Here is a 288358-nt window from a genome sequence, read left to right on the forward strand (position 1 = left end):
AAGCCAAATGGAAGAACCAAACGAAAAGTCTATTGTCAAAAGTGGGTAAGATCCAAAAGTCACAAGTCAAAGGCGGTGATCACAAAAGGCATACACAAGGAGGAACACACACGTGGGACAAAATGGGGTTAGCGCGACTTGGACAATGAGCAAGAACAAAATGGTCCTAATGAAGACTACTAGCTCGGTGTCACACTAACGCAAGAGAGACCGTGGCTTGGTTGCAAAATTGAGAAGCAACAAGATTTGCGCAAGACGCCTCTCTTCTCTTTTCTCTCTTTTGCTTAAAAGCTTTGGACTCTTTTGTGTATAGGTGTCACTCACACACTTTTTCTTTTTCTTTTTTGTATTTTTCTTTCTTTTTCTCACTATGTAAGGATACTACTATCTATGTAAGTATGTCACACTTCTTTTGCTTATCTTTTCACACGAGCTTGCTTCGTAGCTTTGCTCAACACACGCACACCCTCATGGTCGGGACGCTTGCGCAATGCTTCGCAACACTAGAAAGCCACTCTCGATAGGAAAGGTACGCAAAAGAGGCTAGGGTTACAAGTTAGGAGCAAGTTATACCACTTGATGATGGTGGCCGACGATCTTGAACTTGCTATGGTGGAGGTGTCAAATGAACCGCTTGAATCCTCGGGGTGTTGTCGTCGTTGTCGATGTTGCGGAAGCTTTGTGGTAGCTGAAATGGCACTCAAACCGAAGTCCAAACACAAGGGGGTTAGTACCAAAACGAAAAACGAAGGTTGCTGTCAAAATTTTGGCCAGGCGGAACTTCCGGTCCTGAGGGGCGGAACTTCCGGTCCCGGGCGGAACTTCCGGTCCTGCTGGGCGGAACTTCCGGTCGCGATCAGATCTGCGGGCTGTTCGTCGATTTGGGTGGAAATCCGGGCCGAAATCCTTCGAATTCGAGGAAAATTTGGCACTAAAAGCTGTGGGAAGGTGGGGGAATTGCAGATCAACACCAAAGACAAGTTTCTATTGGAGCAAAACCACCAAAAACTCAACAAATCGCGAGATCGATCCAAGGCCAATTTGGGGCTATTTTTTGTGAAAATTTTTTTGGAAATTTTTTTGTGCGAAATTGGTGGAATTGGGGGTGGTGGGGGTCAAATCTGTGGCAACCAAAGAGCTGCTGATACCATATGATAAGGGCTAAGCCCAAGGATGTGCCCGATCTTCACGGATTTGGGTGGAATTCGTGGGGGAGGTGGATGATACGTCCAATTTGCATCACTATTTTGTATCATAATTTGCTGCTATTCATTTATATATTTCATATTTGGACATAATACTTATGTTATTTCATCTATTTTGCATGTTTCATCATTATTGGAGGATCGAGCACCGGAGCCAGGATTCTGCTGGAAAAAGCACCGTCAGAACGCAATATTTCGGAAGATCAACTATGGAAGGAAATTATACCAAAAATCCTATTTTTCCAGATGACGAAGGAATCCAGAAGGGGGAGTCGAGGGGACCCAAGGTGGGCCCAGACCACAGGCCGGCGCGGCCCATGGCCCGGCCGCGCCGCCTGGTGAGGAGGGGGGCCCACAGCCCCTCTCGCCTCCTTTTCTTCGCGAAATCCTTCGTCCCGAAGACCTAAGCCACAGAGGGTACCCCGCGAAGAGGTTACAGCCGCCTCTGCGGGGCAGAGAACACCAGAGAGAAAAGAGCTCTCCGGCGGGCTGAGATCCGCCGGGGAAATTCCCTCCGGGAGGGGGAAATCGACGCCATCGTCACCGCCATCGAGTTGGACATCATCTCCATCACCATCATCATCATCTCCACCATCATCACCGCCGTCTCCACCGCTGGACATCGTCACCGCCGTAGCAATTTGGGTTGGATCTTGATTGTTTGATAGGGGAAACTCTCCCGGTATTGATTTCTACTTGTTATTGATGCTATTGAGTGAAACCGTTGAACCAAGGTTTATGTTCAGATTGTTATTCATCATCATATCACCTCTGATCATGTTCCATATGATGTCTCGTGAGTAGTTCGTTTAGTTCTTGAGGACATGGGTGAAATCTAAATGTTAGTAGTGAAGTATGGTTGAGTAATATTCAATGTTATGATATTTAAGTTGTGGTGTTATTCTTCTAGTGGTGTCGTGTGAACATCGACTACACGACACATCACCTTTATGGGCCTAGGGGAATGCATCTTGTACTCGTTTGCCAATTGCGGGGTTGCCGGAGTGACAGAAACCTAAACCCCCGTTGGTATATCGATGCAGGAGGGATAGCAGGATCTCAGAGTTTAAGGTTGTGGTTAGATTTATTCTTAATTACTTTCTTGTAGTTGCGGATGCTTGCAAGGGGTATAATCACAAGTATGTATTAGTCCTAGGAAGGGCGGTACATTAGCACAGGTTCACCCACACAACACTTATCAAAACAATGAAGATTAATTAGCCGTATGTAGCGAAAGCACTAGACTAAAATCCCGTGTGTCCTCGAGAACGTTTGGTCATTATAAGTAAACAAACCGGCTTGTCCTTTGTGCTAAAAAGGATTGGGCCACTCGCTGCAATTGTTACTCTCGCACTTTATTTACTCGTACTTTATTCAACTGCTACATCAAAACCCCCTGAATACTTGTCTATGAGCATTTACAGTGAATCCTTCATCGAAACTGCTTGTCAACACCTTCTGCTCCTCGTTGGGTTCGACACTCTTACTTATCGAAGATACTGCGATACACCCCCTATACTTGTGGGTCATCAAGACTATTTTCTGGCGCCGTTGCCGGGGAGTGAAGCGCTATTGGTAAGTGGAATTGGTAAGGGAAATATCTACTATTTGTGCTGATTTTATTTCTGCCTGCTGCCATAATTCATTATGGAGAGATCTCCTCTTGAATGTTTATTTGGAAAATCTGCTACTACTGCAAAGGTAGTGGATGAGGCGCCAGGTAAGGAAGAGATACCATACAAAATACCTATGAAAATTATTGAACGCGTAGTGAGTAACCGTTATACAGGGGATGGAACTGTCCACCCTGGAGATCATTTACTGTTCTTACATGAATTATGCGGTTTATTCAAGTGTGCAGGTATTGCTATGGATGAAGTGAGGAAGAAACTATTCTCTATATCGCTGTCTGGTAAAGCGGCGCATTGGTATAAATTACTGGATAATGGGGATTCTCTTGAATGGAATGATATTGTGCCCCGGTTTTATTCTAAGTTCTATCCTCCAAGTGAAATTCACAAGGATCGGAATCGCATATATAAATTTTGGCCTCATGATGGAGAGAGTATTGCCCAAGCTTGGGGGAGATTGAAGTCTTTAATGCTCAAATGCCCCATTCATGAGCTTCCTGGTAATGTTATTATTGATAATTTCTATGCAAGACTTTCTTTTGAAGACAAGACCTTCTTAATCGGATCCAGGAAAATACTGAAGGATGGGAGAACGACAAAGATAGAGAATCAGGTATAAATTATGATTATAAATGCATTGAAGTTTTTATGGATACTGATAAATTTCGTAATATGAGTGCTACTTATGGTCTTGATTCTCAAGTTGCTACAAATCTTTATAAAGCTTTTGCCTCTCATTATGAATTGCCTAAGAAGAATTTTGATAAGTATCATGAACCGTATAAAGATAAAATTGATTCATCTATTAATAAATGCGTTGTAGTTGAAACTGTTGATCATGTTATTCCTGAAGCTTATATTGAAAGAACTCCTTTCCCTGCTAAAATGAAGGAGTACTCTGTTATAAATAGTGCGGTTCATAAAAGTGAAAAGAAACCTATAGAACCTGAAGAACAAATAAAAGTTGAACCTGCTGTTGCAATAGTTAAAGATCTTGTGACTGAAAATTTGGAGGAAGGTCATATTATTTTCTGTGAAGATGCTTCTAATATTGTTTCACATCCTAATAAACCCAAACAAGCTAGTGTTCCTATGCTATCTGTTAGAATTGGTGATCATTGTTATTATGGTTTATGTGATATTGGCGCAAGTGTTAGTGCTATTCCTTATGAGCTTTACACGGAGATTATGCACGAAATTGATTCTTGTGAACTTGAAGATATTGATGTGGTCATTCAGCAGGCTAATAGAGAAACTATTTCTCCAATTGGTATTGTTCGGGATGTGGAAGTTCTATGTGGTAAGATTAAATATCCTGCTGACTTTTTGGTACTTGGTTCTGCTGCTAGTAATTATTGTCCTATCATTTTTGGTAGACCTTTTCTAAATACTTGTGGAGCTATTATAGATTGCAAGAAAGAGAAAATTTTGACTAAATTTGCTGGTGAATCTTATGAGTTTAACTTCTCTAAATTTACCAAAACTCCTTATAAAGCTGATTTGCCTAATGATGATTTTAAAATGGAACAGTGTGCATCTATTGTTCTTGTTCCTAATAATCCTTTGCAGCAACATTTGGAGAATAGCGAGAGTGAAGTTTTTAGGAAAGAAAGAGATGAGCTTGAGGAAATTTTTCTTCGCCAACCTATTCTTAAGCATGATTTACAGGTGGAAGATCTGGGTACAACACCGCCACCAAAGGAAGATCCTGTCTTTGATTTAAAACCTTTGCCTGATAATCTTAAATATGCTCATATTGATGATAAGAAAATATATCCTGTTATTATTAGTTCTAAGCTTACAAAGTTTGAAGAAGAAAGGTTATTGGAAATATTGAAGAAGCACCGAGGAGCTATTGGCTACACTCTTGATGACTTGAAGGGGATTTCTCCCTCTATTTGCCAACACGCCATTAATATGGAAGATGATGCGAAGCCTGTTGTTGAACCTCAGCATCGTCTAATTCCTAAGATGAAGGATGTGGTAAGAAATGAGGTATTAAGACTTCTTGAAGCTGGTATTATATATCCTATTGCTGATAGTAGATGGGTTAGTCCTGTGCATTGTGTTCCTAAGAAAGGAGGAATGACTGTTGTGCCTAATGATAATGATGAGCTCATACCTCAAAGAGTAGTTGTAGGGTATAGAATGTGCATTGATTATCGAAAAGTTAATAAGGTTACTAAGAAAGATCATTACCCTTTGCCTTTTATTGATCAAATGTTAGAAAGGTTATCTAAAAATACTCATTTTTTCTTTCTTGATGGTTATTCTGGGTTTTCACAAATTGCTATTAAAACTAAGGATCAAGAGAAAACCACTTTCACTTGTCCCTATGGAACTTATGCTTATAGACGTATGCCTTTTGGTTTATGTAATGCTCCTGCTACTTTTCAAAGATGCATGTCTGCTATTTTTCATGGTTTTTGCGAGAGTATTGTAGATGTATTCATGGATGATTTTTCTGTCTATGGGAATTCTTTTGATAATTGCTTGCGGAACCTTGATAAAATTTTGCAGAGATGTGAAGAAACTAACCTTGTTCTTAATTGGGAGAAATGCCACTTTATGGTTAATGAAGGAATTGTATTGGGACATAAAATTTCCGAGAGAGGTATTGAAGTTGATAGAGCTAAAGTTGAAGCAATTGAGAAGATGCCCTATCCCAGGGATGTTAAAGGTATTCGTAGTGTTCTTGGTCATGCTGGGTTTTATAGGAGGTTTATTAAAGATTTCTCCAAGATTTCAAAGCCTCTTACTAATCTTCTTCAAAAAGATGTACCTTTTGTTTTTGATGATGATTGTAAGGAAGCTTTTGAAACTCTTAAGAAAGCCTTAACAACTGCTCCTATAGTTGAACCTCCTGATAAGAATTTACCATTTGAAATAATGTGTGATGCTAGTGATTTTGCTGTAGGCGCTGTTCTTGGACAGCGAGTAAACAAGAAATTGAATGTTATTCATTATGCTAGTAAAACTCTTGATGCTGCTCAAAGAAATTATGCTACTACTGAAAAGGAATTGCTAGCTGTAGTTTTTGCTTGTGATAAGTTTAGATCTTATATTGTTGATTCGAAAGTTACTATTCATACTAATCATGCTGCAATCAGATACCTTATGCAAAAGAAAGATGCTAAGCCAAGGCTCATTAGATGGGTACTTCTGTTGCAAGAATTTGATTTACATATTGTAGATAGGAAAGGTGCTGATAACCCTGTTGCTGATAATTTGTCTAGATTGGAAAATATTGCTTATGATCCTGTTCCTGTTAATGATAGTTTTCCAAATGAACAATTGGCTGCAATAAAGGTGAGCTCACGAGACAGTCCTTGGTATGCTGATTATGCTAACTTTATTGTTTCCAAGTACTTGCCTCCAACCTTTTCAGCTCAGCAAAGGAGGAAATTCTTTTATGACTTGAGGCATTATTTCTGGGATGACCCACACTTATATAAAGAAGGAGTGGATGGTATTCTGCGAAGATGTGTCCCCGAGTATGAACAACAAGAGATATTGAGTAAATGTCATGGTAGTGCTTATGGAGGACATCACGCCGGAGAAAGAACCGCGCAAAGGTTACGCAATCAGGTTTTTATTGGCCAACTCTCTTCAAAGATGCAAGAAAGTTTATTTTATCTTGTGATGAATGCCAAAGGGTTGGTAATATCTCCAGACGCAATGAAATGCCTATGAATTATACTCTTGTTATTGAACCGTTCGATTGTTGGGGATTTGACTTCATGGGACCTTTTCCCTCTTCAGAAGGTAACACTCATATACTTGTTGCTGTTGATTATGTCACTAAATGGGTGGAAGCTATACCTACAAAAAGTGCTGATGGTGAGACCTCTTTAAGAATGCTTTTAGATATTATTTTTCCTAGATTTGGAGTTCCTAGATATATTATGACTGATGGAGGTTCTCATTTTATTCATGGTGGTTTTAGAAAAACTCTTGCTAAATATGGTATTAATCATAGAATTGCTTCCGCTTATCATCCTCAAACTAGTGGGCAAGTAGAATTATCAAATAGAGAGATTAAATCTATCTTGCAAAAGACTGTTAATAAAACTAGAAAGAATTGGGCTAGTAAATTGAAGGATGCACTATGGGCTTATAGAACTGCTTATAAAAACCCCATGGGAATGTCACCTTATAAAATGGTTTATGGGAAAGCTTGTCATTTACCTTTAGAACTAGAGCACAAAGCTTATTGGGCTGTTAGAGAATTAAATAAAGATCCTAAACTTGCCGGTAATAAGAGGTTGTTGCAATTGAGTTCTCTAGATGAATGGAGAAGTGAAGCTTATGAAAATGCTAAACTCTTTAAAGAGAAAGTTAAAAAGTAGCATGATAGAATGATTATCAAAAGAGAGTTTAATATTGGGGATAAAGTCCTATTGTATCGGTCTCGTCTCAGATTCTTTGCAGGGAAATTACTCTCGAAATGGGAAGGACCATATGTTGTTGAGGAGGTGTATCGTTCAGGAGCAATTAAAATTAGCTCTCTCCAAGGCAATGCCACGCAAGTGGTGAATGGACAAAGACTCAAGCATTATATCTCAGGTGATTCTTATAATGTTGATGTTTATATTATTCGAGTGGAAACACCGGAGGCTTTCATCAAAGGACAAATCGACAGTCAGCCAGAACTCGACTTTGAATAGGTAACAGTACTGGTAATGAAAAGTTCGCAATTTACTTTCCGAACAATTTTGCTGTTTTTGGAAAATATGAAAAATTACGAGATCGAAACGGAGTGGAGGAGACGCACGAGGGCGTGCCGCCATAGGCCGGCGCGGGCCCCAGCTAGGCCGCACCGATCTATGTGTTGGCCGCCTCGTCGCCCCTTTCCGACTCTGGTTCGACCTGGTACTTTCCTTTTGTCGTGAAAATTTTTGCTATATAATCCCCCGGACCCCTGGAGGTCTGTATATCGTTTTCTCGACGTGTTTTGTTTTGAGCTGTTTCTGCCAGGATCTGTTTTCAGTCTAGAAGCACCATGGTCTCCAAGAATAAGGGCAAGGAGCTTTCGGATGAAGATATTCAAGATCCCGAGTGGAAAGAGGTGGACAAGAGCGTCAAGGAAGAGGATGAAGAAGAGGTGGAGGAAGACTCGCGCGCACACCCGCGTGCTACCATTGCAAGCGTCAAGGTGGTGGACAACCCTTTTAGTGCAAACAAGAGCGCAAGAATTCGCACCGGAGGAGGGGTTCCACGTCATTACCTAGCTCCGAAGACATCTTTCTCAGCCTGAAGGTGAAGAGTGGGGAAATAACTCCAAGAGTTGGGACTCGCCGTCGGATATACTTCTCAACCGTGTCGAGCACAATTCGGAGATGATTCGCAACCTCACGTACAAGATTGATGAGCTTCAGGAGCTTGTTGAGAAGCTTGTCAGGAATTCATCACCACCATCGCTGAAGGAGTAATTCATCATCGGTATTGGCATCCCCTTGGTTTGTTCCAAGCTTGGGGGAGTGCCGCGGTATCACATCATCACTACCTTTTACTTTTTACTGTCAAGTAGTGTCATATCATGAGTAGGGAAGTTATCATATAAGATGGGTTGCAGTTTGGAAGTATCTCTCCTTTAGTTGGTTATCTATGTATCCCTTGGTGTGAGTTATCGTTATGGAATATTAATGAGAAGTCTTATCATTTACGTATTGCACATCTTATTTTAGTTTGCAATTTCTACTATATGATTTACCTTGTTGTTAGTATTGGTATCACTTTGGGAGCATTGAATAAATCTATTTGGTTTTGGCAAACTTAGCATTGGTCAATAGCAACAACACTTTGAGGTTTAAGTAGAAAAGAGAAATACATGTAGTTGTTTCATTGTCTTTCTTTCTTGTTAGCTCATAGCTTATTATTCTGAAGTTAAAACTGTTTGTGCTTACAAGGAAGATGCATGATTGTTTCTATCACATGTATATTTGTTTGTTTCCTTCAACTCTTATGCTTGCTAATTAACCTTGCTAGCCAAAGACCTGTACTGAGAGGGAATACTTCTCGTGCATCCAAACCTTAACCCAAACCTATGCCATTTGTGTCCACCATATCTACCTACTACATGGTATTTCCTGCCATTCCAAGTAAATACTTCGTGTGCTACCTTTAAACAATTCAAAATTTACTATCTCTTATTTGTGTCAATGTTTTATAGCTCATGAGGAAGTATGTGGTGTTTATCTTTCAATCTTGTTGGGCAACTTTCACCAATGGACTAGTGGCTTCATCCGCTTATCCAATAATTTTGCAAAAAGAGCTGGCAATGGGATTCCCAGTCCCAAATTAATTAAACTAAATAGACACTCCTCCATGGTATGTGATTGATGGACGGCACCCGAAGGATTCGGTTAGCCATGGCTTGTGTAAGCAAAGGTTGGGGGAGTGTCATCATAATAAAACTAAAATAAAAAGGCACTCCTTCATGGTATGAGATTGTTGGCAGGCACCCGAGGATTCGGTTAGCCATGGTTTGTGAAAGAAAGGTTGGAAGGAGTGCCACACAAAATAAAAAATAAAATGGGAGCCGCTCTTTGAAGGTTGTCTGGCAAGGGGGTTAGAGTACCCGCTACCATTCGTTGACAACAACAAACACCTCTCAAAATATTACTTTTATTCTCTTTATATGATTTCAAAACTGAAAAAGCTCTAGCACATGATTTAATCCCTGCTTCCCTCTGCGAAGGGCCTGTCTTTTACTTTATGTTGAGTCAGTAAACCTATTTCCCTCCATCTCAAGCAAGCATTTGAGTAGTTGTGATCAAACCTTTATATTGTGATTTGCTTCATCATGTCTTTTATTCTTCCTTGTTTAGTACAAGTTTTATCTGAATGAATATAGCTTTGCAAGTTATCAATGATCATGAGGAGACTATTATGATTGAGTATGCAAGTGTGCAATATAAACTTTAACATGAGAGCGCTGCTCAATAGATAAATATAACCTGTTAATTGTTCTCTGACCAAGAACGAAGTTTGCCATCACCAAATATGATTTCTTATGCACCTTTATTTGTGATTACCTTATACTTGTTTCAAGTTGAGTCATATGAGGAAGTTGTTTACTAGAATGTCTTGTGTGAATGAATATGATGCTTCTTGTCCGTATTTTATTTATCGACTCTTCACTCCATAAACATGTGGTCCTGTTTACTGAGTTCAGTTTTGCTTGGGGACAAGCGAAGTCTAAGCTTGGGGGGAGTTGATACGTCCAATTTGCATCACTATTTTGTATCATAATTTGCTGCTATTCATTGATATATTTCATATTTGGACATAATACTTATGTTATTTCATCTATTTTGCATGTTTCATCATTATTGGAGGATCGAGCACCGGAGCCAGGATTCTGCTGGAAAAAGCACCGTCAGAACGCAATATTTCGGAAGATCAACTGTGGAAGGAAATTATACCAAAAAACCTATTTTTCCAGATGACGAAGGAAGCCAGAAGGGGGAGTCGAGGGGACCCAAGGTGGGCCCAGACCACAGGCCGGCGCGGCCCATGGCCTGGCCGCGCCGCCTGGTGAGGAGGGGGGCCCACAGCCCCTCTCGCCTCCTTTTCTTTGCGAAATCCTTCGTCCCGAAGACCTAAGCCACAGAGGGTACCTCGCGAAGAGTTACAGCCGCCTCTGCGGGGCGGAGAACACCAGAGAGAAAAGAGCTCTCCGGCGGGCTAAGATCCGCCGGGGAAATTCCCTCCGGGAGGGGGAAATCGACGCCATCGTCACCGCCATCGAGTTGGACATCATCTCCATCACCATCATCATCATCTCCACCATCATCACCGCCGTCTCCACCGCTGGACATCGTCACCGCCGTAGCAATTTGGGTTGGATCTTGATTGTTTGATAGGGGAAACTCTCCCGGTATTGATTTCTACTTGTTATTGATGCTATTGAGTGAAACCGTTGAACCAAGGTTTATGTTCAGATTGTTATTCATCATCATATCACCTCTGATCATGTTGCATATGATGTCTCGTGAGTAGTTCGTTTAGTTCTTGAGGACATGGGTGAAGTCTAAATGTTAGTAGTGAAGTATGGTTGAGTAATATTCAATGTTATGATATTTAAGTTGTGGTGTTATTCTTCTAGTGGTGTCGTGTGAACGTCGACTACACGACACTTCACCTTTATGGGCCTAGGGGAATGCATCTTGTACTCGTTTGCCAATTGCGGGGTTGCCGGAGTGACAAAAACCTAAACCCCCGTTGGTATATCGATGCAGGAGGGATAGCAGGATCTCAGAGTTTAAGGTTGTGGTTAGATTTATTCTTAATTACTTTCTTGTAGTTGCGGATGCTTGCAAGGGGTATAATCACAAGTATGTATTAGTCCTAGGAAGGGCGGTACATTAGCACAGGTTCACCCACACAACACTTATCAAAACAATGAAGATTAATTAGCCGTATGTAGCGAAAGCACTAGACTAAAATCCCGTGTGTCCTCGAGAACGTTTGGTCATTATAAGTAAACAAACCGGCTTATCCTTTGTGCTAAAAAGGATTGGGCCACTCGCTGCAATTGTTACTCTCGCACTTTATTTACTCGTACTTTATTCAACTGCTACATCAAAACCCCCTGAATACTTGTCTGTGAGCATTTACAGTGAATCCTTCATCGAAACTGCTTGTCAACACCTTCTGCTCCTCGTTGGGTTCGACACTCTTACTTATCGAAGATACTGCGATACACCCCCTATACTTGTGGGTCATCAGTGGATGAACGCGATGAACACGAAGAACACGTAGGGGAATCGTGGGGATACAACACACACACGCACACAAATCGGTTTTCCCTCGTTGGCCCGAACCACCAACTCGATAGAGGTTGCGAGAAAAGACATTCCGGTAGAAGTCCCGCAAAGAGATTGACAAATCGAAGCTCGCAAGATATAGAAGGGTGAAAAGACCGGAAGGTTGATAGAAGTGCAAGCAAAATACCAAATAGGTAGAAGTGCAAGCAAAAGATCAAACTAACGGTAGAAGTCACCAAAGAGATCTTCACGAGTCGATAAGGAGCCCGGGTGGGTACAAGATCAAAGATCTAGGTAGGGTTCCCACAAGGGTGAGCTAAGCTCAGGTTTAATTTCACATCAAGTCTAATCTCAGATCTGAGCCAACAAGGCTATTTATAGGTGGGGGCAAAGAGGTAAGTTACATGCTGAAAAGTGATGTGTGCTGAAGTTCGATGGGGCGGAAGTTCCGGCCATCTTGGGCGGAAGTTCCGGTCAGGGGCGGAAGTTCCGGTCGGGGTGGAAGTTCCGGCCAAGTTCCGGCCTTGTTCCGGAATTCCGCCATTGTTCCGCAGTAACATCCAGTATGGTTTTCGCGGACTTTCGGAACTTGTGCGGAACTTGGGCGGAAGTTCCGGCAGGCGGAAGTTCCGGTCCTCTGGGGAGGAAGTTCCGGCTGGATTCTTTTTCCTGGGCGCTGGAAGGCATATTGAGGGCATATGGCCGGAAGTTCCGGTCCTGGGAGGCGGAAGTTCCGGCCTGGGCGCTGTAGCTCCATCTTCCTCATTTCCAGCTCTCTCTCCATTGGCTTGGTCTCCATGGCTAGCGTCTTGGTCGATGTACCTGATTGAACATAGGGTATTGGCATGAAGTAGCAAGCCATCCAAAGGGGTATCAAAAGCATACGTGGAGAGGAGCGAATTCACCTCTTGGTGTAGGGCTTGGGCTCGAGCTCGTGTCATTGGACCACGTGGAGGGTTTGTCGGTCTTGAGGTGGTGGTGTCCGAAGGCCACCCCGTATCAGCCGGGGTCCATCCTTAATTGGTATAACAGGACCGGCGAGGACCCAGGGTCGGGGATGCAACAAAGGGTGGGTGCATGAGGTAGCGGAGGAATATGATTGGCTATGACCTTATACCAGGCCTCACACCGAAGGAAGTGTGGACGGGAAAGCTGCCTGGTTGGCACCAAGGTTAAGATCTGTTATGGGTAAAGCAACACACCTCTGCAGAGTGTAAAGAACCGTGACCTGTCACTCCCTGTTCCGGGATATGGAACTGCGAACGCGGCCGGAAAGGAGCTCCATGAAGTTCTAGTAAACCGGTGAAGGCTGACGGACATAGTTCTTTGAAATAAAAGCAACCTCTTGAAGAAATGTTTATCAAAACTTGCATTGGTATTAGACTTTCTGGTCTAATATCGTAGCTAGTGCATTAAACACCTCTTTTTTATAATGAACTTGTTGAGTACGCTCGTACTCATACCACTCTTAAATCCCCTGCTTAGATTGTCTGAACCATCTGGAGGAGGACAACAACAACCCTGAAGGAGCCGAGATTATCGGCTATGAAGAACCAGACCTCTCTGGAGGTGTTGAAGGCGTAGACTACCTTATAGACTACGGAACCGGGGAGGGTTCCGGAGGAGATCAAGTTTAGACTAACCGAGTAGTAGTAGCATCCGAGCGGTACGAACTCTTAGTATTTAACTGCTCGAGGAAATAAATGTATAACTTAGTAAGACTCATGTATTATAAGTTAAGTTGGGTTCGCCTCGAACCCAGGAGTATCCCTCTTAGGACCCAAGAGGAGCTCTGAGATGATATGTACTTTATGCTTGTAATAATAAATGAATGAGTTATGGACCTGTTATGTTCTGTTGTACTACTCCGAGGGATGTAATATTTGCGGAATGGTACTTCGTGAATGTTATATCAACGACTGGCATACTACAACATGCAGTGGTATGCAGGGTCACCACAGTTGGTATCAGAGCAAAAGCTTTAACCTTAGGTTGGAACCTAGTAAATGGGACATAACGTTAGGAGTCAAATAGGATTAGTACAGAATTCTCTAAAAATATGGTATATATTCACTTGAGAATAAAACAATCATATCTTTTAGTGCAATAATTATTTATTATCTCTATTATGATGCATTGTTACTAATCTTATATTCTTTCTATTCTACAGCCAACTATGGCAAGTTCACGTCCGGGACGAAACGTGAAAGTGATGGATTCAACACTGAGTGAATATGAAGGAGGACTCGCAGATATTCTTCGTGCCATGTTACTTGAATTTGGGTGTGATCCCCAGATCCAAGTAAAGAAATACATGTACTATGACGGTACTGTATTGGCGAAGTGTAGGGTAGGATTAAGACTTCCAGAAACCCTAGGAATGAGTATAGTGATGCCAGTAGGTGAGGCTAGAACTATCCAAACAGCCTACCACATAGCTTTTATGAGAGCCATCACTGATATTCGGGAGCATAAGACGAAGGAGCTTATGGGTTACGAATTCTCACACATTCCTCATATGGAAGAGGAAGATGATCCTATGCTTAACCACTTCAAATTTGCCAAACGCAAACCAATAGAAGCCGCTAAGTACATGGACAATAGCCGCAACTTACTATCATTGTTCTTTCAGTTGAACCGACATCTGTCGGGAGCAATTGATACAATGCTAGAGGAGTTCACTGAGCCCAAGGAGGAGACTAAGGGGAAAGAACCAATGGAGAATGAAGTGCACACACCAGTTTACTCAGCTGGTGATTACATTAGTATCGACCATCCCGAACAACAAACCACACCCATTACACCTAGGTACTATCCTAGTAGTTCCTATGGAGGATATGAGGGTGGAGAGGAATCCGGAAACCATCAGCGTTCCGAGACTCCTATAGAGAACTCAACAGGTTGGCGTTGGGGGTCAGACACAGGAAGTTCTGGCAATTCAGTCAGAAATAATGCGGAGATGAATGAGGACGCCACAACCCAGTTCCAGGACTATCAGTATAATAGGGGAGACTATGAGGAGTACCCTATACTGATTGAGTCAGATACTGATGGAGGTAATACCTATGGCGGAGTCATAGGGGAGTATACCCGATGGGTGGATTATGATGTTTTGAATAATCAATTCATGAACACAGATTTCTCCCTCGGATCATCCTCTGATTCCGACTACCAGCCAACGGGAAGACCCTACGTTCCAGATTCTGTCAGGAGGACGACACGTTCGACCGGATGGAAGCCTGGGATGTACCGGGAGTGAAGCACGACTAGAGACCACCAAGGGGAGGTGAGACTACAATACAATAGTACCAAATGTATTGTAGTGTGTAATACTTGTAGAAATTTGTACATATACTTCAATAAGTGAGTTTGCATACTCACATCGACACTGAGTATTGTAATAAGACCACTTAAGTATGTATATACACGGTATATGTTTTGTATGATTTGGATTTGCTTCTTGATCTCCATTGCGTGACTAGTTCTGTGCACAAAGTTGAGCTCAGAAAACTTGCGCATGGAGTAACTATGAGTACCACTTTGTGTTGCAGAACTAGGGGAATATGTTGGGACCGGTAGGTGAGGAGAGTGAAGCGCAGCGCATGGAGCGCGAAGCCAAGCAGAAGGAAGAGGCTCTTCTGGCGTGGGCATACGATACAGACTCCGCACAGAACAATCAATTTTGCGAGCGACACCTCCGGATCTTGGATAGAATTAATCCAGAGGTTATAAAGCCGCGCCCAGAGCTGTGGAGAGGGCCAGAGGCCTACATACCCCTCTGATGGTGCTTATCGTAACACCGACTTCACACTGTTGGGGAACCCTAAGAGGAAGGTATGATGAGCACAGTAGCAAGTTTTCCCTCAGTAAGAAACCAAGGTTTAATTGACCAGTACGAGAAAGGCATGACTTCTGAAGGTGTTGCTAGCTGACTAGTGGCAGGGGCACTACTGGTGTCAGCAACAACGTGGAACCTACACACAACACAACCAAATTACTTTACCCCAAATTACAGTGAGGTTGTCAATCTCACTGGTTTGCTGAACACAAAGGATTAGACGTATCGAGTGGAAAGAGATGTCTGCAGAAAGTAAACAGAACATGATTGCAGTAGAATTTATCACTAAAGGAAACATGACCGGGGTCCACAGTTCACTAGAGGTGTCTCTCCATAAAGATGAATAACATGTTGGGTGAACAAATTACAGCTGGGCAATTGACAGAATATCGACCATACATGACAAGATGATTACTATGAGATTTGATTGGACATTACAACATAATACATAGACCGTAATCCAACTGCGTCTATGACTAATAATCCACCTTCAGGTTATCGTCCGAATCCCTTTCAGTATTAAGTTGCAAGCAACAAATTATCGCATTAAGCAATGTGTGTAAAGTAAACAATAGAATTACCCTCGGATAAAACATTGTTGTTTTCTCCCTAGTAGCAACAACACATCTACAATCTTAGAAGTTATTGTCACTCTCCCAGAAAATAGAGGCATTAACCTACTATCGAGCATAAATACGCCCTCTTGGAGTCACAAGTGTCCACTTTGCAAGAGTTTCTACTAGCAACGGAGAGCATGCAAGATCACAAATAACATATGACATGAATATATAATCAATCTCAACATAGTATACAATATTCATCAGATCCCATCAAACACAACATGTAGGATTACATAAACATGATCTTGATAATGTAGGGCAGCTCACAAGATCTATACATGAAGCACAAAGTGGAGAAGACAACCATCTAGCTACTTCTATGGACCCATAGTCCAGGGATGAACTACTCATACATCACTTCGGAGGCGGGCATGGCGATGTAGATGCCTCTGGCGATGATTTCCCCCTCTGGCAGAGTGCCAGAAAGAGCTTCGGAACCCTCCGAGATGGGTTCTGCGATGGTGGACGCGATGGAACCTTTCGTGGATCGAGGCTCGGGTATTCAGGGTTTTCCCAAGAAGATGTATAAATAGGCGGATGATTTAGGTCGATGGGACGCTTGGGGGCCCACACCACCCCTAGGCGCGGGCCAGGCCCAGGCCGCGCCATGGGGTGGTCTGGCCGCCCTGTGGCGCCTCTTCGACTCCCCTCTGGACTTTGTCTTCATTTCGGTAAAATATTGACTTTGGCTTTTGTTTCGTCCAATTCCGAGTTTCCTGTACAACTTTTTCGAAATACAAAAACAGCAGAAAACAGGGAACTGGAATGGGCACTGTGGCATCTTGTTAATAGGTTAGTGCCAGAAATCATGTAAAAGTGCAACGAAGTGTAAGCAAAACATATAGATATGTTTGAGACGTATCAAGCATCCCCAAGCTTAACTCCTGCTCGTCCTTGAGTAGGTAAGTGATAACAAAATAATTTTTGAGGTGACATGAAGCCAACACAATCTTTATCAAGCATGTAAAGCATTGTGAGCTGGGATATAAGTACTCTAAACATAAGCATGATAGATTGATAGATATAATTGAATAGAACTTAGCAACTATGTTATAACATGAAAAGTAACTCAAATAAATGATCATGAATAATAGTGCATTGAAAGCAACTGTGTGTTTATTATCATAGAGTAAACATAACAAAGTGGTACTCAACATGTCCTTTATGGAATAGAAAAACATAAATGCAAGGACACCTTCAAAGTTCAGAGTGTGACTAGATACAATTAATTTGAGAGCAAGCAATAGCACAATGATGAATCAATCAATAATAAATTTGGGACTATGCACATTGCACTAAGAATGACAACTATGCTCTCTTAATTGGTGCATAAAGTAGAAAGTTGAGACTCAACAAAAAGTAAAAGAGAGACTCTTTGCAGAGTAAGCAAGATAAGAAAGTTTCATATACCTTCCAAAAAGTATGGTACTTATTAGCTTTGAGCTCTCATTGCCCCTATCATAAGCATCTTGAATGGTTAAAGTTAATGTGAGTCAAAAAATGAGCTATATGCTTGCAAATCACAAGTTGACAATCTCATGCCCCTTGAATGCGAGTAGCTAAACCTCATGCTACTCAACTTAGGTTCTGATAAGGCAAAGGTGGCCGATCTTTCGATGAGACGTGGATAGATCGATTTGTTGGTGGAGTTCGTGCTTGACGATCCGACTACACATGCAAAGCTCGTGTGCCAATGCAATCGCTAGGAAAATCTCCGGGAGTTACTGATCTTGCAGATGCGCGATAAGCCTGACCAGCGAGGGTCTTAATTCCTACCTGAAATCGAGAACAAGTAAGAACTAATAATGCAATCAGAATATTGCGGATATAGATGAAAGCTTTATTGAAAAAGGTGGGATTCCGAATAGTCGGTCTTGTTCTGGGCGTTGGCATCAAAAGAAGTACACGAGAGTTGCAGCGATGGCTAACTTTTAATCTAATCAAAATCCGAGTCTAAACGTGACGGCTATGGGGGTATTTAAAGGAGGAAATGGTGGGGTTTCGGCCAGCCATGCATACGTATGGTGGCCGAACCAAACCCTAGAAGGCCTTTCCCCCTTCAATACGGACTCTAAAAAGTGGCTGACTTAATTCCTGCAAAAATGACATGGGCCTGGCCCAAAACTAAAGGTGACGCAGCACCATATTACGCTATGGACGAAATTATGAAGTGGAAAACTCTATATTTCGTCCATGTCTTCATCTCCTCTTATGGTGGCTTAAAAGTTCTGAAATCTCCACTTGCGGCGTCATCTTCAATCCTCAAATGCTTGTTGCCATCTCCTCCATGTGTGATCATGCTCCAATGCTTGTCCTCCACATCCATGCTTGGTCCATCATTCCTAAGAGTAACAAACATATCTGATTTAGGCAGCATCATATTCTCATGTATGTGAGGAATAGTTCCAAGAAACGAAAGTACATGATAGTTAAGTTGTTTGGCAGGAGCTCGAGTGATTGGTCCTTGTATTCGTGTGGCTGTAGGTACAACGGTTGTATCAAGAGATGGGATGTCCTCATCATGCCCCCCTTCTTGAATTGAAGTCATCCTCGACGAAAGCTCCTCTTCTTCACCAAAGTAAGGCTTCAAATCTGCAATGTTAAAAGTAGGACTAACCGGACCCAATTCTGCAGGAAGCTCAAGTTTATAGGCATTATCATTTATTTTCTCTAACACCTTAAAAGGACCAACAGCGAGTGGCATTAGTCTAGACTTGCGCAATTCAGGAAAACGATCTTTGCGCAAATGCAACCAAACAAGATCACCAACATCAAACACAACATGTTTTCTTCCTCTATCCCCAACAATTTTATACTTAGCATTCATGCGTGCTATGTTGTCTTTAGTAGTCTCATGCAATTGTAATATCAATTCAGCACGTTGTGTAGCATCCAAATTATTTTGCACCGAAGATGGTAAAGGCAATAAATCAATAGGTGCACGGGGAACAAAACCATAAACAATCTCAAATGGGCACATCTTAGTTGTAGAATGCAGCGAACGATTGTAAGCAAATTCAACATGAGGTAAACATTCTTCCCACAATTTTAAGTTCTTCTTCAAAACAGCCCGCAACATAGTAGACAAAGTTCTATTTACTACTTCAGTTTGTCCATCAGTTTGGGGATGACATGTAGTACTAAACAGCAATTTAGTCCCCAACTTAGCCCATAAACATCTCCAAAAGTGGCTAAGAAACTTAGTATCACGATCAGAAACAGTAGTATTTGGCACACCATGTAAACGCACAATTTTGTGAAAGAACAAATCAGCAACATGTGTAGCATCATCAGTCTTGTGACATGGAATAAAGTGTGCCATCTTAGAAAACCGATCCACAACAACAAAGATACTATCCCTCCCCTTCTATGTACGAGGAAAACCCAAAACGAAATCCATAGAAATATCCTCCCAAGGTACACTAGGAACAGGAAGAGGCATATATAAACCATGTGGATTAAGTCGAGACTTAGCTTTTTGACATGTAGTGTAGCGTGCCACAAATCTCTCAACATCTCGATGCATACGTGGCCAAAAGAAGTGTGCAGCAAGTACATCCTCCGTCTTCGTCACACCAAAGTGACCCATTAATCCTCCTCCATGCGCCTCCTGCAACAACAAAAGATGAACGGGACTATCTGGGATGCATAGCTTGTTAGCACGGAACACAAATCCATCATTGAGGACGAATTTTTTCCATGTTCTACCATCTTTACAATTCAGCAACACATCTTTAAACTCAGCATCATGCAAGTATTGTTCCTTTATGGTTTCTAATCCAAAAATCTTGAAGTCAAGTTGAGATAGCATAGTATAACGGCGCGACAAAGCATCAGCAATAACATTATCTTTACCCTTTTTGTGTTTGATAACATAAGGAAAAGACTCTATAAACTCAACCCACTTTGCATGGCGACGATTCAACTTAGCTTGACTACGAATATGCTTCAAAGATTCATGATCAGAATGTATAAGAAATTCTTTAGGCCATAAATAATGTTGCCAAGTTTCTAATGTCCGAACCAGTGCATATAATTCTTTATCATAAGTAGAATAGTTCAGACTAGGCCCACTCAATTTTTCACTAAAATATGCAACAGGTTTGCCCTCTTGTAATAACACACCTCCCAAACCAATTCCACTAGCATCACATTCAAGCTCAAAAGTCTTATTGAAATCAGGAAGTTGGAGTAATGGAGCATGTGTTAACTTATCTTTCAGAATCATGAAGGCGCTTGTTGAGCATCGCCCCACACAAAGGGCACATCCTTCTTTGTAAGCTCATTCAGCGGCGTAGCAATGGATCCAAAATCTTTCACAAAGCGCCTATAGAAACCGGCGAGGCCAAGAAAACTCCTCACTTGTGTGACCGTCTTTGGTTGCGGCCAAATCTCAATTGCCTCAATCTTGGCTGGATCAACTTCAATACCCTGCGCAGTAACAACATAGCCAAGAAACGAACTCGATTGGTGCAAAAGGTGCACTTCTCAAGATTACCATACAAACGTGCATCAAGTAAAGCATTGAAAACAACACGTAAATGATCCAAATGTTCCTCCAAAGATTTGCTATAAATCAGAATATCATCAAAGTATACCACCACAAAACGTCCAATAAAAGCACGTAAAACTTTGTTCATCAGTCTCATGAAAGTACTAGGTGCATTAGTTAAACCAAAGGGCATTACTAACCACTCATATAAACCGAACTTAGTTTTAAACGCTGTTTTCCATTCATCTCCTAATTTCATACGAATCTGGTGGTAACCACTACGCAAATAAACTTTAGAGAACATAATAGAACCACTCAATTCATCAAGCATATCATCTAAACGAGGTATATGATGACGGTATCGAATAGTAATATTATTAATATCTCTACAATCAGTACACATGCGTGAACCATCCTTCTTAGGTACCAAGATAATAGGAATAACACATGGGCTAAGAGACTCACGAATGTAACCTTTATCTTGGAGAACCTGAATTTGTCGCTGAATCTCTTTGGTCTCTTCAGGATTGGTACGATATGGTGCACGGTTGGGCAGCGCAGCTCCTGGAATCAAGTCAATTTGGTGTTCTATCCCACGAATAGGTGGTAGTCCAGGTGGAACATCTTGTGGAAACACATCAATGAATTCCTGCAAAAGGTTAGCAACCGCAGGTGGCAAAGAAGGAGGCGTATCCTCAAATGAAAACATAATTTCTTTGCAAATGATAGCATAGCATTGAGTAGTGTTCACATCAAGTTCAGCAATATCAGATTTGCTAGCAAGCAAACAAGGATTCTTCAAACGAATTTCAGTAGCATGGTTCGAATCAGATTTAGTATTAGTCTTATGTGGCATAAAATCTGTAGCAACAATCTGATTTTCACTCTTATGTTTCTCCTCATTTTTTACTCTACTAGATCTAGCAAGATCATCTTTTACTATTTGTTCAGGAGTCATAGGTTTGAGACCAATTTTATTTCCATCATGCATAAGAGAATACTGATTAGTTCTACCATTATGAACATATTCTCTATCAAATTGCCAAGGTCTACCAAGTAACAAAGAACAAGCTTGCACAGGTACAACATCACAATCAACAAAATCAGAATATGTACCAATAGTAAAATGCACACGTGTAGTTCTTGTTACCTTGAGCTTCTGAGAGCTCTCAAACCATTGAATGTAGTATGGATGTGTGCGCTGTCTTGTAGAGAGAGAAAGCTTCTCCACCATGTCAACGCTAGCCAGATTATTGCAGCTCCCTCCATCAATGATGATCCTTATAGCTCGCTCTTTTACAACGCCTCTTGTTTGAAACAGATTGTGGCGTTGATCATGCTCAGCTTTGCTCAATTGCACGCTCAACACACGCTGTGCAACTAAGCTCATGTACTGATCAGCAGCGTCAACATCCATTACCTATATCTCTCTCTCAGAATCAGAATTGGCACCATCACGTGCAGCAATAAGGGCCAATGTGTCTTCATCAAAGTCACTTGCAGAATCATATTCTCCATCTTCACACACCAACATCACACGCTTGGTTCTGCATTGTCATGTGACCAGATCCGAAGAATTTGCGATATTGTATGTCGCGCGTCTTCCCCGTGGAGGCCATCAAAGAGGAACTCCGAGGAGGACCAGCAGATGGTGGTGGCGTAGCAGCAGGTGGTGCTCGTGATGCAGGCGCGGTGTACTTTGAGGTAGTAGGAGCAGGTGCAGTCCCACGAGATGGTGGCACTGATTGTCGCAGAGACCACGACGATGTACGACCTGCAGAAATATTAGCTCTTCTCCATGGTGGTTGTCGATCCTGCACTTCACGTTCAGCTTTGCAAGCAAGATGAAACAAGCGAGTAATAGTGTTGTACTCCTTATAATCTAAAATATGCTGAATCTCTTTATTCAAACCACCAAAGAAACGTGCAAGCATAGCCTCATTATCCTCTACAACACCACAACGAATCATACCAGTTTGCAATTCTTGATAATAGTCTTCTACAGAATTTTTCCCTTGTTCTAAGCGAGACAATTTCTTAAGCAAATCACGCTGGTAATGTGGAGGAACAAAACGAGTACGCATAGCAAGTTTTAAACCAACACAAGTAGTAGGAATATTAGCAGGATGTGCTCTACAATGTTCAGACCACCAAATAGAAGCAAAATCTTTGAACTCACAAGTAGCAGCACTAACACGCAAGTGATCAGGGTATTTTAAACATGCAAAGCGTTGTTCTACTTCCAATTCCCATGTAAGATATGCATCAGGATTATATCTACCCTCAAATGGTGGAATATTCAATTTAAGTTTAGCAACATGATCATCATCACGTACCAGCCGTGGAGGTGGGCAAGCGTTGTGGTTCAGTTGTCGTGGACGACCAGGTGCAGGTTGTTCGACTTCCTCGCCGTCCAGCACGTTCTCATCTACCAGCTCGTCCTCATACCCTTCATAGTCTTCATATCCTTTATCAGAAGGCGCGTCTGGTGCGGCTGCTGCAGCAGGAGCGGTACCCGCAGGCACATCCGCACGAGGAACGCGGCATGCGCATCGTCGCGTGTTGTCGCGAGGTGGCGGCAACCGAGTCAAGAGCTCCTAGAACTTGGCGTCGAGCTTGGAGTTGAACGCTGTCTCGAGGCCATCCAACTTGTCCAGCGCGTCGGTGAGTTTGGCGTCAACATCACTAATGCGTGCATCAACGTCGCGTCCATGCCCGCTGATGAGATCTGAGATCTAGGGGTTGGCCCGATCTCGCGATTTGACCCAAAATCCAAGGGGAAAAGGTGGGAGAGCGCGAGGAACACGAAGAACACGAGGAGCGCCGGTACTCACGCACGCACACCAACCCGATACACCCGATACTTATCCCCATGGCTCGATGGACCACGCCAATAGAATCACCCGGAAGAGGCACGCGGCAGAATTCTCGGTGAGAGATTGGTGTTGGAGAAGAAGAGATTGGTGAGGGAGAGAGAGTGACTTGCACTAGAATCTCACTCAACAATGTCAAGATCAACAACAAGGATGCCTTGATTACAAAGGGATGCTAACCCTAGGGAGACAAAGCTCAAAGTAGTGTTTAAGCTCAATTCAAGTCTAAGGGGTAAAGGAGGGGTCCAGGTTGCTTATATAGGCCTACATGGCCAGCAAGGCGAAAAGGTACATAAGTGGATAACTTAGGCAGTTTGGTGGGGCATTTCCGTCGGATCCGGTCGTGGGGCCGGTCAGACCGGGCCTGGGACCGGGTGGTCCGGTCGTGGGGCCGGTCGACCGGGCGCCAACCAGAAATGTCGCAGATCTCCGTCCGGTTGGCCCCCGGTACGACGCCCGGTCAGGACCGAGGGAAATCCGGTTTGGCGCCCGGTTGACCGGGCCGGGGACCGGATGATCCGGTCGTGGGGCCGGTCGTCCGGGTCCTGGGCCGGCCAGCATTCTTCTCTTCCTTTGAGCGCTTCGAGTGACGTCGGGTCTAGCTTCGTGCCCATCTTCATGTCCCGCTGCTCCTCTCCTTCCCTTGACCAAGGTGTGTCCTCCTCTCCGGGGTCTTGATGCACCTTGTACCTAATGACACAAAGCACATCGGCATTAGGTAGCATTCCATCCAAAGAGGTACCGAGATCAAGGGTGGTGAGGAGCGAGTTCACCTCATCATGTAGCGCTTTAACTCGAGCTCGCGTCATTGGTCCACTTGGGGGACTTGTTGGTCTTGGTGTGGAGGTGTCCGAAGGCCACCCCGCATCATCTCCCCACCTTGGGAAAGAGTCGTCCTCGACTCGTGTGCCTCCTCATCTTCATGATATGGCGATAAGTCCGCAACGTTGAACGTGTTGCTCACCAAGTACTTGGAGGTCGGAATGTCGATGACGTAGGCGTTGTTGTTGATGCGTTTGAGGACCTTGAAGGGGCCATCTCCTCTTGGCTTGAGCTTGGAGTTGCATTCATGAGGGAACCTTTCCTTTCGGAGGTGGATCCAAACGAGGTCGCCTTCTTCAAATATGCGTTCCTTCTTCTTGGCGTTGAGGTGGGTAGCTTGACGAAGCACATGTTCTTGAATGGTTTCTCTTGTTTCTTCATGTAGTTTCTTCATGGCGGCTGTGCGCTTGTCGAAGTCCATGTTCGTCCTCTCATGAAGGGGAAGTGGTAGTATGTCGAGTGCCGTGGGAGGGTCGAAGCTGTAGACTACCATGAAGGGACTCCTTGATGTTGTAGAGTGCTTGGCACGGTTGTAGGCGAACTCCGCGTGTGGAAGGCACTCCTCCCATGACTTCAAGTTTTTCTTCACTAGGATGCGTAGGAGAGTGGAGAGGCTTCGATTGACCACTTCCGTTTGTCCGTCCGTTTGCGGGTGCGAGGATGATGAGAACAAGAGCTTCACTCCAAACTTTGCCATGAGCGACTTCCATAGATAGCTCATGAACTTGACGTCTCGATCCGACACAATGCTTGCCGGTATTCCGTGTAGGCGAACAATTTCCCTGAAAAACAATGAAGCAATGTGTGAAGCATCATCGCTCTTATGGCAAGGTATGAAATGAGCCATCTTGGAGAACCTATCCACTACCACAAATATTGAATCATGACCATGTTTGGTGCGAGGTAATCCTAGGATGAAATCCATGCTAATATCTGACCAAGGAGCATGAGGAATAGGTAATGGTGTATAAAGGCCATAAGGGTTGGAGGTAGACTTAGCTTGTAAGCAAGTTGTGCACCGGCGGCAAAGGCGTTCCACGTCGCGGTACATTCTTGGCCAATAGTAGTGTGTTGAGAGCATGGCATATGTCTTCTCTCGTCCAAAGTGTCCCATAAGACCACCTCCATGTGACTCTTGCAAAAGTAACATTCGAAGAGAAGACTCGGGAATGCAAATCTTGTTAGCTTTAAACAAGTAGCCATCATGCAAATAGAAATCATCCACTCCTCTTGCAACGGAACACTTCTCAAATATCGGTGCAAAGAAAGAGTCGGAAGGATAGAGTTCTTTGATCTCTTCAAGTCCCAAAACATGAAAATCCAAGCGAGTAAGCAAAAGGGTGTTTTTGCGGGAAAGAGCATCCGCCACTACATTGTCCTTGCCCTTCTTGTATTTGATTACATATGGGAAGGACTCAATGAACGCGACCCATTTTGCGTGTGGTTTGTTCAAGTTGTGTTGGCTTTTCAAATATTTCAAGGACTCATGGTCGGAATGAATGATAAACTCTTTTGGCCAAAGATAGTGTTGCCAAACTTCAAGAACACGAACCAAAGCATATAGCTCCTTGTCATAAATAGGATAGTTGAGGCGTGCGCCATCCAACTTCTCACTATAATATGCCACGGGTTTGCCCTCTTGCATAAGAATGGCACCAATACCAAGTCCACTCGCATCACAATCAATCTCAAAAGTTTTTGCAAAATTTGGAAGGACAAGAAGGGGAGCTTCGGTAAGGCGTTTCTTCAACTCATCAAAAGCATTTTGTTGGGCCTTGCCCCAAACAAACGGAACATTCTTTTTGGTAAGCTCATTCAAAGGGCAAGCAATGGTGCTAAAATCTTTCACAAAGCGGCGGTAGAAACCGGCAAGTCCATGAAAACTTCGGACTTGACCAACATTTGTAGGAGTAGGCCAATTGTGGATGGCCTCCACCTTGGAAGAATCAACTTCAATCCCATTAGCGGAAACCACAAATCCAAGGAAAACCAACTTGTTTTGAGCAAAGGTGCACTTGGGGAGGTTGGCATAAAGCTTCTCATGACGCAAGATGCATAAGACCTCTCTCACATGTTGCACATGGTCCTCAAGATTTTTGCTATAAATGAGAATATCATCAAAATAGACAACCACACACTTGCCAATGAGAGGTCGCAAGATGTGATTCATGAGGCGCATGAAAGTTGATGGAGCATTGGAAAGACCAAATGGCATAACAAGCCATTCATAAAGACCAAGTTTGGTCTTGAATGCCGTTTTCCATTCATCACCAATTGCCATGCGGATTTGGTGGTAGCCACTATGCAAATCGACCTTAGAGAAAATCGTGGCACCACTTAACTCATCAAGCATGTCATCTAAACGCGGAATGGGATGGCGGTAACGAACGGTAATGGCATTGATGGGGCGACAATCCATACACATTCGTTGCGTCTCATCCGGTTTAGGCACAAGAATCACGGGAACGGCACAAGGGCTAAGACTTTCGCGAACGTACCCTTTAGCGAGGAGATCTTGTATTTGGCGTTGGATCTCCTTTGTGTCTTCGGGGTTGGTGCGGTAGGTGGCACGGTTTGAGAGCGGAGCACCGGGTATGAGGTCGATGCGGTGCTCTATGCCTCGTAGTGGTGGAAGTCCATGAGGGAGCTCGTCGGGGAAGACGTCTTGAAACTCCTTCAAAAGAGACAACAAAGACAAAGGAATGTTGGTTAAGTCGTTAGTCGCCGACGATGGTCCCTTGCAAATGAGCACATAGTGCAATATGGTGGATGGGTTCTCTTGGACTTCTCTCCACTCACTCTTGGTGGCTAGTAGGACACTCTTTGTCTCGCTCATATATGGCTTGTGGCGCTCACTATCTTTTTGGTGGGTCGCTCCCTCTCCTCTCATCTCACTATGGTGGGTGCGGAGTTGTGCCCTCGCTAAAGCTTTCGCATTATACGCGATGATTTGGCTAGGAGTCATCGGGCATAACTCGAACTTCTTGTCCTTGACCTTGAAGGTGTATGCATTGGAGTGTCCATCATGTATAGCCTTCTTGTCAAATTGCCAAGGGCGGCCAAGCAACATGTGGCACACCATCATGGGCACCACGTCACACTCAATAGTGTCCTCATAAGGTCCAATCTTGAAGTTGACGGTGACGGTATGTTGTATCTTGACGTTGCCCTTGTCACTCAACCATTGGATATGGTAAGGATGAGGATGTTTGCGGAGGGTGAGGTTGAGCTTCTCACACAATTCGGTGCTAGCAAGATTATGGCAACTTCCTCCATCGATGATGACCTTGATCGACTTGCCACCAATACCGGCACGGGTTTGGAAGATGTTGCACCGTTGGTATTCCATAGCTTGAGGTTGAGTTGTTAGCACCCTTGTGACCACAAGTGAGGGACTTGGGTCATGCTCACATAAGAGAGGGTCTTTGCTGTTTGTGACGGTAAAGCACACGTCCGTTGGGAACCCCAAGAGGAAGGTATGATGCGTACAGCGGCAAGTTTTTCCCTCAGTAAGAAACCAAGGTTATCGAACCAGTAGGATCCAAGAAGCACGTTGAAGGTTGATGGCGGCGGAGTGTAGTGCGGCGCAACACCAGGGATTCCGGCGCCAACGTGGAACCTGCACAACACAACCAAGATACTTTGCCCCAACTTAACAGTGAGGTTGTCAATCTCACCGGCTTGCTGTAACAAAGGATTAGATGTATATTGTGGATGATGATGTTTGCAGAAAACAGTAGAACGAGTATTAATGTAGATTGTATTCGATGTAAAAGAATGGACCGGGGTCCACAGTTCACTAGTGGTGTCTCTCCCATAAGATAAATAGCATGTTGGGTGAACAAATTACAGTTGGGAAATTGACAAATAAAGATAGCATGACAATGCACATACATGTTATGATGAGTAGTGTGAGATTTAATTGGGCATTACGACAAAGTACATAGACCGCTATCCAGCATGCATCTATGCCTAAAAAGTCCACCTTCAGGTTATCATCCGAACCCCCTCTAGTATTAAGTTGCAAACAACAGACAATTGCATTAAGTATGGTGCATAATGTAATCAACAAATACATCCTTAGACATAGCATTGATGTTTTATCCCTAGTGGCAACAACACATCCACAACCTTAGAACTTTCTGTCACTGTCCCAGATTTAATGGAGGCATGAACCCACTATCGAGCATAAATACTCCCTCTTGGAGTTACAAGTAACGACTTGGCCAGAGCCTCTACTAATAACGGAGATCATGCAAGATCATAAACAACACATAGATGATAGATTGATAATCAACATAACATAGCATTCATTATTCATCGGATCCCAACAAACGCAACATGTAGCATTACAGATAGATGATCTTGATCATGTTAGGCAGCTCACAAGATCCAACAATGATAGCACAATTAGGAGAACACGACCATCTAGCTACTGCTATGGACCCATAGTCCAGGGGTGAACTACTCACACATCACTCCGGAGGCGACCATGGCAGTGAAGAGTCCTCCGGGAGATGATTCCCCTCTCCGGCAGGGTGACGGAGGCGATCTCCTAAATCCCCCGAGATGGGATTGGCGGCGGCGGCGTCTCTGGAAGTTTTTCCGTATCGTGGCTCTCGGTACTGGGGTAGTCGCGACGAAGACTTTAAGTAGGCGGAAGCGTAGGTTTAGGGGCAACGCGAGGGCCCCACACGCTAGGGCTGCGTGGCCCAAGCGTTGGCCACGCCGCCCTGTTGTGTGGGCGCCTCGTCGCCCCACTTCGTATCTCCTCCGGACTTCTGGAAGCTTCGTGGAAAAAATAAGATCCTAGGCGTTGATTTCGTCCAATTCCGAGAATATTTCCTTACTAGGATTTCTGAAACCAAAAACAGCAGAAAACAACAACTGGCTCTTCGGCATCTCGTTAATAGGTTAGTGCCGGAAAATGCATAAATATGACATAAAGTATGTATAAAACAAGTGAGTATCATCAATAAAGTAGCATGGAACATAATAAATTATATATACGTTTGAGACGTATCAGTCTTCTCCACTTTCTTCCTCATAAGCTTCTTCATTGGCAACAGTGGCTTACACCAGGGCTTCATATTCATCTTCACTTAGCGTCTCAATGTCACCGTTCTCCATAGTGATCATGACCTTGGTATTCTTGCATTCAAAGGATTTGTGGCCTTGGGTGCCAGACTTGAAACAAGTGACATTTGAGGGTCCCGTAGATGCTTTAGAGGAGGCGGTGGAGGACACCGTTTGCTTCATGCGACTTTGGATAATCGGTTTCTTGGATGGTGTAGAGGACACGGCGGGCTTGACACTTGTTGTAGGAGTTGATGTAGCTAGCTTGGAGGCAAAGTATTGCTTGGACTTGGAGTACTTGATGTCCTCATTCACTTGGCGCTTGGCTTTGGATGCTTGGTGGACCAACTCAACCATGTTGGAGTATGGTTGGAACTCCACAATCCTCTTGATGGGGTAGTTGAGGTCATTGAAGAAACAAGCAATGGTTTGGTTCTCGGATTCTTGGATGTTGGCTTGCATCATAGTTAACTCCATCTCCTTGAAGAACTCCTCAACGGTCTTGGTGCCTTGCTTCAACTTTTGGAGCTTGTTGAAGAGGTCGGTCATGTAGTGTGTTGGCACAAAGCGAGCTTGCATCTCTTCCTGCATCTCTTCCCAAGTGTCAATTGGAGGTTCACCCTTTTCTTCCCTTAGAGTGAGAACTTTCTCCCACCAAGTGTTGGCATAATCCTCAAACTCAAGAGACGCCATAGCCACTTTCTTGGCACCGGAGTAGTTGTGGATGCAGAATATCTTGTCAACCTTGAGTGCCCATGAGAGGTATGCTTCGGCACCCTCTTCACCCTTGAACTTTGGCATGGTGAACTTGAGCCTTCCAAACATGTTTTCTTCATCCTCCAAGTTTCTTCGGCGAGGACGGATGCCTTCATCTCTTGCGGCCTGAGGTAGAATTGCGGGTCTTCCACGACCAACCATAGCATTGGGTTGGCGTAGAAGTTGGACACTAGCTTCACTTGGCTCACGGTGATGATGTTCTTGAAGATCTTGTCGAGGTTGTTGATGATGCTCATTGTTGGCCCTCTCATCTTGATCATGTGGTGGATCTCCTCTTCCACGTTGTTCATGGCGAGGGTGACGTCGGAGATCTCGCCGAGGTTGATCTTGAGGACCTTGGTCTTGGGGTTGGTCGTCACGCCCATGGTGGGCATGGCGATCCGCTTGGTGACGATCTTGTTGTAGGACTTGGTCTTGTGGAGGACGCTCATGTGGACGAGCATAGCGATGGATTTCTCCTCGCCTAGAGTTGGAGCGAGAGTCTTCATGACGAACATGTGGGCGATGAGGTCGATGATGGTCTTCATGCCTTGAGGTGGAGCTTGAGGACGAATGGCCACCATGAGAGTAGTAATCTTGTGACGAGCTTGATGATGATGAAGTAGAGCGGTGTCGGCAATGGCGACCCAAGTTGGTGATGGCGCGCTCGAGGCTATCCATGCGCCGCTCCATGTTCGCATCATTGGCCGCCATTTGGCCATTCAAGTTGTCCGTAGCTTCACGAAGGAGAGCCAAGTCTTGGTTCACGGCGGAGAAGTTGTGAGCCACCTCATCGTATTGCTCATCGATGCGTGTCTCGAAGAGTGTGAGTTGCTCCTGGAACTCTTGGCGTTGCGTCCATAGGTTGTGTTGAGTAGCCAACCTCTCGGTGTTGCGGAGGACTTCTCCATCCCTTGGGTCATCTCCGTTCCTATCCATGATGGAAAGACAAGAACTATGTTGTGTATGTTAGTGGAAGGAGACTACCTCGCACTCTTACCAAGGTAAGATAGTATTGAGGCAATCAACCAAGCCAAAAGCAAGATCAAGTGTATTGGGGACACACGCAAAACCACACGCAAAAGCTAGCAAATATGGTGTTAGGTGAGTATGGTGGAAAGCCAAAAGACAAAATCCAAGATCAAGTATGTTGGTAAAAGTGGGTGAGGTCCAAAAATCCAAATGTCAATGTGAAGATCACTATGAACACGGAAAAGTTGTGGAACACACACGGGATAAGCGGGGTTAGTGCAACCAAAAGTGAGCGGAAAAGTGTATGTAAAGGTGCTCGGTGTCACACTAACACAAGGAGAGGCAAAGCTTTGGTTGCAAATGAAGAGACAACAAGATTCACACACGGCCTCTCTTCTCTTCTCTCTTTTGCTTAAAAGCTTATGACTCTTTTGTATACGGTGGCACTTGCACTCTTTTGTATCTATGGTGGCACTTGTACTCTTTTGTATGTATGGTGCGACTTGCACTCTTTTTGTGTTTTTGGGGCTTTTTTCACACACTATGTTAGTGTTAGCCTCGCTTTTGCTATCTTGCCACACGATCGTTTGCTTGGAAGCTTTACTCAACACTACACACACACCTCACAATCGGGGCCACGTGCAATGTCTCGCAACACTAAACAAGCAATGCTCGATAGGATAGATCGCAAAAGGAAGAGGGTTACAAGGGAAAGCTCGAAGCTATACCTACGATGATGGTGGTGGTTGTGGTTTTCGAAAACGAGCTCGGAGGAGGGCGCGGAGCTGCGCCCGGTCTGGGGGCCGGTTGACCGGGTTTCTCAACCGGATTTCGCTGTTCTCTCTCTTGTTCTTCCCCAAACCAAAACCAAAAGATCAAATCGATGGGAAACGATGGAATTGGAGGCTAAAAGTTGGGGAAATAGTAGATCAAGCACAACAACACCGAATCCACGGACCAAAACCACTCAAAACGCAACCAAATCACAGATCGGTCCAAAGGCAATTTGGGGCTATTTTTGGGGATTTTGTCGAAAATTTTCTAGAAACGAAATCGGGTGGGTGGAGGGTCAAAATCGCGATAACCAAAAGCTGCTGATACCATATGATGAGATCTGAGATCTAGGGGTTGGCCCGATCTCGCGATTTGACCCAAAATCCAAGGGGAAAAGGTGGGAGAGCGCGAGGAACACGAAGAACACGAGGAACGCCGGTACTCACGCACGCACACCAACCCGATACACCAGATACTTACCCCCGTGGCTCGATGGACCACGCAAATAGAATCACCCGAAAGAGGCACGCAACAGAATTCCCGGTGAGAGATTGGTGTTGGAGAAGAAGAGATTGGTGAGGGAGAGAGAGTGACTTGCACTAGAATCTCACTCAACAATGTCAAGATCAACAACAAGGATGCCTTGATTACAAAGGGATGCTAACCCTAGGGAGACAAAGCTCAAAGTAGTGTTTAAGCTCAATTCAAGTCTAAGGGGTAAAGGAGGGGTCCAGGTTGCTTATATAGGCCTACATGGCCAGCAAGGCGAAAAGGTACATGAGTGGATAACTTAGGCAGTTTGGTGGGGCATTTCCGTCGGATCCGGTCCTGGGGCCGGTCAGACCGGGCCTGGGACCGGGTGGTCCGGTCGTGGGGCCGGTCGACCGGGCGCCAACCGGAAATGTCGCAGATCTCCGTCCGTTTGGCCCCTGGTACGACGCCCGGTCAGGACCGAGGGAAATCCGATTTGGCGCCCGGTTGACCGGGCCGAGGACCGGATGATCCGGTCGTGGGGCCGGTCGTCCGGGTCCTGGGCCGGCCAGCATTCTTCTCTTCCTTTGAGCGCTTCGAGTGACATCGGGTCCAGCTTCGTGCCCATCTTCATGTCCCGCTGCTCCTCTCCTTCCCTTGACCAAGGTGTGTCCTCCACTCTGGGGTCTTGATGCACCTTGTACCTAATGACACAAAGCACATCGGCATGAGGTAGCATTCCATCCAAAGAGGTACCGAGATCAAGGGTGGTGAGGAGCGAGTTCACCTCATCATGTAGCGCTTTAACTCAAGCTCGCATCATTGGTCCACTTGGGGGACTTGTTGGTCTTGGTGTGGAGGTGTCCGAAGGCCACCCCGCATCACCCGCCCAAAAGGTGGGTGAAGTGAGCATGCAACTCCGCAGACGTCATCTTGGCCGGGTCAACAGCTCCCGATGTAGGTCCTGACATGGTTAGTACAGAAAAAGCACATATGTATATGCCTACAAACTACGGAATATGGTGGTTCACGCGCAATTCGTCAAGCAAAATACAAAGCTCTTACAAGTTCTTACCAAATAGGAGGAAGGTGATACGACAACCAACAAAGATCAGCGTCTCCAAAGATTGCCAAAGCGATTACCAGGTGTCGACACAGAGCACGTGGAGACAATATGTAGAGCTGTAGGAAGGCTAATATGGTAGCAAACAACAATAGTCAAAATAGCAATGCAATATAGAAAGTATGCTCAACAATGGTACTGTGCTAGTCCTAGGCTAGACCGTACTAGAGACGCGAGCCTAGAACACTACCGAGGTCACGGCGCGGCACACAAGCAACTAGCAGCGATGAGGTGGCGATGATGTGGCGACGCGAGGTGCGAAAAATCACTATGATGGAAAGTGTCTCCAACTGATCCCCAAGGTCTGAAAACAGTATAGGCTCAGAAATTTTTTTGTCGAAATTTCGGAGGAGCTCCGGAAAGCGCGCAGGCGCAAAAAAATGTCGCTATAACGGCCAGTGGCGAAAAGTGATCGCCAAGGTGAAAAACCAATGTAGCCAGAATTTTTTTTACTTTTTTTTTGCTCCTTCCAATTCTTTACTGGCGGCCGAAACTTATCTCACGGAAATTTTTCTACATCGCAGGATGAAATTAGAAGGCAATAGCTATTAAGGAAAACAATAAAACCTAATTCTACACGGACTCTGTCACGGCAGAGAAACAGCACGAATCTCTGTCGTGGTAGGAAACAGGGTATATGGCAGATGTATATGTCTGTGGCGGAAACGATTTGGTGGGTGTATATGGAAGTGGCGGAAGTATATGGTAGGTGTATAGACGATGTCGGAAGTATGTGGCAGGTGTATATGGCGGTGATGGCGGTGATCTGCGTATGATGCGAGTGGTGGCGGCGGCGTGACTAATATGACCAGAACTCGAAACTCTAAAGGAACTAGACGCTAAGACCAGTAACTCGACACGAAGATGCAGACACAAATTCAACTATGCAAAACTGAAAGACAATGCAAGACGTGGCAGGGGGTTTATGGGACGATATGATCTAAACCCTAACTGTATTTTTTTGGCTTTTTTGTGGTTTATGGGTATGATGGCAGATGCAATCTACACTAGGAAAACAGTAAAATCTCACCGAGCAACCTGAAATCTGATACCACTTGATAAGGCAAAGGTGGCCAATCTTTCGATGATACGTGGATAGATCGATTTGTTGGTGGAGTTCGTGCTTGACGATCCGACTACACGTGCAAAGCTCGTGCGCCAGTGCAATCGCTAGGACAATCTCCGGGAGTTACTGATCTTGCGGATGCGCGATCAGCCTGACCAGCGAGGGTCTTAATTCCTACCTGAAATCGAGAACAAGTAAGAACTAATAATGCAATCAGAATATTGCGGATATAGATGAAAGCTTTATTTAAAAAGGTGGGATTCCGAATAGTCGGTCTTATTTTGGGCGTTGGCCTCAAAAGAAGTACACGAGAGTTGCAACGATGGCTAACTTTTAATCTAATCAAAATCCGAGTCTAAACATGACGGCTATGGGGGTATTTAAAGGAGGAAAAGGTGGGGTTTCGGCCAGCCATACGTATGGTGGCCGAACCAAACCCTAGAAGGTCTTTCCCCCTTCAATACAGACTCTAAAAAGTGGCTGACTTAATTCCTGCGAAAATGACATGGGCCTGGCCCAAAACTAAAGGTGACGCAGCACCATATTATGCTATGGACGAAATTATGAAGTGGAAAACTCTATATTTCGTCCATGTCTTCATCTCCTCTTATGGTGGCTTGAAAGTTCTGAAATCTCCACTTGCGACGTCATCTTCAATCCTCAAATGCTTGTTGCCATCTCCTCCATGCGTGATCCTACTCATGGACTGACTACTTGGATGATCATCCAATCTTTTTATGCAGGACTAAATTTTTCTTCAAGAAATCTCCTGGATTCAGCTGCTGGAGGTACCTTTATGTCCATTACTTTGGGGGCTGCAACAATACTACTTGATGATATGATGATAAATTATTCTGAATGGCACACGGAGAGAGCTCCACAAGGTAAGAAGGTAAATTCTGTCGAAGAAACATCCTTCTTGAGTGATAAAATTGAAACTATTATGTCTATGCTTGTTAATGGTAAAGCTCATGTTGATCCAAATAATATTCCGTTAGCTTCTTTGGTTGCTCAATAAGAGCATGTTGATGTGAATTTCATTCAAAACAACAATTTCAATAATAATGCTTATAGGAATAATTTTGGTAGCAACAATTATAGGCCATATCCTTCTAATAATGGTAATGATTATGGCAATTCTTATGGTAATTCCTACATCAACAATAAAAGTGCACCCTCTGATCTGGAAGTCATGCTTAAGGATTTTATTAGTAAACAAACTGCTTTCAATAAACTGTTGAGGAAAAGCTTGGCAAAATTGATATTCGTGCTTCAAAGTTTGATAGCCTTTCTCATGATATTGATTTTATTAAATGAAAAGTGTTGCCTCATGATGTTAAAAAAGTGAATCTTTGAATTCCATTCAAGTTATAATTGATGAAATTGTTAGGATGTTGGCGGAATTGCATGCTAAGTGGGAAAGAGAAGATGAAATTGCTAGAAATAATAATTTGACTAAAGTTTGTACCATTACCACCACCAGTAGTAATGAGGTTTTAAATGCTAGCCACTCTACTACTATTAATGGTAAAATAAATGGTGTAGAAAAAGCCCCCGCTCCTTCTGCAAAATTGCCTAGAACCACTGAAATTGCTCCTGATAAGTGTGCTGAAATTTTTCGGAGTACGGGAGACAAGAGTCCTTTTACCTTCGATAAAAATGAATTTGATTTTTATGATTGCAATATCTCTGAAGTAATTAAGCTATTACAAAAGCTTGCTAGAATTCCTAACACTAGTGCTATAAATATGGCTTTTACAAAGCACATTACAAATGCTCTTGTGCAAAATAGAGAGGAGAAATTAAAACACGAAGCCTCTATTCCTAAAAAAGTTAGAAGATGGCTGGGAGCCCATCATTAAAATGAAAATATATGGTTTGTATTGCAATTCTTTATGTGATCGTGGTGCAATTATTTCTGTTATGCCTAGAAAAATCCATGGTATGCTTGAATTGCCGCCGTTGGAAAAATGTTATTTGGATGTTCATCTCGTTGATATTGCTGTAAAGAAATCTTTGGGTAAAGTTGATGATGTTCTTATTATGGTTAATAATATCCTGGTCCCCGTTAGTTTTGTTGTGTTGGATATTGAATGCGATGCTTCTTGTCCAATTATTTTGGGAAGACCGTTTATTAGAACATTTGGTGCTGCCATTGATATGAGAGATGGGATTATTGAATATCAATTAGCACTCAAGAAATGTATGCAACACTTCCCTAGAAAGATAAATAAGTCATATTATGACTCTATTATTAGAAAAAATTACGATGTTGATGATTCTTGACTTGATAATACTTGATGCTCGCACTTTTTATGCGCCTAGTTGAAAGACGTTAAAGAAAAGCGCTTATGGGAGACAACCCACGTTTTATTTACAGTAATTTTTTTGAGAATTGGAAGTTATTACCTCTAATATAACCTCTCCTTACCATTTTTATTTAGTTTTTGTGCCAAGACTATCCTCTAATAGGAAGAAAGTAAGATTTGGGGAAGTTGCTGTCCTGAAAATAGATTCTGTGTTGTTACCATAAACATTCATATAAATAGCCAGAGCGTAATTTTGAGCTATCATTGTTTATTCATATGCCCCAGGTTATTATCTAACTTTAGTTAGCTCACCACTTATCGAGATATGCAATAGAGGATTTTAAAAAAAAATCGATCTTTACCTGCTGTTCTGTTTTGACAGATTTCTGCACTATTTGTATTTGCCTCTTAAATCTCTTTCTTTTTTTGTTCTTTTGATCAAAGATATTTTTTAAAGGTTGATATAGTATCTTATGCTTTAATAGATGTTTGATATATGTTAGTAGTGAACCCAAGTAAATTTGTTTATTTTGATTGTACTAATGCTGCTAATAAAGAATTGTGTGAAGTTTTGTATGAAGGAAGTTTTCAATTATAGGGAAAGAAGAATGATGTGATGAGATGAAGAATGGACAAAATCTCAAGCTTGGGGATGCCCTGCACCCCAAGAAATATTCAAGAGGTACAAGCGTCAAAGCTTGGGGATGCCCAAGGCATCCCCTCTTCATCAACAAAGCAACATGTTATCTCTCTATGCGCTATATTTTATTACTTCATACGCTATGTGTTGTTCTTGGAGCATCTTTATTTTTTTTGTTTTGTTTGCTGTAGCATATGTTGGATCCCGGCACATTTGTTTTGGAGAAAGACCTGCTCCTTTTTAATTGCATAGAACGTTCTAGTTTTTGCTATCATTATTCTGCGAGTGTTCTAGTTTTCTGGTACTGCGTTTAACTTTTGTTCTTTCACTTGAATTTTGTTCAGAGATCATTATTATTCTTTATTTGTGTATGATTAGCTCTATGGAACATATTGTATTTCATCTCTGAGAACTAGTTCAAATAAGTTGATTGGTGTTGGATACGAGTAAAATATTTCATGACTATAGTGATGCAAAAGGAAGCTTGTCTAGACCGTGGCATAGATTTTGGCCTGTCATGTTGGATGTTATTCTTCTCACATGCTTAGTACTTATTGTTTTAGCATGACTTGTTTCAAATGGCCGAGAGTGCATAATGAGTCATTGAAAGAATCATGTGTTGTTTCTATCATAAAAGCATAATATTATGGTATTCTCCTTTGATGCTTTATTGGGTTGACTTGGCGCATGCTTACACCATGTTATGACTATAACCAGTCAACTAAAGCCTCTATGATCATTTAGTTTTTGACTTGTAATATCACGTTATGCTTTGATTGATAATATTTTGTCACTATGCATGATTATGGCCATTATTGCTCTCTTAGTTGGTCGCTCCCAGTTTTTTGCTAGCATCAGCCTGTGCTGAGTATGATCCCTACTCGTGCATCCAACAACCATGAAGCAAAGTTTGCCAATTGTATCCACCATATCTACATAGTAGGATTATTTCTATTCCAAGTAATTCATCATGTTTTTTATTTATCTTCCGAATTAAATTTTGGCATGAGAAAATTAGTTAGTAAAGCTCTCACGAACTTGATGGCACATTTACTTTCTTGCACTTAATAAATTTTATCATTGTGCCTATCTTATGAAGTTTATATGTTTGCAAATTGCGAGTTGGGAGTTAGTAGAACCATGTTTGGGGAGACAAATACACACCTTCCAAGTTCTACAATTTCATATTGGCTCAGCTGCCCAGTGATACCTCCGTAAATGCAATCTGGAAGTATAGAGCACTCCCAAAGCTGAAGGTGTTTAGTTGGCTGCTTTTCATGGACCGACTCAACACACGTGAATTACTGCTCCGTAAACATTGGCAGCTGAATTCAGGACATGGCCGTGTGCTATGCGTGGGAAATGACCTGGAAACGTCTGAACATCTCTTTTTCCATTGTGAGTTTGCACACCAATGTTGGCTATTCTTAAATATCCAATGGGATTGTTCAAGGCCGTTTGCTGAAAATTTTATGGCGGCCAAGCCGGCATTTGTTGGTCCTTGTTTTTTCGAAGTCTTTGCCTTTGCAGCCTGGAACATTTGGAAAGTCAGGAATTACTTGATTTTCAATAGTAACCCAGCCTCCTTTAGTAGATGGAAAGTTTGCTTCCAAAGTGATCTACTCTTGCATCGCTACAAAGTCAAAACAGCTTATGTTCAACCCCTAGTTGAATGGCTCGCCAATATCTTTCTGTAATTTTCTTCTATTTTCTTAGACACTCTTTTCCACCTTGACTTCATAAGCCTTGTTTAAGGCTAGCTGTAACTTGTAAATATTCGTTATATATAAAAAATTACACCGTAGGGAATTTTCCCTATGGTACAGGTGTCAAAAAAGGGAAACCCTTTTGGCATTGCACTTATATTTAGTTGATGTCATGTTCTTTTGTTTATGGATGCCTAGCGGTGCGAAATAAAATGGAAATTTATAATTCCATGGAGTTTGCACATGAGTTAGGGAAACTCCTGGGCCGCTAACCTAAGTCATGCATCATTCATGGTGGAAATTTACAGCTAAGCCATAGTGAGCATTCTATGAAGCATTTGCAATAAAAAAAGCTATACCCATAGTAAATAAAAAATTGCTGACATGCTCACTGTCTATTTTTCTTGTCATTTTGGCATGGGATTGCTCTTACAAGAGTACCTCCATATCACCGGGCAAGAGGTACCCCTTTGGCGGTTCTAAATGATACATGTATACTTACAATGATAAGAACTTATTTGGAACCTGATGAGGACATCCCATCTCTTGATACAACCGCTGTACCTACAGCAACACAAATACAAGGACCAATCACTCGAGCTCGTGCCAAACAACTTAACTATCAGGTACTTTCGTTTCTTGGAACTATTCCTCACATACATGATAATATGATGCTGCCTAAATCACATATGTTTGTTACTCTTAGGAATTATGGACCAAGCATGGATGAGGAGGACAAGCATTGGAGAATGATCACGCATGGAGGAGATGGCAACAAGCATTTGAGGATTGAACATGACGCCGCAAGTGGAGATTTCAGAACTTTCAAGCCACCATAAGAGGAGATGAAGACATGGACGAAACATAGAGTTTTCGACTTCATAATTTCGTCCATAGCATAATATGGTGTTGTGTCACCTTTAGTTTTGGGCCAGGCCCATGTCATTTTCGCAGGAATTAAGTCAGCCACTTTTTAGAGTCTGTATTGAAGGGGGAAAGGCCTTCTAGGGTTTGGTTCGGCCACCATACGTATGGCTGGCCGAAACCCCACCTTTTCCTCCTTTAAATACCCCCATAGCCGTCATGTTTAGACTCGGATTTTGATTAGATTAAAAGTTAGCCATCGTTGCAACTCTCGTGTACTTCTTTTGAGGCCAACGCCCAAAACAAGACCGACTATTCGGAATCCCACATTTTTAAATAAAGCTTTCATCTATATCCGCAATATTCTGATTGCATTATTAGTTCTTACTTGTTCTCGATTTCAGGTAGGAATTAAGACCCTCGCTGGTCAGGCTGATCGCGCATCCGCAAGATCAGTAACTCCCGGAGATTGTCCTAGCGATTGCATTGGCGCACGAGCTTTGCACGTGTAGTCGGATCGTCAAGCACGAACTCCACCAACAAATCGATCTATCCACGTATCATCGAAAGATTGGCCACCTTTGCCTTATAGAAAGTATAAATCCAAATGTACTATTTTTAGGGCCATATGAAGGACAAGGAATGATTTTAAATGCCATATGGAGTACCTCCAACCATGTGAAATATGGTTCTGTCATGCAGGTGATACCCATGGCTTCGCATTGGATCCGTATGTTGTCCTACATACAGTCAACTATGAAGTACCATGATTTGGTTTTTGGGTGCAACTGGCTAGAGAATGATGCACGGGTTTGTACAGCCAGTACAATTCACATTAAGATTTTCTGATAGGATGTTGATGTGTATATGTAAGAATCATACACTAGAATGTCTTCTATGTTTAGATGGCTGATCTACGTTTATACTTTCTGTGAACCATGAGGTTAAGACCTTTGTACTGTAATAAAGATTGCTAAATAACAGTATATATGTATGCCTCTAGGGACACTGAAACAGCCAAACAACCATGCATGTGTATAGACCGTATTTGATCAAATTACAAGAAGCACCTGGGTTCATGCAAATAGCATCAATTTATCACCTAAGTACATTAGCTATAAATAGTTAAATAGGAGTCAAGACCAACTGAGCTAGCTAGTAGTATGATCCTACTATTACATAAATATCCCTAACTCTGATTGTCTTTCTTCCAGTCCAACGCGTTGGTGTAGCTTGGGATGAACCAAAACCCCGTATGCCAGTTGGCCACTGGACCGCTGCTTGAGAAAGAGATGCTTTGGTGGTCTTCGCCATTTAGACTGAAGCGGAAAATTTCTTGATGTGATGTGTCAAACTGAGAGCCAATGGCCTGAGGCGTGGTGTAGATGCAGTTTCTTCTTGTCAAATATCCTGGGGGAAATGTTGCACCACCCACTGGCATGAAAATCGGATAGTTCAAGTCAAGGAACATAGAATAGTCTCCAAGATTAGTAATGCTTTCCCACGGGTTGGCTGGAAGTAACCGACTAGTGTCATTCGAGAATACCATGCAGGTATACCCCGAATAGCTGTGAACAGCGCGATCGCAATGGACAGAAGGGATACTATCATAATAAGTTGGAGCACCGTCAGCGTCAAAATCCATTGCGCCACGTGCATAGACCAGGAGAAGTCTAGAACGATCTTGAGATCTTGCCAGCCACCACGTACGACTATTAAAGTCAAAATCATCATCGATATCAAATCCAGCCGTCCACGGAATGAATGGAAAGAACACGTCACATGAAAATATATTTCATGATTTATCTACTAGTGATATTGATTTGATATTGTAGATGCCAATACTAGTACTTTATAAAATCATGGTCGAACATAAGATGGTTTGAAATATATTTCGAACATCTTGGTAAAACTTCATATGGATTTAAAACATGTTCCCCAAAATATTGGTCCAAATTTTAGATGGTTTGAATATAGTACTCCTTATTCTCTAGAACCGGGGGAATATAAACAAATGAAAGTCTTTATCAATATTGCATGGCACCTTTATTGATTCTATTTCTACTCTACCTTAAATTTTCCAGGGAGTAATAATAAAGAAACTTAATTACTAGGGGGCCTTTTTCCTACGGAACAACATGCACATTAGACCATACTAAAATTCCTATAGATGTTAAATTCTATAAGTATATATGTCCATACCACAAGAGGGTTATGGTGTGCGCCTATGGAATTCCTTTGAGCCAAAAGATGCCAAGACAGTTCAGCAAATAAGAGGTGAAATGCTATATAAGTTACGTATATGAAAAAGATAGGGAGAAAATGTTACCAAATTGATTAGGATCCCATGCATAAACATTTCCATTCTCAGTAACGCCGAACACAAGTTGTTTATGTATAATTGCATCGCAGTATATGGCGTCGTTCTCAAACTGGTTTTCAAGAATTATCCATGTACCAGGATATTCGCCATTGAGGTAGGCAATTGCAAAGTCGAAGATTGCAACAAGGGAGAAATCTGCATACCCCCGAGCAGCTATAGGAACTTGGCAAATAGCTATCTTCTGCAGTTGAATAGCATCACCCTGATACTTGAATATAAGTGGATTGCGTGTGGTTTCAAACTTCTTCCTCAAAGATGGAAGCTTAATCTTGCGATGAGTGTAGACATTGAGGAGGTGTTCCACTTGCCTTTGGGGCCAACCATGGCGATCCAATCTCCATTGGCGCCTGCCCGCTCCTCATCCTTACCGTGTGGCATTAGGCAGTCGTAGGAGAACCTGTCCAGCGGCACTAGTTTGCACTTGCTGTGCACCGGCAAATCCACCTTGAACTCCCATGGTTTATCCGCCGGGTCACAACAGAGAACACACGGAAGGCCAAACGGCTGAGAAGCAGGCAGAGTGGTACTGTATTTGGCTGACTGAAGAATACTTTTGGAGGAACCGACTAGGGACGCGGCGGTGATGGCGTCGCACTGGCTGATGAGCACTTCAAGGGGGCCTTCCGTAAACACCTTGTGAAACAGCCCAGATCCACAGACCCTGCTCGATTTCGACATCGCAACGAGGCAGGTGGTACAATGGGGTTGGGATTTTCTTGGGAGATTTACTGATTCGAACTTTGGGAGAGAGATGGCGATCAATGGCGGCAGGTGGGGGTTTGAGTTGGAGAACAGAGGCTCTCAAACTGGGCACTGCTGGATAGGACGCGAAAGCGCCATGGCGGAGACGCAGGCGCGTGCTATGGAAGCTGGGCGGAGTGGGGATAGACGACGGAGGTGAACCGAGACGCTCCTCCTCTTATGCATATACTGCCTACTGCAGTTTCGAGGAGAGTGTGAATGTGTTCAAAAAAAGAGGAGAGTGTGAATGTGTTCAAAAAAAGAGGAGAGTGTGACTGTGACCCGACACCCGAGTAGGAGCAGACGGACTATAGGAGTAGCCCCATCATTACAGTCCATTAATCGTGCTTCCCACAATAAATAAGTGAAACGTCCCAGGCTTGTGTTGTCTAATCAAATCGATGGCCATGTCAGTATTATGGTGAACAAATAAAACAAATACACCAACCTTGTTCTTTTTGCAACGTACACCAACCTAGCAAGGCATCAACCTTCTCGCCATCAACTAGGACTCCGTGGCTCCGTCCCACCAAAGTTGTCTCAACTTTGTAAAAAAAAATACATCTATCCATCTAAATTTTAACAAAGTTGAGACACTTTCGGTGTGACCGAGGGAGTACAAAAAAACTTTTGCTAGTATCGGCCACTTTTCGAAAAGTAATTCAAATTTCAACTGAAGGCGTGCTATTTTATGGTCCTGAAAATTGCCAAAAAAAAATACAACCAAAAAATGCAACAGATCCATGTTAAGGGGGTACACCCTACGCAGTATACATTAAGAAACTTCGAAACTTCAGCGACCTTGTAAGAATGCCCATGACAGTGCAGTTTTGCAAATTAGGAAGAGACGAAATATGAATTCAACCAAAGAAATCTAAACGAATCCTTAGACAATAGCATAGTTAACACGTTCAGAAAAAAAATGATGACTCCAAAAGAACAACATTAGCAATAAATACTCCATTTTAGTTTGAACTTGCAGTCACATACATATACTAGTAGTACTGCCAAAATACTATAATACTCCGAGCTGCATTCTAGCACTCCAACTAGCTAGCTAATAGTTCTGGAGTAGTAGTACTACTATACAAGTCCAAAATACATCCGAACGAACCCTACTTCGAACTAAACTACTCCCTCCGATCTTCGAGTAACTACATTGCAGTATGACTAAACGAAGATTATTGTATAACCTTCTTGTTGATGCAAACGCAGATAGGCAACACACGCTGCCCTCCATTCTGCTTCGCGTAACGGGGCGGCACCGCCAGGAAAGAAGTGAGCTGCTGCAACATGATCGAGCTAGGCGTCGGGGAGCTCGTCGGCTCGATTACCACCATCAAGGTGTCCGTCGAGAGGTCACTGGTCCCAGCCGGCGCCGGCGCTGGCGGACCAATCACCAGCAGCTGCGCCTTGTACATCGGAAACAAGCACGCGGCCGACCTGATGCACACACAGGACACAATGGTGGTCGGGCCGAGCGCGCCAACGGTGATGGCGAACACGCTACCGTCTTCTTCCCCACTGCCGATGAACAGGTGTCCCTGCGGTTGTACCGGAACACGAACTATGCACCAGGCGGGTATGCCATAATGGAACGTAAACACTGGGATGGAGTGGGATGCTTGGAGGTGTACCAGGAGCTCCCACGGCGGGCCGGTGAACCTGCAGCCGGTATTGATGGCCTCTGTGCAGCCGCACGGACCATGCGGGCACGCGATATAGTGCTTGTAGGACTCCGTGGAGGCGACCAAGCTCTGGCAGCCGACGCACTTGACCATTGCCCCAGATCGATTCGACGGTGGCAATCTTGCCCCAGATCGATTCGACGGCGGCAACCTCGCCGGCTGCTCGCACTTCTTGCACGGGTTCGGCGCAAGCTCGCCGACGCAGCGCCGACAGCCCATATGACCGCCCTTGCACTGCACGGAACAACGTACGTGGCATCAGTTGTCATTAAAATTTCTCACAGGTGAACCTAAGAATGAAATCAGAAGGGAGCGACCTTGGATATGGGGGGTTTGAAGGGCAGCAGGCAGAGGGGGCACAAGAAGAGGGCCTCCTCCATCTTCAGAGAAGAGTGATTGGGAAAACGAGAACGGGATGGGTTCTTTTTTTTATACATGCCTTGGAGTGGAGTATGGATACTACTACTTATAGGAAGAACTTCCTTGCTAAGAATCGGCGTCGGCCATACGCAGCCATAGATGCACCAGCGGCTCTGCAGTTTGTCAAAATAAAAGGATAGAGCTGCAGTGACTTGAAGTCTCCAAATCTCATTGTGACTTGGTGCCACCATCTACCAACCATTTGAGATCCAACGTTCCAAACTATCTCTTATTTCGAACCTAAAAACAAAAATTATTCAGAAAATTATGAAATTAATCCAGTAAAATGTAGATGCCTTGTTCTAAAATCTATGAATATTTCATCCCACTCGGACGACTAGCTTGTGATTAAAGAGCTATTTACGTATACGAGCACAAGTTTAAACTAAATACTCCCTCTGATTCATATTAATTGACTTCAATATGGATGTATCTAGAACTAAAATGTGTCTAGTACATCCATATTAGAGTCAATTAATATGAACCGGAGGGAGTATATATTTGCTCACAAACCTTTGATTCAAATCGAATGAAACTTCACCAAAATATAAATCGAAATATGCACGATTAACTGGAAGTTCTTGAAATATTTCTGAGCAATTATAATAATTATTTAGTTTAAATTCTAAGTCGATCGCATACATTGGATTTGAGATGGATGGTGGATGGTGGCACCAAGTCACTGTGAGACTTGGAAGTATCAAGTCAGTGAAGCTCTATCCCAAAATAAAAGCTTCGTGAAGGGGGCAGTTTGGTTCAAAAAAGAAGACAATGCCAAGCAGTTGTCAAACAGTACCCATATAGTCAAATATACTCCCTCTGATTCAAATGAATTGACTCAACTTTGTCTAGATATATATGGATGTATCAAGTCACTGAAGCTCTATCCCAAAATAAAAGCTTCATGAAGGGGGAAGTTTGGTTCGAAAAAAAATACAGTGCCAGGCAGCTGTCAAATGGTACCATAACGTCAAATGTACTCCCTCCGATTCAAACGAAATGACTCAACTTTGTATTTTGCATGTTAAAGGTTTTTCATAAAACTTGGCCAATCTTAACATAGTTTGCCTTTCTAAAAAAAGATATAAGCCCTAAGGCTCCTTTGATTCATAGGATGGGAAAACCATAGAAATATGAAAAACATAGGATTGAGATTTAATGGCTAGTTGAATCATATAGGAAGATGAGTTGTGTTTGATTGTGCCAAAGGAAATTTTCCATGAGGTATGACCTAATGTTTTATTCTTATAGGATTTGCACTGCAAGATTCCTGTAGGATATGTTCCTATGAATCAAACAACTAGTGTGGGGAAAATTCACATGTGATCTAAATCCTACATAATTCCTATACAAATCCTATATATGAATTTTAGTTGTTAGGTCACTTAAAATGACTTCACTTGAAGGGTTACATTTTTGTTTTTTCTGAATTAGTAGTGATGCCTAACCATATATATACCTAAACCAAGAGAATCAGCATAAACTTATGTATATTAATAGTAGGCGCATATATGAATGTTTTTTTATCTACAAACCCAGGGTCATATATATGTACATAGAAACATGCATATATGCTAGTTTTTGTACCTTGGTGTGTTCCTCTTTTGGGCTATCTTTTTTGTTCACCGGTTCACAACCAACGCCCTAGATTAATTTGGCACTTAGAAAATAACATTTTGTTTTTGGCGCACTAACACAAATAGTAGTAGCACGGTCAACACTGTAGAGAAGTACAAAATAAATGTGCGTGGGAAAAATTGACTTAAAGTGACCATTACAATGAGAAAAAGGGTAGAACCAAGCATTGCACAGGGAAAAAGCAGTGTAGTGCCCAGAAGAAAAAAAACAAGTTGGGCTATACTCCCTCCATCCTGAAATAATGGGTGTAGAGTTAAAATTTGTCCATAAAAGAGTGTACTTCTCGTTTTGCAACGCACTTCAAAATTTGTCCACAAAAGAGTGGTACTCCTAGTAAAAAATATTTCTTTCTCATCACGAGGGATATAGTTTCTTCACGACTAGTACGTACTACCTCCATCACAAAGCTTAAGGGTTCCTTTGATTCAAAGGATTTGCATAGGAATTGTGTAGGATTTGGTTCCTATGGGAAAATTTCCTATACATGTTGTTTGATTCATAGGAACATATCCTATAGGAAAAAATCCTATAGGAATCTTGTAGTGTAATTCCTATTGGAAAAAAGCATTAGCTCATGCCTCATGGAAAAATTCCTTTGCTACAATCAAACAAACTTCATCTTCCTATAGGATTCAATTAGACATGCCATTCCAATCCTAAACCTTTCCTATTCCTATGCTTTTCCTATCCTTTAAATCAAAGGAGCCCTAAGTCTTTTTTTTAAGAGTCAAAGCAAGTAAAGGTTGACGAAAATTTAGAACAATCTATCAACTAAAATAATATTTTGTAGATGCCATACCAAAAAAATTCATTGTCTATGTATTGATATTAATTTTGTATTTTGCATGATAATGATTTTTGGCAAAATCTTAGTTTACCTTGACATAATTTGAGCTTCTAAAAATAATATAAGCCTTACGCTTTGGGATGGAGGTAGTAGTATTTAGCATAATATGGTTTTCTTATTTACTACATGCATTTAGCTCATTGGAGGTGGAAAAGTTGAAGAGGAAAGTGATGGTCGATGACAGTTTCCCAATGTAATAATAAAATCCTTAATATGCCTTGAAAACCCACACGTACGCTCTTTCTAGGAGAGAGGCAGTATGAGGTAATGCACCCACGCGCTGTCATCTGCCCATTCGTGCTATGTCTCCCAAATCTTGAAATATCGTCAGTTATCCATTTCACGTCCACACTTCTCCCTCTCTCCACGGACTAGGAAAAAACCCTCTCTTCGGTTCCCCTTCCCATTCCACCGATGGAGAGCCCAACCGACGCCGTCAACGCAGCGAAAGCGAAAGCCGCGCGGCTGGCCTTAGCCGCAGAGGAGGCGTCCAGAGCCGCGACCGCAGCACGCATGGCCGCAACGGCGGCGATCATCGCCGCAGCGGATGCCAAAGACGAAGCGGAGGCCATTGCCGAAGGTCGGGCCATCGGTCGCTCATCGGCATCTGATGCTGCTGGTAGATGGGTCCACTCTCTTAGGAAGCATCCCCTAGATGACGAGGACGAGGTTGAACTCATCTTTGAACCGCCGCCGCCGACCATCGACGAGAATATCGTCGACGAGGGGGAGGAAGTATGTTCCGATTCACCTCTCTCCCTTATTCAACATAGCCCTGTATCGATTTGCGCTATGGTCTCTCCCTCTTTTTTTTGCGCTATAGCGTTTTGAATTAGCATCAGAATCTTTTTAGATTCATATTCAGTAGTTGCAACTACTACATATTTGCTTCACATCCGATTCACCTCTCTCCCTTATTCAACATAGCCCAGTATCGATTTGCTCTATGGTCTCTCCCTCTCTTTTTTGTGCTATAGGGTTTTGAATTAGCGTCAGAATCTTTTTAGATTCATATTCATTATTAGTTGCAACTGCTACATATTTGCTTCACCTGTTTATTTGGCATGTATCAGGTTGCTACTGATGAGGTTGACAGCGATGTCGAGTCGCGTCATAGGAAGGCCAGGGCCACTCTCAACAAGCTTAAGGCGGGGAAGTTCGACAAGTATTGGAGTGAACCCTGGACCGGTGCCGAAACAGCTGCCCCTTCTGCACAAAGAGCATAAAGGTTGACTTTCAAAGCGTCCTGCATCATGCCGAAGCCGGTGGGTCCGGCTGTCTCAAAGTTGGGGAAACTGTTAACCGATCCGGCTTCATAGCCAACCACATGGCCTATGGGCTATTCCTACGGAAGAAATTGAACCAAGCTATCGAGACCGGTCGTGTGCCTCCTCCCAAGCCCAAGCCACCAAAGATTAAAGGTATGGGCAGCAAGAAGCAGAAGAAGCGGGACCGGGAGGAGGCGACAGGAAGAAGATGGTAAATATACTCCGTAATCGCTTCTTGTGCATGTTTGTCTCTCCTACTGCTTCAAAAGCAGCATCTTTTGTTGAACTCTGTTTATGTTTGCTGCTCAGCAGCGTTTGTGGTGAACCTATTAGCTTAATTAGGGGTTGTTGAACTATATATGTCTGTGTTGAACCTTGCTTAATTAGGTTGTGTTGAACTCTGTTTGTGTTGGCATGGGAAGGGGGGCATGATGCTACCCTGAATTTGCGGGACCCCCAAAAAACTTGCAAATACGAGTGATGCATCCAAAAGGAACAAACTTTTACATGGTAGACCCCAGTCTGAAAGCAAGAAATGCGATCGGGTCCTTAACAGCCACCGCCCGGATTGATCGGGGATTTTGCCTGCCTACCGCATGTGACTTGTGCTCACTGAAGTTTGGGACCTCATGCATGGGCACCACACGTAAGTGACAGACCTGTTAGTGTAAAAACTCGGGCGATTATTATACTGCATTAGTACAAAGTTTCCTATGGATTCAAGGGTTGGAAAGCCAAGTTAACTCATTTTCATGACTAAGAAGGAGCCAGGCTTACTTTTTCATTTTCATGTTTTAACTTGTTTAAATCTCGGTCAAACAAAGGATTTGACCAGGATTCAAATGGGCATAAAAATTTAAAAAAGAAATAAAAAAATCACATAAGCTTCTTATGTCATCTAGTAAGCATTACAGTTGATCAACGAAGTCTAGACATATTCAAACCAGAAAAATCATGTATATACCCCCTAACCCTAAACTCTGTCTTATGAAGTCAAGCATGAAGAAAAGTGGTTTTGGGTTTCAAACTGTCGTGGTATCGTCACGGCATATGCCATAGGGTGGCTAACGAAGGTGGTTCCTAGGAGATCTCACGGCGGTATCCGGATGCGGGTACAGGGACGAGCGACACGGTGACATACCCAGGTTCGAGGCCCTCTGATACATCCAATTTGCATCACTATTTTGTATCATAATTTGCTGTTTTTCATTGATATATTTCATATTGGGACACAATACTTATGTTATTTCATCTATTTTGCATGTTTCATCATTATTGGAGGATCAAGCACCGGAGCCAGGATTCTGCTGGAAAAAGCACCGTCAGAACGCAATATTTCGGAAGATCAACTGTGGAAGGAAATTATACCAAAAATCCTATTTTTCAAGATGACGAAGGAAGCCAGAAGGGGGAGCTGAGAAGGCCCAAGGTGGGGCGGACCACGGGCCGGCGCGGCCCATGGCCTGGCCGCGCCACCTTGTGGTGTGGGGGCCCCACAGCCCCTTTCGCCTCCTTTTCTTCGCGAAACCCTTCGTCCCGAAGACCTAAGCCACAGAGGGTACCTCACGAAGAGTTACAGCCGCCTCTGCGGGGCGGAGAACACCAGAGAGAAAAGAGCTCTCCAGCGGGCAGGAATCCGCCGGGGAAATTCCCTCCCGGAGGGGGAAATCGACGCCATCGTCACCATCATCGAGCTGGACATCATCTCCATCACCATCATCATCATCTCCACCATCATCACCACCGTCTCCACCGCTGGACACCGTCACCGCCGTAGCAATTTGGGTTTGATCTTGATTGTTTGATAGGGGAAACTCTCCCGGTATCGATTTTTACTTGTTGTTGATGCTATTGAGTGAAACCATTGAACCAAGGTTTATGTTCAGATTGTTATTCATCATCATATCACCTCTGATCATGTTCCATATGATGTCTCGTGAGTAGTTCGTTTAGTTCTTGAGGACATGGGTGAAGTCTAACTGTTAGTAGTGAACTATGGTTGAGTAATATTCAATGGTATGATATTTAAGTTGTGGTGTTATTCTTCTAGTGGTGTCATGTGAACGTCGACTACATGACACTTCACCTTTATGGGCCTAGGGGAATGCATCTTGTACTCGTTTGCCGATTGCGGGTTTGCCGGAGTGACAGAAACCTGAACCCCCGTTGGTATATCGATGCAGGAGGGATAGCAGGATCTCAGAGTTTAAGGCTGTGGTTAGATTTATTCTTAATTACTTTCTTGTAGTTGCGGATGCTTGCAAGGGGTATAATCACAAGTATGTATTAGTCCTAGGAAGGGTGGTACATTAGCATAGGTTCACCCACACAACACTTATCATAACAATGAAGATTATTTAGCCGTATGTAGCGAAAGCACTAGACTAAAATCCCATGTGTCCTCGAGAACGTTTGGTCATTATAAGTAAACAACCCGGCTTGTCCTTTGCGCTAAAAAGGATTGGGCCACTCGCTGCAATTGTTACTCTCGCACTTTACTTACTCGTACTTTATTCAACTGTTACATCAAAACCCCCTGAATACTTGTTTGTGAGCATTTACAGGGAATCCTTCATCGAAACTGCTTGTCAACACCTTCTGCTCCTCGTTGGGATCGACATTCTTACTTATCGAAAATACTACGATACACCCCCTATACTTGTGGGTCATCAAGACTATTTTCTGGCGCCGTTGCCGGGGAGTGAAGCGCTATTGGTAAGTGGAATTGGTAAGGAAAACCTTTACTGTTTGTGCTGATTTTATTTCTGCCTGCTGCTATAAGTCATTATGGAGAGATCTTCTCTTCAATTTCTATTTGGGTAATCTACTACTACTGCAACGGTAGTGGATGAGGCGCCAGGTGAGGAAGTGATACCATATAAAATACCTATGAAAATTATTGAACGTGTTATGGATAACCGCTATGAAGGGGATGGAACTGTCCATCCTAGTGATCATTTACTGTTTTTGCATGAATTATGCGGTTTATTCAAGTGTGCAGGTATTGCTATGAATGAAGTTAGAAAGAAACTATTCTCTATATCGCTGTCTGGTAAAGCGGCGCATTGGTATAAATTGCTGAAGAATGGTGATTCTCTTGATTGGGAAGACATTGTGCCTTTATTTTATTCTAAATTCTATCCTCCAAGTGAAATTCACAAAGATCGTAACCGCATATATAATTTCTGGCCTCATGATGGAGAAAGTATTGCCCAAGCTTGGGGGAGATTGAAGTCTTTAATGCTCAAATGCCCCATTCATGAGCTTCCTGGTAATGTTATTATTGATAATTTCTATGCAATACTTTCTTTTCAAGACAAGACCTTGCTGGATACTTCTTGTTCTGGATCATTTACACGCAACAAAGAAGAGTTTAAAAGGGACCTTCTCGATCGGATCCAAGAAAATACTGAAGGTTGGGAGAACGATAAGGATAGAGAATCAGGTATAATTTATGATTATAAATGCATTGAAGCTTTTATGGATACTGATAAATTTCGTAATATGAGTGCTACATATGGTCTTGATTCTCAAGTTGTTGCAAATCTTTATAAAGCTTTTGCCTCTCACTATGAATTGCCTAAGAAGAATTTTGATAAGTATCATGAACCGTATAAAGATAAAATTGATTCATCTATTAATAAATGCGTTGTAGTTGAAACTGCTGATCATGTTATTCCTGAAGCTTATATTGAAAAAACTCCTTTCCCTGCTAAAATGAAGGAGTACTTTGTTATAAAAAGCGCGGTTCATAAAAGTGAAAAGAAACCTGTAGAACCTGAAGAACAAATAAAAGTTGAACCTGCTGTTGCAATAGTTAAAGATCTTGTGACTGCAAATGTGGAGGATGGTCATATTATTTTCTGTGAAGATGCTTCTAATATTGTTTCACATCCTAATAAACCCAAACAAGTTAGTGTTCCTATGCTATCTGTTAGAATTGGTGATCATTGCTATTATGGTTTATGTGATATTGGTGCAAGTGTTAGTGCTATTCCTTATGAGCTTTATACGGAGATTATGCACGAAATTGGTTCTTGTGAACTTGAAGATATTGATGTGGTTATTCAGCTGGCTAATAGAGAAACTATTTCTCCAATTGGTATTGTTCGAGATATGGAAGTTCTATGTGGTAAGATTAAATATCCTGCTGACTTTTTGGTACTTGGTTCTGCTGCTAGTGATTATTGTCCTATTATTTTTGGTAGACCTTTTCTAAATACTTGTGGAGCTATTATAGATTGCAAGAAAGAGAAAATTTTGACTAAATTTGCTGGTGAATCATATGAGTTTAACTTCTCTAAATTTACCAAAGCTCCTTATAAAGCTGATTTGCCTAATAATGATTTTAAAATGGAACAGTGTGCATCTATTGTTCTTGTTCCTAATAATCCTTTGCAGCAACATTTGGAGGATAGCGAGAGTGTAGTTTTTAGGAAAGAAAGAGATGAGCTTGAGGAAATTTTTCTTCGCCAACCTATTCTTAAGCATGATTTACCGGTGGAAGATCTGGGTACAACACCGCCACCAAAGGAAGATCCTATCTTTGATTTAAAACCATTGCCTGATAATCTTAAATATGCTCATATTGATGATAAGAAAATATATCCTGTTATTATTAGTTCTAAGCTTACAGAGTTTGAAGAAGAAAGGCTATTGGAAATATTGAAGAAACACCGAGACGCTATTGGCTACACTCTTGTTGATTTGAAGGGGATTTCTCCTTCTATTTGCCAACATGCTATTAATATGGAAGATGATGCAAAGCCTGTTGTTGAACATCAGCGTCGTCTAATTCCGAAGATGAAGGAGGTGGTAAGGAATGAGGTATTAAAACTTCTTGAAGCTGGTATTATATATCCTATTGCTGATAGTAGATGGGTTAGTCCTGTGCATTGCGTTCCCAAGAAAGGAGGAATGACTGTTGTGCCTAATGATAATGATGAGCTCATCCCTCAAAGAGTAGTTGTAGGGTATAGAATGTGCATTGATTTTCGAAAAGTTAATAAAGTTACTAAGAAAGATCATTACCCTTTACCATTTATTGATCAAATGCTAGAAAGATTGTCTAAAAATACTCATTTTTGCTTTCTTGATGGTTATTCTGGGTTTTCACAAATTGCTGTTAAAACTAAAGATCAAGAGAAAACCACTTTTACTTGTCCCTATGGAACTTATGCTTATAGGCGTATGCCTTTTGGTTTATGTAATGCTCCTTCTACTTTTCAAAGATGCATGTCTGCTATTTTTCATGGCTTTTGCGAGAGTATTGTGGAAGTATTCATGGATGATTTTTCCGTCTATGGGAATTCTTTTGATAGTTGCTTGCGAAACCTTGATAAAGTTTTGCAGAGATGTGAAGAAACTAACCTTGTTCTTAATTGGGAGAAATGCCACTTTATGGTTAATGAAGGAATTGTATTGGGACATAAAATTTTCGAGAGAGGTATTGAAGTTGATAGAGCTAAAGTTGAAGCAATTGAGAAGATGCCCTATCCGAGGGATGTTAAAGGTATTCGTAGTGTTCTTGGTCATGCTGGGTTTTATAGGAGATTTATTAAAGATTTTTCCAAGATTTCAAAGCCTCTTACTAATCTTCTTCAAAAAGACGTACCTTTTGTTTTTGATGATGATTGTAAGGAAGCTTTTGAAACTCTAAAGAAAGCCTTAACAACTGCTCCTGTAGTTGAACCTCCTGATTGGAACTTACCATTTGAAATTATGTGTGATGCTAGTGATTTCTTGTAGGCGCTGTTCTTGGACAGCGGGTAAATAAAAAACTGAATGTTATTCATTATGCTAGTAAAACTCTTGATGCTGCTCAAAGAAATTATGCTACAACTGAAAAAGAATTATTAGCTGTAGTCTTTGCTTGTGATAAATTTAGATCTTATATTGTTGATTCAAAAGTTACGATTCATACTGATCATGCTGCAATTAGATACCTTATGACAAAGAAAGATGCTAAGCCGAGGCTTATTAGATGGGTACTTCTTTTGCAAGAACTTGATTTACATATTGTAGATAGGAAAGGTGCTGATAATCCTGTAGCTGATAATTTGTCTAGATTGGAAAATATTGCTTATGATCCTATTCCTGTTAATGATAGTTTTCCAAATGAACAATTGGCTGTAATAAAGGTGAGCTCGCGAGACAGTCCTTGGTATGCTGATTATGCTAACTTTATTGTTTCCAAGTACTTGCCTCCAACCTTTTCAGCTCAGCAAAGGAGGAAATTCTTTTATGACTTGAGGCATTATTTCTGGGATGACCCACACTTATATAAAGAAGGAGTGGATGGTATTATGCGAAGATGTGTTCCCGAATATGAACAACAGGAGATATTGAGGAAATGCCATGGTAGTGCTTATGGAGGACATCACGCTGGAGAAAGAACCGCGCAAAAGGTTCTACAATCAGGTTTTTATTGGCCAACTCTCTTCAAGGATGCGAGAAAGTTTATTTTATCTTGTGATGAATGCCAAAGGGTTGGTAATATCTCCAGACGTAATGAAATGCCTATGAATTATACTCTTGTTATTGAACCATTTGATTGTTGGGGATTTGACTTCATGGGACCTTTTCCGTCTTCAGAAGGTAACACTCATATACTTGTTGTTGTTGATTATGTTACTAAATGGGTGGAAGCAATACCTACAAAAAGTGCTGATGGTGAGACCTCTTTAAGAATGCTTTTAGACATTATTTTTCCTAGATTTGGAGTGCCTAGATATATTATGACTGATGGAGGTTCTCATTTTATTCATGGAGGTTTTAGAAAAACTCTTGCTAGGTATGGTATTAATCATAGAATTGCTTCCGCTTATCATCCTCAAACTAGTGGGCAAGTAGAATTATCAAATAGAGAGATTAAATCTATCTTGCAAAAGACTGTTAATAAAACTAGAAAGAATTGGGCTAGTAAATTGAAGGATGCACTATGGGCTTATCGAACTACTTATAAAAATCCCATGGGAATGTCACCTTATAAAATGGTTTATGGGAAAGCTTGTCATTTACCTTTAGAACTAGAGCACAAAGCTTATTGGGCTGTTAGAGAATTAAATAAAGATCCTAAACTTGCCGGTAATAAGAGGTTGTTGCAATTGAGTTCTCTAGATGAATGGAGAAGTGAAGCTTATGAAAATGCTAAACTCTTTAAAGAGAAAGTTAAAAAATGGCATGATAGAAGGATTATCAAAAGAGAATTTAATATTGGGGATAAAGTCCTATTGTATCGGTCTCATCTCAGATTCTTTGCAGGGAAATTACTCTCGAAATGGGAAGGACCATACGTTGTTGAGGAGGTGTATCGTTCAGGAGCAATTAAAATTAGCTCTCTCCAAGGCAATGCTACGCAAGTGGTGAATGGACAAAGACTCAAGCATTATATCTCGGGTCATTCCTATAATGTTGATGTTGATATTATTCAAGTGGAAACACCGGAGGCTTTCATTAAAGGACAAATTGACAGTCCGCCAGAACTCGACTTTGAATAGGTAATAAAGATCTTTGGTAATGAAAAGTTCGCAATTTACTTTCCGAACTATATTTTTGCTATTTTTGGAAAATATGAAAAATTACGAGTTCGAAACGGAGTGGAAAAGACGCACGAGGGCGTGCCACCATAGGCCGGCGCGGCCTGGCCTGGGCCCGCGCCGCCCTATGGTCTGGCCGCCTCGTCGCCCCTTTCCGACTCTGGTTCGATCTGGTACTTTCCTTTTGTCGTGAAAATTTTTGCTATATAATCCCCCGGACCCCTGGAGGTCCGTATATCGTTCTCTCGACGTGTTTTGTTTCGAGCTATTTCTGCCAGGATCTGTTTTCAGTTTAGAAGCACCATGGTCTCCAAGAACAAGGGCAAGGAGTTTCTGGATGAAGATAATCGAGATCTTGGGTGGAAAGAGGAGGACAAGGACGTCAAGGAAGAGGATGAAGAAGAGGTGGAGGAAGATTCGCGCGCACACCCGCGTGCTACCATCGCAAGCATCAAGGTGGTGGACAACCCTTTTAGTGCAAACAAGAGTGCAAGAATTCGCACTGGAGGAGCGGTTCCACGTCATTACCTAGCTCCGAAAACATCTTTATCAGGCATTCACCATCCCTTCCACAATCTAATTTTCAATAATCAAATTGAAGGGACTCCCAAGGCAGCATTGCCTAGAAATTGGGATATAGATCGCTCTAACACTGCAGGAAGGAGGAAGCCTGAGGGTGAAGAGTGGGGAAATAACTCCAAGAGTTGGGACTCGCCGTCGGATAGACTTCTTAACCGCGTCGAGCACAATTTGGAGATGATTCGCAATCTCACATACAAGATTGATGAGCTTGAGGAGCTTATTGAGAAGCTTGTCAGGAATTCATCACCACCATCGCCGAAGGAGTAATTCATCATCGGTATTGGCATCCCCTTGGTTTGTTCCAAGCTTGGGGGAGTGCCGCGGTATCACATCATCACTACCTTTTACTTTTTATTGTCAAGTAGTGTCATATCATGAGTAGGGAAGTTATCATATAAGATGGGTTGCAGTTTGGAAGTATCTCTCCTTTAGTTGGTTGTCTATGTATCCCTTGGTGTGAGTTATCGTTATGAAATATTAATAAGAAGTCTTATCATTTTCGTATTGCGCATCTTATTTTAGTTTGCAATCTCTACTATATGATTTACCTTGTTGTTAGTATTGGTATCACTTTGGGAGAATTGAATAAATTTATTTGGTTTTGGCAAACTTAGCATTGGTCAATAGCAACAACACTTTGAGGTTTAAGTAGAAAAGAGAAATACATGTAGTTGTTTCATTGTCTTTCTTTCTTGTTAGCCCATAGCTTATTATTCTGAAGTTAAAATTGTTTGTGCTTACAAGGAAGATGCATGATTGTTTCTATCACATGTATATTTGTTTGTTTCCCTCAACTCTTATGCTTGCTAATTAACCTTGCTAGCCAAAAACCTGTACTGAGAGGGAATACTTCTCGTGCATCCAAACCTTAGCCCAAACCTATGTCATTTGTGTCCACCATACCTACCTACTACATGGTATTTTCCGCCGTTCCAAGTAAATACTTCGTGTGCTACCTTTAAACAATTCAAAACTTATTATCTCTTATTTGTGTCAATGTTTTATAGCTCATGAGGAAGTATGTGGTGTTTTATCTTTCAATCTTGTTGGGCAACTTTCACCAATGGACTAGTGGCTTCATCCGCTTATCCAATAATTTTGCAAAAAGAGCTGGCAATGGGATTCCCAGTCCCAAACTAATTAACCTAATTAGACACTCCTCCATGGTATGTGATTGATGGATGGCACCCGAAGGATTCGGTTAGCCATGGCTTGTGTAAGCAAAGGTTGGGGGGAGTGTCATCATAATAAAACTAAAATAAAAAGGCACTCCTTCATGGTATGAGATTGTTGGCAGGCACCCGAGGATTCGGTTAGCCATGGTTTGTGAAAGAAAGGTTGGAAGGAGTGCCACATAAAATGAAAATAATATGGGAGCCGCTCTTTGAAGGTTGTCTGGCAAGGGGGTTAGAGTACCCGCTACCAGTCGTTGACAACAACAAACACCTCTCAAAATGTTACTTTTATTCTCTTTATATGATTTCAAAACTGAAAAAGCTCTAGCACATGATTTAATCCCTGCTTCCCTCTGCGAAGGGCCTGTCTTTTACTTTATGTTGGGTCAGTAAACCTATTTCCCTCCATCTCAAGCAAGCATTTGAGTAGTTGTGATCAAACCATTATATTGTGATTTGCTTCATCATGTCTTTTATTTTTCCTTGTTTAGTACAAGTTTTATCTGAATGAATATAACTTTGCAAGTTATCAATGATTATGAGGAGACTATTGTGATTGAGTATGCAAGTTGTGCCATATAAACTTTAACATGAGAGCGCTGCTCAATAGATAAGTATAACCTGTTAATTGTTCTCTGACCAAGAACGAAGTTTGCCATCACCAACTATGATTTCTTATGCACCTTTATTTGTGATTACCTTATACTTGTTTCAAGTTGAGTTATATGAGGAAGTTGTTTACTAGAATGCCTTGTGTGAATGAATATGATGCTTCTTGTCCGTATTTTATTTATCGACTCTTCACTCCATAAACATGTGGTCCTATTTACTGAGTTCAGTTTCGCTTGGGGACAAGCGAAGTCTAAGCTTGGGGGGAGTTGATATGTCCAATTTGCATCACTATTTTGTATCATAATTTGCTGTTTTTCATTGATATATTTCATATTGGGACACAATACTTATGTTATTTCATCTATTTTGCATGTTTCATCATTATTGGAGGATCAAGCACCGGAGCCAGGATTCTGCTGGAAAAAGCACCGTCAGAACGCAATATTTCGGAAGATCAACTGTGGAAGGAAATTATACCAAAAATCCTATTTTTCAAGATGACGAAGGAAGCCAGAAGGGGGAGCTGAGAAGGCCCAAGGTGGGGCCAGACCACAGGCCGGCGCGGCCCATGGCCTGGCCGCGCCACCTTGTGGTGTGGGGGCCCCACAGCCCCTTTCGCCTCCTTTTCTTCGCGAAACCCTTCGTCCCGAAGACCTAAGCCACAGAGGGTACCTCACGAAGAGTTACAGCCGCCTCTGCGGTGCGGAGAACACCAGAGAGAAAAGAGCTCTCCAGCGGGCAGGAATCCGCCGGGGAAATTCCCTCCCGGAGGGGGAAATCGACGCCATCGTCACCGTCATCGAGCTGGACATCATCTCCATCACCATCATCATCATCTCCACCATCATCACCACCGTCTCCACCGCTGGACACCATCACCGCCGTAGCAATTTGGGTTTGATCTTGATTGTTTGATAGGGGAAACTCTCCCGGTATCGATTTTTACTTGTTGTTGATGCTATTGAGTGAAACCATTGAACCAAGGTTTATGTTCAGATTGTTATTCATCATCATATCACCTCTGATCATGTTCCATATGATGTCTCGTGAGTAGTTCGTTTAGTTCTTGAGGACATGGGTGAAGTCTAACTGTTAGTAGTGAACTATGGTTGAGTAATATTCAATGGTATGATATTTAAGTTGTGGTGTTATTCTTCTAGTGGTGTCATGTGAACGTCGACTACATGACACTTCACCTTTATGGGCCTAGGGGAATGCATCTTGTACTCGTTTTCCGATTGCGGGGTTGCCGGAGTGACAGAAACCTAAACCCCCGTTGGTATATCGATGCAGGAGGGATAGCAGGATCTCAGAGTTTAAGGCTGTGGTTAGATTTATTCTTAATTACTTTCTTATAGTTGCGGATGCTTGCAAGGGGTATAATCACAAGTATGTATTAGTCCTAGGATGGGCGGTACATTAGCATAGGTTCACCCACACAACACTTATCATAACAATGAAGATTATTTAGCCGTATGTAGCGAAAGCACTAGACTAAAATCCCGTGTGTCCTCGAGAACGTTTGGTCATTATAAGTAAACAACCCGGCTTGTCCTTTGCGCTAAAAAGGATTGGGCCACTCGCTGCAATTGTTACTCTCGCACTTTACTTACTCGTACTTTATTCAACTGTTACATCAAAACCCCCTGAATACTTGTCTGTGAGCATTTACAGGGAATCCTTCATCGAAACTGCTTGTCAACACCTTCTGCTCCTCGTTGGGATCGACATTCTTACTTATCGAAAATACTACGATACACCCCCTATACTTGTGGGTCATCAAGACTATTTTCTGGCGCCGTTGCCGGGGAGTGAAGCGCTATTGGTAAGTGGAATTGGTAAGGAAAACCTTTACTGTTTGTGCTGATTTTATTTCTGCCTGCTGCTATAAGTCATTATGGAGAGATCTTATCTTCAATTTCTATTTGGGAAATCTACTACTACTGCAACGGTAGTGGATGAGGCGCCAGGTGAGGAAGTGATACCATATAAAATACCTATGAAAATTATTGAACGTGTTATGGATAATCGCTATGAAGGGGATGGAACTGTCCATCCTGGTGATCATTTACTGTTTTTGCATGAATTATGCGGTTTATTCAAGTGTGCAGGTATTGCTATGAATGAAGTTAGAAAGAAACTATTCTCTATATAGCTGTCTGGTAAAGCGGCGCATTGGTATAAATTGCTGAAGAATGGTGATTCTCTTGATTGGGAAGACATTGTGCCTTTATTTTATTCTAAATTCTATCCTCCAAGTGAAATTCACAAAGATCGTAACCGCATATATAATTTCTGGCCTCATGATGGAGAAAGTATTGCCCAAGCTTGGGGGAGATTGAAGTCTTTAATGCTCAAATGCCCCATTCATGAGCTTCCTGGTAATGTTATTATTGATAATTTCTATGCAAGACTTTCTTTTCAAGACAAGACCTTGCTGGATACTTCTTGTTCTGGATCATTTACACGCAACAAAGAAGAGTTTAAAAGGGACCTTCTTGATCGGATCCAAGAAAATACTGAAGGTTGGGAGAACGATAAGGATAGAGAATCAGGTATAATTTATGATTATAAATGCATTGAAGCTTTTATGGATACTGATAAATTTCGTAATATGAGTGCTACATATGGTCTTGATTCTCAAGTTGTTGCAAATCTTTATAAAGCTTTTGCCTCTCACTATGAATTGCCTAAGAAGAATTTTGATAAGTATCATGAACCGTATAAAGATAAAATTGATTCATCTATTAATAAATGCGTTGTAGTTGAAACTGCTGATCATGTTATTCCTGAAGCTTATATTGAAAAAACTCCTTTCCCTGCTAAAATGAAGGAGTACTCTGTTATAAAAAGTGCGGTTCATAAAAGTGAAAAGAAACCTGTAGAACCTGAAGAACAAATAAAAGTTGAACCTGCTGTTGCAATAGTTAAAGATCTTGTGACTGAAAATGTGGAGGATGGTCATATTATTTTCTGTGAAGATGCTTCTAATATTGTTTCACATCCTAATAAACCCAAACAAGTTAGTGTTCCTATGCTATCTGTTCGAATTGGTGATCATTGCTATTATGGTTTATGTGATATTGGTGCAAGTGTTAGTGCTATTCCTTATGAGCTTTATACGGAGATTATGCACGAAATTGGTTCTTGTGAACTTGAAGATATTGATGTGGTTATTTAGCTGGCTAATAGAGAAACTATTTCTCCAATTGGTATTGTTCTAGATATGGAAGTTCTATGTGGTAAGATTAAATATCCTGCTGACTTTTTGGTACTTGGTTCTGCTGCTAGTGATTATTGTCCTATTATTTTTGGTAGACCTTTTCTAAATACTTGTGGAGCTATTATAGATTGCAAGAAAGAGAAAATTTTGACTAAATTTGCTGGTGAATCATATGAGTTTAACTTCTCTAAATTTACCAAAGCTCCTTATAAAGCTGATTTGCCTAATAATGATTTTAAAATGGAACAGTGTGCATCTATTGTTCTTGTTCCTAATAATCCTTTGCAGCAACATTTGGAGGATAGCGAGAGTGAAGTTTTTAGGAAAGAAAGAGATGAGCTTGAGGAAATTTTTCTTCGCCAACCTATTCTTAAGCATGATTTACCGGTGGAAGATCTGGGTACAACACCGCCACCAAAGGAAGATCCTGTCTTTGATTTAAAACCATTGCCTGATAATCTTAAATATGCTCATATTGATGATAAGAAAATATATCCTGTTATTATTAGTTCTAAGCTTACAGAGTTTGAAGAAGAAAGGCTATTGGAAATATTGAAGAAACACCGAGGCGCTATTGGCTACACTCTTGATGATTTGAAGGGGATTTCTCCTTCTATTTGCCAACATGCTATTAATATGGAAGATGATGCAAAGCCTGTTGTTGAACATCAGCGTTGTCTAATTCCGAAGATGAAGGAGGTGGTAAGGAATGAGGTATTAAAACTTCTTGAAGCTGGTATTATATATCCTATTGCTGATAGTAGATGGGTTAGTCCTGTGCATTGCGTTCCCAAGAAAGGAGGAATGACTGTTGTGCCTAATGATAATGATGAGCTCATCCCTCAAAGAGTAGTTGTAGGGTATAGAATGTGCATTGATTTTCGAAAAGTTAATAAAGTTACTAAGAAAGATCATTACCCTTTACCATTTATTGATCAAATGCTAGAAAGATTGTCTAAAAATACTCATTTTTGCTTTCTTGATGGTTATTCTGGGTTTTCACAAATTGCTGGTAAAACTAAAGATCAAGAGAAAACCACTTTTACTTGTCCCTATGGAACTTATGCTTATAGGCGTATGCCTTTTGGTTTATGTAATGCTCCTGCTACTTTTCAAAAATGCATGTCTGCTATTTTTCATGGCTTTTAGTAGAGTATTGTGGAAGTATTCATGGATGATTTTTCCGTCTATGGGAATTCTTTTGATAGTTGCTTGCGAAACCTTGATAAAGTTTTGCAGAGATGTGAAGAAACTAACCTTGTTCTTAATTGGGAGAAATGCCACTTTATGGTTAATGAAGGAATTGTATTGGGATATAAAATTTCTGAGAGAGGTATTGAAGTTGATAGAGCTAAAGTTGAAGCAATTGAGAAGATGCCCTATCCGAGGGATGTTAAAGGTATTCGTAGTGTTCTTGGTCATGCTGGGTTTTATAGGAGATTTATTAAAGATTTTTCCAAGATTTCAAAGCCTCTTACTAATCTTCTTCAAAAAGACGTACCTTTTGTTTTTGATGATGATTGTAAGGAAGCTTTTGAAACTCTAAAGAAAGCCTTAACAACTGCTCCTATAGTTGAACCTCCTGATTGGAACTTACCATTTGAAATTATGTGTGATGCTAGTGATTTTGCTGTAGGCGCTGTTCTTGGACAGCGGGTAAATAAAAAACTGAATGTTATTCATTATGCTAGTAAAACTCTTGATGCTGCTCAAAGAAATTATGCTACAACTGAAAAAGAATTATTAGCTGTAGTCTTTGCTTGTGATAAATTTAGATCTTATATTGTTGATTCAAAAGTTACGATTCATACTGATCATGCTGCAATTAGATACCTTATGACAAAGAAAGATGCTAAGCCGAGGCTTATTAGATGGGTACTTCTTTTGCAAGAACTTGATTTACATATTGTAGATAGGAAAGGTGCTGATAATCCTGTCGCTGATAATTTGTCTAGATTGGAAAATATTGCTTATGATCCTGTTCCTGTTAATGATAGTTTTCCAAATGAACAATTGGTTGTAATAAAGGTGAGCTCGCGAGATAGTCCTTGGTATGCTGATTATGCTAACTTTATTGTTTCCAAGTACTTGCCTCCAACCTTTTCAGCTCAGCAAAGGAGGAAATTCTTTTATGACTTGAGGCATTATTTCTGGGATGACCCACACTTATATAAAGAAGGAGTGGATGGTATTATGCGAAGATGTGTTCCCGAATATGAACAACAGGAGATATTGAGTAAATGCCATGGTAGTGCTTATGGAGGACATCACGCCGGAGAAAGAACCGCGCAAAAGGTTCTACAATCAGGTTTTTATTGGCCAACTCTCTTCAAGGATGCGAGAAAGTTTATTTTATCTTGTGATGAGTGCCAAAGGGTTGGTAATATCTCCAGACGTAATGAAATGCCTATGAATTATACTCTTGTTATTGAACCATTTGATTGTTGGGGATTTGACTTCATGGGGCCTTTTCCGTCTTCAGAAGGTAACACTCATATACTTGTTGCTGTTGATTGTGTTACTAAATGGGTGGAAGCAATACCTACAAAAAGTGCTGATGGTGAGACCTCTTTAAGAATGCTTTTAGACATTATTTTTCCTAGATTTGGAGTGCCTAGATATATTATGACTGATGGAGGTTCTCATTTTATTCATGGAGGTTTTAGAAAAACTCTTGCTAGGTATGGTATTAATCATAGAATTGCTTCCTCTTATCATCCTCAAACTAGTGGGCAAGTAGAATTATCAAATAGAGAGATTAAATCTATCTTGCAAAAGACTGTTAATAAAACTAGAAAGAATTGGGCTAGTAAATTGAAGGATGCACTATGGGCTTATAGAACTGCTTATAAAAATCCCATGGGAATGTCACCTTATAAAATGGTTTATGGGAAAGCTTGTCATTTACCTTTAGAACTAGAGCACAAAGCTTATTGGGCTGTTAGAGAATTAAATAAAGATCCTAAACTTGCCGGTAATAAGAGGTTGTTGCAATTGAGTTCTCTAGATGAATGGAGAAGTGAAGCTTATGAAAATGCTAAACTCTTTAATGAGAAAGTTAAAAAATGGCATGATAGAAGGATTATCAAAAGAGAATTTAATATTGGGGATAAAGTCCTATTGTATCGGTCTCGTCTCAGATTCTTTGCAGGGAAATTACTCTCGAAATGGGAAGGACCATACGTTGTTGAGGAGGTGTATCGTTCAGGAGCAATTAAAATTAGCTCTCTCCAAGGCAATGCTACGCAAGTGGTGAATGGACAAAGACTCAAGCATTATATATCGGGTGATTCCTATAATGTTGATGTTGATATTATTCAAGTGGAAACACCGGAGGCTTTCATTAAAGGACAAATTGACAGTCCGCCAGAACTCGACTTTGAATAGGTAACAGTACTGGTAATGAAAAGTTCGCAATTTACTTTCCGAACTATATTTTTGCTGTTTTTGGAAAATATGAAAAATTACGAGTTCGAAACGGAGTGGAAAAGACGCACGAGGGCGTGCCACCATAGGCCGGCGCGGCCTGGCCTAGGCCCGCGCCGCCCTATGGTCTGGCCGCCTCGTCGCCCCTTTCCGACTCTGGTTCGATCTGGTACTTTCCTTTTGTCGTGAAATTTTTTGCTATATAATCCCCCGGACCCCTGGAGGTCCGTATATCGTTCTCTCGACGTGTTTTGTTTCGAGCTGTTTCTGCCAGGATCTGTTTTCAGTTTAGAAGCACCATGGTCTCCAAGAACAAGGGCAAGGAGTTTCCGGATGAAGATAATTGAGATCTTGGGTGGAAAGAGGAGGACAAGGACGTCAAGGAAGAGGATGAAGAAGAGGTGGAGGAAGATTCGCGCGCACACCCGCGTGCTACCATCGCAAGCATCAAGGTGGTGGACAACCCTTTTAGTGCAAACAAGAGTGCAAGAATTCGCACTGGAGGAGCGGTTCCACGTCATTACCTAGCTCCGAAAACATCTTTATCAGGCATTCACCATCCCTTCCACAATCTAATTTTCAATAATCAAATTGAAGGGACTCCCAAGGCAGCATTGCCTAGCAATTGGGATATAGATCGCTCTAACACTGCAGGAAGGAGGAAGCCTGAGGGTGAAGAGTGGGGAAATAACTCCAAGAGTTGGGACTCGCCGTCGGACAGACTTCTTAACCGCGTCGAGCACAATTCGGAGATGATTCGCAATCTCACATACAAGATTGATGAGCTTGAGGAGCTTATTGAGAAGCTTGTCAGGAATTCATCACCACCATTGCCGAAGGAGTAATTCATCATCGGTATTGGCATCCCATTGGTTTGTTCCAAGCTTGGGGGAGTGCCGTGGTATCACATCATCACTACCTTTTACTTTTTATTGTCAAGTAGTGTCATATCATGAGTAGGGAAGTTATCATATAAGATGGGTTGCAGTTTGGAAGTATCTCTCCTTTAGTTGGTTGTCTATGTATCCCTTGGTGTGAGTTATCGTTATGAAATATTAATAAGAAGTCTTATCATTTTCGTATTGCGCATCTTATTTTAGTTTGCAATCTCTACTATATGATTTACCTTGTTGTTAGTATTGGTATCACTTTGGGAGCATTGAATAAATTTATTTGGTTTTGGCAAACTTAGCATTGGTCAATAGCAACAACACTTTGAGGTTTAAGTAGAAAAGAGAAATACATGTAGTTGTTTCATTGTCTTTCTTTCTTGTTAGCCCATAGCTTATTATTCTGAAGTTAAAATTGTTTGTGCTTACAAGGAAGATGCATGATTGTTTCTATCACATGTATATTTGTTTGTTTCCCTCAACTCTTATGCTTGCTAATTAACCTTGCTAGCCAAAAACCTGTACTGAGAGGGAATACTTCTCGTGCATCCAAACCTTAGCCCAAACCTATGTCATTTGTGTCCACCATACCTACCTACTACATGGTATTTTCCGCCGTTCCAAGTAAATACTTCGTGTGCTACCTTTAAACAATTCAAAACTTATTATCTCTTATTTGTGTCAATGTTTTATAGCTCATGAGGAAGTATGTGGTGTTTTATCTTTCAATCTTGTTGGGCAACTTTCACCAATGGACTAGTGGCTTCATCCGCTTATCCAATAATTTTGCAAAAAGAGCTGGCAATGGGATTCCCAGTCCCAAACTAATTAACCTAATTAGACACTCCTCCATGGTATGTGATTGATGGATGGCACCCGAAGGATTCGGTTAGCCATGGCTTGTGTAAGCAAAGGTTGGGGGGAGTGTCATCATAATAAAACTAAAATAAAAAGGCACTCCTTCATGGTATGAGATTGTTGGCAGGCACCCGAGGATTCGGTTAGCCATGGTTTGTGAAAGAAAGGTTGGAAGGAGTGCCACATAAAATGAAAATAATATGGGAGCCGCTCTTTGAAGGTTGTCTGGCAAGGGGGTTAGAGTACCCGCTACCAGTCATTGACAACAACAAACACCTCTCAAAATGTTACTTTTATTCTCTTTATATGATTTCAAAACTGAAAAAGCTCTAGCACATGATTTAATCCCTGCTTCCCTCTGCGAAGGGCCTGTCTTTTACTTTATGTTGGGTCAGTAAACCTATTTCCCTCCATCTCAAGCAAGCATTTGAGTAGTTGTGATCAAACCATTATATTGTGATTTGCTTCATCATGTCTTTTATTTTTCCTTGTTTAGTACAAGTTTTATCTGAATGAATATAACTTTGCAAGTTATCAATGATTATGAGGAGACTATTGTGATTGAGTATGCAAGTTGTGCCATATAAACTTTAACATGAGAGCGCTGCTCAATAGATAAGTATAACCTGTTAATTGTTCTCTGACCAAGAACGAAGTTTGCCATCACCAACTATGATTTCTTATGCACCTTTATTTGTGATTACCTTATACTTGTTTCAAGTTGAGTTATATGAGGAAGTTGTTTACTAGAATGCCTTGTGTGAATGAATATGATGCTTCTTGTCCGTATTTTATTTATCGACTCTTCACTCCATAAACATGTGGTCCTGTTTACTGAGTTCAGTTTCGCTTGGGGACAAGCGAAGTCTAAGCTTGGGGGGAGTTGATACGTCCAATTTGCATCACTATTTTGTATCATAATTTGCTGTTTTTCATTGATATATTTCATATTGGGACACAATACTTATGTTATTTCATCTATTTTGCATGTTTCATCATTATTGGAGGATCAAGCACCGGAGCCAGGTTTCTGCTGGAAAAAGCACCGTCAGAACGCAATATTTCGGAAGATCAACTGTGGAAGGAAATTATACCAAAAATCCTATTTTTCAAGATGACGAAGGAAGCCAGAAGGGGGAGCTGAGAAGGCCAAAGGTGGGGCCAGACCACAGGCCGGCGCGGCCCATGGCCTGGCCGCCCCACCTTGTGGTGTGGGGGCCCCACAGCCCCTTTCGCCTCCTTTTCTTCGCGAAACCCTTCGTCCCGAAGACCTAAGCCACAGAGGGTACCTCACGAAGAGTTACAGCCGCCTCTGCGGGGCGGAGAACACCAGAGAGAAAAGAGCTCTCCGGCGGGCAGGAATCCGCCGGGGAAATTCCCTCCCGGAGGGGGAAATCGACGCCATCGTCACCGTCATCGAGCTGGACATCATCTCCATCACCATCATCATCATCTCCACCATCATCACCACCGTCTCCACCGCTGGACACCGTCACCGCCGTAGCAATTTGGGTTTGATCTTGATTGTTTGACAGGGGAAACTCTCCCGGTATCGATTTTTACTTGTTGTTGATGCTATTGAGTGAAACCATTGAACCAAGGTTTATGTTCAGATTGTTATTCATCATCATATCACCTCTGATCATGTTCCATATGATGTCTCGTGAGTAGTTCGTTTAGTTCTTGAGGACATGGGTGAAGTCTAACTGTTAGTAGTGAACTATGGTTGAGTAATATTCAATGGTATGATATTTAAGTTGTGGTGTTATTCTTCTAGTGGTGTCATGTGAACGTCGACTACATGACACTTCACCTTTATGGGCCTAGGGGAATGCATCTTGTACTCGTTTGCCGATTGCGGGGTTGCCGGAGTAACAGAAACCTAAACCCCCATTGGTATATCGATGCAGGAGGGATAGCAGGATCTCAGAGTTTAAGGCTGTGGTTAGATTTATTCTTAATTACTTTCTTGTAGTTGCGGATGCTTGCAAGGGGTATAATCACAAGTATGTATTAGTCCTAGGAAGGGCGGTACATTAGCATAGGTTCACCCACACAACACTTATCATAACAATGAAGATTATTTAGCCGTATGTAGCGAAAGCACTAGACTAAAATCCCGTGTGTCCTCGAGAACGTTTGGTCATTATAAGTAAACAACCCGGCTTGTCCTTTGCGCTAAAAAGGATTGGGCCACTCGCTGCAATTGTTACTCTCGCACTTTACTTACTCGTACTTTATTCAACTGTTACATCAAAACCCCCTGAATACTTGTCTCTGAGCATTTACAGGGAATCCTTCATCGAAACTGCTTGTCAACACCTTCTGCTCCTCGTTGGGATCGACATTCTTACTTATCGAAAATACTACGATACACCCCCTATACTTGTGGGTCATCACCCTCCGATGGAGGTAACACCTCTACTCCTGCTAGAGTGTATATGATGATCTCACAATACAAGGTTGCTCCTTGAGCTGTGTCCGGCTGCTCCTGGGAGGCTAAGGAAGACAAGTGTCTCTCTCGCAGGGCAGCGCTAAGGGTGGAAGTGAGGTGAGAATGATCGATCCCCTGCACGAGAGGGGGTAGTGCGGCTTATATAGGCACCGGCACTTTACATATAAGACCCTATAGTCTACTGGCCGGCTTGGCCGGCTCCGGCTTCCGCTCCTTCCCGAGGCAGTGACGTCAGGAGCCGTTGAGGCCTCATGGCCTGTCCCATCCGGCTGCCAAGGTCAGAGGTATGGAGAGGAGGTGTCCCTGTCGCCATCGCCCACCGTAGCCGCACGGATCGACGTGGACCATGATGGCCTGTCCGGCGCGTGGCACTATTGCTCTACAGTGCCCCGCGCTTTACGGAAGATGAAGTCAGCGTGGACTTTGGGAACCCGGATCACCAACCCGGTTCCTTCTAGTGCAAGACTCGCCAGCCTCGAGTCGGTCTGAGGTACAAACCCCCAGTCGGATATGGCTTGTAGAAGCCGGCCCAGCTACAGCATTGGCGGCCGTAGCCAGGCCGACTAGGACCTAGAGCCAGCCGGCTTCCGGACCAGCCGGCCACGGCGCCAGCCGGCTGTACCTCAGCCGGCCTTTGCCGCGAGCTGGCCAGTGGCCAGCCGGCTGCTCCGCGTCCATTGCCCTACCCGGGGTCTTCCCCCCGACATTAGCCCCCGAAGCTGGCAAGGTCCTGCGTTTAGAAGGACCTAGGCAGGTTTTCCTGGCCTTTGATCTCTTGAATATACTTGGTGGCACTCGGAGCGGCCGACTGAGAATTTCCGTTCAGCCGGTTGCGCCCTCTTCCGGCTCGTTCCGGCCGGCTGCTCCTAGCCGGCCACTACTGGCACTTATGCAGCTTTTGCTTTCTCACAGTTTTGGCGATGTCTCCGCCTTGCTGGGTGAATTTTGGGCCGAGTTGAACTTATTGTCCGGCTCCGGCTTGCGGTGCGCCGGCGTCTCCGCCGCCTCGGGTCCTGCACCCGACTTGACCGGTCTGATGTCAGGGCTCTGCCGCCGGTTCATCTGGTCACATCAATGTCTCCTCCGGATCCGGTGCGGTTGTGGGCGACGTGGTGTGGCAGTTTCTGGTAACCGCAGCGATCGTGGGGGGAGTTATGGCGCAGAAGATCCGGGCGACGTGGCCACGCCCGCCACTTGGAGGCCGACCGTCCACCCCGGGCGGCTATAAATGCCTCGCGTGGGGGAATCGAGGCGGCACTCCCCGCACTCCTTCTTCTTCCTCGCGCCCACGCTCTGCTCCGCTCCGCTCGAGCTCCTCGCTGCTCTTCCTCGCACTCTTGCTGTTCCGGCGGAAGCTTCTCATTGGCGAACTCCGGCGAGCGCATCTCCGTCAAGCCACCGCCGCCACTCCGTCAAGCCGGCGCCATGGGGCCCCGCGTTTCAACCGTGCGCCCTTCGCCGCCGCCGTCGCCGCCGCCCTCGCGAGGTTCCTCTTCTCCGTTTCGCCTCTTGTGGTCCTCTTCTTCCTCTTCTTCGTCAATGGCCTCCGCCAGCGGATCTTGGAGGGGATCGTACATGAGGGATGATGACATCGAGCGCTTGGTGCGCCTTCACCGGATCCCGTCGACGGTGGCCACGAGGGCGCCCGGCGCGGAGGTGGAGCCCAAGCCGGAGCCTGGCGAGCGCGTCGTCTTCGGCGCGCACCTCGACCGTGGGTTGGGCCTGCCGGCGTCCAACTTCTTCCGCCACTTCCTCGACTATTTCGGCTTGCGGCCGCATCACCTGCCGGCCAACGCCTGCATCCTCCTCAGCTGCTACGTGGCCTTCATGGAGGCGTATGCCGGCTTGTGGCCAGACATAGATTTCTGGAGCCGGCTCTTCTTCATCAAGGCGCAGACCACCGACGGCCACCTGCGGACCTGCGGCGCCGCCTCGATCTACTCTCGACCGGGTACGCCCTTCCCCAAGATTCCAACCGTTGACTCGGTGAAGAATTGGCAGGTGTCATTCTTCTACGTGCGCAACGAGAGCCCGCTCTTCGACCGGATCAATCTGCCGGAGTTCAACCCGGCTCCTCCAGTCGGCCGGATCAACTGGGGCTACAACGCCCGCACGACGGACCCGGACGCGGAGGTGAGCCAGCTCTGGGACTTCCTGGGGGCCGCCGTCGTGAACGGGCTGACCGCCGAGGACCTCCTCTGCACCATCGCTGAGCGCCGGGTGTTGCCGCTTCAGATGCGCACCCACAAGATCGGGCACATGTCCGGCCGGTTCGGTCCGACCCGGACGTCCAAGGCGCCGCTCAACAAGGCCCAGGTGGCCCGCCGGGTGAACAACATCACCAAGGCGAACATGCCTGAGGACTAGAACTACGGGCTGGCGCCCCGCAACCGAGACTTGCCGCCTGATCTGGTAAGTTTTGTTGTTTGGGCCGACTTCCGGCTTGCGGCTGCGTGGCCGACTTCTCTCCTTGCCGACTTCCGGCTTGTTGCTTACTTGTATCGCCTGTTTTCTAGCTCTTCGACCGCCAGAACATCGAGGACGGCGACCTGGCGACAAGGAGGTGGATGCCGGATCACGCTGATCCGGCTGACCAAGCCGGTGACCAGGACGGCGACGACGACCTGCTGCAGGCGCCTGACCTAGGCGGCCAAGGGGAGCACAATCCGCCTCCTTCGCCAGAGCAGCAGGAGGACGACGAGCCGGCGACGTCCGCCACGGGGCCAATCCCCACAGTGCCCCTGCGCGCGAGGCCGCCTAGCACCACGGCGACTTCGGCGCCCAAGGGGAAGAAACGGGTCGGCGACCCCCGCTCCACCGTCACCTTGGAGGCGAAGGCGAAGAAGCTCCGCCGGCAGCAGCCGAAGAAGGTTCCGGAGCAGGCCGGGTGAGTTCTCTCTTTCTCTTGTTTGATTCCTTTTCTTTCCTTACTCTTTATGCTTATCTTTTTCTCATTTGTTCGGCTAGGGCCCCCATCAAGTTCGCCCAAGGCGGTGGCTCCCGGCAGGTTCCGCGCGTTGTGTCGCCGCCTCCGCGGCAGAGGAGGGAGCAGACGCCACAGCCTTCGGCGCGCGCGCCTACACCGCCGCCGCCTGCGGGTACTCCGCCTCCCGCAGGGGCGCCTTCCTTCGTTGTGCCATTGGCTTCAGTGCCTGGCCGCGGCACACGGGCTGAGCCGACGCGCCAGCCGATGCTGGATGACATGTTCCCGCGCCGCACTCGTCTTCTGGACCCAGCGGCTGGAGCCGGCCGAGGCATGCCGCCTGCGACAGGAGCCGGAGCTGGCAGGGCTGCGCCGCCTGCGACCGGAGCCGGAGCCGGGCCGAGCATGGTGGTGTTGGTGGAGAGCCCGGAGAGGGCACCTCCAGCACCGGAGATGGCTGCCCCGACCGGGCCGACTGCTTCACCCGGAGCGCCTTCGCCTCCGGAGCTGACAAGGGAGGAGCCGGCCGGGAAGGAGCCGGCGAGGGACGAGCCAGCGCGCACGGAGGACACCGGCTCGCGCGCGCTGTTGAGGACGGAGGCCCCGTCGGCGTCGTTGGGGGGCCTGCACATTGCCAAGGGCGCTCGGCTTCTGCACGTGCCGTCCGCCTCCGACTCCAGCCTTGGCTCGGCTGGCACCATGGAGCAGGCGTGGCTCAGCGCGGACTCCTACGAGGTGACCAGCCGGGAGGGGAACCCAGGCCAGGCGTCGGTGAAGATGTTCTTCTCCGGCTTCCAGGCCAACCTCAAGGCCACGGCTGCTGAGACTGCGGCCAACCTCGCCAAGGTGGAGGAAGCAAGCAAGGTAAACACTTCATCTGTTTTTTACTTTGGTTATTATCCTGGTAGCCCTCTGAGGCGTGGGCCAGCTGCTTGGAGCCGTTCTGGGTTTCGTCTAGTTGACTGATTTTCTTTCTGCTTAGGCTGTGACGGAGCGGCGCACCAACTTGCACAACCGCGCCGTGACCCACTATCACAAGGCCAAGCTTGACCGGGCCGACTTGGCTCGCGAGCTGGAGGCCGTCAAGGGTAAGATCTTTCTCCTTCCGACTTGATGTTTTCTTTCTTTAGTCTTGGTTGGCTGACGCTTCTTTCTGGCTGCCTTGCAGCTGAAGCCGCCAAGGTCCCGTAGCTGGAGGCGGATCTTCGGGCTGCTCGCGCTCAGTGCGCCGAGAGCGAGGAGGCGGGCCGATCTGCTGCCGCCAAGCTCAATGTGGCTGAGCGGGAGCTGGTGCGGCTGCGCCGGCTTGAGGAGAACCACCTCAAGGAACTTGCCCTCCTCAGGACGGCTGAGAAGGAGAAGGTGGAGGACCTGAGCAAGCGGCTGACTGAGGTCGAGAAGCAGCGGCTTTCGCTTCAGGAGGAGGTGACCGCCAAGTCAGCGGAGCTATCGGCCACCGCCAAACGCTGGGTGGAGGAGATTGGCGCGCTCGACCGTGGCTTGTCGGGTGAGTGCATGTTCTCTTTCTTCCTTTCCCTTTGCCGGCTTTCGGCTGTCGGCTGCCGGCTTAGGTTGGCAGCCGGCGGCAGAAACTCTGATTTTTCGCTATCTCCATCTTCCGGCTGGGGGCAGTCGGTTCTTGCCGGCTGCCGCCAGGCTTTTCCTTTTATCCTTCGGAATCTCCATCTTCGGGCTGGGGGCAGTCGGCTCTTGCCGGCTGCCGCCAGGCCTACTTTAGGACTTCGAAAATTCGCATTTTTCAGCTTATTTCGGTTTTGACGACTTCTGACGTGCTTCTTCTTTGCAGCGGCCTTCCCGGAGGCGCAGGACGCGGCGTTGGCGGCTGTTGGCGTTGGGCGCGAGGCTAGGAGGCGGGCGACTGGCGAGGGCAGCTCGGAGTACTTCACCATGGAGGATTACATGGCATCGATGGCCGCCCGCATCGAGCCCATCACCAAGCTTGGCTGGGAGCTCCGGAAGGCGGCTGAGGAGCTGGTCCAGATGCTGTGGCCCGCGGAGGCGGTGCCGCAAGATCTCTCTAACCTCATCTCCTGGCTGGAGTAGGCGCCGGATCGCTTCCTCGACTGGAAGGAGTCTGCCACGCGCGCTGGAGCCGACATGGCGTTGTCCTTCGTCCTCTCCTGGTACAACGAGGTGGACCTTGGGCAGCTCGAGTACCGGCGAGCCGGCGTGGAGGACAAGCTCCCGGCCGAATACAAGAATGCCCGGCTTGCCCGAGCCAGCGCCATCGCCGACTTCGTCGACAAGAGCCTCTTCGTCGCGGACCCGAACCCGCTGTCTGACGGCGAGGATGAGGAGATGGAAGACGAGGAGGCGGAAGATGCGCCTGGGGACGACCCGGCAGCCGGCTCCGCTGATGCTCCTCCGGCTGGTCCTCCTCCAGCCGGTGCTTAGTTTACCTGTCCTTTAGTTGTTGCTTTTGCCAAGACAATTTGTTAAATCCCCGGGATGCCGGGTGCATATGTATGAACATTATCGTCCTTTTATTATGTCACACTTTAATGTGTTTGTTAGTCATTTGTGTACCGGCTTGCTTTCTTTCGACTTGTTCGCTTTTTCCCATCCGCCCCACTCTTTGGCTTTGCTCTTGCCGGTCGTACGTCCGACTTGCGATCCGTCGCCGGATCAAGAGCGGGCCGCTGGGTGAGGCCGACAGTATTTCAGTCGAACGAGCCGAGTTCGGCAATCCGGCACTTTTGTGAAAAGTTGCAAGTCAATTCGCTTTCACTCTTTCCCCTAGTCGTCTTTCGCGTGCCGGCTCCCTAGGCCTTACTCCCGCCAGCCGGACAGCCGGGTTGCGGTCTGTAGCTGGATCGGAAGCCGGCTGTCGGAAACCGGATCACGTTACTGAGCCGGCCGCGTGAGAGGGTTTAAGCCAATTGGCAGAACAAAGTAAAGTACGCGAAAAACTTGTCGGAAACGGCGCTCTTGGCGCATGCTTTTTCATAGCTTACAAAAGGGATACAAGGGATACATACATTCCTGCTCTCAAGTGTAAAATGGGCGGAGCAAGTTGACATTCCAGGGACGTTTAGTCTCCTCGTCAGCCTTGTCCGGCTTGTTTTCTCTAGCCTCTTGGGCGTCTATGAGATAGTAGGAATCATTGCCTACTGCCTTGCTGTTGACGTCAGAAACCCACCGGCGGGCAGCGACGGGCAACACCGTAGAGCCGGGAACAACCTAGGGCTGCGGCTGGCCGAGGTCCCTCCGAGCGACGGCCCGCAAAGCCTTCTGGTCACACGTCCGATGCTGATTGCAAGGGCGTGCCACCTGACCTATACCTGGTCAGGAAGGTGATGGAGATGCCTCGCTTAATTTCCTGCATGGCATACACGTAAACATTAAATACGAGCCTCGATCGGCTCTCAGGTTATCCTGTGAATCGGCTCAAGGAGCCGATCCACCCATGATTCGTACGGGGTGCACGAATATATGGTGGTCCTGTTTGATCAAGATAAAGCTAATGAGATCTACGACGATTTAGGGTTTTCACCGCATAATCGGATCATCCTACTCAGGATTGGGCCTCGCGGCCACGCACGGTGATCGTAAGCCGATCCTAGACAAGGCCTAAAAACCAACACGAGGTTGATCCCCGGAACATCCTGTCTAGGACTAGCGAACGACACCCTACGTGCCGCTGGATCCTCCAGCCCCTTGTAAGGCCTAACTATTGCAGATATTAAAGTAATCCTTGATGAACAAGGAGCAACCGTAACGGATCAGATCTACTAAATAATGATCAAGCGGGGTGCCGCCCCCACACCTAAGATAGGTGTGAGGGCGGCTAGACATGCAAGGGTTCCACTACGATAGCATGTTACGCGAAGAACTATGCTAACCCTAACACATCTATGATAACTACGTTGCTCGCCATCAAAAAGGCTTCAGTACGAGCAACGCATGAACAACGTGGAGCTTGTGCTGCCTAGATCGCAAGATGCGATCTAGGCAGCATGTTGCTTACCGGTAGAAACCCTCGAGACGAAGGAGTTGGCGATGCGCCGAGATTGATTTGGTTGGTTGAACGTTGGTTGTTGTTTATTCCATAAACCCTAGATACATATTTATAGTCCGGGGGACTTTCTAACGTGGGAATAATCCCCACCGTGCACGAGACGAATTCTAACTTCTAATCTAAGATGCGATCTACTATATTACAGATACAAGGGCCAACTAGCCCAACTTTGCATATAAGGCTGATCCACGTATTTCTTCCGTATATAATCTTCAAGCCCATCTTGATCGTGGCCCACCTCTGACTTGGTCAAATTCTGGTGATAACACATGCCCCCCTGGTTTTGGAATTGGTAATTCCAAAACCACTCCGTTTTTTTCCCCGTCGGGTCATGTCATGGCAGAGCAGAACCGTCGCAGCATTCTTCATCATGATGCCCTGTCTTCTCAACTATTCCGCGTGATTTGACCGTTGTCTTTGGGCACCGCCTCCTCGGAAACTGCTGTGGCATTGAATTTTTTACCATAGCCCCTTTATTTAACCGCTCTGAGCAGTTTGCCACTTCATCATCCTGCTCTGTTCTGGCCATCGGCACCCAAAAAAACCCCAATCTCCCATAGCCATGTCTTCCTCTTCCTCCTCTTCCTCGTCGGTCTTTTATGACTCCTCCCCCTCCCGCGAGCCGACGCCGGAGTGGGGCTCGTTGGCGGCGCACGACATTCTCGCCCCGACGACGTGGGACAAGGAGGAACACGATTCCTCCATCTGGTCTGAGGATGACAAATCCCTGACCGACGGAGAGGGCGACCTTCAATTCCTCGTCGAAGGGGAAGAAGAGGCGGAGAGCGAGGACGACCGCTTCTCCTGGGACGATTTCACCTCTTCCGAGGAAGAGGCGGAGGAGGAGGACGACGACGACGACTCCCTTGAAGGTTACCCACCAGCGAAGCGCCTCCGCACCTGGTGGGACGACGACAGCGAGGACGACGATGAGGAAGATGAAGCCCCCGTAGAAGGCTACGGAAGCTCCGATGAGGAGCCTCCCAGCAGCTGCGCCGGAGGCAGCGACGACGAGGGCAGCAACGACCCCTAGATTAGGGATCAGTAGTAGTAGTTGGCTTTTGCCCTCTTCTCCCTTGAGCAATCGGCTCTTTCTTTGTAAGGAATCCCCCTATTAATGAAGAAAAATCCCTTAATTAATTTCGCTTCCTTGTCAACCTTGCCGATTGTCGAATGGGGCTGCGTACAGGGAGCCGATAGCAGAACATCGGCTCATATTGCGATCCGAGGCCAAGCTGTTGCCTAAACACGCAGTCCAACAGGCCTCAACAGGCCTAATTCTCGTCCAAACCATCAGAATGAACTCCTCAGCAACCCCTAAGAGATTCGTCTCACACATCATGATTTCTGGTCTGAACCGATTCTGTTAATTTGCTAGTTTGGGCTTATTCCTCTAGAGTCGATATCAGCGTATCGGCTTTGTTATTCTGAAGTCGATGCCTGCGCATCGGCTGTGATTTTTTTTTTACTGGCCGATTTTAAATCGGCCCTCACATCTTACTGCCCGTCATCCCACATGCTTGGGAAATATTTCTTGAGGTGTTGACCATTGACAGCTACTGGGAACTTTTCGCCGTCCAACTCTTCCAACATGTATGCATTACCCTTCAAGGCCTGGACAACTTTGTACGGACCATGCCAATTAGGAGACCATTTGCCATATGCCTTGTCCCTGGTTCCTAACGGCAACACAGCTTCCCATACTAGATCACCAACTTGGAACTCCTTTGGTCTAACCTTTTTATTGTAGGCACGAGCCACCCTGGCTTTGTTCTCCTTAATCTTCTCCAACGACCAAAGCCTAAGCTCTGTAGCGTCCTCAATAGTGTCACTCATCAAGGCTGCATATTCTTCAGCTGTCAGATCATTCTGAAACGTGACACGTCTTGATCCAGCCGTAATTTCCCAAGGCAATACAGCTTCCTGTCCATAGACAAGCTGGTACGGCGAAGTCTTTATAGCTCCATGGCACGACATGCGGTAGGCCCATAATGCTTCTGACAACTTCTCATGCCAATCCCTAGGGTTCTCGTCAATTTTCCTCTTGATCAGCTTGATCAGACTCTGATTGGACGCCTCAGCCTGCCCATTAGCTTGAGCGTAGTATGGGGATGATCGGATCAGTTTAATCCCCATGTCATCGCAGAACTTCCTGAATTCTTTAGAAATAAAGACCGAACCTCCATCGGTCGTGATAGTTTGGGGAATCCCGAACCTATGAATGACGTGTTCTTTCACAAACTTGATCACATCTTCTGATTTCACCTTTTTCATAGGGACAGCTTCCACCCACTTGGTGAAGTAATCTGTGATAACCAAAATCCATTCATGTTTTTTGCTCGACGCCGGATGGATTTTGCCGATCATATCCATGCCCCACCCCCGAAACGGCCAAGGTTTAATGATAGGGTTCATCGCTGATGCTGGTACCATCTGAATCTTCCCGAACATCTGGCACGCTTGGCACCCCTTGTAATAATTGAAGCAATCTTCAAGCATGGTGGGCCAATAAAACCCTGATCGCCTGATTAACCACTTCATCTTATGAGCCGATTGATGAGTTCCACAGGCGCCTTCATGCACCTCATGTAAGAGCCGATTAGACTCAGTTGGCCCCAGGCACTTAAGCAGTAACCCTTCCAACGTCCTGTAGAACATATCGTCTCCTATGAGGGCATACTTCATGGCTTTGTACCTTATCCGTTTAGGTGCCCCCCGAGCCGAATCTTTTAAATAATTGAAGATTTCAGCTCTCCAATCATCCTGTTCCAGGAATTGTACCTGAACCTCTGATCCGTCAGATATATCTATATAGCCTGACGCCATTTGTGCGAGATTGTTGGCCTCGGTATTTTGGGATCTTGGGACCCAATTAAAGTTGATGTATCGAAACTGTGTCATCAACTCACGGCATTCCACCCAATATGGGAAAAGCGATTCACTTTCGCACTTATATTCATCCGTGAGCTGGTTAATCACCAACTTTGAGTCTCCAAAAAGCTCTACTGCTTCAGCTCCGGCTTCCAGTAGCAACCCCATTCCCTTACGTATTGCCTCATATTCTTCTACGTTGTTGGTGCAAGGGGTAGATAATCTGATGGAGAAGGAGTATTCTGCCCCCCGAGGCGACACGAGCAGAATGCCGATGCCACAACCATCGTCACAAACTGATCCATCGAAGAACATAGCCCATGCACGTATAGATAGTGCTACTATATTGGTACTGATCCGTTCAGCGATAAGATCGGCCAACGCTTGTCCCTTGACTGCTTTCGCAGGCTGATACCGGAGATCGAATTCTGACAACGCAAACATCCACTTACCAAGTCGGCCTTTCAAAACAGGGGCCGACAACATGTGCTTGACAACATCTGACTTGCATATGACGATGATCTCTGCCGTCAAAAGGATGTGATGAAGCTTGGTGCAGGTAAAGAACAGGCAGAGGCAAAGTTTCTCGACCTCAGGATATCTTGTCTCCGCGTCCAGCATCCTTCTGCTGAGGTAGAAAACGACCTTCTCAACGCCATCGTAGAGTTGCACCACTACCGAAGCGATGGACGTGTCAGCTACTGACAAGTAGATGTAGAACGGCCTGTCTTGCTGGGGCGGAACTAGCACAGGTGGCGTCGTCAGATACCGCTTAATCTCATCAAACGCCTGTTGCTGTTCTGCCCCCCAGTGGAACTCGTCGTCAGTTTTAGTTTTTACCAGCGCCATGAACGGCTCGATTCGCCCTGACAGATTAGAAATGAATCGTCGGACGAAATTGATTTTGCCGATGAGACGTTGGAGCTCCTTCTTCGTGGTTGGCGGCTGCATGGTACGCACCGCCTCCTGACTTTTCAGGCCGATCTCAATTCCCCGTTCGTGAACCAGAAAACCTAGGAATTGACCAGCCGTCACGCCAAAAGCACACTTCTTCGGATTCATTCTCAGTCCGAATTTCCGAGTTCGGTCTAGGACGCGCCGTAAATCATCCAAGTGTCCTTCCATGGAGACAGATTTGACTACCACGTCGTCGATATAGATCTCCACCAACTTTCCGATCAGATCATGAAATATGTAATTCATGGCTCGTTGGTACGTTGCACCAGCATTCTTTAACCCAAAGGTCATGACCACATATTCAAACAAGCCTACTGCCCCTGGCACTCTGAATGCGGTCTTGTGTATATCCTCCGGAGCCATGAAGATCTGGTTATAGCCGGCGTTGCCATCCATGAAGCTCAACACCTTGTGGCCAGCAACGGCGTTTATCAACGTTTCTGCCACAGGCATCGGATACTCGTCCTTTGGAGTGGCTCTATTGAGATCTCGGAAATCGATGGCCACACGCCATCGGCCGTCCTTCTTCTCTACAGGAACGATACTGGAGATCCACTCAGCATACCTGCATGGCCTGATGAACCCGGCGGCCAACATTTTCTCGATCTCTTTCTTGACTTCTTCCAGAATTTCGGCCCTCATCTGACGTGCTCGTTGTTGGAACGGCCGAAATCCTTTCTTAAGGGGGAGCCGATGTTCAATGATGCTCCTGTCCAACCCAGGCATCTCCGTGTAATCCCATGCAAAGCAATCTGGGTATTCTTTTAACAGAGCTATCATCTGTCCCCTGAGCTGTGGATCTAGCTTCTTGCTGACAAAGGTCGGTCGCGGCTTATCCCCAGGACCAATGTCGACTTCCTCTAGCTCGTCAGCCGATGTAAACCCATATCCTAGCTTTCCGTCCCCTGTGAGGTCGACGCCATATACTGGGAGAGCAGGTGGTACGGATGATACAGGCCGATCGCTAGAATCGGCTTCCATCTTGATCATCACCAGGATCTTTCGGGAGTGTCGGAGCCGATCACGTGGAGCAGCTTCTTCCTTATCTTCGCTGCGAGAGCAGTTGCCCTCGCCTCTACCCTCATCAGGGGGGTGCCCCAGTTCTATCATGTTGATGTTGAACGAGTATCTTGGCTGGCACCTCCCAGGGTAAGTGTCGTTAACCCTGTCAACGGCGCATGACGGTGAATTAGGCACTTCTGGTGCCGCCAATGTGAATGACGACGGTGGACGGGACTGAAGTGGCACTCTTCCTTGGTAGGTCCCGAGAGCTGGTTCTGATAGAGAGTGCTGATGCTTCATGACCTCCTTGATCATCCGAACGGCGACATGCTCCAAAGTATTCACCAGGCTCTCAGAATGGCGATGCAACGAGTGAGTCACCATGCCGCTAATCTCCTGGCGCACAGCCCTGGTTCGTTCTTCTGACGGGACGGATAGGTCCACTCCATCGAGCGCGCCCTCCGGTGAAAACCCCTTCCACCTGATGCCATGTGAACGGGTTCTGTGATATGAGCCGATGAGGTCGGCTTCGAGGATGACTTTGATCTCGTCATACTTCTTCTTGAGCTCGTCGGTCAGATCCTCGTACGTGACTGGCGTGCCGTCCGCCATCTCAGATGTAGATGGCGATGTGGTTGATGTAGAAGCTGGTCCCACCGGGCGTGCCAGAATGTGTTGACGTCAGAAACCCACCGGCGGGCAGCGACGAGCAACACCGTAGAGCCGGGAACAACCTAGGGCTGCGGCTGGCCGAGGTCCCTCCGAGCGACGGCCCGCAAAGCCTTCTGGTCACACGTCCGATGCTGATTGCAAGGGCGTGCCACCTGACCTATACCTGGTCAGGAAGGTGATGGAGATGCCTCGCTTAATTTCCTGCATGGCATACACGTAAACATTAAATACGAGCCTCGATCGGCTCTCAGGTTATTCTGTGAATCGGCTCAAGGAGCCGATCCACCCATGATTCGTACGGGGTGCACGAATATATGGTGGTCCTGTTTGATCAAGATAAAGCTAATGAGATCTACGACGATTTAGGGTTTTCACCGCATAATCGGATCATCCTACTCAGGATTGGGCCTCGCGGCCACGCACGGTGATCGTAAGCCGATCCTAGACAAGGCCTAAAAACCAACACGAGGTTGATCCCCGGAACATCCTGTCTAGGACTAGCGAACGACACCCTACGTGCCGCTGGATCCTCCAGCCCCTTGTAAGGCCTAACTATTGCAGATATTAAACTAATCCTTGATGAACAAGGAGCAACCGTAACGGATCAGATCTACTAAATAATGATCAAGCGGGGTGCCGCCCCCACACCTAAGATAGGTGTGAGGGCGGCTAGACATGCAAGGGTTGCACTACGATAGCATGTTACGCGAAGAACTATGCTAACCCTAACACATCTATGATAACTACGTTGCTCGCCATCAAAAAGGCTTCAGTACGAGCAACGCATGAACAACGTGGAGCTTGTGCTGCCTAGATCGCAAGATGCGATCTAGGTAGCATGTTGCTTACCGGTAGAAACCCTCGAGACGAAGGAGTTGGCGATGCACCGAGATTGATTTGGTTGGTTGAACGTTGGTTGTTGTTTATTCCATAAACCCTAGATACATATTTATAGTCCGGGGGACTTTCTAACGTGGGAATAATCCCCACCGTGCACGAGACGAATTCTAACTTCTAATCTAAGATGCGATCTACTATATTACAGATACAAGGGCCAACTAGCCCAACTTTGCATATAAGGCCGATCCACGTATTTCTTCCGTATATAATCTTCAAGCCCATCTTGATCGTGGCCCACCTCTGACTTGGTCAAATTCTGGTGATAACACTTGCTCACGATGAAGGGACCCTCCCATGGGGATGATAGTTTATGCTGTCCGGCTGTCCGTTGGATCAGCCGGAGCACTAGGTCTCCTTCTCGGAATGCTAAGGGCTGGACCTTCCGGCTGTGATAGCGTCGGAGGCTCTGCTGGTAGATAGTAGATCTAGACACAGCCAGCAGCCGGGCTTCTTCGACCAAGTCGACTCCATCTTCGCGAGCTTCTTTGGCTTCAGCTTCTGTGTAGAGCTTGATCCTTGGCGCGTAGTGCTCGATATCAGTCGGCAGGACGGCTTCGGCCCCGTATACGAGGAAGAATGGTGTGAAGCCGACTGAGCGGTTTGTTGTTGTGCGCAGGCTCCACAGCACATTGGGCAGCTCTTCAATCCAGCAGCCGGCTGCTCGCTCGAGCGGCTCCACCAGCCGGGGCCGGATGCCGGCTAGGACCAAGCCGTTAGCCTTCTCCACTTGTCCGTTAGACTCCGGGTGCGCCACAGAAGCTAGGGCCATCCGGATCCCCATTTCCCCGCAATAGCGAGAGAAGATGCCTTGGGAGAAGTTGCTGCCGTTGTCGGTGATGATGCTATGGGGGTAGCCAAACCTCACGATGATTTCCTTGAGGAATGTGACGGCTGTGGAGCCGTCCAGCTTCTTGATTGGCTTGGCTTCGATCCACTTAGTGAATTTGTCAATCATCACCAAGAGATGAGTCATGCCGCCTCGTGCTGTTCTGAACGGGCCCACCATGTCCAAGCCCCATACGGCAAACGGCCATGTGATGGGGATGGTTTTCAAGGCGGAAGCCGGCTGGTGTCTCTTCTTTGCGGAGCGCTGACAGCCGTTGCACTTCTTCACCAACTCTTTTGCGTCTTTGAGCGTGATCGGCATAAAAACCGTGCCGGAAAGCTTTGGCCACTATGGCTCTGGATGAGGCGTGATGTCCGCACTCTCCTTGATGGATTTCCCGCAGGAGTTCAATCCCTTCAGCCGGCTCGACGCACCGCTGGAACACCCCACTTACGTTGCGTTTGTACAGCTGGTGGTTGATGATTGTATAGGCCTTGGCCCTTCTCTCAATCTGCCTGGCCTGGACTCTATCATCAGGCAGCACACCGTCGGTGAGGTAGGAGAGGAATTCTTGTGCCCATGAAGGTACGCATCTTACCTCGAATACGCTAACCAACAAGGCCTCCTGCGTGGGAGCTTCCGGGTTCGACTGCATGGTCGCCGGGTTCGGCTTGCTAGCCAGCGGGTTCGGCTTGCTAGCCCCCGAGTTTGGCGATGAAGCCCCCGGGTTGGACTGAGAAGTCCCCGGGTTCGGCATGGTAGCCGGTGGGTTTGGCTTGTTAGCCCCCGACTTGGGCGATGAAGCCCCCGGGTTTGGCTGAGCAGCCCCCGGGTCAGCCGGCACGAATATTGAATCCGAGTCCGGTGACGGTGTGATGGACGGCTTCTTGAGAACCGCCAAGGCGACACCCGGCGGAATGGCTTGCCGGGTTGAGCCAATCTTGGACAAGGCGTCAGCCGCCTTGTTGTTTGCTCGTGGCACATGGTGGAATTCACAGCCGTCGAAGAAGCCGGATAGCTGCTGGATGTGAAAGCGGTACGAGGCCATGTTGGCGTCCTTCGCGTCCCAGTCGCCAGATGCTTGCTGTATAACCAAGTCGGAGTCGCCGAAGCAGAGTATGCGACGCACGCCAATCTCCTTGGCCAGCTTCAGCCCATGAATGAGCGCTTCATACTCCGCCACATTGTTGGATGCGGCGAAGTGGATCTGCAGGACGTAGTCCAGCCGGTCTCCCTTGGGAGAGGTGATGACGATGCCGGCTCCCAAGCCGTTGCGCATCTTCGAGCCGTCAAAATGCATCTTCCAATGCGTGGAATCCGGCACAGGCGGTAGGTATTGCATCTCGGCCCAGTCGACGAAGAAGTCCGCGAGGATCTGCGACTTGATGGCTGTGCGCGGCTCGTAGAGGATGGTGTGGGCGGCTAGCTCTAGAGCCCACTTGGCAACCCGGCCATTGGCGTCCTTGCTGCCAATGATTTCCGCCAACGGTGCTGTAGCAACCACCTTGATGGGGTGCTCTTGGAAGTAGTGCTTGAGCTTCTTGGCCGCCATGTACACGCCGTAGGTGACCTTCTGGTAGTGGGGGTAGTTTTGCTTCGACTGGGAGAGCACTTCGCTGAGGTAGTAGACTGGGCGCTGGACCAGCTGCTCCCTGCCGGCTTCTTTGCGCTCCACCACCAGAACAACGCTAACCACTCGATTGGTGGCTGCGATGTACAACAGCATCGGCTCCATTGAAGCCGGCGTTGCAAGGATTGGCGCGGTTGAGAGCACGCGCTTCAAGTCACGGAAGGCTTCATCCGCCTGCGGTGACCAGACGAACTTGTCCGCCTTCTTCATCAATTGGTACAGGGGCAGTGCCTTCTCCCCCAGCCGGCTGACGAAGCGCCTCAAGGAGGCCAGGCAGCCAGCGAACTTCTGGACGTCCTTGAGGCACTGCGGCAGTTCCATCTTCTCCAGGGCACTGATCTTCTCCGGGTTGGATTCGATCCCTCGCTGAGAGACGAGGTAGCCAAGGAGCTGGCCAGACGGCACGCCGAATGTGCACTTGGCCGGGTTGAGCTTCATCCGGAATCTTTGCAGATTGGTGAAGGTTTCTCTCAGGTCATCAAGGAGGGTAGTCGTCTCCTTGGTCTTTACAACGACATCATCCACATATGCGTGAACGTTTCTGCCGATTTGATCCTGCAAGCATTTTTGCATGCACCTTTGGTAGGTGGCGCCTGCATTTTTCAAGCCGAACGGCATAGTCGTGTAGCAATAAGCCCCATACGGGGTAATGAACGAAGTCTTTATTTGATCATCCGGATTCAAAGGAATCTGGTGGTAGCCTGAATAGGCATCTAGAAAAGACAACAGTTCACAGCCGGCAGTCGAGTCTATGACTTGATCTATGCGCGGCAGGGGGAAGGGGTCCTTCGGGCACGCCTTGTTCAGGCTGGTGTAGTCGATACACATGCGCCAGGAGCCGTTCTTCTTCAAAACCAGGACCGGGTTCGCCAACCAGTCCGGGTACAGCACTTCCATGATGAAGCCGGCTGCTAGCAGCCGGGCGATTTCTTCACCGATGGCCTTCCTTCTTTCTTCGACGAAGCGCCTGAGAGGCTGCTTCACCGGCTTGGCTTCAGGCCGGACGTGGAGGTGGTGCTCAGCCAACTCCCTCGGCACACCCGGCATGTCTCTTGGAGTCCATGCGAAGATGTCCCGATTCTCACGGAGGAAGCTGGTGAGCTCGCTTTCCTATTTCCTGCTTAAGCCAGCACCGATGGTGACGTACTTGTCCGGCTGCGCCGGGTCCAGCAGGATCTTCTTGGTGTTGTCGGCCGGCTGGAAGTGAGTCGTTCCAGCCGGGTTGCCTGCAGCCGGCATGTCCGTCTGCGCGGCCTTGGCGAGGGCGACGGCGTCGTGGATGAGCTCCTTCTCGGTGGCGATGACTAGCGTCTGGGCCATCTTGGAGCTCTGCGTGGCGCAGTCCATGGAGCAGCGATAGTCGCCGGCTATGGTGATGACCCCCTTGGGGCCAGGCAGCTTCATCTTCAGGTACCCATAGTGGGGCACCGCCATGAACTTGGTCAGGGCCGGCCTGCCCAGGAGCGCGTGGTAGGGACTCACGAGGTCCACCACCTCGAACTCGATCTTCTCGGTGAGGAAGTGATCCGGCTTCCCGAACATCACCTCCAGCGTGATCCGGCCAATCGGCTGGCAGCAGTGGCCCGGCACGATGCCATGGAAGACGGTGGGGGTGGGACGCAGCTCGGCTTCCTGGATGCCTAGCTTGCGGGCGGTGTCGCGGTAGAGGATGTTGATGCTGCTGCCGCCATCGATGAGGACGCGCGAAAAACGCACGCTGCACCGAGTCGTGCCAATGGTGGGGTCGAGAACCATGGCGTAGCTGCCCGGCTTCGGCAGGACAGCCGGTGTGTCGCAGCGATCAAAAGTGATGGCCTGCTCTGACCAGTTTAGGTACTGGGGGACCAGCGGTATGACCTCGTTGAACTCGAGGGAACGGCTCTGCTGGCTCGTCTTGTCCTCGGGCTCGGAGGTGAAGATGATGTAGGTAGCATCTTCGGCCAGATATCGGCCATGGTGCACTTGGTTAGCCTCGTGGTGCTCGACGTTGGCGTTCTCCTCGCCGGCTGCGCCACCCGGCCCGCCGGCTGGAGGGGGCGGGGGTGGAGGCGGGAGAGGTTCACCGCTTGTCAGCCGCTTCATGAAGTGGCAGTCGCGGGTGGTGTGGTTGGAGGGGTTCTTGCCGCTGTGGTACTTGCACGGCGAGTCGAGCATCTGCTCGAAGGTGTCCTTCGGCTTCCATTGCCGATCTTGCTTCTGGCGGCGGCTGCCGCCTGCCGCGTTGTCTGCCACGGCGGCTACGTGGGCGGAGCCGTACCGGCGGTCCGGCTGGTCGCTGTGACGCTTGCCGCGGTAGTTGTCTCGCCGGCTGCCATGAGAGGCGCCGTCTGCCGGCTTGTGCTCAGCCGACATGTGGTGGTCCCGCCTGGAGGGAGCCAGCGCTGGTTCTGCCGTCGTCTTGCCGGCTTCTTCAGCCAGCGCGTACTTGTCGGCGATGGCCATGAGGGCGGCCATGGACTTGGGCTCGCTGCGGTGCAGCTTGTGCCACAGCATGGTGTTGGGCCGGCAGCCGCCCATGAAGAAGCTGATGGCCTGGATCTCGTGCACGCCCTCGCAGGAGTTGCGCATCTCGCACCAGCGCGTCAGGTACGCGCGATCCGTCTCGTCCGGGCCCTGTTTGCACATCTCGAGCTGCTGGGGGCGACCCGGCCGGCGATAGGTGCCGGTGAAGTTGCTGATGAAGGCCTCCTCGAAATCAAGCCAGCCATTGATGCTGCCGGCTGGCAGGTTGTTGAGCCAGGTGCGGGCGGAGCCGACCAGCATCAGGGGGGAGTAGCGCATCGCCCAGCGCTTGTTGCCTCTGGAGATGCCGACTGCGGTGGAGTAGTCCTGCAGCCAGTCCTCCGGCTTGGCGGTGCCGTCGTACTTGGGCGTGTCGCGGGGGAGCTGGAAGCCGTCGAGCATGGGCTCGTTGGCGATGCGGGGCCCGAAGCACTTGGGGCAAGCCGGCGCCTCTTCTTCCGCGATGCGGGACTCGACCAGCCGATCGAGGCGGTCTCGGGCATCGACGGGCTCGATGCGGGGGCCCAGCCGGGAACATGCCGGCTGGCGAGTGCCGGCTCGCTCGGGAGCCGGCCTGTGCTGGCGCCTTGGCGCCGCCAGCTCGGAGTCATGCTCCTCGTTCCGGTTCGGTGGCGGGCGGCTGCGGCCGCTATGGCCGCTGTCCAGCCGGCTTGTCTGGCTTGAACCTGCGTGGGTGGCGCGGGAGTCTCTGCGCCGGCTTGGTGCGGGCGAGGCGGACTCGGCCGTGTCTCTGTGGGGGCCCTTGCTGGTGCCTGCAGCAGCGCGGACGGGAGGAGCTTTCGTAGCACCATACCTGGGGTCCTTGGTCTGCTCAGCTGCAGCCCGGCACAGTTCAGCTACGCGCTGCGTCTGGTGGCGCAGCTCTTCTCTTTCGAGGAGGGCTAGCTCCTTCGCAGCGGCTTCGGCTGCGAGGATGTTCTTGTCGGGGGTGTTGTAGACGGGCAGCTCCGTGGACGGAGCCGGCGCTTCCACGCCGTCGCGCTCGATCTCGGCGCCTAGGTCGCCTCCGCGCTTGCGGATCATGCCGGCCCGGCTGGGGTTGTTGCCGCCTGGCGTGAAGCCATGGGCGTGGTCGTACTCGCGCTGGGTGATGGCCAGCTGGCGCTTGGCTGCAGCCAGCTCGTCGGCCTGCTGGAGGAGGAGTAGGCGATGTGCCTCCAGGTCCGCCTCGACGGTGGCGGCGTCGCCGCCTGCGGTGAGCGGGGAGCTCAACTTCGTCCGGACTTCGTCCTGCCGGGATGGAGGTGGAGGCACCTTTGGGCCCGAGCCGGAGGCGTTGGGGTCGACGTTGCGCTCCAGGTTGGGGCCGCGGGTGCGCGGGTTCTTGGTGGGGAGCTCCTCGCCAGCCATCATGACTTGCACGACGGCGGGGCTGGCGGGAGCGCTGCCGCCGGCTCGCGGAGGAGGGTTTGCGCAGCGCAGCACCTACCGCGGGTAGCGCGGCGGTGCGACGGTGGCAACGTAGACGTTGTGGCCGCCGAAGGAGATGACGCTGCCGCCGGCTGGGAAGGGCCGGTCGGCGAAGCAGCCAGCGTTGTCGCTGACGCAGTCGAGGGAGCCGAATCTCCAGATCAAGCCTGAAGCGACTCGCTCGCCGGTGGTGATGGTGAGGCCCTTCCGGATGAAGACACCGGCCGAGGATGCTGAAGGCCCCACGGTGGGCGCCAAATGTCGTGGTATCGTCACGGCATATGCCATAGGGTGGCTAACGAAGGTGGTTCCTAGGAGATCTCACGGCGGTATCCGGATGCGGGTACGGGGACGAGCGACACGGCGACGTACCCAGGTTCGAGGCCCTCCGATGGAGGTAACACCTCTACTCCTGCTAGAGTGTATATGATGATCTCACAATACAAGGTTGCTCCTTGAGCTGTGTCCGGCTGCTCTTGGGAGGCTAAGGAAGACAAGTGTCTCTCTCGCAGGGCAGCGCTAAGGGTGGAAGTGAGGTGAGAATGATCGATCCCCTGCACGAGAGGGGGTAGTGCGGCTTATATAGGCACCGGCACTTTACATATAAGACCCTATAGTCTACTGGCCGGCTTGGCCGGCTCCGGCTTCCGCTCCTTCCCGAGGCAGTGACGTCAGGAGCCGTTGAGGCCTCATGGCCTGTCCCATCCGGCTGCCAAGGTCAGCGGTATGGAGAGGAGGTGTCCCTGTCGCCATCAGCCACTGTAGCCAGTACGGATCGACGTGGACCATGATGGCCTGTCCGGCGCGTGGCACTATTGCTCTACAGTGCCCCGCGCTTTACGGAAGATGAAGTCAGCGTGGACTTTGGGAACCCGGATCACCAACCTGGTTCCTTCTAGTGCAAGACTCGCCAGCCTCGAGTCGGTCTGAGGTACAAACCCCCAGTCGGATATGGCTTGTAGAAGCCGGCCCAGCTACAGCATTGGCGGCCGTAGCCAGGACGACCAGGACCTAGAGCCAGCCGGCTTCCGGACCAGCCGGCCACGGCGCCAGCCGACTGTACCTCAGCCGGCCTTTGCCGCGAGCCGGCCAGTTGCCAGCCGGCTGCTCCGCGTCCATTGCCCTACCCGGGGTCTTCCCCCCGACACAAACATTGGAAATTAAAAAAACTCCCAAAAGCTTCATTTTGGAGTGACTAAGAAGAATCCAGGCTTACCTTTTCATTTTCATGTTTTAAACTGGTTTAAATCTTGGTCAAACCTAGGATTTGACCAAGATTCAAATGGACATAACAAATTCAAAAAAATCAAAACCAAAACACATAGTCTTTTGATGTCATATAGTAAGCATTCAAGTTGATAAACAAAGTCTAGACATATTTAAACAAGAAAAATCATGTATATACTTGGCCCCTAACCCTAAACTCTGTCTTATGAAGTCAAGCATTAAGAGAAGTGGTTTTGGGTTTCAAACATGGAAATTTAAAAAACCTCCCAAAAGCTTCATTTTGGAGTGACTAAGAAGAATTCAGGCTTACTTTTCATTTTCATGTTTTAAACTGGTTTAAATCTTGGTCAAACCTAGGATTTGACCAAGATTCAGATGGGCATAACAAATTCAAAAAAAAACATAGTCTTTTGATGTCATATAATAAGCGTTCAAGTTGATAAACAAGGTCTAGACATATTCAAATCAGAAAAATCATGTATCTACCCCTACCCCTAAACTTTGTCTTATTAAGTAAAGCACGAAGAGATGTCATTTTGGGTTTCGGACTTGGAAAATTAAAAAACCCTCCCAAAAGCTTCATTTTGGAGTGAATAAGAAGGATCCATACTTACTTTTCATTTTCATGTTTTAAACTTGTTTAAATATTGGTCAAACCTGCTAGGATTTGACCAAGATTCAAATGGGCAAAAAATTTTAAAAAAAAAGAAATAAAAATTTAAACCGAAAACCACTTCTCTTCGTGCTTGACTTCATTAGACAGAGTTTAGGGTTTGGGGTATATACATGATTTTTATTGTTTAAATATGTCTAGACTCCGTTGATTAACATGAATGCTTACTATAACTTAAGAAGCTTATGTGTTTTGGTTTTTCATTTTTTTGAATTCTTTATTGAATTTTTATGCCCATTTGAATCTTGGTCAAATCCTAGGTTTGACCAAGAATTAAACAAGTCAGTAACATGAAAATGAAAAAGTAAGCCTGGATCCTTCTTGTTCACTCCAAAAATGAAGCTTTTGGGAGGGTTTTTGAATTTTCCATGACAGAGTTTAGCCTTAGGGGGTAGATACATGATTTTTCTGGTTTGAATATGTCTATACCTTGTTTATCAACTCGAATGCTTACTATAAACCAAAAATTCATGTATCTACCCCTAACCCTAAACTATGTAGGAAGAGAAGTGGTTTTGGGTTTCAAACCTGGATATTTCAAAAACCCTCCCAAAAGCTTCATTTTGGAGTGAATAAGAAGGATCAAGACTTAATTTTTCATTTTCATGTTTTAATCTTGTTTAAATCTTGGTCAAACCTAGGATTTGACCAAGATTCAAATGGGCATAATTTAAAAAATGGAAAATCAAGGCACATAGTCTTCTTATGTCATATAGTAAGCATTCAATTAAGTTGATAAACAAGCTCTAGACATATTCAAACCAGAAAAATCATGTATCTACCCCCTATATATCCCTAAACCCTGACTTATGAAGTCAAGCATGAAGAGAAGTGGTTTTTGGTTTCAATCATGGAAATTTCAAAAACCCTCCCAAGAGCTTCATTTTGGAGTGACTAATTAAGAAGCATACATGCTTACCTTTTCATATTCATGTTTTAAACTTTTTCAAATCTAGGTCAACAAACCTAGGATTTGTTGACGAAGAATCAAATGGGTATAAAAAAATTAAAACCAAGGTCTGCTCATGTCATATAGTGAGCATTCAATTAAATTGATAAACAAGGTCTAGACATATTAAAACTAGCAGGAAAATCATGTATCTATATACCCCCTAACCCTAAACTATGTCTTATGAAGTCAAGCATGCATGAAGAGAAGTGGTTTTTGGTTTTCAAGAGCATGGAAATTTCAAAACCCCTCCCAAGAGCTACATATTGGAGTGACTAAGAAGGATAGATGCTTAATTTTTCATATTCATGTTTTAAACTTGATTAAATCATGGTCAAACCTAGGATTTGACCAAGATTCAAATGGGCATAAAAATTCAAAAAAAATGAAAAACCAATGCACATAGTCATCTTTTGTCATCTAGTAATTAAGTATTCAATTAAGTTGATAAACAATGTCTAGACATATTCAAACCAGAAAATTTATGTATCAAGCTACCCCTAACCCCAAACTCTATCTTATGAAGTCTAGCATGAAGAGAAGTACGTGGTTTTTTGGTTTCAAACATGGAAATTTCAAAAACCCTCTCAAGATCGAGCTTCATTTTGGAGTGACTGCGAAGAATACATGCTTAATTATTCATATTGATGTTTTAAACTTGTTTAAATCATGGTCAAACCTAGGATTTGACCAAGATTCAAATGGGCATAAAAATTAAAAAAAACAATAAAATGAAAAACCAATGCACATAGTCATCTTATGTCATCTAGTAAGCATTCAATTAAGTTGATAAACAAGGTCTAGACATATTCAAACCAGAAAATTCATGTATCAAGCTACCCCTATCCCCAAACTCTGTCTTATGAAGTCAAGCATGAAGAGAAGTACGCGGTTTTTTGGTTTCAAACATGGAAATTTCAAAAACCCTCTCAAGAGCTTCATTTTGGAGTGACTAAGAATGATACATGCTTAATTTTTCATATTCATGTTTTAAACTTGTTTAAATCATGGTCAAACCTAGGATTTGACCAAGATTCAAATGGGCATAAAAATTCAAAATAAATCAAAATAAATGAAAAACCAAGGCACATAGTCTTCTTATGTCATATAGTAAGCATTCAATTAAGTTGATAAACAATGTCTAGACATATTCAAACCAGAAAAATCAAGTATCTAGCTACCCCTAACCCTAAACTCTGTCTTATGAAGTCAAGCATGCATGAAGAGAAGTGGTTTTTGGTTTCAAACATGGAAATTTCAAAAACCCTACCAAGATCTACATTTTGGAGTGACTAAGAAGGATATATGCTTATTTTTTCATATTCATGTTTTAAACTTGTTTAAATCATGGCCAAACCTAGGAGTTGACCAAGATTCAAATGGGCATAAAAATTCAGAAAAAACAAAAAATGGAAAATCAAGGCACATAGTATTCTTATGTCACATAGTAAGCATTCAATTAAGTTGATAGACAAGGTCTAGATATATTCAAACTAGAGAAATCATGTGTCTACCCCCTAACCCTAAACTCTGTCTCATGAAGTCAAGCATGAAGATATGTGGTTTTTGGCCGGTTTCAAACATGGAAATTTCAAAAACCCTCCCAAGAGCTTCATTTTGGAGTGACTAAGAAGGATATATGCTTAATTTTCATATTCATGTTTTCAACTTGTTTAAATCATGGTCAAACCTAGGATTTGACCAAGATTCAAATGGGCTTAAAATTAAAAAAAAACAATAAAATGAAAAACCAATGCACATAGTCATCTTATGTCATCTAGTAAGCATTCAATTAAGTTGATAAACAAGGTCTAGACATATTCAAACCAGAAAATTCATGTATCAAGCTACCCTTATCCCGAAACTCTGTCTTATGAAGTCAAGCATGAAGAGAAGTACGCGGTTTTTTGGTTTCAAACATGGAAATTTCAAAAACCCTCTCAAGAGCTTCATTTTGGAGTGACTACGAAGGATACATGTTTAATTTTTCATATTCATGTTTTAAACTTGTTTAAATCATGGTCAAACCTAGGATTTGACCAAGATTCAAATGGCAAAATTTAAAAAAAATGAAAAATCAAGGCACATAGTCTTCTTATGTCATATAGTAAGCATTCCATTAAGTTGATAAACAAGGTCTAGACATATTCAAACCAGAGAAATCATGTATCTACCCCCTAACCCTAAACTCTGTCTCATGAAGTCAAGCGCATGAAGATATGTGGTTTTTGGTTTCAAACATGGAAATTTCAAAAACCCTCCCAAAGAGCTTCATTTTGGAGTGACTAAGAAGGATCCATAGGAAACTATGTACTAATACAGTATAATGATCACCCGAGTTATTAGAGCAACAAGTCTGTCACGTGCGTAAGGTCCCACACTTCAGTGAGCACAAGTCACGTACGCTAGGTAGGCAAACTCCCAGCCATCTTCTTTGTCAAGAGAGAGGCATCAACACACACACACACTCTCTCTCTCTCTCTCTCCAATTATCCACCTCTGTTGGCTGCCGGTTTTGGCAGGTCGTTTCTAGCTCAGCTCGTAGGCCATGGTGTGCGTGCTCGTAGCCATGGCGATTTGGTCGCGCCAAGTGGTTCGTCCCCGGCTGGGACGAGGATCAATCCGGACGGTGGCTGTTAAGGACCCGATCGCATTTCTTGCTTTCAGCATGGGGTCTACCATGTAAATCTTAGGGATTTAGACGTAATTTCCTGTTAATTTTGTGTCCTGCTGTAAACTGCGCTCTGATGCGTATTGGAAATCTGGGTCCTTCAGGATCGTTCGGTTGTCCCTCTAAAAAAATCTCTCTCTCATTCTCGGCCTCGCTCGCTCGCACCCCCTGCGCACTGACAACCCTGCACAACAACAAGATCACCCGAAAAAATGTAGACACCATAAATAAGTGGGGCCCCGTGACTGCTCTCCCTTCGTCTCCTCCCGTGTGATCCCTCTTCCTCCGACTCCCGACCTTGCGGAAAAGAAAAATGAAATGAAAGAGTTTCACTGGACGGGCAAACACATGTGCTGCCTAGTAATAATAATAATAACGTAAAAAAATCGACCTACGAATCTATTATTAAATAAGCTAAACTAGGGTTTTGCCCAGTACTACGGATCAATTTCTGAAAATCCAACTACGGGGTTCGATTTGGCCTGCTAATATAAAATTATATAATCCGAACTAGTATTCCTCTAAAAAATCATTTTGGTATGCATCGTTTGGTACTTTTCATGGCTAGAGTGCTTACTCCCTCCGTTAGCAAATAGTCTTCGTATGTCATATAGTAAGCATTCAAGTTGATAAACAAGGTTTAGACATATTCAACCAGAAAAATCATGTATCTACCCCCTATCCCTAAACTCTGACTTATGAAGTCAAGCATCAAGAGATGTGGTTTTTGGTTTCAAACATGGAAATTTCAAAAACCCTCCCAAGAGCTACAATTTGGAGTGGCTAAGAAGGATAGATGCTTAATTTTTCATATTTATGTTTTAAACTTGTTTAAATCATGGTCAAGCCTAGGATTTGACCAAGATTCAAATGGGCATAAAATTAAAAAAAACAATAAAATGAAAAACCAATGCACATAGTCTTCTTATGTCATATATATAGTAAGCATTCAATTAAGTTGATAACAAGGTCTATACATATTCAAACGAGAAAAGTCATGTATCAAGCTACCCCTAACCCCAAACTCTGTCTTATGAAGTCAAGCATGAAGAGAAGTACGTGGTTTTTTGGTTTCAAACATGGAAATTTCAAAAACCCTCTCAAGAGCTTCATTTTGTAGTGACTACGAAGGATACATGCATGCTTAATTTTCATATTCATGTTTTAACTTGTTTAAATCATGGTCAAACCTAGGATTTGATCAAGATTCAAATGGGCATAATTTAAAAAAAATGAAAAATCAAGGCACATGGTCTTCTTATGTCATATAGTAAGCATTCAATTAAGTTGATAAACAAGGTCTAGACATATTCAAACCAGAGAAATCATGTATCTACCCCCTAACCCTAAACTCTGTCTCATGAAGTCAAGCATGAAGATATGTGGTTTTTGGCCGGTTTCAAACATGGAAATTTCAAAAACCCTCCCAAGAGCTTCATTTTGGAGTGACTAAGAAGGATATATGCTTAATTTTTCATATTCATGTTTTCAACTTGTTTAAATCATGGTCAAACTTAGGATTTGACCAAGATTCAAATGGGCATGAAATTAAAAAAAACAATAAAATGAAAAACCAATGCACATAGTCTTCTTATGTCATATATATAGTAAGCATTCAATTAAGTTGATAACAAGGTCTAGACATATTCAAACGAGAAAAATCATGTATCAAGCTACCCCTAACCCCAAACTCTGTCTTATGAAGTCAAGCATGAAGAGAAGTACGTGGTTTTTTGGTTTCAAACATGGAAATTTCAAAAACCCTCTCAAGAGCTTCATTTTGGAGTGACTATGAAGGATACATGCTTAATTTTCATATTCATGTTTTAAACTTGTTTAAATCATGGTCAAACCTAGGATTTGACCTAGATTCAAATGGGCATAATTTAAAAAAAAATGAAAAATTAAGATACATAGTCTTTTATGTCATATATGATAAGCATTCAATTAAGTTGATAAACAAGGTCTAGACATATCAAACCAGAAAAATCATGTATCTACCCCCTATATATCCGTAAACCCTGACTTATGAAGTCAAGCATGAAGAGAAGAAGTGATTTTTGGTTTCAAACATGGAAATTTCAAAAACCCTCCCAAGAGCTTCATTTTGGAGTGACTAATTAAGAAGCGTACCTGCTTACTTTTTTCATATTCATGTTTTAAACTTGTTCAAATCTAGGTCAACAAACCTAGGATTTGACGAAGAATCAAATGGGTATAAAAAAATTAAAACCAAGGTCTGCTCATGTCATATATAGTAAGCATTCAATTAGATTGATAAATAAGGTCTAGACATATTCAAACTAGTAGGAAAATCATGTATCAACCCCCTAACCCTAAACTATGTCTTATGAAGTCAAGCATGCATGAAGAGAAGTGGTTTTTGGTTTTCAAGCATGGAAATTTCAAAAACCCTCCCAAGAGCTACATATTGGAGTGACTAAGAAGGATATATGCTTAATTTTTCATATTCATGTTTTAAACTTGATTAAATCATGGTCAAGCCTAGGATTTGACCAAGATTCAAATGGGCATAAAAATTCAAAAAAAATGAAAAACCAAAGCACATAGTCATCTTATGTCATCTAGTAATTAAGTATTCAATTAAGTTGATAAACAATGTCTAGACATATTCAAACCAGAAAATTTATGTATCAAGCTACCCCTAACCCCAAACTCTATCTTATGAAGTCTAGCATGAAGAGAAGTACGTGGTTTTTTGGTTTCAAACATGGAAATTTCAAAAACCCTCTCAAGATCGAGCTTCATTTTGGAGTGACTACGAAGGATACATGCTTAATTTTTCATATTCATGTTTTAAACTTGTTTAAATCATGGTCAAACCTAGGATTTGACCAAGATTCAAATGGGCATAAAAATTAAAAAAAACAATAAAATGAAAAACCAATGCACATAGTCATCTTATGTCATCTAGTAAGCATTCAATTAAGTTGATAAACAAGGTCTAGACATATTCAAACCAGAAAATTCATGTATCAAGCTACCCCATCCCCAAACTCTGTCTTATGAAGTCAAGCATGAAGAGAAGTACGCGGTTTTTTGGTTTCAAACATGGAAATTTCAAAAACCCTCCCAAAAGCTACATTTTGGAGTGACTAAGAATGATACATGCTAAATTTTTCATATTCATGTTTTAAACTTGTTTAAATCATGGTCAAACCTAGGATTTGACCAAGATTCAAATGGGCATAAAAATTCAAAATAAATCAAAATAAATGAAAAACCAAGGCACATAGTCTTCTTATGTCATATAGTAAGCATTCAATTAAGTTGATAAACAATGTCTAGACATATTCAAACCAGAAAAATCAAGTATCTAGCTACCCCTAACCCTAAACTCTGTCTTATGAAGTCAAGCATGCATGAAGAGAAGTGGTTTTTGGTTTCAAACATGGAAATTTCAAAAACCCTACCAAGATCTACATTTTGGAGTGACTAAGAAGGATATATGCTTATTTTTTCATATTCCTGTTTTAAACTTGTTTAAATCATGGCCAAACCTAGGATTTGACCAAGATTCAAATGGGCATAAAAATTCAGAAAAAATAAAAAATGGAAAATCAAGGCACATAGTATTCTTATGTCATATAGTAAGCATTCAATTAAGTTGATAAACAAGGTCTAGACATATTCAAACCAGAAAAATCATGTATCAAGCTACCCCTAACCCCTAACTCTATCTTATGAAGTCAAGCATGAAGATAAGTACGTTGTTTTTTTGGTTTCAAACATGGAAATTTCAGAAACCCTCTCAAGATCGAGCTTCATTTTGGAGTGACTACGAAGGATACATGCTTACTTTTTCATATTCAGGTTTTAAACTTGTTTAAATCATGGTCAAACCTAGGATTTGACCAAGATTCAAATGGGCATAAAATAAAAAAATATGTCTAGACCTTGTTTATGAACTTTTGGGAGGTTTTTGAAATTTCCATGTTTGAAACCCAAAACCACTTCTCTTCATGCTTAACTACACAAGACAGAGTTTAGGGGTAGGGGTAGATACATGATTTTTCTTGTTTGAATATGTCTAGGCCTTGTTTATCAACTTAAATGCTTACTATATGACATAAGAAAACTATGTGCTTTGGTTTTTCAATTTTCTTTTTTTTTGGAATTTTGATGCAAATTTGAATCTTGTAAAATCTTAGGTTTGACTAAGATTTAAACAAGTATAAACATGAAAATGAAAAGGGAAGAATGTATCCTTCTTAGTCACTCTAAAATGATGTTTTTGGTAGTTTTTTTGAAATTTCCATGTTTGAAACCCAAAACCATGCACTTCTCTTCATGCTTGACTTCATAAGACAGAGTTTAGGGGTTAGGGGGTAGATACATGATTTGTCTAGTTTGAATATGTCTAGACCTTGTTTATCAATGTTAATGTTTACTATATGACATAAGAAGACTATGTGCTTTGGTTTTTCATTTTTCTGTTTATTTTATTTTATGCCCATTTGAATCTTGGTCAAATCCTAGATTTGACCAGGATTTAAACAAGTTTAAAACATGAAAATGAAAACGTAAGCCTTGATCCTTCTTAGTCACTCTAAAATGAAGCTTTTGGGATGTTCTTGAAATTTCCATGTTTGAAACCCAAAACGACTTCTCTTCATGCTAGACTTCATAAGATCGACAGGGGGTAGATACATGATTTGTCTGGTTTGGATATATCTAGACCTTGTTTATCAACTTGAATGCTTACGATATGACACAAGAAGACTATGTGCTTTTGTTTTTCATTTTTCTGATTTTTTTTTAAAATTTGTGCCCATTTGTATCTTGGACAAATCCTAGGTTTGACAATGATTTAAACAAGTTTAAAATATGAAAATGCAAAGGTAAGCATGGATCCTTCTTAGTCACTCTAAAATGAAGCTTTTTTTATATTTCCATGTTTGAAACCCAAAACCACTTCTCTTCATGCTTGACTTCATAAGACAGAGTTAGGGGTATAGATACATGATTTGTCTAGTTTGAATATTTATAGACCTTGTTTATCAACTTGAATGCTTACTATATGACATAAGAAAATTATGTGCCTTGGTTTTTCATTTTTCTGATTTTTTGAAATTTTGATGCCCATTTGAATCTTGGTCAAATCCTAGGATTGACCAAGATTTAAACGCACAAGTTTAAAACATGAAAATGAAAAGGGGAGCATGTATCCTTCTTGTCACTCTAAAATGAAGTTTTTGGGAGGGTTTTGAAATTTCCATGTTTGAAACCCAAAACCACTTCTCTTCATGCTTGACTTCATAAGACATAGTTTAGGGGTTAGAGGGTAGATACATTATTTGTATGGGTTGAATATGTCTAGACCTTGTTTATCAACTGTAATGCTTACTATATGACATAACAAGACTATGTGCTTTGGTTTTTCATTTTTTTGTTTTTTTTTTAATTTTCTGCCCATTTGAATCTTGATCAAATCCTAGGTTTGACCAAGATTTAGACAATTTTAACATGTGAAAACGAATAAGTAAGCTTGATAATCCCATTTGTTGACTCATTTAACTAGTTAATCCCATTTGTTGACTATCTGTTGACCATCCACTTGAGGTGAAACTGAGTACGGAGTATATTGCACTAGCCAGTATTAGTACTCAAGGGGAAAACTGAGCACACAAAAAATGCTAAATTTCCAGGGTTAGACTCGAGTACGCGTGTTGCGGTGCAGAAGTGGAAGATGTGCAATTGTTGACGCGTAGACGCGGGTCACGGTGCAGAAGTCGAAGACGTGCAATCGTGGACTCGTGTCGCGTTGCAGAAGCCCAAGACGTGAAGACGATCAATGGTGGACGCGTAGGACGCGAGTTGCATTAACCACCCTTCGCCTTTATAGATGCCTCCTCGCACTCTCTCTGTCTCTCTCACTAGCTCATGCAACGCCTCCTCTCACGTCCCATCATCATCTTCTCCAAAGAGAAAAACCCTCTCCCTCTCTGCCGGCGAGATGATGAGCAAGGAGAATGCGAATCCCATCGTCCATGACGCCGTTGGCTCCAAGCGCGACGCCTCCCTCTTCGATGCCGTCCCCTCAACGGCCGCCGCCGCCGGTGGCGGTCGGATCCCGCCGGGATGGGACCCCTATGAGGAGGTGCCGTACATCCCGCCTCCGAACCCCTACGACACCTGCATGGACGACCCATGGAACGAGGTAACTATGGTTTGCTCCCTTTTTTTGTTCCCCATTCCTCTTTGAACCCTATTTTTGCTGGTTCCCTAGTAACTATTAGTGCCGATCTGTAGATGGATGAGTATTTGGTTAATATTTGCGCCGATTTTATTCCATTTTGCTTTGACCCCTTCTTGATTTCGTTGAAGATTTGGAGTTCGGCCGTTTGGTTAATTTATGCAAGTAATAATGAGATCTCAATCAGTTAATTTAGCCAAGTAATCATGGGATCTCAATCAGTTATTTTATGCACGAATCAAAAGATATCAACCGTTTAATTTTGCAAATAATCTGGAATCTGTTCAAATTCAGATCTGGAATCTGTTTCTTTGCCTATGATGAATCGTTGGGCACACTTTTTACATAGTGGGTTCAGCGAACCATTGATGTGTACAAATCTGTTGTGCATGAGCTTTGGTTCGCTAACACCATCCCTGTAGACATATAATCGTCTCCACTCTAACTGAGGCTGGCTCTGTTTTTCCTTACTTTGTTATCATGCACGTTAGACATCGTTGCAACTCCTTCACTCATAGTTCCCGTTTGATATGGATCAGGTGTCTGGCAGCGACGTCGGCAGCAACGATGAGGACCATCACACCAAGACTCGCCAGGTGCTGCGGAGGCTGCAGGTCGGCCAGTACGTCTCCTACTTCGCCAAGGGTGTCTACAGGTGCCCCTTCTGCACTAGGAGACTCGGCGGCACTGACTTCAACTGCCTCCTCACGCATGCCGAGAACATCGGCAACATCTTCCCCAAGGTCGGCGCGTCGGTGAACCCCTACTCCTTCCGCGCCAAGCACAAGGTGCTCGGCATGCACCTCCGCAGCGTCCAGCGGGTGGAGATCTCCGCCGGGCGCATGCCTCCACTCAAGCCTAAGGCTCCCAAGGGGAGCAACAAGTGGAGGCAGAGGCAGATGGGGTAGGCGGAGTCCTGGACGTGTGTTGCTGCTGCAAAGCAGCTTCTATTTTGTTGTTAGCTAGGGATCCCTTGTTGTTATGTTGTTAGTATGATGGTGTTGTGAAGAACCTCGAACCTGTTACTATGTTGGTTGTTGTGTATGCGGCTTATTATCTAGGGAGGGATCCCTATTCTACTATATTTTGTTGGCCCTACTATGTTTTCTAGATTTACTATGACTGTGAATTTGGCGTACATTACCCTGGAGATTTGCTTCTAGATTTAACTACATACATATGGACCAGAGGGAGTACTAGATTTGCTGCCATATTGGGCAAACAACGAGGGCCAAAAGGCACAAATAATTGAAGAAAGACAGAAATGCAAGCTTCTCTAGATTTGATACTAATTTGGTTGAAAAAGACAAAGAGACATAGGGGGAAAAGGTGCTCTTTTTTTGAGAGAGAGGGGAAAAGGTGCTCTTAAAAATGCCAATTCGCGCCGAGAGAGACAGAACCCAGCTCCTGCTCACGTACAACCAAATGCGGTCTCGTCCTGTCCCACGCGGTTCCTTTCTACTAGCCCCACACGTCAGCACGGAACGATCAACTAAACGGGAATCCTCCCGTCTGAGCTCCTTCTGCGGGTTACAAATAAGGGCTTGCGATAACTGAGGAAAAACATAAGGCAATCTTATTGACTAATATAGCTGCTTAATTAATAAAAGGATTAGCTACAACGTGCTTAGTTTGCCCATTTATTAAGGTATAAGACTGGCAGGAGAGAAAGTAATCGCTAGTTTCCTCATTTTTCCCATGCATGCTCGCATGATTAAAGCACCTTCCGCACGCGCTGGACTCCTCGTTTCCTTAAACCTCCTCGTTTCTCGGGATAGACCAACAGTTTTTCAGAATCGTGGGTTAATGTGGCCCTCATGCTCCTGGTCCTGTTTCAAGTTCAGAGCGAGGGAGTAAATTAAACATGGCATCTCGTGCATGAAGCTTGACAGATCGATCAGGTTGGCTAGAATAGCAATACAATGCTGCTCATTAGGCTAGCCATAGTGGTAAGTATCATGCATATGATACTACTACATGATACTATCTCTATAGTGGGTACTATCATGGAGTAGTATCATAGTCATGTTATATTTATTGTTTTTTAGAATCTCAATGCAAATTTGTGTACAAGATTTGTTTAGCATTAAATTTTCTCGTTATTTGCGCTATGATATGGTATCTACCTATGTTACTCTAATCTTCTCTCTCCTCTTTAATTAGCTGCCACATCAGCATTTTTGTGGGACTAATCTGCATGATACTAGTTATGATACTAGCACTATGACTAGCCTTAGGAAAATGCATGCCATGTATGATAGTATACATCCAGACATGTTAAGGAAATCGGTAATCGTTAACTGCTCGGCCGGCTTGGGAGTAGCGATTAATCGGAATTTAGACGATTAACTGATTTAATCGGTCGGCTATTAATCGGTGCAACCTACACAAATTAGCGCTTAAAACAATTTATATAAGAAAAATGAAAAACCAAAGCACACAGTCTTCTTATGTCATATAGTAAGCATTAAAGTTGATAAACAAGGTCTAGACGTATTCAAACCAGACAAATCATGTATCTACCCCTAATCCTAAACTCTGTCTTATGAAGTCAAGCATGAAGAGAAGTTGTTTTGGGTTTCAAACATGAAAATTTCAAAAACCCTCCCCAGAGCTACATTTTGGAGTGACTAAGAAGGATAAATGCTTAATTTTTTATATTCATGATTTAAACTTGTTCAAATCTTGGTCAAACATAGGATTTGACCAAGATTCAAATGGGCATAAAAATTCAGAAAAAACAATAAAATGAAAAACCAATGCACATAGTCATCTTATGTCATCTAGTAAGCATTCAATTAAGTTGATAAACAAGGTCTAGACATGTTCAAACCAGAAAAATCATGTATCAACAAGCTACCCCTAACCCCAAACTCTGTCTTATGAAGACAAGCATGAAGAGAAGTGTTTTTTGGTTTCAAACATGGAAATTTCAAAAACCCTCCCAAGAGCTACATATTGGAGTGACTAAGAAGGATAGATGCTTAATTTTTCATATTCATGTTTTAAACTTGATTAAATCATGGTCAAACCTAGGATTTGACCAAGATTCAAATGGGCATAAAAATTCAAAAAAAAAATGAAAAACCAATGCACATAGTCATCTTATGTCATCTAGTAATTAAGAATTCAATTAAGTTGATAAACAATGTCTAGACATATTCAAACCAGAAAATTTATGTATCAAGCTACCCCTAACCCCAAACTCTATCTTATGAAGTCTAGCATGAAGAGAAGTACGTGGTTTTTTGGTTCAAACATGGAAATTTCAAAAACCCTCTCAAGATCGAGCTTCATTTTGGAGTGACTACGAAGGATACATGCTTAATTTTTCATATTCATTTTTTAAACTTGTTTAAATCATGGTCAAACCTAGGATTTGACCAAGATTCAAATGGGCATAAAAATAAAAAAAACAATAAAATGAAAAACCAATGCACATAGTCATCTTATGTCATCTAGTAAGCATTCAATTAAGTTGATAAACAAGGTCTAGACATATTCAAACCAGAAAATTCAAGTATCAAGCTACCCCTATCCCCAAACTCTGTCTTATGAAGTCAAGCATGGAGAGAAGTACGCAGTTTTTTGTTTTCAAACATGGAAATTTCAAAAACCCTCTCAAGAGCTTCATTTTGTAGTGACTACGAAGGATACATGCTTAATTTTTCATATTCATGTTTTAAACTTGTTTAAATCATGGTCAAACCTAGGATTTGGCCAAGATTCAAATGGGAAAAATTGGAAAAAAATGAAAAATCAAGGCACACAGTCTTCTTATGTCATATAGTAAGCATTCAATTAAGTTGATAAACAAGGTCTAGACATATTCAAACCAGAGAAATCATGTATCTACCCCCTAACCCTAAACTCTATCTCATGAAGTCAAGCGCATGCATGATGATATGTCGTTTTTGGTTTCAAACATTGAAATTTCAAAAACCCTCCCAAGAGCTTCATTTCGAAGTGATTAATTAAGAAGCATACATGCATGCTTACTTTTTCATATTCATGTTTTAAACATATTCAAATCTTGGTGAAACATAGGATTTGACCAAGATTCAAATGGGTATAAAAATTCAAAAAAAAACAAAAAAGGTCTTCTTATGTTATATAGTAGGCATTCAATTAAGTTGATAAACAAGGTCTAGACATATTCAAACAAGAAAAATCATGCATGTATCTATCCCCTAACCCTAAACTCTGTTTCATGAAGTCAAGCATGAAGATATGTGGTTTTTGGTTTCGAATATGGAAATTCAAAAACCCTCCCAAGAGCTTCATTTTGAAGTGACTAAGAAGCATACATGCTTACTTTTTCATATTCATGTTTTTAACTTATTCAAATCTTGGTGGAACCAAGGATTTGACCAAGATTCAAATGGGTCTAAAAATTCAAAAAAACAAGGTATTCTTATCTTATATAGTAAGCATTCAATTAAGTTGATAAACAAGGTCTACACATATTCAAACCAGGAAAATCATGTATCTACCCCCTAACCCTAAACTCTGTCTTATATATGAAGTCAAGCATGCATGAAGAGAAGTGGTTTTTGGTTTCAAGCATGGAAATTTCAAAAACCCTCCCAAGAGCTTCATTTTGGAGTGACTAAGAAGCATACTTACATGCTTACTTTTTCATATTCATGTTTTAAACTTGTTCAAATCTTGGTTAAACCTATGATTTGACCAAGATTCAAATGGGTATAAAAAATGAAAACCAAGGTCTTCTTATGTCATATAGTAAGCATTCAATTAAGTTGATAAACAAGGTCTAGACATATTCAAACCAGAAAAATCATGTATCAAGCTACCCCTAACCCCTAACTCTGTCTTATGAAGTCAAGCATGAAGATAAGTACGTGGTTTTTTGGTTTCAAACATGGAAATTTCAAAAACCCTCTCAAGATCGAGCTTCATTTTGGAGTGACTACGAAGGATACATGCTTACTTTTTCATATTCAGGTTTTAAACTTGTTTAAATCATGGTCAAACCTAGGATTTGACCAAGATTCAAAGGGGCATAATTTAAAAAAAACAAAAAATGAAAAAAAAGGCACATAGTCTTCTTATGTTATATAGTAAGCATTCAATTAAGTTGATAAACAAGGTCTAGACATATTCAAACCAGAGAAATCATGTATCTACCCCCTAACCCTAAACTCTGTCTCATGAAGTCAAGCATGATGATATGTGGTTTTTGGTTTCAAACATGGAAATTTCAAAAACCCTCCCAAGAGCTTCATTTTGAAGTGATTAATTAAGAAGCATACACGCATGCTTACTTTTTCATATTCATGTTTTAAACTTATTCAAATCTTGGTGAAACCTAGGATTTGACCAAGATTCAAATCCGTATAAAAATTAAAAAATAAAATAAAAAACAAGGTCTTCTTATGTTATATAGTAAGCATTCAATTGAGTTGATAAATAAGGTCTAGACATATTCAAACAAAAAAAATCATGTATCTACCCCTAACCCTAAGCATGTATCTCGTTGTTTGCGCTATGATACAATATCTACCTATGTTACACTAATCTCCTCTCTCCTACTTAATTAGCTGCCACATCAGTAGTTTTGTGGGACCAATGTGTATGATACTAGCTATGATACTAGCACTATCATGTGGGTACCTAAATCTCGAGTCAAAGTTTGACACGAAACCGATGTGGACTTTATTAATGGTGGAAGGGAGTAACAATCATAAGCACATTATTATTATTGATTGAACAACATTTTATTTGATGTGCCATAAGAAGTTTAGAAACTCCTAGCCCCTGGAGGTGGCGTTTTGGCACACGCGTGCATATGCACCCATTATTGAAAATAATAAAAAAACAATTATATAAATGTTAAAAATATCTGACATAATTTTTTTGGTATACATTGTGACATTCTATGTTCGTTCATAAGTTTTTGTGGAAAAACAACATTTTGTGTGGTGTGTACAAAAAAGGCAAAAAATGTGCTGTACGTAGTCGTGTTACAGCATCAAAATTTGTCTTTTTTACAGGAAAATTTTAGTTTAGAATTTTTTGACACTTTGAAATGTGGATTCACATAATGGATTCCTCTACCTCGACCCCCTTGGATTCCTGAACAGACTTACAGTACTACTAGTAGGGCCTACTATTTTTTATTATTATTACCTACTGCAGCCAAAATTTAATCTCATCGAGCGGTAAAATTCCCCGCCAACGCCCAAATATCTCGCGCCGCAAAGTTTCAGATCTGCGAATATTTTTTCCCCTCAAAAGAAGAACTGAGAAATTCCCTTTTTCTCCTCTATCGCCCAGCTTCGCCCTAGTTTCGCCCGCAAGCCCTCAGAGAAATCGCCCCTCTTATCTACCTCCCACCTTCACGGCCGCCGCACCGGAAAATCACCGCCGCACTTCGCCGTTCAAGCTGCCACGGCTTCAAACCTCGAGGCTGCCCTATCCGCTTGATCCGCACCTACTCCGGCGTCCACTGCACCGTATCTCTTTCGCCGACTCTATCGACCACCGCACCTGACCAGCTTCGCCGACACCGATGTCCCCGTGCACTGCACATCATCTGCTTCACCGACCTTCTACTTCGGCCGGCGCGCTGAACACTTCATCGACCGCCCAGCATGTCCTTCTCCGACCCCCCAAGATCTGCTTCCCCGGCACCCACCGCAATAGCAGTCCCCTCGCCGACCTCCACGTCACCCGTAAGAACGCGGAACGCGTCTAAACGCCGCCCAGAAATAGGTAACCAGACATCCCTGCGCGTTTTGTTCTGTTAGGAGTATTGCAGCTGACTGTATTTCTGAATTCTTGCTATATTTTTAACTTACAAGTGCTTTCGTTGGTAACCACCTCATCCTTTAGATTTAAACACAACGCATAAGTATTTTTTTCCCTGACCTAACCCACCCATTTGCTGAAACTCTACATGGTATCAGAGCCTAGGTTTCCTTCCTGCTAGTGCTAGCCGCCCCAAACAGTACCATACAAGTTCTTCCTTTGACCACAAAAACCACCGTTGAGATGTAGAAATCCCGGCGGCGGGAGGCCGCATCAGGTGCTCTGCGTGGGTTGCGGCTATCACACACAGCGATGTGAGTTGTGTGAGAATGGAGGCTGCTCGCGCGGGGACAAAGAAGAGGGTGAAAATCATTTTGGTTTAGAAAGGAGAGAAGAGGAAGTTAATCCGTGGCAGAGAGATATGGATCCGTGCGAGGGGGAGATGTTGGAGGCGTGCGGAGTGGGCCGAGCCTTTGAGCGCAGAGCGGAGCCGGAGGTTGGTGCTGGACGTTGACCAGCGCGAGCCGGTCGATGTGGCCAGGTGCGGTCTACCAGGTTGGCCAGGGCGCGCAGACGAGGCGCCATCCGAGTGGAAGTGAGGAGAAAATGGAGATGTGAGGCTGTGAGGATATGTTGTGATGGAGTTGATGAGGCTGCGGTTGAGTCGTGATGGAGTTGATGAGGCTGCAGTTTAGTAGTGATGGTGATGGTTGTGGATATGTCCAGGGGAAAGGCATGCGTGCCTGAGGTGAGACTGGTTGAGGCCTGACCGGGGGATAGGCATGGGTGCTTGAGGAGTGGATGGTTGAGGCAGGAGTTGGCTGGGGGTTTGTGGGAGAGACGGAAGAGGTCAGTGGCCGGGTAGTGGAGAAGAGAGGCTGAGGACATTGAGGCGAGTGTGGATGGTTCTGCGGAACTTGTGTGGTGAGGCAGCCGGGGTTGTTGAGGACGTGTATGGTTAGGAGTTGTGCTTATCCCAGATGGTTGAAGCTGGATGTCTTCGCTGCTGATGAAGAGATGAATCGAGATGACAAGATGATGGAAAGTGCAATGCTGTCATGTATCCTAGGAGTTATGCTGAAAGTTCATTACTCGTCGTTGTCATATGTGTCATGTTGTTGTTGCAAGATGGCCATGGTTGTTTACCCATGTTCATCTTGAGGGGGTGTGTTGGACCATGAGTGAGTTTAGTAGTAGCGATGTAGTAATATTGTATCCAGTGTGAGGCCCATAGATTCCCATGTCCAGTGGTATTGTAACCCTAACTCAGATGATATAAATACAGAGTGTGGTGGTCTGAGTAATTTAACCCACCCATTCGCTGAAACTCTACAAAATATGAGCCACCAATCATGAACCGTTGAATGCTCTACATGTCCACGATTGACAACAAGAAAGCCTTTATTCCCAAACAAGTTGGGGTAGGCTATACAAGTCCACCATTGACACGATTACAATTTCTCACTATTTGGCCGTAGGCTACTGCTCTAGTTACATCATGTTTGATATCTTTCTGCGATCCTGTATTACATGTTTATGTACGTCATAATGCTTCTACTACTGTTTGGTGTCAATTTAATTATAGCAAATCCTTGACTCGTAACTGTTTGTTGTTATTACACGTGCAACAGGCACATCGTACACTCAGAAACGTAGAGTAAAGCTCGCCTATAATCATGTAAGTACCTGCTGTTTTTTGTATATTGCTTAATGCAAACTTCTATATCTTGGATCCTGTTTCTGTTTACAATTGGCCTCTCCTTCATGCAGAGGAGAAACAGTGAGGCACCAGGTTCTTCTGTCCAAGTACCTGATGAGGTCCGTGTGACTCAAAAAAAAGCTCATGTAAGTTCCCTGTTTTTTTGGAATGTTAATTTACCTCCTGTGCGTAGTTCAATTGCATCATTTTTCTGTATGTTGCACTACCTAAGTTTCCTAATGGAATCTAATAAAATATAAACAATTACCATATGGAACATTGCACACTGCCTTTGACCCATCTGGCATCCGGCATGCCTGGGTATAAGTTACATGATTTGGCTATGTTAAACAAGTCCTGAAATTCTATTATGTTAATTTTTTGCCTGTTGCTTCATTGAGTTTGCCTGTTGTTCCATGGCTAGTGCATGAAGTTTGATAGAAATGATCCTAGCTGAAATGATGCACTTCGTGTTTTTTATTGCTTTATTCCTAACCTAGCTTCCTATTCTACTTGAAACATGATTGCTTTATTCCTAACCTAGCTTCCTATTCTACTTGAAACATGATTGCTTTATTCCTAACCTAGCTTCCTATTCTACTTGAAACATGATTGCTTTTACTTGAAACATTGTGAAAAAAAATAGTTATATTACTTGTTTAAATGTCTAGCTTTGTTTTTATGAGTCCCATTGACATGATGTGGTATATCCATATTCAAATGATCTGGCTGTTTATATAATACGCTCCATGTTCAATTGCTTCATTCATTTTCTAGTAATCTACTAGTAAGTAGCACGTGCTTTGCACGTCACGACATATATAATTTTAAAATATATTTCCATATTTTATTTGATGTTGATAATTATTATTGTTTGCTAAAATTACTCACAAAGCCTAAAGTTTGGCTTTTGAAAAACTAATACACCCTTAAAGAAGTAATGGAAGGAGTAATATGTGAGTTCACTACAATTAAGTTTTTTAGTCAGTATGAAATAGAAGTATACCCTAATACGAAAGTGACAAAACTTTTTCATGGACACCCCATTAGGATTATGTATATTTTTGTGATTAGACTCGAGAATTTTTAAGGATCTATCTTACCTTTTGCGGCATGCATATTGCACGGCAAGACTGTCTAATTTATATATTTCTACTCCGTACCATATTTTTTGAAATTTAAAATACATTATCCAATATCTATGTATAAATTTACTACCTCAATACTTTTTATGTGACCCACACATGGCCACCGTTAGATTTTATATCAAAACTGGTTTGTCATGGGAAAAAAAGTTAGACCTTAATATGAATAAATACGAAATATTAGTACTAAATTAATATATAATATTTTATCAGCCTTGGTTGGTGGACCAATGAACTTCGTATCTTCGAGCTTGAAGATGGTTCTTGTAACATAGTAATTGCTATTTGTTTTCCTAGCACAGAATTATATATCAATATCTTCACATAACCATGTACGATGAAGATGATATTTTTCATAACACAGTGCCAATGTAGACGATGGCTTGTGCTTCTATAAACTCCCAAAACAAAAATGTTTTCTTGAGTAAAACAAAAGAACGGCTGAGATTAAATGATACATGTTTGGTATTAGGGGTGAGATGGCTGAGATTAAATGATACCATGATACTCTTTCGGGGGATTACACTATTTTAAATTTTGATGGTATATGAAGGCTAAAGCCTTAGATTTTGTTGGCAAGTGAATGTTGTCATTGGCCCTGTTATGGATTTTGCATTTCTATTGCCACTACTTGTACTGACATCTCGCTTCATTCGTGTTTAATTCGGTCCCGTTGGTACTCGAACCCGGGTGGGCTGGCTGTGCACTCGCAAGCCTTGCCACTGAGCTAGCACTCAATTCTCAGATTAAGCAATGCATTGTTATGCTTAATTTAAATGTTATGGCACTTCATACAAGCCATACAATTAATTGTTGCATTGACCTTCTACATTGTCGAAGGCACTATCTGAGTCATGCTTAAATCAATCATACATTATTTTCCTAATTGTATCCAATCCAACATGCACATGTTTTGACTGTATTTGGCTATTTGCTAGATTTCTTCTGTGCAGTGACATGGCTTCGTTATTGGGCACATGATGTCTAGTTGCTTGGTTCATTGTATACATCATTGCCATGATCTAGTTTGGTTTGTTCTAAGAGGCATGTGGCTTAACTGGTTTCTTTGTTATATCTGCCCATGGTTCTTTCAAAATTATATCAACAGTGCTGTTTGTTTGCCGTGTATTGTATTGCATTTTAACTTGTTTTGTCTTAGTTTCAGCCTGCAAACAAAGCTGTAATGTCAGTAGGGACAACCCATTTATCAAGTGTTGCGATCATTTCACGGAGCAACAGTGACAGTGGCATGTGCTCTCATTGGTCCACTGAGTCCAGTACACCAACCTCTCCAGAAGAAATAGATGTACGAGGCTCTATTTTGGATTGCTTGCTATGTTATATCAGCTCAATGATGCTCTTGAAATTGGAGGTCTTTTATTGCATCATATGATGTTGTAACTTGTTTTATCTAAATTTCAGGCTTCAAATAAAGCTACAAAGCCAGAAGCAAGGGCCAATGCCTCAAGTATTGATGTTTCACAAAGCAGCAGTGAGAGTGCATATTGCTCGCAAAGGCCCATGGTATCTATTGCTCAACTTAATCCGGCACAAAGAGATTTGGGGGATGCACTCCAAGAGGCAGTTGATATATTTGGGCGGGAAAACAAAGATACTGATGAAATAATTGCCAACACACGCCAAGAGATACATGAATTGAAAAATAGGCAAACTTTGACAGAAAATGTTCTAAAGAATCTCCTATGCACTTGTCATGGTAAGCCAGTTGTGATGTGTCTGGGAATTGAAGGTGTCTAAATAAACTTTGATTCTGTTGTTCAGTCAAGTGGACTGCTGATGCCAATGCTGTAATTACTTACTGCTCAAAATTTCGTTCAAAATTTCGTGGTCTGTAATAATTCCAAATTTTGTTGTTGTACTAAAATTAGATATGTTCCATGTGGCTGCTGTATTTTGTGTGAAATAATATCCTGTTGTGTACTTCAATTAAACCATAAATTGGCTGCATGCTGAAAATTTGAATCTGAGCGCACGTGTGAACTGTTTTCTGCTCGTAATGCAATAAAGGCTGTTTCTTCGAAGACTATGAACATGGTAGCCCATTAATAATACCTTAATAATTATGCCTGCTAGCAAGATAGATGGTCCTTATTATAGTCAGGCATGCCAACTTGTATGATTAAAAGTCGTTCCTACACATTAAATCTACCATCTGCATTTTTCTCTGTAATAACTTTTCTTTTTACACAACTCAAAACTTGTCATGCTAATATGAAATTTGAGATGGCAAAACATGGGAAAGATAAAGATATCACCAAAAACTCTTTCCTGCGAAATGCTGGGTTTTGAAGCCCAAGTCCAAGTCTTTCTCTGCTCAAGTTTTGGAGGAACAACTCCAAGTAGAACGAGTTGCAACATCTATGCTAAGAACAAAAGTTGACATGTTGAGATCGAGATTAGAAGCATGTGATGCCCTACTGCACGAGGCCAATCAAGTTCATTATAATCTCCAAAAGACTAAGAAAATGCCATAGATAATTGGAGATGAACACTACATAGTGAGTACATTGGTCTTGTGAAATGTTTCCTTAGATTATGGCACCTTTCCTACTTTTGTTGGTGGATGCATTTATCTGCGGTTGGGATCAACTTGGTAGTTGTTCCTGTGGATGTTATATAAATTAATTGCATAGCCTTTTTCAATCAGTTCGAACTTAAATGGTATCATAGCCAAGGTCTCAAGTTTGAATTGTCGAACGTGTGGTTTAATTTAATCTCAGTCGGGCGGCAAAATCTCCCACCAATCCTGAAATATTTCAAACGCATTTTTAAATTGGATTAAGAAGATAGGGACAGAGATCCAGTGCCCCCACGTTCACAGGGCACAACGTGACCTGAGGCTTCCCATCCACCATTCGTTTCAATCCAACGGCAAGGAAAGCAACAACGTGACCCGATTAATTTCTGCTGAACTGAAGAGCTGCAGTGTTCTCTCGAACCTGAAGAAATAGAGAAGGGAACAAAAGATGATTTCGGTCCGAGCACATCTGGCCGGGCCAAAAATGCGTCTGGTACACGCTCCAGCAGAGCGACGCATAGTGACTGGGCCGTTCACAGCGACGCAAACATGCCTAAATATGCGCCTTAGATCCGTCGCGCGGACGCTGCGTGGACGCGTAAAGTGTCCGCTCGCGTCTGGCTGACGTTTCGTTGGGCCTGCCTGGAAGTGACCTAGCGTCGATGCGTCTTCTCAGCGGCGCCGCTTCGGCAGTCCGCAGTCGCGTAAAATGGCGATGCCTCGCGTGGCACGAGCTGTCACCTACCTCTGCGAATGGCGATGCCATGCGTGCTGCGGCCGCGTGCCTCCGACCTATATAAACAGGAGCGCACACATATCATCTCCTCCCACACTAAACAGCGGTGAGTAGGAGGTTGAGCGACATCGGCTAGGGTTTAGTGTGGGAGGAGACGATATGCGTGCACCCCTGTATATATATGTCGGAGGCAGGCGACGGCCGCTGCACGCGTGGCGTCGCCATTCGCAGAGGTAGGTGACGGCGCGCTCCACGCGAGGCATCGCCATTACGCGGCCGCAGACTGCCGAAGCGGCGCCCTAAGAAGACGCATCGACGCTGGGTCACTGCCAAGCGAGCCCGATGAAATGTTCGCCAGACGCGAGCGGACACTTAACGCGTCCACGCATCGTCCGCGCGACGGATCCGAGACGCATATTTGGGCATGTTTGCGTCGCTGCGAATGGCCCAGTCACTATGCATCGTCCCGCTGGAGTTTGTACCAGACGCATGTTTGGCCCGGCCAGATGCGCTCGGAACCGAAATCATCTTCTGTTCCCTTCTCTATTTGTTCAGGTTCGAGAGAACACAGCAGCTCTTCAGTTCAGCAGAAATTAATCGGGTCACGCTGTTGCTTTCCTTGCCGTTGGATTGAAACGAATGGTGGATGAGAAGCCTCAGGTCACGCTGCGCCCTGTGAACGTGGGGGCACTGGATCTCTGTCCAGAAGATAGATGATGATCATGGTAGTAACCGGTATTTAATGTGATGATGATTTGATTTTGCACTCTCCCATGAACAGAGGTACTAGTACGGTCTCACAATTTTTTATCATTATAGTTGGACCTTAGCCAAATTCAAAATCTCATAGCGGCAAAACTTCCCGCCCACAAAATACAAAAATTTCACACGCTTCCAAATTCCCATTCTACCCCTGTGGAGATGACAGCAAAGTCGGTTGGTGGGGGGGTCTGCCTGTCATTTTTTGGATCACCACCTCCCTAGCCCGGAAACCCTCCCAAAAAAAATTCATTTCCCTCAGACCATCCACCGGAACTTCCCAAGTCCCTCTCTCCCACCTCCACGACCACCGCACCGGAACATCCCCGCCGGACTTCCCTGGCCTACCCGAGGCCTCGCGATCCTCGTCTTCCGGCTGCCTGCCGGAGCCGCTTCATCGACGCCGTCATCAACCGGACCGGATCATCCCCGCCGAACCTCGAAACCATATGCTCATCCAGCAGTCTACCGCAGTCGCTTCAGCTGCGGTATCGTCCACCCCACCGGAGCCGCTTCGCCGGATCCGTCGTGCACCGCATCGGATCTTGCTCACCGACACCGCTGTGCATGAACCGGATCTGCTTCACCGGCGCCGTGCATGATCTAAACTCTTCTACTGTCGCTTTTCTATTGCTTGCCTGCAAGTTCTTGTTTAATCTTGGGGAACTTTGTTTGTGCTAACGACGCGCCGTTACGTTTTTGCAGATGAGATGAGTAACCATGAAGTGTAATGGCCGTCTCTCCAACCCCAAGTAGCACATGTTGCGTACTTCATCACCGAATCTATCAACCCCAGGAAGATCTGCTGTGACTCCCACAGAGTGCTTCTCCTAATGTAAGTCCCTTGCTTTAGCGCCATGTTCTGGGTTCAGATGCTTGTTTGTCTGAAGCTCTTTTAGTTCATTCCTAGCTATGACCGTAACACCTTGCTATTTTCTAGTTCATTGCTAACTTTAAGTGATTGAACATTTTGGTTTGCATTCCCTGCTCTGTAGATGTAGCCATCATAACTTCTATCTTGCTCAGTCGTTGTTACAAAAATTATAGGTATTATAGTAACATCCTGCTATTATTTAGTTCATGGCCAGTTTTAAGTAATTGCACATGTTGGTTCGCATTCCCTGCTCTATAGCTTTTGGCATCGTAACTTCTATATTTGGTTTACATTGCCTGCTCTGTAGATCTAGCCATCATAACTTTATCTTGCTCAGTCGTTGTTACAAAAATTATGGCCTGCTACTATGTTGTTTGTGCCAATTTTTTACTCCATGAACATGTTGGCTTGCATTCCCGGTATTACAGGTGATGCCATTGTTTTGTATCTACTTCATTGTAAGCTAACAAAGTAAGGACTTAGTTTGGCATGCTATCACTCTGCTATCTAGCCTGTAGTACAAATAAACTTGTCATATTACTAGATAATAATTTTGCGTGCCATCTTGTTCTTCAAAAGCTGCATTATTGACTTGTTTCTCTGACTTGGCATGACGCTCACATATGGAATGCTGAACATATTGGTTTGCATTCCCTCTTATACAAGTTCACAGGTGATCCCACTATATTCTGTATCTGGTCCATCCTAAGCTCCAGCATTAACTATCCTCTATGTGTTGCTCATTACAAGTTTATATCCCGAAACATCTTGATTTGCATCCCCTTCACTATAAGTTCAGGAGTATTATTTAGTTCACAGCCAAAATGAAGTAATTGCACTTGGCACATGTTGGTTCACATTCCCTCCTCTTTAGCTTTTGCCATCGTAACTTCATCTTGCTCAGTCGTTGTTACAAAATTTATAGCCTGCTACTATGTTTGGTTTACATTCCCTGCTCTGTAGATGTAGCCATCATAACTTCATCTTGCTCAGTCGTTGTTACAAAATTTATAGCCTGCTACTATGTTGTTCATGCCAATTTTGTACTCCCTGAACATGTTGGTTTGCATAGGACTCGACAGTAGTAAGTCTGCTGTTTCATTCTAACATGCTCTGTTATATTGGCTGTTGGTATGCGGCATGCACTCTTTGTTTGCTTATTGTGCGCATTACAATGATCTTGTTATAACGACGAAATGATGACTTGCAAATTCTTTGGCAAACAATATTGTAGTGTATTTGCCTTTCCATTATTGCTGTCTTAACTTGTAATGTCTTTGTTTCAGATATAGGTGCTGCATGGACAACTTAAAATATTGCCGGATCGCTTCATTGTATTGCTAGGTTTAATTACCATTCAATTTCGCTGGGTTCTGTAATATTTTTTCAAAGCATTGCAGCTGATGTAATATTTAGTTAGTTTTTATAGTTCTTTCGCGCATTTTTTCTTTGGTGCTTGTGGTAAGTGAGGCTATCCGACAGAAATCAATGCTGCGTAAATATTCTAAGTATCTAAATCACGAATTCCCATCCCTTAAACGGCCCAATTAAGCGAAATCACATATGTGCCGGCCCCCAAAATCCTAAAGCGCCTATTATGCCGGCATATAAACAGCAACTAAACGGGCTGGCCCACTTACTTATTGGGCCAGCCCACTTGATTTATGGTGGACCCCACACACTAATTGGGCCGGCCACTTACTATAAGGTGGACCCCACAAACTACTGGGCCGGCCCACTAACTAGTTGGGCCAGCCCAATTGCTTTTGTGATGGACCCCACATACTAAATGGGCCGACCCTTTAAGAGGAAAGTGGGACCCACCTGTGCTTTTGGCCCGGCCCACTATCTTGTTGGGCCGGCCTACTTGCTATATGGTGGACCCTACGTTCTAAATGGGCCGACCCTTTAACAGGAAGGTGGGACCCACCTGTGCTTTTGGCCCGGCCCACTATCTTGTTGGGCCGGCCCACTTGCTACATGGTGGACCCCACATACTAAATGGGCCGGCCCTTTAACAGGAAAGTGGGACCCACCTGTGTTTTTGGCCCGGCCCACTTGCGTGTTGGGCCGGCCCACTTGCTATATGGTGGACCCCACATACTAAATGGCCGGCCCTTTAACAGGAAAGTGGGTCCCACCTGTGCTTTTGGCCCGACCCACTATCTTGTTGGGCTGGCCCACTTGCTATATGGTGGACCCCACATACTAAATGGGCCGGCCCTATAACAGGAAAGTGGGACCCACCTGTGCTTTTGGCCCGGCCCATTTGATCTAATGTGGACCCCACGTACTAAATGGGCCGGCTCGATAGCAGGAAAGTGGGACCCACATGCTAATTGGGCCGGCCCAATAACTTCTTGGGCCTGCCCACTTGCTTTAAGGTGGACCCCACTTGGTAAATGGGCCGGCCCGATAACATGAAAGTGGGTCCCACATGTTTTTGTGGGCCGGCCCTTTTGCCTGTTGACCGGTCAAACGAGTGCATTCGGCCCGGCCCACATGCTTAGTGGGCCCGCCCATTAATGTTTTGACCAGTCAACCTTAGAGGTTAGGCCCGGCCCACGTAACTAATGGACCAGCCCAGCTATATAGTTGACCGGTCAAACTAAGTCAGCTGGCCCGGCCCGCAAACTTAATGGGCCGGCCCGCTTAAGATGTGGCAGGCCTCGTGTGGGCCTACCATCTACCACGGGGTTTCAGCGGTTAACGCCGTTAACTGCCAGTTAATGGCGTCTGCCACGTCTCAGTTTGCATGACGTCAGCAGTCAACGGGCTCCCGGAAACACTTCTGCAACGGTCCGATTTTCCGTGGCAGAAGGGCGCCCAAGCGCGACGGACCGGAAAAAACTTGGTAGGACTTTGCCTGATGCAGTTTCGACAACAGAACCCATATCGTCGGGTTAGGCCCATAGGCGACGAAAAACACCCCTTAGCGGACGATTTTGAGATGTTGCCTATCAGAACTTTTCTTGTAGTGTGAGTCCGGTTTACTTCGGCCAAGCCCTCTTGGGACCGGCATAGCCTCGACGGCAATATATCAGCACCCTAGTCAAAGATTCCCTCTGAGGCCAAAGGACACTGATACGATAATTTCCTATGTTCCATGCTACTTTTATGATGATACTCACATGTTTTATACACACTTTATGTCATTATTATGCATTTTCCGGCACTAACCTATTGACAAGATGTCGAAGAGCCAGTTGTTGTTTTCTGCTGTTTTTGGTTTCAGAAATCCTACAAAGGAAATATTCTCGGAATTGGACGAAATCAACGCCCAGGGTCTTATTTTTCCACGAAGCTTCCAGAAGACCGAAAGGATTACGAAGTGGGGCGACGAGGCGCCGCCACACTAGGGCCGCGCGGCCAAGGGTGGGGCCGCGCTGCCCTGGCGTGTGGGGCCCTCGTGCCGCCCCTAAACCTACCCTTCCGCCTACTTAAAGCCTTTGTCGCGAATACCCCAGTACCGAGTGCCACGATACGGAAAACCTTCCAGAGACGCCGCCACCGCCAATCCCATCTCGGGGGATTCAGGAGATCGCCTCCGGCACCCTGCCGGAGAGGGGAATCATCTCCCGGAGGACTCTTCATCACCATGATCGCCTCCGGATTGATGTGTGAGTAGTTCACCCCTGGACTATGGGTCCATAGCAGTAGCTAGATGGTCGTCTTCTCCTCATGTGCTATCATTGTTCGATCTTGTGAGCTGCCTAACATGATCAAGATCATCTATTTGTAATGCTACATGTTGCGTTTGTTGGGATCCGATGAATATGGAATACTATGTTATGTTGATTCTCAATCTATCATATATGTGTTGTTTATGATCTTGCATGCTCTCCGTTGCTAGTAGAGGCTCTGGCCAAGTTGATACTTGTAACTCCAAGAGGGAGTATTTATGCTCGATAGTGGGTTCATGCCTCCATTTAATCTGGGACAGTGACAGAAAGTTCTAAGGTTGTGGATGTGCTGTTGCCACTAGGGATAAAACATCAATGCTTTGTCTAAGGATATTTGTGTTCATTACATTACGCACCATACTTAATGCAATTGTCTGTTGTTTGCAACTTAATACTGGAAGGGGTGCGGATGCTAACCTGAAGGTGGACTTTTTAGGCATAGATGCATGCTGGATAGCGGTCTATGTACTTTGTCGTAATGCCCAATTGAATTTCACACTACTCATCATGATATGTATGTGCATTGTTATGCCCTCTTTATTTGTCAATTGCCCAACTATAATTTCTTCACTCAACATGCTTTATCTTATTGGAGAGACACCACTAGTGAACTGTGGACCCCGGTCCATTCTTTTACATCGAATACAATCTACTGCAAACATTGTTCTTTACTGTTCTTCGCATACAAACATCATTTTCCACACCATACATTTAATCCTTTGTTACAGCAAGCTGGTGAGATTGACAACCTCACTGTTAAGTTGGGGCAAAGTATTTGGATTGTGTTATGCAGGTTCCACGTTGGCGCCGGAATCTCTGGTGTTGCGCCGCACTACACTCCGCCACCAACAACCTTCACGTGCTCCTTGACTCCTACTGGTTCGATAAACCTTGGTTTCTTACTGAGGGAAAACTTGCCGCTGCACGCATCACACCTTCCTCTTGGGGTTCCCAACGGGCGTGTGCTTTACGCGTCACCAAGACAGTTTTCTGGCGCCGTTGCCGGGGAGATCAAGACACGCTGCAAGGGGAGTCTCCCACTTCCAATCTCTTTACTTTGTTTTTGTCTTGCTTTACTTTATTTTATTTACTGCTTTGTTTGTTTTCTTATATTAAAATACAAAAAATTAGTTACTTGCACTACTTTATTTACTGTCTTGTTTGCGTTCTCTATATTAAAAACACAAAAAATTAGCTACTTGCATTTACTTTATTTACCTTTTGCTTATTTCATCATGTTTCCTCCTAAGTTTACTCTGAAAGATATACCGGTAGGACAAGGGTCTATCATTGGAAGAGATAATATAGAAGAATTTTTCACCCATGTTAGTATGGATGAAGATTTTGAAGATATACCATTATTAAAAGTTGCTCCTACTTATGAAAGTGCTTCTGCTTGTTTAGTACACATGTTGGAAACTAGATTTGTTAATCTCAATCCCATAATGCAACATATGTTTCTTACACTTTCTGATATGGAGATGGGAGAAAAGAGAGATTTTGTTTTAAAAGTCCTTCTTAGAGAATTTGAAGATATAGCTAAAGAAGTTAGATAAGTTTTTATTAAGCATAAGAGGCTTGGTTTGTTCACTGATTTTAAAAGAACACTTGAAAAGATGGACATGGATAGAATAAGGTACACTAATAATGTTAATGATGGTGGGGAGATTGAAGTACTGATACCTAGTAAGCTCCTAGGAATGCATGAAGCTATAGAAAATAACTATGCTTGGCTTGTTCCTAAAAATGTGTTTGATGAGAATAGCAAGCCTAAGAGTAATGAAAAATGAGCCTCTGAAACTTACATAGATAAGATACAATGCATAGTTGAGGAAACTCCGAACCCCTCTGTTGATGCTTCTTCTCTTGATAATACTTGATTCACACTTTCTGCGCCTAGCTGAAAGGCGTTAAAGAAAAGCGTTTATGGGAGACAACCCATTATTTTACTACTGCACTTTTGTTTTATATTTGAGTCTTGGAAGTTGTTACTACTGTAGAAACCTCTCCTTATCTTTATTTTATTGCATTGTTGTGCCAAGTAAAGTCATTGATAGTAAAGATCATACTAGATTTGGATTACTGCGCAGAAACAGATTTCTTGCTGTCACGAATTTGAGTAGTATTCTCTGTAGGTAACTCAGAAAAATCTGCCAATTTACGTGCGTGATCCTCAGATATGTACGCAACTTTCATTCAATTTGAGCATTTTCATCTGAGCAAGTTTAGTGCCCCAGAAAAATTCGTCTTTACAGACTGTTCTGTTTTGACAGATTCTGCCTTTTATTTCGCATTGCCTGTTTTGCTATGTTTGATGGATTTCTTTGTTACATTAACTTTCAGTAGCTTTGTGCAATGTCTAGAAGTGTTAAGAATGATTATGTCACCTCTGAATATGTGAATTTTTGATTATGCACTAACCCTCTAATGAGTTTGTTTTGAGTTTGGTGTGGAGGAAGTTTTCAAGGATCAAGAGAGGAGGATGATACAATAGGATCAAGAAGAGTGAAAACTCTAAGCTTGGGGATGCCCCCGTGGTTCATCCCTGCATATTTCAAGAAGACTCAAGCATCTAAGCTTGGGGATGCCCAAGGCATCCCCTTCTTCATCGACAAATTATCAGGTCACCTCTAGTGAAACTATATTTTTATTCCATCACATCTTATGTGCTTTACTTGGAGCGTCTTTATGTTCTTGTTTTTGTTTTGTTTGAATAAAATTGGATCCTAGCATTCATTGTGTGGGAGAGAGACACGCTTCGCTGTTGCATATGAACACATGTGTTCTTAGCTTTATTCTTAATGTTCATGGCGAAGGTTGAAACTGCTTCGTTAATTGTTATATGGTTAGAAACAGAAAATGCTACATGTGGTAATTGGTATAATGTCTTGAATAAGTTGATACTTGGCAATTGTTGTGCTCATATAGATCATGTTTAAGCTCTTGCATCATGTACTTTGCACCTTGATGACCCACAAGTATAGGGGGTGTATCATAGTATTTTCGATAAGTAAGAATGTCGATCCCAACGAGGAGCAGAAGGTGTTGACAAGCAGTTTCGATGAAGGATTCCCTGTAAATGCTCACAGACAAGTATTCAGGGGGTTTTGATGTAACAGTTGAATAAAGTACGAGTAAGTAAAGTGTGAGAGTAACAATTGCAGCGAGTGGCCCAATCCTTTTTAGCACAAAGGACAAGCCGGGTTGTTTACTTATAATGACCAAACGTTCTCGAGGACACACGGGATTTTAGTCTAGTGCTTTCGCTACATACGGCTAAATAATCTTCATTGTTATGATAAGTGTTGTGTGGGTGAACCTATGCTAATGTACCGCCCTTCCTAGGACTAATACATACTTGTGATTATACCCCTTGCAAGCATCCGCAACTACAAGAAAGTAATTAAGAATAAATCTAACCACAGCCTTAAACTCTGAGATCCTGCTATCCCTCCTGCATCGATATACCAACGGGGGTTTAGGTTTCTGTCACTCCGGCAACCCCGCAATCAGCAAACGAGTACAAGATGCATTCCCCTAGGCCCAAAAAGGTGAAGTGTCGTGTAGTCGACGTTCACACGACACCACTAGAAGAATGACACCACAACTTAAATATCATAACATTGAATATTACTCAACCATAATTCACTACTAACATTTAGACTTCACCCATGTCCTCAAGAACTAAACGAACTACTCACAAGACATCATATGGAACATGATCAGAGGTGATATGATGATGAATAACAATCTGAACATAAACCTTGGTTCAATGGTTTCACTCAATAGCATCAACAACAAGTAGAAATCGATACCGGGAGAGTTTCCCCTATCAAACAATCAAGATCAAACCCAAATTGCTACGGCGGTGACGGTGTCCAGCGGTGGAGACAGCGGTGATGATGGTGGAGATGATGATGATGGTGATGGAGATGATGTCCAGCTCGATGACAGTGACGATGGCGTCGATTTCCCCCTCCCGGAGGGAATTTCCCCGGCGGATTCCTGCCCGCCGGAGAGCTCTTTTCTCTCTGGTGTTCTCCGCCCCGCAGAGGCGGCTGTGGCTCTCCGCGAGGTACCCTCTGTAGCTTAGGTCTTCGGGACGAAGGGTTTCGCGAAGAAAAGGAGTCGAAAGGGGCTGTGGGGCCCCCACACCACAAGGTGGCGCGGCCAGGCCATGGGCCGCGCCGGCCTGTGGTCTGGCCCCACCTTGGGCCTTCTCAGCTCCCCCTTCTGGCTTCCTTCGTCATCTGGAAAAATAGGATTTTTGGTATAATTTCCTTCCACAGTTGATCTTCCGAAATATTGCGTTCTGACGGTGCTTTTTCCAGCAGAATCCTGGCTCCGGTGCTTGATCCTCAAATAATGATGAAACATGCAAAATAGATGAAATAACATAAGTATTGTGTCCCAATATGAAATATATCAATGAATAACAGCAAATTATGATATAAAATAGTGATGCAAATTGGACGTATCAACTCCCCCCAAGCTTAGACTTCGCTTGTCCTCAAGCGAAACTGAACTTGGTAAACAGGACCACATGTTTATGGAGTGAAGAGTCGATAAATAAAATACGGACAAGAAGCATCATATTCATTCACACAAGATATTCTAGTAAACAACTTCCTCATATAACTCAACTTGAAACAAGTATAAAGTAATCACAAATAAAGGTGCATAAGAAATCATAGTTGGTGATGGCAAACTTCGTTCTTGGTCAGAGAACAATTAACAGATTATATTTATCTCATTGAGCAGCGCTCTCATGTTAAAGTTTATAAGGCACAACTTGCATACTCAATCATAATGGTCTCCTCATGATCATTGATAACTTGCAAAGTTATATTCATTCAGATAAAACTTGAACTAAACAAGGAAAAGTAAAAGACATGATGAAGCAAATCACAATATAATGGTTTGATCACAACTACTCAAATGCTTGCTTGAGATGGAGGGAAATAGGTTTACTGACCCAACATAAAGTAAAAGACAGGCCCTTCGCAGAGGGAAGCAGGGATTAAATCATGTGCTAGAGCTTTTTCAGTTTTGAAATCATATAAAGAGAATAAAAGTAACATTTTGAGAGGTGTTTATTGTTGTCAACGACTGGTAGCGGGTACTCTAACCCCCTTGCCAGACAACCTTCAAAGAGCGGCTCCCATTTTATTTTTATTTTGTGTGGCACTCCTTCCAACCTTTCTTTCACAAACCATGGCTAACCGAATCCTCGGGTGCCTGCCAACAATCTCATACCATGAAGGAGTGCCTTTTTATTTTAGTTTTATTATGATGACACTCCCCCCAACCTTTGCTTACACAAGCCATGGCTAACCGAATCCTTCGGGTGCCATCCATCAATCACATACCATGGAGGAGTGTCTAATTAGGTTAATTAGTTTGGGACTGGGAATCCCATTGCCAGCTCTTTTTGCAAAATTATTGGATAAGCGGATGAAGCCACTAGTCCATTGGTGAAAGTTGCCCAACAAGATTGAAAGATAAAACACCACATACTTCCTCATGAGCTATAAAACATTGACACAAATAAGAGATACTAAGTTTTGAATTGTTTAAAGGTAGCACATGAAGTATTTACTTGGAATGGCAGAAAATACCATGTAGTAGGTAGGTATGGTGGACACAAATGACATAGGTTTTGGGCTAAGGTTTGGACGCACGAGAAGTATTCCCTCTCAGAACAAGTCTTTGGCTAGCAAAGCTAATTAGCAAGCATAAGAGTTGAAGGAAACAAACAAATATACATGTGATAGAAACAATCATGCATCTTCCTTGTAAGCACAAACAATTTTAACTTCAGAATAATAAGCTATGAGCTAACAAGAAAGAAAGACAATGAAATAACTACATGTATTTCTCTTTTCTACTTAAACCTCAAAGTGTTGTTGCTATTGACCAATGCTAAGTTTGCCAAAACCAAATAGATTTATTCAATGCTCCCAAAGTGATACCAATACTAACAACAAGGTAAATCATATAATAGAGATTGCAAACTAAAATAAGATGTGCAATATGTAAATGATAAGACTTCTCATTAATATTCCATAACGATAACTCACACCAAGGGATACATAGATAACCAACTAAAGGAGAGATACTTCCAAACTGCAACCCATCTTATATGATAACTTCCCCACTCATGATATGACACTACTTGACAGTAAAAAGTAAAAGATAGTGATGATGTGATACCGCGGCACTCCCCCAAGCTTGGAACAAACCAAGGGGATGCCAATACCGATGATGGATTACTCTTGCGGTGATGGTGGTGATGAATTCCTGACAAGCTTCTCAATAAGCTCCTGAAGCTCATCAATCTTGTATGTGAGATTGCGAATCATCTCCGAATTGTGCTCGACGCGGTTAAGAAGTCTGTCCGACGGCGAGTCCCAACTCTTGGAGTTATTTCCCCACTCTTCACCCTCAGGCTTCCTCCTTCCTGCAGTGTTAGAGCGATCTATATCCCAATTGCTAGGCAATGTTGCCTTGGGAGTCCCTTCAATTTGATTATTGAAAATTAGATTGTGGAAGGGATGGTGAATGCCTGATAAAGATGTTTTCGGAGCTAGGTAATGACGTGGAACCGCTCCTCCAGTGCGAATTCTTGCGCTCTTGTTTGCACTAAAAGGGTTGTCCACCACCTTGATGCTTGCAATGGTAGCACGCGGGTGTGCGCGCGAATCTTCCTCCACCTCTTCTTCATCCTCTTCCTTGACGTCCTTGTCCTCCTCTTTCCACCCAAGATCTCGATTATCTTCATCCGGAAACTCCTTGCCCTTGTTCTTGGAGACCATGGTGCTTTTAAACTGAAAACAGATCCTGGCAGAAACAGCTCGAAACAAAACACGTCGAGAAAATGATATACGGGCCTCCAGGGGTCCGGGGGATTATATAGCAAAAATTTTCACGACAAAAGGAAAGTACCAGATCGAACCAGGGTCGGAAAGGGGCGACGAGGCGGCCAGACCATAGGTCGGCGCGGGCCCAGGCCAGGCCGCGCCGGCCTATGGTGGCACGCCCTCGTGCGTCTTTTCCACTCCGTTTCGAACTCGTAATTTTTCATATTTTCCAAAAACAGCAAAAATATAGTTCGGAAAGTAAATTGCGAACTTTTCATTACCAGTACTGTTACCTATTCAAAGTCGAGTTCTAGCGGACTGTCAATTTGTCCTTTAATGAAAACCTCCGGTGTTTCCACTCGAATAATATCAACATCAACATTATAAGAATCACCTGAGATATAATGCTTGAGTCTTTGTCCATTCACCACTTGCGTGGCATTGCCTTGGAGAGAGCTAATTTTAATTGCTCCTGAACGATACACCTCCTCAACAACATACGGTCCTTCCCATTTCGAGAGTAATTTCCCTGCAAAGAATCTGAGACGAGACCGATACAATAGGACTTTATCCCCAATATTAAATTCTCTTTTGATAATCCTTCTATCATGCCATTTTTTAACTTTCTCTTTAAAGAGTTTAGCATTTTCATAAGCTTCACTTCTCCATTCATCTAGAGAACTCAATTGCAACAACCTCTTATCACCGGCAAGTTTAGGATCTTTATTTAATTCTCTAACTGCCCAATAAGCTTTGTGCTCTAGTTCTAAAGGTAAATGACAAGCTTTCCCATAAACCATTTTATAAGGTGACATTCCCATGGGATTTTTATAAGCAGTTCTATAAGCCCATAGTGCATCCTTCAATTTACTAGCCCAATTCTTTCTAGTTTTATTAACAGTCTTTTGCAAGATAGATTTAATCTCTCTATTTGATAATTCTACTTGCCCACTAGTTTGAGGATGATAAGCGGAAGCAATTCTATGATTAATACCATACCTAGCAAGAGTTTTTCTAAAACCTCCATGAATAAAATGAGAACCTCCATCAGTCATAATATATCTAGGCACTCCAAATCTAGGAAAAATAATGTCTAAAAGCATTCTTAAAGAGGTCTCACCATCAGCACTTTTTGTAGGTATGGCTTCCACCCATTTAGTAACATAATCAACAGCAACAAGTATATGAGTGTTACCTTCTGAAGACGGAAAAGGTCCCATGAAGTCAAATCCCCAACAATCGAATGGTTCAATAACAAGAGTATAATTCATCGGCATTTCATTGCGTCTAGAGATATTACCAACCCTTTGGCATTCATCACAAGATAAAATAAACTTTCTCGCATCCTTGAAGAGAGTTGGCCAATAAAAACCTGATTGTAGAACCTTTTGCGCGGTTCTTTCTCCGGCGTGATGTCCTCCATAAGTACTACCATGACATTTACTCAATATCTCTTGTTGTTCATATTCGGGAACACACCTTCGCAGAATACCATCCACTCCTTCTTTATATAAGTGTGGGTCATCCCAGAAATAATGCCTCAAGTCATAAAAGAATTTCCTCCTTTGCTGAGCTGAAAAGGTTGGAGGCAAGTACTTGGAGACAATAAAGTTAGCATAATCAGCATACCAAGGACTGTCTCGCGAGCTCACCTTTATTACAGCCAATTGTTCATTTGGAAAACTATCATTAACAGGAACATGATCATAAGCAATATTTTCCAATCTAGACAAATTATCAGCAACAGGATTATCAGCACCTTTCCTATCTACAATATGTAAATCAAATTCTTGCAAAAGAAGTACCCATCTAATAAGCCTCGGCTTAGCATCTTTCTTTGTCATAAGGTATCTAATTGCAGCATGATCAGTATGAATAGTAACTTTTGAATCAACAATATAGGATCTAAACTTATCACAAGCAAAAACTACAGCTAACAATTCCTTTTCAGTAGTAGCATAATTTCTTTGAGCAGCATCAAGAGTTTTACTAGCATAATGAATAACATTCAGTTTTTTATTTACCCACTGTCCAAGAACAGCGCCTACAGCAAAATCACTAGCATCACACATAATTTCAAATGGTAAGTTCCAATCAGGAGGTTCAACTACAGGAGCAGTTGTTAAGGCTTTCTTTAGAGTTTCAAAAGCTTCCTTACAATCATCATCAAAAACAAAAGGTACGTCTTTTTGAAGAAGATTAGTAAGAGGCTTTGAAATCTTGGAGAAATCTTTAATAAATCTCCTATAAAACCCAGCATGACCAAGAACACTACGAATACCTTTAACATCCCTCGGATAGGGCATCTTCTCAATTGCTTCAACTTTAGCTCTATCAACTTCAATACATCTCTTAGAAATTTTATGTCCCAATACAATTCCTTCATTAACCATAAAGTGGCATTTCTCCCAATTAAGAACAAGGTTAGTTTCTTCACATCTCTGCAAAACTTTATCAAGGTTTCGCAAGCAACTATCAAAAGAATTCCCATAGACGGAAAAATCATCCATGAATACTTCCACAATACTCTCGCAAAAGCCATGAAAAATAGCAGACATGCATCTTTGAAAAGTAGCAGGAGCATTACATAAACCAAAAGGCATACGCCTATAAGCATAAGTTCCATAGGGACAAGTAAAAGTGGTTTTCTCTTGATCTTTAGTTTTAACAGCAATTTGTGAAAACCCAGAATAACCATCAAGAAAGCAAAAATGAGTATTTTTAGACAATCTTTCTAGCATTTGATCAATAAATGGTAAAGGGTAATGATCTTTCTTAGTAACTTTATTAACTTTTCGAAAATCAATGCACATTCTATACCCTACAACTACTCTTTGAGGGATGAGCTCATCATTATCATTAGGCACAACAGTCATTCCTCCTTTCTTGGGAACGCAATGCACAGGACTAACCCATCTACTATCAGCAATAGGATATATAATACCAGCTTCAAGAAGTTTTAATACCTCATTCCTTACCACCTCCTGCATCTTCGGAATTAGACGACGCTGATGTTCAACAACAGGCTTTGCATCATCTTCCATATTAATAGCATGTTGGCAAATAGAAGGAGAAATCCCCTTCAAATCATCAAGAGTGTAGCCAATAGCGCCTCGGTGTTTCTTCAATATTTCCAATAGCCTTTCTTCTTCAAACTACGTAAGCTTAGAACTAATAATAACAGGATATATTTTCTTATCATCAATATGAGCATATTTAAGATTATCAGGCAATGGTTTTAAATCAAAGACAGGATCTTCCTTTGGTGGCGGTGTTGTACCCAGATCTTCCACCGGTAAATCATGCTTAAGAATAGGTTGGCGAAGAAAAATTTCCTCAAGCTCATCTCTTTCTTTCCTAAAAACTTCACTCTCGCTATCCTCCAAATGTTGCTGCAAAGGATTATTAGGAACAAGAACAATAGATGCACACTGTTCCATTTTAAAATCATTATTAGGCAAATCAGCTTTATAAGGAGCTTTGGTAAATTTAGAGAAGTTAAACTCATATGATTCACCAGCAAATTTAGTCAAAATTTTCTCTTTCTTGCAATCTATAATAGCTCCACAAGTATTTAGAAAAGATCTACCAAAAATAATAGGACAATAATCACTAGCAGCAGAACCAAGTACCAAAAAGTCAGCAGGATATTTAATCTTACCACATAGAACTTCCGCATCTCGAACAATACCAATTGGAGAAATAGTTTCTCTATTAGCCAGCTGAATAACCACATCAATATCTTCAAGTTCACAAGAACCAATTTCGTGCATAATCTCCGTATAAAGCTCATAAGGAATAGCACTAACACTTGCACCAATATCACATAAACCATAATAGCAATGATCACCAATTCTAACAGATAGCATAGGAACACTAACTTGTTTGGGTTTATTAGGATGTGAAACAATATTAGAAGCATCTTCACAGAAAATAATATGACCATCCTCCACATTTTCAGTCACAAGATCTTTAACTATTGCAACAGCAGGTTCAACTTTTATTTGTTCTTCAGGTTCTACAGGTTTCTTTTCACTTTTATGAACCGCACTATTTATAACAGAGTACTCCTTCGTTTTAGGCGGGAAAGGAGTTTTTTCAATATAAGCTTCAGGAATAACATGATCAGCAGTTTCAACTACAACGCATTTATTAATAGATGAATCAATTTTATCTTTATACGGTTCATGATACTTATCAAAATTCTTCTTAGGCAATTCATAATGAGAGGCAAAAGCTTTATAAAGATTTGCAGCAACTTGAGAATCAAGACCATATGTAGCACTCATATTACGAAATTTATCAGTATCCATAAAAGCTTCAATGCATTTATAATCATAAATTATACCTGATTCTCGATCTTTGTCGATCTCCCATCCTTCAGTATTTTCCTGGATCCGATTAAGAAGGTCCCTTTTAAACTCTTCCTTATTGCGCGTGAATGATCCAGAACAAGAAGTATCCAGCAAGGTCTTGTCTTCAAAAGAAAGTCTTGCATAGAAATTATCAATAATAACATTACCAGGAAGCTCATGAATGGGGCATTTGAGCATTAAAGACTTCAATCTCCCCCAAGCTTGGGCAATACTTTCTCCATCATGAGGCTAAAAATTATATATGCGGTTCCGATCCTTATGAATTTCACTTGGAGGATAGAACTTAGAATAAAACCGGGGCACAATATCATTCCATTCAAGAGAATCCCCATTATCCAGTAATTTATACCAATGCGCCGCTTTACCAGACAGCGATATAGCGAATAGTTTCTTCCTCACTTCATCCATAGCAATACCTGCACACTTGAATAAACCGCATAATTCATGCAAAAACAGTAAATGATCACCAGGATGGACAGTTCCATCCCCTTCATAGCGGTTATCCATAACACGTTCAATAATTTTCATAGGTATTTTATATGGTATCACTTCCTCACCTGGCGCCTCATCCACTACCGTTGCAGTAGTAGTAGATTTCCCAAATAGAAATTGAAGAGAAGATCTCTCCATAATGACTTATAGCAGCAGGCAGAAATAAAATCAGCACAAACAGTAAAGGTTTTCCTTACCAATTCTACTTACCAATAGCGCTTCACTCCCCGGCAACGGCGCCAGAAAATAGTCTTGATGACCCACAAGTATAGGGGGTGTATCGTAGTATTTTTGATAAGTAAGAATGTCGATCCCAACGAGGAGCAGAAGGTGTTGACAAGCAGTTTCGATGAAGGATTCCCTGTAAATGCTCACAGACAAGTATTCAGGGGGTTTTGATGTAACAGTTGAATAAAGTACGAGTAAGTAAAGTGCGAGAGTAACAATTGCAGTGAGTGGCCCAATCCTTTTTAGCACAAAGGACAAGCCGGGTTGTTTACTTATAATGACCAAACGTTCTCGAGGACACACGGGATTTTAGTCTAGTGCTTTCGCTACATACGGCTAAATAATCTTCATTGTTATGATAAGTGTTGTGTGGGTGAACCTATGCTAATGTACCGCCCTTCCTAGGACTAATACATACTTGTGATTATACCCCTTGCAAGCATCCGCAACTACAAGAAAGTAATTAAGAATAAATCTAACCACAGCCTTAAACTACGAGATCTGCTATCCCTCCTGCATCGATATACCAACGGGGGTTTAGGTTTCTGTCACTCCGGCAACCCCGCAATCGGCAAACGAGTACAAGATGCATTCCCCTAGGCCCAAAAAGGTGAAGTGTCGTGTAGTCGACGTTCACACGACACCACTAGAAGAATGACACCACAACTTAAATATCATAACATTGAATATTACTCAACCATAATTCACTACTAACATTTAGACTTCACCCATGTCCTCAAGGACTAAACGAACTACTCACGAGACATCATATGGAACATGATCAGAGGTGATATGATGATGAATAACAATCTGAACATAAACCTTGGTTCAATGGTTTCACTCAATAGCATCAACAACAAGTAGAAATCGATACCGGGAGAGTTTCCCCTATCAAACAATCAAGATCAAACCCAAATTGCTACGGCGGTGACGGTGTCCAGCGGTGGAGACGGCGGTGATGATGGTGGAGATGATGATGATGGTGATGGAGATGATGTCCAGCTCGATGACAGTGACGATGGCGTCGATTTCCCCCTCCCGGAGGGAATTTCCCCGGCGGATTCCTACCCGCCGGAGAGCTCTTTTCTCTCTGGTGTTCTTCGCCCCGCAGAGGCGGCTGTGGCTCTCCGCGAGGTACCCTCTGTAGCTTAGGTCTTCGGGACGAAGGGTTTCGCGAAGAAAAGGAGGCGAAAGGGGCTGTGGGGCCCCCCACACCACAAGGTGGCGCGGCCAGGCCATGGGCCGCGCCGGCCTGTGGTCTGGCCCCACCTTGGGCCTTCTCAGCTCCCCCTTCTGGCTTCCTTCGTCATCTGGAAAAATAGGATTTTTGGTATAATTTCCTTCCACAGTTGATCTTCCGAAATATTGCGTTCTGACGGTGCTTTTTCCAGCAGAATCCTGGCTCCGGTGCTTGATCCTCAAATAATGATGAAACATGCAAAATAGATGAAATAACATAAGTATTGTGTCCCAATATGAAATATATCAATGAATAATAGCAAATTATGATATAAAATAGTGATGCAAATTGGACGTATCACACCTATTAGTGAAGAAATAATGTAGAGCTTGTTGACATTTGGTTTGCATGATTGGTCTCTCTAAAGTCTAGATATTTTCTGGTGAGGGTCTGAACAACAAGGAAGACAGTGTAGAGTCTTATAATGCTTGCAATATGTTCTTATGTAAGTTTTGCTGTACCGGTTCATACTTGTGTTTGCTTCAAACAACCTTGCTAGCCTAAGCCTTGTATTGAGAGGGAATACTTCTCGTGCATCCAAAATCCTTGAGCCAAAAACTTGCCATTTGTGTCCACCATACCTACCTACCACATGGTATTTTCTGCCATTCCAAGTAAATACTTCGTGTGCTACCTTTAAACAATTCAAAAGTTATTACCTCTTATTTGTGTTAATGTTTTATAGCTCATGAGGAAGTATGTGGTGTTTTATCTTTCAATCTTGTTGGGCAACTTTCACCAATGGAGTAGTGGCTTCATCCGCTTATCCAATAATTTTGCAAAAAGAGCTGGCAATGGGGTTCCCAGCCCCAATTAATTAACCTTCATAATTTTGCAAATAGACACTCCTCCATGGTATGTGAAAGGATGGAAGGCACCCGAGGATTCGGTTAGCCATGGCTTGAGAAAGCAAAGGTGGGGAGGAGTGTCATCTCTAAATAAAACTAAAATAAATAGACACTCCTTCATGGTATGTGATTGTTGGAAGGCACCCGAGGATTCGGTTAGCCATGGCTTGTGAAAGCAAAGGTTAGAAGGAGTGTCACCCAAAAATAAAAAATCTCATGGGAGCCGCTCTTTGAAAGTCTGTCTGGCAAGGGGGTTAGAGTGCCCACTACCATTCGTTGACAACAACAAACACCTCTCAAAATTTTACTTTTATGCTCTCTATATGATTTCAAAACTTGAAAAGCTCTAGCACATGATTTTATCCCTGCTTCCCTCTGCGAAGGGCCATTCTTTTACTTTTATGTTGAGTCAGTTTACCCATTTCCTTCCATCTTAGAAGCAAACACTTGTGTTAACTGTGCATTGACTCTTACATACTTTCTTATTTGCATTCATCATATTACTTTGTATTGACAATTATCCATGAGATAAACATGTTGAAGTTGAAAGCAACCGCTGAAACTTATATCTTCCTTTGTGTTGCTTCAAAACTTTCTACTATGAATTTATTGCTTTATGAGTTAACTCCTATGCAAGTCTTATTGATGCTTGTCTTGAAAGTACTATTCATGAAAAGTCTTTGCTATATGATTCAATTGTTTACTCATTGTCTTTACCATTACTTCGTATCACTTCATTCACTACATATGCTTACAATAGTATTGATCAAGATTATGATAGCATGCCACTTCAGAAATTATCTTTGTTATCGTTTACCTACTCGAGGACGAGTAGGAACTAAGCTTGGGGATGCTTGATACGTCTCAAACGTATCTATAATTTCTTATGTTCCATGCTACTTTTATGATGATACTCACATGTTTTATACACACTTTATGTCATTATTATGCATTTTCCGGCACTAACCTATTGACAAGATGCCGAAGAGCCGATTCTTTGTTTTCTGCTGTTTTTGGTTTCAGAAATCCTACAAAGGAAATATTCTCGGAATTGGACGAAATCAACGCCCAGGGTCTTATTTTTCCACGAAGCTTCCAGAAGACCGAAAGGATTACGAAGTGGGGCGATGAGGTGCCGCCACACTAGGGCCGCGCGGCCAAGGGTGGGGCCGCGCCGCCCTGGCGTGTGGCGCCCTCGTGCCGCCCCTAAACCTACCCTTCCGCCTACTTAAAGCCTTCGTCGCGAATACCCCAGTACCAAGAGCCACGATACGGAAAACCTTCCAGAGACGCCGCCGCCGCCAATCCCATCTCGGGGGATTCAGGAGATAGCCTTCGGCACCCTGCCGGAGAGGGGAATCATCTCCCGGAGGACTCTTCATCACCATGATCGCCTCCGGATTGATGTGTGAGTAGTTCACCCCTGGACTATGGGTCCATAGCAGTAGCTAGATGGTTGTCTTCTCCTCATGTGCTATCATTGTTTGATCTTGTGAGCTGCCTAACATGATCAAGATCATCTATTTGTAATGCTACATGTTGCGTTTGTTGGGATCCGATGAATATGGAATACTATGTTATGTTGATTATCAATCTATCATATATGTGTTGTTTATGATCTTGCATGCTCTCTGTTGCTAGTAGAGGCTCTGGCCAAGTTGATACTTGTAACTCCAAGAGGGAGTATTTATGCTCGATAGTGGGTTCATGCCTCCATTTAATCTGGGACGATGTGAGAAAGTTCTAAGGTTGTGGATGTGCTGTTGCCACTAGGGATAAAACATCAATGCTTTGTCTAAGGATATTTGTGTTGATTACATTACGCACCATACTTAATGCAATTGTCTGTTGTTTGCAACTTAATATTGGAAGGGGTGTGAATGCTAACCTGAAGGTGGACTTTTTAGGCATAGATGCATGCTGGATAGCAGTCTATGTACTTTGTCGTAATGCCCAATTGAATTTCACACTACTCATCATGATATGTATGTGCATTGTTATGGCCTCTTTATTTGTCAATTTCCCAACTGTAATTTGTTCACCCAACATGCTTTATCTTATTGGAGAGACACCACTAGTGAACTGTGGACCCCGGTCCATTCTTTTACATCGAATACAATCTACTGCAAACATTGTTCTTTACTGTTCTTCGCATACAAACATCATTTTCCACACCATACATTTAATCCTTTGTTACAGCAAGCCGGTGAGATTGACAACCTCACTGTTAAGTTGGGGCAAAGTATTTGGAGTTTGTTGTGCAGGTTCCACGTTGGCGCCGGAATCCCTGGTGTTGCGCTGCACTACACTCCGCCACCAACAACCTTCACGTGCTCCTTGACTCCTACTGGTTCGATAAACCTTGGTTTCTTACTGAGGGAAAACTTGCCGTTGCACGCATCACACCTTCCTCTTGGGGTTCCCAACGGGCGTGTGCTTTACGCGTCATCAGACACACAGGAAGTAAGCAGTTCAGCTTTAAACGAAGCCCTGAAGCCAAAGCAGCTCGATGACGAACGAAGCCTCCGTAGGCTGACCAAGGAGCATCACCAGACAAGGGGTGCAGAAGGGAACGTCATGACCTGTGCCAAAGAAGGTTTATAAAGTAGGCTTAGGTAGGCATAGATTCCATTAATGTTCCTTTCCTTGTAAGCCACCTCTCCACTATATAAGGAGAGGGGCACTTCCCTTGCACGGGAGGGCTCGGGTCCTGGTTTATACGGTACACTCTATCTTCTACCTCATGTTCTTCTACCTCTGGCCATCGGCTAAGTGAACATTGTAGCTCTTTGTGGAGATCATATACTGAGAGTATGCAAGAGTAGGTGTGTGACCTCCTCACGAGGGCCCTGAACCTGGGTAGACCGCCTTGTTCGTGTGAGTTTGTGTGAGTCTCATCTCAATCCTCCCCTCCTCCGGTCCCCTCGATATACACCGGCCCCAAGTTAAGCCTACCCATGGCATCTGTTTGTTCACCACGACGACAAAACTTATGAAGTACCATTCGTATTAGCTAGGGAAAGGATTTCATTATAACTCGTAGTAGCTATGGATACCCTGATAAACTGCTACCTTATTTTCTTAGTCGTTATGTGTGATGATGGTGTACTATGGTAAGGTCATCAACAGAGAGAGGAAATGACCACGACCGTTGCACTCACGTTGTACCTTGCATCACCATAGTCATTCTACCTTGCGTGATGGCAGCTAATCTCGAATCATATTTGATCCTAGTAATGCAACCCAGACTACCAAATCTTTACTGTTAGTTTGCAAACGGTGGTGTCCGTACATAAAATAACCATCGTACGTAAAAAAAACCACACCCTTCCTACTGCCGCGACGTGAAGAAAAACCGTGATCTGAAAAAAAAACCATTATGCGCCCTGGTCCGCTGGTCGCCGTCTGCTCGGGCTGGTTCTATTTGGAAGTGGAATCCATCACCAAATCATCCCCGAGCCCGTCAATTCTTCTCGGAGGCCGCAAGGAGCCCGTCAAGTCCGGAGGACTACGGCCTCCAGATCCCTTCTTCCGCGTGGCCGTTCGCGCTTGCCTACGACGGTGGCTTCCACCGCTTGCACGACCCCTTCGTGTATCCTGGCTCCTGCCGCCACCGCTGAACGATCATGGTAGGAGATGACCGTCGGTCCGCATCCAGACCCGATCGCTGATAAGCGGAGGGAACCTGACGAAGAAACTCTAGATTCGATGGTCGCGTCGTCGCTGCTCAGGTAGGGCCGGCGGCCGGAACCGTTTGTCCATGTCTAGGCGCCGCCGTGCCCGTCCCCAAGCAGGCAAGGCCGTCCCCGTGGTGGTCTTCCCCGAGCCCTTTGCAAGTGATCTGCACGATCATGTTCCCGTGGAGGTCTTCCCCGAGCGCCGTGCCTGTCCCCAAGCAGCCAAAGATGTTGCTTAGTATATGGGAAAATAGGAGAACTCACTCGAGCCGTGCCTGTCCCCAAGCACAAGCAGCCAAAGCTGTTGTTGCTCAGTATATGGGTAAATAGGAGAACTCACTCAGGGAACAAGTGATCTGCAAGATCACGTGCAGGGTGAACCTTCACGCCAAGGGCTTTGCAAATTCTCAAACTTCATCTAAGTCTTCTACACTACCATGAAAAACTACTTCAAGACCACACACAACACTCTGATAATTGGCTATGCCTTGCGCAAGTGCTGTAACTTCAGATTTGCTACTTCTTTTTTTTTTTTTTTTTTTTGCGAAAGATCTGATTTGCTACTTCAAGACACTGCATACACCAAATATGGATAAACTTTCAGCACCCTACAGTATGATTATTTGTTCTTGGATAAGTCAGAGTATGTATGCTTTTAGAGGTCTCAAAATCAAAAATTTGCAATGGAGCAGAAGGAAAACGTAACAATAAATCTAGACATCGAAATTCAGGCTACATATTGTTGTTCTATTATTTAGTTTATATTTACTTATTTATTTACCCTTGTGTTTTTTAAGTTTCTCATATCATTTCACCATTTAATAACTTCATGAAACATGGAAATATTTCAGACAAATATGATAAAGCACACTTCGGCAAGGCAAGGGAGTAGAAGGCACATATGATGGCGGACGAACAATAGGATGCGCTGACAGCGGTGGTTGTGGGCTCCGGTCAGCCCGAGGAGCCAAAAACATGTAGTCTTCCCCCAACAACACAAAACACGGTAGAAGGGGCAGGAGCCAACGTGGGGGCCACATCGGTGGTGCTGCTGAGAAAAGGATGAGTGGATGAGTGGCTACGAGGATAGGGACAGTCGGCCTCACCGTTGTTGAACAAGATGAACCATGGGGGGATCTTAGAGGGGAGATAGCCATGGGAGGTAAAATGCCATGTGGGCGACGGAAGGAATGAGGAAGATGTTAGGTGGGAGAGCTCGCCGAGGGAAGACGCATGGCACCATTGTGGGGCAACGCCATATCAACTGGCCAGAGCAGATAGACGACAATGGTGCCATGGGGAAGCTCGGTGAGGAATAAAGGAGAAATTAGGAGAGCATAGGATAGGAAATGGTGGTGGAGAGATAGGAAATAAATTCAATAGAGAATAGCGAGTGAGAAAAAAATGCCAATATATATTCTACATGTCGAAATGCCCATGGCATCCTATAAAAAAAACCTAAATTGAATCAACTTCCCACTCACCAAGTTGCCTTTCCAATATGTCATATAGAAAACAAATCCGCACTTTGAATTATGTCATTTTAGTTCAAAGAATTATCTCTGATCACCTACTATGACAAACATTTGTTCTCTCAATGTGCAAATATTATGTTTTATAAACCAAGTCAGGAGGATTTACATCACTCAGACTGCTTTTATATCTAATTATCATCACGTATTGGTGCTATTGTTAGGTGAGTGGAAAATTATCCATTCAAATTAGATTATAAATTTAGTAAGAAAATATTTAGTAATCTTTGATTTGTGTTATATCAATTATCAAATAGTTTTTATTGGTGTTGTAGTATAGATTTAGCATTTACAGAAAAACATATGTTCAAATGTGTGCGGTGAGAATCGGAGAGACCAATGGAGTCCTAAAAAAACTTCCTCGATGAATTATGCAAACTGAAAATTTTAATTTTTTTTATGTTTATAACTATATATGTGCAATATACTGGGAGGTCGTGGCAACGCACGAGCATTCAGCTAGTAAAATACATAATCTCTAAATGTTGTTTCCGCCTGGCCATGCCCCAGGCTTGCATGTGGGAGTGCAAATTTAGCCACACGCTATTAAACACAACCAAGTTGTAAGAAGTAAAGGTATTGATAGCCCAATCATTCTAGACAGAGATTTTGTGCATATGGACATCAATGATCTTGTTAGAAAAAAACTAAAAATTGTATTATTGAGTTTCAAAAAATCTGAAAAAAATCTGCATATAGTAGTGTATCCCACAAACGTGTAAAATATCAATTGCAAATACTTTATATTCTGAGCTACACAAAAATGATAAAAGTGTAGATCTGAGTAGTCGTCATTTTCAAATCTCCAAAACATATAAATTTTTGACATTTTTGTCTAGTACAAAATAAAAACAATTTCGAGTTAGAATTTTGCATGATTGTGAGATGTATTATTGACAATCCCAAAATTATTCTCAGATTTTTTTATAACTTGTAAAAATGCTTTAAAAAAAATAGCGCTGGAGCTGGAGAGCCAAAAGCACTTTCCAAATCATTCAATGCTTGGTTGCCTATAATGTAAAATGCAGCTTGATTTCTTTATGAATGGAAGAGATAAAAAAAAGTGTGAATGATGGCTGCTGAGTCAGTGCCAGATACCCGGCTAAAGAATGGGAGGATAAGACGAGCACCTCAGCCTGAGCTGTTGTTTGTTCCTTGCACATGAGTAAAGTTTGCTTTCTCCCCGGATCCATCCAACTACCAGGGCGGCGCATGGACCAGGTATGCGTAGGGCATGCGAGTCCACTCGGCTCCTCGTGTACTATATTCTTACGGCATTATAACGTGTTGAAGAAACAAATCCCACTTTGGTGACTCTCCTATGAGTCATGCGTCTCAGCGTCTGCCGTTGAATTTGCTTAGTGGCTTAGTGCTGGATGCATGAGAAGCCAAGTGCCCAAGTTGAAAAATGGAAGGGTGAATTAGCCAATTAGGTGGGGGTGGATTAACCAAGCACACAACGATCTAGCCAAAGCTATCTAGAATTCTAGATGTTGGACGCCCAGAGTTATTAACTCGTACAAAAACTCTGCTTCGGTGTGTTCCGTCTCTCATGTGTCGAGTCTGCCTTTTGGCTAGTTCCAATGCCGACTGCTGCTTCGGTGTGTTCCGTCTCTCATGTGTCGAGTCTGCCTTTTGGCTAGTTCCAATGCCGACTGACATCGTCGCACCGCAGCGCGTGGAACATCGTCGCCGAATACTTTGGTCGTGCTAATAAAATAAAGATTCTTAGTTTGGCTCTTCGCAACCATGTGGTACACGTACGTCGAACTCAGCAGTGTTATGGCCGTGGGCATATTGTTTAAGCTTGAGTTTAGCGGTGCAACCCTCAAACACATGTACTCCCTCAGTTGGACACATTTAAATTTAGATAAATCTGTGAATTTGCAAAAGATAAATCTAAATTTACATAAATTTACAATATCTTTTCTAGAACGAAGGGAATACATTTAAATTTAGACAAATTTACAACTTGCTTTTTAGACGGAGTGAGTATAAGTTTGAGTATGACAAAATATCAGCCTTTTTCTGTTAGAAGATAAAGTCAACCAATGCATTTCAGAGAAGAGTTTACAAATTAATAATAGGCTTATTCGCGTTTGGCAACGTACCAATTTTGGGACCTAGATTCACGTTACAAATTCTATGGAACTTGTTCTCTAGACCTCTAGTGCTACAAGAAAACTTAGGTTTATTAGCTACCACGCACTCTGCTACCAAGTAGTAGTTTCGTATCGTAATTTTTTATTATTTTACAAACAGAATATACTAACATCAGTGGCATACTGATACATCCAACATAAAAGCATCTCAGCCGCGTTCTCAAAGGACGTCTGAAAAAACGTCGGATCAAATGTTTGGGGATCCCACCGCGTGGTGTCGCTTTTGGGCGCGTCTGTTTCCAGTTGCGTCCCCAGAATAAATTTAGAAAACTTAAACTGAACAAGAAAACATTCAAATATATTTAAATTTATTGTACATTACAAGAATTTGAAAGAAATCCAACTAAATTTAAATATAAAATTAATTAATGGCATGCAGCGGCCGGAAAAGCGTCGGACAAAGCGTTTGAGGATCCCACCATGTGTTCCGCTTTTGGGACGCATCTGTTTCAAGTTTTAAAAACTTAAATTAAACTAGAAAAGATTCTCATTCACTCACATTTGTTGTATATTACAAAGATTTGAATGAAATCCAACTAAATTTAAGTATAAAATAAACTAATGGCGCATGTGGCGGCTGGGGCGGTCTAGTACTGGAAGAAAGTGTAGTCCTCGTCGGCAGGCTTGCAGCGAGGATCGGCGGGCTCGTCCTTCACCATGCCGTTGGGACCAGCCACGTCGTCGTCGCGCGCCAGGTCGATGAGCGGCCTGCCGCTATCGCCGATGGACATGGCGATCACATCCTCGATGGTCCCCTCCCAGGCAGTGTGATTGTTCAGTGACAACATGAACACTGCGTTGAACCCCGGCGTATCCTTGGGGTCATTGCTGCTTACGACGAGGCGTTGTCGGCGGAGGAGCGCCGCCACCTTGTCGTCATCTTCCTCCTTCACCTCCGGCTTTGGGATGAGGAGGCCGGTGATACGTTGCAAATGTATCTATAGTTTTTGATGCTCCATGCTTGTTTTACACCAATTTATATTTGTTTTGTTTACACTTCATGGCAGTTTTATGCATTTTTCGGAACTAACCTATTGACAAGATGCCACAGTGTCAGTTCCCTGTTTTCTGTTGTTTTGTATTTCAGAAAAGTTGTACAGAAAATATTCTCGGAATTGGACAAAACAAAAGCAAAAGTTCCTATTTTTCCTGGAGGTAAGACGGGGTCCAGAGGAGAGACGAAGAGGAGCCACGAGGTGGCCTCACTGGCCCTAGGCGCGGCCCAGGCCCTAGCCGCGCCTAGGGGTGGTGTGGGACCCCCTGGCCTCCACCGACCTTGCCCTTCCACCTATAAGAAGCATCCCGATGCGTGAACCCTAAATCAATAAGGTTCCGTCCACGAAAAGTTTTGTAGCTCCGCCGCCGAAGACAAGATCCGGGGGACAAAAGTCTCTGTTCCGGCACCCTGCTGGGACGGGGAATTGCCCCCGGGGCCATCTCCATCGACTCCACCGCCATCTCCATCGTCGTTGCTGACTCACATGATGAGGAGTGAGTAGTTCTCCCCCAAGGCTGAGGGCTTTACCGGTAGCTATGTGGTCTTTCTATCTCTCCATGTATGATATTTATGTGATCATGAGCTTTGTAATCTAGTTGAATAAGTAGATGTTATTCTTCCACTATTGTGCTACTCAAGTGGTTTAATTATGTGATCTCCGGAGACACCTTGTCCAACGGTGTGAAGGTGACAGTGTGCACACCTTGTTTGTTTATTAAGCTCAATTTACACAAATACTTATGAATTGTGGTGTCTAGTTAGTACCATCTTTGTATGTTCAATTGTGGTGTTTAGTTACGACGCAACACGTGTTTGAAGAGAAAATTAAAAAACCTATGAACCTTTACTTGCATGCTGGTAGCAATGTTATTAGTATGAATTCTTTGAACACCATTATTACTAATGCTATGGAAAAGTCTAAGTTTGGGGAAGCAAGTTTTTATGAAAATGATCTTTTTAGTTCCCCAGCTTTAGAGGAGGAAATTTGCTATGCTGATACTATGCCTCCAATATATGATGATCACAATGATGATTATGTTATTTTGAGTCCACCTACTATTTATGAAAAAATTAATTATGATTACAAATTAATAAGTATGACTATTCTTATGTAGGAAGTAATACTTATTTTATGCATGTGGCTCATGATAAGAATGTTTTATGTGATAGTTATATTGTTGAGTTTATTCAAGATGCTACTGAAAGTTATTATGAGAGAGGAAAATATGGTTGTAGAAGTTTTCATGGTACTAAAACACCTCTCTATATGCTGAAAGTTTTGAAGTTACTCTTGTTTTATCTTCCTATGCTTGTCACTTTGTTTTTTGTGGATTTATTTGTGTACAAGATTCCTATACATAGAAATTGGGTTAGAATCAAATATTTTTCATATTTGCTCATTGATGCTCTCTTTTGCTTCAATTCATATTTCTTATGTGAGCATCTTCTCAAATTACTGAGCCTAAATGAAAGGCGTTAAAGAAAAGCAGTCTTGGGAGATAACCTATGTTTTATTTCTGTAATTTTTCTTTTGTTGAGTCTTGGAAGTTATTACCTATGTAATACAATCTCCTTATCATTTTTATTTCATTTATGTCCCGAGAATAGCCTCCAATACGAAGATAGTAAGATTTGGGGAAGTTGCTGTCCTGAAACAGATTTTGTGATGTCACCATAAAAATTCGTATTCCCAGCCAGAACATAATTTTGAGCTGTCAATTTTTGAGCATATGCCCTAGATTATTATCTAACTTTCGTTAGTTTAACACTTTTCGATTTGAGCAACAGAGAGTTTTCGAAAAGATCGATTTTTACCTCATGTTCTGTTTTGACAGATTTCTGCCACTATTTGCATTTGCCTCTTAATCTCTTTCTTTTTTAGTTTTTTAAAGAAAGATATTTTTAAGAAGTTGCTACAGTAGCTAATATTTTAATAGATGTTTGACATATGTTAGAACTGAACCCAAGTGAATTTGTTATTTTGATTGCACTAATGCTGCTAATGAGAATTGTGTGAAGTTTTGTACGAAGGAAGTTTTCAAGTGTAGGGAGAGAAGAATGATGGAAGGAGATGAATTATAGACAAAATCTCAAGATTGGGATGCCCATGTCACCCCAAGAAATATCCAAGAGGTACAAGCGTCAAAGCTTGGGGATGCCCAATGCATCCCCTTCTTCATCAACAAAGCATCAGATCATCTTTCTATGTGCTATATTTTTATTGCTTCATATGCTATGTGTTGTTCTTGGAGCATCTTTTTTTGTTTTTTTTGTCTTATTTGTTGTAGCATATGGTTGGATCCCAGCATATTTGTTTTGGAGAATGACACACTCTGTTTTAATTGCATAGAACGCTCTAGTTTCCGCTCTTATTGTTATGCGAGTGTTCTAGTTTGCTAGTACTGCGTTTAGCTCTTGATTTTTCATTCGTATTTTGTTCAGAGCTTCTTAGTTTTCTTTATTTATGTATGATTAACTCTCTGGTCTTTATTTATTATTATCTATGAGAGTTGTTTCAAATAAGTTGATCGATGTTGGAAACGAGTAAAATGTTTCATGCTTATAGTAATGCAAAAGAAAGCTTGTCTAGACTATGGCATAGACTTTGGCATGTCATTTTGGATGTTATTCTTATTATATGATTAGTACTTATTGGTGTAGCATGACTTGTCTCAAATAGCTGAAACTGCTTAATGTGCCAATGAAAGAATCATGTTTTGTATCCATCATAAAAAGCATAATATTGTGGTATTCTCCTTTGATGCTTTATTGGGTTGACTTGGCACATATTTACATCATGTTATGACTACAAACCAGTAAACTAAAGCCTCTATGATCATTTAGTTTTTGACTTGTAATATCACTTTATGCTTTGATTAATAATGTTTTGTCGCTATGCATGATTATGGCCATTATTGCTCTCTTAGTTGGTCGCTTCCAGTCTTTTGCTAGCCTTTGCATGTACTGCGTATGAGCTGTACTCGTGCATCCAACCACAAAAAACCAAAGTTTCCAATTGTGTCCACCGTACATACCTATATGTGGTATTTCACCGCCACTCTAAAGTGAATTGCTTGTGTGCTACCTTTAAACCTTCAGACATTACTACCTGTTTTGTGTTGTGTTTTAGCTCATGAGGAAGTATTGACTGGTTTATTGTATTTTCATGACTTCATTTCGTGACTAGCATGAATAATGTGTTGGTCCTTAATATTGCAAAAAGAGAAAGGCAACCGGGTGTCCATTCCAAATAAAATATAAAATAAACAAATAATGCTCCGCACATTATGTACTGGAGAGATCCTAAATAATGGTGTGCATTGGAGAACTACATGGGAGCCGCTCTTGTGGTCACTATATGAAAGGATGATACATTGTTTGATGCCATTCGTTGACATTGACATGGATACCTATCAAAATATATATGTTCAACACTCCTACTGCATTCAAAATAAAAAGCTCTAGCACATGAGTAATCTTGCTTCCCCCTACGCATGGCCTTTCTTTTAATTTTATGTTGAGTCTTCATCTTCTCAACAGACGACGAAAATTGACAAGGTATTAACTTGCCAATGCCTACAAGTTGTAGACTAGGGTTTCGTGGAAAGTAGAGGGCAAGTAGATCTCGATGGTTTCAGCCGGAAAAGTAATCGACTGCTAAAAAGATAGGGTTGTGTTGAGAATGAATCGATCCTCTCTTTCTCCCTCGACTCCCCCTTATATAGGAGGCGGAGCCAAGGGTTTCGTGATGTACAAGTTACAAACAGCGGGAGACTCTTTGAGTTCGTCCCGTAATAGTTACAAGTCCTTATTCCTAATACAACTCTATCTTTCCATATCAACACCTATTTGGGCTTCCGAGCTTTGAATTCTTCGAGTCACGGGCCTTTAGTAAACCCCGGGTACCTTCTTCGGCAGACCCATTGGGGATGCCTATGTCACCGATGCCTTCTTCTTCTTCCTCTTCTTCCTCACGCTAGCCGCGTCAAACTCCATGAGATCATGTGCATCCTCCGCGGCATCCTCGTCCTTGTAGCCGTCTTCGTCGCCGCCCTCTTCATCATCGTCATCGTCGTCCTCCACCCCCTCGTCCTCCCCCTCCTCCTCCTCCTCACCACCGGCACCCTCGAATTCGAGCGGATCCCTGCGGCCAGTAAACGAGGTGTTGTCCGCACCGAGGCCTTGCTGGAGCTGGGTCGTACGCCAGGGAGTAAAACAGGGCGTTGGATTGAAGCCACCAAGCGGGAGCGCATCCTCGTACGGTGTCACACACCCGGGAGTGGCAGAAGGGCCCTCGTTGAACAAACCGGGAGTCGACGGGGACACCACTCCCGGAATGCCCGACGTAATCCATGGGCTCGCGTTGGTAGTAGCGATACACGCGACCAGCGCCTTCTGGTGCGCACGCGCCGCCACCGACTTCTTCTCCTACTGCACCACCCGCTGTCCCCTCTGCTCCGCCATCGACAACATGTGCCGCAGGTAGTCTTGTTCCCACCATTCATCGGTCCAGCCTTCCGGCTTCTTCCTCAGCGTCGACGCCTTCTGCAGCTTTATGAAGGGCGCCTTCGGCCCTTTCATCACTGCCACATTGCCTGAAGGCTTGGTGGCCACTTTCTTGGCCATTTTTTTTGGGCCTGTCAGCGGCGCCATAGATGGGAGTGGGTAAAGGTGGCAGGAGGCAGAAATGAATCGGCGGGAGAGGCGGTGAAATCTATTGGGAGGGCAGAAATGTGAGCTTGGGGAGCGGGTTGTGGCTGGAGAGGCGCCATGTGGCGGGAGGGGGTCGAATTTTTATGTGTCGCTGACGCGTCGGGCCCCTATCTCCTCGCCTCGCTTCTCGTTGTGTCTAGCGCGCCCGGAGTGTCCCCTGTGGACCGGGGACGGGCTCGGAATGCCGTACACCGCATTAGGTCACGAGACGGAAGGAGGTTTTAGGGCGCGCGACTGAGAACGAAAAATTGTCCGGCACACCCCAAATAACTTTGGGGGACGCGGGTGGAGATTGCTCCAACTCTCTTCTAAATCCTAGTTGTAGTTGACACTCCGAGTTTCTTGGCATTAGTTTGTCTCGTATTGGTAAGTGCTTTCCGCACGTGGGGTGGTCGAGCACCACCACTAGTGGAGAACATGCCTAATGTCACGGGCCGTAAGCGCCTTTTTTCGCGGGTGGCGAGCCGCGACAAAGGAGGCGGGACAAAAGGTCCACCCTTTTGTCGTGGGTCGCTTACCACCCGCGACATATGCTCCACCACGTGGCAGGCGCGGGGCGCCCAGGGGACACACCCTTTTGGCGCAGGTGTGTGTGACGCCCCGGAACCGGTACCACGAGGATTCCAGCGATCCCGCCGAAATCCGCACGATATCGATTCAGAGACGCCCTCCGACACGACGTGCGCGATGAATCACACACGTGATGCCAGAGGAATTAACACGAGCGGTAACATTACAACAGGATTACAATAGAGCCCACAAGATACATATATTACAACAACGACTCCAACGAGTCAAGATACAAATATACAATACAAAGATCCAAATCATACAGAAGATCGATTACGTCCGAGTACGGACAAGATACAAATTGGACTAAGAGTCCTGAAGATAACCAGTGGCGTCCATAACCCTGCCCAGGCCAAGCCGGAAGGGTAACCTTGCTAACGTCGTCTTCATCGATCATATCTTCATACCTGCCCGGTTATATCCCGTAGAAGCAGCAATAAGTACGGGTTCGTACTTAACAAGACTTCAAGACGTATAAGCATTTGTCAACCAGTCGTCCTTTGTACTTGAGGCACGCAGGGGACTTAGAGGACGCAAGAGGAACGTCATAGGCAATATGGTGGAGTTAAGCGGCAGCGCAAGCACTAAAAACCTATAGAGACACTCTACAACATTCGTCTAATCAGAGAAGGTGAGAGAGCGCATAAAGTAACAGATAAAATACTACACAAACATAACCCAGCCGATTACACATATCCCCTCCAACAATTGCGAAGAGGCAATGTAAAAGGCACTCAACGGTGGGCAAGTTTTATTAGGTATCGGTTGTAGTAATGCTATATTACTAGACAAGTTATTAGCAAATTATTAGCAGTACATAAAGGTGTAAGTTGTTCTATGATCAAGCCATACAATTCCAAGTCGTCCATAACCGCGGACACGGCTTATCGATAAGATGTACACCCTGCAGGGGTTGCCCAAATGTAACCATACGCATGCGCGACCCACTTACGACAGGTGGCTGTCTCACAACAAGACCGTTCCCAGTTCAACAAGAAAGTCTAGGGGGGCCACCCGACTAAGCTACCCGTGACGAAGTCCGGCTGTACTCTGAGACGGACTCAGGGTTTGCGTCGGCGGCTAGGCGTGCAAACCACACGCTTCGCTAAACGTCCCGCGGGGTGCAGTACAGAATATAAACACCCGAAGGCAACAGGAAGTAAACACCCGAAGGCAACAGTAAGTAAAGCATGGCATACATGGCATAGGCAAATAAAACCAAGGTTGTGGCCCCCTTTTCAACTGACTTGAGAAAAGTTAATGGGTGAGGGGGGTCCCAATAATCGTCCCCACGCATGGGTAGAGCGCTCAATCTCGGAATAGATAACAAGAACTCGGGTCCTAGGGGACATTAGCGAGTCAAAGTTCCGATGCTTTCGCAAAGGGGCTCACAGATGCCTCTGCTTACAATTTTAGTTGTTAACAATTAAGTAAAGCATGTGTATCTCCAACAACTGATATAGCATCTGATAACCTCCCAACAACCCAACATATCCCGTTAAGATAACAACAACGGTAACGAGATAAAGCGGCACTAGCATGCACTACGACTCGCAAGGCAGACCCGATAACCAAACAATAGCTGTAGGTGGTTGGTGGAGTCAATATAGGCTGCTTGAGGTAACAAGTGGAAGGGACACATGACAAGAACGCAACTTAAGGTTAGCATGAGGGAGAAGGCAAAATAAAATAGGTGAGCGACTTCTGCAGAGGCAGAAGTATAGGGGAAATGCTTGCCTGTTAAAGCTTGCCGAGGAACATCCGGAGAACTTGCCGTATCTCACAACACCACTTCGCGATCCTATCCGGGAAGAAGCAAATGCTGGAACAAGCAACGGATGCAAATCTTACTACTACCGATAAAGAAGATCCAGCATGATCAAGATGCAGGCATGCATGACATGGCAAGGATGATGCGATGCACTTATCCAATTTAATCGGAGTCGGAACCCCGGACAAACAAATTAGGTTGGAGTTGCATTTCTACCGGCAAAGTTAAGTGTTGATTAGCATGGCATGACATGGCAGGGGTGAGCTACTTCAAAGTTAAATGGAACCGGGACAACATATATATAATATCCCTCATATTCCATATGTTCCATATTAGGTGGTAATGCAAACTAGCACGAAATTATATGATGCATGATGCAACAGCAAGCATGGATGGCATATTCATGTTCCTCATGTTTTTTTGATCAATTTTCATATAGAACACATTTTAATTGGAGTTACCAATTAAAAGTTATTAAGGAAATAGTTTTTCAGCATTTTAAATTATAGAAAACAGATTTTATTAATTTGGAAAGGACCTGGAAATAAATTCCGGCCAGGGGAGGGACCCCGGGTTGGTTTGTTAAAGGGCCAGGGGGTTTTTATGAAAACCATCCGGGCGAGGACGGCAGGTTAAGGAATTAAAACACGCAGGGGCCCATATGCAAAAGTTACAGATCCAGATCTGAGAGAAGGTTTTCTCACCGAGCGGTTTGACCCGCAGAGGCTGACGAGGGGGGCCCACGCGGCCACGCTGGCTGCCACGCTGGCGAAGCTTGGTTGCACGCACGGATGCCACTCGCGTTCTGGTGGCCGTGGTCACCGCGGCGGGGCGTCGTGCGCGCGGACGTTGCGGGGCGCCCCAGCAAGCGAGAGTGGGCGCCTCGGCTTCGCCTCGTCGGAGCAGACCTGGGGAGGGCGGCGCCGCCGGCTGGAGGTCATCGGAGAGTGGCGGCGGTGAGGATCTGCGGAGAAGGCGTCGGACCCACGGTGAAACGGCGAACCAGAGAGGGGAGGAGAAGAAGGAGGGGTCCAGGAGGGAGAGGGAGTTACCAGGAAGTCGATGGTGGCGTCGGTAAGGGCAAGGGGAGGAGGACGGCGACGAAATCGACGAAGAGAGTCGCCGGGGTCAGAGAAGAAAATGTGGAGGTGGCGGTGATTTGAGGGCTCCCCCTTCGATCCTTGCACCAGGTGAAGGAGGGTGATGAGGCGGTCCTGGTGATGCCCTCAGAATAACGAGGGGCGGCCGGAATCGATGGGACGGCGGCGAGGAGGAGGTGTGATGGCGTGTACAGCACACGTCCGTTGGGAACCCCAAGAGGAAGGTGTGATGCGTACAACGGCAAGTTTTCCCTCAGTATGAAACCAAGGTTTATCGAACCAGTAGGAGCCAAGAAGCACGTTGAAGGTTGATGGCGGCGAGATGTAGTGCGGCGCAACACCAGGGATTCCGGCGCCAACGTGGAACCTGCACAACACAAACCAAGTACTTTGCCCCAACGAAACAGCGAGGTTGTCAATCTCACCGGCTTGCTGTAACAAAGGATTAGATGTATAGTGTGGATGATGATTGTTTGCAGAAAACAGTAGAACAGTATTGCAATAGATTGTATTTCAGTATAGAGAATTGGACCGGGGTCCACAGTTCACTAGAGGTGTCTCTCCCATAAGATAAACAGCATGTTGGGTGAACAAATTACAGTTGGGCAATTGACAAATAAAGAGGGCATGACCATGCACATACATATTATGATGAGTATAGTGAGATTTAATTGGGCATTACGACAAAGTACATAGACCGCTATCCAGCATGCATCTATGCCTAAAAAGTCCACCTTCAGGTTATCATCCGAACCCCCTCCAGTATTAAGTTGCTAACAACAGACAATTGCATTAAGTATTGCGCGTAATGTAATCAGTAACTACATCCTCGAACATAGCACCAATGTTTTATCCCTAGTGGCAACAGCACATCCATAATCTTAGAGATTTCTGTCACTTCCCCAGATTCACGGAGACATGAACCCACTATCGAGCATAAATACTCCCTCTTGGAGTTACAAGCATCTACTTGGCCAGAGCATCTACTAGTAACGGAGAGCATGCAAGATCATAAACAACACATAGATATAACTTTGATAATCAACATAACAAGTATTCTCTATTCCTCGGATCCCAACAAACACAACATATAGAATTACAGATAGATGATCTTGATCATGTTCGGCAGCTCACAAAACCCGACAATTAAGCACAATGGGGAGAAGACAACCATCTAGCTACTGCTATGGACCCATAGTCCAGGGGTAGACTACTCACACATCACTCCGGAGGCGACCATGTCAGCGTAGAGTCCTCCGGGAGATGATTCCCCTCTCCGGCAGGGTGCCGGAGGCGATCTCCTGAATCCCCCGAGATGGGATTGGCGGCGGCGGCGTCTCTGGAAGGTTTTCCGTATCGTGGCTCTCGGTACTGGGGGTTTCGCGACGAAGGCTATTTGTAGGCGGAAGGGCAGGTCAAGGGGCGTCATGAGGGGCCCAGATGACAGGGCCGCGCAGCCAAGACCTAGGCCGCGCCGCCCTGTGGTCTGGCCACCTCGTGGCCCCACTTCGTTGACTCTTCAGTCTTCTGGAAGCTTCGTGGCAAAATAGGACCCTGGGCGTTGATTTCGTCCGATTCCGAGAATATTTCCTTACTAGGATTTCTGAAACCAAAAACAGCAGAAAACAACAACTGGCACTTCGGCATCTTGTTAATAGGTTAGTTCCAGAAAATGCACGAATATGACATAAAGTGTGCATAAAACATGTAGATATCATCAATAATGTGGCATGGAACATAAGAAATTATCGATACGTCGGAGACGTATCAGCATCCCCAAGCTTAGTTCCTGCTCGTCCCGAGCAGGTAAACGATAAACAAAGATAATTTCTGGAGTGACATGCCATCATAACCTTGATCATACTATTGTAAAGCATATGTAGTGAATGCAGCGATCAAAACAATGTATATGACATGAGTAAACAAATGAATCATATAGCAAAGACTTTTCATGAATAGTTCTTCAAGACAAGCATCAATAAGTCTTGCATAAGAGTTAACTCATAAAGCAATAATTCAAAGTAAAGGTATTGAAGCAACACAAAGGAAGATTAAGTTTCAGCGGTTGCTTTCAACTTATAACATGTATATCTCATGGATATTGTCAACATAGAGTAATATAACAAGTGCAATATGCAAGTATGTAGGAATCAATGCACAGTTCACACAAGTGTTTGCTTCTTGAGGTGGAGAGAGATAGGTGAACTGACTCAACATAAAAGTAAAAGAATGGTCCTTCAAAGAGGAAAGCATCGATTGCTATATTTGTGCTAGAGCTTTGATTTAAAAACAAGAAACAATTTTGTCAACGGTAGTAATAAAGCATATGTGTCATGTAATTATATCTTACAAGTTGCAAGCCTCATGCATAGTATACTAATAGTGCCCGCACCTTGTCCTAATTAGCTTGGATTACCGGGATTATCGCAATGCACATGTTTTAACCAAGTGTCACAAAGGGGTACCTCTATGCCGCCTGTACAAAGGTCTAAGGAGAAAGCTCGCATTGGATTTCTCGCTATTGATTATTCTCAACTTAGACATCCATACCGGGACAACATAGACAACAGATAATGGACTCCTCTTTTATGCATAAGCATGTAGCAACAATTAATTTTCTCATATGAGATTGAGGATATATGTCCAAAACTGAAACTTCCACCATGGATCATGGCTTTAGTTAGCGGCCCAATGTTCTTCTCTAACAATATGCATGCTCTAACCATAAGGTGGTAAATCGCCCTTACTTCAGACAAGACGAACATGCATAGCAACTCACATGATATTCAACAAAGAGTAGTTGATGGCGTCCCCAGGAACATGGTTATCGCACAACGAGCAACTTAATAAGAGATAAAATGCATAAGTACATATTCAATACCACAATAGTTTTTAGGCTATTTGTCCCATGAGCTATATATTGTAAAGGTGGAGGAATAGAAATTTAAAGGTAGCACTCAAGCAATTTACTTTGGAATGGCGGAGAAATACCATGTAGTAGGTAGATATGGTGGACACAAATGGCATAGTGGTTGGCTCAAGTATTTTGGATGCATGAGAAGTATTCCCTCTCGATACAAGGTTTAGGCTAGCAAGGCTATTTGAAACAAACACAAGGATGAAGCGGTGCAGCAAAACTCACATAAAAGACATATTGAAAACATTATAAGACTCTACACCGTCTTCCTTGTTGTTCAAACTCAATACTAGAAATTATCTAGACCTTAGAGAGACCAAATATGCAAACCAAATTTTAGCATGCTCTATGTATTTCTTCATTAATGGGTGCAAAGTATATGATGCAAGAGCTTAAACATGAGCACAACAATTGCCAAGTATCACATTATCCAAGACATTTTAGCAATTACTACATGTATCATTTTCCAATTCCAACCATATAACAATTTAACGAAGAAGAAACTTTCGCCATGAATACTATGAGTAGAGCCTAAGGACATACTTGTCCATATGCAACAGCGGAGCGTGTCTCTCTCCCACACAAAGAATGCTAGGATCCATTTTATTCAAACAAAACAAAAACAAAAACAAACCGACGCTCCAAGCAAAGCACATAAGATGTGATGGAATAAAAATATAGTTTCAGGGGAGGAACCTGATAATGTTGTCGATGAAGAAGGGGATGCCTTGGGCATCCCCAAGCTTAGACGCTTGAGTCTTCTTGATATATGCAGGGGTGAACCACCGGGGCATCCCCAAGCTTAGAGCTTTCACTCTCCTTGATCATGTTGTATCATCTCCCTCTCTTGATCCATGAAAACTTCCTCCACACCAAACTTAGAACAACTCATTAGAGGGTTAGTGCACAATCAAAATATACATCTTCAGAGTTGACATAATCATTCTTAACACTTCTGGACATTGCACAAAGCTACTGAAAGTCAATGGAATCGAAATATCCATCGAACATAACAAAACAGGCAATGCGAAATAAAAGGCAGAATCTGTCAAAACAGAACAGTTCATATTGACGAATTTTATTGAGGCACCAGACTTGCTCAAATGAAAATGCTCAAATTGAATGAAAGTTGCGTACATATCTGATGATCACTCACGTAAATTGGAATAATTTTATGAGTTACCTACAGAGAATTTTGCCCAGATTCGTGACAGCAAAGAAATCTGTTTCTGCGCAGTAATCCAAATCTAGTATGAACTTTACAATCAACGACTTTACTTGGCACAACAAAACACTAAACTAAGATAAGGAGAGGTTGCTACAGTAGTAAACAACTTCCAAGACACAAAATAAAAATAAAGTACTGTAGTAAAAAACATGGGTTGTCTCCCATAAGCGCTTTTCTTTAACGCCTTTCAGCTAGGCGCAGAACGTGTGTATCAAGTATTATCAAGAGACGAAGTGCCAACATCATAATTTGTTCTAATAATAGAATCAAAAGGTAACTTCATTCTCTTTCTAGGGAAGTGTTCCATACCTTTCTTGAGAGGAAATTGATATTTTATATTACCTTCCTTCATATCAATGATAGCACCAACAGTTCGAAGAAAAGGTCTTCCCAATATAATGGGACAAGATGCATTGCATTCAATATCCAAGACAACAAAATCAACGGGGACAAGGTTATTGTTAACGGTAATGTGAACATTATCAACTTTTCCCAAAGGTTTCTTTGTAGAATGATCAGCAAGATTAACATCCAAATAACAATTTTTCAGCGGTGGCAAGTCAAGCATATTATAAATTTTCTTTGGCATAACAGAAATACTTGCACCAAGATCACATAAAGCATTACAATCAAAATCATTGACCTTCATCTTAATGATGGGCTCCCAACCATCCTCTAGCTTTCTAGGAATAGAGGCTTCGCGCTCTAGTTTCTCTTCTCTAGCTTTTATGAGAGCATTTGTAATATGTTTCGTGAAAGCCAAATTTATAACACTAGCATTAGGACTTTTAGCAAGTTTTTGTAAGAACTTTATAACTTCAGAGATGTGGCAATCATCAAAATTCAAACCATTATAATCTAAAGCAATGGGATCATCATCCCCAATGTTGGAAAAAATTTAGCAGTTTTATCACAAGCAGTTTCAGCAATTTCAGCAGTTTCAGGCAGTTTCTCACGCTTTGCATTAGAAGTGGAAACATTGCTAACACCAATTCTTTTATTATTATTAGTAGGAGGTGCAGCAACTTGTGTAGCATTAGCATTACTAGTGGTGGTAATAGTCCAAACTTTAGCTATATTATCTTCTTTTTCATTTTCTTCTCTTTCCCACCTAGCACGCAATTCAGCCATTAATCTTATATTCTCATTAATTCTAACTTGGATGGCATTTGCTGTAGTAGTAATTTTATTACGATGATTTTCATTAGGCATAACTTTCGATTTCAAAAGATCAACATCAGCAGCAAGACTATCGACTTTAGAAGCAAGTATATCAATTTTCCCAAGCTTTTCTTCAACAGATTTGTTAAAAGCAGTTTGTGTACTAATAAATTCTTTAAGCATGGCTTCAAGTCTAGGGGGTGTGTTCCTATTATTGTTGTAAGAATTACCATAAGAATTACTATAGCCGTTGCCATTATTATAAGGATATGGCCTATAGTTGTTACTAGAATTGTTCCGGTAAGCATTGTTGTTGAAATTATTATTTTTAATGAAGTTTACATCAACATGTTCTTCTTGAGCAACCAATGAAGCTAACGGAACATTATTAGGATCAACATTAGTCCTATCATTCACAAGCATAGACATAATAGCATCAATCTTATCACTCAAGGAAGAGGTTTCTTCGATTAATTTACCTTCTTACCTTGTGGAGCTCTTTCCGTGTGCCATTCAGAGTAATTGATCATCATATTATCAAGAAGCTTTGTTGCTTCACCAAGAGTGATGGACATAAAGGTACCTCCAGCAGCTGAATCCAATAGGTTCCGCGAAGAGAAATTCAGTCCTGCATAAAAGGTTTGGATGATCATCCAAGTAGTCAGTCCATGGGTTGGGCAATTTTTAACCAAAGATTTCATTCTTTCCCATGCTTGTGCAACATGTTCAGTATCTAATTGTTTAAAATTCATTATGCTACTCCTCAAAGATATAATTTTAGCAGGGGGATAATATCTACCAATAAAAGCATCCTTGCATTTAGTCCATGAATCAATACTATTCTTAGGCAGAGATAGCAACCAATCTTTAGCTCTTCCTCTTAATGAGAAAGGGAACAATTTTAATTTTATAATGTCACCATCTGCATCTTTATATTTTTGCATTTCACATAGTTCAACAAAATTATTAAGATGGGCAGTAGCATCATCAGAACTAACACCAGAAAATTGCTCTCGCATAACAAGATTCAGTAAAGCAGGTTTAATTTCAAAGAATTCTGCTGTAGTAGCAGGTGGAGCAATAGGGGTGCATAAGAAATCATTATTATTTGTGGTTGTGAAGTCACACAACTTAGTATTTTCAGGAGTACCCATTTTAGCAACAGTAAATAAAGCAAACTAGATAAAGTAAATGCAAGTAAATAATTTTTTTTGTGTTTTTGATATAGCAAACAAGATAGCAAATAAAGTAAAACTAGCAACTAATTTTTTTGTATTTTGATTTAGTGCAGCAAACAAAGTAGTAAATAAAACTAAGCAAGACAAAAACAAAGTAAAAGAGATTGGGATGTGGAGACTCCCCTTGCAGCGTGTCTTGATCTCCCCGGCAACGGCGCCAGAAAAATTGCTTGATGGCGTGTATAGCACACGTCCGTTGGGAACCCCAAGAGGACGGTGTGATGCGTACAGCGGCAAGTTTTCCCTCAGTATGAAACCAAGGTTTATCGAACCAGTAGGAGCCAAGAAGCACGTTGAAGGTTGATGGCGGCGAGATGTAGTGCGGCGCAACACCAGGGATTCCGGCGCCAACGTGGAACCTGCACAACACAAACCAAGTACTTTGCCCCAACGAAACAGCGAGGTTGTCAATCTCACCGGCTTGCTGTAACAAAGGATTAGATGTATAGTGTGGATGATGATTGTTTGCAGAAAACAGTAGAACAGTATTGCAGTAGATTGTATTTCAGTATAGAGAATTGGACCAGGGTCCACAGTTCACTAGAGGTGTCTCTCCCATAAGATAAACAGCATGTTGGGTGAACAAATTACAGTTGGGCAATTGACAAATAAAGAGGGCATGACCATGCACATACATATTATGATGAGTATAGTGAGATTTAATTGGGCATTACGACAAAGTACATAGACCGCTATCCAGCATGCATCTATGCCTAAAAAGTCCACCTTCAGGTTATCATCCGAACCCCCTCCAATATTAAGTTGCTAACAACAGACAATTGCATTAAGTATTGCGCGTAATCTAATCAGTAACTACATCCTCGAACATAGCACCAATGTTTTATCCCTAGTGGCAACAGCACATCCATAATCTTAGAGATTTCTGTCACTTCCCCAGATTCACGGAGACATGAACCCACTATCGAGCATAAATACTCCCTCTTGGAGTTACAAGCATCTACTTGGCCAGAGCATCTACTAGTAACGGAGAGCATGCAAGATCATAAACAACACATAGATATAACTTTGATAATCAACATAACAAGTATTCTCTATTCCTCGGATCCCAACAAACACAACATATAGAATTACAGATAGATGATCTTGATCATGTTCGGCAGCTCACAAGACCCGACAATTAAGCACAATGGGGAGAAGACAACCATCTAGCTACTGCTATGGACCCATAGTCCAGGGGTAGACTACTCACACATCACTCCGGAGGCGACCATGGCGGCGTAGAGTCCTCCGGGAGATGATTCCCCTCTCCGGCAGGGTGCCGGAGGCGATCTCCTGAATCCCCCGAGATGGGATTGGCGGCGGCGGCGTCTCTGGAAGGTTTTCCATATCGTGGCTCTCGGTACTGGGGGTTTCGCGACGAAGGCTATTTGTAGGCGGAAGGGCAGGTCAAGGGGCGTCACGAGGGGCCCAGATGATAGGGCCGCGCGGCCAAGACCTAGGCCGCGCCGCCCTGTGGTCTGGCCACCTCGTGGCCCCACTTCGTTGACTCTTCGGTCTTCTGGAAGCTTCGTGGCAAAATAGGACCCTGGGCGTTGATTTCGTCCAATTCCGAGAATATTTCCTTACTAGGATTTCTGAAACCAAAAACAAGAGAGAAAACAAAGAATCGGCACTTCGGCATCTTGTTAATAGGTTAGTTCCAGAAAATGCACGAATATGACATAAAGTGTGCATAAAACATGTAGATATCATCAATAATGTGGCATGGAACATAAGAAATTATCGATACGTCGGAGACGTATCAAGGTGTACTGTGGGGTTTCTCCCCTGTGTTGCTTCTACTTGGAGGAGAAGAAAAGGGGTGTTGAAGAAGACTTGGCGAGGAGGGAAACGGGGTGTGGTCCAGACACGAGATAAAGCAGGGGAAGGCTCAAGCAGGGGAGGATGGTGCGGTGCTGGTGGGGAAGGACCACGGCAGGTGGAGCTCACGCTCTTGGCGTGAGGAAGAAAGACGACATGGTAAAGGTGAAGAGGTACGGTGCAGATGAGGGCTGGGCTGGGTTGCTTGGGCCGCTGCTGCGATTGGGCTGCTCCGGTAAACAAGAGAAAAGTGCCAAAGAGAGAAAGAAAGGGTCCAGGACGGTTAGCTGTTAAGGTTTTATTTCAAAAATTGTTTTGCTGATTTGAAAACTGGTTCCAAACAAGGTTCAAATTCAAAGTTGAATTCAAACAGAGAGGAGAAGGAGAGTAAATAAAATAGTTAAAGTAATATTTTTTTATTTTGCTTCGTAACTTTTGTTTGGGGTTTTATTAATGAAAAGGACAAGGGATAGGTTTTATTAAACCATATGAGATGAAAAAGAAAATAGTTTAGGGTTTATAAAATAATTTTTATTTGTTAAAAACATGGAGGTGATGATGTAGGATGCATGATGATGCACAAAAGAAAAACAACAAACAAATCTATTAGGGGTGCTACCCTGGGCCGTTACAATCGACACCACTAACAAGGAACCTCGCCCCGAGGTTCCACGTCAACCTAAGGGGGAGTTGGTTAAACTATCGGATCTTCTTGTACCATGTTGACAAACACCCGACCTCGAGGTGGAACCTTCTTCTGGCGAAATGTTGATCTTCTCGACACCACTAACAAGAGTTGTTGCTCCATGCCGATGGGCGACACCACTAACAAGAAGTCATTGTTCTGTTGTTGATGATGCGCTTATGTCAGGATCCTCCGAAGATCAATCCTAATAGGTGAGGGGCAAAGATAGTCCAACCCACGTAGAGACCTAAGACTCGGAGAAGCAGATAAGAGAAGATTCGAAACTCGCAAAGGTAAGAGGAGAAAGAATTTAGGTAAGAAGAAAAATCAGAGCTAATCAGAACTATCCAACGAATTTTCAGAAAATAGTTTTGACACTCTAAACTCAACGACCATTGGCAAGGCTATCCTACAGGCTGGACTAGTGGGGTATCATCAACCTGGGCTCTGATACCAACTTGTGACGCCCCGGAACCGGTACCATGAGGATTCCAGCGATCTCGCCGAAATCCGCACGATATCGATTCAGAGACGCCCTCCGACACGACATGCGCGACGAATCACACACGTGATGCCAGAGGAATTAACACGAGCGGTAACATTACAATAGGATTACAATAGAGCCCACAAGATACATATATTACAACAACGACTCCAACGAGTCAAGATACAAATATACAATACAAAGATCCAAATCATACAGAAGATCGATTACGTCCGAGTACGGACAAGATACAAATTGGACTAAGAGTCCTGAAGATAACCAGTGGCGTCCATAACCCTGCCTAGGCCAAGCCGGAAGGGTAACCTTGCTAACGTCGTCTTCATCGAACATATCTTCATACCTGCCTAGTTATATCCCGTAGAAGCAGCAATAAGTATGGGTTCGTACTTAACAAGACTTCAAGACGTATAAGCATTCGTCAACCAGTCGTCCTTTGTACTTGAGGCACGCAGGGGACTTAGAGGACGCAAGAGGAACGTCATAGGCAATATGGTGGAGTTAAGCGGCAGCGCAAGCACTAAAAACCTATAGAGACACTCTACAACATTCGTCTAATCAGAGAAGGTGAGAGAGCGCATAAGGTAACAGATAAAATACTAAACAAACATAACCCAGCCGATTACACATATCCCCTCCAACAATTGCGAAGAGGCAATGTAAAAGGCACTCAACGGTGGGCAAGTTTTATTAGGTATCGGTTGTAGTAATGCTATATTACTACACAAGTTATTAGCAAATTATTAGCTGTAACATAAAGGTGTAAGTTGTTCTATGATCAAGCCATACAATTCCAAGTCGTCCATAACCGCGGACACGGCTTATCGATAAGATGTACACCCTGCAGGGGTTGCCCAAATGTAACCATACGCATGCTCGACCCACTTACGACAGGTGGATGTCTCACAACAAGACCGTTCCCAGTTCAACAAGAAAGTCTAGGGGGGCCACCCGACTAAGCTACCCGTGACGAAGTCCGGCCGTACTCCGAGACGGACTCAGGGTTTGCGTCGGCGGCTAGGCGTGCAAACCACACGCTTCGCTAAACGTCCCGCGGGGTGCAGTACAGAATATAAACACCCGAAGGCAACAGGAAGTAAACACCCGAAAGCAACAGTAAGTAAAGCATGGCATACATGGCATAGGCAAATAAAACCAAGGTTGTGGCCCCCTTTTCAACTGACTTGAGAAAAGGTAATGGGTGAGGGGGGGTCCCAATAATCGTCCCCACGCATGGGTAGAGCGCTCAATCTCGGAATAGATAACAAGAACTCGGGTCCTAGGGGACATTAGCGAGTCAAAGTTCCGATGCTTTCGCAAAGGGGCTCACAGATGCCTCTGCTTACAATTTTAGTTGTTAACAATTAAGTAAAGCATGTGTATCTCCAACAACTGATATAGCATGTGATAACCTCCCAACAACCCAACATATCCCGTTAAGATAACAACAATGGTAACGAGATAAAGCGGCACTAGCATGCACTACGACTCGCAAGGCAGACCCGATAACCAAACAATAGCTGTAGGTGGTTGGTGGAGTCAATATAGGCTGCTTGAGGTAACAAGTGGAAGGGACACGTGACAAGAACTGATGAGATCTAGGATCCCGGGAGTGGCCCGATCTCGCGGTTTGACCCCGAAAACCAAGGGAAGAGGTGGGAGAACGCGAGGAACACGAAGAACACGAAGAACGCCGAGACTCACGCACGTACACCAACCCGATACACCCGATGCTTACCCCCGTGGCTCGATGGACCACGCCAATAGAATCTCCGAGGAAGAGGCACGTGGCAGAATTCCCGGAGAGAGATTTGGGTTGGAGAAGAAGAGCTTGATGAGGGAGAGAGAGTAGCTTGTACTAGAATCTCACTCAACAAGATCCAGATCAACAAGCAAGGTGCCTTGATTACAGAGGGATGATAACCCTAGGGAGACTAAGCTCAAAGGTAGGTTTGAGTTCAAAACAAGTCTAAGGGGTAAAGGAGGGGTCCAGGCTACTTATATAGGCATACATGGCCAGCAAGGGCGAACAGGTACGCGAATGGATAACTTAAGGCAGTTTGGTGGGTCATTCCCGTCAAACCCGGTTTGGGTCTGGTCTGACCGGGCCTATGACCGGGCTATCCGGTCCTGGGTCCGGTCGACCGGGCGCCAACCGGGAATCTGCGAGGTTTCCGGTCTTTGTCCGGTACGATGGAGCTGCGCTGGTTGGCGCCCGGTTGACCGGGCCTGGGACCGGGTCGTCCGGTTGTGGGGCCGGTCTGACCGGGTCCTGGACCGGCCAGCGTCCTCCTCTTCCTTGGAGCGCTTCTATCGACGTCGGGTTCGGCTTCGTGATCATCTCCATGTCCAGCTGCTCCTCTCCTTCCCTTGGCCATGGCGTGTCCTCCGGCCTCCCCGGGGTCTTGATGCGCCTTGTACCTAATGACACATAACACATCGGCATGAGGTAGCATTCCGTCCAAAGGGGTACCAAGATCAAGGGTGGTGAGGAGCGAGTTCACCTCGTCATGTAGAGCTTTAACTCGGGCTCGTGTCATCGGTCCACTTGGGGGACTTGTTGGTCTTGGTGTGGAGGTGTCCGAAGGCCACCCCACATCATCTCCCCCCCCTTCGGAAAGAGTCGCCCTCGACTCTTGTGCCTCCTCATCTTCATGATATGGCGATAAGTCCGCAACGTTGAATGTGTTGCTCACCAAGTACTTGGAGGTGGGGATGTCGATGACGTAAGCATTGTTGTTGATGCGTTTGAGGACCTTGAAGGGGCCATCTCCTCTTGGCTTGAGCTTCGAGTTGCGTTCATGAGGGAACCTTTCCTTCCGGAGGTGGATCCAAACGAGGTCGCCTTCTTGAAATATGCGTTCCTTCTTCTTGGCGTTGAGGCGGGTAGCTTGACGAAGGACATGTTCTTGAATGGTAGCTCTTGTTTCTTCATGTAGTTTCTTCACGGCGGCGGTGCGCTTGTCGAAGTCCATGTTCGTCCACTCATGAAGGGGAAGTGGTAGTATGTCGAGTGCCGTGAGCGGCTCAAACCCGTAGACGACCATGAAGGGACTCCTTGATGTTGTCGATGTAGGGATAACGTTGCATAGAAAACAAAAAATTTCCTACCGCGAGAACGCAATCCAAGCCAAGATGCAATCTAGAAGACGGGAGCAACGAGGGGATGATCAAGACTCACCCTTGAAGATTTCCAAAGCCTATAAGAGTAGGCTCTTATTGCTGCGGTAGACGATCACTTGCCGCTTGCAAAAGCGCGTAGAAGATCTTGATCACGGTGCCACGATCGGGCAGCACCTCCGTACTCGGTCACACGTTCGGTGTTGATGAAGACGACGTCCTTCTCCCCGTTCCAGCGAGCAGCGGAAGTAGTAGATCCTCCTCGGAATCCCGGCAGCACGACGGCGTGGTGGCGGTGTCGATGGAGATCTCCGGCGGAGCTTCGCTAAGCATATGCAGGAGAAGTAGTGGAGGAGGGGTGCTAGGGTTTGGGGAGAGGGGGTGCCATGGGCGCCGGCCTCAAGGGGGCAGGGGTGGTGCGGCCAAGCCATGGGCTGCCCCCTCCCTCTCCTCCTCATTATATAGGTGGAACCCCAAGGGTTTGCCCAAAGTCTTCGAATAAGACCCCAACAGAAAAACTGCCTTATGGACGAAACCTAGAGGGACAGGGACTCTCCCCTTCCCCCTTTTCTTGGCCGGCCAAGGAGGTGGAGTCCACCATGGACTCCACCCTCCCACTTGGCTGGCTGGTTAGGGTTTGTGGAGTCCCTCCGGGACTCCTCCTTCCATAGTGATTTATTCCGGATAATTCTAGAAACCACCTTCCATAAATTCACCGGATCATTTCCAAACTTGGAAAGTGACTTCCTATATATGAATCTTATTCTCCGGACCATTCCGGAACTCCTCGTGATGTCCTGGATCCCATCCGAGACTCCGAACAAAACTTCGAACTCCATTCCATATTCCATATCTACTTAAACGACATCAAACATTAAGTGTGTCACCCTACGGTTCGCGAACTATGTAGACATGGTTGAGAACTCTCTCCGACCAATAACCAATAGCGGGATCTGGAGATCCATAATGGCTCCCACATATTTAACGATGACTTTAGTGATCGAATGAACCATTCACATACGATACCAATTCCCTTTGTCACGCGATATTTTACTTGTCCGAGGTTTGATCATCGGTATCTCTATACCTCGTTCAACCTCGTCTCATGACAAGTACTCTTTACTCGTACCGTGGTATGTGGTCTCTTATGAACCATTCATATGCTTGCAAGCTATTAGACGACATTCCACCGAGAGGGCCCAGAGTATATCGGATGGACAAATCCCACTGTTGATCCATATGCCTCAACTCATACTTTCCGGATACTTAATCCCACCTTTATAACCACCCATTTACGCAGTGGCGTTTGATGTAATCAAAGTACCTTTCCGGTATAAGTGATTTATATGATCTCATGGTCATAAGGACTAGGTAACTATGTATCGAAAGCTTATAGCAAATAACTTAATGACGTGATCTTATGCTACGCTTAATTGGGTGTGTCCATTACATCATTCATACAATGATATAACCTTGTTATTAATAACATCCAATGTTCATGATTATGAAACTAATCATCCATTAATCAACAAGTTAGTTAAGAGGCATACTAGGGACTCTTTGTTGTTCACATAACACACATGTATCAATGTTTCGGTTAATACAATTATAGCATGGTATGTAAACATTATCATAAACACAAAGATGTATTATAATAACCTTTTTATTATTGCCTCTTGGGCATATCTCCAACAGTCTCCCACTTGCACTAGAGTCAATAATCTAGTTTACATTTGTAAAGATATAACACCTTGGCCTTCTGGTGCTTTATCATGTTTTGCTCACGGGAGAGGTTTTAGTCAACGGATCTGACATGCTCAGAAATGTATGTATTTTGTAATTCATTTGCGTCTCAACGCATCACTCATTTCCAAATGAGTCGGCATTAAATATGTTTGGTCTTCTGGTGGAACCTTAATTCCGCGGTCTGAAATATGTCACTAATATTGTCACACACAATATAGCTTCAAAGTTCTGACTCTGTCGGAACTACACCAAGTTCTCAAAGAACCTCTTGACTTAACATCCTTTGTCATTGTTAAAACAATGACATACTCTGCCTTCTTTTGTAGAATCCGTCACAATATTTAGAACTCTTCTAAATCTAGCATAGACAACTTCTAGCTCATTATGCTACCTTTTAATCAACACTTAGTCTAATTTGAGATTGAAATTTTATTTTCATATGTGACAAAACAAATATCGGTGCAACACCTTACAGCGATTTGTTTGTCATTTCTCCATACAAAACTATATATATATATCCTTGGTTCTTCTTAAGTACTCAAGAATATTCTTACTGTTTTTCAATGATCATCACATGAATCATTCTGGTATATGCTCCTAACCTTTTAGAGCACAAGATATCTGATTTTGTACATATTATTCGTGATCTAAAATCACTCATGTGTTTTTACTCATCGAGTGTCAGATACACTCAAGTCTTGTTAAACCTTCACATGACAAGAACTTTTTCTTAATATTTCTATATTGAACTACTTCAATATCCATTCTGTGTACTTTGACTTAAACTTATTTATGTGTTTCAATCTATCTTCATAGATCTTGACACTAAATTTGTTTCAGTCCATATCCTTTCATTGAAATTAATTTCTCAAGGAAACCTTTTAATCAAGTATATAATTACATCATTTATAACCAACTATATGTCACCTACATAAAGTATTATAAATGTGTCTTAGCGCTCCCACTTAATTTCTTGCAAATGCAAGCCTCTTCATCGTCTCTGATGAAATCAAAAACTCTATGACTATTTCATCTGGTGAAGATTCCAACTCCGTGATACTTACTTCATCCAATTTGAAGTTCGTATACTTATCTAGTATTCCACGGACCAGCAAAACTCTTGGTTGTATCTTGTATACACCTTTAATACATACTTCTGATAAGTAATGTATTTTGCCATCCTACTAGCATATCTCATAAAAGAAATATGTAGTGATTACTAGAATAATCCACATAGACTATAAGCATTGCTACGGAAGATCTAAGCTTATCGTAGTCAACTCTTTGAACTTTGTCGTAAACAATTTTTCGACAAGTCGAGCTTCTTCAAGGATATTTCATCCAAGTCTATAGATCCATTTACTTTCAAAAAGTATTCATCTATTATGGATTTCATGGCGCATGGCCATTTTAACAGAGTCAGGGCCCATCATAACTTCTTTGTTTGTAGTTGGTTTATCATTGTTCAAAATCAATCCTTTGTCCACAAATCATTTATTTGATCACAAAGTAAACCATACCTACAAGGTTCAATATGTACTTCGATCTCCATGGCTAAAACACTTTGTAGTCATGGGAGCCATGATCGTTGTGGCCGCTTCCGAAACCAATTCCGATGCTGCGCTACTCTGATCATTATGCTCAGGTTCATAAACCTTATCAAGTTCTATTGTCCTCCCACTCAAATACTTCGCTAGAAACAATTTCTTGGAAATAAGAAACATTGACAAACACTTTTGTCTTTGTCTACATAGTGGGAAGAATTCCCAATCAATTCTCTGGGATAACCAACAAAGACATTCATCCGATTTTGGTTGTAAACTTATTTACTTATGCTATGCATACCAAAATTTTAAGAAAAGACTATTAGGATTCATACCCATACCATAACTCGTATGGTGTCATTTCAACGGATCATGATGATGCTCTATTAAGTGTAAAAGCGGTAGTCACTAAAGCATAATCCACAAAATATAATGGCATCAATATTTTATCTCATCATTGATCCAACAAGGTTTGGATACGTCTTTTGGATACTTCATCATCACTATGATACTCCAAGAAACGTGAGTTGTAGAACAACTTCATAACTCTCTTAGATGTTCGCTAAAACTCGTAATTCAAATATTTCCACCATGATCCAATCATAGATATTTGACTTTTCTATTACGATGATTTCCACTTCATGCTGAATTTATTTGAATCTATTCAAACTTCTTCCTTATCGAATATATCCACATATATATACTCAATTCATTGTTTGAAGTTTTCATGAAGTAGAAGAATCTCCCGCACACAACTATGCCTAGTGAACCACATACATCATCATGTATTTTTCCACTAAGTTTGTTGCCCGTTCAACTCTTGGCCTATGAACGGTATTTTAATCATTCTCTTTAGAAAAGATTTGCAAGCGCCAAATGATTCAAAAATCAAATGACTCCAAAAATCCATTTGCATGGAGTTCCTTCATGCGTTCCTTTCTAACATGACCTAAATGGCGGTTCCACAAATAAGTGAAATTCAAATCATTTGCCTTATGGCATTTTAGCGTCAGTGTTATGTATGTGTGTTTCACCATTAAGATTTATAATAACTTATCCATTGTACATGGAGTAATGTCATAATTTGAACAACTCATTGTTTTTTATTTGACCAGAGCAAAATAACAATTTATTAAGCTCTTTATTATAAATTCTAAGGGCTAGATAGAATGCCAACGACGAACATAATAACACTTTATTTTTGTTCCTAACGTGCATTCCTATCATATTCCTTGTCAGTCACTTAGGCCATTGTATTCTTGTATTGCGTTGTTTTGTATGACACTTCATACCAACCAATGTGGTACGAATACCCAAGAATTTCATTGTGTGACCTAACTAGGAATATAACCATAACATGTATATCATTTATATACACCTGAGCTAGACATTCTAGTCTTTTCTTTCTTTCTGCCAATAATCTTTTGTAGTTTCTCTTTTAGCTTTCCTCATTATTCAGAAAAACACATCAACTTCAATAACTTCTCGATTTGTTGGTCAAATACCAATAACCTTGAGGTTCTTACTTTGAAGTTGATCATCATATGACAAGTGTTCCGGATTTCACTATTAGTAACCTTGTAATATGATGAACAATTTCACTCATAATTTTATCCATTGTATCATGATGACTTTCTGAGACCATGTCTGTACATGCTAGGCTCATAAAGTTTTAACCTTGGTATTCGCGTGTGCAAATCTGGCTTGCACCAGTTGTATGCACACATAGAATCTATAACATCCGATCATCACGTGATGCTTCGAAACGACGAGTCATAGCAACGGTGCATACTAAGGACGATCACTTCATGGATATGCGAATATCGTTAGTGCCCCAATAGTTGGAGGATTGGGACGCCTTGCGTCTTCAACCTTCGTACATTCCCATAAATCTTATGAGTTTATGTAGTCTCACCAAATTATATTCTATCATCTTGCAATAAGGTCTTAGATATCACATATATCTCATACCTTGATTATTTCTGAAAACTAAATTTTCAGCTCCTTACTTTTCAAACAGATTTGAACTTCAAGTTTCACGGAGACAAGATAACTTTGGGTACTAATTGAAACCATAGCTCTTTGAATCAACAATGTGAGGTTTACTAAAAGTTTGCAATAGGACTTAATCAATTCTTGATTCTTTAACAATACGGTACCAATCCGTAAAGTTTCTTGTCAGATTTTAACAGTATTTCTATCTCAATAACAAGACTGGCGCATGGTAGAAAAACGGATGACAATACTACAAAATTAATTCAAAATACTACTCAGACTATGTTTATGATAATTAGTTCATGTTTTAATCTAATTACTAATGAACTCCCACTTAATACAACATCCCTCATAGTTGTTAAGTGGTACACGATCCAAATTCACTACACCAAAACTGATCAACACGTGAGATGATGTAGCTTCAATGGTGAACATCAACATGTTGATCATATCATCCATATGACTCGTGTTCAACCTTTCAGTTTCCGTTGTCCCGAGGCCATGTCTGTACATGCTAGGCTCGTCAAGCAAACCCAAGTATTCCGCGTGTGCAACATGGCTTACACCCGTTGTATATGAACGTTGAATCTATCACATCCGATCATCACGAGATGCTTTGAAACGACGAACTTTGGCAATGGTGCATACGAGGGGAGAACACTTTATTATCTTGATATTAATGTGAGGGATCATCTTATAATGCTACCGTCTCGTTCTAAGAAAAATAAGATGCATAAAAAGGATTAACATCACATGCAGTTCATATGTGATATGATATGGCCCTTTTGTCTTTGCGCCTTTGATCTTCATCTCCAAAGCACGGACATGATCTCCATCATCAACGGGCATGATCTCCATCATCGTCAGCGTAGCGTCAAGGTCCATGGCGCCGTCTTCATGGTTGTTCACCTCATGTAGCAACTATTACAACTACTTTGAAATACTACTCAACATGAAATTTAAAGACAACCATAAGGCTCCTGCCGGTTGCCACAATACAATAATGATCATCTCATACATATTCATCATCACATTATGGCCATATCACATCACCAAACCCTGCAAAAACAAGTTAGACGTCTCTAATTTTGTTTGCATATTTTACGTGGTTTAGGGTTTTCGAGTAAGATCTAATCTACCTACGAACATGAACCACAACGGTGATACTAATGTTGTCAATAGCCTCTTATGCAATACAAGTTGCATGTCGAACGAGGAACAAGTCTCATGAACGCGGTCATGTAAAGTTAGTCCGAACCGCTTCATCCCACTATGCCACAAAGATGCAAAGTACTCAAACTAAAGACAACAAGAGCATCAACGCCCACAAAACCATTGTGTTCTACTCGTGCAACCATCTATGCATAGACACGGCTCTGATACCACTGTAGGGATAACGTTGCATAGAAAACAAAAAATTTCCTACCGCGAGAACGCAATCCAAGCCAAGATGCAATCTAGAAGACGGGAGCAACGAGGGGATGATCAAGACTCACCCTTGAAGATTTCCAAAGCCTATAAGAGTAGGCTCTTATTGCTGCGGTAGACGATCACTTGCCGCTTGCAAAAGCGCGTAGAAGATCTTGATCACGGTGCCACGATCGGGCAGCACCTCTGTACTCGGTCACACGTTCGGTGTTGATGAAGACGACATCCTTCTCCCCGTTCCAGCGGGCAGCGGAAGTAGTAGATCCTCCTCAGAATCCCGGCAGCACGACGGCGTGGTGGCGGTGTTGATAGAGATCTCCGGCGGAGCTTCGCTAAGCATATGCGGGAGAAGTAGTGGAGGAGGGGTGCTAGGGTTTGGGGAGAGGGGGTGCCATGGGCGCCGGCCTCAAGGGGGCAGGGGTGGTGCGGCCAAGCCATGGGCTGCCCCCTCCCTCTCCTCCTCATTATATAGGTGGAACCCCAAGGGTTTGCCCAAAGTCTTCGAATAAGACCCCAACAGAAAAACTGCCTTATGGACGAAACCTAGAGGGACAGGGACTCTCCCCTTCCCCCTTTTCTTGGCCGGCCAAGGAGGTGGAGTCCACCATGGACTCCACCCTCCCACTTGGTTGGCTGGTTAGGGTTTGTGGAGTCCCTCCGGGACTCCTCCTTCCATAGTGATTTATTCCGGATAATTCTAGAAACCACCTTCCATAAATTCACCGGATCATTTCCAAACTTGGAAAGTGACTTCCTATATATGAATCTTATTCTCCGGACCATTCCGGAACTCCTCGTGATGTCCTGGATCCCATCCGAGACTCCGAACAAAACTTCGAACTCCATTCCATATTCCATATCTACTTAAACGACATCAAACCTTAAGTGTGTCACCCTACGGTTCGCGAACTATGTAGACATGGTTGAGAACTCTCTCCGACCAATAACCAATAGCGGGATCTGGAGATCCATAATGGCTCCCACATATTCAACGATGACTTTAGTGATCGAATGAACCATTCACATACGATACCAATTCCCTTTGTCACGCGATATTTTACTTGTCCGAGGTTTGATCATCGGTATCTCTATACCTCGTTCAACCTCGTCTCATGACAAGTACTCTTTACTCGTACCGTGGTATGTGGTCTCTTATGAACCATTCATATGCTTGCAAGCTATTAGACGACATTCCACCGAGAGGGCCCAGAGTATATCTATCCGTCATCGGGATGGACAAATCCCACTGTTGATCCATATGCCTCAACTCATACTTTCCGGATACTTAATCCCACCTTTATAACCACCCATTTACGCAGTGGCGTTTGATGTAATCAAAGTACCTTTCCGGTATAAGTGATTTATATGATCTCATGGTCATAAGGACTAGGTAACTATGTATCGAAAGCTTATAGCAAATAACTTAATGATGTGATCTTATGCTACGCTTAATTGGGTGTGTCCATTACATCATTCATACAATGATATAACCTTGTTATTAATAACATCCAATGTTCATGATTATGAAACTAATCATCCATTAATCAACAAGCTAGTTAAGAGGCATACTAGGGACTCTTTGTTGTTCACATAACACAAATGTATCAATGTTTCGGTTAATACAATTATAGCATGGTATGTAAACATTATCATAAACACAAAGATGTATTATAATAACCTTTTTATTATTGCCTTTTGGGCATATCTCCAACAGTCGAGTGCTTGGCGCGGTTGTAGGCGAACTCCGCGTGTGGAAGGCACTCCTCCCATGACTTCAAGTTCTTCTTCACGAGGATGCGTAGGAGACTGGAGAGGCTTCGATTGACCACTTCCGTTTGGCCGTCTGTTTGCGGGTGCGAGGATGATGAGAATAAGAGCTTCACTCCAAACTTTGCATGAGCGACTTCCAAAGATAACTCATGAACTTGACGTCTCGATCCGACACAATGCTTTGCGGTACTCCATGTAGGCGAACAATTTCCCTGAAAAACAATGAAGCAATGTGTGAAGCATCGTCGCTCTTATGGCAAGGTATGAAATGAGCCATCTTAGAGAATCTATCCACTGCCACGAATATAGAATCATGACCATGCTTAGTGCGAGGCAAGCCTAAAACGAAATCCATGCTAATATCGGTCCATGGTGCATATGGAATAGGCAATGGAGTGTAAAGACCATAAGGGTTGGAGGTAGACTTAGCTTGTAAGCAAGTGGTGCACCGGCGGTAAAGGCGTTCCACGTCGCGGTACATTCTTGGCCAATAGTAGTGGGTTGAGAGCATGGCATATGTCTTTTCTCGACCAAAGTGTCCCATAAGACCACCTCCATGTGACTCTTGCAAAAGCAATTTTCGAAGCGAAGACTCGGGAATGCAAATCTTGTTAGCTTTAAACAAGTAGCCATCATGCAAATAGAAATCATCCACTCCTCGTTCAACGGAACACTTCTCAAAAATCGGAGCAAAGAAAGAATCGGAAGGATAGATTTCTTTGATCTCTTCAAGTCCCAAAACATGAAAATCCAAACAAGTAAGAAAAAGGGTGTTTTTGCGGGAAAGAGCATCCGCCACAACATTGTCCTTGCCCTTCTTGTATTTGATCACATATGGGAAGGACTCAATGAACTCGACCCATTTTGCATGTCGTTTGTTCAAGTTGTGTTGACTTTTCAAATATTTCAAGGACTCATGGTCGGAATGAATGATAAACTCTTTTGGCGAAAGATAGTGTTGCCAAACTTCAAGAACACGAACCAAAGCGTAGAGCTCCTTGTCATATATAGGATAGTTGAGGCGTGCGCCATCCAACTTCTCACTATAATATGCCACGGGTTTGCCCTCTTGCATAAGAACGCCACCAATACCGAGTCCACTTGCATCACACTCAATCTCAAAAGTTTTTGCAAAATTTGGAAGCACAAGAAGGGGAGCTTCGGTAAGGCGTTTCTTCAACTCATCAAAAGCATTTTGTTGGGCCTTGCCCCAAACAAACGGAACATTCTTCTTGGTAAGCTCATTCAAAGGGCAAGCAATGGTGCTAAAATCTTTCACAAAGCGGCGGTAAAACCCGGCAAGTCCATGGAAACTTCGGACTTGACCAACATTGGTAGGAGTGGGCCAATTATGGATGGCCTCCACCTTGGAAGAATCAACTTCAATCCCATTAGCGGAAACCACAAAGCCAAGGAAAACCAACTTGTTTTGAGCAAAGGTGCACTTGGGGAGGTTAGCATAAAGCTTTTCATGACGCAAGATGCACAAGACCTCTCTCACATGTTGCACATGGTCCTCGAGGTTTTTGCTATAAATGAGAATATCATCGAAATAGACAACCACACTCTTGCCAATGAGAGGACGCAAGATGTGATTCATGAGGCGCATGAAAGTAGATGGAGCATTGGAAAGACCGAAAGGCATTATGAGCCATTCATAGAGACCGAGTTTGGTCTTGAATGCCGTTTTCCATTCATCACCAATGGCCATGCGGATTTGGTGGTAGCCACTACGCAAGTCGATTTTAGAGAAAATCGTGGCACCACTTAACTCATCAAGCATTTAATCTAAACGTGAAATGGGATGGCGGTAATGGACGGTAATGGCATTGATGGGGCGACAATCCATACATATCCGTTGCGTCTCATCCGGTTTAGGCACAAGAATCACGGGAACCGCACAAGGGCTAAGGCTTTCGCGGACATACCCTTTGGCGAGGAGATCTTGTATTTGGCGTTGTATCTCCTTTGTGTCTTCGGGGTTGGTGCGGTAGGCGACACGGTTTGGAAGCGGAGCACCGGGTATGAGGTCGATGCGGTGTTCTATGCCTCGAAGTGGTGGTAGTCCATGAGGGAGCTCATCGGGGAAGACGTCTTGAAACTCCTGCAAAAGAGACAACAAAGATGGAGGAATGTTGGTTAAGTCGTTAGTTGCCGACGATGGTCCCTTGCATATGAGCACGTAGTGCAATATGGTGGATGGGTTCTCTTGGACCTCTCTCCACTCACTCTTGGTGGCTAGGAGAACACTCTTAGACTCACTCATATATGGCTTGTGGCGCTCACTCTCTTTGTGGTGGGTCGCTCCCTCTCCTCTCCTCTCACTATGGTGGGTGCGGAGTTGTGCCCTCACTAAAGCCTTCGCATTATCCGCGATGATTTGGCTAGGAGTCATCGGGCGCAACTCGAACTTCTTGTCGTTGACCTTGAAGGTGTATGTGTTGGAGAGTCCATCATGTATAGCCTTCTTGTCAAATTGCCAAGGGCGGCCAAGCAACATGTGGCACACCGTCATGGGTACCACGTCACACTCAATAGTGTCCTCATAAGGTCCAATCTTGAAGGTGACGGTGACGGTATGTTGTATCTTGACGTTGCCCTTGTCACTCAACCATTGGATATGGTAAGGGTGAGGATGCTTGCGGAGAGTGAGGTTGAGCTTCTCACACAACTCGGTGCTAGCAAGGTTATGGCAACTTCCACCATCTATGATGACCTTGATCGACTTGCCACCAATTCCGGCACAGGTTTGGAAGATGTTGCACCGTTGGTCTTCCATAGCTTGAGGTTGTGTTGTTAGCACCCTTGTGACCTCAGGTGAGGGACTTGGGTCATGCTCGCATAAGAGAGGATCTTCTCCACTTTCTTGCTCATAAGCTTCTTCACTTTCCACGGAGGCTTGCACAAGGGCCTCGTATTCATCTTCATCTAGCGTCTCAATGTCACCATTCTCCATAGTGATCATAACCTTGGTGTTCTTGCACTCAAACGATTTGTAACCTTGGGTGCCACACTTGAAGCAAGTGACACTAGAGGGTCCCGTGGATGCCTTAGAGGAGGCGGTGGAGGAGACCGTTTGCTTCATGTGACTTTGGATAGTCGGTTTCTTGGATGTCGTAGATGACACGTCGGGCTTGGCACTTGTAGTAGGAGGAGTTGATGTAGTCGGAGGAGTTGATGAAGCGAGCTTGGAGGAGAAGTAGGTCTTGACCTTGGAGTACTTGATGTCCTCAATCACTTGGCGCTCGGCCTTCGATGCTTGGTGGACCAACTCAACCATGTTGGAGTATGGTTGGAACTCCACAATTCTCTTGATGGGGTAGTTGAGGCCATTGAAGAAACGAGCAATGGTTTGTTCCTCGGACTCTTGGATGTTGGCTCGCATCATAGTGAGCTCCATCTCCTTATAGAACTCCTCAACGGTCTTGGTGCCTTGCTTCAACTTTTGGAGCTTGTTGAAGAGGTCGGTCATGTAGTGCGTTGGGACAAAGCGAGCATGCATCTCTTTCTTCATTTCTTCCCAAGTGTCAATTGGAGGTTCACCCTTTTCTTCCCTAAGAGTGAGGACTTGCTCCCACCAAGTGTTTGCATAATCCTCAAACTCAAGCGATGCCATAGCCACTTTCTTGGCACCGGAGTAGTTGTGGATGCGGAATATCTTGTCAACCTTGAGTGCCCATGAGAGGTAGGCCTCGGCATCTTCTTCACCCTTGAACTTTGGCATAGTGAATTTGAGCCTTCCAAACATGTTTTCTTCATCCTCCAAGTTTCTTCTACGAGGAGGGGCGACTTCATCTCTTGCGGCTTGAGGAGGAATAGGAGGTCTTCTACGGTCAACCATAGCATTGGGTTGGCGTTGAAGGTGAACACTTGCTTCACTTGGTTCACGGTGAGGATGTGGTTGAAGATCTTGTCGTGGTTGTTGACGATGCTCAATGTTGGGTCTCTCATCTTGATCATGGTGTGGTTCTCCTCGTCCACGTTGGTCATGGCGAGGGTGGCGGCGGAGATCTCGCCGAGGTTGATCTTGAGGACCTTGGTCTTGGGGTTAGTCGTCACGCCCATGGTGGGCATGGCGATCCGCTTGGTGATGATCTTGTTGTAGGCCTTGGTCTTGTGGAGGACGCTCATGTGGATGAACATGGCGATGTATTTCTCCACGCCTAGAGTTGGAGCGAGAGTCTTCATGACGAGCATGTGGGCGATGAGGTCGATGATGGTCTTCATGCCTTGAGGAAGAGCTTGAGGACGAAAGGCCACCATGAGAGTAGTAATCTTGTGGCGAGCTTGATGAAGAGGAAGTAGAGCGGTGTCGGCGATGGCGACCCAAGTTGGTGATGGCGCGCTCGAGGCTATCCATGCGCCGCTCCATGTTCGCATCATTGGCCGCTATTTGTCCATTCAAGTTGTCCGTAGCTTCACGAAGGAGAGCCAAGTCTTGGTTCACGACGGAGAAGTTGTGAGCCACCTCATCGTATTGCTCATCGATGCGCGTCTCGAAGAGGGTGAGTTGCTCCTTGAACTCTTGTCGTTGCGTCCATAGGTTGTGTTGAGTAGCCAACCTCTCGGTGTTGCGGAGGATTTCTTCATCCCTTGTGGTGTCTCCGTTCCTATCCATGATGAAAAGACAAGAACTATGTTGTGTGTGTTAGTGGAAGGAGACTACCTCGCACTCTTACCAAGGTAAGATAGTATTGAGGCAATCAACCAAGCCAAAAGCAAGATCAAGTGTATCGGGACACACGCAAAACCACACGCAAAAGCTAGCAAATATGGTGTTAGGCGAGTGTTGTGGAAAGCCAAAAGACAAATCCAAGATCGAGTATGTTGTTAAAAGTGGGTAAGGTCCAAAAATCCAAATGTCAATGTGAAGATCACTATAAACACGGAAAAGTTGTGGAACACACACACGAGATAAGCGGGGTTAGTGCAACCAAAAGTGAGCGGAAAAGTGTATGTATAAGTGCTCGGTGTCACACTAACACAAGGAGAGCCAAAGCTTCGGTTGCAAAGGAAGAGACAACAAGATTCACACGCGGCCTCTCTTCTCTTCTCTCGATTGCTTAAAAGCTTTTGCTCTTTTGTATATGGTGGCACTTGCACTTGTTTGTATCTATGGTGGCACTTTCACACTTTTGTATGTATGGATGTATGGTGCGACTTGCACTCTTTTTGTGTTTTTGGGGCTTTTTCACACACTATGTTAGCGTTAGCCTCGCTTTTGCTATCTTGCCACACGAGTGTTTGCTTGGATGCTTTACTCAACACGACACACAAACCTCACAATGCGGGGCCACATGCAATGTCTCGCAACACTAAACAAGCAATGCTCGATGGGATAGATCGCAAAAGGAAGAGGGGTTACAAGGGAAAACTGCAAGTTATACCTGCGATGATGGTGGTGGTGGTGGTGGTTGTCGCCGGAAATCGAGCTCGAAGGAGGGCGCGGAGCTGCGCCCAGTCTGGGGCCGGTTGGACCGGACCGAGGACCGGCGGATCCGGTTGCCGCCCGGTCGACCGGGTTCTGGGCCGGCACGTCCGGTTTGTGGTCCGGTTGACCGGATTCTCAACCGGGTTTCGCGATTTCTCTCTCCTGTTCTTCCCCAAACCAAATCCAAAGAGCAAATCGATGGGAAAACGATGGAATTGGAGGCTCAAAGTTGGGGAAATAGTAGATCAAGCACAACAACACCAGATCCACGGACCAAAACCACTCAAAACGCTACCCAATCACAGATCGGTCAAGAGGCAATTTGGGGCTATTTTTGGGGATTTTTTGGAAAATTTTCTAGAAACGAAATCGGGTGGGTGGAGGGTCAAATCCGCGGTAACCAAGAGCTGCTGATACCATATGATGAGATCTAGGATCCCGGGAGTGGCCCGATCTCGCGGTTTGACCCCGAAAACCAAGGGAAGAGGTGGGAGAACGCGAGGAACACGAAGAACACGAAGAACGCCGAGACTCACGCACGCACACCAACCCGATACACCCGATGCTTACCCCCATTGCTGGATGGACCACGCCAATAGAATCTCCGAGGAAGAGGCACGCGACAGAATTCCCGGAGAGAGATTGGGGTTGGAGAAGAAGAGCTTGATGAGGGAGAGAGAGTAGCTTGTACTAGAATCTCACTCAACAAGATCCAGATCAACAACCAAGGTGCCTTGATTATAGAGGGATGATAACCCTAGGGAGACTAAGCTCAAAGGTAGGTTTGAGTTCAAAACAAGTCTAAGGGGTAAAGGAGGGGTCTAGGATACTTATATAGGCATACATGGCCAGCAAGGGCGAACAGGTACGCGAATGGATAACTTAAGGCAGTTTGGTGGGTCATTCCCGTCAAACCCGGTTTGGGTCCGGTCTGACCGGGCCTATGACCGGGCTATCCGGTCCTGGGTCCGGTCGACCGGGCGCCAACCGGGAATCTGCGAGGTTTCTGGTCTTCGTCCGGTACGATGGAGCTGCGCCGGTTGGCGCCCGGTTGACCGGGCCTAGGACCGGGTCGTCCGGTTGTGGGGCCGGTCTGACCGGGTCCTGGACCGGCCAGCGTCCTCCTCTTCCTTGGAGCACTTCTATCGACGTCGGGTTCGGCTTCGTGATCATCTCCATGTCCAGCTGCTCCTCTCCTTCCCTTGGCCATGGCGTGTCCTCCTCCCCGGGGTCTTGATGCGCCTTGTACCTAATGACACATAACACATCGGCATGAGGTAGCATTCCGTCCAAAGGGGTACCAAGATCAACGGTGGTGAGGAGCGAGTTCACCTCGTCATGTAGAGCTTTAACTCGGGCTCGTATCATCGGTCCACTTGGGGGACTTGTTGGTCTTGGTGTGGAGGTGTCCGAAGGCCACCCACATCAAGAACGCAACTTACGGTTAGCATGAGGGAGAAGGCAAAATAAAATAGGTGAGCGACTTCTACAGAGGCAGAAGTATAGGGGAAATGCTTGCCTGTTAAAGCTTGCCTAGGAACATCCGGAGAACTTGCCATATCTCACAACACCACTTCGCGATCCTATCCGGGAAGAAGCAAATGCTGGAACAAGCAACGGATGCAAATCTTACTACTACGGATAAAGAAGATCCAGCATGATCAAGATGCAGGCATGCATGACATGGCAAGGATGATGCGATGCACTTATCCAATTTAATCGGAGTCGGAACCCCGGACAAACAAATTAGGTTGGAGTTGCATTTCTACCGGCAAAGTTAAGTGTTGATTAGCATGGCATGACATGGCAGGGGTGAGCTACTTCAAAGTTAAATGGAACCGGGACAACATATATATAATATCCCTCATATTCCATATGTTCCATATTAGGTGGTAATGCAAACTAGCACGAAATTATATGATGCATGATGCAACAGCAAGCATGGATGGCATATTCATGTTCCTCATGTTTTTCTGATCAATTTTCATATAGAACACATTTTAATTGGAGTTACCAATTAAAAGTTATTAAGGAAATAGTTTTTCAGCATTTTAAATTATAGAAAACAGATTTTATTAATTGGGAAAGGACCTGGAAATAAATTCCGGCCAGGGGAGGGACCCCGGGTTGGTTTGTTAAAGGGCCAGGGGTTTTTTATGAAAACCATCCGGGCGAGGACGGTGGGTTAAGGAATTAAAACACGCAGGGGCCCATATGCAAAAGTTACAGATCCAGATCTGAGAGAAGGTTTTCTCACCGAGCGGTTTGACCCGCAGAGGCTGACGAGGGGGGCCCACGCAGCCACGCTGGCTGCCACGCTGGCGAAGCTTGGTTGCACGCACGGATGCCGCTCGCGTTCTGGTGGCCGTGGTCACCGCGGCGGGGCATCGTGCGCGCGGACGTTGCGGGGCGCCCCAGCAAGCGAGAGTGGGCGCCTCGGCTTCGCCTCGTCGGAGCGGACCTGGGGAGGGTGGCGCCGCCGGCTGGAGGTCATCGGAGAGCGGCGGCGGTGAGGATCCGCGGAGAAGGCGTCGGACCCACGGTGAAACGGCGAACCAGAGAGGGGAGGAGAAGAAGGAGGCGTCCAGGAGGGAGAGGGAGTTACCAGGAAGTCGATGGTGGCGTCGGTGAGGGCAAGGGGAGGAGGACGGCGACGAAATCGACGAAGAGAGTCGCCGGGGTCAGAGAAGAAAACGTGGAGGTGGCGGTGATTTGAGGGCTCCCCCTTCGATTCCTTGCACCAGGTGAAGGAGGGTGACGAGGCGGTCCTGGTGATGCCCTCAGAATAACGAGGGACGGCCGGAATCGATGGGACGGCGGCGAGGAGGAGGTGTACTGTGGGGTTTCTCCCCTGTGTTGCTTCTACTTGGAGGAGAAGAAAAGGGGTGTTGAAGAAGACTTGGCGAGGAGGGAAACGGGGTGTGGTCCAGACACGAGATAAAGCAGGGGAAGGCTCAAGCGGGGGAGGATGGTGCGGTGCTGGTGGGGAAGGACCACGGCAGGTGGAGCTCACGCTCTTGGCGTGAGGAAGAAAGACGACAAGGTAAAGGCGAAGAGGTACGGTGCAGATGAGGGCTGGGCTGGGTTGCTTGGGCCGCTGCTGCGATTGGGCTGCTCCGGTAAACAAGAGAAAAGGGCCAAAGAGAGAAAGAAAGGGTCCAGGACGGTTAGCTGTTAAGGTTTTATTTCAAAAATTGTTTTGCTGATTTGAAAACTGGTTCCAAACAAGGTTCAAATTCAAAGTTGAATTCAAACAGAGAGGAGAAGGAGAGTAAATAAAATAGTTAAAGTAATTTTTTTTTATTTTGCTTCGTAACTTTTGTTTAGGGTTTTATTAATGAAAAGGACAAGGGATAGGTTTTATTAAACCATATGAGATGAAAAATAAAATAGTTTAGGGTTTATAAAATAATTTTTATTTGTTAAAAACATGGAGGTGATGATGCAGGATGCATGATGATGCACAAAAGGAAAACAACAAACAAATCTATTAGGGGTGCTACCCTGGGCCGTTACAGTGTGTCTGGCATTATGTTATTTTTTTCACTCTTTCATTTATTTTCTATTTTCATTTCTTTATTTAAATATAATTATCTTCTCTATTTTCTATTCTCTTCATTTCTTCTTATATTTTTTATTTTATTATTTTATCTTCAAAATTTTGAATTCCTCTCACACTCATATTTTGTTATTTTATTTATTTTGTTCTTTGTTTCATCTTTTTCTTACTTCTTTCATTATTATTTTATTAATTTATATTTTTTTCTTTATTTTTGTTCTAATATCATCTATTCTTATCAATTTTATTTTATTTTTTATTCTCTCCTTTATCTTCCTTTTTATTATTCATATTATCTTTTTTCTTTCTTCCTTTCTTTATACTTCTCTCTTAATTTTTTTAATTTTCATACCCTCCTCTTCTCTATCTTCTATTTTTTATTTACTACATTTTCTCATATATATATATATATATACATATATCTTTCCTTATTGCAATTTCCTCTTACATTTTCTGTAGTGTTCTCATTTTTCTTTCATTTTTTATCATTTTTTTTGATTATTTCATTTTACTAATTCTTGTATTTCCATATCTTACTATTCTTTTCTCTATTTTTTTATTTTCTATTATTCATTTTCTCTCTTCTTATATTCATTATTTCTATCTTATTCTGTTACACTTCCTATAATTTTTTTGTTTCATCCTTCTTTCTCCAGTTTTCTTTTATTTCATATGATTGATATATCTTGTTTATTCTCTACTTTTAGTTCATTATTAGTTATTATTTCTTCTTCATCTTTTCTTTCCTCTTTATCTTCTTTTGCTCATTCTCGTTTTTTTTCATTATGCATTATTTCATACATTCTTTCTGTTTTTATCCTCTTTGCCATCTAGTTATGTCTTCCTCTTTTTACAAAAAATTTATGCTTTTATTTTTCCTTGTATCTATCTACTCCGTATTATTTTCTATTATTTTGTTTTCTTGTAATCACTTTTTTTCTCTTTTATTTTTCTATCTATGTATCTACATGTTATAAATTATTTATATTAGGTGTGCACGTATGGCAGAATCTGAACAAAATTTACACTCCAGCCAAAATTTGTGGATGTAGCTCGGGAATATACTTGTATTAGACATGTTATATGGATGTGCCAATTAATTTTCGCCAAAGGAAGTAGTTTTGAATTGTGAGCCATTCACTATATTGAAGATCCACATTTTTGCGATTTTTGCGTTGTCAATCTAAAGAACCCTGCATTGTGATTTGCATGTTTGTAGTATGCTACGATCTATATCTAGCATTTAAATCTGCTCCCTCTGTGCCACGAAAATTGTGTGAGATTTATAAAGGGGTATGTACGCCGCATTGTCCTACTCGTAACTCACAATGGGTTTGAGAGAGGATCGCTTTCAGCCAAATTGCATCACAAAGGATTCACATATCTTCCGATATCATTTCAAAGACCTAGGCGATCTGCTTTGTTCCTGCACATTAAACCATATCGGAGGGTCGAGGATGAGCTTTCCACCCTGGCAACGCGGTCCAACTACTCTATAGCTATCTAGTCCAGACTCGACTAGAAGAAGAAGGGAAAGTCAGAGCCAGACATGTGGAAGAAAAAAATAGGACAAGGAAGCGGAAACGGGAAGCTGTCCGGAAGGCAATGCGGCCACCGAATATCCACGAGGATAAACCCAGGGACAGCCATGGCACCCTGGAATATTCCCGCGCCCCTACCACATTCGATTTCGGCCTCCTCCCTCTTTATAACGCTCCTGGTTCCTTTCCTTGTCCGGCGACATTCAACTCCCTCCCCCCCTCCTCTTCAATCCACCCGGCCTGCGCTGCCCAAATCCACACCAATTCCTCCGCACGTGTACGAACTTCCTAGCCGTAACAGCCAATTCCTTGACACAAATAGATCGATCATCGACCAATGGCTCTGCTCAAGGCCGCCCGCGTCTCCGACGTCCCAACCCTCGACGTCCTCGTCCCGGACCTCGCCGCCGCCGCGCGCATTGGCGCGGGCGCGAAGCAGCAGCGCGCGGCGGGCCGGCTCGCGGTGATCGGGCACCGGGGCAAGGGGATGAACGCGCTGTCGTCGCCAGACCGCCGCCTGCAGGAGGTCAAGGAGAACTCCGTCAGGTCCTTCAACGAGGCGGCGCGCTTCGCCATCGACTATGTGGAGTTCGACGTCCAGGTAAAAACCGATTCTTTCCTCGGAGCTTGGATTTACTTAGTCTCCTCTTCGTCTGGAAGTTAGTAGAAAACTCGTCCTAAGTTAATGAAACGGAAAAGATCTGCGTTGATGAAACGGAAAGGGTATGGTCTGTCTACGTGCGATCTTGTCGGGTCGTGCTTGGGTCGTGCTCTCCATCCTCTGTGTAACGGATTTTGGTCTAGGTGATCTTGATGGGGACGCCTCCGTCCGTCCAGCCTGGGCAGCTCGACAACGCGACGCGACACGCTTGGCGTGTTTCGGTCAGAAAGAACATGAAAACTCGCCGCGTAGCAAGGAAAGGCACGTGCGCCGATGCCGTCTCCGATTTGCCTCTGATCGACTTGTTCAAATCTGACCAATATAAAATAATTTCGTTTGGTATTCTTGCATCTGGGGCTTGGTTGTCGCTGGAAAAATCTTTTAGCACGGCTCTGATTTGCAATACATAACACAGAGTACACCAAATACTACAAAAAAAAAAACCCTACCCTTTGTCTAGAATCGCATTCTCTCATGCAATCTTGAACCCTCAAAGTATTTAAATTGTGTGTGAACGTACGACCGACATCTGTTTAACTCGGGATTCCGTTTTTTTTACCATGCTATTTTAAATTTGCTTAAATCGAGCTTGCTGAAGTGTTCAAAGAAGATACTGATTTGTTTACTTCTGGCCCTTCTCTCTTTGTCTAAAATAACTCAGTGTGCAAAGATGTTGAGAAGAGAACCATGAATATCAATTTTGTAGGTCACCAAGGACGCCTGCCCAATCATCTTCCATGACAACTTTATCTTTACTGAAGAACAGGTAAGTTTCATATATACCCTGTTTTGCTTTGTATCCTTCATCTGTTCTGAGATTTTGCCTGGAATGAGTCATATCTGAATCACATAATCTCAATACGAATATCTGTTTTCTCAGGGTAAAGTTTCAGACAGCCGTGTCACAGATCTTCGGCTGGAAGAATTCCTCCAGTATGGACCTCAAAATAAGGAGGGGAAGGTATTATAACAATGCAAAACACCTATTTTTGCTCTTCTTGTCATTTGCGACTTCAGTAGTTCTATGTAGAATCTAATAATGTTCTGCTTCATGACAGAATGGGAAGCCTTTGTTGCGGAAAATGAAGGATGGTAGAGTTTTGAATTGGAATGTGCAATCAGATGATCCTCTTTGCACCCTTCAAGAAGCATTCGAGAAGGTCAATCCAAGATTGGGCTTCAATGTTGAGCTAAAATTTGATGACAATCTTGTATACCAGGAGGAAGAGCTCAGCCACATCCTCGAGGCCATCTTGAAGGCATGTTTTGCTTACTAACACTTTCCAATTGTGTACAGCATACCTGTCTAACACTTTCGTTTGCACCTTGGAAACAGGTGGTCTTTGAGTATGCCAAGGACAGACCTATCATTTTCTCTAGCTTCCAGCCCGATGCTGCACAGCTCATGCGAAAAATGCAAAGCACATACCCTGTAAGTACACTGTTGCCTGACACGTTGCAAATTCCATTAGAACTTGTATCCCTACCATGACAGACACCGATTAATGATTGTATACAATCACCGTTTTGATGTTCAGGTTTACTTCTTGACAAATGGTGGGACAGAAATCTATACTGACGTGAGGAGGAACTCGTTGGAAGAGGCAGTTAAGCTTTGTCTTGCCAGCGGCATGCAAGGAATTGTCTCGGAGGCCCGTGCAATATTCAGGTTCCCGGCAGCTATATCAAAGATCAAAGAGGCTGACCTCTCCCTATTGACCTACGGAACATTGAAGTAAGTTATAGAGTTTGTCAGAAACCTCTTTTGAACAACCTGATTAAGTTGTTAACTACCTGAATTCAAGCCCTAAACAATTTATGTCCTCGTGCAAATTTGCAGTAATGTGCCGGAGGCCGTGTACATGCAGCACCTGATGGGAGTGAACGGGGTCATAGTGGACCTCGTGCCGGAGATCACCAAGGCCATCTCTGATCTCATCGCCACCCCCCAGACCGACATCGAAATCGAAGACTTAAGCAGCAAGGTGATGAAAGATGCCACGTCAACACCAAATTTCACGCACAGGGAGATCTCATTCCTGCTGAGGCTGATGCCTGAGCTCGTGCAATAGCGCACTCCATTCTGGCTTTGGATGTAACTGAATGACGAAAACGAAGAGGAACCCTTTGAGGGTAGTAAATTTTACGTAGGTTCGTGCCTTTATGGGATAGGGGGAGCCCTTGGGGTTTATATTTACATTTTGTAGCGAGGGGAGTGGTTTCCAATTGAAACCACCTTTAATGTACTCCCCCCGTTTTTATATACAAGGCCACCACACATTGTGAGGTAATTTTTTAAATACTAACATAATATGATTATATGTCACCAAAGGCATATCATTAGATTCATCATATCTGAAAGATGTTTCCACTGATATGATTTTGGTGTTATATGACTTGTTTAGATTGTGGTTTAAATTTTGGCATAAAATATTTAGGGGCCTTATCTTTTATCTTTAAATAGGAGATCCCCACTACAAGATTTTCCTGGCTCCTGGTGCAGCCACGTCATTCTCTTTTCTTGCCCACGCCCAAACGGTCGCTGCAACAACTGCCTGTCACGTCTCCTTTGGTTATGCGTTATTCTGTTCCAGTTCTACATGTATCATCCGATCATTTGGCCCATTAGTCTAGATTCTGCGGGCTTAGTCCAGCCCATATTTAGCCCATTAGTCTAGATATAGATTCTTCAGGCTTTGGTCTGGTTACTGGATTTCCTCTCCTACACGTGCAGCCACGGTCCATGTATCGAGCAGCCGATTCTTCTTCTCCCGAAACGTCCCGTTCAGAAACGGCAGGATGCCCTCTCCGATCCCTTCTCCGCTGCATTTTGTCTGCGGTAAGGGCATCTCCAACAGGGCGACCCATCCCGCGCCCGCGAGTCCGGATGGGTCCAGACGGACAAAAACCCGGCCCAGCGCGCGGACCCATCCCTAAAACGGATGGCCGCGGCGTCCGGAACGACGCAAACCCAGCTCCAATCTGGCCCGGGTTTGCGTGGCCGCGGACACGAAAGGCTGGTCGCTCGCGTCCCCCCCTTGTCCGCCCCTGGCCCGCGTGTCATAGACATAAACATTTGTTTTCATTAGAAAGAACTCATTACAATTTTTTTAACTACTACTTCTATCCTACTACGTACGGGGCCGGCGGCCTCGCCGGCGTCTCCTCGCCGACTCGCCGTCGGGGCCGTGGATTTCACTCGACGCGGGTGGCCTGTACGCGTGAGGATTCCACTCCAGCTTACCAGCTGGGTGGCGCGGCGGCGGCTTCGGCGGAGGCCTTCATCCTCCTCCTTTCCGCCTGCGCACCTCGGGCGCGCTCGCGCTCCGCCTCCTGCGGCGGAACCATCCGCCTCCCGCATACCTCAAGCTCCTGCAGGGCGGCGCGTTCCACAGCGGTGCGCGCCTCCAGGCGGACGCGAGCGGGGGCATGGGCCTCGTGGTTCTCCTACCGCCGGCGCATGCGCTCTTGCCGGCCCCGCTCCGCCGACGCAGCATCCTCCCGGGCGCGCCGCTCGGGCGAGGGCATCTGGATGAGGTGACGGGCTGCTCGCATAGCGATCAGCTCGTTCTTCTGGCCGAGGAGGTCGCTTAATCGGCGGCGGCCGGCCCGCCAGGTGGCCTCGTGCTCCTTCATCACGCGCGTGAGATCGGCGAGACGCTCCTCGATGGCGGCGTTGATATTCGCCAGCGCGAGGTCCTCCTCGTCGACGGGCTCCTCCGCGGCGGCCGCCCCCTCCTCCGCGGCCTCGTACCAGCCGTCCGCGGTCTGGCGGGAAACTTGGGCGCGAGCGCGCGCCAATGGTGTTTTCGCGCGCGCGGGAACCTTGGTGCGCGCGGGATCTTTCCCGCGTTCCACCGCCCACCATGGCTGTCACGTCGAGGCCTGCCATGGCGCAGCGCCGCGCAACGAAGACGAACCACGTGAAGTCTCTTTGGGTCACCGGCGTTGGGCGCCGCGTGCAACCCAAACGGACATGTTGGGTCGGCCGGTTGGAGATGCCCTAACTCCCCTCAATCTCGCTTCCCACTCTAGCGCATACGCCGCTTCATTCACCCGCGCCACCAGAGCCATCGTTTTCTCATCCCCGAAACTGCCCTCTCCATCTACCAATTTGGTGAATCAATAACCACACGCTGCGTCTAAATTGTCAGCATGGTGATTTGGAAGAGTGGCACTGCTGCCTCGACGAGTTTTTTTTTTCTTTTCGATAAAGGCCTCGATGTACGAGTTTCTGGAATCTATCATGGTCTGCTTTGAATGAGAAGAGACACTGGCGGCGCGGATGAAAAAATCCACTGATTCCTGTTGTGCCATGCTATTGATGAATCATATATGCTCCAGATATTCTCAACCAACCATGGTAGGGAAAAAACTGAGGAAGACGATGGTATCATGCATATATTGGAGGTAACTCATTTCCTATGTTTTATTGGCAGGACCGGATTAATTTTGCATGGATTTTAGTATTTGATATGCCTGAACACATCTCCAAGGTCAATATGCGCCCGCCTTCAGTTCAGATTGGCAACATGACGCCTGAGTCGATATCGCAATTTTTCAGAAGATTTTAAATATCTTCTTAGTTCTTTCACTCCGATTTATATGCGACGCCTGGCCAGGACTTTCTGTCAAGTATATCTCGAACTGTTTCTTATTGGATGTACTGGAAGTCGTTTGCTGGGCTAAACATGAGTGCACAAGTCTGGCAGGCTACCGTTATTCATTATCTTTGCAACCTTGTCAGATTTCTACATGATTCACCTTTCTAGCTATGACATATTATAGCGGGAGGTGGCCTGCAGCCTTCAAATCAGAGCTACTAGACGATGCAATCAGGCTTTTTTAAACTGCCCAATCTTTGATTATTCTAATTGCAGAACCAGTACATGAAATATTTGGAAATCAAAGCTCAAGTCGTTTGCACTCATTGTCTGATCAAGTCAACATGGTTGCAAGATAATACAACATGATCACCATCTCTTATTATGTGAGGCCTCTTACAAAGTTATCAGTCACCATGCCTTTTCTTTCATATGATTTTTATTATTTTTCTCCATTGTTATTTTATCCGTGCAAGGTGGAATAGTTTCATTAGTTTACTAGGTTTGTTTTGATTTACCGTCATATAACTCATCAATTTTTTATTCTGCAATTATATGCGTACTTCCTTTCATTGGTGGCGTGTACCTTATTTGTTTCAACATTTTAACAACTATGTAAAATTCATGGATGTTTGTTTGCTCTACAAAAATAGCAAATGTTTGGTTTATCTATGAGTAATCAGAATTAAAAGTAGTTTTCATGTAATTCTCGCAGCAACGCGCGGGGTATCCTCTAGTACATAAAAATAGAGGGAGTATAATGGATTAACAGGATAAAAATGGTAATGAGTTAACTGAATACACAAAGCAATTACTTCCTCCGTCTCGGTTTAACAGGTTTTGCCTATTATTTTGGTTAAAATATGAAAGAGAGTGGATTTGCTACACAGAGAGGTAGCTACGCACGCGTTCATCGCCATCCAATCTGTGTGGAGATTCATACTGGTTTGGTGTGTCCTTTGACCGTGTCCCACGCCACACACACAGTAACTCAAAGTAGCTAATTAGCTAATCCCACCGAAACGGTTGAGCTGGACCACTCCTGGCCACGAGCTGCCCCACGAGCGCCGGCGATGGAGGCACCCCTACTCGAGTGCCCTATGCTCCGATTCGATCCAGGTGATCTGTATGTCGGCGGTCACTTCGCGTGCGGTAAGAGACGGATGCGGTCCAAGCAGCGCAAATCCCTCCCAAATCCGGCCCGGAGGTGAGGGTGGGGGGCCTCTAGTTCTCGATCTGGAATCCCATGCGAGCCCTCCCTCCCTCTGGTCCTGCTCCAATGACGGCGACGAGCGAAAGAAGTAACTCCCTACTCCCTCGCCCTCTCATCCGCGTCAGGCTCTGCCCCTCCGCTGTGTGCGTTTCTCATCGGCCACACCCGCTTCGCGGCCGCTGACCACGAGCATAGTTTGTCTGTTTTCCCCAAATCGAGTGAGAGTAGACAAACTGCTTGGGGAAACGAGTAGATCAGGCAGAGTAGCTCCAGATCCGGTCTACGAGCCTAGGGTGGTCGGAGGCGCCGGTGGCTGTCACGGGAGGAGCAGTTGTGCTTGCGCACGGAGGCGAGAAAATCCAACACGTGGAGCTTTGGTCAAACGCAATTAACCCCGGCGCGGTCTTAACACTTTAGCGTTAGTATAACCGTTTGCTCTAGCCTGCTCGGAAAAAATCGCCCCTGTACCGCTTCATCCTCTCTTCTTCCCCCGATTTTCTCGCAGTGAGTTTCATCCATATAGTTATGCTTAGCCATGCTAAAACAAAATCCGTTAGGGGTTCAAATGAAATATTTTTTACAAAATAGAAATGGTTTGTGAAATGTTTTTACCAAATTAAAATGTAAAATTATTTCATCCTGGGCAGAGTGGTATGATGGGTCACCGTGTGTGGAGCTGTGTGCTCAAATTGGTTGGGTCCGCCGCCCAGGGCCCCTAAAAGAACAAATTCATGTTTACAGTTGCTCAGTTGTTTCGTGCAACTACATGTTATATGGGCTCTGGTTTGGTTGTGTAGCTTATGGAAACCTACTTAAGGATCGCCATTTTGTTATCTGGGCGGATCCGTCGAGTCATCATCAACGAGAATCGGATCACATCTACGGATGTAGCGGAGCAACAATCAGGCAGAAAAACGTAAGCCACGACCGCGTACAGCCGTACGTGAGGTTTTCGGGCAGAAAAATCTGATTCGTGAGATTTACGGAGTAGCAATACCGGCCGGGCCGCGCTGGCCCTTCTACAACTGTAGGCGTCTGCGGATGAGTCATGGTTAGAGCATCTCTATTTGTTTGGTCTCCCCACACCGAAATCCGGGGTTAATTTCGTCCGGATTGGACGAAAAAATGGCGTGGCGAGAGCCAGTTTCCCAGCCGCGATCCCAGTCGTAGACGGCGATTTAATTTTGAAAAACGAAAATTTGATGAAATACGGCAAAAAATGATTGAATTTAGACTAACTTTAATGATATTTACTATATAGAGGGCGAAGTTCATACATAGAGGCCGAATTCGAATATATTTCGAATTCGGCCAGGGGAATACAACTTTAAATATGAAAACACGGCGCTCTACATGCCGAAATGGCGGTAGAACACCGTGTAGTCCTTGTCACCGTCGCCGCCATCATCGTCGGAGCCATCGTCGTCGAACTACGGCGGCGCCGACGCCGCCTGGCTGCTGCCTTGGCCGGGGTCTCCCCACTGGCCACTATTGCGAGGCGGGGACGACGAGGGCTTGTACCACTCGTCGTCGGACTCCTCGAGGTCGATGACGGGGACGGGGACACCGGATGGAGGAGTCGCAGGCCGGCGGTAGCGAGCGGCCTGCTCGAGGAGCCGAGCCTGCCGCTCCGCCTCCTCCTTCTCCCACTGCTCCCTCGACCAGGCGCAGGCCTGGTCGAGGGGCATGGCGTTCTCGGCGGGGACGTGGTCCTGGAGGGACCTCTCCATGACGGCCTCGAGGATTTCGTCTTCCTCGGTGTCGTGGACCTCCTCCTTCACCTGCTTCCGCTTCTGCTCGTCGGAGGTGCCTAGTTCGCGCTTGGGGCGAACCAGACGCTGGTGGCCGCGTGGCGTCGACGACTCGCAGATGACGATTCCACCGCCGCTGCGCTCACGGTTGCGGGACGGGGAAAGAGGCTCCTGTTTCACCGGCGCCAAGGTTGGCGTCGACCTAGAGCTCGGCGTTGACCTCGTCGCCGATCCGGACGACGAGGAGCTGGCAGCCATGTGCCGTGGCTGCCAGCTGCCCCGGCGGCGGCTGGCCGATGCCCTCGATGGCGGCGGCATTGTCAGAACAGGCGCGTTGCCGCCCTCGATGTGCTCGATGACGGCGTCGAGCGTCCGGCCCGGCACGCTCCACCAGCGCTTGTGTCCGGCGGTGTTGTTGCGCGGAGGCGGCGGCGACAGGCCGTCGTAGGAGGCGAGCTCCCGCTCCCACCGCCGCAGGAAGTAGGAGTTCCACGCCGTGTAGTTGTCGGGGTGGTAGCGTGGCTCGATGCGCTCCTTGTCCGACAAGGTCAGACGGGCCTCCTCGATGGCGACGTCGAGGGCGTGTCCCTGGGGCAGCGGCGGGATTGGCACGCCACCCGCACTTAGCCGCCACCCGCCGCCGGCAGGCCTCGTATCCGGCGGGCAGGGGTACCCCGCCTGGTGGAGGAGGTGGCCCTCCCACGCGTGGAGCAACCGGCGGGGGAAGCCGTTGTTGGCCGCGCCGTCCTGCTCGTTGAACGCCATGGATCTCGGCGAGGGAGCAGTGGCGGATAGGGTTCGTCTCTGGCTGGGGTTCCGTCGGTGCTACGCGTCGCGGCGAGTTATGTAGGCGGGGCTGGACTCGGCGATTAAATGCCGCGTGGATGCTACGCGTCCGCGGCGAGCTGACCGGCGGCAGCCTTTACTGCGCGCGGAAGACGATGCGTGTGCCGCTGACTGGCCGGGTCGATCTCTACGGCGAAGCCGATGCGAAAGCGCGGGAGAGAATTCTCGGTGTTTCGCGAGCTTTCGCTTCGTCCGGAGTCCCCGAGCGCGCCTCGGGGGACCGGGGATGGCGTGAGCTCGCCGGATGAATTTAGGCCCAAATCTGGGGAAAACGAGAAATCGGAGGCGCGACTGGACCGAATTTCGTCGTCCGGATGAGAAAAACGTCGCTCGAGGCCTCTTCGGGGAGACGAGTGGGGATGCTCTAACACACGCAGCACTTGCTTGGTCCAATGTCTAGCTACAACGTTCGTACGTGATGAGTCCGTTCTATGATTGCTTGGTCCAATGCAACAAATTATGATCCGCTTTTGATTGCTCTGAAGAAACTATGACTGCGCGACGATCGTATTTGATGAACTTTTTCTATACAACCTCGTCTTTCTTCCATTGTCTAGCTATATTTTGTTTAGATCTAATCGGTTTAATTGTTCTTTTGGCATGAGTACTTTGTTCAAAGAACTACATCACGAACGAGACCAGATTGAATATTTGGGAGTTGCTTGGCGGCGTCTTATCCGATGATTCCTGGATCGTCAAGTCACTATGAAATTCTCCCAACGAAACCGCGGATTCGTCGTCACGAATTCCTCATCGGACACAAAGATTATCATGTGCTATATTTTCAATTAGTTACTCCTTGCAATTTTTTTATTTGAGCGAAATATTTTTTTGGCTCGTACTATTATTTGCCCTCAGATTTTTGCGCATTATTAACAAACAAATCGGAATAAGCTCTGACTATCTCGCCGTTGCGCACTCTCCACACCCGGGGGCTTACCCATCATGGACCCGCCGTATCGACCATGTCACTTCATCAACTACTTTCGGCTAAAACTCCGCATGGACTCGCCGATCTACTACGTCCGCCGCATGATCTGCTTCAATAACTCCGTCGCACCCGATAAATAAATTTATCTTCTTCGGCTCATAGATTATCTTCTTCGTCTTAGTGGATTATCTTTTTCGTCTCAGCGAATTTATCTTCTTCGGTTTACTGGATTTTTTTAATTTGGGTTATCATTGGTTTCCTTTAATATAATACTACCCGACGTATTTCCGGGCCAGTGGATTTATCATCTATGAATATTACTGGATTTATTTTTTTCGGGTCAATGGATTCATCCTCTATGATATCGGCGGATTCATCTTCAATATATGCTTTATATTAAATGGTATAATCTTCAATGTGGATTCATCTCAATGGATTCATATTATATTATTGTTAATGGCTTCATCCCAAATGACTTCACCTTATATGATGTCGCGACTCCGTCAACTTCTTCCGATGTCACGGCCAATGCTCGGGGGCTCGACAACGACTTTGCCCCGGGTCACAACTGCGACACATCGTCTTAGCAACAATCATGATGTCACCCCATCAATGCTCGGGGGGCTCGGCTTGACGCCATCTATTTTCGCTATTTGGTGGTTTCTACTTCGGCTTGACTTCTTCGCTGCACTTCAAGGCTTCATCGACTTAGCTGCATGGCATTTCTCCGTTAACTCCGTCGTACCTAATAAGCTAAGTATTTCCTTTGATTTACACAAAATTGATTATCATTTACTTTCGCCGCACCCGACACTTGGGGGCTGCGCTGTATAGATTCCTTTTACATCTCAGCTCGACAAAGAAGAACCGCGCCTAGGAAAATCTACCTCAACAAAGAAATTTTCCTCAAGGAGGAACCCGAAGAATTTTTCTTCAAGGAGGAACTCGACGAAATCTTCTTCAGGGAGGACCCGACGAAATTGTCTTCAAGAGAGAACCCGGAGAAATCTTTTTCAGCGAGAACCCAAAGAAATTTTATTCAAGGAGGAACTCGACAAAATCTTCTTCAGGGAGGACCCGACGAAATCTTATTTAGGGAGGACCTGACAAAATTGGCTTCAAGAGAGAACCCAGAGAAATCTTTTTCAGGGAGGACCCGACGAAATTTTCTTGAAGGAGGACCCGACGAAATTTTCTTCAAGGAGGAACAAAAAACAAAAAAAAGAGGGAAAAATCTTCGAGTTCATATACTCGTCATTTATTCCAACTGCATATTTGTAACACCCCAAAATTTTGAAACAATTAAGACCCATAATTTCAATTATCCAATTTTTAGGGTTAATAAAAACTTGCCTATTTCCAAAATCTTTTCTATTATGTGAATGAATGGAATGTTTGCTAATACCATGAATGTGTGTTCGAAGAATTTGAAATAGATCCTAAGCCACAACCATGCATTTAGGATCAAATGGAAACAAATTAAAAAGAAAATAAAATAGAAGTAGAGGCACATATGAGCCTATGGCCCTATTTGTGAATATGGGCCTATGTCATGATCTACCTTGTGTAGATGGTTTGAAAACCTTAACAAACCCAACCTAGTACTCACCAAGCCAAATCCAAAGTGAAACAAAATAGAAAGAAAATAAAAATCAAATAGGAGAGAGACATATGTGAGTGTATGACCAATTTGAAAATTTGAGCAAATGCCTCACTTCATTTGTTTGAATTGCTTAAACACAACACTATACGATTTGAACACAAAATAGTACAATTTGGGTCAAAGAAAAGCAACACAAATCAAAGGAAAAATGAAAATCTAAGTTACATATGCTAATGGTCAAATCTACCACTTTTAACATGTTACCTACTTTGAGCCCCTTTGGTTAATTTTTTTTTAAACTAAACATTCTAATATTTTTGCCCAGATCTATTGTACTCATAAAAGTGAACAACTTGGTCAAAGTCAACCTTACTGATTCAAAGTCAAACTCTTAATATAAGCATGCAAAGTGGCAACTTTGAAACAGATTCTAGATTCCCCAAATTTTGGAATTTTCACAAACCAAATCCAAGTTGCAAACCAAGACCACCAATTGATGCCAAACATTATTTATATCACAGCCATAAAGTATTTTGGCCAAATTCAAAGTCAAATGAGACCATTGCATCTCACATATGGTGATCACATAGTTGAATAAAAAGTACAACCACTATTCTACCCACTATTCCCCACCTACTTCCCTTTTTCTTGTACTCATCTATAGTGCACCTTGTACTCCAAAAACTCCCAATGACATCACATTGCCTAGCCATGCTCACCATGACACAAGCTCTCTCCCTATGTCATGGCATATGTCACACATGTTGGCCATGATCTTTTGTGCATGCTCTAGCTCTCTCTAGCCTTGCCAACCATGTCACATACCTTGGCCTCACCTCACCTAAGCTTGCATTGCACTCATAGACCAAGAAAAATGCATAGAGCATCCATGCCATGGCCATGCCATCCCCTTGGTTACCACCACCATGCTCACCATGTCACCCTCCTCCCCTCTCTGTCTCACCTTGCCAACCTCCTCAACCCTATAAAAGGAGGCTTCCCCCACTCCAATTCTTCACACCACTTCACTCCTCTCCTCTCCCTGGTCCTCCTCAAGCAATACCTCGTCCCAATTTCATCCACAAAGCCCCAATCGATTGCCGGAGCGCCGCCAGTACTGCTGCAAGATCGCCGGGGCTAGGAGCCGCCCCAGGAGACGCCGCCGATACAAGGAGCCTCACCATCCTCGACAACGCCGCCCTGCATCCACGCCGACGACCGCCGGACCTCCGGTGAGCCGCCAAACCACTAGGCTCGCCGCCAGTGAGCCCGTGCTCGTCGTCGACGACGACACACGTGGACCGTCGGATCCTGCTCTAATCCTGCGGCTCACATAGATCATACCGTTTCGCTATTTAAGTACCGCTGACAGTAGGTCCCGCTGTCAGGCGGCCTGCTCGTGCGAGACACGCAGTGGGCTGGTCCGTTTTCTTTTTCTCCCCTGGCCCAATTCGTTTTCCCGCGCATCCCAACAATTCAAATTCGAATTATTTCGTTTTACTGAAATTCAATATTGGTGCTTGATTCAAAATTTAAAAGAATCAATCTACTAAGCCAAATTTGATGAATTTTATATTGTTGGAATGCTTATGAAATTATCTAACGAACCCCACTGATTTAAAACCCTAGTTCATTGTAGATCACCTGCAAAAAAAATAACAAGTCAGTACCTTTTCCAAATTCAAATATTTACTAAAAATAAACCATAATGAATTTTGAGTTGATTCCAACTCTCAAAAATCACATTTCATATTGTCTATCTGAATATGTAAAAATATGATATGGTTGTTTCATATGATCATGGGCTAGATTCAAATAGTGGCTATGTGGCCATTTCTAGCTCATTTAAATTATTTCAAAAATAATATTTAAATTCTATGTGGTGTAGCATCTCATTTAAATCACTTTCCCAAGTAATTCAAGGTGAGGTGATGACATTAGACTTCATGACCTCATATGTTATTATTTGAGAATATTAAATCATTTCCATAGTAGTATTTAAATTGCATGAGGTATAATACCTCATTTAAATCACTTTCCCCAAATGATAAATATGAATTGTTGACCCTGGTCAACATGTACTCATACTTTATTATTTGAGGAGATTAAATCTTAACAAGATTCAATGAGAGGAAATTATTTCTCCAAAGAACTAAATAGAAACCCTAGTAAATATTTTTAATGAGAGGAAATTATTTTTCTTAAAAAGAACACAAAGACAACCAACATGATAATAATGTTGTGATGCTAGAATAGCTTGTGTGAACCATTTGTGTGCTTAGTCTAGCCTTAAGATTTGTTTGGTGATTGTATACCTCGTATCCGTTTTTTAGACGCTAGTACCGAGGACTATCAGGAGGAGGAGGTCTACTTTGAAGAAGAAGAAGAAAACTTTGATCAATACAGCACTCAAGGAAAGTTATACTCTTGCAAGCTACACTAATGCCAAACTCTACAAGAGCAAGGCACCATTGCATATTACTTTGTGTTTAATGATCCCAACCCAAGTTTTTACCTTACAAGTTTTTGACTTTGGTTCATCAAAGTTTATTTTTGATTCATGATTCACTTGGTCTAGATATGGAGTAGTACAAGAGCATCACACTTAGCCTAGAGAGCTACAAGTTAATTAGTAACCCTCATGACTAGATGCTAGTGATAAACTAAAATTGACTACTCTAGATGGGAACATGTGAAATCAAATGACTTTGAAAACCTTGGAATGATGAGTCATTCTATTGAAAGATTTTGAAGGTGAATATGATTTGTGAATGACATGGTGAATTTTATAAAAACTGATGGTTGGGTTCGGATGCGATACCATTCCAATTTTTACAAGTACCCCCCACAATACCTGATTATGGGTAGGGCTTAACTGGAAGTTTATGTATTTTAGTATGGGCTCCCTCTAAACAAGCATCATAGGGGTTATGCCGAGGCTGCCTCCGTTGAAAGTGAAATGATATGAAATGACGTGAAATGAGGTGAATGTCCGGCCCAAGCCCTGTGCAGTTCCCAGGTTGACGGTTTGTCTTCACTGGGAGGCCAAGCTCATGGGGAGAGGTGCTTATACTAGGGTATGTAAGTGAAAGGTTATGGTTGATGATCCACATACTGAGTATGATTATTCAGGGTTATTCCTGACGGATGTAATCAAAAGTTGTGGCACAAGTGTACAACCTCTGCAGAGTGTAAACCTATTCGAATAGCCGTGTCCACGGTTATGGACGGTTGGAAAGGCCATACTGTTCCGTCATCAGACAATTTTCAAAAATATGACATGTGACTGGTGACTTGAAACTTGAAAGGTGAATTTGAATTGAATCACAACAGAGTTGTGGGAATGACACTAATGTTCCCACTTGAGTTAGTTAGACAATCAAAGAGTCTTTTATTACTAAAGTGCTTATGAAATAAAACTGGCTTTATGCAAATGAACCTAGAGCTTAGCACCCCCTTACCATAGTTGATAGTACTTACATTAGTATTAGTTTGCGAGTACTTTAAAGTACTCATGGCTTTGTCCCTGGCTATTCAAATGGTCAAACTATGAAGAGGAGAACCAGTACCAGGAGGATGGACAGCAGGACGTCTATGATAACTAGGACTACTCCTGACGTCAACAGTTGCATGTGGAGCAGATGGACCGCAACCGCTACTGCGCTTCCGCTATGTGTTTTGTAATTGGATCTCTAGATCCACTATGTTGTAAGACTGGATCATGTGATCCCTTGATGTAAGACAATTATGGTTTGTAATAAATGATTTTATGTGATATCAATCTATTATGTCTCACAAAAACAATATTCCTGGGATTGCGATGTATGGCATAATAGGCATCTGGACTTAAAAATCCGGGTGTTGACAAGTTGGTATCAGAGCCATTGTTTGACCTTAGGAGGCCCTAGTTAGAATGGACGTCTGAAAAACTTAGTTTCAAAACAAATGAAGTGAATATTTATGAAAACTTATTCTCTCTCGTATCTTTGAAATCTTTTCAAAATAAGAAATCCATGCTCTACTTTTCCTTGAAATTCTACATAAAATTTTGCACACTTGATCATCTTAGTAGAATTTACACCTATGCAGCAGAGCACTAGTGTGAGTTTGTATATGTCCCCTTTGTATCGTAGAACAAGGAAATAGTTCTTAAAACCATTGGTGTGTTAGTGGTAATGTGTGTTGATTGGCATGAATGAAAAAAAATTTGTTCGTTTTTACCACCTCAACACTACTCAAGTTTTCAAGATTTGAACTTTTCAAATTCTTATCCAAACAAACCCTAGAAAAATTCCCTCTCATCTTGTGACTTGCTATGAGTACCCCAAGAAGCTTGCCAAGACTTCCCCCAATACCGCTGCACTTGCTCAGCAGCAACGCCGTGTCTCCACTGGAAGGAACTCGAACAACCGCAACGGTCGTTTCTACCGTATGAATGCCACAGAAGCTCAGGAAGCACCCTATGCCATGCAGAGTATGTTTCCCTGTTAACCTATTTGCCCAATCTCTCTTAGGTTCCTAACTTTTCTTAAATCTCGGGACGAGATTATATTTAAGGGGGGAAGGTTTGTAACACCCCAAAATTTTGAAACAATTAAGAACCATAATTTCAATTATCCAATTTTTAGGGTTAACAAAAACTTGCCTATTTCCAAAATCTTTTCTATTATGTGAATGAATGGAATGTTTGCTAATACCATGAATGTGTGTTTGAAGAATTTGAAATAGATCCTAAGCCACAACCATGCATTTAGGATCAAATGGAAACAAATTAAAAAGAAAATAAAATAGAAGTAGAGACACATATGAGCCTATGGCCCTATTTGTGAATATAGGCCTATGTCATGATCTACCTTGTGTAGATGGTTTCAAAACCTTAACAAACCCAACCTAGTACTCTCCAAGCCAAATCCAAAGTGAAACAAAATAGAAAGAAAATAAAAATCAAATAGGAGAGAGACAAATGTGAGTGTATGGCCAATTTGCAATTTTGAGAAAATGCCCCACTTTCTTTGTTTGAATTGCTTAAACACAACACTATACCATTTGAACACAAAACAATACAATTTGGGTCAAAGAAAAGCAACACAAATCAAAGGAAAAATGAAAATCTAAGTTACATATGCTAATGGTCAAATCTGCCACTTTTAACATGTTACCTACTTTGAGCCCCTTTGGTTAATTCTTTTTAAACTAAACTTTCTGATATTTTTGCCCAGATCTATTGTACTCATAAAAGTGAACAACTTGGTCAAAGTCAACCTTACTGATTCAAAGTCAAACTCTTAATATAAGCTTGCAAAGTGGCAACTTTGAAACAGATTCTAGATTGCCCAAAATTTTGGAATTTTCACAAACCAACCCCAAATTGCAAACCAAGACCACCAATTGATGCCAAACATTATTTATATCACAGCCATAAAGTATTTTGGCCAAATTCAAAGTCAAATGAGACCATTGCATCTCACATATGGTGATCACATAGTTGAATAAAAAGTACAACCACTATTCTACCCACTATTCCCCACCTCACTCCCCTTTTTCTTGTGCTCATCTATAGTGCACCTTGTACTCCAACAACTCCCAATGACATCACATTGCCTATCCATGCTCACCATGACACAAGCTCTCTCCCTATGTCATGGCATATGTCACACATGTTGGCCATGATGTTTTGTGCATGCTCTAGCTCTCTCTAGCCTTGCCAACCATGTCACATACCTTGGCCTCACCTCACCTAAGCTTGTATTGCACTCATAGACCAAGAAAAATGCATAGAGGATCCATGCCATCCCCTTGGTCACTGATGTCTACGCACGCTTCTATTCCTGTAGACAGTGTTGGGCCTCCAAGAGCAGAGGTTTGTAGAACAGCAGCAAGTTTCCCTTAAGTGAATCACCCAAGATTTATCGAACTCAGGGAGGTAGAGGTCAAAGATATCCCTCTCAAGCAACCCTGCAATTAAGATACAAGAAGTCTCTTGTGTCCCCAACACACCTAATACACTTGTCAGATGTATAGGTGCACTAGTTCGGCGAAGAGATAGTGAAATACAAGTAATATGGATGAGTATAAGTAGTAATTGCAATCTGAAATAAAGATGGCAGCAAGCAAACATGTAGCAGAACTTGTTGGAAACGGTGTTTTAATGCTTAGAAATAAGGCCTAGGGATCATACTTTCACTAGTGAACACTCTCAACAATGATCACATAATTGAATAAAGCTACTCTTAAACACTCTCTTGTTGGATAACAAACACCATTTATTGTGTAGGGCTACAAAAGCACACCTCAAGCTGGAGTAAACAAGCTCCACAACGTCCGGAGTTCATATGAAAGTAACCTCTAGAGTGCATAATAGACAAGAGCAACATTTACATATTCAACTAGATTACAAAACTTCACTTGTGCTACTCTGAATTACTCTCCTATTGGAATCACTAATCATCACGTAGTGGCTACGAAAGCTCCACTCAAAGTTCATCAAGTACTTGACAAACACCACTCATAGCGATATCCTCATCAAATCATAATCCAAGATAATACCGTTGCAATTTAGACCGAGTACTAACATAGCATACACACTGTCAACAATAGCTATGAAAGGGGGAATAGGTCACATCAATACTATCATAGTAATAGTTAACTTCATAATCCATAAGAGATTACAATCATAGCCTACGCCAAGTACTACATGATGCACACACTGTCCTCTTTACATCATGGAGGAGGAATAGACTACTTTAATAATATCATTAGAGTAGCACATAGATTAATAGTGATACAAACCTCATGATCACATAAAGATCACACCATGGGAGAGAGAGATGAACCACATAGCTACCGGTAGAGCTCTCAGCCTTGGGGGAGAACTACTCCCTCCTCATCATGGGAGACAGCAACGGCGATGAAGATGGCGGTGGTGTCGATGGAGATGACTCCGGGGGCAATTCCCCGTCCCGGCGGCGTGCCGGAACAGAGATTCTGTCCCCCGAAACTTGTCTTCGCGATGGCGGCGGCGACGTAACTTTTCGTGGAGGAAGACCGATTGTTTTAGGGTTTTTGCATCTGGGAGAATATATAGGCGAAGGGGCGATGTCGGTGGAGTCCCGAGGGGCCCACCCCATATGGCGACGCGACCAGGGGTGGGGCCGTGCCCCCCTCTGGTGTGGCCGCCTCGTGGCCCCTCTTCGTCTCCTCTTCGGTGTTCTGGAAAACTCCGTGGAAAATAAGACCGTGGGATTTTGTTTCGTCCAATTCCGAGAATATTTCTCGTGTAGGATTTCCGAAACCAAAAATAGCAGAAAACAGGAACTGGCGCTTCGGCATCTTGTTAATACGTTAGTCCCGAAAAATGCATAAAAATGATATAAAGTATGAATAAAACATGTAGGTATTGTCATGAAACTAGCATGGAACATAAGAAATTATAGATACGTTTGAGACGTATCAAGCATCCCCAAGCTTAGTTCCTACTCGCCCTCGAGTAGGTAAACGATAAAAAGAATAATTTCTGAAGTGACATGCTACCAACATAATCTTGATCAATACTATTGTAAAGCATATGAGATGAATGAAGTGACTCAAAGCAATGGTCTATAGTTTGCTAACAAAAAGATAATGACTAAACAACTGAATCATATAGAAAAGACTTTTCATGAATAGTACTTTCAAGACGAGTATCAACAAGTCTTGCATAAGAGTTAACTCATAAAGCAATAGATTCTTAACAGAAGGTTTTGAAGCAACACAAAGGAAGATTTAAGTTTCAGCAGTTGCTTTCAACTTTCAACATGTATATCTCATGGATAATTGTCAACACAAAGTAATATGATGAGTGCAATAAGCAAGCATGTAAGAATCAATTCACACAGTTGACACAAGTGTTTGCTTCTAAGATAGAAAGAAATAGGTAAACTGACTCAACATAAAGTAAAAGAAAGGCCCTTCGCAGAGGGAAGCAGGGATTAAATCATGTGCTAGAGCTTTTCAAGTTTTGAAATCATATAGAGAGCATACAAGTAAAGTTTTGAGAGGTGTTTGTTGTTGTCAATGAATGGTAGTGGGCACTCTACCCCCCTTGTCAAACATACTTTCAAAGAGCGGCTCCCATGAAGGACGTTATCTCTACCAACAAGGTAGATCATCCCTCTTCTCTTTTGTTTACACATGTATTTTAGTTTTATTTATGGATGACACTCCTCCCAACCTTTTTCTTTCACAAGACATGGCTAACCGAATCCTCGGGTGCCTTCCAACATTTCACATACCATGGAGGAGTGTCTATTTGCAAAATTAAGTTGCTTACTGATGAATCTAGGCAAAACATGTGAAGAGAATTATTAATGAAAGTTAATTAATTGGGGCTGGGAACCCCGTTGCCAGCTCTTTTTGCAAAATTATTGGATAAGCGGATGAAGCCACTAGTCCATTGGTGAAAGTCTGCCCAACAAGATTGAAAGATAAAACACCACATACTTCCTCATGAGCTATAAAACATTGACACAAATAAGGAGTAATAAAGTTTTGAATTGTTTAAAGGTAGCACATGAAGTATTTACTTGGAATGGCAGAAAAATACCACATATTAGTTAGTTATGGTGGACACAAATGGCATAGGTTTTGGCTCAAGGTTTTGGATGCACGAGAAGCATTCCCTCTCAGTACAAGGCTTTGGCTAGCAAGGTTGTTTGAAACAAACACAAGTATGAACCGGTACAACAAAACTTACATAAGAACATATTGAAAGCATTATAAGACTCTATACTGTCTTCCTTGTTGCTCAAACACTTTTACCAGAAAATATCTAGACTCTAGAGAGACCAATCATGCAAACCAAATTCCAACAAGCTCTACGGTAGTTCTCCACTAATAGGTTTAAACCACATGATGCAAGAGCTTAAACATGATCTACTTGAGAGCTCAAAACAATTGCCAAGTATCAAATTATTCAAGACAATATACCAATTACCACATGAAGCATTTTCTGTTTCCAACAAAATAGCAATAGGTGCAGCAGCTTTCAACTTTTGCCATGAACATTAAAAGTAAAACGAAGAACACAAGTGTTCAAATGAAAAAGCGGAGCGTGTCTCTCTCCCACACAAGCATGATAGGATCCGATTTATTCAGAGAACTAAGATAACAAAATGAAAATAAAAACACACAGACGCTCCAAGTAAAGCACAGAAGATGTGATCGAATAAAAATATAGTTTCACTAGAGGTGACCTGATAAGTTGTTGATGAAGAAGGGGATGCCTTGGGCATCCCCAATCTTAGATGCTTGAGTCTTCTTGAAATATGCTTGGATGACCCACGGGGGCATCCCCAAGCTTACACTTTTCACTCTTCTTGATCATATTATATCATCCTCCTCTCTTGATCCTTGAAAACTTCCTTCACACCAGACTCAAAACAATCTCATTAGAGGGTTAGTGCATAATCAAAAATTCACATGTTCAGCGAGGACACAATCATTCCCAACACTTCTGGACATTACCCAAGGTTACTGAAATTTAATGGAGCAAATAAATCCACTCAAACACAGTGAAGGAGGCAATGCGAAATAAAAGGCAGAATCTGTCAAAACAGAACAGTCCGTAAAGACGAATTTTTCTGAGGCACTTAACATGCTCAGATGAAGAAGCTAAAATGGAATGAACGTTGCGTACATATCTTAGGATTACTCATGAATTTTTACAGAATTTTTAGATTCTCCTACAGAGAGAACAGCTCAAATTCGTGACAGCTAAAAATCTGTTTCTGCGCAGAAATCCAAATCTAGTATCAACTCTCTATCAAAGACTTTACTTGGCACAACAATGCAATAGAGTAAAGATAAGGAGAGGTTGCTACAGTAGTAACAACTTCCAAGACACAACAAAACAGTAGCAAAATAAAAATATGGGTTATCTCCCAAGAAGTGCTTTCTTTATAGCCATTAAGATGGGCTCAGCAATTTTAATGATGCTCACATAAGGATGAGAGTTGAAGCAAAGAGAGCATCAAAAGAAAATAAGAAACACTATTAAGTCTAACCCACTTCCTATGAAAAGGAATCTTGTGCACAAATAAATTCATGAAGAACAAAGTGACAAGCATAGGAAGATAAAACACGAGTAACTTCAAAATTTTCAGCATGTAGAGAGGTATTTTAGTACCATGAAAATTTCTACAACCATATTTTCCTCTCTCATAATAATTTCCAATAGCATCATGAACAAACTCAACAATATAACTATCACATAAAGCATTCTTATTCACATGCATAAAAGTATCATTACTCTCCACATAAGCATAATCAATTTTATTAGTAATAGTGGGAGTAAAACTATCACAACCATCATTGTAATCATCATAAATTGCAGGCATGTATAATCATAATAAACTTTATCCTCCATAGTAGGTGGCACCAAAATACCACTATCATTATAATCATCATAAATGGGAGGCAAAGTATCATCAAAGTAAATTTTCTCCTCCATGCTTGGGGGACTAAAAATATCATGCTCATCAAAACAAGCTTCCCCAAGCTTAGAATTTTCCATAGCATTAGCAACAATGGTGTTCAAAGCATTCATACTAATAACATTGCCATTAACATGCATATAAAGTTCCATAGGTTTTTTAATTTTCTCTTCAAACACCTCATGTCCTAACTCAAGATAAATTTCATAAAGATCTCTAATTTTTTTGTTGTTTTCCATTAAGCCTAACTAGTGAAATAAAAACAAGAAACAAAAAGATATAATTGTAGAATCTAAAGGAAATAGCTTCGAGCACTCACACACCGGCAACAGTGCTAGGAAATAGCTTAGTAGTCGGAGGATGTGAATACCTTTTACCTTACCTCCCCGGCAACGGCGCCAGAAAATAGCTTGATGTCTACGCACGCTTCTATTCCTGTAGATAGAGTTGGACCTCCAAGAGCAGAGGTTTGTAGAACAGCAGCAAGTTTCCCTTAAGTGAATCACCCAAGGTTTATCGAACTCAGGGAGGTAGAGGTCAAAGATATCCCTCTCAAGCAACCCTGCAATTAAGATACAAGAAGTCTCTTGTGTCCCCAACACACCTAATACACTTGTCAGATGTATAGGTGCACTAGTTCGGCGAAGAGATAGTGAAATACAAGTAATATGGATGAGTATAAGTAGTAATTGCAATCTGAAATAAAGATGGCAGCAAGCAAACATGTAGCAGAACTTGTTGGAAACGGTGTTTCAATGCTTAGAAATAAGGCCTAGGGATCATACTTTCACTACTGGACACTCTCAACAATGATCACATAATTGAATAAAGCTACTCTTAAACACTCTCTTGTTGGATAACAAACACCATTCATTGTGTAGGGTTACAAAAGCACACCTCAAGCCGGAGTAAACAAGCTCCACAACGTCCGGAGTTCATATTAAAGTAACCTCTAGAGTGCATAATAGATAAGAGCAACATCTACATATTCAACTAGATTACAAAACTTCACTTGTGCTACTCTGAATTACTCTCCTATTGGAATCACTAATCATCACGTAGTAGCTACGAAAGCTCCACTCAAAGTTCATCAAGTACTTGACAAACACCACTCATAGGGATATCCTCATCAAATCATAATCCAAGATAATACCATTGCAATTTAGACCGAGTACTAACATAGCATACACACTGTCAACAATACCTATGAAAGGGGGAATAGATCACATCAATACTATCATAGTAATAGTTAACTTCATAATCTAGAAGAGATTACAATCATAGCCTACGCCAAGTACTACATGATGCACACACTGTCCTCTTTACATCATGGAGGAGGAATAGACTACTTTAATAACATCACTAGAGTAGCACATAGATTAATAGTGATACAAAGCTCATGATCACATAAAGATCACACCATGGGAGAGAGAGATGAACTACATAGCTACCGGTAGAGCTCTCAGCCTCGGGGGAGAACTACTCCCTCCTCATCATGGGAGACAGCAACGGCGATGAAGATGATGGTGTTGTCGATGGAGATGACTCCGGGGGCAATTCCCCATCCCGGCGGCATGCCGGAACAGAGATTCTGTCCCCCGAAACTTGTCTTCGCGATGGCAGCGGCTACGTAACTTTTCGTGGAGGAAGACCGATTGTTTTAGGGTTTTCGCATTTGGGAGAATATATAGGCGAAGGGGCGATGTCGGTGGAGTCCTGAGGGGCCCACCCCATATGGCGGCGAGGCCAGGGGTGGGGCCGTGCCCCCTATGGTGTGGCCGCCTCGTGGCCCCTCTTCATCTCCTCTTCGGTGTTCTGGAAGACTCCGTGGAAAATAATACCGTGGGCTTTTGTTTCATCCAATTCCGAGAATATTTCCTGTGTAGGATTTCTGAAACCAAAAATAGAAGAAAACAGGAACTCGCGCTTCGGCATCTTGTCAATACGTTAGTCCCGGAAAATGCATAAAAATGATATAAAGTATGAATAAAACATGTCAGTATTGTCATGAAACTAGCATGCAACATAAGAAATTATAGATACGTTTGAGACGTATCAGTCACCACCACCATGCTCACCATGTCACCCTCCTCCCCTCTCTCTCTCACCTTGCCAACCTCCTCAACCCTATAAAAGGAGGCTTCCCCCACTCCAATTCTTCACAACACTTCACTCCTCTCCTCTCCCTGATCCTCCTCAAGCAATCCCTTGTCCCAATTTCATCCACAAAGCCCCAATCGATCGCCGGAGCGCCGCCAGTACTGCTGCAAGATAGCTGGGGCTAGGAGCCGCCCCTGGAGACGCCGCCGATACAAGGAGCCTCACCATCCTCGACAACGCCACCCTGCATCCACGCCGACAACCGCCGGACCTCCGGTGAGCCGCCAAACCCCTAGGCTCGCCGCCAGTGAGCCCGTGCTCGTCGTCGACGACGATGCACGTGGACCGTCGGATCCTGCTCTAATCCTGCTGCTCACATAGATCATACCGTTTCGCTGTTTAAGTACCGCTGACAGTAGGTCCCGCTATCAGGCGGCCTGCTCGTGCGAGACACGCAGTGGGCCGGCCCGTTTTCTTTTTCTCCCCTGGCCCAATTCGTTTTCCCGCGCAGCCAAACAATTCAAATTCGAATTATTTCGTTTAACTGAAATTCAATACTGGTGCTTGATTCAAAATTTAATAGAATCAAATCTATTAAGCCAAATTTGATGAATTTTATATTGCTGGAAAGCTTATGAAACTATCTAACCAACCCCACTGATTTCAAACTCTAGTTCATTGTAGATCACCTGCAATAAAAATAACAAGTCAGTACCTTTTCCAAATTCAAATATTTATTAAAAATAAACCATAATGAATTTTGAGTTGATTCCAACTCTCAAAAATCACATTTCATATTGTCTATCTGAATATGTAAAAATATGATATGGTTGTTTCATATGATCATGGGCTAGATTCAAATAGTGGCTATGTGGCCATTTCTAGCTCATTTAAATTATTTGAAAAATAATATTTAAATTCTATGAGGTGTAGCATCTCATTTAAATCACTTTCCCAAGTAATTCAAGGTGAGGTGATGACATTAGACTTCATGACCTCATATGTTATTATTTGAGAATATTAAATCATTTCCATAGTAGTATTTAAATTGCATGAGGTATAATACCTCATTTAAATCACTTTCCCCAAATGATAAATATGAAGTGTTGACCTTGGTCAACATGTACTCATACTTTATTATTTGAGGAGATTAAATCTTAACAAGATTCAATGAGAGGAAATTATTTCTCCAAAGAACTAAATAGAAACCCTAGTAAATATTTTTAATGAGAGGAAATTATTTTTCTTAAAAATAACACAAATACAACCAACATGATAATAATGTTGTGATGCTAGAATAGCTTGTGTGAACCATTTGTGTGTTTAGTCTAGCCTTAATATTTGTTTGGTGATTGTATACCTCGTATCCGTTTTTTAGACGCTAGTACCGAGGACTATCAGGAGGAGGAGGTCTACTTTGAAGAAGAAGAAAACTTTGATCAATACAACACTCAAGGCAAGCTATACTCTTGCAAGCTACACTAATGCCAAACTCTACAAGAGCAAGGCACCATTGCATATTACTTTGTGTTTAATGATCCCAACCCTAGTTTTTACCTTAAAAGTTTTTGACTTTGGTTCATCAAAGTTTATTTTTGATTCATGATTCACTTGGTCTAGATATGGAGTAGTACAAGAGCATCACACTTAGCCTAGAGAGCTACAAGTTAATTAGTAACCCTCATGACTAGATGCTAGTACTAAAACTAAAATTGACTACTCTAGATGGGAACATGTGAAATCAAATGACTTTGAAAACCTTGGAATGATGAGTCATTCTATTGAAAGATTTTGAAGGTGAATATGATTTGTGAATGACATGGTGAATTTTACAAAAACTGATGGTTGCGTTCGGATGGGATACCATTCCATTTTTTACAAGTACCCCCACAATACCTGATTATGGGTAGGGCTTAACTGGAAGTTTATGTATTTTAGTATGGGTTCCCTCTAAACAAGCAAGATAGGGGTTATGCCGAGGCTGCCTCCGTTGAAAGTGAAATGATGTGAAATGACGTGAAATGAGGTGAATGTCCAGCCCAAGCCCTGTGCAGTTCCCAGGTTGACGGTTTGTCTTCACTGGGAGGCCAAGCTCATGGGGAGAGGTGCCTATACTAGGGTATGTAAGTGAAAGGTTATGGTTGATGATCCGCATACTGAGTATGATTATTCACGGTTATTCCTGACGGATGTAATCAAAAGTTGTGGCACAAGTGTACAACCTCTGCAGAGTGTAAACCTATTCGAATAGCCGTGTCCACGGTTATGGAGGTTGGAAAGGCCATACTGTTCCATCATCAGACCATTTTCAAAAATATGACATGTGACTGGTGACTTGAAACTTGAAAGGTGAATTTGACTTGAATCACAACAGAGTTGTGGGAATGACACTAATGTTCCCACTTGAGTTAGTTAGACAATCAAAGAGTCTTTTATTACTAAAGTGCTTATGAAATAAAACTGGCTTTATGCAAATGAACCTAGAGCTTAGCACCCCCTTACCATAGTTGATAGTACTTACATTAGTATTAGTTTGCGAGTACTTTAAAGTACTCATGGCTTTGTCCCTGACTATTCAAATGGCCAGACTATGAAGAGGAGAACCAGTACCAAGATGATGGACAGCAGGACATCTATGATAACTAGGACTACTCCTGACGTCAACAGTTGCCTGTGGAGCAGATGGACCGCAACCGCTACTGCGCTTCCGCTATGTGATTTGTAATTTGATCTCTAGATCCACTATGTTGTAAGACTGGATCGTGTGATCCCTTGATGTAAGACAACTATGGTTTGTAATGAATGATGTTCTGTGATATCAATCTATTATGTCTCGCAAAAACAATATTTCTGGGATTGCGATGTATGGCATAATAGGCATCTGGACTTAAAAATCCGGGTGTTGACAATATTCGAGGAAAAACATACTTCAAGGAAGTCGATAAAGAAAGTTGAGCCTATACCCAAGTGCAAACACTCGGCTGTAGCCTTGGGGGCTACTCCCATCGGGAGCGCTGGTCGCGCACCCGAAGAAATAAAATTACTTATAGCAAGGCAATATAGAAGGAGCATCAAGATCCTATTCGACAAAAGATAGCACCCCAAAAAATGGGTCATTACATAAGCCGAACAAGGCAGTAGACAACATATTCTCGGAGCGCGTCCGCCGCGGTAAAAACTCTGAATGCCGTGACTCGTAAAAAGTTCACGAAGGTAAGACCCCAGGATCCGTCCTGTGTGGCGTGGCATCGCACCCGAATGCGCTCTGCCACTTTATCCACATCAACAGATGTGAAGAAAAATCCTGGCGGACGCGTTGTGGACCCGATAATTTTGCTGGAATTCAGTTTCGGCAAGTCCTAAAGCGGCACGTTATGAATTACGCCAGTATCCCGAATTCGTGTCCGGGGAGGCGAGTTTGAAGTAGGTTTATCCGAATTTTCCACTAGAGCAATTAACTGGTACCTGATCCGTCAGATGAACCAGCCGCATTTACCAATATTCATGTACAATATATTTAACGAAGAAAATAGTGTCTCTTCGGTCTCGAAGAATTTGAAAAAGAGAAACAGCACTGAAATTTCATTCGATTCTTTAAATATATAAAAGCTTATAGACTCAACTCGACTCTGTGACTCGAGTGGAGCCTACTCCCATCGGGAGTGCATGGATTTCATTAAGTCTTCAAACAGGAGTCGATAAAAAAAGGGGCGGCGCCCAGAAATATAGTCAAGTTCTTCATCGAGTAGTACAACTTGAGTCTATGCCCAAGTGCAAGCACTTGCCCATAGACTCGGGGGCTACTCCCATTGGGACCGCTGCCGCGCACCCGATAGAAAAATAATTTCGAGAATCGTCGACATCATCTATGTTACACATGATCTACAACATTGACCTGATGTATTTTCCGGATCAATGGCCTCGCTCTGTATTTCTTCGACTTCGGAGATGATTATGCTTGGAGTCTCTACGCAAGTCTTCGACTTCCCTAGACACTCGGAGGCTACTGACATGGGTATACCCTTCGGGTACCCATTATTAGTATACCTGGCTCTGCTCGGCCCAATATAGAAAAGACCCAACAAGACAACCCGAAGAAGTAGTTGACTAGGAATCTTGTAAAACCCAAGGCTGGTTGCATATATAAAGCCAGCCAGAGCACTCGATAGAAGAGAAGACAACAGATAGACAACATAGCTCCGCCTACGGCGGCACCTTGTAAACATACTTATGATCATATACTAAATTGCTAGTAGCACGTAGGGATCCTCCACCGAGGGGATCCAAAGCTGGGTACGTCGGGTGCCTAATCTCGCTCCCGGAATCTCCATCGTCGCTCTCTCCCGAAACCCAAGTCTACAATATGTAGGCATTGACGAGGTGTTCCCTCGTCATGTAGGGTGTAAATCTAATCGATTAGCCGTGCCCACGGTTAAGGTGAAACTGAGTAAACTTTACTGAAGATGTCTCTTGTCAACTTTGTCTTTCTAAACATAAAATAAAGTTCAAACCCTATGTCTGTTTGTCGTTCATAGGTGGGATTTTGGGGAAAGCCCTGTGTCCGGGTGTCATTCATGGGTAACTTTTATCATGGCTAGTTGGACTATGTGACTTCTAGCTATATATTACTTGATAAAATTGTTTATTAAAGATAGGACGAGTTAGAACTTTGTAAATGTTAAAATGTGGTTTACTAATGTAAAATATTGTTTTGCGCAAATGTTAAACACTATAGCCATTCCTTTGATATCCTTAAGCATGTACAAATAGGTTTATTATTGCATTGGTGTCACTTGCCACACATTCAAAGTGTTGACCACTCTAATGGCTGCAACAATGAGTGACATACGATGTTAGGGTCAGGATGCTCCAGTCGATTGCTTGTGGCATATTTGCTGGATTCGCCACTTTATTTGTCTCTCTCTGTTCATTTTGGCCTAAGGGCATTTTTGTAATAAAATACTATGTATTCAGATTTCATGCGTTGTAATAATGATATGACTATGATATTAGCAAATCCTTTGGACTAGTAGAGTGGGTTCACATAGACGCTGGATCTTTCTAGGTCCGGGTCGCCACAACTAGGCAATATTTTCTATGCAACTAGTTCGGTCATTGGGATACAAATTGTGCAACCTTTAGGACTGGCACAACAAGTAGGGGTCGACGAGGCACAAGGGGTCGACGAGGGCGAGGAAGAAACTTACTGTATTTCTATTTCTATGCTTTAACAATATTTGTCATAATTATTGAATAATATTTGTATTTCTATGCTTCCAACAATGCTATAATTTGTAATAAGTATTGACCAATATTTGCATTTCTATGCTTCCAACAATGCTATAATTTGTAATAAGTATTGAACAATATTTGTATTTCTATGCTTCAAACAATACTATAATTTGTAATCCTTATACTTTCTCAACAATGTTGTCTTCTTGTTTACATACTCTAACAAATAGTACAATTTCAGTTATAACAGGAAAGGTACTACACAGTCATGGCAACAGTGGCAGCAGCGCATTGGGCCATACGTTGCTGACTGGGGTACTGCGACACAACGAGTATGGCCACATAATCAGCCGTTCGATCCTGTAGAGTTCGACTCGTACTTGCGGAGGTACATGGTGGCGACACGGCTGATCCTCGTCCTGGTATCTGACCCGGAGGATTTCCTAGCACCGACTGCAGAGGATATGTATCCGACTCTGTCCCAGGCGGTCTCTCAACAAAACACGGTACGTCATTCGTATAAAATACTACTATACTTGTGCATTTACATATTGGGTATACATATTAAATACTACTATAATTGTGCAGTTGACAAAGGATCTTCAGGATGATCTTGGTAGATACTCGCGGTCCCTATCCACTGGACCTCTTCTATCGCGAGATCACTAGGTATCATGGGTCAGACGACCAAGCTTCGCAGACTACGCGGCTCTCACGTGCAGCCGTACGTTGGACGTCGTACAGTGTCCATGTCTTACACCGACGGCGACGCCCAAAACACCGCCGCAGCGTCAGGATCCACGTCCACATCTTACACCGATGGCAACGCACAAACCACCACCATGCCCCAACCAGGCTGGAGGTTCGTCGTGGCAGCAGCAGTAACCTTTCGACGCATCTCAAGATCAGCAGCATCAGCCTTCCTTCAATCCTTACCAGCACCAGCAACACCATGCTAGCTTCGAGTACTGGCAGCACATGCAGAGTCCTTACCTCGGAGGAGGTCCATCTCATCAGCCTGGTACGTACCGTTCTATGTATACTCTTCATTTCTCATCAGCAGGGTAATTGTACCTGACTTATGTTTCATGCCATAGGCTACACGCAACACACTGTGTCTAGAGGTACGGCATGGGGAGACGGTTCTCGCGATGTTGGTAACCCGGAGGATTGCATGTCGGAGCAGTACTGGCAGCACATGCAGACTCCTCCACCTAACACCACCCAGGAGACGCAGTACGACCACGCGTCCGGGTTCTAGATCCCTGCTCTCAACGCCAAGGCCCCAGACAGGTTCAGTTTGAAACACCGTGCAACTCCACCCCCACGACAGCCCAGACCCCATCCCGACTGATGGATGACCTATGTATGAGTCATTTATGTATGCATGACCTATGTATGAGACATTTATGTATGCATGACCTATGTATGATATATTTATGTATGCATGACTATTTATGAGACGTATATTAATTACATTTGTATTCTTAATATCAAGTGAACGTCCCGCCGAAATTTCCCGCCACTTATCTCCCGCTCACATCTACCCGCCACTTTTCTTCCACCGAAATGTCCCGCCACTTATCTCTTGCTCACATCTTCCCGCCTGACGAGGGGGCTCCTCGGCAATTCCCACCATGAGGGGCTTAGAGTTGACAGAATCCTGCAGGTTAGCACGAGACATTGGATACCAAACGAACAGAAGGCGAGATTTACCCAGGTTCGGGGCCCTCCATGAGGTAAAACCCTTATGTTTGCTTGTCTGACCTTGATTTATAGATGAAAAGGTTACAATGGGGCAGTCAATAGAATGCGTGGTGGTGATCTTTTCGGGAGGCAAGGTTTCTAGGGTTTGGGGTATGCGAGGTTGTATGTGATTGTGTGTGCCCCCCCGGCAGGCCTTCTCCTGGCCTTTATACAGGAAGCCAGGTCCCGAGAGTCCTGCACGGATTTGACTAGATTACAACAAGATCCAATCTATCTTTCCTTTACACGACGTCTTCTTGCCTTGCTTTTCAAGAATCTACCTCCTTCCATCTACCCATCGCCGCAACCGATGTGTTGGTCCATCTTGGGCTGCAGAAATCCTTGTGGGCCCCATGTGGGCCAGAGGAGGTAGGCTAATATCGGCTATCCGAAGGGTAATGCCCACATCAGTAGACCCCGAGTGACTGGCCGAAGCAAGGCTTCGGGCAAGGACTAAAGTTGCTATTATCTGAATGTTTCATCTGAATGTTTCGATTAGTCGAGGAATGTAGAATCTTGTGCTTGATGAAGGGTCGAAGTTGTTTTTTATCGGGTGCGCAACCAGCGCTCCCGATGGGAGTAGCCCCCGAGTATACGGACAGATACTTCCAACCGTAAGTAGACTCAAGTTGTGCTACTCGAATGATTTTCTGCTGATGTCGATGTTTTTTGAGTCTTCTCCTTCATCCGATGCCTTCTGAATGTATCAAGTCCTTGAGGAATATGGACTTCGAGAGAATCCGAAGAGTTGAATGTATGTAAGTGATGAAAGTAACGAGCCCAGGTTTACTCGTTGAACCGAGACTGGTTAACTGCCAAAGCAAAACCGTGTTACTCTACATAGGCTGAAGTCCCCGGGCTCGAAACTGGATTGCTAGGACCTTCGGGTCCGTTTCTCTTACTGACAAGGCTTCCATCCTTCTATCGGGTGCGCGGCCAGCGCTCCCGATGGGAGTAGCCCTCGAGCCTATGGATGATTGTGAAGTAGTCATGCACAGGCTATAAGTTGTTGAGTCGAATATCGTAAGTTTCTTCGAGTTCCGATAATATTCGGGTGCTCCATCGTGGAGGGGCCGATGGTTTTGATGATGTCATCAACGACGTGGCAACCGCTGCGGCGAGATTGACGGGACATGACCTAGTGGGCCCGCCCCACGTTTGCGCAGTCAGTTTGGAAATGACCGGACCTTGTGCATCAACCGAGGTGTTTTCTTGATCCTCGTGCGTAGCGGGAGTAATTGGCCGCATGTTTACCTCTCGTTGTGACATGTGTAGATCTAGATTCTCGCCCCTTTTTAGCGGTGTAGATTTGATGGCCCAAAACCAAAGTAACTTTCCTTTATAAAAGGAATCCAGGGTTTAACTTGTTTCATTCGTGCCCTTATGTTCATCTCCTTCCCTGCCTCTTGCCGCCTATTGCTACTGCGCCCAAATCCTGAAACCCCGAAGAAGTCCCCGAGCACCATGGGCAAGAAGAGGAACACCACATCCTCTAGCGCCGCTGCCAGTTCGAAGGCGACCGTTGCCGCGCTGAAAACTGCCGCCGCCACCACGGACGCCGAATGCGATTTGACAGCGTCACCATCACTAAGCGCGACGAAAAGATGAGAACTCTAGGGCTGATCTCTGATGACGAGAAGGACGTTCGCTTCCCATTTTCAGATTCCCGTCCTAATCCCCCTGCCGGATTCAGTGTTATGTTTTCCGCTTTTCTGTTCCGGGGGCTGTCTCATCCAGCCCATGAGTTTTCTTCGGTGCCTCTTGTTTTCGTACTCTATTCAGCTCTAGCAGTTGACGCCGAATTCGATTCTGCACCTCACAATTTTTATCACCGTCTGTGATGCTTTCCTCGGTATTGATACTCACTAGGGCCTATTGTTGCCTGCCAAAACCCACCGGCGAGCAGCGACGAGCAACACGAAGAGCCGGGAGGCTCCCAGAACTGCTGGTGGGCCCTGGTCCCTCGGGCAACGGCCCGCAAAACTCCGGCACACATCATGGCTGTTGCGAGGGCGTGCCACCTGACCTATACCTGGTCAGGGAGGTGATGAATTGCTTCAATTAGTTTCCTGCATGGCAGACACGTAAACATTAAATCCGAGCCTCGATCGGCTCTCAGGTTATCCTGTGAATCGACTCAAGGAGCCGATCGACCCATGATTCGTATTGGATCTACGATAACATGGGGATCCTGCTTGATCAATACTAAGCTAAATCAATCTACGACAGTCTAGGGCTTTCACCGCATAACTGGAACATCCTACGCGTAGTTGAGCCTGTCAGATACGAAAGATAACAGAAAACTAGTCCTAGAAGGGGCCTAAAAACCAACACAGAGTCGATTGCCGGAACAACCTCTCTTGGATCGGCAAACCATACCTTACGCACTACCGGATCGTTCAACCCGTTTGCAAGGCCTAATCATGCGGATATCAAACTAATCCTTGGAGAACACGGAACAACCATAACAGATCAGATCTACTAAGTAAAGACTAAGCAAGATGCTGCCCTTACACCTAAGATAGGTGCAAAGGCAGCTAGATATTTAAGGGCAGCATAACTAAACAAATATACCAGAAAAGTATCGATATTAGCCCCAAAACATCTACGATAACAGTATTACTCGCCATCAACAAGGCTTCAGCACGAGCAACACAAAACAACGAATAAACTGATACTGCTCAGATCGCGAGATGCGATCTGGGCAGCATGGCGCTTACCTGGAAGAAACCCTCGAAACAAGGGGTGGCGATGCGCCTAGATTGTGTTTGTTGTGAACGTGATCGTCCTCCTTTCTCAATAACCCTAGGTACATATTTATAGTCCGTAGACTTTCTATCTTTGGAATAAACCTAACTGTGTACGACCAAACTCTATCTGTTAATTCTAACTGAAACGTAATCTACCATAATGTACAGATACACGGGCAATCTAGCCCAAACTCCCGCACGAGGCCGATTCAGAAACACTTTATGTGCATATCCACTAAGCCCATCTCAATCACGGCCCATCTCCCAATTTGGCTAAAATCCGGCGATAACACATGCCCCTTGGTTTTGGCAATAATAATTCCAAAACCACTCTGTTTTCCTTCATCGGGTTACGAGTTGCAGAGCAAAACCGCTACAGTGCCCTTTTATCATGATACCTTGCCTTCTCAACTTCTCCGTCCTGCACGATTTGACAGTTTTGGCACCACATCCTCGAAAACTGCCTCAGCATTGAATCATCTTCCACTATATCCCCTTTATTTAACCGCATCCGAGCAGTTCGCCTTCTCATCCTCTTTCTCTGCATCAGCAATCGAAACCCCCTCCTCTGCAACCATGGACTCCTCCTCTGCCTCTTCGGGTCTCTCCTTCCAATCCTCTTCCTCCCGTGAGCCGACGCCAGAGTACGACCCGATAGCGGCGTACGAGGCCCTCGCCCCACCGCATTGGGATGAGGCGCATTGGGACTTCGCCGTCGAGTCAGAGGATGACGAATCCTTGACCGACGGGGAGGAGAACCTCCAGTTCCTCGCTGACGGGGAGTTGGAGGAGGAGAGCGATGACGACGCCTTCTCCTGGGGCGAGGACCTCTCCTCCGATGGAGAGGATGAAGCGGAGGACGACACCTCCTCCGACGAGTACCCGCCGGTGAAGCGCTTCCGCGCCGGGTCGGAGGACAACGACGACGACGAGGAGGAAGAAGAAGCCCATGCCGACGGCTTCAGCAGCAGCGACGAGGACCTCGCCGGCAGCAGCGGCAATGGAAGCGAGGGCAGCGACGACGAGGGCAGCGACGGCAGCGACGGCGTCGGCCCCTAGACTAGGGACTACTAGAATAGGGCTAGTAGTAGTACATTAGGTAGCAGATCTTCCTTTTGTGAGCAATCGGCTCTTACTGTAAAAAACCCTCTTCATCAATGAAGAATGCTTCTATGTCGATTTTTCCGATTGTCAAAGTAGGTCAACGCATAAAGAGCCGATAGCAACGCATCGGTCTTTTACCATAAAACGCCAGTAAGGCCAGACTCAGTTGCCTATTCAAACGGTAACCTGCGACCCTTGTCTGAAGGACCAAACTCAGATCCCCAAATCGCCCATCGAACAAATTCAACTCACAACCACGCGAATCCCAGATCCCCAACCGTGCAGATTCATCTCCGCAGCGAATCAGATGGCGGAATCATCCAATGCCAACACAACGGTCTCTGGCCTGAAGGTAATCTTTAACTGCCCCTCACCATCCGAGCATAGTGTTAGAACTAATAGCAAACATCTGAATTAATGCCTTATTCCATCATTAATTTTAGGTATCAGACATTCTGTTGCCGCATCCTTCTCTTCCAAACTCCCTTTGTCTTGGCCCCCGTACTGTCGAGAGTCCTGCCCATCTGATTTCTTGTGAGGCCAATAGGATCCCCTTCGTGAACCAGAATTTAGATCTAACTTCTTGGGCCGACTGCTTACGAGCCTGGCCTAACCCTCCTGAAGATTGGGTTTCCTGGTACAGTAGAGTATCCAAAACTTGCCAATCCAAATGGGAAACTACAGGAATAGCCGATGCTCTGTCCTTATCATTGTCTCCCCTTGAGAAGCATGAAAACCTTCTAAAAACCATCGGCTACTTCTGGTCTGATGCTCTGAACTGCTTCATGTTTGGCCACGGCCCCATGACACCAACTCTGCTAGATGTGGCCATGATCACTGGCCTAGACATTACATCCCCTAGCCCCTCTGCTTTTATGCTGCCAAGGGTTCCTTTCAAACTCTCTTCCAAAACAGAGTGCACAAACTGGGGTGCTTACCTTCGACGCCACATGAAAAATAAAGGCCCTGTAACAGAGAAAGAACACACGACCTTCCTAAATTTCTGGTTGGAACACTTTATATTCTGTGGCCCTTCACTTACTCCGACCAAGAATTATCTTCCCTTGGCCTATGAACTTGGCAGAGGCACCCAGCTTGGCATTGGCAAACTGTTCCTTGGAGAAGTCTATCGATATCTCCAACTAATGTCTGTCAAATTATCTTCCCAACAAACAGTCAAAACAGGGGGTCCTTGGTGGTTTATTCAGCTATGGGCTCAGCTGTATTTCCAGAAACATATCCCAAACTTCCCACCTTTGGCCACTTGCACCTTTCCAGATGCTAACGGGAAGCAGATCCGATGCACTAGCTACGGCCAAGCCTTGTATAGCCTTCCAGGTAGTAAACTGATCCCCCAGGAAGCATCAAAGTGGTTCAGCATTTTCTTCCAAGGCCTGGACAATCCTCTCTTCTTTCCTTACACAGAATCTGAAAATTTTGAAAATCCAGTCTCCTTCAGGCTAGACAGCTTTGCCGATGACCCCAGCACCCGGCACTTGTATTCCATCATGATCCGTCCCTGCTTCCTTCCAGTTGGCATGAGCACATCCAACAGAATAATCAAACCTGGTTATGAGTCCTATCAGCCGGTCGTAGCAGCCCGGCAGTTTGGTCTTGGGCAGGTGTCTCCCCATTTCTTCCTCCACCACTTAACAGAGAGCAGAGCTGACTTGCCCGATGTCCTCACCGGTCAGAGGTGTTACTCTTTCTTTGATGCTCTAGCCATCCCAGTCCCTAACAACCTCTCTTTTACCTCGTCAACCGATGGTTTTGAGACCTGGTGGTCAATGTGGAAAACTCATGCCTTCAGGAGAGCTCTGGGACCGTTGCTGAAACAACTCGATGCTGAATATACTATCCCCGCAGAACAGGTACTACCACTCGCAAATTTTGTTGAAGTGGCTTACAATGCTTTTCATAACCTTGCTCTGTCTCCTTGCAGCAATAAGATGGTCCAGAACCTACACATGAGGACGGCTCCCCATTTGAATTCCTCCCACCGGCTCCTGTGGTCCTCTTCTGCAAAAACTCGCCGCCCTTGAAAAAGGTCGTGATGCAGAGCCAGCCGATTTCACCAAAATCGGCTTCCAAGAGCAAAGCATCTTCCGGGCCAGCTGCCCCCCGAGCCCCAACCAAGGCGAGAATGGCGGTGAGGAAAGTAGCCGCCAGGAAAACTTTGAAGCGCCAGAGCCCTTCTCCAGATCAAGAGAGCTTGCATGTACGTTGATCCATGCCTTGACTGATTTCATCTATCCTCATGGGCTTCTGCAAACATGCTTGTGCTTGCTAACTCTCCTTTTATAGGCCTCCACCGAAGACAACTCCAGCGAGGAAACGCAATCCAGTCGAGGGGATTCGAGCTCGGGCAACTCTGGGAAAATCACCACGCAGAGCCAGCCAGATTTGCCACCATCGGCTTCCAGAAAAAGGCCAGTTCCTGAACCTGTTGCCCCCCAAGCTCCAATCAAAGCGGGGCAGGGCGGTCAACGCACAAAGAGCCGATGCACCAAGAGGATTCGAAAGGCACCGCGAGCCCCTTCATCAAACCAAGAGGCTTCAAATGTAATTACCCTCCATACTCTCCCCGGCTCACCTTTCATACTAATCCGTTGCTGCTCGCATCGGCTAACCACCTCCTTTGCAGACTGATGACACTTCTAGTGGGGAAGTCGAGGAAGTACTGATGCCCTCTACAAACCTGGATCCAGTAATCCCTAAAGGTGCCGTTGACAAGGTCGCCAATTTGGCCAAGCCCTTAGCAGAAACACAAGAGCCGATTACCTCATCATCGGCTGTCTCCCTGGTCTCAGGAGAGGTATACTCCTTTCGTTTGGCTTACCCTTCCCCTTTTGCTGCATACTGACACTGTTTCTGTTTGCCAGGGTTGTGGCCTCTTGGGCTTGCTAACGTTCGACCCTGAATCCATCAAACCAGCTCCTTCTACGGCATGCGATGAACCACGACCCAGCGCTGTCCCATGTCAATTCCAGCGTCTCAAAGCCCTGCTTTCCTCCCCGATCGAGACGTTGGTCGAAGACCCCGAGGAAGTGAAGAGCGTTCTTGAAGAAATCCAGCACCACCTCCCGGTAACGTTGCAGGTGAAACTTTGGCCAGTTGTGACTCTGTCTGCCTACAGTTCAAGGGTGAAGTTAGCTCGTCAGAGAATCGATCTACACCACGCGCAACTTTCGTTGAAAGCCGATATTGCAGACAAATGTCAGCGGCTCAATGAGAAAAAGGCGGCCTTAGATGCCAAAACTGACACCTCTGTCAGCACCGCCGAACTTGAGACCTTGCGAAAGGAAATGGAGGACCTTGAACAGAGGGTTCGGGCAACCAAACAGCTTATTTACGATAAGGAAGCCCTTATTGCCCGCTCCCAAGAGGAAGCAGAAGGCCTCAAAGCTCAACTGAAAACTGATCTGGCAGAAATACGTGCCCTAAACCAATAGCTAGTGACGGGCAAGGACGAAGATGACGAGGCCGAGATCGCCGAGGTGGATCGTGTCCGTGCTGACGCTCTCCGTGCCTTCGAGGCATTCCTTCAGTAGAGCCTATCTATGTAACCTGATACCTGCTTGTAACAGTTTGTACGTCTAGAGTCGATGGCTGCGCATCGGCTTTTTTGTCTAAAGTCGATGTCTGTGCATCGGCTGTGTTTTGCGTCCTGTTGCTTTGCATAAAAATTTTTACTGGCCGATTTCATGCATCGGCCCCTATATTTCACTGTCCATCATCCCACATACTTGGGAAATATTTCTTGAGATGCTGACCATTGACAGCCACAGGGAACTTCACACCGCTCAGCTCCTCGAGCATGTATGCGTTACCCTTCAACACTTGGTCGACCCTGTAAGGCCCGTGCCAATTTGGAGACCATTTACCATACATTGCATCCTTAGTCCCCAATGGCAATACAGCTTCCCATACCAGATCACCAACGTGGAACTCCTTTGGTCTCACCTTCTTATTATATGCGCGAGCTACCTTGGCTTTGTTCTCTTTAATTTTCTCAAGCGACCAAAGTCTAAGTTCCGTTAGATCCTCAATGCTATCACTCATCAGGGCTGAATATTCTTCAGTTGTTAAATCATTCTGAAACGTAATACGTCTCGACCCCGCCGTGATTTCCTAGGGCAATACGGCTTCTTGTCCATAGACCAGATGGTATGGCGAGGTTTTTATCACTCCATGACATGACATGCGATAAGCCCAGAAAGCCTCTGACAATACCTCGTGCCAACGTCTAGGGTGCTCGTCGACTTTCCTCTTAATCAGCTTGATGAGGCTCTGGTTGGACGCTTTAGCTTGCCCATTTGCTTGAGCATAGTATGGAGACAATCGGATCAACTTAATTCCCATGTCCTCGCAGAACTTTCTAAACTCGCGAGAAATGAAGACCGAACCTCCATCGGTCGTGATAGTCTGGGGAATCCCGAATCTATGAATGACATGCTCTTTCACGAAATTGATAACATCTTCAGATTTCACTGACTTCATAGGGACGGCCTCCACCCATTTAGTGAAATAATCTGTAATGGCCAAAATCCACACATGGCCTTTGCTCGATGGAGGATTGAGTTTGCCGATCATATCCATGCCCCAACCTCGAAATGGCCAAGGCTTGATGATGGGGTTCATTGCTGATGTGGGTACAGTCTGAATTTTCCCAAACCTCTGACATGCTTGACACCCTTTATAGTACTTAAAACAATCCTCAAGCATGGTGGGCCAATAAAACCCCGATCGCCTGATCAACCATTTCATCTTATGAGCCGATTGGTGAGTTCCCCAGGCGCCTTCGTCTACCTGGTTTAAGAGCCGATTTGACTTGGCTGGTCCCAGACATCTGAGAAGTAACCCTTCCAAAGTCCTATAGAACATGTCATCCCCAATAAGGACATACTTCATGGCCTTGTACCTTATCCGTTTAGGTGCCCCCCGAGCCGGATCTTTCAAGTAATTGAAGATATCGGCTCTCCAGTCATCCGGTTCCAGGAACTGTACCTGAACATCGGCTCCACCTGCTACGTCCTTGTAGCCTGACGCCATTTGTGCGAGATCGTTTGCCTCTGTATTTTGCGACCTCGGGATCCAATTGAAGTTTATGTACCTAAATTGGGCCATCAGCTCACAGCATTGCATCCATAATGGGAAGAGCGACTCGCTCTCACATTTGTATTCCTCCGTGAGCTGGGAAATCACCAATTTGGAGTCTCCAAAAAGTTCCACTGCTTCTGCCCCGGCTTCCATAAGCAACTCCATTCCCTTGTGTATTGCTTCATACTCAGCGACATTGTTGGTGCAAGGGGTAGGTAGCCTGATGGAGAAGGAATATGTTGCCCCCGAGGCGACACGAGTAGAATGCCGATGCCGCAACCATCATCACAAGCCGATCCATCGAAAAACATGGCCCATGCACGCACAGACAGTGCTGCTATATCAGTGTTGATTCGTTCAGCAATAAGATCGGCCAACGCCTGTCCCTTGACTGCTTTCGCAGGCTGATACCAGAGATCAAATTCCGATAATGCGAACATCCACTTACCGAGTCGGCCTTTCAACACAGGAGCCGACAGCATATGGTTGATGATATCCGATTTGCATATGATGACAATTTCCGCTGATAGCAAGATGTGACGAAGCTTGGTGCAGGTAAAAAATAGGCAGAGGCATAACTTCTCGATCTCAGGGTACCTAGTCTCTGCATCCAACATCCTTCTGCTGAGGTAGAAAGCGGCTCTCTCCAGACCATCATAAACTTGCACCACCACTGAGGCGATAGAAGTATCAGCTACTGACAAGTAAATATAGAATGGTCTGTCTTGCTGGGGCGGAACCAACACAGGCGGCTTCGTTAGATACTCTTTAATCTCGTCAAACGCTTGCTGTTGCTCTGCCCCCCAGCGAAACTCCTCATCAGATTTAATTTTTACCAATCCCATTAACGGCTCGATTCGCCCTGACAGATTAGAGATGAATCTTCTGACGAAGTTGATTTTGCCGATGAGAGACTGGAGTTCTTTCTTCGTGGTAGGTGGCTGCATTGTTCGCACTGCCTCCTGACTTTTCAGGCCGATCTCAATTCCGCGTTCATGAACCAAGAAACCCAAGAATTGACCGGCCGTTACACCAAAAGCACACTTCTTCGGATTCATTCTTAGCCCGAATTTTCTAGTTCGGTCCAGGATGCATCGCAAATCCTCCAAGTGTCCTTCTAGTGAAACAGACTTGACTACCACGTCATCAATGTAAATCTCTACCAACTTGCCGATCAGATCATGAAAGATGTAATTCATGGCCCTTTGGTATGTTGCGCCGGCATTTTTCAGTCCAAATGTCATGACTACATATTCAAACACACCAACCGAACCTGGCACTCTGAATGCAGTCTTGTGTATATCTTCTGGAGCCATAAAAATTTGGTTGTAGCCAGCATTGCCATCCATGAAACTTAACACTTTATGACCAGCAGCTGCATTGATCAATGTCTCTGCTACCGGCATTGGATACTCATCCTTTGGAGTGGCTCTATTGAGATCCCGAAAATCTATGGCGACGCGCCATCGGCCGTCCTTTTTCTGTAAAGGTATGATACTAGAAATCCACTCAGCATACCTGCATGGCCTGATGAACCCGGCGTTCAACATTTTCTCGATCTCTTTCTTAACTTCTTCTAAAATTTTGGCCTTCATCTGTCGTGCTCGCTGCTGGAACGGCCGAAATCCTTTCTTAAGAGGGAGCCGATGCTCAATGATGCTCCTGTCTAACCCGGGCATCTCTGTGTAATCCCAGGCAAAGCAATCTAGGTATTCTTTCAACAAAGCTATCATCAGGCCCCTCAGATGCGGATCCAACTTTTTGCTGATAAATGTTGGTCGTGGCTTATCCCCAGGACCAATGACAATCTCTTCTAGCTCATCAGCCGATGTAAACCCATATCCTAGCTTTCCGTCGCCTGCTAGATCGATGCTGAACACAGGCAAAACGTATGGTGAGGATAATTTGGGCCGATTGCTGGAATCGGCCCCCTTTTTGATTGCATTGTTCAATGAAGGTTTACAACTTATTTGTGCTCTACTACGGGAGGGAGTCTCCCTACTACGACTACATGACATGCTTGAGGTGGGATCGTTGCTTTTCATTTTTTGGGGCCGATCGCAGGGATCGGCCTTGCCACGTACGTCCATTGACTTTGCTCTTGCTACTCTGTCAGGCCAGTGGATAAGACCAGCCTCACCCCGTTTTTTGTAGCTTCGATGCACTCACAGCAGTCCAAACTGACTCCAGAGATCGGCTCTTGGTCGTCTGCGTCCCAAATATTCATGCGAGCTATTGAGATCTCGACCGAGTCATCTGCATGAACGACCTCCATTTCATCTCCATCCCACTGTATCAGGCATTGGTGCATTGTGGACGGAATGCAGCAGTTGGCGTGAATCCAATCCCTCCCTAGCAGAACAGCGTAGGTGCTTTTGCTGTCGACGATGAAGAATGATGTAGGGATGGTTTTTCGGCCCACGGTTAGATCCACGTTCAGAACGCCTTGCGTTTCTGATGCTTGGCCGTTGAAGTCGCTTAGTGTGACGTTGGTTTTGATCAGATCTGCGTTAGAGCGTCCTAAATGCCGTAGCATGGAGTATGGCATAATATTGACTGCCGCTCCCGTGTCGACCAACATCTTGCTAACAGGCTGCCCGTTGATATAACCTTTTAGGTACAGGGCCTTCAAATGTTTGTAGCTCTTCTCTCGTGGCTTTTCAAAGATAACTGGTCGTGGGCCGCAGTTAAACTGTGCTACCAGCACTTCTTCGGTTCTTGGAGCACAAAACTCCGACGGAAGAATGAACACCATATTTGTGCCAGCCGATGTCTTCGCATCGGTTTTTATTTGTTTGTGGCGCCATTCTTTCTTCTGTGGACGCATCTCCGTGTCCAAAGTTTGCTGAATTTTCACGGCCAGATCGGGCCGCGCTTTCCACAACGTGTGCAGGTATTGCGCCTCGGCTTCCTCCAAGCTACGTAGCCGCTGAACCCTACGCTTTTGGGAGTGACTGAGTCCATCAGGGCACCACCTTGGCCGGTGGTATCTATCTTCTTCTTCTTCTTCACCTTCTGACTCCTCGAAATCTTCCACCCGAGATGACTCAGCTCGTCTGTTCTGAGATGGGAGAGGCCCTAGACGTTTGAACACTGAAACCTCACCGGTGTCCTCCTTCTGCTGTCTGCATTCCGGGCAGTTGTCGATTGTAGGCAATCGGCTCATTCCTGAATCCCAGCAGTGTTTAAAGAAAGGACAATCCCAGTGTCTGTCCATGTCTTCCTGCCCTCCTGACTTCCCCTTAGCGCGGCGTTCATATCCTTCGTCGTCTCTATCATACCGACGATATTTTCTGTTGTCTACGTCAGACCGATGATATCTTTCGTCATCTATGTCGTACCGCCGGCGTCGGTCGTACTGACGCTCATATTTGTTAAGGAGATGCGCGGAGAGTGGTCATTGATACCTGATACGTCTCCGACGTATCGATAATTTCTTATGTTCCATGCCACATTATTGATGTTATCTACATGTTTTATGCACACTTTATGTCATATTCGTGCATTTTCTGGAACTAACCTATTAACAAGATGCCGAAGTGCCAGTTCCTGTTTTCTGCTGTTTTTGGTTTCAGAAATCCTAGTAACGAAATATTCTCGGAATCGGACGAAATCAACGCCCAAGTTCCTATTTTCACCGGAAGCATCCAGAACACCCGGGAAGGACCAGAGGGGGGGCACTGGGCCCCCAGACCATAGGCCGGCGCGGCCCTGGCCCTGGCCGCGCCGCCCTATGGTGTCGTCGCCCCTTTGACCCTCCTGCGCCGCCTCTTCGCCTATATAAAGCCCCTGGATCGAAAACCCTGAGACGTTCGACGAAAACCACAGAAACCTTCCAGAGCCGCCGCCATCGCGAGGCCAAGATCTGGGGGACAGGAGTCTCTGTTCCAGCATGCTGCCGAAGCGGGGAAGTGCCCCCGGAAGGCTTCTCCATCGACACCGCTGCCATCTCCACCGCCATCTTCATCACCGCTGCTGCTCCCATGAGGAGGGAGTAGTTCTCCATCGAGGCTCGGGGCTGTACCGGTAGCTATGTGGTTCATCTCTCCCATGTACCTCAATACAATAATCTCATGAGCTGCTTTACATGATTGAGATTCATATGAGTTTGTATCACAATTTATCTATGTGCTACTCTAGCAATGTTATTAAAGTAGTTTTATTGCTCCTGCACATGTGTAAAGGTGACAGTGTGTGCACCGTGTTAGTACTTGGTTTATGCTATGATCATGATCTCTTGTAGATTATGGAGTTAATTATTGCTATGATGGTATTGATGTGATCTATTCCTCCTACATATGCATGAAGGTGACAGTGTGCATGCTATGTTAGTACTTGGTTTAGTTGTATTGATCTATCTTACACTATAAGGTTACTTAAATATGAACAAATTGTGGAGCTTGTTAACTCCAGCATTGAGGGTTCGTGTAATCCTACGCAATGCGTTCATCATCCAACAAGAGTGTAGAGTATGCATTTATCTGTTCTGTTATGTGATCAATGTTGAGAGTGTCCACTAGTGAAAGTCTAATCCCTAGGCCTTGTTCCTAAATACTGCTTTCGCTGCTTGTTTACTGTTTTACTGCGTTACTACTGCTGCAATACTACCACCATCAACTACACGCCAGCAAGCTATTTTCTGGCACCGTTACTACTGCTCATACTTATTCATACCACCTGTATTTCACTATCTCTTCGCCGAACTAGTGCACCTATTTGGTGTGTTGGGGACACAAGAGACTTTTTGCTTTGTGGTTGCAGGGTTGCATGAGAGGGATATCTTTGACCTCTTCCTCCCTGAGTTCGATAAACCTTGGGTGATTCACTTAAGGGAAAACTTGCTGCTGTTCTACAAACCTCTGCTCTTGGAGGCCCAACACTGTCTACAGGAAAAGGAGGGGGAAGTAGACATCAAGCTAATTTTCTGGCGCCGTTGCCGGGGAGGAAAGGTAAAAGGTACTCACACTCCGGACCTCGGCTACCAAGCTATTTTCCCGGCACCGTAAGTACTCAAAGCTATTTCCTTTAGATCCTGCAATTGCAACTTTTTGTTTCTTGTTTACACTAGTAAGGCATAATGGACAACAATGAGCTTTTTACTCTATTTCCTGATTTAAGACATGGATGGTTTGATCCGAAAATTAAAAAACCCATGGAACATATTAGTATGAACACTTTGAACACCATTGTTGCTAATGATATGGAAAATTCTAAGCTTGGGGAAGCTGGTTTTGATGAGCATGATCTTTTTAGTCCCCCAAGCATTGAGGAGAAAATTTACTTTGATGATACTTTGCCTCCTATTTATGATGATTATAATGATATTGGTCTTTTAGTGCCGCCTACTATGGAGAGTAATTTTTATGATGATAATACTATGCCTCCAACACTTGATGAGAATAATAATGATAGCTACTTTGTTGAATTTGCTCCCACTACAACTAATAAAATTGATTATGCTTATGTGGAGAGTAATAATTTTATGCATGAGACTCATGATAAGAATGCTTTATGTGATAGTTATATTGTTGAGTTTGCTCATGATGCTACTGAAAGTTATTATGAGAGAGGAAAATATGGTTGTAGAAATTTTCATGCTACTAAAATGCCTCTCTATGTGCTGAAATTTTTGAAGCTACACCTGTTTTATCTTCCTATGCTTGTTACTTTGCTCTTCATGAACTTGTTTATTTACAAGATTCCTATGCATAGGAAGCATGTTAGACTTAAATGTGTTTTGAATTTGCCTCTTGATGCTCTCTTTTGCTTCAAATACTATTTCTTGCGAGTGCATCATTAAAACTGCTGAGCCCATCTTAATGGCTATAAAGAAAGAACTTCTTGGGAGATAACCCATGTGTTATTTTGCTACAGTACTTTGTTTTATATTTGTGTCTTGGAAGTTGTTTACTACTGTAGCAACCTCTCCTTATCTTAGTTTTGTGTTTCGTTGTGCCAAGTAAAGCCGTTGATAGAAAAGTAAGTACTAGATTTGGATTACTGCGCAGTTCCAGATTTCTTTGCTGTAACGAATCTGGGTCTACCTCCCTGTAGGTAGCTCAGAAAATTAAGTCAATTTACGTGCATGATCCTCAGATATGTACGCAACTTTCATTCAATTTGGGCATTTTCATTTGAGCAAGTCTGGCGCCATTTTAAAATTCGTCAATACGAACTGTTCTGTTTTGACAGATTCTGCCTTTTATTTCGCATTGCCTCTTTTGCTATGTTGGATGAATTTCTTTGATCCATTAATGTCCAGTAGCATTATGCAATGTCTAGAAGTGTTAAGAATGATTGTGTCACCTCTGAATATGTTAATTTTTATTGTGCACTAACCCTCTAATGAGTTGTTTCGAGTTTGGTGTGAAGGAAGTTTTCAAGGGTCAAGAGAGGAGGATGATATACTATGATCAAGGAGAGTGAAAGCTCTAAGCTTGGGGATGCCCCGGTGGTTCACCCCTGCATATATTAAGAAGACTCAAGCGTCTAAGCTTGGGGATGCCCAAGGCATCCCCTTCTTCATCGACAACATTATCAGGTTCCTCCCCTGAAACTATATTTTTATTCCATCACATCTTATGTGCTTTACTTGGAGCGTCTGTGTGCTTTTGTTTTTGTTTGTGTTTGAATAAATTGGATTACATCATGCTTGTGTGGGAGAGAGACACGCTCCGCTGGTTCGTATGAACACATGTGTTCTTAGCTTTTAGTATTCATGGCGAAGTTTCTTCTTCGTTAAATTGTTATATGGATGGAATTGGAAAATGATACATGTAGTAATTGCTATAAATGTCTTGGGTAATGTGATACTTGGCAATTATTGTGCTCATGTTTAAGCTCTTGCATCATATGCTTTGCACCTATTAATGAAGAAATACATAGAGCATGTTAAAATTTGGTTTGCATATTTGGTCTCTCTAAGGTCTAGATAATTTCTAGTATTGAGTTTGAACAACAAGGAAGACGGTGTAGAGTCTTATAATGTTTACAATATGTCTTTTATGTGAGTTTTGCTGCACCGGTTCATCCTTGTGTTTGTTTCAAATAAGCCTTGCTAGCCTAAACCTTGTATCGAGAGGGATTACTTCTCATGCATCCAAAATACTTGAGCCAACCACTATGCCATTTGTGTCCACCATACCTACCTACTACATGGTATTTTCCGCCATTCCAAAGTAAATTGCTTGAGTGCTATCTTTAAAATTCCATCATTCACCTTTGCAATATATAGCTCATGGGACAAATAGCTTAAAAACTATTGTGGTATTGAATATGTAATTATGCACTTTATCTCTTATTAAGTTGCTTGTTGTGCGATAACCATGTTCACTGGGGACGCCATCAACTATTCATTGTTGAATTTCATGTGAGTTGCTATGCATGTCCGTCTTGTCTGAAGTAAGAGAGATCTACCACCTTATGGTTAAGCATGCATATTGTTAGAGAAGAGCATTGGGCCGCTAACTAAAGCCATGATCCATGGTGGAAGTTTCAGTTTTGGACAAATATCCTCAATCTCAAATGAGAAAATTATTAATTGTTGTTACATGCTTATGCATAAAAGAGGAGTCCATTATCTGTTGTCTATGTTGTCCCGGTATGGATGTCTAAGTTGAAGAATAATCAATAGCGAGAAATCCAATGCGAGCTTTCTCCTTAGACCTTTGTACAAAGTGCATAGAGGTACCCCTTTGTGACACTTGGTCAAAACATGTGCATTGTGATGATCCGGTAGTCCAAGCTAATTAGGACAAGGTGCGGGCACTATTAGTACACTATGCATGAGGCTTGCAACTTGTAAGATATAATTTACATGATACATATGCTTTATTACTACCGTTGACAAAATTGTTTCATGTTTTCAAAATCAAAGCTCTAGCACAAATATAGCAATCGATGCTTTTCCTCTATGGAGGACCATTCTTTTACTTTCAATGTTGAGTCAGTTCACCTATTTCTCTCCACCTCAAGAAGCAAACACTTGTGTGAACTGTGCATTGATTCCTACATACTTGCTTATTGCACTTATTATATTACTCTATGTTGACAATATCAATGAGATATACATGTTACAAGTTGAAAGCAACCGCTGAAACTTAATCTTCTTTTGTGTTGCTTCAATGCCTTTACTTTGAATTATTGCTTTATGAGTTAACTCTTATGCAAGACTTATTGATGCTTGTCTTGAAGTGCTATTCATGAAAAGTCTTTGCTTTATGATTCACTTGTTTACTCATGTCATATACATTGTTTTGATCGCTGCATTCACTACATATGCTTTACAAATAGTATGATCAAGATTATGATGGCATGTCACTCCAGAAATTATATGTGTTATCGTTTTACCTGCTCGGGACGAGCAGAACTAAGCTTGGGGATGCTGATACGTCTCCGACGTATCGATAATTTCTTATGTTCCATGCCACATTATTGATGTTATCTACATGTTTTATGCACACTTTATGTCATATTCGTGCATTTTCTGGAACTAACCTATTAACAAGATGCCGAAGTGCCGCCTCGTTTTCTGCTGTTTTTGGTTTCAGAAATCCTAGTAACGAAATATTCTCGGAATCGGACGAAATCAACGCCCAAGTTCCTATTTTCACCGGAAGCATCCAGAACACCCGGGAAGGACCAGAGGGGGGGCACTGGGCCCCCAGACCATAGGCCGGCGCGGCCCAGGCCCTGGCCGCGCCGCCCTATGGTGTCGTCGCCCCTTCGACCCTCCTGCGCCGCCTCTTCGCCTATATAAAGCCCCTGGATCGAAAACCCTGAGACGTTCGACGAAAACCACAGAAACCTTCCAGAGCCGCCGCCATCGCGAGGCCAAGATCTGGGGGACATGAGTCTCTGTTCCGGCACGCTGCCGGAGCGGGGAAGTGCCCCCGGAAGGCTTCTCCATCGACACCGCTGCCATCTCCACCGCCATCTTCATCACCGCTGCTGCTCCCATGAGGAGGGAGTAGTTCTCCATCGAGGCTCGGGGCTGTACCGGTAGCTATGTGGTTCATCTCTCCCATGTACCTCAATACAATAATCTCATGAGCTGCTTTACATGATTGAGATTCATATGAGTTTGTATCACAATTTATCTATGTGCTACTCTAGCAATGTTATTAAAGTAGTTTTATTGCTCCTGCACATGTGTAAAGGTGACAGTGTGTGCACCGTGTTAGTACTTGGTTTATGCTATGATCATGATCTCTTGTAGATTATGGAGTTAATTATTGCTATGATGGTATTGATGTGATCTATTCCTCCTACATATGCATGAAGGTGACAGTGTGCATGCTATGTTAGTACTTGGTTTAGTTGTATTGATCTATCTTACACTATAAGGTTACTTAAATATGAACAAATTGTGGAGCTTGTTAACTCCGGCATTGAGGGTTCGTGTAATCCTACGCAATGCGTTCATCATCCAACAAGAGTGCAGAGTATGCATTTATCTGTTCTGTTATGTGATCAATGTTGAGAGTGTCCACTAGTGAAAGTCTAATCCCTAGGCCTTGTTCCTAAATACTGCTATCGCTGCTTGTTTACTGTTTTACTGCGTTACTACTGCTGCAATACTACCACCATCAACTACACGCCAGCAAGCTATTTTCTGGCACCGTTACTACTGCTCATACTTATTCATACCACCTGTATTTCACTATCTCTTCGCCGAACTAGTGCACCTATTTGGTGTGTTGGGGACACAAGAGACTTTTTGCTTTGTGGTTGCAGGGTTGCATGAGAGGGATATCTTTGACCTCTTCCTCCCTGAGTTCGATAAACCTTGGGTGATCCACTTAAGGGAAAACTTGCTGCTGTTCTACAAACCTCTGCTCTTGGGGGCCCAACACTGTCTACAGGAAAAGGAGGGGGAAGTAGACATCAATACCGCACGTTTCTCACTTGTTCCTCGGTGACGTACCGTCTGTCATCATATCGGGGCCGGTCGCGTGAGCCGGCCTCCTCTTTTTCCTTGCCACGGGAGTGACCGGATTCTTCTTTATCCCTGCCATGGTGGTATACAGGCCCTGCCATGTTAACACCGAATGAGAAATCTAGCTGACGCCTCGTGGAGTGATTGTGTTCCACCATGTTGACGCCAGGAAACGGTTGTGTGTCCACTTTCATGGCAAACTGACCAAAGATTAAACGGCCTTGTTCTATCGCCGTTTGGATCTGCCGACGCAACTCTTTGTAGTCATTGGTGATATGGGTGAACGAGTGATGCCACTTGCAGTACGGTCTCCCGTTCATTTCTTGCGCTGTAGGGATTTTATGGCCTTCGGGTAACTTCAGCTGTTTTTCCTTAAGCAATAAATCGAATATCTGCTCAGCTTTGCTTACATCAAAGTCAAACCCTTTTGCAGGCCCTTGTTGTTTCACCCATTTGCAGGACACGGGATCTGCCCCCCGAGCCCATTCAGCCACGGCTACTTCCTGGTCTTCTGCAGAGTCCCCAACTTCTTCTGTCTCGACCAGGCCTATCGGGCGTTTGAACTTGTCTTGGTACAATTCTGGGTGGCGCTACTCATACAATGTTAATTTCTGGGCCATGTGCGCCAGTGAATTGTATTCCACTTGGAAAGCCAGATCCTTGATCGGCGCCGTGAGGCCCAACACTGCCAGATCGACCGCTTCTTTCTCGGTCAAACGAGCCGAATAGCATCGGTTCTTGACAGTCCTGAAACGCTGAATGTATTCCGACACCGTTTCTCCCCGCTTCTGCCACACCTGCGCCAGATCGGAGATGCCAGCCTCGGTAGCTTCTGAGTGATATTGAATATGAAACTGCTCTTCCAGTTGCTTCCACGTCCGGACTGAATCTGGTGGCAACAAGGTGTACCACCCAAAAGCTGGTCCTGTGAGAAATTGCGCAAAAAACCTTACATGTAACGGGTCTGATGCTGAAATCATGCCCAACTGTGCCAAATATCGGCTCACATGCTCAATTGGACTAGACCCTTCTGATCCATTGAACTTTGAGAACTCAGGGAGCCGATACTTGGGCGGCAGTGGAATCAAATCATATTCGTTGGGGTACGGCTTGGAATAGCCGACTGTTCTCCTCTTTAGCACGATGCCGAACTGGTCTCTCAAGATTGTACTGATTTGTTCCACAGTTTGAGCTGCAGGGGCTGAGCTTTCATGACTCGTTCCAGTGGCATATTTAGCTAGCCACGCCTGTTTATCGGCGTCCGCTCCAGAAATCCCTCCTGCTGCAATCTGGTTCGTGCGCGCCAAGTTATTGCAGTCCGGCACGTATGTGCACACGTATCCATGTGGGATTTCTTTAGGTGGCTCATGCAGGAACTGGTAATCGCCAGGATTGCCTCCAATCTTGTAGACGACGTACGCCGGTGAACCCGGCGGCTCTGGAGCTGCAAGCGCGAATGGCAGCTGCGGTCTGGTCTGGAACGGTATTTCTCCCTGGTGAGTCCCTAGGGCAGGCCCTGACGGATAGTACTGATGCTTCATGATTTCCTGAACCACGCGAACCGCAATGCGCTCGAAAGCGTTCACCAGGCTCTCAGAATGACGGTGTAGCGAATGAGCCACCATGTAATTAACTTCCTGGCGCAGAGCTCTGGTGCGTTCCTCTGAAGGGATAGACATGTCTACTTCATCGAGAGCGCCTTCGGGTGAGAACCCTTTCCACCTAATGCCATGTTTACGGGTCCTCTCGAAAGAGCCGATGAGATCGGCTTCGAAGACAGCTTTAATCTCATCATACTTCTTCTTCTGCTCCTCAGGCAGCTCTTCATATGTGATTGGTGCTTCCGCCATCTCAGCTGCAGATGTTGATGCAGTTGCTGTAGATGTTGATGCAGTTGCTGTAGAATATCCCACTGGGCGTGCCAGAATGTGTTGCCTGCCAAAACCCACCGGCGAGCAGCGACGAGCAACACAAAGAGCCGGGAGGCTCCCAGAACTGCTGGTGGGCCCTGGTCCCTCGGGCAACGGCCTGCAAAACTCCGACACACGTCCTGGCTGTTGCGAGGGCGTGCCACCTGACCTATACCTGGTCAGGGAGGTGATGGATTGCTTCAATTAGTTTCCTGCATGGCAGACATGTAAACATTAAATCCGAGCCTCGATCGGCTCTCAGGTTATCCTGTGAATCGGCTCAAGGAGCCGATCGAACCATGATTCGTATTGGATCTACGATAACATGGGGATCCTGCTTGATCAATACTAAGCTAAATCAATCTACGAGAGTCTAGGGCTTTCACCGCATAACTGGAACGTCCTACGCGTAGTTGAGCCTGGCAGATACGAAAGATAACAGAAAACTAGTCCTAGAAGGGGCCTAAAAACCAACACAGAGTCGATTCCCGGAACAACCCCTCTTGGATCGGCAAACCATACCTTACGCACTACTGGATCATTCAACCCGTTTGCAAGGCCTAATCATGCGGATATCAAACTAATCCTTGGAGAACAAGGAACAACCATAACAGATCAGATCTACTAAGTAAAGACTAAGCAAGATGCTGCCCTTACACCTAAGATAGGTGCAAAGGCAGCTAGATATTTAAGGGCAACATAACTAAACAAATATACCAGAAAAGTATCGATATTAGCCCCAAAACATCTACGATAACAGTATTACTCACCATCAACAAGGCTTCAGCACGAGCAACACAAAACAACGAATAAACTGATACTGCTCAGATCGCGAGATGCGATCTGGGCAGCATGGCGCTTACCCGGAAGAAACCCTCGAAACAAGGGGTGGCGATGCGCCTAGATTGTGTTTGTTGTGAACGTGATCGTCCTCCTTTCTCAATAACCCTAGGTACATATTTATAGTCCGTAGACTTTCTGTCTTTGGAATAAACCTAACTGTGTACGACCAAACTCTATCTCTTAATTCTAACTGAAACGTAATCAACCATAATGTACAGATACACGGGCAATCTAGCCCAAACTCCCGCACGAGGCCGATTCAGAAACACTTTATGTGCATATCCACTAAGCCCATCTCAATCACGGCCCATCTCCCAATTTGGCTAAAATCCGGCGATAACACCTATGGAAGAAGATTTTCTTCGTCAAGCGCCACAGTGGGGGCGGCGCACCCTACATCATTGGAGGGGTCAGCTTTGTTGTTCGGAAGGAAATTAATTACTTTAACATCCCGATAAAAGATTATGTCCAAGGTTGGAGGTCGAAGTGGTTTTATCTAAGGATCGGCGAGCTTCAGGACATCGCTCCGACTTGCCGAAGTTCCCGGACGTCCTCGAAGCGACTCCGTAGAAGTCTTGGCAGAACGTCTTGACTTCCGAACAAAGATAGCGGAGGATTTATATGAGAAGGTCTTAGACATGAAGAACGCTGGTGGCCAAACAATGATCGGTACTGAAATTGCCGTTGTATTCTTGAGTCGCTGCATTCAGCCAATAATGTCCAGAGCCCATCAGATGTGGTTATATTCTGGTCCCAAAGATGCAACCCGAATCAACGCCGCAGAACTATCGGAAAAGGAACTTTTAGACGAAGTTAGGCATTTGACCTATTTTAGCCATAGCTTCCGTTGGAGCGGCAGGGTCAACTGGCTTCTTCTTCAACTTCTTGCTGTTATCAATCTCGTCAGGTTTGGATGCCCGATTGTCAACAGGTGGCTTCTTGGGGAGCACGTCTAGTGTCTTAATCTCCTGCTTTACTCCGAACTTTGAAGCGATCTTCTGAAACTCCCTATCGCAATTGTCGGAACGCGAAAAGCTCCCATGAACGGTGATGGTGGTTCCGTTGTTGCCTGGCATCTTGAGAATTAAGTATGCATTATGAGGTAGTGCCATGAATTTGGCGTATGCTGGCCTCCCAAGGATAGTGTGGTACTGTGATTCCCAATTCACTACCTCGAACTTTCGAGTCTTTCCTTCCTGAAGTTATCGGGTTTACCAAAGACAACATCCAGGGAGAGCTTGCCGAGAGGGTACGCTAGCAGGGTCGGAATGATACCGTGAAAACATGTGTCAGATTCTTGCAGCATACCGGCTGTGATGCCCATCACCTTCATCGTGCTTGCGAACAGAAGGTTTAAAATGCTGCTTCCTTCCATGAAGGCTTTGCTCATGTTGAATCCACCAATCTGTGCTTCGAGTACTAGCGCGGCGTGACCTGGCCTTGGGATGGACATCGGGTGGTCGGCCCTGCTGAATAGGACACTCTGCTTGGACCAATCTATGTATCGAGGAATGTTCGCCATGGTGACTTCCGCGAGATTGATTTCTTGTGTAAGTTTATTTAATTCCCTTTTGGAGACGCCAGTCTTATGGATCATGCTCATCTGCCCCCGAGGTGGAAGGAATGCCTCGTTTGGTGCGCGAGGCTGAACATGCTGAACTTGGTGCTGCGGCGCGGGTGGCGGATTAAAGGGTGGCACTCCCTGTAACATTGGGTACACCTGCACTTTGGCACCGGGGTTCACCGAATCGTAGAACTTCTGAAGATCGACGAACTACCGACCATCCCTGAGCAGGTGAGTCGACTTCTTGACATTGTCTTTTGGGTCAATGTAAGCGTGTATAAAGCAAGGAGTGTTCAGTTGCTCTGCAAAAACGGTAGATCGGCTACGCGGGGAGGACGGTCCCTCTAGCCACTTCAACTGCCTCCAGATCCACTTCGATTATTATCCTGATGATCATCACGTCTTTTACTGTGCCGATCATCATGCTAATCGTCGCATTGATCAGTGTACCCAGCTTCAACGATGTTAGTATCGCTGAACGTTTCGTCCCCGCGATCTCTCCTTTTCTTGCGGCGATCCCGCCGGCTGCTTGAGTCGTTCGGGTGTTTTTGATCATCTTCTTCATCATCGTTGCGCGGACTGGGCTTTTGCACGTGATCCTCGCCATCAGCCCAACTGTTGGCGAGCTCCATCAACTTGGTAATAGTTTTTGACTTCTTACGATCGAGTTCTTTGACATAGGATTCTCGTCAGATGCCGTCACTGAAAGCGTCGATCGCCCTGTCGACAGATACATCTTCAGCTGCGTTCATGAGTTTGGTGAAGCGCCCGATGTATGAGTGCATCAGCTCCTTTGGCTTCTGGTGGCATTGTCGTAATTCTTCCATTCCAACATGCCTTTTGTACGTGGCTTGGAAGTTCTTCATGAAAGCGTCGATTAGATCTTCCCGGGATCTGATAGATCCTTGCTGCAAGCCTCTCAACCATGCTCGTGTCAAATCCTTGAGATACAGCTGTAAAAACTGCATCGCTGCCACTTGGTTTCCCTTGTGTAGGATTACATTTTGCAAGTAGTCGTCTATCCATGCTATCGGCTCCTGCTGGCCGTCATACTTGGCGGCATCGATCGGGGTTGGTTTGAATCTCTTTGGTGGCATCGCCTCCCGAATCTTATCTGATGTGACCTAGGGTCAAGGATTTGCCCCAATCTCATGAAATGACCCAAAGTGGGGGATGAGGGGATGGGAGGAGATGAGGGAACACAAAATCCAAACACTACAAGAAAAGTTTCCATAGCCTACGAAGTTGAAGTCGCGTTGTGGTTGCTGATGCACCATTGCCGATGATTTTTGCTCTCTCTGTGGTGCATGTCAAAACTTTTTTTTCTCGTTTTTGAGGCCACATAGCCCGCCGAAAATGTCCAAAACGTCGCGTATGGTGGTTCGGGACGTGGTGCATCATGAATTCTCGGGTGCGCCGGCCGAGTCAACGCAAATCCGCACCGCCCAGGGATGTAGGCCCATATAGCAGCCTCTCTAGTATTGTTTTTTTTTCTCGATCGCGCCATCTCGTTCAATGCTCTCCGATCGAGCCGTTTACGATGCAGGATCATGGGTCCCGCATGTCATCCTCTATGAACGAAAATTATTTCTTTTCTTGGATTTTTTTGACCCGCTGATTTCTGGCTACTTCCTTTTTCTTTTGATCTAGTGCCTCCTTGGAAACGTTGAGACCGCTGCTGCAAAATGGGACCCGCATGTCATCCTCTATGTGCAATCAAGTTTCTTTTCTTGGAGTTATTTTTGGCACCTGATATTTGGTCACTTGGCTTTTTCTTTCGATCCCGTGCCGCCTCTCAAACGGTGATACCGCTGCTGCTAAATGGGATCCGCATGTCATCCTCTATGTGCAATCAAGTTTCTTTTCTAGGAGTTATTTTTGGCACCTGATATTTGGTCACTTGCCTTTTTCTTTCGATCCCGTGCCACCTCTCAAACGGTGATACCGCTGCTGCTAAATGGAACCCGCATGTCATCCTCTATGTGCAATCAAGTTTCTTTTCTTGGAGTTATTTTTGGCACCTGATATTTGGTCACTTACATTTTTCTTTCGATCTCGTGCCGCCTTTCAAACGGTGATACCGTTGCTGCTAAATGGGACCCGCATGTCATCCTCTATGTGCAATCAAGTTTCTTTTCTTGGAGTTATTTTTGGCACCTGATATTTAGTCACTTGCCTTTTTCTTTCGATCCCGTGCCGCCTCTCAAACGATGATACTGATGCTGCTAAATGGGACCCGCATGTCATCCTCTATGTACAATCAAGTTTGTTTTCTTGGATTATTTTTGGCTCCGGATATTTGGTCACTTGCCTTTTTCTTTTGATCTCATGCCACCTTTGAAACGTTGAGGAACCTGCTGGCTCATGGGACCCGCAAGTCATCCTCTATGTACTATAAAAGTTTATTTTCTTGGATTTTTTCACCCTCTGATTTTTGTCAATTTCCTTTTTCTTTTGATCCCCTGCCGCCTTGGAAACATTGAGTAAGATGCTGATTCATGGGACCCGCATGTCATCCTCTATGTACAATCAACTTTCTTTTCTTGGAGTTTTTTCCCCCTAATTTCTGGCTACTTTCTTTTTCTTTTGATCTCAAGCCGTATTTGAAACGTTGAGACCGCTGCTGCAAAATGGGACCCGCATGTCATCCTCTATGTACAATAAAGTCTCTTTTCTTGGATTATTTTTGGCTTCTGATATTTGGTCACTTGCTTTTTATTTTGATTTCATGCCGCCTTTGAAATGTTGAGGTAGTTGCTGGCTCATGGGTCCCACATGTCATCCTCTATGAATAATAAATTTTCCTTTGTTGGATTTATTTTTTCCCTAATTTCCGGCTATTTGCCTCTTTTTTTGATCTCCTTCCACCTTTGAAATGATGAGGATGCTGCTGGCAGGTCGGTCCCACAGGTCATCCTCTATGAACAATAAAAGTTTCCTTTGATGGATTTATTTTTGACCCCTAATTAATTTCTGGCTATTTCCTTTTTCTTTTGATCCTCTACCGCCTTGGAATCGTTGAGGATGTTGCTGCCTCATGGGTCCCGCATGTCATCCTCTCAGAATGGTAAATGTTTCTTTTCTTGGATTTTGCTTACCAACTTATTTTTGGCTTATTTTTTCTTTCGATCTTCTGCCGCCTTTAAAACATTGAGGACGCTGCTGGCTCACGGGTCCCACATGTCAGCCTCTATGAACAATAAACATTGAGGATGCTACTACCTCATGGGTCCCGCATGTCATCCTCTCAGAATGACAAATGTTTCTTTTCTTGGATTTTTTTACCAACTGGTTTTTGGTTTATTTTTTCTTTCGATCCCCTGCCGCCTTTAAAATTTTGATGACGTTGGTAGCTCATGGGTCCCTGATGTCAGCCTCCCCGTACAAGAAACATGTGATATCTTGATTATTTTGCAGACAATAAACAGTGTATTTCGCTCTGAGCTATTGCAAATGGATAAATTAAATCTTTATTGTACATAGAGGATGACATGCGGGTAACAGGAAAGTGGGTCCCACGTGTTTTTTGGGCTAGCAGACTTGCTTTAAGGTGGACCCCACATATTAATTGGGCTGGCCCGGTAACATGATAGTGGGCCCCACTTTTTTTTGGGCTGGCTCACTAACATATTGGGCCAGCCCAATTGCTTTATGGCGGACCCCACTTACTAACTGGGTCGGCCTGATAATAGGAAAGTGGGCCCCACTTGCTTATTGGGCCGGCCCATTTGTCTTTTGACCGGACAAACAAGGACATTTGGCCCGGCCCACATACTTATTGGGTCGTCCCACTAACTTGTTGGGCTGGCCCACTTGCTTTATGGTGGACCCCACTTACTAACTGGGCCGGCCCATTAATAGGAAAGTGGGTCGCACCTGCATATTGGGCCGGCCCACTAACTTGTTGGACCAGCCCACTTGCTTTATGGTGGACTGATGTCTACGGGAGCTTCTATTCTTGTAGACAGTGTTGGGCCTCCAAGAGCAGAGGTTTGTAGAACAGCAGCAAGTTTCCCTTAAGTGGATCACCCAAGGTTTATCGATCTCAGGGAGGAAGAGGTCAAAGATATCCCTCTCAAGCAACCCTGCAACCACAAAGCAAGAAGTCTCTTGTGTCCCCAACACACCTAATAGGTGCACTAGTTCGGCGAAGAGATAGTGAAATACAGGTGGTATGAATAAGTATGGGCAGTAGTAACAGCACCAGAAAAGTGCTTACTGGCGTGTAGTTGATGATGGTAATATTGCAGGCAGTAGAAATACAGTAAAACAGTAAACAAGCAGCGATAGCAGTATTTAGGAACAAGGCCTAGGGATTATACTTTCACTAGTGGACACTCTCAACATTGATCACATAGCAGAATAAATAGATAGATGCTAGACTCTACACTCTCTTGTTGGATGATGAACACCACTAACTATGTAGGATTACACGAACCCTCAATGCCGGAGTTAACAAGCTCCACAATATTCAATGTTCATATTTAAATAACCTTAGAGTGCATGACAGATCAACATAACCAAACCAAGTACTAACATAGCATGCACACTGTCACCTTCACGCTACGAAAGGAGGCATAGATCACATCAATACCATCATAGCAATAGTTAACTTCATAATCTACAAGAGATCACAATCATAGCCTACGCCAAGTACTAACACGATGCACACACTGTCACCATTACACCGTGCAGGAGGAATAAACTACTTTAATAACATCACTAGAGTAGCACACAGATATATTGTGATACAAAACACATTGCAATCATAAAGAGATATAAATAAGCACTTCACTATGCCATTCATAACAGTGAATAAGTATTCTGTGAAATATAGCCTAAGAGACCCACACGGTGCACACACTGTCACCTTTACACACGTGGGACAAGGAGTCTCCGGAGATCACATAAGTAAAATCCACTTGACTAGCATAATGACATCTAGATTACAAGCATCATCATATGAATCTCAATCATGTAAGGCAGCTCATGAGATTATTGTATTGAAGTACATAGGAGAGAGATGGACCACATAGCTACCGGTACAGCCCCGAGCCTCGATGGAGAACTACTCCCTCCTCATGGGAGACAGCAGCGGTGATGAAGATGGCGGTGGTGCCGATGGAGGAGCCTTCCGGGGGCACTTCCCCGTCCCGGTGGCGTGCCGGAAAAGAGACTCCTGTCCCCCAGATCTTGGCTTCGCGATGGCGGCGGCTCTGGAAGGTTTCTCGTACCGTGGCTTTTTCATCTCGAGGTTTTAGGTCGAGGGGGCTTAAATAGGCGAAGAGGCGGCGTCAGAGGGTCGAAGAGGCGGTGAGATGATAGGGGGGCGCGGGCCACCCCCAGGCCGCGCCGGCCTACCTCCTGGTGGGCCTGTGGCCCCCCTCTGGCGACTCTCGGGTGTTCTGGATGCTTCCGGAGATTCTAAGATGCTGGGCATTGATTTCGTCCGATTCCGAGAATATTTCCTTACTAGGATTTCTGAAACCAAAAACAGCAGAAAACAGCAACTGGCCCTTCGGCATCTCGTCAATAGGTTAGTTCCGGAAAACGCATAAATATGACATAAAGTGTGCATAAAACATGTAGATATCATCAATAATGTGGCATGGAACATAAGAAATTATCGATACGTCGAAGACGTATCAGCATCCCCAAGCTTAGTTTCTGCTCGTCCCGAGCAGGTAAACGATAACAAAGATAATTTCTGGAGTGACATAACATCATAACCTTGATCATACTATTGTAAGCATATGTAATGAATGCAGCGATCAAAACAATGTAAATGACATGAGTAAACAAATGAATCATATAGCAAAGACTTTTCATGAATAGTACTTCAAGACAAGCATCAATAAGTCTTGCATAAGAGTTAACTCATAAAGCAATAATTCAAAGTAAAGGTATTGAAGCAACACAAAGGAAGATTAAGTTTCAGCGGTTGCTTTCAACTTATAACATGTATATCTCATGGATAGTTGTCAATGTAAAGTAATATAACAAGTGCAATATGCAAGTATGTAGGAATCAATGCACAGTTCACACAATTGTTTGCTTCTTGAGATGGAGAGAACTAGGTGAACTGACTCAACAATAAAAGTAAAAGAAAGGTCCTTCAAAGAGGAAAGCATCGATTGCTATATTTGTGCTAGAGCTTTGATTTTTGAAAACATATAGAGAGCATAAAAGTAAAGTTTCGAGAGGTGTTTGTTGTTGTCAACGAATGGTAGTGGGCACTCTAACCCCCTTGCCAGACAAACCTTCAAAGAGCGGCTCCCATTTTATTTTATTTTTGTGTGGCACTCCTTCCAACCTTTCTTTCACAAACCATGGCTAACCGAATCCTCGGGTGCCTGCCAACAATCTCATACCATGAAGGAGTGCCTTTTTATCTTAGTTTTATTATGATGACACTCCTCCCCACCTTTGCTTTCTCAAGCCATGGCTAACCGAATCCTTCGGGTGCTGTCCAACAATCACATACCATGGAGGAGTGTCTATTTTTGTTAATTAATTTGGGACTGGGAATCCCATTGCCAGCTCTTTTTGCAAAATTATTGGATAAGCGGATGAAGCCACTAGTCCATTGGTGAAAGTTGCCCAACAAGATTGAAAGATAAACACCACATACTTCCTCATGAGCTATAAAACATTGACACAAATAAGAGGTGATAAATTTTGAATTATTTAAAGGTAGCACTCAAGCAATTTACTTTGGAATGGCGGAGAAATACCATGTAGTAGGTAGGTATGGTGGACACAAATGGCATAGTGGTTTCTCAAGGATTTTGGATGCATGAGAAGTATTCACTCTCGATACAAGGTTTAGGCTAGCAAGGTTTATTTGAAACAAACACAAGGATGAACCGGTGCAGCAAAACTCACATAAAAGACATATTGTAAACATTATAAGACTCTACACCGTCTTCCTTGTTGTTCAAACTCAATACTAGAAATTATATAGACCTTAGAGAGACCAATTATGCAAACCAAATTTTAGCAAGCTCTATGTATTTCTTCATTAATAGGTGCAAAGTATATGATGCAAGAGCTTAAACATGAGCACAACAATTGCCAAGTATCACATTATCCAAGACATTTTACCAATTACTACATGTATCATTTTCCGATTCCAACCATATAACAATTTAACGAAGCAGTTTCAACCTTCGCCATGAAAATTAAAAGCTAAGGACACATGTGTTCATATGAACCAGCGGAGCGTGTCTCTCTCCCACACAAGCATTTATTCAAACAAAAACTAAAACAAAAACAAACCGACGCTCCAAGCAAAGCACATAAGATGTGATGGAATAAAAATATAGTTTCAGGGGAGGAACCTGATAATGTTGTCGATGAAGAAGGGGATGCCAAGCTTAGATGCTTGAGTCTTCTTGATATATGCAGGGGTGAACCACCGGGGCATCCCCAAGCTTAGAGCTTTCACTCTCCTTGATCATGTTGTATCATCTCCCTCTATTGATCCTTGAAAACTTCCTCCACACCAAACTCAAAACAACTCATTAGAGGGTTAGTGCACAATCAAAATATACATGTTCAGAGGTTACATAATCATTCTTAACACTTCTGGACATTGCACAAAGCTACTGAAAGTCAATGGAATCGAAATATCCATGAAACATATCAAAACAGGCAATGCGAAATAAAAGGCAGAATCTGTCAAAACAGAACAGTTCGTAAAGACGAATTTTATTGAGGCACCAGACTTGCTCAAATGAAAATGCTCAAATTGAATGAAAGTTGCGTACATATCTGAGGATTACTCACGTAAATTGGCATAATTTTCTGAGTTACCTACAGAGAATTTGGCCCAGATTCGTGATAGCAAGAAATCTGTTTCTGCGCAGTAATCCAAATCTAGTATGAACCTTACTATCAAAGACTTTACTTGGCACAACAATGCAACAAAACTAAGATAAGAAGAGGTTGCTACAGTAGTAACAACTTCCAAGACACAAATATAAAACAAAATTACTGTAGTAAAATAAACACATGGGTTATCTCCCAAGAAGTTCTTTCTTTATAGCCATTAAGATGGGCTCAGCAGTTTTAATGATGCACTCGCAAGAAATAGTATTTGAAGCAAAAGAGAGCATCAAGAGGCAAATTCAAAACACATTTAATCCTAACATGCTTCCTATGAAAAGGAATCTTGTAAATAAACAAGTTCATGAAGAGCAAAGTAACAAGCATAGGAAGATAAAACAAGTGTAGCTTCAAAAATTTCAGCACATAGAGAGGTGTTTTAGTAACATGAAAATTTCTACAACCATATTTTCCTCTCTCATAATAACTTTCAGTAGCATCATGAGCAAACTCAACAATATAACTATCACATAAAGCATTCTTATCATGAGTCTCATGCATAAAATTATTACTACTCCCAACATAAGCATAATCAATTTTATTAGTTGTAGTGGGAGCAAATTCGACAAAGTAGCTATCATTATTATTCTCATCATCAAAGCATAATCAATTTTATTAGTTGTAGTGGGAGCAAATTCGACAAAGTAGCTATCATTATTATTCTCATCATCAAATATAGGAGGCATATTGTAATCATAATCAAATTCATCCTCCATAACAGGCGGTAACAAAAGACTACTATCATTATAATCATCATAAATAGGAGGCAAAGTATCATCAAAGAAAATTTTCTCCTCAATGCTTGGGGGACTAAAAAGATCATGCTCATCAAAACCAGCTTCCCCAAGCTTAGAATTTTCCATAGCATTAGCAACAATAGTGTTCAAAGCATTCATATTAATTACATTCCCATTAGCATGCATATAAAGTTCCATGGGTTTTTTAATTCTCTCTTCAAACACATCATGTCCTAATCTATACCTAATAATAATAATAATAATAAAGAAAATAGTGTTTCCTTGGTTTGGTCCGTCTAAATGCGTTTTGGTCCGACTTAAAATACGCTTTCGTCCGTCGTCCCACGCTGAAGTTTCTATTCCTCCTAAGTTTTGCTACATGCCAGACGAGCAACGCAGAGTTCCAGTAGAACCCGACTTTGTCTGTCCTACGGACCTATCGGAGTCCGGCTCGAGCCCGATCGATCGAGCCTCTACTTTAAATAAAGGAATCCCGTCCATCCCGGCCCAGCTAATTATGGGTTCCTCCGTGGCGTTAGAATCCACTTCAGATACGATCGATCCGATCTTCCATGCACGATCCTTGCGCATTGTAGCTACGGCCGCACGCGTAAAGCCTCCTCAAATCTGAAGTCTTGATGCCATACGGAACTTGTCTTCTCCGAGTCCTTGTGCGATACGAAACTTTTCTTCTCCTTTTTAAGCCCTCAATGTTAGCCTCAGATCAGGATCAGGAAGGGGAAGAACACGGTGCTTGGCTGTAGAGATCTACGGATCGGCGCAGCAGGAGCGTGGCCATGCCAGGGATCACCAAGGCTGGCCTAGATCGGCTCTAGGGGCCTCTATAGATCATCAAGGACAGGTCCTGCCCTCATGGATCGTACGCCAACACCGACAAGGTCTTCTACGAGATAAACGACCTTCTCAAGCGTTGCTTGAATCGAGAGGCGCCTCCCTCAACCCTCTTCCCTTGCATCCCGCACGACCGCCGGAGGCCCGACTACCAGCATCGCGCGTGGCCGACTCCTGCAGGGCAAGTTCAAAGTTCTAGCGCGTGGTTGCCCGTCTAGCTGCCAAGATCCACGGCTAGATAATCGCCAAGCGCATTCGTCCTAAATCGGCGACCTCCGCTCTGCCAACTAACCTAGCAGCTTGAATACGTATTGGCGCATTCGTCCTAAATCGGCGACCTCCGCTCTGCCAACTAACCTAGCAGCTTAAATACGTATTGATACTCGCACGTCCGCACATCCATACTACATCAACCTGATAGAACTGCTCTACTCGACGGGGAACTCGTCGACGGCTGCAAGGAATCGAGCACACCAACAACGGCACCAGTCCGGGACGCCGGCAAGGTGTCACCATGGAGGTAGCACGGAAACCATGGGACTGATTCGTCACCTAGGATGCACCGGCGCGACAAGGATAAGAAGATCCGCCCAAGAGCAGAGGCGTCGGCTCCGTCCGTCCGTGCAGCCGAGGAAGAGGTTGCCTACTCTGACTTTCTCCCATCTGGATTGGGAGGACCACATCTACGGATTTTTTTTAGGACAGAGACAAGGGCAAGAAGAAAGGATGGGGTTCTCAGCCACTGGGTGCTCGCGGCTCGCCGATGGATGACCACGGGCAGGAAGCGCTCGAGCCAGGGTGGTGGGGCTCTGTGGACGCCAAGTAGGAGCTCAGCGCTCGGGAGGTGGAGACCATGGAGGAGCTGGCCTGCTCGATGGAGACGGAGCTAGAGGGCAGGGAGGAGCTATCCAGAGTTACCTCGACCGGGGAAAGCTGAGCCATGAACGGTTAACAGTTGAGATGGTACTCGTTGCTCTTGCTGCGCTCCGCTCCGGCTACCTCGGTTCTTCAGATAAATATGTTGATGCTGCTATCAGTTTTGGTACGTAGACAGACAAGAAAAGAGCAAACACATGCATGTTCGCTACATGCATGGAGAAGTGCATGTAGTCCAGTTCAGAATCAATTGTACTCCCTCCAGAGTAGCAGGCTACTCTTTCGCTACAAATCAGAAAAGAAAAAAAAATGCAAGATGTTGCTTCCGTCTGGTTGATCATATTTTTAAAATATAAGAGTGACCATGAGGTGAGGGGCAGAAATGTGAAACCAGCAATCAGTGGAGATGGATGATACTGCAACTATAGAAAATAAAAAATAGTGAAGTTGTAAAAAATAAAGTTTATATCGGAGAGCCGGATTTTAATCACCCGTTGAAATCAATTGTACATGTACTCCAAATCAAAATCAATTGTACTCCATCCCAAGGAGTAGCATGCTACTCTGCCACTAACAATACAAAAGAGAAATGCAAGGTGTTGCTTCTCTCTGGCTGATCATATTTTTAAAATATAAGAGCGACCACGAGGTGATTGGCAGAAATGTGAAACCATCTATAATCAGTAGAGATGGATGATACTGCAACTATAGAAAACAAAAAATAGCGAAGTTGTCCAAAATAAAATTTTATCTTGGAGAGGTGGATTTCAATCACCCGTCGCAACGCACGGGTATTTTTCCTAGTTCAAGATAAAGTTCATAAAGATCTCTCATATTTTTGTTGTTTTCCATTATGCCTAACTAGTGTAAACAAGAAACAAAAAGATGCAATTGCAGGATCTAAAGGAAATAGCTTCGAGCACACACACAATGGCGCCAGAAAAGTACTGTTACCTGGAACCGGAGTATGAGTGCCTTTTACCTTTCCTCCCCGGCAACAGCGCCAGAAAAGTGCTTGGCGCGTAGTTGACGAGGGAGGAAATGGTGTAGCTTTCCTTCGTTCCCTGGCAACGGCGCCAGAAAAGTGCTTGATGTCTACGGGAGCTTCTATTCTTGTAGACAGTGTTGGGCCTCCAAGAGCAGAGGTTTGTAGAACAGCAGCAAGTTTCCCTTAAGTGGATCACCCAAGGTTTATCGATCTCAGGGAGGATGAGGTCAAAGATATCCCTCTCAAGCAACCCTGCAACCACAAAGCAAGAAGTCTCTTGTGTCCCCAACACACCTAATAGGTGCACTAGTTCGGCGAAGAGATAGTGAAATACAGGTGGTATGAATAAGTATGGGCAGTAGTGAAACACACGTGGGACAAGGAGTCTCCGGAGATCACATAAGTAAAATCCACTTGACTAGCATAATGACATCTAGATTACAAGCATCATCATATGAATCTCAATCATCTAAGGCAGCTCATGAGATTATTGTATTGAAGTACATAGGAGAGAGATGAACCACATAGCTACCGGTACAGCCCCGAGCCTCGATGGAGAACTACTCCCTCCTCATGGGAGACAGCAGCGGTGATGAAGATGGCGGTGGTGTCGATGGAGGAGCCTTCCGGGGGCACTTCCCCGTCCCGGCGGCGTGCCGGAACAGAGACTCCTGTCCCCCAGATCTTGGCTTCGCGATGGCGGCGGCTCTGGAAGGTTTCTCGTACCGTGGCTTTTTCGTCTCGAGGTTTTAGGTCGAGGGGGCTTAAATAGGCGAAGAGGCGGCGTCAGAGGGTTGAAGAGGCGGTGAGATGATAGGGGGGCGCGGGCCACCCCCAGGCCGCGCCGGCCTACCTCCTGGTGGGCCTGTGGCCCCCCTCTGGTGACTCTCGGGTGTTCTGGATGCTTCCGGAGATTCTAAGATGCTGGGCGTTGATTTCGTCCGATTCCGAGAATATTTCCTTACTAGGATTTCTGAAACCAAAAACAGCAGAAAACAGCAACTGGCCCTTCGACATCTCGTCAATAGGTTAGTTCCGGAAAACGCATAAATATGACATAAAGTGTGCATAAAACATGTAGATATCATCAATAATGTGGCATGGAACATAAGAAATTATCGATACGTCGGAGACGTATCATGGACCCCACTTTCTAACTAGGCCGACCCGATAACAAGAAAGTGGGCCCCACATGCTTAGTGCGCCGGCCCGTTTGCCTGTTGACCGGTCAAACAAAGGCATTTGGCCCGGCCCACATGCTTGCTGGGCCGGCCCATTTATCGAGTTGACCAGTCAAACAAAGACATTCGGCCCAGCTGACGTGGGCATTACCCTTCGGGTAACCGACATTGCCCTATCCTGTATAATCTAGTTGGAGGCCCATGAAGGCACTTGAAGGCAAGGCGGGCCACTTGGATGGCGCACCAGAAGATACCTTGGCGGGCAAGACAAGGAAGGAGCCGAACAAGGAAAGTTTGGGTCTAGAACTACTGTAAATCTAGTCGTACTCGGTTAGACCTCTTGAGACCTGGCCTCCTATATAAAGGCCAGGAGAGGGGCTGCCGAGGGACACAATCAACCATAGCAATCTTAGCCACCAAAAGTCTAGAGCTAGGTCACCGTAGCACTTAGCCTCTCGACGAGATCTTAGCCGAACACTTCGGCACCCCATTGTAACCCAATATCTTCAAAATCAAGATCAGACAGGCAGGACGTAAGGGTTTTACCTCATCGAGGGCCCCGAACCTGGGTAAATTGCTCTCCCCGCTTGTCTGTGAACTGATGTCTCGTGTCAGCTTACAGGATTCCATCAACCCTAAGCCCCAATCGGAGGGCATTGCCGAGGAGTACCCTCGACAATTGGCGCCGTCTGTGGGAAGCCTGTCGGCACCAGGCAAGTCATCGGCAGTACCAGTCACATCCGCGGTGTTCTTACTAGAATCACCAACGCCAGCAGATCCAAGAGATTCAATCCGCTGCGGGTCCTTCGAGTTCGTGCCGCACCCCGAAGCGCCTCACCTGATCCCTGTGGGATCGTCTGGCGACATGGATGCTACTTTCGGTGGTGTCCACTTCATCATCGACTCCGGAGGCTTCCTTCGCCTCCCTAGGACCAGCGCATCCGACCCGAAGGCCGTAGTTTCGGAAGGTGTCCCTCCAATGACAACCCTAAAAGTTCCACCCAGGAACATACAAGAGAGCAACCGAGGAAGTTTCGACGTCATGGCAGGGCGAAGGAAAAGACGAAGGGACTCGCACCGCGAGGAGGAAGAACGAACAGCAGCTCACCTTCGTCAGTTCGAACGAGGATGCCGCGACACGTTATCAATCAAGGGTCGCACCCGCTCACCATATCTATCGGCTAGAGAGCAGCTTGAGGCACCATGTTACCTCCACTCTTACATCGATCCGAAGGATGGTCGAGAGAAATCCAGTCACCTATTAAGGAACTGTCGACATTTTCTGGAAATTCGGCAGTTCTGCGACGACCTCAGAGCCGAGGCCATGCCAAGAGTTCACACAATGGAGAGAAGGGCAGGGTCCTGCAGTTATCCACCAGAACCATACGTACCGGAGCCGTACGTACCAGCAGGAGGAAGCGAGCATCTACCAACTGAAGTGTTTCCGGAACCATGCGGGCAAGTCAACATGATCCATAAAACCATCTTTTCAAAGAGAGAAATCAAAAATTCTCCCGAGAAGTAAAATATGCGGAAGTTGCCATGGTCGATACACCCGACTTCATCGACTGGTCAGATCAGAGTATCTCCTTCAGTAGGGCGGATCACCCGAAAGCTGTTCCGAGGCCTGGTCACGCAGCCCTTGTTCTTGAAGCACAGATTGGAGGGTACAGTATGAGCAAAGTATTCATGGATGGAGGAAGTGTCCTGAACCTGTTATTCACCAGCACAATGAGAGCAATGGGTTTAACAGTCGATATGCTAAGAGAGTCCGATACAGGATGCATTATACCGACTCGACCCGCTGTTGCGGTCAGAAACCCACTGGCGAGCAGCGACGGGCAACACAGTAGAGCCGGGAACAACTTAGGGCTGCGGCTGGCCCTGGTCCCTCCGAGCGACGGCCCGCAAAGCCTCCGGCACGCACGTCCGATGCTGGTGCAAGGGCGTGCCACCTGACCTATACCTGGTCAGGAAGGTGATGGAGATGCCTCGCTTAGTTTCCTGCATGGCATACACGTAAACATTAAATACGAGCCTCGATCGGCTCTCAGGTTATCCTGTGAATCGGCTTCAAAGAGCCGATCCACCCATGATTCGTACGAGGTGCACGAATATATGGTGGTCCTGCTTGATCAAGATAAAGCTAAAACGATCTACGACGATTTAGGGTTTTCACCGCATAATCGGATCATCCTACTCACGATTGGGCCTCGCGGTCACGTACGGTGATCGTAAGCCGGTCCTAGACAAGGCCTAAAAACCAACACGAGCTTGATCCTCGAAACATCCTGTCTAGGACTAGCAAACGACACCCTACGCGTCGCTGGATCCTCCAACCCTTTGTAAGGCCTAACTATTGCAGATATTAAACTAATCCTTGAAGAACAAGGAGCAACCGTAACGGATCGGATCTACTAAATAATGATCAAGCGGGGTGCCGCCCCTACACCTAAGATAGGTGTAAGGGCGGCTAGATGCCTAAGGGTTGCACTACGACAGCATATGATACGAAGAACAATGCTAACCCTAACACATCTAAGATAACTACGTTGCTCGCCATCAAAAAGGCTTCAGTACGAGCAACGCATGAACAACGACATAAGCTTGTGCTGCCTAGATCGCAAGATGCGATCTATGCGATCTAGGCAGCATGATGCTTACCGGTAGAAACCCTCGAGACGAAGGAGTTGGCGATGCGCCGAGATTGATTTGTGGTTGAACGTTGGTTGTTGTTTATTCCATAAACCCTAGATACATATTTATAGTCCAGGGGACTTTCTAACGTGGGAATAATCCCCACCGTGCACGAGACAAACTCTACCTAACCGACATGTATCCTACTATATTACAGACACACGGGCCAACTAGCCCAAGCTTTGCATAACAGGCCGATTCACGTATTTCTTCCATATACATATTCTTCAAATCCATCTTGATCGCGGCCCACCTCTGACTCGGTCAAATTCTGGTGATAACACATGCCCCCCTGGTTTTGGAATTGATAATTCCAAAATCACTCTGCTTTTTCTTCGCCGGGTCATGTCGTGGCAGAACCGTCACAGTATCCTTCATCATGATGCCTTGCCTTCTCAACTTCTCCGCGTGACCTGGCATTTTTTTTTTAGGCATCACTTCCTCGGAAACTGCTGTGGCATTGAATTTCCACTATATCTCCTTTTATTTAACCGCTCCGAACAGTTTACTTCCGCATCCCCTTCGCATTAGCACCCCAAAAGCCCTCCTGCGCCACCATGTCTTCTTCCTCCTCTGCTTCATCGGATCTTTCCACCCAGTCCTCCTCGTCCCGCGAGCCGACGCCGGAGCCGAACCAGGAGGAGGTTCACGCGGCCAACACCCGCCGCGCCATCGAGGCCGGGGAGGAGCCCAGCCATGACTTCTCCGTCTGGTCTGAGGATGACAAGTCCTTGACCGACGGGGAAAGCGACCTCCGCTTCCTTGCCGACGGGGAAACGGAGGAGGAGAGCGATGACGATCGCTTCTCCTGCGACGACTTCACCTCTCCCGAGGAGGAGGAGGAGGAGAAGGAGGAGGAGGAGGAGGAGGACGACACCTCCCCCGACGAGCCGCCGGCCAAACGCTTATGTCCCTGGCCGGGGAACCTCAGTGACTTCGACAGCGACGACGACGACGCTGACGAGGAGGACGAGGACAATGAGGGCCCGGTCGGCGGCCGCTGGAGCAGCGACGACGAGCCTGCCGGGAGCAGCGCTGACAGCGGCGACGACGAGGGCAGCGACGGCCCGTAGATAGGACCTTTAGCATAGGATCAGTAGTAGTAGATGGGGCAATGTATCCCCTAGTACTTCCTTTTGAGAGCAATCAGCTCTTTTATGTAAGAAATCTTGCTTATCAATGAAGAACTTCTCCCAATTTGATTTTGCCGATTCCTTTGAGCTTAATTTAGCCGATTTCCCCTCATACTAATTTTGCCGATCTGTCCCCTTAGCCAATGCGTAATGAGCCGATAATATTTATCGGTCCTTTAAAATCCATCCTTCAATTCTTCAGCTGATGATTTCGAGATCTGGTGAATAATGTGAAGTCCTCAAGAGAACCTTTAAATTCTTCCAACCAGGCCCAATGATCTTCTTTTGCAAGAACTCACCATTTTTTAAGAAGGTTGCGACGAAGGATCAGCCGATGGTACCCCAATCGGCTCCTAAACAGAGCATCTACCAGGCCTGCTGCCCCCCGAGCCTTGCTCAAGGTGAGAATATCGGTGAGGATGCACCAAAACCGATCACCTTTCTTCCCTCGAAAGCCGATATATTTCTTCTGACAGCACCGCTGAACTAGCACAAAGGGTTGAAAATCCTCGACAAGAAGGTTCAGGCACCAGAATCGGCTCAAGGCAGCTGAGGAAGCTCTCATTATTTTACTCCCTCGAGGAAGCAGAAGGCCCCACAACTGAACTGGACTTGGTGAAGATCCGCGCTTTGAACGCGTAGCCAGTAGATCCTGCGTAGTTATACTAGAGTCGATGGTTGTGCATCGGCTTTGTCTCTTAGTTCTAAAGTCGATGTCCTTGCATCGGCTGTATATCGTGATGATGATTTTTTTTTTACTGGCCGATTTTTTTCTATCGGCCCGCAATGTTTCACTGTACACATGTTCATCTGCACATGTTCACATGTTCATCTGGTTTAGGTGCCCCCCGAGCCGAATCTGTCAGGTAACTGCAGATATCGGCTCTGTAGTTTAGTCAAGGCACTGTATTTGCACGTCGGCTTCGGTAGGACCAATGTCGATTCTTCCTAACTCATCAGCCGACGTAAAACCGGTGCCCAGTAGATCCAAGCAGAACATGTGGTGAGGATAATTTTGGCCGATTGCTGGAATCGGCCTCCATATTGATCGAAGCGCTCAATGAAGTTTGCGTAGCGCTCCTTCGTAGATCTTTGGGGGCCGATCCCAAGGATCGGCCTCGCCACATTTGTTCATCGGTTTGCTCTTGCTACACGTTCAGGCCAGTGGATAAGACCAGCTTAACCCTGCCCTTTGTCACGTCGATGCGCTCGCAGTCGTCCAAATTGATCCCTGAGAGTGGCTCTTGGCCTGCTGCTTCCCAAGCGTTCATGCCAGCCGTTGAAATTTCAGCTGAGTCATCGGCTTGGACGACCTCTACTTCATCTCCATCCCACTGTATTACGCATTGGTGCATCGTGGAGGGAATGCAACAGTTGGCGTGGATCCAATCTCTTCCTAGCAGAACAGCATAGGTGCTCTTGCTATCAACGATGAAGAACGTCGTAGGGATAGTTTTCCTTCCTACGGTCAGATCCACGTTCAGAACACCTTGTGCGTCAGATGCTTGGCCGTTGAAATCACTCAATGTCACGTTGGTCTTGATTAGATCCGAGCTAGAGCATCCCAACCGACGTAGCATAGAGTATGGCATAATGTTGACTGCCGCTCCGGTGTCCACCAACATCTTATTGACAGGCCTCCCATCGATATAACCTCGCAAGTACAGGGCCTTCAGATGTCTGTAGCTTCTTTCTCGTGGCTTCTCAAAGATAACCGGCCGTGGGCCGCAGTCAAGCTGTGCCACAGGTGCCTCGTCTAATCCTGGAGCACTGAACTCCGAAGGAAGGATGAACACCATGTTTGTACCAGCCGATGTTTCATCATCGGCTTTCCTTTGCTTGGGGCACCACTCCATTTTCCGTGGTCGACCCTCTTCATCCAGGGTTCGCTGAATTTTCGCGGCCAGATCAGGCCGCGCCTTTCTCAGCGTATGCAGGTATAACCTTTCGGCTTCCTCCAAGCCGCGCAATCGCTGAACCCTACGCTTTTGGGAACGGCTGAGTCCATCAGGGCACCACCTTGGCCGGTGGTACCTATCTTCTTCTTCTTCTCCCTCGTCTTCCAGATCCTCGAGATCTTCCATCCGAGGGGACTCAGCGCGTTTGCTTCAAGGCGGGAGAGGCCCTAGGCGTTGGAACACGGACACGTTGGCTGCCTCCTTCTTCGTCTGGTTGCATTCTGGGCAATTGCCGATTGTAGGCAATCGGCTCATTCCTGAATCCCAGCAGTGTCTGAAGAAGGGACAGTCCCAGTGCCTATCCTCGTCGTCTGGCTCCCTTGACTTTTCCTTGGCATGGCGCTCGTACTCCTCCTCATCGCGATCACGCCGACGATGTCTTCTGGCTTCTGTATCCAGACGATCTCTTTCATCATCGTCGCTGGATCGTCGGCATTGGCTATATTGACTCACATACTTATTGAGGAGGTGATCAAAGAGGGGTCGCTGATATCTTATGTTCTTCACTTCTCCCTCTGTGACGTAGCGCTTGCCATCATGACGGAGCTGATCGCGTGGAGCGGCCTGCTCTGTGTCCTTGCTACGAGAGCAGCTGCCCTCGTCTCCATCCTTGCCAGAGTGGTGCCCAGGTCCTACCACGTTGATGCTGAACGAGGATCCTGGCTGGCAACCTTCAGGGTGAGTGCACTCCACCATGTTAACGGCGGGAAAGGGGTGGGTGTCGACCTTCATGGCGTACTGGTTGAAAATCAGACGTCCTTGTTCTATCGCCACTTGGATCTGCTGACGCCACACCCTGCAGTCGTTGGTGGCATGGGAGAGCGAGTTATGCCATTTGCAGTATGGCTTTCCGTTCAGCTCCTGTGCTGTGGGGAATTTGAGACCTTCGGGTATCTTCAACTGCTTCTCTTTGAGCAGGAGGTCGAAGATTTGCTCAGTTTTGGTCACGTCAAAATCAAACCCTCTGGGCGGACCTGGTGGCTTAACCCATTTGCAGGACACGGGGGTTGCCCCCCGAGTCCATTCAGCCACTGCTACCTCTTGATCTCCCGCAAAGCCTTCGTCTTCATCCGCCTCGACCAGGACTACTGCACGCTTGAATTTGTCCTGGTACAAGTCCGGGTGGCACTGTTCATATGCTGACAATTTCTGAACCATGTGCGCCAGTGAAGGGTAGTCTGCTTGGGAGGCCATATCCTTGATTTGTGAGGCAAGGCCCACCACTGCCAACTCAACTGCTTCCTTTTCAGTCACACGGGCCGAATAACATCGGTTCCTCAGATTTCTGAAGCGCTGAATGTATTCTGCCACTGTTTCTCCACGCTTCTGACGTATTTGAGCTAGATCGGCAATGCCGGCCTCGGAAGCTTCTGAGTGAAACTGCATATGGAACTGTTCTTCCAACTGCTTCCAAGTCCGGATCGAGTCTGGTGGCAACGAAGTGTACCACCCGAAAGCCGATCCCGTGAGGGACTGTGCGAAGAACCTCATGCGTAGTGGATCCGACGCGGAGGCCGTTCCTAGTTGTGCCAAATATCGGCTCACATGCTCGATGGAGCTGGAACCATCTGATCCGCTGAACTTGGAGAAGTCAGGGAGCCGATACTTGGGTGGTAGCGGGACCAACTCGTATTCATCGGGGTACGGCTTGGAATAGCCGATTGTCCTCCTTTTCGGCACCATGCCGAACTGGTCCCTCAGGATCGTGCTGATCTGATCCACGGTGCTGGCTGTAGGAGTCGAACTCTGAAGATTCGCCGGGGTGGCGTACTTAGCCAGCCATGTTTGCTTTTCCAGCTCTGAGGCAACTGCGGGAGCTGAGCTCTGGAGGTTCGTCGGGGTGGCATATTTAGCTAGCCACGTATGCTTCTCAAGATCTGTCGCTGACGTTCCTCCTGCCTTCCCAGAAGTCCCTGATGTTGCGGCCTGGTTTGTGAGTGCCTGCCATCGCAGCCTGGGCACGTATGGGCACATGTACCCGTGAGGGATCTCCTTAGGCGCCTCATGCAAGAACTGGCAGTCACTAGGGTCACCACCGATCTTGTAGACGACGAATGCCGGTGAATTCGGCACTTCTGGTGCTGCCAACGCAAACAGCAGCGGTGGACGGGACTGGAGTGGCATCTCTCCTTGGTGTGTCCCGAGAGCTGGTCCTGACGGAGAGTACTGGTGCCTCATGATCTCCTGGATCACCCGGAGAGCAACACGCTCCAAAGTGTTCACCAGGTTCTCAGAGTGGCGGTGTAGCGAGTGAGCCACCATGTAGTTGATCTCCTGACGTAGGGACCTGGTACGTTCTTCTGACAGGGCAGAGAGGTCTATCCCATCGAGCGCACCATCAGGCGAGAACCCCTTCCACCTGATGCCATGTGAACGGGTTCTGTGAAAAGAGCCGATGAGGTCGGCTTCGAGGATTGCTTTGACCTCGTCATACTTCTTCTTGAGCTCGTCGGGCAGATCCTCGTACGTGACTGGAGTGCCGTCCGCCATCTCAGATGTAGATGGCGATGTGGTTGATGCCGAAGCTTGTCCCACCGGGCATGCCAGAATGTGTTGCGGTCAGAAACCCACTGGCGAGCAGCGACGGGCAACACAGTAGAGCCGGGAACAACTTAGGGCTGCGGCTGGCCCTGGTCCCTCCGAGCGACGGCCCGCAAAGCCTCCGGCACGCACGTCCGATGCTGGTGCAAGGGCGTGCCACCTGACCTATACCTGGTCAGGAAGGTGATGGAGATGCCTCGCTTAGTTTCCTGCATGGCATACACGTAAACATTAAATACGAGCCTCGATCGGCTCTCAGGTTATCCTGTGAATCGGCTTCAAAGAGCCGATCCACCCATGATTCGTACGAGGTGCACGAATATATGGTGGTCCTGCTTGATCAAGATAAAGCTAAAACGATCTACGACAATTTAGGGTTTTCACCGCATAATCGGATCATCCTACTCACGATTGGGCCTCGCGGTCACGTACGGTGATCGTAAGCCGGTCCTAGACAAGGCCTAAAAACCAACACGAGCTTGATCCTCGGAACATCCTGTCTAGGACTAGCAAACGACACCCTACGCGTCGCTGGATCCTCCAACCCTTTGTAAGGCCTAACTATTGCAGATATTAAACTAATCCTTGAAGAACAAGGAGCAACCGTAACGGATCGGATCTACTAAATAATGATCAAGCGGGGTGCCGCCCCTACACCTAAGATAGGTGTAAGGGCGGCTAGATGCCTAAGGGTTGCACTACGACAACATATGATACGAAGAACAATGCTAACCCTAACACATCTAAGATAACTACGTTGCTCGCCATCAAAAAGGCTTCAGTACGAGCAACGCATGAACAACGACATAAGCTTGTGCGATCTAGGCAGCATGATGCTTACCGGTAGAAACCCTCGAGACGAAGGAGTTGGCGATGCGCCGAGATTGATTTGTGGTTGAACGTTGGTTGTTGTTTATTCCATAAACCCTAGATACATATTTATAGTCCAGGGGACTTTCTAACGTGGGAATAATCCCCACCGTGCACGAGACAAACTCTACCTAACCGACACGTATCCTACTATATTACAGACACACGGGCCAACTAGCCCAAGCTTTGCATAACAGGCCGATTCACGTATTTCTTCCATATACATATTCTTCAAATCCATCTTGATCGCGGCCCACCTCTGACTCGGTCAAATTCTGGTGATAACACCCGCTTATTCTCTCGGTAAAACATCATTGGATGTGGTCTTTGGCACGCCTAGCAATTTCAGGAAAGAAAAGATCGAGTTTGAAGTAGTTGACTGGGAATCTCAGTATCACGCCATCCTCGGCAGGCCTGCGTTTGCCAAATTTATGGCCGTACCCCATTATGCATACCTAAAACTGAAGATGCCGGGCAACAACGGGACCCCAATAACCGTTCATGGAAGCTTTACTCGATCAGACAACTGCGACAGGGACTTCCAGAAGATCGCCTCGAAGTTCAGAGCCAAGGAAGAACTCAACGCAGTCGTCGCCGTTACAGATCACACGCAGCCACCAGCCAACAATCGAAACGTGAGATCCGACGAGTTTGATGCTGCGAAGGAAGCCAAGAAGCTGCAGGTGCACCCCACTGACCCGAAGAAGACGGTCAATACATCGGCTGACCTTACTGACGCATAGGAAGGCGCGCTCATCGAGTTTCTCCGTGAGCGCTGGGAGATATTTGCATGGGAACCATTGATACGTCTCCGACGTATCGATAATTTCTTATGTTCCATGCCACATTATTGATGATATCTACATGTTTTATGCATACTTTACATCATATTTATGCATTTTCTGGAACTAACCTATTAACAAGATGCCGAAGAGCCAGTTGCTGTTTTCTGCTGTTTTTGGTTTCAGAAATCCTAGTAAGCAATATATTCTCGGAATTGGACGAAATCAACGCCCAGGGGCCTATTTTCACACGAAGCTTCCAGAAGACCGAAGAGTCAATGAAGTGGGGCCACGAGGTGGCCAGGAGGTAGGGCGGCACGGCCCAAGCCCTGGCCGCGCCGGCCTGTCTCCTGGGCCCCTCGCGATGCCCCTTGACCTGCCCTTCCGCCTACAAATAGCCTTCGTCGCGAAACCCTCAGTACCGAGAGCCACGATACGGAAAACCTTCCAGAGACGCCGCCGCCGCCAATCCCATCTTGGGGGATTCAGGAGATCGCCTCCGGCACCCTGCCGGAGAGGGGATTCATCTCCCGGAGGACTCTACGCCGCCATGGTCGCCTCCGGAGTGATGAGTGAGTAGTTCACCCCTGGACTATGGGTCCGTAGCAGTAGCTAGATGGTTGTCTTCTCCCCATTATGCTTCATTATCGGATCTTGTGAGCTGCCGAACATGATCAAGATCATCTATCTGTAATGCTATATGTTGTGTTTGTTGGGATCCGATGAATAGAGAATACTATGTTATGTTGATTATCAATTTATGTCTATGTGTTGTTTATGATCTTGCATGCTCTCCGTTATTAGTAGAGGCTCTGGCCAAGTTTTTGCTAGTAACTCCAAGAGGGGGTATTTATGCTCGATAGTGGGTTCATGTCTCCGTGAATCTGGGGGAGTGACAGAAACCTCTAAGGTTATGGATGTGCTGTTGCCACTAGGGATAAAACATTGATGCTATGTCCGAGGATGTAGTTATTGATTACATTACATGCAATACTTAATGCAATTGTCTGTTGTTAGCAACTTAATACTGGAAGGGGTTCGGATGATAACCTGAAGGTGGACTTTTTAGGCATAGATGCATGCTGGATAGCGGTCTATGTACTTTGTCGTAATGCCCAATTAAATCTCACTATACTCATCATAATATGTATGTGCATGGTCATGCCCTCTCTATTTGTCAATTACCCAACTGTAATTTGTTCACCCAACATGCTATTTATCTTATGGGAGAGACACCTCTAGTGAACTGTGGACCCCGGTCCAATTCTCTATACTGAAATACAATCTACTGCAATTGTTCTACTGTTTTCTGCAAAATCATCTTCCACACTATACATCTAATCCTTTGTTACAACAAGCCAGTGAGATTGACAACCTCGCTGTTTCGTTGGGGCAAAGTACTTGGTTTGTGTTGTGCAGGTTCCACGTTGGCGCCGGAATCCCTGGTGTTGCGCCGCACTACATCTCGTCGCCATCAACCTTCACGTGCTTCTTGACTCCTACTGGTTCGATAAACCTTGGTTTCTTACTGAGGGAAACTTGCCGCTGTGCGCATCACACCTTCCTCTTGGGGTTCCCAACGGACGCGTGTCGAACGGAAAGACAACACGTCAACCACGCGCATCAAGCAAATTTCTGGCGCCGTTGCCGGGGAGATCAAGACACGCTGCAAGGGCAGTCTCCACATCCCAATCTCTTTACTTTGTTTTTGTCTTGCTTTACTTTATTTACTACTTTGTTTGCTGCACTAAATCAAAATACAAACAAATTAGTTGCTAGTTTTACTTTATTTACTGTCTTGCACTCTATATCAAAAACACAAAAAATTTAGTTACTTGCATTTATTTTATCTAGTTTGCTTTATTTACTACTGCTAAAATGGGTACTCCTGAAAATACTAAGTTGTGTGACTTCACAACCACAAATAATAATGATTTCTTATGTACACATATTGCTCCACCTGTTACTACAGCAGAATTCTTTGAAATTAAACCTGCTTTACTGAATCTTGTTATGCGAGAGCAATTTTCTGGTGTTAGTTCTGATGACGCTGCTGCCCATCTCAATAATTTTGTTGAACTATGTGAAATGCAAAAGTATAAAGATGTAGATGGTGACATTATAAAATTAAAATTGTTCCCTTTCTCATTAAGAGGAAGAGCTAAAGATTGGTTGCTATCTCTGCCTAAGAATAGTATTGATTCATGGACTAAATGCAAGGATGCTTTTATTGGTAGATATTATCCCCCTGCTAAAATTATATCTTTGAGGAGTAGCATAATGAATTTTAAACAATTGGATACTGAGCATGTTGCACAAGCATGGGAAAGAATGAAATCTTTGGTTAAAAATTTCCCAACCCATGGACTGACTACTTGGATGATCATCCAAACCTTTTATGCAGGACTGAATTTTTCTTCGCGGAACCTATTGGATTCAGCTACTGGAAGTACCTTTATGTCCATCACTCTTGGTGAGGCAACAAAGCTTCTTGATAATATGATGATTAATTACTCTGAATGGCACACGGAAAGAGCTCCACAAGGTAAGAAGGTAAATTCTGTCGAAGAAACCTCTTCCTTGAGTGATAAGATTGATGATATTATGTCTATGCTTGTGAATGATAGGACAAATGTTGATCCTAATAATGTTCCGTTAGCTTCATTGGTTGCACAAGAAGAACATGTTGATGTAAACTTCATTAAAAATAATAATTTCAACAACAATGCTTACCGGAACAATTCTAGTAACAACTATAGGCCATATCCTTATAATAATGGCAACGGCTATGGTAATTCTTATGGGAATTCTTACAAAAATAATAGGAACACACCCCCTGGACTTGAAGCTATGCTTAAAGAATTTATTAGTACACAAACTGCTTTCAACAAATCTGTTGAAGAAAAGCTTGGGAAAATAGATATACTTGCTTCTAAAGTCGATAGTCTTGCTGCTGATGTTGATCTTTTGAAATCGAAAGTTATGCCTCATGAAAATCATAATAATAAGATTGTTACTACAGCAAATGCCATCCAAGTTAGAATTAATGAGAATATAAGATTGATGGCCGAATTGCGTGCTAGGTGGGAAAGAGAAGAAAATGAAAAAGAAGATAATATAGCTAAAGTTTAGACTATTACCACCACTAGTAATGTTAATGCTACATATGTTGCTACACCTCCTACTATTAATAATAAAAGAATTGGTGTTAGCAATGTTTCCACTTCAAATGCAAAGCGCGGAAAACTGCCTGAAACTGCTAAAACAGCTGAAACTGCCTGTGATAAAACTGCTGAAATTTTTTCCAACATTGGGAATGATGATCCCATTGCTTTAGATTATAATGGTTTAAATTTTGATGATTGCCACATCTCTGAAGTTATAAAGTTCTTACAAAAACTTGCTAAGAGTCCTAATGCTAGTGCTATAAATTTGGCTTTCACGAAACATATTACAAATGCTCTCATAAAAGCTAGAGAAGAGAAACTAGAACGCGAAGCTTCTATTCCTAGGAAGCTAGAGGATGGTTGGGAGCCCATCATTAAGATGAAGGTCAATGACTTTGATTGTAATGCTTTATGTGATCTTGGTGCAAGTATTTCTGTTATGCTAAGAAAATCTATAATATGCTTAACTTGCCACCATTGAAAAATTGTTATTTGGATGTTAATCTTGCTGATCATTCTACAAAGAAACCTTTGGAGAAAGTTGATAATGTTCGCATTACCGTTAACAATAACCTTGTCCCCGTTGATTTTGTTGTCTTGGATATTGAATGCAATGCATCTTGTCCCATTATATTGGGAAGACCTTTTCTTCGAACTGTTGGTGCTATCATTGATATGAAGGAAGGTAATACTAAATATCAATTTCCTCTCAAGAAAGGTATGGAACACTTCCCTAGAAATAGAATGAAGTTACCTTTTTATTCTATTATTAGAACAAATTATGATATTGACACTTCGTCTCTTGATAATACTTGATACACACTTTCTGCGCCTAGCTGAAATGCGTTAAAGAAAAGCGCTTATGGGAGACAACCCATGTTTTTACTACAGTACTTTGTTTTTATTTTGTGTCTTGGAAGTTGTTTACTACTGTATCAACCTCTCCTTATCTTAGTTTTGTGCATTTTTGTGCCAAGTAAAGTCGTTGATAGTAAGGTTCATACTAGATTTGGATTACTGCGCAGAAACAGATTTCTTTGCTGTCACGAATCTGGGCAAAATTCTCTGTAGGTAACTCAGAAAATTATGCCAATTTACGTGAATGATCCTCAGATACGTACGCAACTTTCATTCAATTTGAGCATTTTCATTTGAGCAAGTCTGGTGCCTCAATAAAATTTGTCATTACGAACTGTTCTGTTTTGACAGATTGTGCCTTTTATTTCGCATTGCCTGTTTTGATATGCTCGATGGATATTTCGATTCCATTGACTTTCAGTAGCTTTGTGCAATGTCCAGAAGTGTTAAGAATGATTATGTCGCCTCTGAACATGTATATTTTGATTGTGCACTAACCCTCTAATGAGTTGTTTTGAGTTTGGTGTGGAGGAAGTTTTCAAGGATCAAGAGAGGGAGATGATACAACATGATCAAGGAGAGTGAAAGCTCTAAGCTTGGGGATGCCCCGGTGGTTCACCCCTGCATATATCAAGAAGACTCAAGCGTCTAAGCTTGGGGATGCCCAAGGCATCCCCTTCTTCATCGACAACATTATCAGGTTCCTCTCCTGAAACTATATTTTTATTCCGTCACATCTTATGTGCTTTGTTTGGAGCGTCGGTTTGTTTTTGTTTTTTGTTTTGTTTGAATAAAATGGATCCTAGCATTCTTTGTGTGGGAGAGAGACACGCTCCGCTGTTGCATATGGACAAGTATGTCCTTAGGCTTTACTCATAGTATTCATGGCGAAGTTTTTTCTTCGTTAAATTGTTATATGGTTGGAATTGGAAAATGATACATGTAGTAATTTGCTATAATGTCTTGGATAATGTGATACTTGGCAATTGTTGTGCTCATGTTTAAGCTCTTGCGTCATATACTTTGCACCTATTAATGAAGAAATACATAGAGCATGCTAAAATTTGGTTTGCATATTTGGTCTCTCTAAAGTCTAGATAATTTCTAGTATTGAGTTTGAACAACAAGGAAGACGGTGTAGAGTCTTATAATGTTTACAATATGTCTTTTATGTGAGTTTTGCTGCACCGCTTCATCCTTGTGTTTGTTTCAAATAAGCCTTGCTAGCCTAAACCTTGTATCGAGAGGGAATACTTCTCATGCATCCAAATACTTGAGCCAACCACTATGCCATTTGTGTCCACCATACCTACCTACTACATGGTATTTCTCCGCCATTCCAAAGTAAATTGCTTGAGTGCTACCTTTAAACAATTCAAAATTTATTACCTCTGATTTGTGTCAATGTTTTATAGCTCATGAGGAAGTATGTGGTGTTTATCTTTCAATCTTGTTGGGCAACTTTCACCAATGGACTAGTGGCTTCATCCGCTTATCCAATAATTTTGCAAAAAGATCTGGCAATGGGATTCCCAGTCCCAAATTAATTAATAAAAATAGACACTCCTCCATGGTATGTGATTGTTGGACGGCACCCGAAGGATACGGTTAGCCATGGCTTGAGAAAGCAAAGGTGGGGAGGAGTGTCATCATAATAAAACTAAAATAAAAAGGCACTCCTTCATGGTATGAGATTGTTGGAAGGCACCCGAAGGATTCGGTTAGCCATGGTTTGTGAAAGAAAGGTTGGAAGGAGTGCCACACAAAAATAAAATAAAATGGGAGCCGCTCTTTGAAGGTTTGTCTGGCAAGGGGGTTAGAGTACCCACTATCATTCGTTGACAACAACAAACACCTCTCAAAATTTTACTTTTATTGCTCTCTATATGTTTTCAAAATCAAAGCTCTAGCACAAATATAGCAATCGATGCTTTCCTCTTTGAAGGACCATTGTTTTACTTTTATGTTGAGTCAGTTCACCTATTTCTCTCCACCTCAAGAAGCAAACACTTGTGTGAACTGTGCATTGATTCCTACATACTTGCATATTGCACCTGTTATATTACTTTACATTGACAATATCCATGAGATATACATGTTATAAGTTGAAAGAAACCGCTGAAACTTCATCTTCCTTTGTGTTGCTTCAATACCTCTACTTTGAGATTATTGCTTTATGAGTTAACTCTTATGCAAGACTTATTGATGCTTGTCTTGAAGTACTATTCATGAAAAGTCTTTGCTATATGATTCATTTGTTTACTCATGTCATTTACATTGTTTTGATCGCTGCATTCATTACATATGCTTTACAATAGTATGATCAAGGTTATGATGGCATGTCACTCCAGAAATTATCTTTTTTATCGTTTACCTGCTCGGGACGAGCAGAAACTAAGCTTGGGGATGCTGATACGTCTCCGACGTATCGATAATTTTTTATGTTCCATGCCACATTATTGATGATATATACATGTTTTATGCATACTTTACATCATATTTATGCATTTTCGGGAACTAACCTATTAACAAGATGCCAAAGAGCCAGTTGCTGTTTTCTGCTGTTTTTGGTTTCAGAAATCCTAGTAAGGAAATATTCTCGGAATTGGACGAAATCAACGCCCAGGGGCCTATTTTCACACGAAGCTTCCAGAAGACCGAAGAGTCAACTAAGTGGGGCCACGAGGTGGCCAGGAGGTAGGGCGGCGCGGCCCAAGCCCTCGCCGTGCCGGCCTGTCTCCTGGGCCCCTCGCGATGCCCCTTGACCTTCCCTTCCGCCTACAAATAGCCTTCGTCGCGAAACCCCCAGTACCGAGAGCCACGATACGGAAAACCTTCCAGAGACGCCGCCGCCGCCAATCCCATCTTGGGGGATTCAGGAGATCGCCTCCGGCACCCTGCCGGAGAGGGGATTCATCTCCCGGAGGACTCTACGCCGCTATGGTCGCCTCCGGAGTGATGAGTGAGTAGTTCACCCCTGGACTATGGGTCCATAGCAGTAGCTAGATGGTTGTCTTCTCCCCATTATGCTTCATTGTCGGATCTTGTGAGCTGCCGAACATGATCAAGATCATCTATCTGTAATGCTATATGTTGTGTTTGTTGGGATCCGATGAATAGAGAATACTATGTTATGTTGATTATCAATTTATGTCTATGTGTTGTTTATGATCTTGCATGCTCTCCGTTATTAGTAGAGGCTCTGGCCAAGTTTTTGCTAGTAACTCCAAGAGGGGGTATTTATGCTCGATAGTGGGTTCATGTCTCCGTGAATCTGGGGGAGTGACAGAAACCTCTAAGGTTATGGATGTGATGTTGCCACTAGGGATAAAACATTGATGCTATGTCCGAGGATGTAGTTATTGATTACATTACGCGTAATACTTAATGCAATTGTCTGTTATTGGCAACTTAATACTGGAAGGGGTTCGGATGATAACCTGAAGGTGGACTTTTTAGGCATAGATGCATGCTGGATAGCGGTCTATGTACTTTGTCGTAATGCCCAATTAAATCTCACTATACTCATCATAATATGTATGTGCATGGTCATGCCCTCTCTATTTGTCAATTGCCCAACTGTAATTTGTTCACCCAACATGCTATTTATCTTATGGGAGAGACACCTCTAGTGAACTGTGGACCCCGGTCCAATTCTCTATACTGAAATACAATCTACTGCAATTGTTCTACTGTTTTCTACAAACAATCATCTTCCACACTATACATCTAATCCTTTGTTACAGCAAGCCAGTGAGATTGACAACCTCGCTGTTTCGTTGGGGCAAAGTACTTGGTTTGTGTTGTGCAGGTTCCACGTTGGCGCCGGAATCCCTGGTGTTGCGCCGCACTACATCTCGTCGCCATCAACCTTCACGTGCTTCTTGACTCCTACTGGTTCGATAAACCTTGGTTTCTTACTGAGGGCAACTTGCCGCTGTGCGCATCACACCTTCCTCTTGGGGTTCCCAACGGACGCGTGTCGAACGGAAAGACAACACGTCAACCACGCGCATCAACCATCCGACATGCCAGGTATCCCCAGGGAACTTGCTGAGCATGCCCTTAATGTTGACCCAACAGCCAAACCAGTAAAGCAGTCAATGCGCCGATTTTCCGAACCAAAGAGAAGAGCAATTGGCGAAGAAATCAGTCGACTCCATAAAGCAGGATTCATTCGGGAGCTCAAGGAAGCCGAGTGGGTAGCCAACCCTGTCATGGTGCCCAAAAAGGACACCACCGCTCTGCGCATGTGTATCGATTACACCAGCCTTAATAAACACTGTCCGAAAGACCACTTTCCGCTGCCTCGTATTGATCAGATAGTCGACTCCACAGCTGGATGCGATCGCCTCTCCTTCATCGATGCATACTCTGGGTATAATCAGATCAAACTGAAGAAAGAAGATCAGGAGCTAACTGCGTTCATCACCCCACACGACGTTTTCTGTTACAACGTCATGACCTTCGGGCTGAAAAACGCAGGGGCAACTTACCAACGGTGCATGCAGGCTTGCCTCGGAGAGCAGATTGGGAGGAACATCGAAATTTACATCGACGATATCGTGGTGAAGACGAAGCACGCCGCCACTCTCATTGACGATTTGCGGGAAACCTTCGACAACCTAGACAAGTACAAAATCAAGCTGAATCCAAAGAAATGCTTCTTCGGAGTGCCAGGGGGACAAGTACTCGGGTACTTCATCTCAGCTAGAGGGATTGAAGCCAAACCTTTGAAGATCAAAGCTATTCTCGACATGGAGCCGCGAAAGAATCTGCACCAAGTGCAGCAGTTGGCAGGATGATTAGCAGCGCTTAGCAGATTCATCGCCAAGCTAGGAGAAAAGGCTTTTCCTTTCTACTAGTAAGCGTGCACGTGCAACGCACGTTCCATACTTATAAAGCCATTTAAATGCGTCTCGAAATACATGATCCATACACCTAGTTACATAAAATGCATAATTAAATAAATGTACTATAATAGTTACATAAATACTTAGAAAACATGAACCAAGCAACAACGTCTATTATGCTTCTTTCATAAAAGTCCATCTAAGTATGCGATCTATAATGCTTCGTTCCATGGCTGGGATATTGTTTAGAGCCTCATTACCCTCGTACTTCAAAATATGAACCACAAATTGCCTCCTCATTTCAATATCATCCTACATACGGGTTATACAAACTTATTATAAAAAAAATCGAAAGTATCACTTATAAAAAATCGCATGTTGTAAATACTTACCATGGGTATTGGAAAATGGAACACTCCATCATACCAAGAGTGCATAAAATTGAAAACCAAATAACCTGACAGAGCACTGCATGTTTGAAATGTTAAATTGTGCATTGAATCATTAAAGATTGTAATGCATTGACAAGATCCATACCCGTTTGAGTTTGTCGGAACAACGGGAACTTTGCATCCCCAATTGAATAGGTCCTCGTTGAATGCAGGGTTTGCATGTCGAAGTGAATGGTTTAGATTTTTTACCATAGTTTTAAATATATTTTTGCCCATACCAGGTATTGGAAGAGGGTCCAAAATAGTGACAACTTTTTTGTTTTGATCCAAGACGAATAATTGAAATAGCCCAAAAGTATCACAAGGTAATAAAATCTGCAAGGATGCATATAATTTGAAATGTATTAATAATTAGGACCAAACAAACCACTGTTAGTAACGTTTAATTAAAAACTTACCATATTGCATTCTGAGATATGGTACTCATTGCTATCAGGCCAACAGTTAAACAAATGTGACAACTTAGTAATATCCAACTTTTCATTGCGCCTTGGATCTCGTGCATATTGGGACATCCACTAAAAAATAATAAGACATATTAGTAGAATGAAAAAATGTAATATGTGATAGTAATAACTTACACAAAAGTTCAGATCCATGTAATGAACGGGAATATCTCTAACAAGCTGGATGTCATGGCATGCTAGTATCCGCACAGCCATGTTAAAGCAATGTGCGTCCATATATTCATCCACCTTCAATATGTTCCTTATCTGTCTTAGAGTTAATCTAATTGGATAAGGATTAGAGCTTTTCACCCATTCGGTACTGCGAAAGAGAAATTTTGTGAAGTACAATTACAAACATGTATCACAAAATAAACTTAGAGAAAAAGGATGCTTACTCCAATGACTGGACATCATCAACCATGCTAATGCGTAAGCAAAGTTCATCTATTAAGTCAGAGTTTGTTGGTTTGAAAGACGGTGAAAGGCCCAATGATAGTGATAGAGGCTCCACTTTTGATGATTCCATTAAGTTGGCCTTTGTTGGATCGAGGGGTGGTAAAAGCACCAATGACGGTGACACGAGCTTAACTTTTGATGATGAGTTTGATAATTTTGTTTTCTTCGGTGGATCATCCAGAATCATAAAATCGGCGGGATCCGTGTTATCATCCTCATCAAGGGACAAATCTCGATTTCTTATGTCATCATTGTTCAATTCCGAATCGACCAATATTACCGCCAATTTTGTCCTAAAATTTATCATGTGTTCCTAGCAAGTAGTAATCAGAATTAGCTTCTAAAATAAGAATAATTATTATCGCAAAAAAAATAAGAATAATTATAATACGATATTTAATGCATGATACCAAGTGAAATATACCTGGTAAAAAATGTCAGACAAAATATTTCCTGTCCAGTATTCCATGAAATTTAACATCCACAATCCACACGATGACCTGCAAGATTAGATGATACATATATTTTTAGCATACTCAATATAAACATTACCATGGGCTCAATACAAAAATTAGTTGGTAGAAAAGGACACTTATCAGAAAAAAAGTTAATACTAAATGTTTCAAGGAGCAGCAAAAATCAACAAATCATGGATATAATAAAATGTCCATGAAATAAATAAAATAAAAAAACACCCGGCCAGGCGGCCACACTCCCAATTCCCCATCCCTTTCCCTCAAAAAAAAAACGTCCCCCATCCCTAACCTCTTCCCATCACTCACATCCCCCGCGCGCCTCCTTCCTTATCTGTCTCCATTTCTTCACCTCCCCGGCTCAACCCCCGCGCGCCTCCTTCCTCCCCGGCAAGGCCCCCTAATTCCTCACCTACACCCGCACGTCCCCTTCTGCAACTTGGTTCTGCAACGTCCGATGCCGCGCTGTATTCCACGTCGTCGCCGCAGCGTCTCCTGCCCCGGCTTCCTCGCGCCGCCTCGATCCCATGTGTCTCCGGCTGCGGGTATATATCCGCCCAATTGGCGCGCCGCCGGAGCCCGGGCCGACGGAGACGGCCGACCCGCGCGCCTCCTTCCTCCCCGGCAAGGCCCCCCACCGCTCGCCCCGCCCGCCCAATTCGTGCACCGCCGGAGCCCGGGCCGATGGAGACGGCCGACCCGCGCGCCTCCTTCCTTCCCGGGAAGGCCCCCCACCGCCGCCCCCGCCCGCCCACCGCGCGCGCCGCCGGAGCCCGGTCCGACGGAGACGGCCGACCCCCTGCCGCCGGCCGCCACGCCGCCGATGAGATTGGCCGCCGCCGCGGTGCCATGCAACCACCGACGGCCGCTGTGACCACCGGTAGGGCCCCCCCGACCCCTCCTCCCGAAATCCATTTCAGTTTGTGCTCCTTAGCCTGACGTTTTGTTTTTTGGTTCTGTTAATCGTGCGCGCACTTCGCTGGACTGCGTGAGCTCGTGCAGGTCACAAATCCTGCAAGCGGGGCGGCGGAGGTGGGAGGCCCTACTAATGCAGTGCGGCCGGCGAGGACGCTCCGCTCGTGCGGATTGGCTGTGTCACAAGCCTCCTCGAGCGGCCCAAGTGCGACATGCTGTGTCGAAGCCCCTCTCCACCTCGCTCAGGACTGGTAATTTTTTGTACCCTATGTTCAGCTTGATTTCTGATGTTGCTGTCAGGTAACATCTGCCTCTGCTGCAATTCTTTGTTCAGTTTCAGCAGTTAGATCATAGCTCATACAGATGACACATTTAAGAACTGGCAGTGGCACATGAGGTACATGTTATCTAGTCTCGAAACATTTTGTTTCTGTCAACAAGTAGATTAACCTCTAAACTACAGCACACACCTATTATATGACATATTGGTACAGCCATAAAAGTCTATGGACCTGAATTTGAATTTTCAAGTTTAGGGACATATCAAGGAATTCAAAAACCTACGGTCTACTTCTGTCCTTATAGGTAGTACTACATATTATTATGAAAGGTTTTCATAAAAAATTGGTATGTGAAAACACTCTTCTATTTCCCATCTGATGCAAAAAGTGAGCTAGGAGGTGTACCCATCTGTCTGTAGGCTGCTCTTAATACACTCTTCTATTTTCCATTTTTTTGATGTTTACGTCCTTCCATTTATCAGATCTTAGTTCCATGCACGTCGATGCATACGTGAAAACATTTTCCAGTCCTTGTAGCTGGTTGCAAGGATAAATGACAAAGTATTAGCATCACAAGTGAAGAATAACAGAAATAGTGTTATGAAAAGATGGCGCAGTGGGACTAACTGCTAACCATAGCAGCGAGATCTTTGCGGTGCATCCCACTGCCTAGCGAGTCGAGCACCTGGATACATCTTAATCTGGCATTTATAACTGCTACGTACCAATGAATGTCATCAATGTTTATTGGAATGAATATCTGAATAAAATTGTTCCGTTAGTTTAGGTCCCATATAGAGAAATATTCATCCTCGATTGAATTCATAGTAATATGTAGGAAACTGCTACTAACCATATCATGCTTCAAATAAGTTTTGACTCTTTTTAATACCCATGGTGGTGGGTCATCCCCTAGACAGCTACCAGTCTTTATCAACTTAGAGATGCATGCATTCTCTAAGAACACACTTCCACCTGACCTTACCTGTAGATGCTCTTTTCCACTTATGCAATGTATGTACGCGTTTATGATCTACAATATGAAGTGCATACATTGGTTATAGGAGATAATAGATACTCATATAAAAAATGCATCTGCTTGTCATAAAGCTATATATATGTACTTCATCGCCAACGAATTCTCCAGGAGTTAAAAGAGATAGTAATTGGGGATGCTGACTAAATTTCTTTTATCGCTTTTTTCGTTTCTGGTCATTTCAATGACGGACCAATCATCGCCGGTGCAGGCATAATCTGTCATTATGGAAGTAATAACATTTATTAGTTAATAATGATGAAGGAAATAAATGTAGCAAAAGCAGAGCATAGAAAGATTTGTTACATACCTTCTGGAGCCACCACGTAGTCTTGTGCCCTCTTAGGCTTGTTATGCCGTCGCATAGGTATTTGTATCCGCACGGGCGTTGACAACTTGTCCCCTTCCATGCAAGACGTTTGTGCTAATTCTGCGTTCTGAGCTGCCAACATGTGTTCACTTGTTTGGTTGTAGGTGAAATCCTGAGAACAAGAATACAAAGAATTATCCATATGCAGGATAGAATATATAATTATAACAATTTGTGGGAGATAGTTGGAAAAGAAAACACACCTTTTTCTCTACCTCATCTGATGCGGGGTGGCCTTCGGTCACTCCCACACCAAGACCAACAAGTCCCCCAAGTGGACCAATGACGAGAACCCGAGTTAAAGCTCTTCATGATGAGGTGAACTCGCTCCTTACCACCCTTGATCTCGGTACCCCTTTGGATGGATTACTACCTCATGCCGACGTGCTATGTGTCATTAGGTACAAGGAGCATCAAGATCACGGAGTGGAGGACACGCCATGGTCAAAGGGAGGAGAGGAGCAGCTGGACGCGAAGATGGACATGGAGCTGGACCGGAAGTCGCCCGAAGAGCACAACGAAGAGAAGTTGGCCGGCCGGTCCAGAACCCGGTCTGACCGGCCTCCTGACCGGGTCACCCGGTCCCAAACCGGATTTCCCGCTTGTGCCATCCGGGCGCTATCCAGGGGCCCCGGAACCTCGTCCGGTTGCCGCCCGGTCCCAGGCCCGGTCTGACCGGCCTCCTGACCGGCCTGCACGACTTAAGTCGCCAAATAGGCCCGAACTTGTTTCACTTGTACCTTTTCGGTCCGTGACGCCTTGTAAGACTATATAAGCACCCCAGACGCCCCTTTACCTCTTTAGACTTGTTTTGAACTCAAACCTACCTTTGAGCTTAGTCTCCCTTGGGTATCATCCCTCTGTAATCAAGGCACCTTGGTTGTTGACTTTGATCTTGTTGAGTGAGATTCTAGTACAAGTTACTCTCTCTCCCTCACCAAGCTCTTCCTCTCCAACCCCAATCTCTCTCCGGGAATTCTGCCACGGCCTCTTCCTCGGAGATTCTATTGGCGTGGTCCATCGAGCCACGGAGGTAAGCATCGGGTGTATCGGGTTGTGTGCGTGCGTGAGTCTCGGAGTTCCTCGTGTTCGTCGTGTTCTTCGCGTTCTTCCATCTTCCCCCTTGGTTTCGAAGTCAATCCGCGAGATCGGGCCACACACGGGGTCTTAGACCTCATCATATGGTATCAGCAGCTCTTGGTTACCGCGGATTTGACCTTCCACCCACTCGATTTCGTCCCTAGAAAATTTTCCAAAAAATACCCAAAAATAGCCCCAAATTGCCTCTTGACCGATCTGTGATTTGGTTGCGTTTTGAGTGGTTTTGGTCCGTGGATCTGGTGTTGTTGTGCTTGATCTACTATTTCCCCAACTTTGAGCCTCCGATTCCATCGTTTCCCTTCGTTTTGGTCGATTTGGATTTGGTTTGGGGAAGAACAGGAGAGAGAAAGCTCCAGCCCGCGAAATCCGGTTGAGAACCCGGTCAACCGGGCCCACGACCGGCCGAGCCAGCCCAGAACCCGGTCGACCGGGCGGAAACCGGGCAAGCCGGTCCTGAATCCGGTCCGACCGGGCCCCAGACCGGGCGCCTCCTCGTGCCCTCCTTCGACCTCGACTTCCGGCGATCTCCACCACCACCACCACCACCACCACCATCATCGCAGGTATAACTTGCAGCTTTCACCTTGTAACCCCTCTTCCTTTTGCGATCTATCCCATCGAGCATTGCTTGTCTAGTGTTGCGAGACATTGCACTTGGCCCCGCATTGTGAGGTGTGTGTGTCGCGTTGAGTGAGGCATCCAAGCAAACACTCGTGTGGCAAGATAGCAAAAGCGAGGCTAACGCTAACATAGTGCGTGAAAAAGCCCCAAAAACACAAAAAGAGTGCGAGTAGCACCATACATCCATACATCCATACATCCATACGCCCATACATACAAAAGTGTCCACGTGCCACCAAAGATACAAACGAGTGCAAGTGCCACCATATACAAAAGAGAAAAAGCTTTTAAGCAAAGAGAGATAGGAGAAGAGAGGCCGCGTGTGAATCTTGTTGTCTCTTCCTTTGCAACCGAAGCTTTGGCTCTCCTTGTGTTAGTGTGACACCGAGCACTTATACATACACTTTTCCGCTCACTTTTGGTTGCACTAACCCCGCTTATCTCGTGTGTGTGTTCCATAACTTTTTCCGTGTTTATAGTGATCTTCACATTGACATTTGGATTTTTGGACCTCACCCACTTTTAACAACATACTCGATCTTGGATTCGTCTTTTGGCTTTCCACAACACTCGCCTAACACCATATTTGCTAGCTTTTGCGTGTGGTTTTGCGTGTGTTCCCGATACACTTGATCTTGCTTTCGGCTTGGTGGATTGCCTCAATACTATCTTACCTTGGTAAGGGTACGAGGTAGTCTCCTTCCACTAACATACACAACATAGTTCTTGTCTTTCCATCATGGATAGGAACGGAGATACCAATAGGGATGAAGAGATCCTCCGCAACACCGAGAGGTTGGCTACTCAACACAACCTATGGACGCAACGACAAGAGTTCAAGGAGCAACTCTCCCTCTTCGAGACGCGCATCGACGAGCAATACGATGAGGTGGCTCACAACTTCTCCACCGTGAACCAAGACTTGGCTCTTCTTCGTGAAGCTACGGACAACTTGAATGGCCAAATGGCTGCCAATGATGCCAACATGGAGCGACGCATGGATAGCCTCGAGCGCGCCATCACCAACTTAGGTCGTCATTGTCGACACCGCTCTACTTCCTCTTCATCAAGCTTGCCACAAGACTACTATTCTCATGGTGGCCTTTCGTCCTCAAGCTCCCCTTCAAGGCATGAAGACCATCATCGACCTCATCGCCCACAAGCTCGTCATGAAGACTCCCGCTCCAACTCTAGGCGTGGAGAAATACATCGCCATGCTCGCCCACATGAGCGTCCTCCACAAGACCAAGTCCTTCAACAAGATCGTCACCAAGCGGATCGCCATGCCCACCATGGGCGTGATGGCCATCCCCAAGACCAAGGTCCTCAAGATCAACCTCGGCGAGATCTCCGTCGCCACCCTCACCATGACCAACGTGGTCGAGGAGAGCTACACCATGATCAAGATGAGAGACCCAACATTGAGCATCGTCCTCAACCGCGACAAGATCTTCAACCACATCCTCACCGTGAACCAAGTGAAGCAAGCGTTCATCTTCAACGCCAACCCAATGCTATGGTTGGCCGTAGAAGACCTCCTATTCCCCCTCTAGCCGCAAGAGATGACGGCGCCCCTCCTCGTAGAAGAACCTTGGAGGATGAAGAGAACATGTATGGCAAACTCAAGTTCAACATGCCCAAGTTCAAAGGTGAAGACGATGCCGAAGCCTACCTCTCATGGGCACTCAAGGTGGACAAGATCTTCCGCATCCACAACTACTCCGGTGCCAAGAAAGTGGCTATGGCATCACTCGAGTTTGAAGACTATGCCAACACTTGGTGGGAGCAAGTCCTCACTCTTCGAGAAGAAAAGGGTGAACCTCCGATTGACACTTGGGAAGACATGAAGAAAGAGATGCATGCTCGCTTTGTCCCAACGCACTACATGACCGACCTCTTCAACAAGCTCCAAAAGTTGAAGCAAGGCACCAAGACCGTTGAGGAGTTCTACAAGGAGATGGAGCTCACTATGATGCGAGCCAACATCCAAGAGTCCGAGGAACAAACAATTGCTCGTTTCTTCAATGGCCTTACTTACCCCATCAAGAGGATCGTCGAGTTCCAACCCTACTCCAACATGGTTGAGTTGGTCCACCAAGCATCGAAGGCCGAGCGCCAAGTGATTGAGGACATCAAGTACTCCAAGGCCAAGACCTACTTCTCCTCCAAGCTCGCCACATCGACTCCTCCTACTACATCAACTCCTCATGCTACAAGTGCCAAGGCCGACGCATCCTCTACACCATCCAAGAAACCGACTATCCAAAGTCGCATGAAGCAAACGGTCTCCTCCACCGCCTCCTCTAAGGCATCCACGGGACCCTCTAGTGTCACTTGCTTCAAGTGTGGCACCCAAGGTCACAAATCGTTTGAGTGCAAGAACACCAAGGTTATGATCACTATGGATAATGGTGACATCGAGACACTAGATGAAGAAGAATACGAGGCCCTTGTGCAAGCCGCCGTGGAAAGTGAAGAAGCTTATGAGCAAGAATGTGGAGAAGATCCTCTCTTATGTGAGCATGACCCAAGTCCCTCACTTGTGGTCAGAAGGGTGCTAACCACACAACCTCATGCTATGGAAGAACAACGGTGCAACATCTTCCAAACCCGTGCCGGAATTGGTGGCAAGTCGATCAAGGTCATCATAGATGGTGGAAGTTGCCATAACCTTGCGAGCACCGAGTTGTGTGAGAAGCTCAACCTCACTCTCCGCAAGCATCCTCACCCTTACCATATCCAATGGTTGAGTGACAAGGGCAACGTCAAGATACAACATACCGTCACCGTCACTTTCAAGATTGGACCTTATGAGGACACTATCGAGTGTGACGTGGTACCCATGACGGTGTGCCACATGTTGCTTGGCCGCCCTTGGCAATATGACAAGAAGGCTATACATGATGGACTCTCCAACACATACACCTTCAAGGTCAACGACAAGAAGTTCGAGTTGCGCCCGATGACTCCTAGCCAAATCATCACGGATAATGCGAAGGCTTTAGCGAGGGCACTACTCCGCACCCACCATAGTGAGATGAGAGGAGAGGGAGCGACCCACCACAAAGATAGTGAGCGCCACAAGCCATATATGAGTGAGTCCAAGAGTGTCCTTCTAGCCACCAAGAGTGAGTGGAGAGAGCTCCAAGAGAACCCATCCACCATATTGCACTATGTGCTCATATGCAAGGGACCCTCGTCGGCGGCTAACGACTTAACCAACATTCCTCCGTCTTTGTTGTCTCTTTTGCAGGAATTTCAAGACGTCTTCCCCGACGAGCTCCCTCATGGACTACCACCACTCCGAGGAATAGAACACCGCATCGACCTCATACCCGGTGCTCCGCTTCCAAACCGTGCCGCCTACCGCACCAACCCCGAAGAGACCAAGGAGATCCAACGCCAAATTCAAGATCTCCTCGCCAAAGGGTACGTCCGCGAAAGCCTTAGCCCTTGTGCGGTTCCCGTGATTCTTGTGCCTAAACCGGATGAGACGCAACGGATGTGTATGGATTGTCGCCCCATCAATGCCATTACCGTCCGTTACCGCCATCCCATTCCGCGTTTAGATGACATGCTTGATGAACTTAGTGGTGCCACGATTTTCTCTAAAATCGATTTGCGTAGTGGTTACCATCAAATCCGCATGGCTATTGGTGATGAATGGAAAACGACATTCAAGACCAAACTTGGTCTCTATGAATGGCTCGTTATGCCTTTCGGTCTTTCCAATGCTCCATCAACTTTCATGCGCCTCATGAATCACATCTTGCGTCCTCTCATTGGCAAGAGCGTGGTTGTCTACTTCGATGATATTCTTATTTATAGAAAAAACCTCGAGGACCATGTGCAACATGTGAGAGAGGTCTTGTGCATCTTGCGACATGAAAAGCTTTATGCTAACCTCCCTAAATGCACATTTGCTCAAAACAAATTGGTTTTCCTTGGTTTCGTGGTTTCCGCTAATGGGATTGAAGTTGATTCTTCCAAGGTAGAGGCCATCCACAATTGGCCTACTCCTACAAATGTTGGTCAAGTCCGAAGCTTCCATGGACTTGCCGGTTTCTATCATCGCTTTGTGAAAGATTTTAGCACCATTGCTTGCCCTTTGAATGAGCTTACCAAAAAGAATGTTCCGTTTGTTTGGGGCAAGGCCCAACAAAATGCTTTTGATGAGTTGAAGAAACGCCTTACCGAAGCTCCTCTTCTTGTTCTTCCAAATTTTGCCAAAACTTTTGAGATTGAGTGTGATGCAAGTGGGCTTGGTATTGGTGGTGTTCTTATGCAAGAGGGCAAACCCGTGGCATACTATAGTGAGAAGTTGGATGGCGCACGCCTCAACTATCCTATATATGACAAGGAGCTCTACGCTTTGGTTCGTGTTCTTGAAGTTTGGCAACACTATCTTTGGCCAAAAGAGTTTATCATTCATTCCGACCATGAGTCCTTGAAATATTTGAAAAGCCAACACAACTTGAACAAACGACATGCAAAATGGGTCGAGTTCATTGAGTCCTTCCCATATGTGATCAAATACAAGAAGGGCAAGGACAATGTTGTGGCGGATGCTCTTTCTCGCAAAAACACCCTTTTGCTAACTCGTTTGGATTTTCATGTTTTGGGACTTGAAGAGATCAAAGAACTCTATCCTTCCGATTCTTTCTTTGCTCCAATTTTTGAGAAGTGCTCCGTTGAGCGAGGAGTGGATGATTTCTATTTGCATGATGGCTACTTGTTCAAAGCTAACAAGATTTGCATTCCCGAGTCTTCGCTTCGAAAATTGCATTTGCAAGAGTCACATGGAGGTGGTCTTATGGGACACTTTGGTCGAGAGAAGACATATGCCATGCTCTCAACCCACTACTATTGGCCAAGAATGTACCGCGACGTTGAACGCCTTTGCCGCCGGTGCACCACATGCTTACAAGCTAAGTCTACCTCCAACCCTTATGGCCTTTACACTCCTTTGCCTATTCCACATGCACCATGGACCGATATTAGCATGGATTTTGTTCTAGGATTGCCTCGCACTAAGCATGGTCATGATTCTATATTCGTGGTAGTGGATAGATTCTCTAAGATGGCTCATTTCATACCTTGCCATAAGAGCGACGATGCTTCACACATTGCTTCATTGTTTTTCAGGGAAATTGTCCGCCTACATGGAGTACCGCAAAGCATTGTGTCGGATCGAGACGTCAAGTTCATGAGTTATCTTTGGAAGTCGCTCATGGCGAAGTTTGGAGTGAAGCTCTTGTTCTCGTCATCATCGCACCCGCAAACGGACGGCCAAACGGAAGTGGTCAATCGAAGCCTCTCCACCCTCCTATGCATTCTCGTGAAGAAGAACTTGAAGTCATGGGAAGAATGTCTTCCACACGTGGAGTTCGCCTACAACCGCGCCAAGCACTCGACTACATCAAGGAGTCCCTTCATGGTCGTCTACGGGTTTGAGCCGCTCACGGCACTCGACATACTCCCGCTCCTCCTTCATGAGCGGATCAACATGGATTTCGACAAGCGCACCGCCGCCGTGAAGAAACTTCATGAAGAAACAAGACCTACCATTCAAGAACATGTGCATCGTCAAGCTACCCGCCTCAACGCCAAGAAGAAGGAACGCATATTTCAAGAAGGCGACCTCGTTTGGATCCACCTCCGGAAGGAAAGATTCCCTCATGAACGCAACTCGAAGCTCAAGCCAAGAGGAGATGGCCCCTTCAAGGTCCTCAAACGCATTAACAACAACGCTTACGTCATCGACATCCCCACCTCCAAGTACTTGGTGAGCAACACATTCAACGTTGCAGACTTATCGCCATATCATGAAGATGAAGAGGAACAAGAGTCGAGGACGACTCTTTCCCAAGGGGGGGGGGAGATGATGCGGGGTGGCCTTCGGTCACTCCCACACCAAGACCAACAAGTCCCCCAAGTGGACCAATGACGAGAGCCCGAGTTAAAGCTCTTCATGATGAGGTGAACTCGCTCCTTACCACCCTTGATCTCGGTACCCCTTTGGATGGATTACTACCTCATGTCGACGTGCTATGTGTCATTAGGTACAAGGAGCATCAAGATCACGGAGTGGAGGACACGCCATGGTCAAAGGGAGGAGAGGAGCAGCTGGACGCGAAGATGGACATGGAGCTGGACCGGAAGTCGCCCGAAGAGCACAACGAAGAGAAGTTGGCCGGCCGGTCCAGAACCCGGTCTGACCGGCCTCCTGACCGGGCCCCCGGTCCAGAACCCGGTCTGACCGGCCTCCTGACCGGGTCACCCGGTCCCAAACCGGATTTCCCGCTTGTGCCATCCGGGCGCTATCCAGGGGCCCCGGAACCTCGTCCGGTTGCCGCCCGGTCCCAGGCCCGGTCTGACCGGCCTCCTGACCGGCCTGCACGACTTAAGTCGCCAAATCGGCCCGAACTTGTTTCACTTGTACCTTTTCGGTCCGTGACGCCTTGTAAGACTATATAAGCACCCCAGACGCCCCTTTACCTCTTTAGACTTGTTTTGAACTCAAACCTACCTTTGAGCTTAGTCTCCCTTGGGTATCATCCCTCTGTAATCAAGGCACCTTGGTTGTTGACTTTGATCTTGTTGAGTGAGATTCTAGTACAAGTTACTCTCTCTCCCTCACCAAGCTCTTCCTCTCCAACCCCAATCTCTCTCCGGGAATTCTGCCACGGCCTCTTCCTCGGAGATTCTATTGGCGTGGTCCATCGAGCCACGGAGGTAAGCATCGGGTGTATCGGGTTGTGTGCGTGCGTGAGTCTCGGAGTTCCTCGTATTCGTCGTGTTCTTCGCGTTCTTCCATCTTCCCCCTTGGTTTCGAAGTCAATCCACGAGATCGGGCCACACACGGGGTCTTAGACCTCATCATCATCTATGTCAGATATTCCACTTGATTCTTCATCGCTTTTTATCTGAAACCCACAATAATAATATATGCACTACTTATAAAAAGATCAAATATTGTACAGAAGAGTAAAAAAACGCCTTGGTGTGATATTATTATAGTAAAAATTACATATTGCTCTGTCCCGTCAGAATTTGAATAATAATGACATGTCAAAAGAAAACCTGGCTTTGTCGACTCAGGATGTGTATGCTCGGCTTCGGTTATCACCTCTTCAATCTGCATATTTTCGGTTTCATCCATAATGGCTTGTTCTGGTATTTCCTTTGTCGCCTCAGGGTTAATAACCTCATCTTTGGTTATCACGTGTTCAATCTGCATATTTTCTGGATGCTCATCCATAGCTCCATTGTCAATGTTTTCCTGAAAACCCAAACTTATATTACTTGTGGAGATGAAACCATGAATAGGGTGCAATCACAGAGATATATAATTACCTTGTTGATAGCATGGATAGTGGTATCGAATCTGGGAGGAGATTGATCTACAGAGGCCACCGGGGATGGTGGCGCAGACATGGAGGACGATGGTGGTTCACCAAAAGTCACGATGGGCAGATGCGTCCATACAGTGGAGAGGCTTGCGGAGGAGGAAGCCGGGGACGTGGAGGAGATGTGGCATGCGGTAGGGAGATCGTGAGGGAGGATGGAGGAGAGGTGAAAGGGAAACCCTATGGTGAAAATAACCCTTGTGAACAAATCACGGGAAGGGTTTTTATACCGTGATGAGGAAGAAAATCCGAAATATCAGCCGTATTAGAATTGTTGTCAAAACTACCCATGCTAAGTTGCCGCATGAGATTTCCGCTATTAAGACACGGCATGCCAATCTCTGAAATTTTGGAATAGATGATTTGGATCTACCACAGCGTCGACTGTGGCATAAATCGGCTGCAACAAGGGAAATCAAGAAAACTCAGTTGGATATGTAAAAAACCCGGCAAAACAAGAGAGAAGTTAAGGCAGATTAAACACTTACGTGGTCACGAGCAGCCGACGGAGTAGGAGCATCGCCAGGAGGAATAAACTTTGACACTGGAATTTTTTCTACGGTCATCCTTGTGGGAGGCGTCGACTTGGCAGGAGAAGGATTCGGCTCCTTAGCTGATGCCGGTTTCTCAAAAGATAATTTGGCCCTCTTTGCGAGAGGAACATTATCATCATCAGAGCTGCTTAAGAAAAAAGAATGATTAGCATACAAAATAACAGAGGACAAGTTACAAAGGATTAAAGATGCTCACAGGTCCAGGTCATCTTCGGCAGCAAAGAAGCCTGACGGCCCTTTTTTGGCAGGAGAAGGCGGAGAAGTTCCAACGGCATCATTATCTTGTTCGCTAGGACTGGATTCAGCCGTTGTAATAAAATCTTCGTCTATCTTCTTACGACGCTTGCTCCTGGTGAAAGCAGCATCCTCGGCAGTGTCGTCCTCCTGGACATCGTTGTCCTCAAGGGCCTGATGGATGTCCTCGGTCTCTTCAGAATCGTCATCGTCATCCTCTGGTTCCACACCGCTTTCCGGCGTGGGAGGATAGCATTGAGCGGCGGTGGAGGCCTATCAAGAAAAGGAAGTTTGTAAAGCACAACGAAGAAAGAAGCGATGAAAGCAAGCAAGAAGCAGCAAAAATTACCTCAGTCGGGAGATGGTCAAAGTCATAAGGGGAATGAGCCGATGTCAGGACAATATTATCCTTCATACTGAGGCAGGTCAAGCGACGAACTTCGTCTCGGAGTTCATCAGCCGACAGGTCGGCAGAGCGCACCCTCGACTTGTCGTCGTTGCCAGTATAAAGCCATAATTGGTGGGGTCGAGACATTAGCGGCTGCACTCGACGTTGCAATAACACTGAGACTACCTCAGTGCCGCACATCGTCAAGCCTCCCGTATTCTTCAGGGCGACGACCTGGTCAAACAGCCTGTCGGCTATCACCCTCTCTTCGGGAGAAAGGACGTTTCGCCAGGACTTCTTCTGATGAGCTACCAGAACGTCTTCGAAGGGAGGGAGATTCGAACGCCGCCCAGGCACCAAGGGATCTCGCAGGTAAAACCATTTGTTGCGCCAGCCCTGGACGGATTCCTTCATCGGATAGTCGAAGTAATCGACCTCCTTCCTGACAACAAAGCCAACGCCACCGACGATGGGGGGGGCATTGCTGTCGTTGTGACGCTTCACGTAGAAGATCTTCCTCCAAAGACCCCAGTGGGGGTCGATGCCAAGGAAGGCCTCACAAACAGTGATGAAGATGGAAAGGTGGAGAATGGAGTTTGGGGTCAACTGCCAGAGTTGAATCCCGTAGAAGAAAAGAAGGGAGCAGAGAAACTCGTGGGCAGGAAGAGAGAGACCACGAAACAAGAAGGCAACAAACATAACGGTGAAGCCCTTCGGAGGCCTTGGGTGAGAAACAGCACCTGGAAGACGAATGTCATCGTCAGATGCGGAGATGAAGCCGAGGGCTCGCAACTTGTTCACGTCACGATTGGAAACGGCCGAGGCGCTCCAGTCGCGGCTAACTTTGGCTGCGTCCAAGGTACTGGCGCTCTTCTTCTTGCCCATGGCGTGCGGAGCTTCTGAAGGAGGAACAGAGGAGGCAGGAAAGCTTGAACAAGAAGATGAGCAGTAAGAGGCGTGAAAAGTAAAAAACGAGGAGGCCCTCTATTTATGCCGTAAAAATTTATGCAAGATCATGGCCATAACTTCACAGACATCGTGGGAGGTGGATCAGATCTGGTTGTACACGTGGCATCTAAAGAAAGAACGGAACTGGCGGCCCATTATTCCCACGATGTGCGAAAATCGAGGACACGCCTCGGTCGGTGCGCGCGCACCGGTCATTTCCTAAAAACTGCCTGCGCAGAACTAGGGTGGGCCCGTCAGGTCAAGTCTTGTCAATCAAACTACAGCAGCAGTACGTCAACAGTGACATCACAAAGATTGTTGACAGCAGTCAAAGAAAAATGAAGAAACATCGGATGGTCTTGTGCCCAGACTCGGGGGCTACTCCCATCGGGAGCGCTGGACGCGCACCCGATAAAATGAGGACTCGAAGGAAAAAAAAAGAAGAGACTGAAGAAAAAGATGATTGCTTAGTTCGAGTCTGCACCCGGTTGCAAGCACCTGTGCCCAGACTCGGGGGCTACTCCCATCGGGAGCGCTGGACGCTCACCCGATAGAACTTTTTTGCACTCCAGGATCATGCCCGGGGACTTGATTCTGTGTAGGGTAACGTTGTTTTGCCATTGGTAGTTAACCAACAAAAGTTGGGCACGTTACTCACTATCCCTTGCGTGCGGAAAATATATCGGATGACCTATGAAGACTTGCAGAAAAACTTCGGCAGAGCAAAACATTCGAGTGGTACAACTTGAGTCTACGCACGGATTGCAAGCATCCGTACCTAGACTCGGGGGCTACTCCCATCGGGAGCGCTGACGCGCGCCCGACAGAAGAAGATGATGCTGATTCAGGATGGACAGGAACAATCGAAGAGAAGAACATTAAAAGGAGGCATGCTTTAGTCTCTACCCGAATTATTTTCGGCTAGACACTCGGGGGCTACTGATGTGGGCATTACCCTTCGGGTAACCGACATTGCCCTATCTTGTATAATCTAGTTGGAGGCCCATGAAGGCACTTGAAGGAAAGGCCGGACACTTGGATGGCGCACCAGAAGATACCTTGGCGGGCAAGACAAGGAAGGAGCCGAACAAGGAAAGTTTGGGTCTAGAACTACTCTAAATCTAGTCGTACTCGGTTAGACCTCTTTAGACCTAGCCTCCTATATAAAGGCCAGGAGAGGTGCTGCCGAGGGAAACAATGAACCATAGCAATCTTAGCCACCAAAAGTCTAGAGCTAGGTCACCGTAGCACTTAGCCTCTCGACGAGATCTTAGCCGAACACTTCGGCACCCCATTGTAACCCAATATCTTCATAATCAAGATCAGACAGGCAGGACGTAAGGGTTTTACCTCATCGAGGGCCCCGAACCTGGGTAAATTGCTCTCCCCGTTTGTCTGTGAACCGATGTCTCGTGTCAGCTTACAGGATTCCACCAACCCTAAGCCCCAATCGGACGGCATTGCCGAGGAGTACCCTCGACACCAGCCCACCTTTTTAGTGGGCGCGCCCACCTATCCTTTGACCGGTCAAACGAAGGCATTCGGCCCGGCCCACGTGCTTAGTGGGCCAGCCCATTTAAGCCTTGACCAATCAACCTTAGAGGTTAGTCCCAGCCCACGTACCTAATAGACCAGTCCAGTTATATAGTTGACTGGTCAAACTAAGTCAGCTAGCCCGGCCAGCAAACTAAATGGGCTGGCCCGCTTAAGTCGTGGCAGGCCTTGTGTGGGCCTACCATCTACCACGGGGTTTCAGCCGGTTAACTGCGTTAACTGATAGTTAACGGCGTCTGCCACGTGTCAGTTTGCATGACGTCAGCAGGCAACGGCCTCCCGAAAACACTTCTGCAATGGTCCGACTTTCCATGGCGGAAGGGCGCCCGAATGCGACGAACCGGAAAAACGTGGTAGGACTTTGCCTAACGTAGTTTGGACCACATAACCCATATCATCGGGTTAGGCCCATAGGCGACGAAAAAGGGACCATACCTAACAAAAATTGGACGTTGAGGATCAAAAATTTTCTTGTAGTGAAAAGCAAACACACTCACACCAACCCAATACAAACCAGATTTAAACTCCCTTAGTTGGTTAGACTAAGCCAATAGAGTCAACCCATGGAGAGACTCAAAGTTAGAATCCAGGGGGTGAAAGATTGGTGATGGAGAGAAAACTCTAGAGAATGAATGAGAGAGTGAAAACACTAGAATCATTCATGAATAAATTTGGATCCACGGGAGTAGCCTTGATACATAGGATTTGGGGTCCTAGTAGTAGATGAGACAAACTCAAGCATCAACTCAAATCTTAGTCTAACCCTAGATCTGGTCGACCCATCAGTATTTATAGTATGGAGGGGCAAATAGGTAAATTACAAGGCAAAAGCGCAGTTTGAGTCGCAGGAATCGACGAGTTCCGATGTTAAAACTACCACAGCTGGGCTGTGCGCCGGAACATTTTCGGCGAGGAGACCGGTGGACGTTCCGGTTTACCGGAACATGTTACTGTAAGCAGTTTCGGCGAAACCGGTCTGGTTCCGGCACACCGACATGGTTCCGGCGCAGGGCTGGCGCTACCGCTTCTGACGCTGGTTTGCTCGAGCTCTCCTTTTCCTCGTTCTTCTCCTCCCTTGATGGCTTGGCTTCCTTGGGGGTCTTCCTCTGATATATACCTGATTACACATAAGGCAGATTAGGTAGCAACCCATTCAAATGGAGGTTCGGATCAGGCATGGTAAGGAGCGAGTTCACCTCTTGTTGAAGTGCCTTGGTGCATGCCCGCGTCATCGGTCCACTTGGGGGACTAGTTGGTCTTGGTGTAGTCTTGACCTTTGGAGGGCTACATCATCACCCTCCCCCCATTGGTAAAGAGTCGTCCTCGACTCGAGTTCATCCTCATCTCCTTGACAGGGTCAGATATCCGAAATGTCGAAGGTGTTGCTCACTAAGTACTTGGACGTGGGTATGTCGATGATGTAGGCATTGTTGTTGATGCGCTTGAGCACCTTGAAGGTACCATCTCCTCTTTTCTTTAGATTGGAGTTGCGTTCATGTGAAAACCTTTCCTTTCGGAGGTGTATCCAAACAAGGTCACCTTCTTCGAATATCCTTTCTTTCTTCTTGACGTTGAGTCTTGTAGCTTGGTGAAGTACATGTTCTTGTATTGTTGCCCTTGTGTCTTCATGGAGTTTCTTCATGTTGAGGGCGCACTTGTCGAAGTTCATGTTGGTTCTCTCATGAAGTGGTAGAGGTAGGATGTCTAGTGTCGTTGAAGGTTCGAAGCCATAGACGATCATGAATGGACACCTTAATGTTGTTGAATGTTTTTCTCGTTTGTATGCAAACTCCGCATGAAGGAGGCATTCTTCCCAAGTCTTCAGGTTCTTCTTGAAGAGTGCTCGGAGTAGAGTGGAGAGGCTACGATTGACAGCTTCCGTTTTTCCATCCATTTGTGGGTGCGAGGACGATGAAAACAATAGCTTGATTCCGAACTTGGCCATGAGGGACTTCAAAAGATAGATCATGAACTTTACGTCTCTATCCGAAACAATTCTTGTAGGTATTACATGTAGAGAAATGGCTTCCCTAAAAATCAAAGTACCAATGTGTGAAGCATCATCCGTCCTATTGCATGGTATAAAGTGAGTCATCTTAGAGAAACGATCAATGACAACAAAAATTGTGTCATGATCATATCTAGTGCGTGGTGTGCCTAGTACGAAATCCATGCTAATATCGGACCAAGGAGCATATGGAATTGGTAAAGGGGTGTAAGGCCATAGGGGTTTGTTGTAGACTTAGCTTGTAGGCACGTGGTGCAACTGTTGCATAATCATTCCATGTCTCGCTTCATCTTGGGCCAATAGTAATGGGTGGAGAGCATGGCAAGAGTCTTGTCGCGTCCAAAGTGTCCCATTAGCCCACCTCCATGTGACTCTTGCAAAAGCAACTTTAGAAGAGAAGACTCAGGTATGCAAATTTTGTTAGCTTTGAACAAGAAACCATCATGCAAATAGAAATCATCAAATCCTTTTTCAATGGAACACTTGGCAAAAATGGGGCCAAAGAATGTGTCGGTGGGGTAAAGTTCCCTTATCTCATCAAGACCCAACACATGAAAATCGAAACAAGTAAGCAAAAGGTTTTTCATGCCACTACATTGTACTTTCCCTTTTTGTTTTTGATTACATAAGGGAAAGACTCAATGAATTCAACCCATTTAGCATGCCTTTTGTTCAAATTGGCTTGGCTTCTCAAATATTTCAAAGATTCATGGTTGGAGTGAATAACAAATTCTTTTGGCCAAAGATAATGTTGCCAAACTTCAAGGATATGAACTAGTGCATAAAGCTCCTTGTCATATATAGGATAGTTTAGACGAGCACCGTCTAACTTTTCGCTATGATATGCAACGAGTTTTCTATCTTGCATAAGTATACCACCAATTCCAAGTCCACCTGCATCACATTCAATCTCAATTTTTTTTGCAAAGTTTGGTAGAACAAGGAGTGGTGACTCGGTAAGTATTTTTTTCAATTCATCAAAAGTGTGTTGTTGGGCCTTGCCCCAAATGAACGGAACATTCTTTTTAGTTAGTTCATTCTAGGGGAAAGCAATGGTGCTAAAGTCTTTCACAAAGTGACGATAGATACCGCCAAGGCCATGGAAACTTCAAACTAGGGCAATGGTGGTTGGCGTAGGCCAATTATGAATAGCCTCAACTTTCGAAGAATCCACTTCAATGCCATTGGAGGAAACAATGACTCCAAGGAAGATCAACTTGTTTTGTGCAAAAGTGCAATTGGGAAGATTGGCATAGAGTTTCTCATTGCATAAGATGCATAAGTCTTCTCTCACATGTTGAACATGGTCCTCGAGATTCTTGCTATAAATGAGGATGTCATCAAAATACACAACAACACTCTTGCCAATAAGAGGTCTCAAGATATGATTCATAAGATGCATAAAGTGTCGTCGTGGTGAACAGACATATGCCATGGGATGGCTTAAGTTGGGGGGCGGATGTACGCTTGAGGATCCAGAGGAGGGGAAAGTTGAGAGGAAAAGGAGTAGAACTCAATGGACAAGCCCAAACGATGTATGTATTCACGAGAGCAACAGGGAGTTACAGAACATGGCCTCTGGCCAGAGTTTGAAGATGTACGACAGCTAGCCTATCTTCTACTGAAAACAACCCAAGACCCGATCCTCTCGCATAGGGGTGCCC

General features: G+C 44.6%; 2 protein-coding genes across 3 annotated transcripts; one reads left to right on the forward strand and one right to left on the reverse strand.

The window, feature by feature from the left end:
* The first annotated feature begins 181863 nt into the window (after positions 1 to 181863).
* On the forward strand, positions 181864 to 184653 carry LOC127319551 (glycerophosphodiester phosphodiesterase GDPD1, chloroplastic). The gene is made up of 7 exons (XM_051349521.2): positions 181864 to 182302; positions 183069 to 183128; positions 183243 to 183323; positions 183421 to 183621; positions 183699 to 183794; positions 183901 to 184097; positions 184203 to 184653. The coding sequence occupies exons 1-7, from the start codon at positions 182039 to 182041 to the stop codon at positions 184432 to 184434; spliced, it is 1131 nt and encodes a 376-aa protein (XP_051205481.1). The 5' UTR covers positions 181864 to 182038; the 3' UTR covers positions 184435 to 184653.
* An 82804-nt stretch (positions 184654 to 267457) lies between these two features.
* Positions 267458 to 269464, reverse strand: LOC127319523 (uncharacterized). Of its 2 annotated transcripts, none has more exons than XM_051349494.2 (7): positions 269227 to 269464; positions 268742 to 269115; positions 268479 to 268665; positions 268296 to 268415; positions 267983 to 268212; positions 267838 to 267902; positions 267458 to 267757 (listed from the first exon to the last, which is right to left on the reverse strand). In XM_051349494.2, the coding sequence occupies exons 1-6, from the start codon at positions 269281 to 269283 to the stop codon at positions 267866 to 267868; spliced, it is 1005 nt and encodes a 334-aa protein (XP_051205454.1). In that variant the 5' UTR covers positions 269284 to 269464; the 3' UTR covers positions 267458 to 267757; positions 267838 to 267865. The 2 variants fall into 2 exon arrangements, with proteins under 2 accessions (XP_051205454.1, XP_051205453.1); XM_051349493.2 differs by having other exon boundaries at positions 267838 to 267913.
* Between the last annotated feature and the right edge of the window lie 18894 nt (positions 269465 to 288358).

The sequence above is a fragment of the Lolium perenne genome, chromosome 6 (genome assembly GCF_019359855.2).
Source record: "Lolium perenne isolate Kyuss_39 chromosome 6, Kyuss_2.0, whole genome shotgun sequence".
Classification (NCBI taxonomy): Eukaryota; Viridiplantae; Streptophyta; class Magnoliopsida; order Poales; family Poaceae; genus Lolium; species Lolium perenne.

Bases quoted from the DNA above. Each gene is read 5' to 3' on its own strand.
- LOC127319551 (XM_051349521.2), top strand. From the start codon at position 182,039: ATGGCTCTGCTCAAGGCCGCCCGCGTCTCCGACGTCCCAACCCTCGAC. The intron at 183,622-183,698 runs GCATGTTTTGCT...CCTTGGAAACAG, and splicing joins TCCTCGAGGCCATCTTGAAG to GTGGTCTTTGAGTATGCCAA. The intron at 184,098-184,202 runs GTAAGTTATAGA...GCAAATTTGCAG, and splicing joins TTGACCTACGGAACATTGAA to TAATGTGCCGGAGGCCGTGT.
- LOC127319523 (XM_051349493.2), bottom strand. From the start codon at position 269,283: ATGTTAAATTTCATGGAATACTGGACAGGAAATATTTTGTCTGACATT. The intron at 268,213-268,295 runs GTAAGTTTTTAA...GCATCCTTGCAG, and splicing joins ATATCTCAGAATGCAATATG to ATTTTATTACCTTGTGATAC. The intron at 267,758-267,837 runs GTAAGTATTTAC...ACCCGTATGTAG, and splicing joins TCCATTTTCCAATACCCATG to GATGATATTGAAATGAGGAG.